This window comes from Spermophilus citellus, assembly GCF_964194105.1.
Source record: "Spermophilus citellus genome assembly, chromosome: 4".
In the NCBI taxonomy this organism is placed as follows: domain Eukaryota; kingdom Metazoa; phylum Chordata; class Mammalia; order Rodentia; family Sciuridae; genus Spermophilus; species Spermophilus citellus.
Genome location: NC_138185.1, coordinates 134,132,116 through 134,404,204, shown reverse-complemented (window position 1 = coordinate 134,404,204; position 272,089 = coordinate 134,132,116). Strand labels below are relative to the sequence as shown.

The 272,089-nt window shown below is 42.7% G+C and overlaps 8 protein-coding genes and 1 pseudogene across 15 annotated transcripts; 6 read left to right on the top strand and 3 right to left on the bottom strand.

The window, feature by feature from the left end:
* Nucleotides 1–7,387: 7,387 nt before the first annotated feature.
* TERB2 (telomere repeat binding bouquet formation protein 2) lies at nt 7,388–60,547 on the top strand. Of its 4 annotated transcripts, XM_081292335.1 has the most exons (8): nt 7,398–7,489; nt 7,574–7,655; nt 8,521–8,660; nt 11,141–11,202; nt 13,932–14,005; nt 18,797–18,885; nt 20,508–20,650; nt 60,433–60,547. In XM_081292335.1, exons 1-7 carry the CDS (start codon nt 7,405–7,407, stop codon nt 20,648–20,650), a joined length of 675 nt encoding a protein of 224 aa, XP_081148461.1. In that variant the 5' UTR covers nt 7,398–7,404; the 3' UTR covers nt 60,433–60,547. The 4 variants fall into 4 exon arrangements, with proteins under 4 accessions (XP_081148462.1, XP_081148461.1, XP_081148460.1 ...); XM_081292336.1 differs by lacking the exon at nt 60,433–60,547 and having other exon boundaries at nt 7,388–7,468; nt 20,508–20,899; XM_081292334.1 differs by lacking the exon at nt 60,433–60,547 and having other exon boundaries at nt 20,508–20,899.
* On the top strand, nt 27,574–29,869 carry LOC308647145 (heat shock protein HSP 90-alpha-like; annotated as a pseudogene). Its single transcript has one exon. The product of its transcript is annotated as a heat shock protein HSP 90-alpha-like (transcript).
* Nucleotides 60,548–62,408: 1,861 nt separating the features above from the next.
* Nucleotides 62,409–98,183, top strand: SORD (sorbitol dehydrogenase). The gene is made up of 9 exons (XM_081288815.1): nt 62,409–62,603; nt 75,905–75,938; nt 79,978–80,142; nt 84,423–84,582; nt 89,717–89,835; nt 91,215–91,280; nt 92,364–92,539; nt 95,511–95,632; nt 96,567–98,183. Exons 1-9 carry the CDS (start codon nt 62,538–62,540, stop codon nt 96,730–96,732), a joined length of 1,074 nt encoding a protein of 357 aa, XP_081144941.1. The 5' UTR covers nt 62,409–62,537; the 3' UTR covers nt 96,733–98,183.
* Nucleotides 98,184–116,213: 18,030 nt separating this feature from the next.
* On the bottom strand, nt 116,214–134,466 carry DUOX2 (dual oxidase 2; the record flags this gene model as incomplete). The annotated part of the gene is made up of 33 exons (XM_081293602.1): nt 116,214–116,442; nt 116,703–116,831; nt 116,935–117,090; nt 117,411–117,569; nt 117,810–118,042; nt 119,136–119,289; nt 119,536–119,663; nt 120,202–120,251; nt 121,112–121,211; nt 121,392–121,622; nt 121,804–121,982; nt 122,464–122,547; nt 122,892–122,961; nt 123,501–123,688; nt 125,511–125,604; nt 125,689–125,914; nt 126,877–127,062; nt 127,362–127,564; nt 127,745–127,858; nt 128,081–128,218; nt 128,553–128,671; nt 128,868–129,043; nt 129,596–129,759; nt 130,288–130,390; nt 130,820–130,910; nt 131,351–131,447; nt 131,568–131,628; nt 132,036–132,202; nt 132,350–132,551; nt 132,689–132,876; nt 133,453–133,617; nt 134,054–134,143; nt 134,397–134,466. The coding sequence occupies 33 exons, from the start codon at nt 134,464–134,466 to the stop codon at nt 116,320–116,322; spliced, it is 4,638 nt and encodes a 1,545-aa protein (XP_081149728.1). The 3' UTR covers nt 116,214–116,319.
* A 1,038-nt stretch (nt 134,467–135,504) lies between these two features.
* DUOXA2 (dual oxidase maturation factor 2) lies at nt 135,505–138,717 on the top strand (the record flags this gene model as incomplete). The annotated part of the gene is made up of 6 exons (XM_081293605.1): nt 135,505–135,651; nt 136,657–136,714; nt 136,972–137,106; nt 137,367–137,580; nt 137,884–138,098; nt 138,524–138,717. The coding sequence occupies 6 exons, from the start codon at nt 135,505–135,507 to the stop codon at nt 138,715–138,717; spliced, it is 963 nt and encodes a 320-aa protein (XP_081149731.1).
* Nucleotides 138,718–139,392: 675 nt separating this feature from the next.
* On the bottom strand, nt 139,393–149,753 carry DUOXA1 (dual oxidase maturation factor 1). 2 transcript variants are annotated; one of them, XM_081293603.1, is made up of 7 exons: nt 149,698–149,753; nt 143,034–143,209; nt 142,743–142,800; nt 141,974–142,108; nt 141,474–141,687; nt 140,987–141,204; nt 139,393–140,325 (listed from the first exon to the last, which is right to left on the bottom strand). In XM_081293603.1, exons 2-7 carry the CDS (start codon nt 143,178–143,180, stop codon nt 140,069–140,071), a joined length of 1,029 nt encoding a protein of 342 aa, XP_081149729.1. In that variant the 5' UTR covers nt 143,181–143,209; nt 149,698–149,753; the 3' UTR covers nt 139,393–140,068. The 2 variants fall into 2 exon arrangements, with proteins under 2 accessions (XP_081149729.1, XP_081149730.1); XM_081293604.1 differs by lacking the exon at nt 141,974–142,108.
* A 74-nt stretch (nt 149,754–149,827) lies between these two features.
* On the top strand, nt 149,828–182,785 carry DUOX1 (dual oxidase 1). The gene is made up of 34 exons (XM_081293601.1): nt 149,828–149,937; nt 151,667–151,767; nt 153,804–153,887; nt 154,082–154,246; nt 155,087–155,274; nt 155,426–155,627; nt 155,774–155,940; nt 156,573–156,633; nt 156,771–156,867; nt 158,152–158,242; nt 159,287–159,389; nt 159,622–159,794; nt 160,998–161,173; nt 161,369–161,487; nt 162,137–162,274; nt 162,954–163,067; nt 163,804–164,003; nt 164,855–165,040; nt 167,176–167,401; nt 167,660–167,753; nt 168,010–168,185; nt 170,179–170,248; nt 170,661–170,786; nt 171,383–171,561; nt 171,836–172,066; nt 172,566–172,665; nt 172,911–172,960; nt 174,384–174,511; nt 178,676–178,829; nt 179,206–179,438; nt 179,647–179,805; nt 180,972–181,127; nt 181,231–181,359; nt 182,057–182,785. Exons 2-34 carry the CDS (start codon nt 151,710–151,712, stop codon nt 182,177–182,179), a joined length of 4,656 nt encoding a protein of 1,551 aa, XP_081149727.1. The 5' UTR covers nt 149,828–149,937; nt 151,667–151,709; the 3' UTR covers nt 182,180–182,785.
* A 372-nt stretch (nt 182,786–183,157) lies between these two features.
* Nucleotides 183,158–204,880, bottom strand: SHF (Src homology 2 domain containing F). 3 transcript variants are annotated; one of them, XM_081293614.1, is made up of 7 exons: nt 204,352–204,880; nt 195,078–195,219; nt 192,162–192,368; nt 190,534–190,674; nt 189,150–189,321; nt 188,885–189,004; nt 183,160–185,351 (listed from the first exon to the last, which is right to left on the bottom strand). In XM_081293614.1, the coding sequence occupies exons 1-7, from the start codon at nt 204,847–204,849 to the stop codon at nt 185,165–185,167; spliced, it is 1,467 nt and encodes a 488-aa protein (XP_081149740.1). In that variant the 5' UTR covers nt 204,850–204,880; the 3' UTR covers nt 183,160–185,164. The 3 variants fall into 3 exon arrangements, with proteins under 3 accessions (XP_081149741.1, XP_081149740.1, XP_081149742.1); XM_081293615.1 differs by lacking the exon at nt 190,534–190,674 and having other exon boundaries at nt 183,158–185,351; nt 204,352–204,879; XM_081293616.1 differs by lacking the exons at nt 189,150–189,321; nt 190,534–190,674 and having other exon boundaries at nt 185,190–185,351; nt 204,352–204,875.
* A 35,890-nt stretch (nt 204,881–240,770) lies between these two features.
* SLC28A2 (solute carrier family 28 member 2) lies at nt 240,771–270,653 on the top strand (the record flags this gene model as incomplete). Its single annotated transcript, XM_081291477.1, has 17 exons — nt 240,771–240,851; nt 240,980–241,065; nt 257,843–257,934; nt 259,219–259,402; nt 260,858–260,999; nt 261,567–261,680; nt 262,003–262,080; nt 262,489–262,569; nt 263,349–263,429; nt 264,679–264,804; nt 264,887–265,017; nt 265,448–265,616; nt 265,808–266,005; nt 266,635–266,716; nt 267,981–268,079; nt 268,284–268,395; nt 270,536–270,653. The coding sequence occupies 17 exons, from the start codon at nt 240,771–240,773 to the stop codon at nt 270,651–270,653; spliced, it is 1,974 nt and encodes a 657-aa protein (XP_081147603.1).
* Between the last annotated feature and the right edge of the window lie 1,436 nt (nt 270,654–272,089).

The window sequence follows — 272,089 nt, the reverse complement described above, 5'->3', positions numbered from 1 at the left end:
TAAAAATCAAGAATCAGTAAATGGGATGTAAAAAGTTTCTTCTCAGCAAAAGAAACAATCTGTGAGGTTAATAGAGAGCCTACATCTAGGAGCAAATTTTTACCCCTCACACATCAGATAGAGCACTAATCTCTAGGGGATATTTTTAAGTTCTGTACTGAACTTAAACAGTTAAACACCAAAAACAACAACAATAAAACAACAACAACAAAAACCAACCAACCAACCAACCAAACAACAACAACAATAACAAAACAAATAACCTAATCAGTAAATGGGCCAAGGACCTTAATAGACACTTCTCAGAAGAGGATATACAATCAACAAATATATGCAAAAATGTCCATCTCTAGCAATTAGAGAAATGCAAATCAAAACTACTCTAAGATTTCATCTCACTCCTGTCAGAATGGCAGCTATTATAAAGACAAACAACAATAAGTGTTGGCGAGGATGTGGGGAAAAAGGCACACTCATACACTGCTGGTGGAACTGCAAATTGGTGCAGCCAATATGGAAAGCAATATGGAGATTCCTTGGAAATCTGGGAATGGAACCACCATTTGACCCAGCTATCCCTCTCCTTGGTCTATACTCAAAAGACTTAAAAACAGCATACTACAGAGACACAGCCTCATCAATGTTTATAGCAGCACAATTCACAATAGCTGAACTGTGGAACCAACCTAGATGCCCTTTAGTAGATGAATGGATAAAAAAAAATGTGGCATATATAACAGTTTTACTCAGCAATAAAAGACAATAAAATCATGGCATTACAGGTAAATGGATGGTGTTGGAGAAGATAATGCTAAGTGAAGTTAGCCAATCCCCCAAAACCAAATGTCAAATGTTTACTCTGATATAAGGAGTAGGGGTAGGGAGGGGGAACATGGGAGGAATAGAGAAATTCTAGATAAGGCAGAGGGGTGGGAGGGGAAGGGAGGGGGCAGGGGATTAGAAATGATGGTGGGATGTGATGAACATCATTATCCAAAGTACATATATAAAGACACATCTTGGTGTGAATATACTTTATTATACAACCATAACTTGGTGTAAATATACTTTATATACAACCAGAGTTATGAAAAATGTGCTCTATATGTGTAATATGAATTGTAATGCATTCCACTGTCATATATAAAAAAATCAATTAAAAAAAGAAGAAAATGGATGTTCTTTTTTTTGTTGTTGTTTTCAAATGACCAGGGGACTAACAACAGACTGTAGGTAAACTCATATGTTCCACTATTTGTAGGTATTTACCTTAATACTTTCTCTGACATACAACCCCAGCTCTCTAGCATTTGTCTTAATATTGATGACCCACATTTATTTTCCCACAGTTTTTTAGATGATTGGTTATTCTGTAATGAATAATTTGATCAACCTTTACATAGAACCCAGAATGCAACTAAAGGCATAATTCTTACTAATTAGTATAAACTGTAAAACACCAATATGTGACTCCTTGATGGAAACAGACTGTGTTTTACTTTTCATAGCATTCACAAGAATGCTGTTCACAAGGACTATGTTATATATTGTATCTCAGGCTACAAGAGATGAAGCTGAGAGCAATGATAACATCTTTCATGATGCAGAAGGTAAAAGAGGTCCCAGTCAATGTGTTAGGATTCGCTTAAGTGAGAACGTCAAAAGAGAATTGCTTGGGCCTATAGTTGTGGCTCAGTGGTAGTGCAGTTTCCTACCATGTGTGAGGCACTGGGTTTGATCCTCACACCACATAAAAAGAAAAAATAAACAAATAAAATAAAGGTTAAAAAGAGAGAGACAGACAGACAGAATGCCTCACACTTTTCTTGAAATAACTGGACTTTTAGAAAAACAATAATAATGTAATTGTATAGTTGTATAACATAGTTGAGACACAGAAGAAGAAAAAGCCAATGAAAGTACAGTACCAGATAGTTCCAGGGAAAGAGAGGATCTGGATAAGTTAATTTTCCAGATGGGTAATGATGGCTTATTTAAGGTCAAATATTTATCTACTTTAGATAAAATCTTCCAAAATTGCTGTATTTTCTTATCTCAAAAATTTACAATTTAGCCGGGTGCAATGGTGCACGCCTATAATCCCAGCAGCTCAGGAGGCTGAGGCAGGAGGATGGTGAGTTCAAAGCCAGCCTCATCAATGATGAGGTTCTTAGCAACTCAGTGAGACCCCGTTTCTAAATAGAATACAAAATAGGGCTGGGGATGTGGCTCAGTGGCTGAGTGCCCCTGAGTTCAATCCCCAGTACCCCCAGAAAAATTTACAATTTAAAATACACACTGAAGAGTGCAGGTAATGCATATGTAATGTACAGTTTTTAGAGAATAAAACAAAAATATTCAATTCCTGATGATGGAAAAAGAATAGTAACAAAATCTTTGAAGGCCTCTCTATGCCTTTTTAACCCTGAGGTATCCACTGTTTTTTTTTTTTTTAGTTGTGTATGGACTCGATGCCTTTATTCTTTTTTTTTTTAATTTATTTTTTAGTTTTAGGTGGACACAATATCTTTATTTTATTTTTATGTGATGCTGAGGATCGAACCCAGTGCCCCATGCATGCTAGGCGAGCACTCTACCACTGGGCCACAAACCCAGTCCTACTTTATTCTTTTTAATGTGGTGCTACGATTGAACCCAGTGCCTCGCACTTGGCAGGCAAGTGCTTTACCACTGAGCTACAATTCCAGCTCCTCTACTACATTTTGTGTCAGCTTTTTTTTTTCTTTTTAAAAACAATTTATAGTAAGTAGCTCAGTGTCATACATTGCTGGTGGGACTGCAAATTGGTACAGCCAATATGGAAAGCAATATGGCGATTCCTTGGAAATCTGGGAATGGAACCACAATTTGACCCAGCTATCCCTCTCCTCAGTCTATACCCAAAAGACTTAAAAACAGCATACTACAGGGACACAGCCACATCAATGTTTATAGCAGCACAATTCACAATAGCTAAACTGTGGACCCAACCTAGATGCCCTTCAGTGGATGAATAAAAAAGTGGCATATATACACAATAGAATTTTACTCAGCAATAAAAGACAATAAAATCATGGCATTTGTAGGTAATGGATGGTGTTGGAGAAGATAATGTTAAGTGAAGTTAGCCAATCCCAAAAAACAAATGTCAAATGTTTTCTCTGATATAAGGAGGCTGATTCATAGTGGGGTAGAGAGGGGGAGCATGGGAGGAATAGAGGAACTCTAGATAGGGCAGAGGGGTGGGAGGGAAATGGAAGGGGCAGGGGATTAGCAAGGATGGTGGAATGTGATAGACATCATTATCCAAAGTACATGTATGAAGACACAAATTGGTGTCAACATACTTTATATACAATCAGAGAAATGAAAAATTGTGCTGTATATGTGTAATAAGAATTGTAATGCATTCTGCTATCAGAATTTTTTTATTGATTAAAAAATCAATAAAAAAGACAAAAAAAGAAACAAAATAGCTCAGTGGCAGAACACCTACTTAGCATGCCCAAGGCCCTTCCAATCCCCAGCACCACAAAAAATTAAAACAAATAAATAAAATAATTTGTTCACTATTGAATTTTTTCTATACTCAGGATACTACAGGTATAAAATATGGTTTCATTTTTCCTCTTTTTTGGACTCGAAAATGAATGGAATCATGCTGTATGTCTTCCTTGGCTTTTATAAAATTTGAAATTATGTTGCATAGTAGCTCCCCACCTCTCATTCATGGTTTCACCTGCCATGGGTTTAGTTACCCATGGTCAACTGTGGTCTGAAAAAAAAAAAAAAAAATATATATATATATATATATATATATATGTATATATGTGTTTATGTGTGTGTGTGTATGTATGTATATATATATATTTTAGTACTGGGGATTAAACTCAGGGGCATTCAACCACTGAACCACATCCCCAGGCCTAACAGGGTCTCAGTGGTTGCTTAGCACTTCACTTTTGCTGAGGCTGATTTTGAACTCAAAATCCTCCTCTCTCAGGTGTGTGTGTCACTGTACCCGGCTACAAATTAAGAAGCTTTTAATTGATAACCTTGTTTGAAGTCTTAAACTTTTACTTTTTTTGGTGGTACTGGGGATCAAACTCAGGACTTTGCATATGCTAGGCAAGCGCACTACCACTGAGCTATACCCCCACCCCATCTGAAAATATTAAGGGAAAATTACGGACAAAGTAATTCTTTTTTTATTTTAATTTGTTGTGTTTAGACATACATGACAGTATAGTATATTATGGCATATTATACATACATGGAGTACAACCCATTCCAATTAGGATCTCATTCTCGTGTTTGTATATAATGTGGAGTTACACAGTTGTGTATTCATTTATGAGCAAAGGAAAGTTATGTCTGATTTGATTCTACTGTCTTTTGTATTCCCATGCCCCCTTTCTTCCTTTCATTCCCCTTTGTCTAATCCAATGAACACCTATTCTTCCCCTCCCTACCTCCCTTGTTGTGAGTTAGCATCCACATATCAGAGAGAACATTTGGCCTAATTTCATTCTTCTTTATGGCTTATAATATTCCATTGTGTGTATATGTCACATTTTCTTTATCCATTCATCTGTTGAAGGGCACCTCGATTGGTTCTATAGGTTGGCTATTATGAATTGAGCTTCTATAAACATTGATGTGACTACATATGCAATTCTTAAGTATAAAATTACAGTTTAGTGATGAAATCTTGTGTCCTCCTCTGTCCAGAGTAGCATATCCACACTATATATACTACCCACTCTGTACTAGTTGAGAGAAAAACCATTCATATAACTTTAATTACAGTATATTTTTATAATTATTCCATTTTATTTTTGGTGTTGTTAATCAACTTGCCTAATTTATAAATTAAACTATATAACAGTCATGTATGTATAGAAAAAACAATATATACAGTGTTCAGTACTATCTATGATTTCTGGTACCAATTGTGATGTTGGAAAGTATCTCCTTGTTGATAAGGGGGACTACTGTATTTCACTGTATGAAAATACAGCAATTTAAATATCTAATCTTCTGTGGATGGATGAATAGTTGTTTCCATTTTTTCCCTTTTGTTACATTGCCATAAACATTCTGGTATATGTGTACTGGTATATATGTGCATTAGTGCAAGAGTTTCTCTAGGTGTATATCTGATGAAGGCTGACTCATAGGGTGCATACATCTTTAAGTAATGCTGAATTGTTAAGGTGATGGTGTAGATTTACATTTTCATTGGCAGTGGAAGTTTCTATGAATCTATGTCTTTGCCAATTCAGTTTTTACTAATAAGGTGGGTACATTATCTCTTCTTGGTTGTAGTCCACATTTCCCTAACTACCATTGTGTTTGCCCATTTTTCTATTGGGTTGTTAAGCTTTCTTTTTGATTCATAGTTTTATTTACATATTCTGGATACTAATTCTTTGCACACAGGTATCTTCCCCCATTTATTGCCTTTTATATTCATTATTATGGTGACTTCATTATGTATCTTTATATAATTATGGTGACTTCTATTATGCATCTTTTTTTCTGTCATGGTTAATACTTGTTGTGTCTTGTTTTAAAAATCCTCCTCTATCTTGGGGCCAGAAAGATCTCCCCTGTTCTATATGTTTTAAAGTTTGCCTTTCATATTTGAGTGCTTAATTTGTTTAACAAATTAAAAAGTAATAACAAGTATATATTTGCATGTCCCTAACAACATAACTTCAAAATATATATGGCAAAAGTTTACAGACAGTACAAGAAATTGATAAATCCACAGTAAAGGGCAGGATCTTTACATGGATTTCTCAGTAATTAACAGAAAGTCAGACAATAAAATAATAAACTTGACCCAATTAGCATACATAAAACACTGTAACCAATATCCTAGAATATCCAACAACTTAGAACATTCTTTTTAAACAACAGGACACTGATCATATAATTATAAAGAAAATGTAAGCAAATTTCAAAGGATTAATTCACATAAACCAAACCAGGCACTGTAGCACACACCTGTAATTCCAGCTACTTGGGAGGATGGCGCAGGATTGCAAATTTGAGGGCAACCTGGATAACTTAATGAGATCCTGCCTCAAAACAAAAAATAAAAAGCGCTGAAGATGTAGCTCAGTGGCAGAGCACTTGCTTTTCATATACGAGGCCCTGGGTTTGATCCCTAGTACGGAAAAACAACCACAAAGCAATAACCCACCATGCATAGCCTATTTATTTTTCTTTTTATTTAATACATTTAAATTATAAATCAAAACAAGATAATTAGAAAATGTATTTGGAAATTTTAAAATATTTCAAATAATTTGTGGGTCAAAAAAATTCATAATGGAAATCTGAAAATATTTTGAACTGAGCATAAATAAGAAATGACATCTCATAAATGTGTGGCTCATAGTTTAAGAGGAAACTTATAACCTTACATGCATATATTATAAAAATAAGGGATAAAAACCAACCAGCTAGGCTGGGGTTGTAGCTCACTTGCCTGGCACATGTGAGGCAATCCTCAGCACCACATAAAAATTAATGTATTGTGTCTATCTACAACTAAAAGAATTAAAACAAAACCATCTGTTTCAAGAAATTAGAAAAAGAATAGAAATTTAAAATCAAGAAAAGTATATAATAATTATATAGAACTGAAATTGATACAGAAATGAAATACGTAAGGAGAATGTCAACAAAACCAGAAGTTTGTTCTTAGAAAAAGCTAATAAAATTGACAAAGCTCTGATGAGATTAGGAAATAAAAAAAAGAAGATAAAATAATATAAAAAAAGAACAAAAAATCATGCCTACAGAGCCTGCAGACATTAAAAAAGATAAGAAGAGATTTTAGGATAACTTTCTATCAACGATTTTGAAATTTTTATTAAAGGGATTCAACATCAGAAAACCAAAACTGACATAATGGGAGGGAGAACTAACTGTATGAGGAAAAACACCATATTTTCAGAAAACTGGAAATTTGAGCACTGGTGCTATTTGACTGTATTAAAGAAAAAAATTTAAAGTTGTGGTAATAGTATTGTGGCTTTTTTTTTTTTAAAGTCTTCTTCATCTTTTGAGATACAAAGTGAAACACTTATAAATGAGATGATAAAATGAGTTTTGCTTCAGAATAATACTGGATGCCGCAGAACTTGAGCCGTTACCTGTAAGAAGCGCAATACTTGATCAACACTTAAGTGTTTAAAACTTACCACTGCAACCTTCCGCCCCCTCGCGTACCTCAGCGGTCGGGTACTGAACCTCCCGGCGGCGCTCACCTCAGGCCTGTCCCGCCCTTTTCTCTTGGGAACCAATCATCGAGCTCATCTTGGGACCTGGGACCAATCAGCGATCTCAGCTCCGGGCCCTTCCCCAGGTCCTCGAGGGGGAGGCAGCGCCATGTTTCAAGGGCAGAGCGGTTGGTTTTGCAGTAGCGTCTGCCGAGAGCTGAGGCAGTTCTGGGGTAGGAAGATGGGTGCAAGAGGTGCTTGAGGCGGGGAGAGGAGCACCTCTGATGCCTCGGTCCTAGCGTGCCTGCTGGGCTTATCCTGTGCTTTTGTCTCCATAGTGGCCGAAGGGGGGACAGTCAGCGACTCGCGGGCCGCAGACTTCTTGTTCAGCTGTGACGCCTCGCACCCAGACACCCTGAGGTACCTGAGAGCCGCCTGGCAGTGCCTCTTGTCACGACGAGCCCAGAGTCAGGGATGGAAGTTGCAGCCGGCTAATAAATATCTATGATAGAGGGAGACTGGAAACAGTTTTAGATGTAACTGTTTTTCATCCTCAAGGACCTTGTCTTTGGAGGTCTCTGATTACCTGGCCCATTTGCCTGGACCGGACTGTCACAATAGCTTTCCAAGAGCTTCCTTTGCCTGGAATCTGTCCTCCAAAATCTCCTTTCGCGTTGCTCCCACATTATGTTTGTAAAGCAGAGATCTGCTCACGGGCCTCCCCACTTCTATTCCTCTTCTCCCTTCCTGATTACCTACAGATTTAGATTTTTGGCTAGAGCCCACCTTGTTTATTTCCCAGTTTCTCCCTCATTCCTTCCATAAGTCCAGTCTAAGGTGTCACTGTGCCTTCGTGTTTGTCATTCTTTTTTCTCTAATGCCCTTCCTCTTCTTTCCACCTTTTTACAGATCTAGGAAGGATGTTGCTTTCTATATGTGAAGGCTTCCCTGACTGCCTGCCCACACCCTATCTCTTAACTTAGTTCTTTACAGCAAAGACTATGGGTAAAATTTGCAGGCTGCTGGCTCTCAATCCACTGTTTATGTCCCGTTAAACAGTATCATCTGAGGTCAAGTTTCTAAATTTATATAATAATTGATGACTTCTCTAAAGCTGAGATTTGTCTAGATGTAGGTCCCCAAATAAGCAATATGCCATGTTTTTCTTCTTTGTCAGGAGGAAAAAAAAATGTAAGTCAGTCTTCTATTGTTTTATTATTTTTTTGAAAGGTTGAATACATTCTCGTTTATTTATAATCTAAGTGATTTCCTTTCTTTCTCTTAGAATATATGAAAGCCTTGATTACATAGAAGATAATGCTACAGTTTTTCATGCCTACTATCTCTCTGCAGTAGCCAATGCTGAAATTAAAAACTCGGTGGCTTTAGGTCATTTCATTCTTCCTCCTTCATGTCTACAAAAAGGTTAGCAAAGATCCTTCAATCAATCTCTGTTAGCCAAATCCAGCCAATTCCTGCTAGACAGCCAAATTCAATTTACCTTTTTTCTCAGACATTTTTGTTTCGTATCACATAATATAAATGGAAAAACCGTGGACTTCAGATGAGATTGCCATGAGTATCTATCCTGGCTTCATTTATCATTCATACATTCACTGAGCAACTTCTGTATGCCAGGTTCCAATGCAGAAACAGGGATTCGGTGGTGAATAAGGCAGATACAGATCTTGTTCTTAAACACTCATTGACTAGAATTCAACGTTTATTAGTTTTGTGATCCTTGGCAAGTTATTAAATTTTTCCCAAGTTGTTTTAAGGATAAAATGAGATAATTTATTAAGGTATATGATGTGGTGAGCATTTAATATTGTCTTCTTTGCTAGTTTTGAATCTTTTCATTATGTTTCTGAATTTTTAAAAGATTTGTTATGAAAATAAACTTATATGTTTGTATTTTTTTATGCTTTCTTTATGCTTTTGTTTCAACACATTTTTATTTCAACACATTTATTTCAACAACCCTTTGATGTAGGAATGGCAAATAAATAAAGTATTTCTGAAATGTTTTCTTTCAGGTTGCCCTGCTTGGAACACCCTTTCTTTTTTGAGTTAACTAGGTCTTGCATTATTGCCAACTCTTGACTTACATATTACCCAGTAGATATGTGTCTATCTCTGGAAAGACAAATTGAAAGCTGTTTGCAAATTCCCACTGTGGACAGTATTAAAATAAAAGCAGGATGGGGTTGTAGCTCAATGGAAGAGCCTTGCCTAATACCTGTGAGGCACTGGGTTTGATCTTCAGAACCACTTAAAAAAATAAAGTTATTATGTCTATGTACAACTAAAAATATTAAAAAACAAAAGCAAAACAAATTTTAAAAGTTCAGACATTTTCATAGAAGAGCATTTAGAAATTCTAAAGATTGGCTTCTTCTATACTTGCTGTCCTACTTAGACCTAATTATAACTTATATTCCCAAATCTTACAAATGGTTATACAAATAATGACTAAATAGATTTATTCAAAAACTATCTGTATCAATTAGTGAATACCCAATAAAGAATTTATATTGTACAATAACTGTCTAACCTGATATAAAATTATCACTTCTATTCTGTCTTTGAAATTAGCATCTTATATTAACATGTTCTTAAATTTTTAAAGATGTGTTTTTAAAAAAATTCTACTAAAAAAATAAAAAAGTATACATATTTATCTACTTAGAAAGAGTATGGTCTATTGGAAGTGTGAGATGTGAATGTGAACCATATGTGAATTTTAAGTATTTTAGTAGCCACATTAAAAAGAAAAATAAATAGGTGAAATTAATTTTAAGAATATATTTATATTTATATGTATTTACTTTTTTAAGAGTATATTTTATTTAGCCTAACATCCAAAATGTTGAGGTCTCAATATATAATCAATATAAAATTATTGACATAATTTATTCTTTTTTTGATCCTTCAAAAATTTGATCTTCAAAATCCAATGTTACTTTATACTTACAGGACATCTCAATTTGTAGTAGTCCTACATGTTAAATACTCAGTTCCTATATTTAGCAAGTTGCTACCATACTGGACAGCAAATATCTACCTTTTTGTTCTCTAGTGGGCTACTTTGGAAACTTTTGAGACTTACTGAAATTATTGAGATTATTGAGGATGATGACACAGTCCTTTGACATACCAAGTATTTTAAATTTCTGCCTATTAGATATATATTTAATCTTTTCCTTTAATAAATTAATTCTTGAGAATCTCTGCTCTACAAACTCCACAGTTTTATAATTTTTTTTTAGAGAGAGTATTTTTCAATATTTAGTTTGTAGTTTTCAGCGGACACAACATCTTTGTTTTTTGTATGTGGTGCTGAGGATTGAACCCGGGCTGCACGCATGCCAGGCAAGCGCGCTACTGCTTGAGCCACATCCCCAGCCCCACAATTTTATACTTTTAATTTTGATTAGACAATCATCCTCTTTAATAACATTTGACCTAATAGAGATACTAACATCTAATGAACAAATATATTCCAGTAGAAAAAAACAAAAAAAACTACAACAATGATTCTCAAAATGCATTGAAATCATTTGGGGAGTTTGTTAGAAATGAAAATTTCTGAGCTGCCCCTTAATGATCTGATTCAGTATGAATCACAATGTGAGTATTTTAGGTGAGTTTGATACCAGTGAAATAAGGCTGACCTAAAAAATTTCAGACTTCATGCAAAATTCAGAAGTTACTTTTTTAAAAAATATTTATTTATTTTAGCTGTAGTTGAACACAACATCTTTATCTATTTATGTTTATGTGGTGCTGAGGATCGAACCCATAGCCTTGCATGTTCAAGGCAAGTGCTCTACTGCTAAACCTCAACGACAGCCCCCAGAAGTAACTTTAAAAAAATAGTATTGGACTTGTTTTTCTCACCACAGAAATAAGAAGAAAAATTGGTAGTTTTATTTGGGAACAAGACCAGGATTTTTTGATAGAAAAGGTAAGAGTACATTAAAGTAGTTGATTAGAATCTGCAGTATCAAAATTTTCTTAAAGCAGTGTAATTTTAAAAATGCTTACTTGTGATATGTTAGCACTTATGAGCCAGATTAAGGAATTTAAAGGATTTAATTTCATTGAATATTATGTGGTTTGACTTTTTTATAATAGCACATTGTTAAAATTGAGGTATTTTGTAAAAATAAAACTATTAACATAAGAAGTTTGAAAATTTTCTTCAATCAGTAATATAACAATACAGATGCATGGTATTTTTACCAGTTCCTCACTGCTGGTATCAATTCTGATTTATTAATTGCTGTGTTGTATCATTTGTTGAATGTTTTGAATACCACTCTTCAATAACTGTGCATAATACTGCTTTTTAGTTTTTGCCATCCTGCCTCAAATTTACCTTTTGACTTCAAAATCTTTATGCAGTTGCTAACTTTGGATAATTTGAGCATCGAAAAGAATAATGACAATAATAAATTATGATACATTAAATAAAAAAGAATCCTTTAGTCCATAATGATACTCCAAAAGCAGAAAAAGAAAAAAGACAAAAGGAAGACAAGGGAGGAACAAAGGAAGGAAAGAAATGCTGGGATAAGGAACATTTTCATTACAGAATAATAATAGCATTATCTGGAAGATACCTTATCAAGTTCAGCATCACCAATATTGGAATAACTCTCATTATGTTCAGTCTGGTGTGATTTAAGTATTCAGTATTAGTTGTGTAGCATTCTTGTTCAAAGCATTTAATCTGAATCTAATTCAGGGTTAATCAGACAAATCCAGAATATGGATTATATACTATGAGTCAACTAACTGACCTGGACTCTTTACACAGTCATAAAAAACCAAAAAAGGCAAGAAGACTGTTCTAGATTGATCCAACAACCAAATGTGATATTTAAACCTCAATTGGCTTTTGTATTTAAAAATTTTTTAAAAATTTTAATATGATGACAGAATGCATTACAATTCATATTACACATATAAAGCACAACTTTTCATATCTCTGGTTCTACACAAAGTAGAGTCACATCCTTCATGTCTTCATACGTGTACTTAGGGTGGATTTTGTGTTTTTGAAAACAACAACAGGAAGGTTGTAAAAGGCATCTTGAGAGCAACTGGAAAAATTTATTGATGGACTAAATAATAAATAATATCAAATTAATATTAATTTTCTTAAGTATGATAATATTGCAAAGATAAATAATGCATTTTTAAAGAAAATTAATGTTAGGTACTGAGGAATGTAAATGTCACAATTTCTACCAATTTTTATCCAATGGTCCAGCTAAAATATAAAAAAGAGAGGGTACTCAGTGTGGCAAAAATCTAAGTCTAAATGAAAGGTATGTAGTATTTATTATACTATTTTTAAAGTTTTTGGTAAGTTAAAATTTTTTCACAATAAAAAGTTAGGAATAAAATCTTTATAATTTGCCCAAAGCCAAGTGATTGACTTATATATTTCATATTCCTTTTATTAATTTTTTTCCTCAAACTGTCATCATCTGAAAATAATAGTTCTTTCAGTTTCTTTGGCTAGGAAGTAATAGTATGTTGTACTAAAGATGAAAATACCCAATCTTTGACTTTTTTCCAAGAAAATGAATGAAGATGGAATGGTTATTATTGGACAAAGTATTGAGTAACAGATTCATAGAGCTTAAAATAACCTTAAAGATCATTAATTGTTTAGTTTTACAAATAAGAAAACTTATTACAAATAAAAAAAAACTTACTGCAAATAAGAAAACAGAAAGAAAAGACCTGTTTTAGTTCACATAACCATATGTTAGCAAAGTGGAACCAAATTTCTTAGCTTCAACCCAATCCAATGTTTTTACAGCTAAAAACAGTATAACATGCTTCATTGGCTGTTGACTAGAAATTATATTATTATAAAGGATTTTGTCAATTCTTTGAAATTTTGATCAATTTTGCCAATTAAAATGATTAAAACAGAGAACATATAAGTAAACTGTACTTTATCAAATGGGAACAACAAGGATAAGTCTGGAAAGTAATTTGGGGAATAGTAGTATTGTTTGGAGTAGATATCTGACCTAAATATAGAAATTTCCTAATGACATATCAGGTAAATACACTATGTAATAGATATCAGTACCTGAGTCACTTTCACAAAATCTTTTGGAAAACCTTAGTATAATTTTAGTTCTTTTACAACTCTAAAGCTGACTACTGTCACTTCTACATAGAAACATATTTGTTCAGCATTCTTATTTTTGATTTATAGTTTACAGGAAGTCCAGGATTAAGTCAAGATTTTAAGAAAAATTAAATTAGTAACACTTTTCTTTCTTTATTACTAAAAAGTAATATGATCATATTAGAGAAAATTTTAAAAATTTAAAAATAGAATAACATTATTCTCACTCATTTACTCACTTAATAAATTATAACTGGTATTTTAAAAGTTCTGGTTTCCTTATATCTTAAAAATATGTCATATAGTTGTATACATGTGTGTAAAAAATTTTGTGTTTCTCCAACAAACTAGATTGAATGGACCTAAAGTATAAATATTTTATGACTCTTGAAATATATATATATGTACATATATATGTGTGTGTATTCAACAGTGAGATATATATATATATATTTACTTTTTTTCTTTTTTTAAAAAAAGTATTGATTGGATCATTGGTCTGCTAATTTTAAAAATGTGATTTCTTTTGCTATCTGCAGCCTGAGGAAATAGCATCAAATAAAATAAAAATCAGTGAACTAGCAACAGAGAACAAAAAAGAATTATCCAAAAGGTATTGAATTTATATACTTCACTGATACTCAATTCAATCTTTGAGCAGTAATTGTGTTTCTATTTCATTTAATTTTCACAGTCTTCCTATGAAATTGATATTGTCATTATTATCATTCCTATTTACAGAAAATTAGATAATTTTCCCAAAGTTTTAAGTGGGGTAGAAGCAAGATTTGCACTGGGTCAGCTTAATTCCAGAGCACCTATGTTTAGCTACTCTGCTGTACTATTCTTGCAGAAAGGAAACAAATATTTTATGAAAGTTATAATAACATTTTCATTAATATTACTTTTTAGTTAGTAGGGATTGAACCCCGGGCCTCATATATGTTAGGTAGGTGATCTAAGCTATTTCCCCAGCAATTTTTATATTTTATATTGAGATAGGGTCTTCCTAAATTGCTCAGATTGACCTTGAACTTGGATTCACCCACCTCAGCTGTTTTAGCCTTCCTATTTTAGCTGAGATTACAAGCATGCACCACCACATCCAGCAGTTACATTATTATTTAAATAAAAATACACTAAATATTAGCAGTACTTTGAAAGCTGTGAGTGATTTCCCTCCCTTCTTTCCAAATTGTTTATAATGTGGTGACTTCAACTTAAGAAATCAAATTTAAAAAGACAATCAAACATAGACTTACCAAATCTAGTACAAATCTGAGAGGCTCCATCAATGCAGAGCTTATTCATAATCTAGTCCTAATTCAATATTTTCCAATTCTGTGGTTTTCAAATACTCATGGGGAATATTATTTATTAAAAATCTGGTATTTTACTGCTGAAATAAAAATGATCAAATAGTAGTTTCTTTACATGAAACTTAATGGCTTAATTTATATATTTTTTCAATTTTAAGTTTTCTTCCCATTAATGTTAATTTTCTTAATATGCAGATAAGTCTTATAAATCTGGGGAAAATATGTTCAATCCAATAACAAAAATTTAAAAAGGATATCAATTATGAATTATTATGAATTATGAATTATTATGAATTAGGTTGTTGTCTGCCTAGAGCCTTTTCTTTGTGAAACCACCAGAGGGTGCAGTATGAACATAAATAAAATATACCCTGAGCCTACCTATGAAGCCTTTATTTTATTGGAATACTATTAATGATATTGAACACTTACTAAATGAGTAAACTCTTATTTAACACTGATAAATACAAGATACTGGTGAGCTAAGCAGGTCACAGAATTTTATTTGATTCTCACAACTTTATGAGAGAGATAAATACTATCAGCCTCATTTAAAACTGAGAAAATGGTTTCAGAGCTAATTTCTCCTGTTTCATTCAAGGAGTGGAATTGAATGTAAGACCAAGTCTAGCTGATCCAGAGTCCATACTCTTAACCACTATGCTATTTTCCCTTCCCCAAATGTTTCCCAAATCTGAAACTTGCATAAGCTTTTATTTATTGTTTGTTTTTAGTTGTTTTGTTATTATAAATGTAATGCATATAATTTGTCAAAATAGGAAATATGGAAAAGAATAAAGAAAATTTGAATTACAATCAGTGCCACCATTCACCTTTCTTGCCAATTTTATACAAATATACGTAGTTTTAATAGAGTTGAGGTCATTCTGCATAGGTAGTTTGACTCTTGATTTTACGTTTAGTATTCTACAGGCAGCTCCCATGTTGAAAATACTTATTGATATTATGATTTATAATGGATGAATATGATATTTCATATTGCTTAACCATCTTTTTGTTAATTTATTTTAATTATTCACAATTTGTCTCTTTTATGACAACTTCACAAACATCTTTTGAAAATAAATCTTGCTATATCTATTTGTATACTACAAATATATATATAATTATTTGTAAATTAAAATAAAGCTAAAATAAATTTTGCTTTACTTTTTATGATTTTCTTATTATAAATTCTCAGATATGAAATTTATGATATAGAGATATGAAAATAGATAGATAGATAGATAAATAGATAGATAGTTACTGGGGATTTAACTTAGGAGTGCTTTACTCTACTGAGCCATGTCCCCATCCCTTTTTATTTTATTTGACACAGGGTCTCAACTAAGTTGCTGAGGCTGGCCTTGAACTTGTGATCTCCTGCCTCAGCCTCCCAAGTTGCTTGGATTGCAGGCATGCACCAGCATGCCTGGCTGAGATATAATTATTTTTAAAGACCATGATGAATATTGCCAGTTGCTTCCCACAAAAGTACAAATTTAAACTATTACCATTGTAGTCTCACCACATCTTTACCAGTATTGAGTATCAATAAGAAGCCTTGTGCTAATTTAATAGATGAAAAATGTCATCTTGTTTTAATTCACATCTTTCTTTGATTGCTAATTGGTTTGAACCTCTTCACGTTTGTTTTTTAGCATTTTGAATTTCCTTTTCTGTGGCTTATTTTTAAACTTTCTCCATTTTTCTAGTGAGGATCTTATTGTTTTTCTTATCAACTTGTCTTTTAGAATAGCTATATTATTCTTTTGTCAATTTGATAAATTGTATCTTCGGTTTGTTGACTTGCGCTTTTTTGGAGATGCTCATTTTTAGTTTCTACGTCATTAATCACTATTCCTATCTTCTTCTGTTGCTTCTGTATTCAGAAAAGCCTTTCCAATTCAGAGATCAAATAGGTTTTAAATTCTGCAGATATTTATTTTGGTGTATAGTATGAGGTGAAGATCTAATTTTATTTTTGTTTTGCAAATAAAATTTCCTCCAGTTGTGATCTTCCTGTCTCAGCTGTCTCTTGAATAGCTGATATTATAGGCATGAGCTACCAGGTCTGGCCTCCTCCAGTTTTTTAAAAAATAAATCTCTTTCCTACTTATGTGTGATTTCCCTTTGTCATTTTTTATATATATGAAGAACTATTTTATTTATTTATTTTATATTATTGGGGTGTTGGGAATTGAACCCAGGCCCTTACATATACTAGGCAAGTGCTTTACCATTGAGTTACACCCTCCACCATGAAGATCTATATTTAAACTATGTGTTTTATTCCATTAATACAATAGGTGCTAAATTAGATAACTTTATTTATGTATTTTAATACTTTACAAAGTCTTAAAACCAAAACTCATTACTCCTTAAAAAAATAATTTCCTTAGTTATGTGCATTTACTTATTATTACTCTTTTTCTTTTTTTGGATGATATATTTACATGGTTTGAAATCCAAGATATGTAAAAAGGGGTACTAGAAAAATATACCGAGTACTAGAGAAGCAATCAATATTATCATATATATTTATATATATGTGTGTGTGTATATATATATATATAAATTAGCAAATTCATCTAAATTTCTTTCTTTTTTCCTTTTTTTCTCTGCAAACACTATTTTGCACCTTGTATTCTTTTTCACTCACAAAGTATCTTGGAGGTGATTTCATATTACAGCATGAAAAGCTTTTTCACTTTGTACAGTGTAATAATTCATTATATGATTTCACCATAGTTAACTAGTCTTCTATTTTAATAGACTTCTAGGTAATTTCTAATCTGCTATTAAAAACAGTGTTTTGGCACGGTTTGTAGTCATTTTGCATGTATCTGTAGGATAGTTTCTTAGAAGAAAAATTACTAGGTCAAAAGGCATGTACATTTGTATCTTTGATAATTCTTATCAAAGTGCCTTGAATAGAAGTTAAACCAATTTACATTTCTACTTTTGTATACAAAGAAGGTTTAGTCTCAGACTTTTCTGAGAACACAATTTTGTTTTATTTGAAGGATCTCATCTAAGTGATACATGGTTTCCATTGGAAGAACTTAAGTGAAATCTAAATTTTTTAAAAATTGAAAATAATACTTTTAATATAGTTTTATACTTTTAGGAAATAAATTTAATTAATAAAGTTAGGGATAACTCCATTTATTAATTATTCTTAATTATTAAGGTTTTAATTTTCCTACTATTTATTATCTATTGGATATATGTAGTCTAAGTATGATAAATGCTGTTATTTGTATAGTTAGCAAATAGGATATTTGCTGGTGTATACCAGTAGTCCCAGAAGTTTGGAAGACTGAGGCAGGAGGATCACTTGATTCCAAAAGTTTAAGGTTCGACTGGGTGATATAGTCATACCTCATCTCAAAAAAAAAAAAAAAAAGATATTTCAGTTGAAAACATTTCAGCTTTTATAAAATTAAAATAAGGGGTTGGGATTGTGGCTCAGTGGTAGAGTGTTTGCCTAGCATGTGTGAGGCACTGGGTTTGATCCTTAGTACCACATAAAAATAAATAAATAAAATAAAGGTATTGTGTCCATCACAAGTAAAAAAAAAATTCTAAAAATTTAAAAACCTAATTATACAACACGACCACATAAACATGATTTAATTTTTTTTTTTTTTTGGTACTGAGAATTGAACCCAGGGGTGCTTAATCACTGAGCCATGTCCATAGCCCTCCCCATCTTTTTAAATATTTTATTTAGAGACAGGGTCTCGCTGAGTTGCTTAGGCCCTCAGCCTCCTGAGCCAGATTTAATTTTTATAAACTGAAAAATCACTTCAAGAATCTTATTGTAGCTTATGGTCTTCCCAGACATTTTTTTAAATTTGGTATTGTAAAGTGTGAAAATACTAGTAAATAGTGTCTATATTATTTGAATGCTGAATAACAAAGGTGCTCTAATCATTTAAAATAGAGTACTGTGTTTTCTTTTGCTGATAGCATAGCTATACATATATTTTTAATTATAAAGAATTATTGAATGATTGTGCTTCAGGGATATATATAAAAATGTCACATATGTATGGCTTACTGTATGTTTCATTTTACAGCACAGAAAAGAATTTTATAAGGACTCCAGTTGTAGAAAAGCAAATGTACTTCCCTCTTCAGAATTATCCAGTGAACAACATGGTAACAGGTGACTTAAAACTTAGAGTAAACCCAGCTAGAAAAGAAACAAGGAAATAGTGTTTAGAATAAAGCTGCTGTTGTACTTCAAATGCCTAATAAGTAAGAGCTCTAAATTATATGTGATAATGGAAGAGACATTGTCTACATATTAAATAAATTAACCTGCAAAATTAATCCAAGGATAGGTCTCATATTTTCTGTGCTAGAACAGTGGTCTCTAGGTAGGGTAAATACAGTCCCAACTTATGCTTGTTTTCAGGCATCAGTTTTGTTTGTTTGTTTGTTTTGTTTTGTTTTGTTTTATTTGTAGTCTGGGGATCAAACCCAGGGCCTGTGCATGTTTGGCATCAGTTTGTATTTTCAAGTGTCCCAGTTTGGAATTTTGTGGAAAACCCCAATAATAATTTTCTTTCAGGGTCTGATGAAACCTAGGCCCCTTTCTTTATCATGCTTGTGTGTAGGCATGTGTGTATGTATGCTTGCACACATACACACTACAAACTTTACACAAAATTTAAGGAGATTCATAGATGCCCAGAAGTCTATTTAGAGATCACTCAGTCTCCTACCTGAGTGTTCCACAAAAAGAAAAGTCAGCTAAGAAGTTGAACTTGAGAAGGTGATGAGAGGATAGAACTAACGGAACCAGTTGAAAAGTGGCCACTGGTATTTGGATGGTCTTGAGTGAGGCAGATATTTTCTTCCACATTTTTAATTGGTGCATTAGAGGTAGATATTTGTATACTTTTATCTGGGCAGTATTCAGTGAGGTTACTGATGGCTATTTTAAAACAGCAATTTCATATGATTGGATTCATAGTTAACTTATTAACTACAAATTTCTTATTTAAAACAATTAAAATAGGTATAGATATAGGTATCCTATTGAGCTAGATGGTAGTGTTTTTTAAAATTCAATTATACCAGATTTTTTTTCACTTTTTAAGTGTTTACTTTTAAGTTAGATTTCAATTTTAGTATAAATCATAAAATTTGCATCACACATAAAATATAATCATTCAAATAGTAAGCGATTGCTATCAAGTTTTTGCTATCGAGTCCTTAAGCTCTTTCCATTTGGGCTGGATTTCTTTTTTTGTTTTTTTATTTTGATAGTAATATCTTTTTCAGATTATTATGACATCAAATTGCTCACACCCATAACTTTTCTTGACTGAGCAATAATGTCAATTTCCCATTAAATTTTCACAAAGACTGTTGTCAGTGTTAGCAGTGCAGGAAAAGTTGTCTGTTCTAATAGGGAAGATATGCTGTTTGTGCTGTTGGTAGCTAGTTAAATAGATAGTTCTAAGTGACTATCCTTTAATCCGTTATTCCCAGTTATTTTGCTTTAAATGTTGCAGTCCCAACATGACACTGTTACTAGTCAAAGTGATTTATCAAGTATCTATGTTTTAAAGGATAGTAGTAGGTTGGGGTGGGGGAACTATGTTCCTGATAATGATCAGATTTTGTGGAGAATCTTCTCACTGGTATTATTTCTTCCTTTTAGTTCTTTCATCAAGTCACTTTTTAAAAATTATAACTTTAATAAATCAAAGACAATGGAAAGCATAAAGTATGATAAGATTTCAAATGCAAGTTTATATGTATTTTCTTATTTTGTAGGTTATATATCAATTGATGCTATGAAGAAATTCCTTGGGGAGTTACATGACTTCATTCCTGGAAGCTCAGGATATTTGGCATATCATGTTCAAAATGAAATTAACATGTCTGCTATAAAAAACAAATTGAAGAGGAAGATTTGAGTTAAAATTTCTCTTGTATACTGGGTATTTATTTTCTATAAAATATTGCCAAAGATGTGCATAATTTAAATGCTGCCCCTTAGGTCTGAAGGATGGGGAAATGGGGATGAGTTCTTCTCTTTCTCAACATGTGTCTTTAGGAACTCCGGAATCCTTTTGATGCTGTGTGACATTTGGGTTGAATTTTTCCCTAGATTGTGTATGTTCACAAATTGAATTCACAGTTGTTATGGAGTGGTTGTTATTGAAACACACTTCTTCATAAGAAGCTTTCTCTCTCTCTCTCTCTCTCTATCTCTCTATCTCTCTCATATATATATATATATATATATATATATATATATATATATATATATAATGTCCTTTTAATTTTAACATTTTATTATATTTTTTTCTAGGTTCAATACTGTGAATGCTAAGTTTTATGACTCTGATTCTGATTATATTTATTTTTTCATGAACTAATATTCTAATTCATTCTTATGTGTGAATGGCTTCTGATAATAAATATATCAAAAGTGCATTAATACAGGCTATAAGTATTACATCATCTGAGATGATCCTGCAAGGTACCTTAAAACCACTGTTATGGAAAGGACGGTAGACAACTTCAAGTCCAACTCCTTTACTATTTTTTTTTTAATGACAAAATGAAGACCTTGAGAAGGTTATCTTACCAGGGTGACTAAATGTGGGGGGGACTCACCCAAACTGGAACACGACTTTCTTAATTTTCCAGGCTAGTGCTTCCCACTCTTCTGCATGGCATGTGCTGTAGCCTCTGTGTCAGGTATTTCTGTGTTGTTTTGTTTTTTGAGATACAATCACTCTGTATTGCCCAGGCTAGCCTGGAACTTCTGGGCTTAAGTAATCCTTCTGACTCAGTCTTCCAAGTAACTGAGACTGCAGGTGTGTACTACCACATTAGCTTCTCTGTGTCTTTTAAGTAAGTATTGAAATGTAGTGATAACAAGAATTTTTACTGACAGGATCATGCTATGACTCAAATTTCAAGATGCAAAATTCTAACACCACTATAGGCATCAAATTTGAGATTTTTTTCCCATTTGGTAACGTTTCCTTATTTATATTCACATCTATGGCTGAGTCCTTCTGAACTTGTAAATTTAAAATAACCACACTAAATCTTCTTTTTCTAAAACATATTAAACATTATCTCTCTTGAACAATCTTAAGTCACATTCTGTTGATTATTTCTTACACAGAAATCAAGCTTGAGTCTAGATTTTAAATTAATTAGTAAGAGGATTACATAAATTTATACCAAGTTGTGTGCATTGGGATTTCTTGGAAGAGAGTAGTAAGTATTTTCCCAACATATGCATGTGCTAATATAGTTAATAAAAACCTAAAACAAAGCAGAAGTGTTTCCCAAATAAAAGTGATTAATTTTTAGAGGTATATAGAAAAGCCAAATACAACATATATTCTTGAAATACTGATAGAAGGAATAAAATTAGTTGACATACCTTTCAGGAAGTGAAAAAGCAGTATGATTTTTATTGTTGCTTATATAAACTCTTTATTTGCCCCAGTATATCTGATGAATGTTGCCTCTGGCTCCTATCCATTTTTATTTCAGAACTCAAGACACATCTTGCAGATATGTCTTCTCTAATGCTTTCAACTATTATTCATAGTTATCTCTTATACTGTTTAAGTACTGTTAATTACCTAGCATGTAGTTTTCATTTCATCTTAGTTCTTTCATCCTTTGTGAACAGATTTTCTTTGTATCTTTTGATAGGATTTTATGCAATTAGGTAAGTTATGAGTGATTGGCCAAGTCTGCTAATTATTTCTTTTTAAATTTTAATTTGTTATATATGACAACAGAATGCATTAAAATTCATATTACACATATAGAGCACAGTTTTTCCATATCTCTGGTTATACACAAAGTAGAGTCACATTCTTCATGTCTTTATACATGTACTTAGGGTAATGATGACCATCGCATTCCAGTGTCTTTCCCACCTCTATGCCTCCTCCTTTCCCCTCCCTCCCCTTTCCCCCTTTGCTCTATCTAAGAGTTCATTTAACCCTCCTACCACCACCACCACCACCCCCAGCATATTATGAATCAGCATCCTTAAATCTGAGAAAACATTCAGCATTTGGTTTTTGGGGATTGGCTAATTTCACTTAGCATTATATTCTTCAGCTCCATCCATTTACCTGCAAATGCCATGGTTTTATTCTCTTTTAATGCTGAATAATATTCCATTGTGTATATATACCACATTTTCTTTATCCATTCATCTACTGAAGGGCATCTAGGTTGGTTCCACAGTTTAGCTATTGTGAATTGTGTTGCTATAAACATAGATATGGCTGTGTCTCTGTAGTATACTGTTTTAAGTCCTGTGGGTATAGACTAAGGAGTGGGATAGCTGGGTCAAATGGTGGTTCCATTCCCAGTTTTCCAAGGATTCTCCATACTTCTTTCCAGATTGGCTGCACCATTTTGCAGTCCCACCTGCAATGTATGAGTGTGCCTTTTCCTCCACATCCTCGCCAACACTTATTGTTGTTTGTATTCTTAATAGCTGCCATTCTGACTGGAGTGAGATGAAATCTTAGTTTTTATTAGCATTTCTCTAATTGCTAGAGATGTTGAATATTTTTTCATATATTTGTTGATTGATTGTATATCTTCTTCTGAGAAGTGTCTGTTCAGTTCCTTGGCCCATTTATTGATTTGGTTATTTGTTTTTTTTGGTGTTAAGATTTTTGAGTTCTTTATATATTCTAGAGATTAGTGCTCTATCTGAAGTGTGTGTGGTAAGAATTTGTTCCCAATTAGTAGGCTCTCTGTTCACCTCACTGATTGTTTCTTTTGCTGAGGTTTCTTTTGTTTCTTTAGTTTGAATCCATCCCATTTATTGATTCTTGATATTAATTCATGCTCTATAGAAATCTTATAAAGAAGTCAGGGCCTAATTCAACATGATGGAGATTTGGGCCTACTTTTTCTACTAATAGATACAGTGTCTCTGATTTAATTCCTAGATCTTGAGTTAAGTTTTGTGCATGGTGAGAGATAGAGATTTAATTTCATTTTGTTCTGATGGATGTTGCCTCTGGCTCATGGATTTCCACTTTTCTCAGTACCATTTGTTGAAGAGGCTATCTTTTCTCCAATGTACATTTTTGGCGCCTTTGTCAAATATAAGATAACTGTAATTATGTGGGTTAGTCTCTGTGTTCTGTATTCTGTACCATTGTTCTACAAGTCTATTTTGGTGCCAATATTATGTTGTTTTTGTTACTATTGCTCTGTAGTATAGTTTAAGTTCTGGTATAGTGGGAATCTTGCTAAGGATTGCTTTAGCTACTCTGGGTCTCTTGTTTTTCCAGATGAATTTCATGACTACTTTTTCTATTTCTATGAGGAATACCATTGGGATTTTGATTGGAATTGCATTAAATCTGTATAGTGCTTTTGGTAGAATGATCATTTTGACAATATTAATTCTGCCTATCCAAGAGCAAGGTAGATCTTTCTATCTTCTAAGATCTTTATTAATTTCTTTCTTTAGCATTCTGTAGTTTTCATTGTACAGGTCTTTCACCTCTTTTCTTTTTTTTTTTAAATATTTTTAGTTGTAGATGGACACAATATCTTTAATTTTTATTTATTTATTTTTATGTAGTGCTGAGGATTGAACCCAGGGCCTCATGAGTGTGAGGCAGGAGAGATACCACTGAGCCACAACCCCAGCGCCAAAGCTTGCATTCTTTTTTTTTTTTTTAATTTTTTTAAATTGTAGTTGGACACAATACCTTAATTTTATTTATTTATTTTTATGTGGTGCTGAGGCTTGAACCCAGGGCCTCACACATCTAGGCAAGTGCTTTACCACTCAGCCACAACCCCAGCCCATCACCTCTTTTCTTAAGTTGATTCCCAAGTGTTTTACTTTTTTGGTGCTATTGTAAATGAGGTAGTATTTCCTTGTTTTCATTTCAGAGGATTTGTCACTGATAATGCAGAAATGCCTTTGATTTATGGATGTTGATTTTGTATCTTGCTACTCTGCTGAATTCATTTACTAGTTCTAAAAGTTTTCTGGTGGAATTTTTTGGGTCTTCTAGGTATAGAATCATATCGTCAGCAAATAGTGCTAATTTGAGTTCTTTGTTACCTGTCCTTATCCCTTTAATTTCTTTCATCTGTCTAATTGCTCTGGCCAGTGTTTCAAGAACTGTGTTAAGTAGAAGTGGTAAGAGAGGGCATCCCTGTATTGTTCCAGTTTTTAGAGGGAATGCTTTTAATTTGTCTCCATTTAGAATGATGTTGGCTTGGGGCTTAGCATAGATAAATTTTATCATGTTGAGATATGTTCCTGTTATCCCTAGTTTTTCTAATGTTTTGAATAAAAAGGAGTGCTGTATTTTGTCAAATGCTTTTTCTGTGTCTATTGAGATGATAATATGATTCTTATCTTTGAGTCTATTGATGTCATGAATTACATTTATTGGTTTCCGTATGTTGAACCAACCTTGCATCCCTGGAATGAACCCCACTTGATTGTGGTGTTCTATCTTTTTGATATGTTTTTGTATTCAATTTGCCAGAAATTTATCGAGAATATTTGTATCTATGTTCATTAGAGATATTGGTCTGAAGTTTTCTTTTCTTTTTTTTTTTTATGTGTCTTTGCCTGGTTTTGGAATCAGGGTGATATTGACCTCATAGAATTAGTTTGGAAGTGCTCCCTCTTTTTTCTATTTCCTGAAATAAATTGAAGAATATTGGTATTAGTTCTTCTTTAAAAATCTTGTAGGACTTAGCTGTGTATCCATCTGGTCCTGGGCTTTTCTTGGTTGGTAGGCTTCTGATAGCATATTCTATTTCATCACTTGAAATAGATCTGTTTACATTGTGTGTGTCATCCTGATTTAAGCTGTGCAAATCATATGACTCTAGAAATTTGCCAATGCCTTTGATATTTTCTATTTTATTGGAGTACATGTTTTCAAAATAATTTTTAATTATCTTCTGTATTTCTATGTTGTGATATTTCCTTTTTCATTACGTTAGTAATTTGAGTTTTCTCTCTCCTTCTCTTTGTTAGCATAGCTAAGGGTCTGTCAATTTAATTTTTTTTTCAAAAAAAAACAACTTTTTGTTTTTTCAATTTTTTCAATTGTTTCTTTTTTTATTTCATTGATTTCAGCTCTAATTCTAATTATTTGCTGTCTTCTGCTGCTTTTGGTGTTGATTTGTTCTTCTTTTTCTAGGGCTTTGGGATATAATGTTAGGTCATTTATTTGTTGACTTTTTCTCCTTTTAAGGAATGAACTCCATGCAATGAACTTTCCTCTTAGTGCTGTCTTCTTAGTATCCCAGAGATTTCGATATTTTGTGTCAGTGTTCTCATTTATCTCTAAGAATTTTTCAATCTCCTCCTTGATATCTTCTGCAACCCATTGTTCATTCAATAGCATATTATTTAGTCTCCAGGTGTTGGAGTAGCTTTTATTTCTTATTTTATCATTGATTTCTAAGTTCATCCTATTATGATCTGATAGTATCTCTACTTTTTTTTATTTGCTAAGAGTTGCTTTATGGCATAATATGTGATCTATTTTAGAGAAAAAAGTGTGCTTCTAAGAAGAAAGTATATTCTCTCATTGAAGGATGAAATATTCTATATATGTTAGTTAAGTCTAAGTTATTGATTATATTATTGAGTTCTATAGTTTCTTTGTTCAGCTTTTGTTTGGAAGATCTATCCAGTGGTGAAAGAGGTGTGTTAAAGTTACCCAAAATTATTGTGTTGTGGTCTACTTGACTCTTGAACTTGAGAAGAGTTTGTTTGATGAATGTAGATGCTCCATTGTTTGGGGCATATATATTTATAATTGTTAAGTCTTGTTGGTGTATGGTTCCCTTGAGCAGTATGTAGTGTCCTTCTTTATCCCTTTTGATTAACTTTAGCTTGAAGTCTACTTTATTTGATATAAGGATGGAAACCCCTGCTTGATTTTGCGGTCTATATTAGTGCTATGATTTTTCCCAACCTTTCACCTTAGGTCTATGTATGTCTTTTGCTATGAGATGAGTCTCTTGGAGGCAGCATATTGTTGGGTCTTTTTAAATTTTTGATCCAATCTGCTAGTTTATGTCTTTTAATTGGTGAGTTTAGGCCATTAACATTCAGGGTTATTCAGAATAGCTAAAGCAATTCTAAGCAGGAAGTGTGAATCAGGCGGTATAGCGATACCAGATTTCAAACTATATTACAGAGCAATAGTGACAAAAACAGCATGGTACTGGTACCAAAACAGGCGGGTGGACCAATGGTATAGAATAGAGGACACAGAGACTAATCCACAAAGTTACAACTATCTTATATTTGATAAAGGGGCTAAAAGCATGCAATGGAGAAAGGATAGCATCTTCAACAAATGGTGTTGGGAAGACTGGAAATCCATATGCAACAAAATGAAACTGAATCCCCTTCTCTCGCCATGCACAAAAGTTAACTCAAAATGGGATCAAGGATCTAGGGATTAAACCAGAGATTCTGCGTCTAATAGAAGAAAAAGTAGGCCCTAATCTCCATCATGTGGGGCTAGGCCTCAACTTCCTTAATAAGATGCCTATAGCACAAGAATTAAAACCAAGAATCAACACATGGGACAGATTCAAACTAAAAGGTTTTTTGTCAGCAAAAGAAATAATATGTGAGGTGAATAGGGAGCCTACATCCTAGGAACAAATTTTTACACCTCACACATCAGATAGAGCTCTAATCTCAGAGAGTTTAGTAAGATAAGCATCAAAAAAGCCCCACAAATAATCCAATCAATAAATGGGCCAAAGACCTGAACAGACACTTCTCAGAAGAGGATATATAGAGTTGCTTCAGCGTCCTGGTGCTGCTGCCGCGGAGCCCAGTGCGGTTGTCCAGCCAAGATGCCGGAGGAGACACAGACACAAGACCAGCCCATGGAGGAGGAGGAGGTGGAGACCTTCGCCTTCCAGGCGGAGATTGCCCAGTTGATGTCGCTGATCATCAACACTTTCTACTCGAACAAAGAGATCTTCCTGCGGGAGCTGATTTCCAACTTGTCGGATGCCCTGGACAAAATCAGATACGAAAGCCTGACGGATCCCAGTAAGCTAGACTCCGGGAAGGAGCTGCATATTAACCTCATTCCAAACAAACAAGATCGAACCCTCACGATCGTGGATACTGGAATTGGAATGACCAAGGCCGACCTGATCAATAACCTTGGTACCATCGCCAAGTCTGGGACCAAAGCGTTCATGGAGGCTTTGCAGGCTGGCGCAGACATCTCCATGATTGGCCAGTTCGGTGTTGGTTTTTATTCTGCGTATTTGGTTGCCGAGAAAGTGACTGTGATCACCAAGCACAACGATGATGAGCAGTATGCCTGGGAGTCCTCGGCAGGGGGCTCCTTCACCGTCAGGACTGATACAGGAGAACCAATGGGTCGTGGGACAAAGGTCATCCTGCATTTGAAAGAAGACCAAACTGAGTACTTGGAGGAAAGAAGAATAAAGGAGATTGTGAAGAAACATTCCCAATTTATTGGCTATCCCATTACTCTTTTTGTGGAGAAGGAACGTGATAAAGAAGTCAGTGATGATGAGGCTGAAGAAAAAGAAGATAAAGAGGAGGAAAAAGAAAAAGAAGAAAAAGAGCCTGACGACAAACCTGAAATTGAAGATGTTGGTTCTGATGAAGAGGAAGAAGAAAAGAAGGATGGTGACAAGAAGAAGAAGAAGAAAATTAAGGAGAAGTACATCAATCATGAAGAACTCAACAAAACAAAGCCCATTTGGACCAGAAATCCTGATGATATCACTAACGAAGAGTACGGAGAGTTTTATAAGAGCTTGACCAATGATTGGGAAGATCACTTGGCAGTGAAGCATTTTTCAGTTGAAGGACAGTTGGAATTCAGAGCTCTTCTTTTTGTCCCAAGACGTGCTCCTTTTGACCTCTTTGAAAACAGAAAGAAAAAGAACAACATTAAGTTGTACGTATGCAGAGTATTCATCATGGATAACTGTGAGGAGCTAATCCCTGAATATCTGAATTTCATTAGAGGAGTGGTGGATTCTGAGGATCTTCCTCTAAACATTTCCCGTGAAATGCTGCAACAGAGCAAAATTTTGAAAGTCATTAGAAAGAATTTGGTCAAAAAATGCTTAGAACTCTTCACTGAACTGGCAGAAGATAAAGAGAACTACAAAAAATTCTATGAGCAGTTCTCTAAAAATATAAAGCTTGGAATACACGAAGACTCTCAAAATCGAAAGAAGCTTTCAGAGCTGTTACGATACTACACCTCTGCTTCTGGGGATGAGATGGTTTCTCTCAAGGACTATTGCACCAGAATGAAGGAAAACCAGAAACACATCTACTACATCACAGGTGAGACCAAGGACCAGGTAGCTAACTCTGCCTTTGTGGAGCGTCTTCGGAAGCATGGTTTGGAAGTGATCTACATGATTGAGCCCATCGATGAGTACTGTGTCCAACAGCTGAAGGAATTTGAGGGGAAGACTTTAGTGTCTGTCACCAAAGAGGGCTTGGAGCTTCCAAGAGATGGAGAAGAAGAAACAGGAAGAGAAAAAGACAAAGTTTGAAAACCTCTGCAAGATCATGAAGGACATCTTGGAGAAAAAGGTTGAAAAGGTGGTTGTGTCAAACCGATTGGTGACCTCTCCATGCTGTATCGTCACAAGCACATACGGCTGGACAGCAAACATGGAAAGAATCATGAAAGCTCAAGCTCTCAGAGATAACTCTACAATGGGCTACATGGCAGCAAAGAAACACCTGGAGATAAATCCTGACCACTCCATTATTGAGACCTTGAGGCAAAAGGCAGAGGCTGACAAGAATGATAAGTCTGTGAAAGATCTGGTCATCTTGCTGTACGAAACTGCTCTCCTGTCTTCTGGCTTCAGTTTGGAAGATCCCCAGACCCATGCTAACAGGATCTACAGGATGATCAAACTTGGTCTAGGTATTGATGAGGATGATCCCACTGCTGACAACACCAGTGCTGCTGTAACAGAAGAGATGCCACCCCTGGAAGGAGATGATGACACATCACGCATGGAAGAAGTAGACTAAGTTTCTGAAGAACCACTCATATGTGTGTCCCCCACTTCACCTTCATTCCTGATACCTTTTCAAGGATTTTGTTCTTTGTTTTTGTTAATATTTATTAAAATGTGTATGGCATAACGATATCTACTTAAAGGGGAGATAAGATTTCTTTGTACTTTTAAGTGATATACTGTGATACTTTAGGCACTAAAGCAGAGCTAGTAATGCTTTTTCTAGTTTCACATTGGCTTATTTTAACAGGTTGAGATGTTTGTTCTAAGACATGTAACCTAACTTTGTAGTCTAAAGGGTTTCACTACCAAGTTGTATCCCTTAGTAGACTAGACCAAATCTTTTGTCCCCGAAGTGTTCCAGGATAGACCTTGATGTTTAAAAGAAAGATATTTGTTAAAATGGCTTGAGTTTCATCTCATTAGGATCCCCCATAGTTACCCACTGTGCATGTACTAGTCCTCTAGAACCAAGTATGTGAAACAGACAACTGGCTGGGAGGAACTCTACAGGGCTTGTTTTCCAAAGAAGAGTATTTCAAGAAACAAAGCTTAAACCTCCCTTAGGTGTGTTACAAAACTGTTCAAAAAGTAAGTCAGTGAGGCTTGTGAATGGAAATATGTAGTGCCCAAGTCAACATTCTGCTTTAAACAGTAATAAATGCAGATAAGTTAAAAAAAAAAAGAAGAGGATATATAATCAATCAACAAATACACGAAAAAATGCTCATCATCTCTAGCAATCAGAGAAATGCAAATTAAAACTACGATACCATCTCACACCAGTAAGAGTGGCAGCCATTATGAAGACAGACAACAAGTGCTGGTGAGGATGGCGGGGGGTGGGGTGGGGGGGGGAGGTACACTCATACACTGCTGGTGGGACTACAAATTGGTGCAGCCAATTTGGAAAGCAGTATGGAGATTCCTTGGAAAACTGGGAATGGAACCACCATTTGACCCAGCTATTCCTCTTCTAGGACTGTACCCAAAGGACCTAAAGGAAGGTTTTTATTTCATCATCAAATCTAAAGCTTAATTTTGCTGGATATAAGATTCTTGGTTAACATCCATTTTCTTTGAGAGCTTGATATATGTTGTTCCATGATCTCCTGGCTTTGAGGGTCTGGGTTGAAAAATCTGAGATATGGATTGGTCTTCCCCTATATGTGATCTGATTCCTGTCTCTTTCAGCTTTTAAGATTCTATCCTTATTCTGTATACTAGGCATTTTCATTATAATGTACCTTGGTGTAGATCTGTTGTAATTTTGTACATTTGGTGTCCTGTAAGCCTCTTGTATTTGATTTTACAATTCATTCTTCATGCTTGGGAAATTTTCTGATATTATCTCATTGAAGAGATTGTTCAGGGCTGGGGATGTGGCTCAAGCGGTAGCGCGCTCGCCTGGCATGCGTGCGGCCCGGATTCGATCCTCAGCACCACATACAAATGAAGATGTTGTGTCCACCAAATACTAAAAAATAAATATTAAAAAAATTCTCTCTCTCCCTCTCTCTCACTCTTTAAAAAAAAAAAAGAGAGATTGTTCATTCCTTTGCTTTGAAACTCTGTGCCTTCCTCTATCCCAATAACTCTTAGATTTGGTCTTTTGATGCTGTCTCATAATTCTTGGATGTTCTGTTCACGATTTCTTACTATCTTCACTGTGTGGTCAACTTTATTTTCTAGATTGTATACTTTGTCTTCATTATCTGACGTTCTTCCTTCCAAGTGTTCTAGTCTGTTGGTTATGCTTTCTACTGAGTCTTTTATTTGGTTTATTGTTTCCTTCATTTCAAGGATTTCTGACTGTTTTTATTTTTTCAGAGTCTATCTCTTTCTTGAAGTAATCTTTTGTTACCTGTTTTTGCTCTCTTATCTCTTTGTTGGAGTGATCAATTTTTGCCTCTATTTGCTCATTTAGGTCATTCTTTAATTTACAGATCATTTTAATTATGAACCTTCTGAACTCCTTCTCTGACATTTCATCAACTTCACTGTCCATGGGTTCTGTTATTGTAGTATCCTGGTTTGTTTGAGGCACTTTCCTCTCTTGTTTTTTCATGGTGTCTCTGTGTTTGCCTTTCTTTCAGTATAGATCTGAGATATTACAGATTCTACCCTATGTTCTTATAGTGCCCCCACAGATTGTCTGTGCCTCACCTTGATGTTGGGCTTCCAGGCCCTACTGGTGTCCCTCAGTGTATGCTACTGCAACTATAGGTGGTGGTGGCAATAGCTAAGATAACTCAAGATAATAGTGGAGGTTCCCCAAGATGGATGCAACATCTTACAGAGTTGGGGCTGAAAGGTTGGGCCTTACACTGTCTTTGGGATGCCTGCTCTGAGATGCAGCTGCTTCTAGGCCCTGTCTGTTGTCAAAAAGTATAGGGGCTACTGCATGGGGAAGGCTATGGTGATGTCTGTAGTGTCCCAAGATGGAAGTGGGTTAGGTTTGGGCTCCCAGGTGGGGTGGGGGGGGTGGTGGCAGACTGGTACCTACCCTGGGCCTGGGTCCTGAGTATGTTGGTGTGGGTGGATCTGGGATGAACCTGAGCCTCTGCTAGTATTTCTGGATATGTGTTTTCTTTTTTCCCATGGTGCTAGAACCCCTCATTTCTACCCAATTGCATAGTACCTAGAATAAAGACCATATTCTCAGTCTCATTTGAAATTAAGTATGGCTGTAACATGATATTCTGTCCAACAGATATATAGCAGAAATGACTTTGGGGAACTTTTCTTAAAGATAGATAGCACCTATACTTTGTCCCCCTTTCCTTCCACTCTCACTCTTTCTGTCCTCTTGCAGCTTGTTACCTGTAATGGGGTTGCAATAGTTACGGCTTTGAACCATAAAAACAAAAACTATTCTCTAGGGTTGGTAAAGCAATGACTGAAAAGAAGTCTGAGGTCCCAAGGACATTCTGGAGAAATCTGCCATCCCAGCCCTAGTTGCCTACACTTACAATTTGATGTGAATTTATTTTATGTCAATTACTGCCAAACTAACCATTACAGAAGCCTAAGAGTAGACTACTGAGCTTGTTTAATGAGAGAGAATTGTGTGGAAGATGCCAGTTATTTGCATCTGTAAAGTATTGATCAGCTTATTACCTTGAAGTCATGTATGTTACCTTAGTGACAGTACATCTTTGTCAGATTTATAGCAGCTTTACTAAAAAATCGTTCTTTAAAATGGACTGCTTGGTCATGGGGGTAAACTTCCCAGCATTCGTGATCAAAAGATTTAGAAATGGGAGGAGAGCTTTGGAAAAGATAATTTGCTTTTCTGTTCACAATATGATTACAGAGGACAAGAAACAAATGCTATGTTTGATGGAGAGAAACAACCATTTGGTTAAAACCTCACAGCTGGCTTTCCCCGCCAGGAACTTGAAATTGACCTGTTCCCTCCCCAACGTGATATTCTACTTCACGCACTTGTGTCCTCAGTGAAAGTGGTGATGTTACAGAGCAAGGGTCACCATGGAGCCAAGGCGACTGAGAAGGTCCTCCATTACTGGTTCTTGAGATTTTGCTGGAAAGATTTCAGACATGTTGCTCAGAGTAGCAGGCCTGAATTTATTATAAGGGATATAAAAAAGGAAATAGGGGGATGCTCTTAAGGAAGAGAGAGCCCTCTCAGAGAGGGAAAAGATAGTGCACTCCTTCCCTCCAGTTTTATTGAGGGTTTTAGTGAAGTTTCCAGGGTCCTTTCCAGACCCCCCTCTTGACTTTTGACTGACAGCAGGATTGCATCAGACTTCCAAGTACCTATTTGTGCATAGTAAAGGTCTAAGGCAACTCTGGGTCACTTTGACCCATATAGACTGGTCCTAATTGGAACTTATTTACAGATTTTATGGTTAGGAGGAATTATCTGTAGCCACCCTGAGTTCTGGAATCCTGTCTGTCACAAAAATCTCCCATTTCAGGATAACTTGGCAGGGAGGACCCTTTCAGGCCCATATTTCTCCAACAGATAACAGACTATTTGCTGATGAATGAAGCATATGGTATTGACTTAAGCTGGGCAGGGCTCAGGTAAATTTCTTTTCAAGAGAAAGCATGTAGGGGTTGCACAGTAGGTCCAATTTATAGAATCAGTCCCTTAACATCATGTTACCACCACTCACTCACATCTGTCTCCTACCTTTCATTGACAGTCCTTTTTTTTTTTTTTTTTTTTGTACTGGAGACTTAACCCAGGGACATTTAACCACTGAGTCACATCCCCACCCCCCACCCCCATTTTTTTTTTAAGTTTTAGACAGAATATTGCTAAGTTGTTTAGGGCCATGCTAAGTTGTTGAGGCTTGTCTTGAACTTTCTATCCTCCTGTCTCAGCCTCCCACGTTGCTGGGATTACAGGCATGCACCACCATGCCCAGTGATAGTCCTTACTTTTCGAAGAGACCTGTAATTGAACTGGAGTCTCATCAACTTGAGCAAATATTCCTGTAATAATGTGGGGACAGTTTGTTTCCTTGGCTGTCAGTCTCCCTGGAGGTAAGTAGCTCATTTGATAAAGAGGAGGAAATGTTGTTACCAAGAGGCTCCCTGGTCAGCAAGGGCCTGGACAGATAGCTTACCCTGGCTTTCACAATAGCAGAGACTGCATGAGACTTCCCAGTTTTAGCATCTTTAAAGTATTTGAATCCCTGAGTGGGAGCTGGAGGAGGGCATATGCCAACAATAGGATCTGAGACTGGAAAGGGGATGCTCAGAATAGTCCTGCCCCAGGCTCAGGACAGCCTAGTACTCACATGGGATGTGGTCTTTTAGGTCCCAAGAATGCCTCTGACACAAAACAGGAAGTGATGAGACTAGAGCATATCAAAATAAACAGAGGCCAGGGCTGGGCTCTATGTAGCTCAGAGGTAGAATGCTTGCTGGAGGCCCTATGTTTGATCAGCACTGAAATCAATCAATCAGTCAAACAGAAATGAAGTGTGCTCAGTTATTTAGCAGAATACAAAATTGAAAATAACCTCAATGCTTAATAATAAATGGAGTGACACCTTAAATTGTATTTCATCAATTTAATGGAATAACTATATTATGATATAACTTGCATACCATACAATTCACCTATTAAACTATACAATTAAATGGTTTTGTAGCTCATTGACAGAATTATACAGGCATCATCACCACTGTCCAATTTTATGTTTGTCTTTGGTGCTGAGGGTTGAATTGAGGGTCTTTCACATGCCACAATTTAGTTGTAGAACATTTTCATCATCCCCCAAAAGAAATCCCTTGTCTATTAGCAGTCCATACTCCAACACACATCTACATTCCCCAGCTCTAGGCAATTACTAATCTACTTTCTGTTTCTTTAGATTTCCTATTCTACATATCTTATACAAATTGAATAAAATATGCTCGTTTGTGTCTGTCTTCTTTCACTGAACATAATGTATCTGAGATTCATCTATATTATAGCATGTATCAATACTTCATTTCTTTTTATTGCCAAGTAATATAACATTGATATGGATGTCACTTTTTTGTTCTTTTTAGTTATATACGAAGTAGAATGTATTTTGACATATCATACATATGTGGAGTACGTATATACCACTTTTAAAAATATTTTTATTATTGACAGACCTTTATTTATTTATTTGTTTGTATGTGGTGCTGAGAATCAAACCCAGGGCCTCACACATGCTAGGCAAGTGCTTTACCACTGAACCCCAGCCCCCTACTTTTTATTTATTCATCAATTGGTGGACATTTGGGTGGTTTCCACTCTTTGGCTACTATGACAATGCTGTATAACCATTTCTTGTACAAAAGTTTGTGTAGATTTATGTTTTGTGTTATTTTTAAAGTTTATATTTTGCAGAGTCATATAATAATTATGTTTATCCTTTTGAGGAACTGCCAAACTGTTTTCCAAATTAGCTGCATCATTTTTATATCTACCAGCAATATACAAGGGGTTTCAATTTTTCCATATCCTTGACACTTGTTATTGTCTATTCTTTTAAATATAGCCACCCTATATAGTGGGTTTGAAGTGATATCTCATGGTTTTGATTCGCATTTTCCTAATGGTTAATGATATTGAACATCTTTTTACATCCTTATTGGCTAGTTTTTCTCCTTTTTATTAAAATTTTTTTGGTACTGAGGATTGAACCTAGGGGTGCTCAACCACTGAGCCACATCCCCAGCCCTTTTTTATATTTTGTTTAGATACAGGGTCTCATTGAGTTGCTAAATGCCTCGCTAAATTGCTGAGGTTGGCTTTAAACTCTCAATCCTGCCTCGGCCTCCTGAGCCACTGGGATTAGAGGTGTGCGTCACTGCTAGTTTTTCATTTTCAATGTCTGTGCAAGTTTTTCCCATTTTTAATATGGGTTATTTGTCTTTATTATTGAGTTTTAAGTGTATATACTCTGCTTCTAAGTCCTTCATTGTATATATTCTTTGCAAATATTTTCTTCTATAAGTTATTTTTCCCTTTCTTGACAATATTGTTTGAAGCACAAAAGGTTTTTAATTTAAGTGAATTTTTTTAAATTTAAATGAATCTAATATATATATATATATAATATATATATAATATATATATATATTAGATTTCATATATATCTGCTTATACTTTCAGTTTTGCATCTGAGAAAACTGCCTAATCTGGCATCATTTAGATTTATTCCTATGTTTTCTTCTAAGAATTTTATAGTTTTAATGCTTACATTTAGGCCTTTGGTTCATTTTGAGTTAGTTTTTGTATATAGTAAAGTAGGAGTCAAAATTCATTCTTTAGCATGTGGATATTTAGTTTTTCCAGTACCATTAATTGAAAAGACTATTTTTTCCTCTATTGAAGTGTCTTATCAGGAATGATAATTTTAAAATTTACTTTTATGGGGTCTGGGGGTATAACTCAGTGGTAGAGTGTATGTTCAGCATATGCAAGGCCCTGGGTTCAATCCCTAACACCCAGAGAAATGTATTTTTCTTTGTGTGGTGTGTTATTATAGAAAATTAAGCATCATATACATATAAAAATAAAAGGTAAAAGATTCTTAGAATGCCACCTCCAAAGATAATTGCTAATACTATAAATGATCTCAGAGGGAACTTTTAGGCTTATGAATGTATAAAATCTTGCTAGGCAAAAATAACTCCCACAAATATTATTTAGCATAAAATCCTATTTAGTGTGATTCTCTGAAGTATTCAAATGAAAGACCTTGAGACCCAGTGATATATCTACCATCCCATTGCTACTGCATAGTAGGAAAAAACACTTGAAGTTATTAATAATTCTATTTAAATCTACAGAACTTTCTTGGAATACCTATCTGGGTTTTTTGTTTACTTGCTTGCTTTGCATTCTGCATTATGCCAAATCAAGCATACTCATAAATGACACTGAATTTGTACACTTTGCCTTAGAGAGAACATCACATTTCAGCGGCAGTATAAGGGAGTAACTAAGAGAAGGGAATCAGACTACCTTGGTTTAAATTCTTTCTACAGCATTTATCTAGTGTGACTTTGTACTAGTAACTTAATCTGTCTATGGCTCCGTTTTTTGGTCAGTGGGAGTCCTAATAGGCAATTATAAGTAAATTATGGGTCTTAATGAGGTGTTACATGTGTAATTCTTTGAATAATACCTAGCACTTAGTAGGTGCTCAATGAAAAAGCTATAGTTTAATTATATTATTACTAGCATGTTCTGGTATCTGTCACAAAGTCAGTGATAATGATACCAAACTAGTTCTTTTTAAACTCAAATTGAGATTACTGGGTTTGGGGCAATGAGAGTTAGGGAACTTTGTACTCTGTAAGACACAAGTAGTTCATGACAGCTCTATTTTTTCCTTGCAATATTGGAAAAGACAGAAATTATCAGTAGCCAAAGATTTTTTTAAAAATGCATTTTTCCAAGACTATTACATGCTTGAAACTTTGAACAAAAGCTTTAAAAAAATCTTGATTAACTGAAAAATTATTTGGAGTAGTTTTTTCAGTAAACACCATTATCATATTATCCCTCATTAACATAATATTCCCTTCTCAGGGAAAATACTTTCCCCTTTAGGGAAAAATCTATAGTAGAAATGTTAATTATTTACTCTAACTACATTTATCCTAATATAAATAATTATCTTAAAGGTAAGTACACTAAATAATTAAGTATGAATTTTTAAAAATAATCATATGCTGCTCATACACTAGAAGGAGGTTGAAATATTGAAAGTAAAAGAATGGAAAATAATATGCCATCTAAAAACTAACCAGAATAAAGCTGACTTCGCTATATTAATATCAGATAAAGTAAACTCCAAGACAAAAAAGCATTACTAGTGGCTAGGTTCAGTGGCTCACATCTGTAATCCCAGAGGCTCAGGAGGTTGAGGCAGGAGTATTGCAAATTCAAAGCCAGCCTCAACAATTATCAAGGTTCTGAGGAGCTTAGTGAGACCCTGTCTCAAAATATAAAAAGGGCTAGGGATATGGCTCAGTGGTTAAGTGCCCTAGGGTATAACCCCTGGTTTAAATTAAAAACATCATTACTAGTGATAAAGAGGAAATACTTGACAAAAAAAGGTTGTGTATATCAGGTAGCTACACAAGTAAGTTTGCCTTCACCTACTATCATAGCCTCAAAATATGTAAAACAAAAAAAATTAAAGAATCAGGACCCGGGTGTGTAGCTCAGTGGTTGAACACTTGCCCAGCCTGTAAGAAACCATGAGTTTGAGCTCCAGCACCAGGAAAAGAATGGGCAAATCCAGAATCATATTGAGAGATTCTTAACACACCTCTCTCAGTAATTTATAAAAGCAAACCAAGCCATTAAGGATGTAGTTTAGGATACACAAACTAAAAAACTTGACTTACTTGATACATACAGAACATCACTCTACAGTTGAGATAATCCCAGCGGCCTGTAATCCCAGTGGCTTTGGAAGGTTGAGGCCTGAGGATTGTGGGTTCAAAGCCAGTCTCAGAAACTTAGAGAGGCTATATAATTTTTTAAAAATATACATAGAATATTTTTTTTTATTGGATGTTCACAACATTACAAAGCTCATGACAAATCATATTTCATAGATTAGAATCAATTGGGTTATGAACTCCCATTTTTACCCCAAATACAGATTGCAGAATCACATCGGCTACACATCACATTTTTACATACTGCCATATTAGTGACTGTTGTATTCTGCTACCTTTACTATCCTCTAATATCCCCCCCTCCCCTTCCCTCCCATCTTCTCTCTCTACCCCATCTATTGAAATTCATTTCCCTCCATGTTTGTTATCCCATTCCCCTCGTAAACTCTTATATATAATTTTGTATAACAATGAGGGTCTCCCTCCATTTCCATGTGATTTCCCCTTTTTTTTTCCCTTTCCCTCCCGTCTCATGTCTCTGTTTAATGCTATTCTTTTCTTCCTGCTCAGCCTCACTGTTCTGCTCTTAGTTGCTCTCATTATATCAAAGAAGACATTTGGTATTTATTTTTTAGGGATTGGCTAGCTTCACTAAGCATAATCTGCTCTAGTGCCATCCATTTCCCTGCAAATTCCGTGATTTTGTCATTTTTTAGTGCTGCGTAATACTCCATGGTATATAAATGCCACATTTTTTTTATCCATTCATCTATTGAAGGGCATCTGGGTTGATTCCACAGTCTAGCAATTGTGAATTGTGCTGCTATGAACATCGATGTGGCAGTATCCCTGTAGTGTGCTCTTTTAAGGTCTTCAGGAAATAGTCCGAGTAGGGCAATAGCTGGGTCAAATGGTGGTTCCATTCCCAGCTTTCCCAGGAATCTCCATACTGCTTTCCAAATTGGCCGCACCCGTTTGCAGTCCCACCAGCAGTGTACAAGAGTACCCTTTTCCCCACATCCTCGCCAGCACTCATTGTTGTTTGACTTCATCATGGCTGCCAATCTTACTGGGGTGAGGTGGTATCTTAGGGTGGTTTTGATTTGCATTTCCTTGACTGCTAGAGATGTTGAGCATTTTTTCATGTACTTGTTGATTGTTTGTATGTCCTCCTCTGTGAAGTGTTTGTTCATGTCCTTGGCCCAATTGTTGATTGGGTTGTTTGTTTTCTTATTGTCTAATTTTTTGAGTTCTTTGTATACTCTGGATATTAGGGCTCTATCTGAAGTGTGAGGAGTAAAAATTTGTTCCCAGGATGTAGGTTCCCTATTTACCTCTCTTATTGTTTCTCTTGCTGAGAAAAAACTTTTCAGTTTAAGAAAGTCCCATTTGTTGATTCTAGTTGTTAACTCTTGTGCTATGGGTGTCCTATTAAGGAATTTTGAGCCCGTCCCCACAATATGTAGATCGGAGCCAACTTTTTCTTCTATCAGACGGAGAGTCTCTGATTTGATATCTAGCTCCTTTATCCACTTTGAGTTGACTTTTGTGCGTGGCGAGAGGAGGGGATTTAGTTTCATTTTGTTGCATATGGATTTCCAGTTTTCCCAACACCATTTGTTGAAGATGCTATCCTTTCTCCATTGCATGTTTTTAGCTCCTTTATCAAATATAAGATAGTTGTAACTTTGTGGATTAGTCTCTGTGTCCTCTATTCTGTACCATTGGTCCACCCGCCTGTTCTGGTACCAGTACCATGCTGTTTTTATTACTATTGCTCTGTAATATAGTTTGAAGTCTGGTATCGCTATACCACCTGATTCACACTTCCTGCTTAGAATTGTTTTTGCTATTCTGGGTCTTTTGTTTTTCCATATGAATTTCATGATTGCTTTATCTATGTCTACAAGAAATGCCATTGGGATTTTTATTGGCATTGCATTGAACCTATAGAGAACTTTTGGTAATATCGACATTTTGATGATGTTAGTTCTGCCTAACCATGAACAGGGTATATTTTTCCATCTTCTAAGATCCTCTTCTATTTCTTTCTTTAGGGTTCTGTCGTTTTCATTGTATAGGTCCTTCACCTCTTTTGTTAGGTTGATTCCCAAGTACTTTATTTTTTTTGAGGATATTGTGAATGGAGTGTTTTTCCTCATTTCCGTTTCAGAAGTTTTGTCGCTGATATACAGAAATGCCTTTGATTTATGTGTGTTGATTTTATATCCTGCCACATTGCTGAATTCATTTATTAGTTCTAGTAGTTTTTTTGTAGACCCTTTTGGGTCTTCTAGGTATAGAATCATGTCATCCGCAAATAGTGATAATTTAAGTTCTACTTTTCCTATTTTTATGCCTTTAATTTCTTTCGTTTGTCTAATTGCTCTGGCCAGTGTTTCGAGAACTATGTTGAATAGAAGTGGTGATAGGGGGCATCCCTGTCTTGTTCCAGATTTTAGAGGGAATGCCTTCAATTTTTCTCCATTCAGAATGATGCTAGCCTGAGGCTTGGCATAGATAGCTTTTACAATGTCGAGGTAAGTTCCTGTTATCCCTATTTTTTCTAACGTTTTGAACATAAAGGGATGCTGTACTTTGTCAAATGCTTTTTCTGCGTCTATTGAGATGATCATATGGTTCTTCTCTTTAAGCCTATTGATGTGGTGAATAACATTTATTGATTTCCGTATATTGAACCATCCTTGCATCCCAGGGATGAATCCTACTTGATCATGGTGCACAATTTTTTTGATATGCCTTTGTATCCGATTCGCCAGAATTTTATTGAGGATTTTTGCATCTAGGTTCATTAGAGATATTGGTCTGTAGTTTTCTTTCTTTGAGGCGTCTTTGTCTGGTTTCGGAATCAGGGTGATGTTGGCCTCATAGAATGAATTTGGAAGAGCTCCCTCTTTTTCTATTTCCTGAAATAACTTGAAAAGTATTGGTATTAATTCTTCTTTAAAGGTTTTGTAGAACTCCGCTGTATACCCATCCGGTCCTGGGCTTTTCTTGGTTGGAAGTTTTTTAATTGCTTCTTCTATTTCATCTATTGATGTTGGTCTGTTTAGGTTGTGAGTTTCCTCCTGGCTCAGTCTGGGCAAATCATATGACTTAAGGAATTTATCGATGTCTTCACTTTCTTCTATTTTATTGGAATATAGGTTTTCAAAATAATTTCTAATTGTTTTCTGTATTTCTGAAGCGTCTGTTGTAATATTGCCTTTTTCATCCCGTATGTTAGTGATTTGAGTTCTCTCTCTTCTTCTCTTCGTTAGTATGGCTAGGGGTCTGTTGATCTTGTTTATTTTTTCAAAAAACCAACTTTTTGTTTTGTTAATTTTTTCAATAGTTTCTTTTGTTTCAATTTCATTGATTTCTGCTCTGATTTTAATTAGTTCTTGCCTTCTGCTACATTTGTTATTGTTTTGCTCTTCCTTTTCTAGGGCTTTGAGATGAAGTGTGAGCTCATTTATTTGTTGGTTTTTCCTTTTTTTGAGGAATGACCTCCAGGCGATGAATTTCCCTCTTAAAACTGCTTTCATTGTGTCCCATAGATTCCGATATGTTGTGTCTGTATTTTCATTTATCTCTAAGAATTTTTTGATTTCCTCCTTTATGTCTTCTATAACCCATTGATCATTTAGTAACGTATTGTTCATTGTCCATGTGATGTAGGATTTTTCCTTCCTTCTTTTATCATTGATTTCCAGTTTCATTCTATTATGATCTGATAAAGTGCATGGTATTATCTCAACCCCTTTATATTTACTGAGGGTTGCCCTATGGCATAATATATGATCTATTTTTGAGAAGGTTCCATGTGCTGCTGAGAAAAAAGTATATCCACTTGATGATGGTTGATATATTCTATATATGTCAGTTAAGTCTAGGTTATTGATTGTGATATTGAGGTCAATAGTTTCTTTATTCAACTTTTGTTTGGAGGATCTGTCCAATGGTGAGAGAGGTGTGTTGAAGTCACCCATGATTATTGTGTTGTGGTCTATTTGATTCTTGAACTTGAGGAGAGTTTGTTTTATGAACGTCGCAGCACCATTATTTGGTGCATAAATATTGATAATTGTTATGTCTTGTTGGTGAATGGTTCCTTTTAACAGTATATAATGTCCTTCCTTATCCCTTTTGATTAACTTAGTCTTGAAGTCGATTTTATTCAATATGAGAATGGCCACACCTGCTTGCTTACGAGGAACATGTGCTTGGTATATTTTTTCCCAACCTTTTACCTTGAGCCTGTGTATGTCTTTTCCAGTCAGATGTGTCTCCTGGAGGCAGCATATCGTTGGATTTGTTTTTTTAATCCATGTTACCAGCCTATGTCGCTTTATTGGCGAGTTTAAGCCATTAACGTTTAGAGTTACTATTGATATATGGTTTGTACTTTCTGCCATGTTTGATTATTTATCTCTTTTTTTTTCCCCTAATTTAGTTTGTTTCTCCATGATTAGCTTTCCTCCCATCCTCTGTCTTTACTGAGGCACTTCCCGCTGATGGTTTTGGTTATTGTTTTCCATTTCTTCCTCGTGTAGTGTTTTGCTCAAGACGCTTTGCAATGCTGGTTTTCTGGCTACAAATTCTTTTAGCTTTTGTTTATCATGGAAGATTTTTATTTCGTTGTCATATCTGAAGCTTAATTTTGCTGGATACAGGATTCTTGGTTGGCATCCATTGTCTTTCAGTGTTTGAAATACATTGTTCCAGGATCTTCTCGCTTTCAGCGTCTGTGATGAAAAATCCATTGTCAACCTTATTGGTTTACCCCTAAATGTAATCTGCCTCTTTTCTCTTGTAGCTTTTAATATTTTCTCTTTGTTCTGTATATTGGATAGCTTCATAACAATGTGTCTTGGTGTTGGTCTATTGTGATTTTGTGTGCTCGGTGTCCTGTATGCATCTACAATTTGTATATCTGTTTCCTTTTTTATTTCTGGAAAGTTTTCTGTAATTATTTCCTTCAGTACGTTATCCATTCCCTTGGCATGAATCTCTGTGCCCTCCTCAATCCCGATGACTCGTAAGTTTGGTTTTTTTATGTTATCCCAAATCTCTTGGATGTTTTTCTCGTGATTTTTTACCAGCCTATCTGAGTTGGCTAGACTCTTTTCAAGGTGATATATTTTGTCTTCATTATCTGACGTTCTGGCTTCTACTTGCTCCACTCTGTTAGTGATACTCTCGATTGAGTTTTTTATTTGGTTTATCGTTTCCTTCATTTCTAGAATTATTGTTTGATTTTTTTTTATAATCTGTATCTCCTGATAAAGATGCTTAACTTCTTCTTTTATCTGTTTTTGTAATTCATTTTCAATGTGATCTTTAAGGTTCCTTTCCATCTGTCTAAGATGTTCCTTGAGTTCTTTATATGGCCATTTTTCTGATGACTCCAGGTCCTCCTGAATATTTAGGCTGTCTTTCATTGTTTGTACTCCTTTTCTTCCTTGCTTTTTTATGCTCATGATACTTCTTGTTCTGTTTGACTGTTGAGTTACTGTTTACTCTTATAAGTTTATTTGATGCTTGGGGGGAGAGGTATTAGAAGGGAAGGGAAGAAGTCATAATTTCCGGCAGGTCTCTTTTCAGCGGAATTTTGCTCGAAGTTCATCGGTAGGTAGAATCTGGGTGTATTAATGGATCTTTTGATCCCATTGCTTTGGAGATACTGAACGTGCTGCTTCCTCGCCAGCCGCCATCTTAGGTCCTCTATACATAGAATATTTACATAAATTTATCATGTTCTATATAACTATTGATGCATTATAAATACCCCTAATGGTAGAGTTTAAAACAGCAATTTATTATTATCTCTTAGTGATTTATGGGTTGCCTGGACTCATGGGTGGTTCTTACTTGGGGTCTCTTATGTGATCTAAGTAACATCTGGGACTATAGTCATCTGAAGACTTGAATGGATTAAATGTCCAAGATGCTTCCTTTATTCATGTTCTGGCACAGTGGTGCTCATTGGCCTCTCATTCTTTTCTCAAGAATCTCATTCCTCAGGTTTTTTCCAACTGGCTTAAGTCTCATGACATGGTGATTGCAGGGTAGTCACATTTCTTCCATGGTGGCCATCTTCCAAGAAGCTGGGAACAAAAACTATGAGGCCAGCTATTTGACTCTCAGTCAGTTACAGGGCCTATTTTCTCTTGGTCAGTAAAGTGGCAAGTCACAATGCAGAAGAACATGTGACATGGGGGATATTTTTGTGGCCATTCAGACAGTATGCTGGGCCATAAAGCAACTCCCAACAAATTTCATTTCCTTTATTTTTATGTGGTGTTAAGGATTGAACCCAGTGCCTCATACATGCAAGGCAAATGCTCCTCCACTAAACCACAGTGCTATCCCCCTCAAAATTTCAAGAATTGAAATCATTAAAAATATTTTTCCCTGAATTAAGTGCAATTAAGCAAGAAATCAATTTTAAAAACTACAACTAGAAAATCCTCATATTGGATGTGGGGAAAAAGATACACTCATACATTGTTGGTGGGATTACAAATTGGTGTGACCACTTTAGAAAGTAGTGTGGAAATCCCTCAGAAAACTTGGAATGGAACCCCCATTTGGCCCAGCTATCCCACTCCTTGGTCTATATCCAAAGGACTTAAAATCAGCATACTACAGTGACTAACCATACCAATGTTTATAGCAGCTGAATTCACAATAGCTAAACTATGGAACCAACCTAGATGCCCATCAATAGATAAATGGATAAAGAAACTGTGGTATATATGCACAATGGAATATTATTCAGCATTAAAAGAGAATAAAATTATGGCTTTGCATAATTCATAATTCTAAATGGATGGAGTTAGAGAATATTATGCTAAGCCAAGTAAACCAATCCCCAAAAGAAGAATGGAGGAATTTTGGATTGGCAAAGGGGAGGGGAGGGAGGAGTTATGAGGGTAGAAAAGATGGTGGAAAGAGATGGACATCATTACCCCATGTACACGTGTGATTACACAAATGGTGTGTTTCTACACTGTGTACAACTAGAGAATTGAAATGTTGCACTCCATTTGTGTATGATGAAATGCATTCTGCTGTCATGTACAACTAAGCAGGACAATAATAATAATTTAAAAAGAAAATACACATTAAAATGTTAAAAAATACTTCTATATATTCTATGCATCAAAAAAGAAATCACAATGAAAATTATAAAATATTTTAAACTAAATGATGATACAGCAAAAAAGTTGTGGAATGCAAGATAAAGCTACATTTTAGAAAACTTTATAGTCCTAGATAGTTTATTTATTTGTGGTTTTGGGGATTAAACCCAGGGGTGCTTAACCACTGAGCAATATCTCCAGTACTTTTATAATTTTTTATTTTCAGACAGAGTCTCAGGGCTCTGGGGATGTGGCTCAAGTGGTAGCACGCTTGCCTGGCTTGCGTGCGGCCCAGGTTCGATCCTCAGCACCACATACAAAGATGTTGTATCCGCCGAAAACTAAAAAAAATAAATATTAAAAAAATTCTCTCTCTCTCTCTCTCTCTCTCTCTCTCTCTCTCTCTCTCTCTCTCTCTCTTAAAATAAAAAATCTCATTAAGTTAATCAGGGTCTTGCTAAGTTGCTGAGGCTGGCTTTGAACTTGTGATTTTCCTGCCTCGGCCTTTTGAGCTGTTGGGATTACAGGTGTGCACCACTGCACCTGACTAGATAAACTATATAGATATGAATAAAGGCTAAAAATCAGGGAGCTAAGAATTCATCTCAAGAAATTTTTAAAAAGTCACCAGGTACTGTGGCGCATGCCTGTAATCCTAGTTGTTCGGGAAGCTGAGGCAGGAGAATTGTGAGTTCAAATCCAGCCTCAGCAATTTATCGAGGCACTTAGCACCCCCGTGAGACCTTGACTCTAAATAAAATATATATTTTTAAAAAGGGCCGGGGATGTGGCTCAGTGGTTAAGCACCCCTGGGTTCAATCCTCAGTACAAAAAACAAACAAAAACTAGAAATTAGAATACAGTCATCAACTAGCCAGCCTGAAAAACCCCCAAGAAAATGTAAGGAAGGAAATAACAGATAGGAGAATAAATTAATGAAATAGGAAACAAAGTTTTAATATACAAGATTATTGAATCAAGAACTTATTTCTTTGGAAAGACTAATAAAAATAGATATACCTCTGACAAGACTAGAAAAAAATTTAAAAAGACTTAGAGAAAAAAGGTAAGAAAAAAAGGAAGTTAAAAACAACTAATTTTAGAAGTGAAAATAGGAAAAGATCCCATAGATATTTTAAAATATCTATATCCTATAGATATTTTAAAAATTGTAAGAGGAAGTTGTGATCAAATTGAACCTTGGGCCTTATGCATGCTAGGCAAGAACTAAAGATTGAATCTTGGGCCTTATGCATGCTAGGCAAGTAATATATATGTACATATTATACAATTACTGTCTGTTTTCTTTCTCTTTTCCTGATCTGAGTGAATTTCCCAGCTGGGGTTTCATTTCCTGTTCTGGCTGCTGCTTTGATCTCCGAAGCACACAGTACTTACAAGTCAGAACATTGCCCACATCTCCTGTGTCCCATAAAATTCTTTTCAGCATATCTGCTTTCTTTTCATGTTTTCTCTATTACTGTAGGGCTTTGTTCAAATCTGACATGGCACATTCTTTAAGCGATTTCCCCTTCCTTTTTAAAAAGAATTTAACCTTTATTTTATGTGACACTGAGGATTGGACCCAGGGCCTCACCCATGCTAAACAAGTGCTTTCTACTGAGCTACAATCCCAGGCTGATTTCCCATTTCTTGATCAGAGTGTTCATTTTTGCAGTCCTTGCTTCTGTCACCCTGTGCCTGTGACTTAGGGCTACCTTACCTCCTTATGGAATTCCCAAATTCGAGAGCTCTTCTTCTTGGTGGTGTTGCTGAGTTCAAGGGTGCCTGCCAGCTATGGAACTCTCACCTCTGTTAATGGGGTTTGTTACCCTTCTTCTCTTGTGATTTCTTCCAGTTTATTCTTTAGAGTCAAATTCATTTCCTTGTTTTCTCAATTAGTCTCTTCACCACACTATTCTGTGTTGTTTCCTCCTCATTTGCCAAATTCTTAAAACTTTTCCTCCCTCCATTTCTACCTATATAAATTCTGTTCTTCTTTCAGGCATTATCTCAAAGGATATCTCTGATTAAAGCCTCTTCTGCAACCTCTTCTTCTTGTGCCTCTTCCCAGAAGACTTTTATTCCCCTTACATACACTTAGGTTACTTAACCTAAAATTACAATTGTTTGTATATACTCATCAAAGACCCTTCTATGTTGCTTGGGACTTAGGAGCAAGAATTACTTATAACCCATATTTAAAAAAAAAAAAATATATATATATATATATATTTTAGTTGTAGGTGGAAACAATACCTTTATTTTATTTTTATGTGGTGCTGAGGATCGAACCCAGTGCCTCATGTGTGCTAGGTGAGGGCTCTACCACTGAGCCACAACCCCACCCCATAACCAACCTTTGAAGCTCCCATAGACCAGTACAGTCCCAAGAGTATGAGAATTGAATTAATTAGCAGGAGGACCCAGAGCAGGAGGACCCATAGGATAATTGAATTAATGAGCAGGAGGACCCAAGTATTTCCTTCAATTTCTAGGCTGGATTCCAACAGTTCCTAGATTGGCTTCACTGTTTATTAAGAAGTTGCTTGTATGGACTGTAGGTACTAGATGAAACAAAGGTTTCCACAATACATACTCTCATCTTCCTTGTAAGGGGTAGGGGGTGTCTCATTTATTTATTCATTCATTTAACAAACACTTATTGATGACTACGTGCTAAATCCACAGATTTTATTTTTTTCCTTTAAAAAAAAAAGATGACAGGGAATGGGATGCTGCCATTAAGACATTTATATTTTGGGAGTCTCCAACATAACAACGGACTGTAGACAAAGTAAAGTAGGTCCAATAATAAAGTATAAGCCAAATTACCTGGGAGCATTTTTCTTAATTTCAAGAGGAGAGAGAATAAAGATACTGGAATAAAGATGATTCAGAAGAAAAGCAATTTGCTTTTCCCAGTGGACTCATAGCATCATCATGACAACAACAAAGCTCAACCTTCAAATCCCTGGCACCATCTCTATGCTTAATGGGGGTGGAGGTAGATTGGGAAGGAGAAGGTAAATCAGTTTATTCAAGATGTGTGCTGTTTATTAGTAGTCAGATATAGCTATTGGGTACTTGAAATGTGGCTTATATATAAGTATAAATTGGGCATGGTGACATACCTATAATCCCAGCTACTTGGATGGTTCTTCTTCCCTCCCTCCCTTCCTTCCTTCCTTCCTTCCTTGAACACAGGGATTGAATCCAAGAGCATTTACCCCACTGAGCCACATCCCTAGCCCAGCCCTTTTTATTTTTTATTTTGGGACAGGGTCTAACTAAGTTGCTTAGGGCCTTGCTAAATTGCTAAGGCTGGCTCTAAACTTGCCTCAGCCTCCCAAGTTGTTGGGATTGCAGGCATGTGCCACCTTTTTTATTTTTTCTTTTTTTAATGAGAATATTTGAAAATTTATGATTAGGTATGGGACTCTTGTAATGTTTCTGTTATTCAGTGCTGTTATAAAGGCTAATCCACAGGGTTAGGTAGCCCAGGATATTTGGAAAACTCTTGAGGTGCACAGATTAAAAAAAAATTATATATATATTTAGTTGTAGTTGGACACAATATCTTTATTTTATTCTTATGTGGTGCTAAGGATCCACCCAGAGCCTCGCCTTTTAGGTGAGCGCTCTACCACTGAGCCACAATCCCAGCCCCAGATGTTTTTTTTGTTTGTTTGTTTGTTTAATTTTCTCTCCTCATTTCTTCTTCTTCTTTTTCTCCTTTTTAGTTGTCAATGGACCTTTATTTTATTTATTTATATGTGGTGTTGAGAATCAAACCCAGTGCCTCGCGCATGCTAGGCAAGCACTCTACCACTGAGCTACAACCCCAGCCCCAAACAGACAGATCTTGATACTAAGTCAGGACCCAGGCCTAGTCCTGACGTGAACCCATATCCCAGGGCTTCAGAAGTCCTATAAGTCATCACTTGGGTCTGAGTTGGGGCAGCGTCAGGCCATAGACAGAAAACTTCGTTTTCTTCCTTCTGCATTTCCCTGTGTCTCAGACCACAGACACAAATATGACAGATCGTGGGTTTGTTATCTGTTTCTTTCAAGCAGCTTCCTTAGAGAAACAATAGCTTTTGAATGGCAGATGTAGAGCTGATCTGGTGAAATCCTCAATGATAGCAACTAGAATTTTGTTTTGCTTTGTTTTTGCATTGTTAGGAATAGAACCCAGGGCAGGTACTCTACCACTTAATTACATCAATAATCAGTTTGATCAATAATCAGTATACTGCTTGCTTGCCTGGTGACTTATTTTTATAAAATTGTTGACTGATCTTTATTTTGTTTATTTTTTGAATATTTTTATTATTTTTTAGTTGTAGTTGGACACAATACCTTTATTTTATTTATTTTTTACGTGGTGCTGAGGATCTCAAACCCAGGGCCTCGCATGTGCTAAGCAAGTGCTCTACCACTGAGCCACAGCTCCAGCCCCTATTTTGTTTATTTTTGGTAGTTTATTACAAATACATTTTTGTGTTATTTTTATTTCTTCTTTTAAGATATACATGACAGTAGAATGTATTTTGACATATTATACATACATAGAGTATAACCCATTCCAATTAGGATCCCATTCTTGTGGTTGAATACTATGTGGAGTTACACTGGTCATGTATTCATATATAAACATAGAGAATTTATGTCTGATTCATTCTACTGTCTTTCTTATTCCCATCCCCTCTTTCTTCTCTTCATTTCCCTTTGTCTAATCCAATGAACCTCTACTCTCCCCTGACCCTTATTGTGCGTTAGCATCCACATATCAGAGAGAACATCCAGTTTGGTTTTTGGGGATTGGCTTATTTCATTTAGCATACTATTCTTCAGCTCCATCCTCACTGGAAAATGCCATAATTTCATTATTACTTGTGGCTGAGTAATATCCCATTGTGTATATATACATTTTCTTTACCATCCATCTGTTGAAGGGCACTTAGTTTGGCTCCATAGCTTAGCTATTATGAATTGAACTGTTATAAACATTGATGTGGCTGCATTACTATAGTATGCTGATTTTAAGTATTGACTGATCTTTAAGACATTGGAGATAATATGTATTACTAAAATAAAACCCTGAGGTGTGAGAATATCACAGTGGAGATGCTCAAACCCTTGATTACTTATTAAAGCTGTCCCATCTTTGCGCATCCAGTTTCCTCACTGGCTCTACTCCATTACCCTTCCTCTTTGGTTCTGGTCTCTCACAATCTTTTGACTAATGTTCTCAAATACTGCCTGCCCACTAATACCTTAATACCCTCCCACCTCTAAGCCTTGACTCCTGATATTTTCTTTTCCAGGAATATTTTTCTGCTTCCCTTATGCCACATTGTTTCATGATCCTATTTAACAATGTGTCTTAATTAAGTTCTTTTTCAAGAATGAAGATTTAACAGACCACTTTTAAACAATGGGTGGGTATTTTAATACAGGCAATTAGGCAAACCATCCAAATATAAGAATTGTAACTCTTTGAGATCCAAGATGGCTCTGTGAGTTTCAGTGGCAGAAGTTCATGGATCTTCACTGTACTGTTCTGCCATTTGTATGCCTCAACTACTAATTAGACTGGGCTTTTAGTGGGGAATTCCCCAACTTTCCTGGCTTTTTCAATATATATTTTATATTTTTTCTTATTCTTACCACTTCAGCTTATTCATAGTTTCTTCTTCCTGATAATTTAGCCCTACTCAGTAACTACAACCAACTTGCTTTTGGTCTTATCTTTTTCTCTCTTTTTACATCTTTTTAGCAACAGCTTCTGCCCTTAATTGCCCAATTTCCTCCTTATATCCCACTTAAGATTCTAGAGAGTAATATATTGCTACATTACTTTTTAAAAATCTATTTATTTATTCATGCTAATTATGTATATATGACAGCAGAATGCATTTTGATTCATTGTACACAACTGTAGTACAACTTTTCATTTCTCTGGTTGTACATGGCTACCTTACTGTTTAGGTAGAACTTTCTCCACTAAGCTGCATCATTATTTACTGATCAGGTTATGGATTTGACTGATTTAAGGGCATCAGGTACCCATATATGGTTCAATCAACTGGATCAACATGGCTTCCCAAGCTCCCTCTAAGAAGGGGTTGTGGACATGCTATGGATATGATGCCATGTGCACATCTCTCATTTAAATTATCACAACAATCCTGATAGCAACCTATTTTCTACAGATGAAGAAACTGAGGAAAAGAGGGACTACCTAGTATGCAATCCCCAATCTATAAAAAAATCACTATGCATGGCTGGGGATGTAGCTCAGTGGTACCACAAGAAAACAAAGAGAAAATGAAATCACTACAGCAGCCTGCTTTGTTCTTGGATGGGAGAAATCACCATATAGGGGCTTCGTTGAAGAATTTTAAGTGAATTCTCTTGAAACAAAATTATGAGGCACAGAACTGTCAAGAAAGGAGAGCACTACTGCTGCCCTCTATTCCTTTCACAACTGATTACAAGATAGGTGTTCCTAGGAGAGCTCACTCTTATTGATGAGGGTGTGTGTGTGTTACTGTCCTGTGGGTTCATACTGGAGATATTATTTACTACAGATGGATCTATTGTAAATAATGGATCAAATCTAGAACAGATCCATCTTTTACTATGACCACATTAATGTAAATATGGATGCATCATCCTAACCTAATGTATTCAGATTTACAAAGCAAGTCAATGGAAAGATTTATTTTCCCTGTTGCAAATTCTTTCTTCTTATACCCTAGGCTATGGAATTGGTGGGACAGTAGTTTTACAAAAAGCCCTAGCTCAAGGCTCTTCAGATCTTTTCCTGGGCCAGAAAAAAAGTGGGTTTCTACATGTGGGTACAAGGTACATGGAGACAAGGTATATGTGGTAGGGGCCAACTTAGGATAATAGATTAATAAGTATGATCCATTAATATACCTTCTCACAATCAATGAGAAGATGGGAAAAGGTGAGAATTAGATGAAATAATAGGAGGGAAGCCTTTAAAATAGTGCCTACTTGTATTAGTTTCCTCTGGCTGCTGTAATAAATTACCACAACCCTGATGGCTTAAAACAATACACAGTTATTCACTTATAGTTCTGGAGGTCAGAAGTCTGAAATTAGTTTCACTGGGCCAAAGTCAAGGTGTCTGTAAGGCTGAACTCCCTCAGAGGCTTCAGGGACTATTTCCTTTTCTTTTCCAGCATCTTGAGCTTCATTCTTTTGTGGAATCATCCTCCATCTTAAAAACCAGTGGCATAGCATCTTGTTCCACTTGTTACATTGCTGTATTCTATAGTAATATCTTCTTCTACCTCCCTCTTCTAAGAACACTTGTGATTACTATTATAGTCTACACAGATAATCCAGGATAATCTCCCTATCTCAAGATCCTTAACTTAATCACACCTAAAAGACCCTTTTTTATATATAAGGGAACATTTTCAGGTTCCAGAGATTAGTAACTGTATATCTTTGAGACTGTTATTCAGCCTGCCACACTGGCATAAAGTAAATGTTCAAGGAATGCTAGCTATTATCATTAATGTTCTAGGCACTTTACATATGCTCTTTAATCCTCATTATAGCCCTATAAATTAGAGGATACCTAATAGAGATAGAGGTAGTTATCCCTATTTTACTGAGAAGAGGGTTAGGAAGGTTAAGCAGTTACCTCAAATCAGTTGGTAGGTGGACTTCCAACACATGAGACTAATTCCAGAGCTCACACTCTCCGTCTCTGTCGCAGGATGACTTTGGGGAGCATGTCTATGACTATACTCTCAGTAAAGGTAACACTCACCCTATTTTTCTATTCAAGGCATTTGGTTTGCTATATGTGTTCTTGGGGAAAGGGGAGGTCCTTCCCCAGAGAGTATCATCTCTTTCAGTATTATCAGCCAAACCTCTGATCTCATTCAAGTTTTACCAGGTACCTTAATGATGGTCTTTATAGCAAAACGATCCAATTCAGAATCATGTATTGCATTTAGTTGTCATTCTTTTTAGTTTTCTTCAATCTGAAACAGTTCCTCAGGATTTCTTTCACTTACATAATATTGACACACTTAAAGATTACAGACCAATAATTGTAGGATGTCCCTTAATGTTATTTAATGTTTTCTCACTATTAGATTAATTTATACATTTTTGGCATGATTATCACTGAATATTATGCTGTTTTCTTCTCAGTGCATCCTGGCAAGTTATACATAATTTCAATTTGATCACAGTGATTAACCTGATCACTTAATTAAGGAGTTGTATGCCAGACTCCCCAGCTATAAAGTTACCCTTTTTCCTGCATAAATAGTACACAAAAATACATAGGTGCTTTTATGTTATATAACTACCCATTCTTTGTGAATATTTCCATTTACTAATTAATATTTTTTAGCTGTAGTTGGACACAATACCTTTGTTTTATTTATTTATTTATTTATATGTGGTGCTGAGGATCTAACCCAGTGCCTCGGACGTGCTAGGTGAGCATTCTACTGCTGAGCCACAACCCCAGCCCCATAATTAATTTGTTTTTATCAGTATGGACTTGTGTAACCTATCTTATTCAATAGATTATGATCTCTTACAATCATTTTTAAACATATTTTAAACATACTTTTTTTTTTCTGTGCTGAGGATCTCTCATATTCTAAGCAAGTGCTCTACTGCTGAACTAATTCCTAGCCACACTATCATTATTTTTATGCTCTAATTATCTCTGATTTGGCCAGTACTCTGCAAATCACTTTCTGTGTTCTTTGCTATGTCCCATAATTATTTAAAGAATACTTTAAATACTTCCTTAATTTCTTGTACAAAGTGTTCTTGATTCATCTTGTATGAGCTTCAGTCATTTCTCTGAGGAAGCTGCTTTTTTTTTTTTTTTAGTAGAGAATGCTATTTGGTATTTAGAAACTAATATTTGGTTCTAGATGTGCTGTTTGCTCTCAGAGTCACTGTTCCCAAGCTCACTAGGTAGACAGAATTATGGAGAGGGAGAGGGAGAGAGATAAGAGTTTTCAGTATGCTATACAAGTATTTATTTCTTACAGTTCTTGTGCCTGGGAAATCCAACATCAATGCACTGGCAGATTTAATGCCTGATGTGGGCCAGTTCCTCATAGACAGTGCTTTCTCCCTGTCTTCTTACATGGCAGAAAGAGCAAACAAGCTCCTCGGGCCTCTTTTTATAAGGGTATTAATCCTACTCATGAGGTTCTGCCCTCAAGATCTCATAATCTTCCAAATACTACCACCTTCAGGGTTAAGATTTTAGCATATGAATTTTTTGGGGACACAAACATTTAGAGAGAGAGAGAGAGAGAGAGAGAGAGAGAGAGAGAGAGAGAGAGAGATTGAGAGAGAATACATAGAGATCTTTATTTCAATATCCACCACAAGCTCACATTGACCTAACTTTATCCAACACTACACAGGATTCGTTCTCTCTTTCCATATTAATTCCTCTCTTCTTCAATAGTGAGAAACCTCACTCCCATTATCCTGGGTATACTTACTTATTAGTTGCCTGTGCATGTGCCAATTTCTCATCTCTGTAGCTGCCTCCCCACCTGAGAAAACAATTTGTTGAAACCTACTTAGACTCTGATACTCTATACTGGTAGCCCCCAAAGTCATCTTCTTCACACTTAGCATCCTTCACCCCACACTGAGCTGTGACTCACCCCAATATGGACTCCTCATCCTTCTAACATTGACACGCTGTGTTATAAACAGTCCACTGTAAGGATGCCCTTCTGATCCTACTCAGGTCTCTACACTTGTGTTGTTCCACCCTTACTTTCACATAGACTCCCTTGCTAGACTTCCTCCATATTTGTATGCCCATTTCAGTTTTATGGAAAACTATCCATCACAAGATTCATTTGCTCTTACAAAAGATTTTTTTCTGTCAGAATGTCCTTCATCTGCATTTCCTTTTCCTCTTCCTTTGTCTCCACTGTAGCATGTTTATAGTCTTTACCCTTTTTCTTTAGTAACTTTGTTAGGTGGATATGAAGTTCTAAATTAGTGCAGGAATGTTGAAGATGAAATGACTGGATTGTGAAAGCTGTAACCTAACCAGTCCATCCTAGTTTGAATGAACTAACTGGGTGATAATGTTATGTAGGTGGGTCGTGGCTGGAAAAGGTGGGTCACTGGGAGGGTTCAACTTCCCTAAGGCCTCTTCTATCTTTGTTTCATGGCTGCCATGAATGAAGCAGCACTCTTCCACCACACCCTTTCACCATGATGTGCTACCTTACTTTAGGCCCAGAGCAATGGAGTTGGCCCACCATGGACTGAATCTGTAAAACTGTGAGTCAGAATAAACTTTCCCTCCTAAATTGTCCTTTGTCAATATTTTGGTCACAGCAACTAAAAGCTGACTAATACAATAAGGTTAGTTATTTCTGAAATAGGTATTTGCAGATAGTTAGAACTTAGTCTTGTCTTCTTCCCTTCTTTTAATATCTGTAATTTCTTCTGTGAACCAAGATATTTTTTTATAAAAAATCTTTTAGTTTCTGCTTCTCCTGTCCATAAAGATTTGGAGCTGTAGGGCTGTTTATAACACAGCCCACAGGCATCTCTTCATTAAACAGATCATCACAGAAGATAATCAATTCTTTGACAATCTGTTTAATGACTTCCATTCTCTGAAGTGGGGATTGTATCTGTATTATTCACTGAGTGAGTAATGATCCCATCTCAATATGGCTCCCACTCCCACCTTTCCACCAAACTCCTTGTCCATGATCACCAATTACCTCCTTGTATTAGTCATTTCTATGTCACTATAAGGGAATACCTGAAGCAATCAACTTATAAATAGAAAAGTTTTATTTTAGCTCCTGGTTCTGGAGGTTCCAGTCCAAGATTGGATAGTTCCATTGCTTTGGGACTCTGGCAAGGGCAGCACATCATGGCAGGAGTGTGTGGCAGAACAAACTGCTTACCTCATGGTCAGAAAGCAGGGAAAGACATGAGGGTCTAGGGTCCCACAATCCCCTTCAAGGGCAACTCCCAGTGATCTAAGGACCTCCCACCAGGCCCCACCTTTCCAAAATCCACAGCACTTCCCATTAGCTCTACCCTGGAGACCAAGCCTCTAACACATGGACCCTCAGGGGATCTAAACCATAGCACTTCTTGTGCTAAACCCCTTTGATACTTTTTGGTTTTCATCTTGACTTTTTGTCAGGATTAAAAAGTTGGCCATTTTTTTTCTTAAAACATTTTTTTTTCCTATTATGGCTTCACTTATCCTCAGTGTCCTTTCCTTGTCCCTCTACATTTACCTAGTCTCTCAATGTTGGATGCTCCATGCTTGGACCTGAGCTGTCTTCGTTTTTTAGTCTACCCTCTCTCTCTGGATTGTCTCATTCTCTCTTACTGCTTAATACTGACTATACACCAATGACTCAAATTTAGTCTAAACAAGCCTAGACTTTTCAAGACTCTTATATCAAATATACCCTTATATCACCAGGTCATTTCACCCGGATGTCTCATAGGCATCTCACATTTGGCCTATTCAAAGTTACATGCTTCATCTTTCTCTCCAATCTGTTTTTCTTTCTCCTGTCTTGCCCATATCAGATATTAGCATATTCAACCATCCTGTTAGTCATGTAAGAAATCTGGGAGACAACTTTTTCACTACCTTCTCCTCAATGCCCATAAGCTAATCCTTTACTAAATCCCATGGAAACCATCTTCACAATAAATCTTCTATCTACTTCTGTCTACTTCACCCCATTTCCATTTCTACCATTTATGCAAATCCAAGTTGCCATACTTATCTGGCATAAAACAGTAACTTTTCTTTTTCCTTCTTTCTTTTCTTTTCTTTTCTTTTTTTTTTTTTTTTTTTTTTTTTTTTTTTTTTTTTTTTTTTGTGGTGCTGGGGATTGAACCCAGGGCTTTGTTACATGCAAAGCAAGCACTATATCAACTGAACTATATCCCCTGCCCAACAGTAACCTTTAGTTGGTCTCTTTGCTTCCATTTTTCCTGTGCCATCAACATTGCCCCACTGCCACCAAGCACCAGTCTCTCCTGGATAGTTCTAGACCAAATTCTCTCTCTCTGCATTTAAAAATTTTATTATAATTAATTATACATGACAGTAGAATGCATTTTGACGCATCTTACATAAACAGAGTACAACTTCTCATTCTTCTGGTTGTACATGATATAGAGTTACATTCTTCTATATACTATCTACTATCATTTCTACCCCCCCCTCACTCCCCTCCCTTCACTACCCTCTGTCTAATCCAAAGTACCTCTATTCTTCCCTGGGCCCACCCCCACCCCTTCCCGCTTATTAGCATCCACATATCAGAGAAAACATTCAGCATTTGATTCTTTAGGATTGGCTTATTTTGCTTCCTGCTCTATTATTCTATTTTCCTAACCCTTTCTAAGGTTTTACTCTAGGTTTGTTAGTGAAAATTATGTTAATAATTCCTAAGGATGACCTCTATTAATCTCATTCATTGCATAGAAATTTTTACTAATTTAACTTTCATTGATAACTATTTTTCAAGTTCTGTAAGAAACTTCCTGGGTTTCTGTTGACTTGTTAAAAAATACTATTATTTTTTAGTTGTAATTGGACACAATACCTTCATTTTATTTATTTTTATGTGGTGCTGAGGATCAAACCCAGGGCCATTCGAGGTGGGCACTCTACTGCTGAGCCACAACCCCAGTCCTTCTGTTGATATTTTTATTGCTTCTTTCTTTCTATTGTTGTAAATAACTGGGTTTGAGTAATTGCACGTTGATGACTCCATGGAAAAAGCCAGAAATCAAGATTTTACAACTGATCTTTTTCACAAATCTGATCCTTTTACCTCAGTCTTGCCCATATTAGATAATATTATCTTTATCCATCCTGTTAGTTACTTCAGAAATCAAAATTTGGGAGTCAACCTTTCTACTTTGGAACTATGTAGTGCACTATGTAATCCAGACCTATAATAGCCCAGTATTTGTGGTGACAGTTACTTTCCCTTCTTCTTGATATGTGGCTCCAGAGGATAGTATGATTTTTTTTTAATTATTTTATTGTTGGTTGTTCAAACATTACATAGTTCTTAATTTACCATATTTCACAGATTGATTCAAGTGGGTTATGAACTCCCATTTTTACCCCGTATACAGATTGCTGTGTCACATCAGTTACATTTCCATTGATTTACAAATTGCCTTTCTAGTGACTGATGTATTCTGCTGTCTATCCCATTCTCCACTGTCCCCTCTCCCCTCCCCTCCCCTCCCCTCCCCTTCTCTCTCTCCATCCCCTCTACTATAAATCGTTTCTTCCACTTATATAATTTTTCTCCTACTCCTCCTTTCCTCTTATATGTAATTGTGTATAACCCTGAGGCTCACCTTCCAATTCCATGCAATTTCCCTTAACTCTCACTTTCCCTCCCGCCTATCATCCCTGTTTAATGTTATTCTTCTTCTCCAGCTCTTCGTCTCTACCCTGTCCTTGGTTACTCCCCTTATATCAAATTCACGATAGCAAGATTGTGGAACCAACCTAGAAGCCCTTCAATAGATGAATGGATTAAAAAAATGTGGCATTTATACACAATGGAGTATTACTCTGCAATAAGAAATGACAAAATCATAGAATTTGGAGGGAAATGGATGGCATTAGAGCAGATTATGCTAAGTGAAGCTAGCCAATCCTTAACAAACAGATAGTATGATTTTTTACATTCCAAATAAGATTTCACAGCAGAAATTTATCAACGACTTGTTAAAGCTGTATTTAGAAGAGACAGTGTTTCAAAGTACTGTGATATTTGGGAAAATGAAGTAGGGGCCCAGAAAACCTGTCCAAACAGGTTACCAACAAAGGCAAAGACAACATTCTAAGGCTTATTTAGTAAAATGTCTGCTCCTCATTATTACCAATGCTGGCCTCTGATGAGAAATTATGTTAAAATGTCACAAGTAGTTTAAACATTATAACAACTTGCTTTTTTATTTTAAAAAATCAGATTCTTAAATTTACTTAGAATGAAATATTTCCTTTTTTTTTTTTTTTTTTGGTAACAGGAATTGAACCAAAGGGTGCTTTACCACTGATTTACATCAGCCTTTTTTATTTTTTATTTTGAGACAGGGTCTTGCTAGGTTACTTAGGGACTTGAACTTGCAATTCTCCTGTCTCAGTCTCCTAAATTACTGGGATTACAGGTGTGTGCCACTGCTCCTGCCTTTTTTTTTTTTTTTAATGGTGGCATTCTTATGACTTCTTTAAGTGCTCTTAGCTCTTCCCAGAAGTTTCTTTTTTTTTTCTTTTCTCATTTGAGTTTTAGCATCACTTAAGTTATGCTTCTAACCTTGTATAATTTGTAAGCTTGTCTAGAATTAAGACCACCATTAACTACCACAAAAGTACCAAAGAATATATTTTTAAATTTTTTTGTAGTTTGTAGATGGACAGAATGCCTTTATTTTTTATTTTTCTTATTTTTTTATGTAGCACTAAGGATTGAACCCAGTGCCTCATATATGCTAGACAAGCGCTATGCCACTGCAAAATAATATTTTAATGCTACAATCTTTCCTATTGCTTGTAGAGTTTCTGCTGAAACGACTGAGGATTCAAGCTTGAAAATGAGGCAGAAAAAGGAAAGCATGTTGTTCAACAGGATACTGTGGACTTATATTGATATATAACAAGTTGATTCAGAATACCAGATTTTATTCCATTCTGTTCTTCTGGGGTTTTTTTTTCTTTCTTCTTCCTTTTATAATGCAATTAACTAGTCCCAGGTAAGATATTAAATTTTGTTTTATGAACTGTCATGGCTCCATTTAGATTTTTGTCTTTTTCTTGCAATTGGTATATATAACTTTTAGAGCTCTTATACTTGTAAGGCTTGGAGGGCTCAGATTTGAAATGATATCTTGGTTCTACTGTTTTTGTTTTAAACTAAAGCTATATAAAGCTTGTGAGTTGAATAAATTTCTGAATTTGAAAATGAAAAAAATCACTTTCTTAATTCTTATCAATTCACCCTTGTACCTTTCTTATAAAAAGCTCTAGTCATAGAATATTTGTCTCTTTGCCCTTCAAATCTCTGCATCCAGTTAGGCACAAACCTTCAAGACATTTTCAAAGTGTCACTGCTCAGGAGAAAACAAACACCGCTATAAGTGTGTAATTGTGTTCTTATTCTAGAGAACACTGCTTTGGTTTTAGTTGTTTTATTTTCATAATTTAAGTCAAGAAATGTCTACTTCAAGCAGCCCTGAGTTCTTAAGTCATTCCTGGTACCTTCTCCTTTAGCTTTACCCATCAGAACACATGCCTGGGAAAAAGCAAGGGAACCCCACAAGACAAACAGGGGAAGCTGGGTTCTGAATTCAGTGAGGGAATGAAGTCCTGAGCCTCATCTCTCTACAAAAGACCTGCTAAGCTGCTAAATGCAGGAGTTGCTGGAGGACCCAGCCAAGCACAGCTAAGCCTTGTAGTAGGTCTCTCAAATCAATGGACCTGATTCTGTGAATAGTTCCATGCAAACCAAATGAAATAAAACTGCTTTGTTAAACCTTGTAACACTCTCTACCTTGCATCCTCTCCCCTGAGCCTCACACTTCCCTTTTTATCATTATTGATCCATCATCATCATCAAATGTTTTTTTAAGTTTCTGCATGGTACAGAACACTTTCCCTGGTTCTGGTTAAAAAAATGAGGTCTTTCCCTCAGTGGACCTCCAGTGCATCTGGGGAAGGGGTAACACTCAGTGAAAGTACAAGCTGTATCCCACAGGTTGGGCATGCAGTCAGTGCCACAGGGAGACATCTTCGAGGGTTGCAGCTCTGGGGAAAGTCCTCTGGAAGAGATAAGAAGATTGGTAGTGTGGCTGAAACAGAGAGGGAATGAAGTCCTGACAATGCCCTTAAAGGAGGGACGAGTACTTTATAGCCGGGCTTGCCAGGAAGGCGGCTCCCTCCCAGAGAGTTAACCCTCACTGTGTCCCTGAGAGGGGAGACCTTGAAGGAGCTTGAGTTTGTGCCTCAACTCTTCTTCAAATAGAAGCAGCAGTGCAGTTAAAAAGAAAGGTTCTCACAATTTCCATTTCACAGCTTCTTTATAATGATGTATCAGGCCCATGGGATAAATCAGGCCCATAGTATGATGCATGAATTCATTCACTTATGCCCTGATGAGAGACTCTGTGCTGGGCACAGGGGACAAGGCGCCAACATGGATACTGCCATCAGTATAGCGCCTGTTTCTCTAGATTTACTGTATAAGAATCTCGGTATTGGCCCAGAGAATCTGCATTCTCAATAGCTTCCCAAATTCCTGGTGCCCATTTTTCCTCAGCTAGCGTTTGAGCATGCCGGTTTGCTGGCTTTAACTCCGTAGGCTGCTTTCAGGGCAGCAAAGTTGAGCCAAGCAGAAGAACAGTGCAGACAGAAGCAGGGGGCCTCGCGGATCTCTCCAGCTGTGGTTCTGAGGGAGCTGGCAGCTCCGCCCCTGCACGCCAGCCCCGCCCCGGCTGTCAAGAACGAGAAGGCTCCGCCCCCGGCCGGCGCGCGCCGCCAAGCCCAGGCCCCACCTCCCACTTCTAACCCCGGACCCTCTGCAGGGCAAAGACCAGAACCATCCACAGGACCCGTACCGCCACAGGCCCTGCAGACTCCAGTACCACACGGGAGCTAGAGAGTGACATGGCGACGGCGGCCCAGCCCGAGAACCTCTCCCTTGTTGTGCACGGACCTGGGGACATTCGCTTGGTAAAAGAGGAAGGAGGGTGGGGAGCCTACTCGACCCTTCCTCACTCCTCTCTGAGCCCAGCAGGTCCCAGCTCTCCAGTTCCAGCCTAGCAAAGTCCCCTCACCTTAGGTGTTTTTTGAGCTGGTTACCACAGGGGTTAAAGTGGGGGTGGGGGTGGGGTGGGGGTGGGGTAGGTAGAGGTAGTGATTAGTGGTTAACGATTATCATTAAGGCAGGAATATTGTCTGTGCCTCTCTGAACTTAGCCCCGTGACTGGCACGTGGCCTATATCCAGGACTGTTGTAAATGAATTGAAGCCTTTCCCCTCCTTTGCCAGCTGCAGATTCATTGCACTTTTCCAGCTGCAGATTCATAGTCCAGACTCTTGCCATTGCACTTTTCAGAAGAGATGCAAGAATGCTGCCTGGATTAGGACCTGCCCAGAACTGCTCTTCTGGGTAGAGCACAGGGTAGAAAGAGAAGATAGACAACACTAAAAACGAGTGAAACTTCAATTTACTCTCCTTTGTGTGGGACTGATAAAAACCTCCCCTGCAAGATTATTATGATCTTGAGAATACCCAGCACTTATTAAGTGTTCAGAAAATGATAGCTTTGGCTGGCAGTGTAGATAATCACCCTTAGTTCGTTTTCCAGTGATTTGCCTCTTTGATCTGGTTCCCTTGACCTTTTAGGAACTTTCTGTATACATCTGTTCTTTACACCCTGACTTCTGCCCTCTGCTAAGGGGACCAAAGTTCAGGGAGCTGCTGAATCAGCCCAGTGGTCATGCCACAGTTCCATTGACAAGTCCATTTCAAATGGCCTGGGATGGCATTTGGCATGTGGACAGGTATCAGCCATCTTTATTGCTCCTAAGCACTTTCTTCCCTTCAAAGAACATGCACCAGGATCTAAATTGGAGAGACTCAGAAGATTATCAAGATTAATAGTAACTGACAGTTTAAGAATCTGTGATGGTCTCTCTAAAGAATGCAAACAGACTGAGTTTGGTGGCAATTTTGTTCAAGACTCCCTTTAATACCCTGTATATCTCCCTTCTATCTGTGTAAGAATCCTTATCTGAAGGATTCTCTCCATTTCCTCCGTTGAAGAAAGTGCTTCCCCAAGTTGATAGGCTTGGTTAGTTAACAGAGCCAAGACAAGAATTCAGATGTTCAAACTCCCATTCTAATGCTGTTTCCTCTCATTTTGTAGTCTCCATCCAAGGTCCTGAATTAAAGTGACACTATTACTGTTTATTACAATAAATGCCTTATCAGGCATTATGAGGAAGGGAAATTGGTACTACTTTATATTGCTTATAGAGTGATTTCAAATGCAGTCCTTCAAACATTTATAAGAGGTTACCTTCCATGTGCCAGGCACTGGACCAGAACTCTGGAGGAAGAAAGCTCCCAAGTTTACTGAGGGAGACAGATATGAAGTAAACTTTTGAAGTAAACAATGTAGCAATGTGAGGGCTTTGATGGTCATGGCAATGAGTAAAGGTCTCACTGGGAGTGGCCTTTAGCCCTTGGCCCTCTATCTGTTCAGAGCCTGCTTGAGGCCATGCACCCAATAAGTAGAAGCCCTAGAATTACAAGCCCAGGTTCTGCTTTGCCTTCACTCCTAAACTCATGCTTTCCCACTTCTCAGGCAGACTACCCCCCTTTAAGAGGGAGCTCACCTTAAATTTCCTCCATTGGTTTTGCATTAGGACCCACTCTGATTAGAATGGGGATTGGGTTGAGGTGACTGTGTTCTAACGGCTCTAAAAAACATGAGAATTTTATGTGCAGTTGTGGGACTGGTACACAGTAAAAGTGTTCAGGGGCATAACCAGGAGGTCTCCCAGGTTTAGTTTTAAGACTTGTAGGTGTGTGAGTAATTTACTAGTCAGAAGAATAGATTAAAATAATGAGATTAGCTTTGAAAATTTGAGTTTAAGATGTTTCCATGACAGATTACAGGTTAACTTTGAGTGGTTCCCTTGGATACAGGAATGCACCTGGACTGGTGATGTAGACTTAGGAGTCATTTGTTTCTCTACTGAGCATACTGCACCCATTCCCCAGGAGATATTTGGAAATGTATCAGGGGGTTTGGCTGTCACAATGATTGAGGGCAACAGCTGATAGATTTTATTGGAATTTATTGAATTCACTATCCTGCACAATAAAGAATTGTCCTGTCCTAAATAGTGCTCTATTAGGAAATTGTGGATGGCTGAACAGAACATGTATAAGCAGAACATGTAGGGGGAGAAGGAAAGAAGCAGGAGACATTACCCTGGAGAAATACCCAATACTGGAGGGAAAGGGACATAAGGGTTGTCAGCAAAAACTAAACAGAGGCCCGTGCCTCCTCAGGGGTGACTACAACACACCCCTGAGGACAGGCTTTCTGGGCCCTTGTACTCCTTCCCAAGCATAGTTTCTCCCTGTTTCCTCCATAAGGCTCCTTACCCCAGTAAAGTATTTCTGCCTATCCACCCTCTTCCTTGAGGTGAATAGGCTCAGTGATCTGGGATTGGATTGATGGTGCCAGTAGTGAACCAGAGATAGAGACAGAAAGAAACATCATGGGGAATCTTTGAGGGCAAGAGACCTGTTCTCTCTATAGGAGAACTCAGGATTTCCTGAGCCTAATAATAGAGTAAGTCATTAGTGGCATTTGAAAAGCCATAGGCTAGGTTGAATATGAATTACAGAAGAGAAGACTGGGAAGGGGGAAGAATTGGAATGTCCCTCACCCCCAGCATGTTTTTTTTTTTTTTCCTTGAGTACTGAGGATTAAACTCAGGGCTACTGCATGAGTACTAGGGCAGCTGAGTTACATCCCCAGACCCTTTTTAAAAATTTTATTTTGAGAGAAATTCTCACTAAGTTGCCCAGGCCGGCCTTGAATTTGGGATTTAGAAGAGATCCCAAAAGCCTTCTCAGTAACTGGGATTATAGGTGTGCACCAACATGCCCAGCTGTTTTGCCTTTTTGGGATAAGACCACCAAACAATAGATTTAAAACTCTTTCACTCTGGGGAATTGAGGCCCGGTGCCCATTTAGGTGGATCAGGCGTTGGTCACCTGATAAAAATGATCCTTGCCTCAAGAACTCATGTAAAGGGAGTTGTTTGGGGAAATTTCTATTCCAAAAACCTGAAGCAGGATTCTGCAGAGTTCTGAAGCAGGAAGGAGGGCTCAGCTTTTGCCAGTGCTGCCTTCCTGCTTCATGTAAAACCAGGAACTTGCCCATTCAGGGGGGTGGTTCTGTGGGAAAATGTGACCTGGGCCACTTCACTCTATCTAGTAGAAACAAAACCTTAACCCAGAATCCCTCTTGCCTATGGAGAAGATATGACTCCCTTTTCTTTCTTGATGCAGTAGGGAGCTGCAGGAAACAAATTTGCCTGCTAGTTGGTTAGTGGTAACAGTAAAGAGGGAGCATTATAAGTTGTGTGGTAAATCAGAGAGAGAGAAAGGGAGGGAGGGAGGACATAAACATACTGAGAGATTGGCTGTAGTCTTTCTTAATGAGGAAAATGAAACAAAATCTGAGATTTAAAACCTTCTGCTCCCCCTCCCCATTTTAAATAGAGAAAGTTTAAGGCTTCCAGAGAGTAGGAGGGAGAGGTGTGGAAACATTCATAAAGAAGCAAACAGCCAAGGGCTGGGGTTGTGGCTCCCGGTAGAGCACTCACCGAGCGCGTGTGAGGCCCTGGGTTCGATCCTCAGCACCACATAAAAATACATAAATAAAACAAAGGTATTGTGTCCAACTTCAACTAAAAAATAAATTTTTAAAAAAGAAGCAAACATCCAATCAGCAAACAATATCAGTTTGCTGAGGTCTTTAAATGGAAACAATAATAAGGTCAAAGCTAAGGTGAGGGATCAGAGTGGGATTTAGTTCTAGCTCTATTGCTGCAAGTTGTGTGATTGGACAAATTATTTTCTGCTTCAATTTCTCCTTTTTTTTTTTTTTTTTTTTTAAAGAGAGAGTGAGAGAGGAGAGAGAGAGAGAATTTTTTTTTAATATTTATTTTTTTTAGTTCTCGGCGGACACAACATCTTTGTTTGTATGTGGTGCTGAGGATTGAACCCGGGCCGCACGCATGCCAGGCGAGCGCGCTACCGCTTGAGCCACATCCCCAGCCCCTCAATTTCTCCATCTTGAAAAGGGCATAATAGTAGTATTCATCTTTTGGTTGTGTGAGAATTCAATGGCATCATGAATGTGAAAGGCCCAGCATAGCATCTAGCACATTATCAAGAGTATATGCTAACTGTGGAGTTAGGCAGGCAGCAGGCTAGAGGCATTCAAACGCAGATGATTTTTAGCCAAATTATTTTAATGTGGGCTGGGCAATTACTTCATATTCAATAGTTTATGATTATTCGGTCTGTCTAGAGAAATTTAGAAATTGCTTTTTTAAAATTTATTTTTATATTTTATTTTTAGGTGGACACAATATGTTTTTTTTAAGATGTGAAACTTTTTAAATAATATCTATTATTTTTTAGTTGGACACAATATCTTTATTTATTTATTTTTATGTGGTGGTGAGGATTGAACCCAGGGCCCCGCACATGCTAGGCGAGTGCTCTACCGCTGAGCCACAACCCCAGCCCCTGGACACAATATCTTTATTTTTATTTTTATGCAGTGCTGAGAATCGAACCCAGTGCCTCATGCATGCTTGGTGAGCACTCTACCACTGAGCTACAGCCCCAGCCCCTAGAAATTGCTTTTTATTGGGAAGTGAATTACTAATTCATGAAGCTGGGATATAAAACATTCGAATTAGTTTTTCTGTGCAGAATCTTTGTTTGGTGGTGGTAGGTAGGCTTTTTTTTTATTTGTTTGTTTGCTTTTGGTACTGGGGATTGAACCCAGAGATGCTTTACAGATGAGTTATATATATATTTAAATTTTTTAATTTTGAGACAGGGTTTCACTGAGTTGCTGAGACTGGCCTCAAATTTGTGATCCTTCTATTTCAGCCTCCTGAGTTGTTGGGATTACAGTTGTGTGCCACCATGCCCAGCAATGTGCTATAATTTTAATGCTCTAGGGTTTGCTAGAATGGTAAGGAAACTAACAAAAGGGGATTAACATTTTGAGTGCCTACTACATTCTGTGCATGTCCTGGGACTTTAATACAGTGCTTCATGAATTTCTATGATGAAAGATTCAATTTTATTTGTATTTCCAGTTAACCATGGACTGATGCTTGCATTGGCTGCACTTGGATGTAGTGTAGTATCAGACTGCTATAACCATTTTTAAGCGTACCTCTCCACTTCTTTATGTATTGCATAAATAAATAACAGTTCATCATAAGTAACAGTTCATGGACCACTTCTAAGTGCATGTTATATCCCTTCTTCCTGAAAATCAGCTTTTCTCCAATTTCAGGCATGAACATCTGGACAGGGAGAAGAATGGGAATAAAACAACTTCCTCATTCCAGGGACCTGAGCACCCTGGAGGGGAAGTAGTCAGATTTTTGTTTTATGATTAGTTATATGAATAGATGGCAGGGTAAAGGAAAAATAATTATGAGTTGATATTGTTTAATTATAACAGAGAAAATAATGCATCAACATCAAATTTAGAGATTAATCAGAGTTCTTGAAGATATTTCTTGAGATTTTGCTCTTTGAGGAAATGTAACATACTCCATGTCAATAGTTTTAAAAAACAAGACAATTCTGTATCTAATACAACACATTAAAAGTGTCCTGTCCTTGCCACTTATGCTTTACTGTTAGGATTTTTGAATGAGGAGAATGGGATTATATAATGAGGTGTCGTGAACACCCAGCAGCTCAAATGCTTCTAGGCATCATGCATCATGTGTCTTTTTTTCTTTCGGTGCTGGGGATCAAACACAGGATCTTCATGCATGCTAGGCAAGTGCTCTGCCACTGAGCTATATCTCCAATCCTTACATCATGTCTCTTTTCCTGATTAGTTTTGCAATTAGTGGACAGCCAGCTACTTCTATATAAACAGATTAAAGGGCACTGATAGTCCTAATGAGCAGTTGAGAGATCACCTGGAGGGAGAAGAAACAGGCTGCTTAACCCTTTAGTATCTGAACCCTTTAGTATCTTATCAGTCAGAGGTAATTTCCAGTGATAACACAATCCCAAACTCCTTCAGTAACAGGGGAGTTAAGTAATAGCAAATAGCCCAAAGAAATCCCCTCTCTTTATCTAAATTGTTTCAACAATAAAACCAGATAAATAATTTTAAATTCAAAAGAGGAAAATAAGTCCAGCAAATTGCCATCTCTGTCAGCTGTTATGAAAAGGTAATGCCTTTGTCTGTAAAAGGCCAAGAGACACAAAGCTAACATTTTTCCCCTCAAAGCAGCAGGAGCAGTAAACAACGTCAGTAATAGGATTTTAACATTCTGTAAAAGTAACTATTCTTAGGGGAGAAACTAGAGTTATGGGTGTGGGGGAGATTTCTAAAATTGCATGACAAAGTAAGAAGAAATAGGTACATATATGCAGTATTGGCATCCAATTTAGAAGTCTCTGAGCATGGATATTAAAGCTGGAAATTTCCCCCAAACCAGATTTTTTTTTTGCTGCCATATATTTATTAATCTATTTATTTTTAAAAGTTTTTATTCTAATTTGTTATATATGACAGCAGAATACATTACAATTCATATTACATATATAGAGCACACTTTTTCATATTTATGCATGTATATACAAAGTATATTTATACCATTCGTGTCTTCTTCATATATTTTCTTAGGGTAGTGATGTTCATCTCATTCCACCATCTTGTTTTTACCCCCTTGCTCCCTCCCTCGCCTTTTCTCTATCTGGAGTTTGTCTAATCTTCCCATGTTCCCCCTCTCAACCCCGCTGTGAATCAGCCTCCTTATATCAGAGAAAACATTCAACATTTGTTTTTTTGGGATTGGCTAACTTCACTTAGCATTATATTCTCCAATTCCATCCATTTACCTGCAAATGCCATGATTTTATTGCTGAGTAATATTCCATTGTGTATATATACCACATTTTCTTTATCCATTCATCTACTGAAGGGCATCTAGGTTGGCTCCACAGTTTAGCTATTGTGAATTGTGCTGCTATAAACATTGATGTGGCTCTGTCCCTATAGTATGCTGTTTTTAAGTCCTTTGGGTATAGACTGAGGAGTGGGATAGCTGGGTCAAATGGTGATTTCATTTCCAGTTTTTCAAGGAATCTCCATACTGCTTTCTATATTGGCTGCACCTATTTGCAGTATCACCAGCAATGTATGAGTGTGCCTTTCCCCCCACATCCTGGCCCACTCTTATTGTTGTTTGTATTATTTATAGCTGCCATTCTGACAGGAGTGAGATGAAATCTTAGAGTAGTTTTGATTTGCATTTCTCTAATTGATAGAGATGTTAAACATTTTTTCATATATTTGTTGATTGATTGTATATCTTCTTCTGAGAAGTGTTTGTTCAGTTCCTTGGCCCATTTATTGATTGTGTTATTTGTTTTTTTTGTGTTTAGTTTTTTGAGTTCTTTATATATTCTAGAGATTAATGCTCTATTTGATGTGTGAGGGGTAAAGATTTGCTCCCAAGATGTAGGCTTTCTAATCACCTCACTGATTGTTTCTGTTGCTGAGAAGAAGCTTTTTAGTTTGAATCCACCCCATTTATTAATTCTTGATTTTAATTCTTGTGCTATAGAAGTCTTGTTAAGGAAGTAGGGGCCTAATCCCATATAATGGAGATTTGGACCTACTTTTACCCTGTTAAGATGTAGGGTCTCTGGTTTAATTCCTAGGTCCTTGATCCACTTTGAGTTGAGTCTAAAACCAGATTTAATTTTTTTTTTTTTAAGTTGTAGATGGACTCAATACTTTTATTTATTTATTTATTTATTTATTTTTATGTGGTGCTGAGGATCAAACCCTGGATCTCACACATGCTAGGCAAGTGCTGTGCCATTGAGCTGCAGCCTCAGCCCCTCAACCAGATTTACACAAAAAAAACATTGATAACTGGGGAAAATATGTTCAAATTTTGCAAAGTGATGTTCACTTCAACAACTTAAAAAATAGACGCTGAATAAATGTGTCTCTAAAAAAAAAAGTAAAAAAGATATAAATATTCAATTACAAAGACCTGAGTACAGTAAGTACTTAATAAATGTTTTAATAGACCAGAGCATCCAACAGAGCTCAGAGATTTCATATTTTTGCTTAAGATAAAGATCCGCACAAGAAATTAATGGTTATGATCTTATATGTTTAGTTAGAAGGAAATTTTTACACGTTTATCACTGCTGAGAAGTAAATAGTTCCTTAACTATCCTGTGTGGATTCAGTGCTAGGTGGAAGGAAGTTTCAGGAAGTAGTTACCTTAGACAGGGAAGGTTTCTTGTAAGAGATGATGACTGAGCACCAGTTCTAGGAATACAACTGCCTATTGGACAGACCCATTTGGATGTCCCTAGACCCCTCATTTCAACACATCCAAACCTAAGTCTCCCTGAGTTCCCACAGGAATTAGGATGCCTCACTTTCAGTTGCTTCACTTCCTATGTCCTGTGAGATCTTGAAGGAGAGGGAAAAAAGGGCTCCCTTGTGAGGGTGACCCAGTGTAGAGTTTGGCAGGGTTGGAGGTAAGATGGAGACATAGTGGCTGCCATGTGAGTGGTATAGGGCCACTGGGGACTGCAAGCATATTTGCATTTTAGAAAGATTGTTATCAGCAGAACAAAGACTAGATGGAGCTGGGAGAGCCTGGGCAGGGAACCAGCTCAGTGGACTTTGGAGAGTATCCAACCCCCTACTTTGACCCCCTACTTTGAGTGTGCCAGGACCAGCGGCTAGAACAAAGCCTCTTATGACAAAACAGCCAATTGGGAAATCTTTGGATTTCCCTCAAAACACCCTTCAAGTACTCAATGGAAAGGGAATATGGAGGGAGAAGGAAGCAAAACAAGGTCTCCTGTTTACTGTAAGCATGCAGGACAGCCCCACAAGGCTCACAGGAGGCCTGGCATGTGGGAGCAGGTGTCAGAGATGCTGCTGAGGACCTGGGGCCAGGCTGCTGACTTCCTCACACTCTTCCCTGACAGCAGGAGGGGGTGGCTTTATCCTTTTTCTACAACTGTCAGAAGCAAGACTAAAAACACTGCTGGCATCTTAACTTCACTTTCTTCTGAAGACTGGGGCCTTTCAAAGAACAATCAGACTTCTCTAAAGTTGACATAAAAACAATGGGAATACAACTTTTCCCCCCAAACAATTTAAAGTACTTTTCAAAGGGGCAAGGTTATCCACAGTTGGTTCAACCATAGTGTAAGGTAATTATGGAAACAGAACTTGGTTATTTCCTTTTTTCCTCTTTCCACATATTCTATTTGTTGCATTAAAGTGGTGCAAAATGATGGACTTTGTTGCTACATATTCGTAAATGCACACAATATAACAATATACTTTGGCTAATATCACTCCCCACCCCCTCCCACCTCCCACATCCCACATCCCACATCCCACGTCCTGGTCCCTTTCCTCTACTGATCTCCCTTGATTTTCATAAAATCCCCCCCATCACTTTTCCTTTTTCCTCTATAGCTTCCACATATGAAGGAAAACATACAACCCTTGACCTTCTGAGTTTGACTTATTTTCCTTAACTTTTCGAGTTTGACTTATATGGCATAACATAATGGTCTCTACAGAACTTTGTTATTTCTTTTGTTTTTCTTCCTTTCTTCCTTCCTTTCTGCACTGGGGATTGAATCCAAGGCTTGGTGCATGCTACGCAAGTGCTCTGCTACAGAGCTACATTCCCAGCCCTGTTATTTCTTTTGCAATAAGACTGAACTTATGTACTATGAGTTGGCTCTCCTTTTTATGGTTATCTTTGTTATACAGAAGAGGAAATTGAGGGCACAACAAGGTTACATAACTGCCAGAAGTACATGCAGGTGCCAGGGAGCCTGCAATGCACATGGACAGGTGATTCCAGAGTCTGATTTTTCATGATCCCACTCAGGTTGGCTGAAGGAGGGAAAAGGCATGTTCCCCCGATTTCTCCTTGTATTGAGGCAGTGGCTGCAATGCATGCAAGACTTTGAGGGAATGAATTCAGTTGTACTGGTAGAAGTGGAGAAACTGCGGCCAATAAGGGTACATTTAGGATTATTTGCAAACATCTATTTAGGGAAGGCGAGATAACATTTAGGATGAAAGGAGCACCTGGCACGATCCTATGTGTCCAGAGAATTCTTTCCTGAGTATTTCCATGAGTTACTGTGTAAGGCAGGGGGCCAGGGGGTGAGTGAGCTTAAGGAGAAGAATAGGAGGGAGAATATGTATGAGATCCAGACAGGATTTTGTTATTGTTGTTGTTTCTTTGTCCTGGGGTTGAACCTAGGGGCACTTACCACTTCGATACATCCCTAGTTCTTTTTTAAAGTTGCTTAGGGCCTCACTAAGGTGCTGGGACTGGTCTAGAACTTGCAATATTCCTGCCTTGGTCTCCCCAGTAACTCCAATTATAGGCAAGTCCCATGATGTCTGGCTTCAGATAGGTATTTCTAACTTGAATTGAAAAGTGCAGAATGGGATGTAGCTCAGCGGAAAAGGGTTTGCCTCACCTGTGCAAAGTCATCAATTTGATTCCCAGCTCCAAAAGAAAAGACAAAAAGAAAAAAGAAAAGACAAAAAAAAAAAAAAAAAAAAAGTATCGGAACACTAACATAACTACAGTAAAGAAGTTACTCAGTTCTTTTTTACCTTCTCATTACTATCATTCACAGAAAGGTAAGAAATCCTATTTAGGAAAACTTGAATGTGTCTAAGACTACAAAACATTTTTTTTTAACTTCTTGCAGTGCTGGGGTTTATATCTAGGGCCATGTACATGCTAGGCAAGCGCTCTACCCCTGAGTCACACCCCTAAGAAGCCTTGGGAGATAAGAAATTGGGTAAATGAAAGCATATCACCACTGAAATCTAAGACTGAAAAAGAGATTAAGTAAATGGGATTTTAACCAACATCATGCCAAGAACCACAATAAAAAAGCAAGGATTTTTAGTAATCTGTATGACAACTTTGTAAAACCTATGGGTTCCCCAGTGGTGCTTAGACAATATTTATACATTTATGGGCTGATCTTAATATGGGCTTGTGCTCAGGTAGCATGTCTTCTGTAGATGAGAGGCAGTAAACAAGCCTGAATTATAAAGGTGATTAGAGTTAGCAAGAAAGAGAAGGGAAAAGAAAGGGCGGCAGTACAGGGAAAGTATTTGAAGTTCTCCATGAAGTGTTTCTGCTACCAAGGAAAAAAACAAATTATTAGCACAGCACCATCTAGTGCCTGGAGAAGTTACTGTAGGTTTTTCAGAGAGGTAAGAGCAAAGGGCTTTTTCAGAGATTAGAGATCATTTCAGTGACTGAGGGCTTATTTGGTTCACCCAACTATTGCTCTGAGTTTGAATCTCCCTAACTCCCCACCCCAAATGCAGTATTCAAACTTAAAACAGCTGGAGGCAAGAATATGAAGATTAGGCTGTGTAATCAATCGTCTCTCAGTGCTTGGGAATTTGCCTAATAACACAATTGGTGGAAGGGTAGAATACTGTTCCATGTTTGTCTTTAGTTTCAATTTAACTTGCAGTTTAAAATTTCACCCAATATAACAGAAACAACTTTACATAATATTTTCTGATATATAATGTCAGATGTGAACTGGGTGTGGTGGCACATGCCTGTAATCTCAGTAATTTTTGGGAGGCTGAAGCAATAGGTTCATAAATTCAAGGCCAGCCTCAGCAACTTGGTGAGACCCTGTCCCAAAATAAAAAAGTAAAAGGGCTGGAGATTATAGCTCAGTGGCAGAGTGTCCCTGGGTTCAATCCCCGTATTGCAAGGAAAAAAGTCAGATATGAGACCAGTGACTCCATTGGGGAAGGTTTTGGTGACAGTTATCCTAAAATGGCCATTTTTGATGGAATTCCTTCTTGACTGCCTGCCTTGTTTCCTTCCCTTCTTTTCTGATTCTTCTTTCTTTTGTCCTTCCCTTCCCTTTTTAAAATTGAGGTTAAAAACAAAACAACCAAAACCTGCCTTATCCACCTTTCTTCTACATCAGATTATTTTTTGTTTGTTTGTTTTTTGGTGCTGCTGGAGATTGAACCCAGGAGTACTCCACCACTGAGCTACACCCACGGTCCTTTTAAAAAATTTTAAATTTTGAGTCAGGGTTTTGCTAAATTGCCTAGGATGGCCATGAATTCGACAATCCTCCTACCTCAACCTCCTGAGTAGCTGAGATTATAAATATAATCCCACTCCTGTTCAGGTTGCTTCCCGCCCCCCAGTACTGGGGCTTGAACTCTGTGGCACTCAGCCACTAAGCCGTATCTCCAGCCATATTTTATATTTTATTTAGAGACAAGGTCTCACTGAGTTGCTTAGTGCCTCACTCTTGCTGAGGTTGGTTTTGAACTTGTGATACTCCTGCCTCAACCTCCTGAGCTGCTGGGATTACAGGTGTGTGCCACTGTACTGGCTCAGATTGCTTTTTTGTTAATATTTATTTTTTTAGTTTTAGGTGTATACAATATCTTTATTTTATTTTTATGTGGTGATGAGGATCGAACCCAGTGCCTCACACATGCTAGGCGACATGTGTGGCCACAAACCCAGCTCTCAGATTGCTTTTTGAACCTGTGAGTTTGCCAGAAATAAATTTATATCTAAGAATGTGTTTTTCCAGGATAGATGATTCTGATATGGAAAGCAGATCCAGAGACCCAGAAGCAGCCCAGATTTCCTTTATGCCTGAGGGCACATCTAGCAGACTTTTTTCTTAGTCCTGGGCAAGTTGGGTGGGTGGATGAGGTTATAAATTAAAGTCAGCTCTTCCTGGGCCTGAAGTTCTCTACCAGAATTGGGCCTTTGACTTTAGGGCAGTTGGCAGTTTCCCTGGGAGGGAACCCAGCATCGGAACAGTATCCCATCCTGTGACATGACACTGGTGACAGCCAGTGTGGTTCTCTGTAAGATTGTGAACATATGATGTATGCCATTGTTTGGATCATTTGCTCTGTTAGAAAAGTGGTGAAGAGCTGGGTAGGTTTTTCTAGCCTGCCATTCGATGAGCCCTTCAGTATACACCTACAGCCCGGCAGCAGTATGGTCTGAGCTTACGTTAATTTTGTGAAGACTAAATGAAACTCCACTTTAACTTTTTAATAATGGAAAGTGTTATTAAGGTAAAGTTATTATTCAAGCTAAATGACTTTTTCTTTTTCTTTTTTCTTTTTTTAGGAGAACTATCCCATTCCTGAACCAGGCCCAAATGGTAGGTCCTTGCAAAACTGAACTGGTATTTTTTTCCTATTGTTTATGTTGGAGACATGTGCCTTATTTCCCTGCCCCACTTTTTTCCTAAATTTATTACTTTTACCTTCATTAAAAACAAACCAAAGACTATGCATTTGTTAGGCTGAGAACCTAATCTGTTTTCTACAATATGACTAGATGGGTAGGTTTATCTTGACTGCTACATTAAATAAAAGAAACATTAACAGAACTAGAAAAAAAAATTATATTAGCTGGGCATGGTGGTACACACCTGTAATATCCGCGATATAGGAGGCTGAGGCAGAAGAATCACAAATTCAAGGCCAGCCTCATCAACCTAGGAAGGCCCTAAGCAACTTAGCAAGACCTTGTCTCAAAATAAAAAATAAAAAGATCTAGGATGTAACTCAGTAGTAAAGTGCCCCTGCATTCAATCCCCAGTATCAAAAAGTAAATAAATATGTAAAGAAAATAAAAATTTACTGAATCATATTACTGACTTGTCTCAGAGAGTTTTTGATGCAAAGTGCATGAACCCAAGGCAGAATTGTTCCTCTTTTAACTTAATGACCAATTACCCTATCTACCACATTGGTATTGCCAAATCGTGTCTTAACCCTAGCCCAAACATTGAAAAGCAGTCTACAGAACTTGATCCTTTAAATAGCAAAGAGAGTATCTTGCTAGTATTCCCATGAAGGCCAGTGGAGCACTCTAAGCCTTTCTGTCAGGTGGCTGGGGGAGGGGTTGCAAGGAGCCCTGCCCCCTGCCTAAATCAACCAAGTACTGAAAGTGAGCACACTGGGGCAGGGCTCCTGCACCTTTGCTCTACTCCTTGCAGGCCTCTCAGTGGGTGAGCCCTCAGGGTGAGCTGACACATTTCCTGGTGTGGCGTCTACCTGGGGTGGTCATGCCGCCCAGTTGCCTAGGGAAGATCCCTGCTGATTGTTTTCTGATCTCTCCCATCTCCAGAATCCTACTTATTTATAATCTGCAGGACCCTGAAGTAAGGCTGGGTATAGTGGGCTAGAGTATCTATTGATGGGTCATACCCAGCCAATTAGGCCCCCTTTCTGTTTGTCCTTGATGAGTTGGGATATCCTCCCCCACCCTGCCACACCTCATCCCAGAACTGCAGCCTCTGTGTGAACATCAGATTGAAGGCAGCTTTCCTGGTGGCTCTAGAGGTTTGCTACTCAAAGGTTGGTTGAATTTATTGACTTTCAGTGATAAGATACAGTCAATAGTTCTTTCTATCAATGTTTAGCAAGTGATGTATTTTCAGGGTTTATAGAGTCATACCAAGATATCATGTTCAGAGAAGTGAAGGAGGCACCTCACTGTGTCCTGATATGTTGGTATTGATATGTTGGTTCCAGAGGTGGCCAAACAAGGGCCATACATCTTGCATTCAGAAGGATCCCAGTATAGCTTCTCTCTGAATCTTTCCTCATTTTCTTGTCTCTTGCTATGCTTGAATTGGAAATGGGAAAGAACATATTTTAGTGAGCACCCTAGCAAGTCAGATCTAATCTCTTGCTACAAATTGGTGACTTCAAAAGAGAAAACTCTAAGATAGTTATCCGAATTCAAATGTTTCCCTAATTTTTTTGGGGTGGGAGGTGAGTATTGGGGATTGAACCAAGAGGCACTTAACTACTGAGCCACATGCCCAGTCTTTTTTATTTATTTTATATTTTGTACTGGGACGGAACCCAGGGGTACTTAACCACTGGACCACATCCTCAGCCCTTTTTTTCATATTTTATTTTGAGACAGAATTTTGCTAAGTTGCTAGGACCTCTCTAAGTTGCTAAGGCTAGCCTCGAATTTGTGATCCTTCTGCCTCAACTTCCTGAGTTGCTGGGATTACAGGTGTGTACCACCACATCTGGCTTCCCTACCTTTGATCTCAGAATTCACCCCGCTATTTCTTTTTCTGTTCATGAAAACCAAAGATGAAGAATGTTCTTGAGCCACATCTGCTGGATTTTGCCAATAGTTTTTTTTTTTGTCAACTTGGCTAGGGTATGGTGCCCAGTTGTTTGGTTGGTTAAACACCAGTCCAGATGTTGCTGTAAAGGTATTTTTTAGGTATATTTAACATCAGTAAATTTTGAGAAGACCAGATTGTTCCCCACAATGTGGGTGAAGCTCACCCACTCTCAAGAGTAAAGACTGGGCTTTCTTTCTTTTATTTTTAATATATATATATATATATATATATATATATATATATATATTTAAAATATATATTTTATATTTATATATTTTTACTATATATTTTTAAATATATAAATATATGTGTCAGCTCACCTCAGGGTGAGCTGACACATTTCTTGGTGTGGCGTCTACCTGGGGTGGTCATGCCACCCAGTTGCCTAGGGAAGATCCCTGCTGATTGTTTTCTAATCTCTCCCATCTCCAGAATGGGAAAAAAATTATATTAAACTTGGAAAACTGACAAGAACAAGATAGTGTTGGTCTCTACACATGTGAACCTTACCTTCCATAAGTTGACATAGTTTGTGGCAAGGGCAGTGTGTAAAGTGTCTGAAAGTATAGCAGAGCTTTCTAAGGCAGAGCTTTTTCTTGGGGAGATATTTGTAATGCGGTCAGCTCAGTCAGACCAAGTCTGTAATCCTTTAGTGCTTATTTCAGCAGAGAGGCTCAGTAGTATCATTATCTTAAACTTGGAAAACTGACAACAACGATACCACCAAATCCCACTTTGTTCAAACCCTTGGAGGGAAATGCCATTTGAAGTCTTTGGATGATTTAAGTAAAGCTGTGGTTTTTTAGAAAACAAGAAACATGAGGAACTCAGCCTGATAGCTCACCATGGATTGCCAAGCTGAGATTCTGTCAGGCTTATTCTTTTGGATAAATAAGAATCAGATAGAGTAGTAATTGTCTGGAAACAGTTACCTCCTGAAAAACAGTTTGTTCTTTTAAGAAGTTGACACATTTCTTCCTCCTAATAATATCTTATTTACACTGTGATTATTGGTTGGGGTTCTCCAGACAAACAGAACAAATAAGATATGTTATGTATGTATATGTATGAGTGTATATATAGAGGTGGGGGAAAGGGAGAAGAAGAGGGAATTTTATTTTAAAGAATTGGCTCATGTGATTGTGGGTGTGGGGACTGACAAATTTGAAGTTGGCAGGGCAGGGCAGCAGACTACAAACTCAGGCAGGTTTCTTCTTCCTCTTCCCCTTTCTCCTCCTTTTCCTTCTTCTCCCTATCTCCTCCTCCTTATCCTCCTCTTCTTCCCCCTCCCTTCCTCTTTCCTCCTTCCTTCTTCTTCCTTTGCAGTACTGGGGGCTGAACTCAAGGCCTTGCATTTGTAAGGAAGGTGCTCTACCATGAGCTACAGTCTCAGCCTTTTCAATTTTGAGTTGGAGTCCTGCTATGTTGCCCAAGCTCCCCAGCTCAGGCAGGTTTCTATGTTGCAGTCTTGAGGAGAATTCTTTTCCTTTAAGAAACTCCAGGGGCTGGGGTTGTGGCTCAGTGGTAGAATGCTCATCTAGTGCGGTGAGGCACTGGGTTCGATTCTCAGCACCACATAAAAATAAAATAAAGTTATTGTGTCCACCTATAACTAAAAAATATATATTAAAAATAAAAGAAAGAAAGCCCAGTCTTTACTCTTGAGAGTGGGTGAGCTCCACCCACATTGTGGGGAACAATCTGGTCTTCTCAAAATTTACTGATGTTAAATATACCTAAAAAATACCTTTACAGCAACATCTGGACTGGTGTTTAACCAACCAAACAACTGGGCACCATACCCTAGCCAAGTTGACACATAAAATCACCCATCACATACAGTTCACTTGTTCTGTGGAAACTCTTCTATCTTGCCAGACTTAATCAGGATTGCTGTTCCGCTTGTTTTCCTCTGTGGTCTAAATTTTGTACCTGGACCCAGCCTGTCTTTTATCCAGAGAGAAATCATTAGGGCTCTTCAAAGTGATACTGGGGTTGTTTTTTTCCCTCACTTTTTTCTCCTTCTCCTTTCTCTTATCAGAAGTGCTGTTGAAGATGCATTCTGTTGGAATCTGCGGCTCCGATGTCCACTACTGGCAGCATGGTCGAATTGGGGATTTTATTGTGAAAAAGCCAATGGTGCTGGGGCATGAAGCTTCAGGAACAGTCGTAAAAGTGGGATCATTGGTAAAGCACCTAAAACCAGGTCAGCAAAATCCTTCAGCTAACTGATACATGTATTCATTCCACATAATACTTGTGTGTGCTTCCTCTTGACCAGGCACTCTGTTAAGCACTGAGCACAGCAATGGACAAGATAGTGTTGGTCTCTACACATGTGAACCTTACCTTCCACAGCAGGAGACAAACCTGGACAGACAAACAGGTCCTTTGTGGCAGTGTTAAGGGCAGTGGAAGAGAATGCAGGGTGTGATCAGCATGTCTTACCTAGACCTCTGGCTCCTTTGGAAAAGATGCAGTTTACCCAATACCTGAAGCCAAGTGAGAAATAAACCAGATAAAGAGGTAGAGAAAATGTTCCAGGAACAAAAGCCACAAACTACCTCCGTGTGCTGAGAATCAAGGCTTTAGATAGAATCTTTGATTTTTTGAAAAAAAATATGTCTTTTAGTTGTGGATGAACCTTTATTTTTATTTATTTATTTTTATGTGGTGCTAAGAATTGAACCCAGTGCCTCACACATGCTAGGCAAACCCTCTACTACTGAGCCACAACCCCAGGCCCAGGAATCTGTGATTTTTATTGGAGGATTGGGAAATAACCAATATTTTCCCTAGATTTGCTTAATTCATTCTGCCTGAGGGGAGGAATTTTTAGCTGTGGCAGACTATGTTGTTCCCTTACCAGTGAACTAAATCCGAATTGTCTTGACATACCCAAGTTGTTAGCTTTAACTTTCCTTTGCTAACAATGTCATTATGTCCTAGAGATGATGTCAGATCACTTGGAGGAAGGCAGTGATTAGCAGTATGTGCCATCTTGTGTTAATCATAGGAGCCTCTAAGCCACATGGAGGGGGATTGGCAAGATCAGAAATTATACATGTGTCCCACTTAGTATTCTTAGGACAGGGCCTCCCTTCATCATTAGTGGAAGCTGAGAAAACTATAGTGTTACAGGGTTTTCCTAAAGTTGAAAGTCCATAAATTCCAACAATATCTGATGACTGGTTCTTATGAGACCAGGTCTCTAAATGTAAGTTAAAGCGTGGAATGGGGTCTGCTAAATGTAAGTTCTAACAAGTGTTTAGTCCAGGTCCAGTGTTGTGCCAGGTGCTTTAAGAGAGATAAGAAAAGAAAATATATGATTCCTAGAGCTTAGATCTAGTTAGGGAGACCAGACCTTAGGAATTATACCAGTACCAACAAGTAGAGAACAAGACTCTGGCCCTAGAAGTCAAAGGGCAATTGCTATAAGCAGAGGTGGTTGAAGAAGGTGCCTGGAGAAGATAGGTCTTGGAGCTGGACATGTGATAGTAACAATAATAAGAAGGTCAGTATTTTTGATTTGCTATTCATTAATCTCCAAGTTAAACATTTAGAGACAATTATTTATTTCATTCTTGAAACCAGTCTATGAGGTAAGCATTATTATGCTTATTAGTAGATGAAGAAATTAGAGCTTGGTTTTTGTCCCAGGGACACACACTGGTTAGTCTCAGAGCTGAAATTCCCACCCTGTTCTTTGTGACCCTAGAGCAAGTACTCAGAACCATCAGGCTGCCCAGCATCTTTAGATTTGAAGAAGATTTTGTATTTGAGTCAGTGAAGAGGTCATAAAATACTATTTTGGTTAAGAGGAACAGAACAATGAGATTACAGAGGCTATAGTAACTAACCTGTCTGGGTTGCTTATGTGTCTCTTTTTTTAGAGCAGTTGTTTTTGGTTGGGGAGTTAGTGGAGATGATAAAATTGCATAGTTTTTATCAAAGTTCCTCTTTAAAAAACACCATACAACTGTGAATTGTATTATTATAATGTAAAATAATTATAGTAATAAATTATTACGGTAATAATTTATTCAGTAATAAAATTGAACAATACCTGATCATGGAAAACCTTGAATGTCAAGTTGGAGACATCACCCTTAATGGTATAATTTGCAGAAAGTTCACTGGGCAGCAGAGAAAGTATAGGGAGTCAGAGAGGGAGAAGGAAGAGACGTACAGGTGAGGAATGCATTATAATGGTCTCAAGGGATTTCTGTGAGTACTTTTTTTTTTTTTTAGAATACAAAGCTTTTATTTAAAATGATTCATGAGGGCTGGGGATGTGGCTCAAGCGGTAGCATGCTCGCCTGGCATGCGAGCGGCCCGGGTTCGATCCTCAGCACCACATACCAACAAAGATGTTGTGTCCGCCGAGAACTAAAAAATAAATATTAAAAATTCTCTCTCTCTCTCTCTCTTAAAAAAAATTATTCATGAGCTAATTTTTCCCTCCAGGGTTGCTATACCACTGAGTACATTATTGTAAGCCCTTTTTATTTTTTATTATAAGATAATGTCTCACTGGTTGCTAAGACTATGATTGCAGGCATGTGCCGCTGCACCTTGCTCATATGCTAATTTTGATTTCAAGTTCTAATCAACTAATCCTAAGAGAAGAAAACTACTCATTGAATATTTCTTAATAGTTATTTACATAATGTAAACTGATAAATCTAAGGCATGGAAATATTTCTAATTCATATATAATCTAACTATCTTTTTAAAAAAATATCTTTATTTATTTATTTATTTTTTAATGTGGTGCTGAGGATGGAACCCAGGACCTCACATTGCTAGGCAAGTGCTCTACCACTGAGCCACAACCCCAGCCCCCTAATCTAACTATCTTATAGTTTGAAATTCCTCTGCAATAATGCCAGTTCAGATAATTATAATGATAAATACAATAAAAACAAGTGTCCTACTATTATATATTACTGTCACTATTATTACCATCACTGCTACTAATGAACACCAGATGTTTAATAGGATCTACACTATTCCATGGATACGTTGTGTTGTGTTCCTGGCGACTTAAATACTCAGGGGTCACTCCAGGGAAACTGAAATAATTGGGCTGCGTGAAATAACCACACAAGAGAAAGAAGTACCTTTTTCTTTAGGGGTGCTGTGATGGCTTCTCTGACCTTAAGGGTCTGCAGAAAGAGAGAGAGAGCACGGGCTGACCCCTTTTATTGAGGAGAAGCCATTTAAATGAGGCAAGGAGTCAGGTTTCAAGGGGCTGAGTCTAGCTTCATGATGTCTGCTGTCAGCAGGTTGACTGACATCTAGGAAGGCCACACCCAAAGGCAGAATAAGAGAAGGAGACACACAAAGGGCATTTCCATGGAACATTCAATTCCAAATAGGGCAAGGTGTAATATCACAAAGGAACAGGTGAGCGTAGCTGCCTGACTACCAGGTGAGCGGGGCTACCGTCTATGATTACCTAGGGAACCAGATCACAAGGTGACTGACAATACCACACCCATCAAAAGGGGAGACAAACACTGGTCACGTGCTATGTTGGCTGCCTGCAAGATGGAACACAGAAAGACAGCAGATAGCTTATTCAGAGAGAAGATTGATGGCTGGAGGAGAGATGGGTAGATGCAATGGGAGGGTGGATAGATAAATACAGGACAAAGTGAACATAGCTAAATGCTTCTTGAAGAACCTAGGTAGAAGGTATCTGGATATTTACTTACACAATTCTTTGAACATTGATGTATGTCTCAAATTTTTCATAATAAAAATATAGGGGGGATAAAGCAATTGGAGAGCAGTTCTTGGGCTGGGTTTCCAAGCAGGATAATGAGACATAAAAATATGACAGACTAGCTATTCACCAGCCTTGAATATATTACCCTCTATTGTACAGTCTGGGCCTCTACAGGTCCTTGGCCCTCACAGTTCTGCCAACCAGGAATCAATTGACTCCTAATTATTGTCTAAACACAACCATACTGAACATAAAACAGGCTATAATTATAATTCTTGTCTTTGTACAGGTCTTGTCCTATGTTTTCAAAACAAGTGAATAAAAAATGTCTGCATGCTCCCTTTCACAGTGGATTTGAGGGGGAAGCCAGACCTGGTTTTCCTTAGATATAGGACTGGTTCTCTGTTTCCCAAGCTGGAAAGTGGCTTGTGGAGCTGGAGAGGCAGGTTGGCTTGTCACAAGGCAGGTCAAACCAGTCTTTGGAGAAGTGGGCTTGCTCTTTCCTCCCAGAATATGATCCTTTGCTGCATCCTGTATTCCTTTTGGAAACACTAGCAGGCTTGGCCTGTCTAGGGTACCCTGGGTCCCCAAGGAGGAGGGTGACTCCTTAGGCTAGATTCTTGCATTTGGCATCAGCCCAGGAGCTGGCATGCCTTCACCATAACTCTATCCTGTTCTTGTTTTCAAAGGTTGGAAAACAAGAAGCCAAGGAGGGGTCAGGTGACAGTGTGCCACCATATTTTCCTCTCCAGGTGATCGTGTTACTATTGAGCCTGGTGCTCCCCGAGAAAATGATGAGTTCTGCAAGACTGGCAGATACAATCTGTCACCATCCATCTTCTTCTGTGCCACACCCCCTGATGATGGGAACCTCTGTCGATTCTACAAGCACAATGCTGACTTCTGCTACAAGTGAGTGCTCACCATCCAGCTGTGCCATTAGGGACCTCTTTCCCTTTTTTTTTTTTTTTTTAGTGCTTTTTCTTCTAGTTTCCTGTGGTGATTTCAGCTCAAATTCTAAACATGGGGCATTTCCCTGGCAGGCGTGCCCTTCTTGGTGGTACTGATGAAGGGACTAAAATTGACTCACAGTAATTGGTTTATCATCTTTTAGTTTGGAGCAAAAATAGAAAATTGCAACTCAAATCACTTGAGCCCTATAATCATCTTGGAGAGAACTTGCCATCATCCATCCTTCATTTTGGTTTCTTTAACAGCCACCAGAAAGGGAAACTATAACAGTGACCTTGATAACAACAGCAAACAGTGACAGTGAGGCTTACTGAGGAGGTGTAGTGTGGTGCCGGGGCTTGAGTCTTGGCATCCTGGATTCAGGCCCTCCTTGTGAGTGACTTTGGGGAGATAATTTAACCTTCCCCTGCTTCACTTTTTAATCACCAGAAGACTAAAGAGGGCAGTGCATGTAAAGCCACATCTACTATTACCACATGCCTGCCTTTATGCTAATAAGTGCTTTATATGTGAATCTTATTTAACCTTCCCAGGAGTAATGGTGAGGTGGGCACTGTTTTGCACTTTTTTAAGTATATTTTTTTAAGTTGTTGATAGACCTTTTTTAATTTATTGAACCCAGTGCCTCACATATGCCAGGCAAGTAAGCTGTTTTGCACTTTTTATACAAGCATTTACTGAGGCAGAAGAAGGCTAATGGATTCAGGTACAGAGCAGAGCCAGGAGGCAGACATCCCCATGCCCTGTGTCTACTACCCTACTACAACTCATGCCTGAAATAGTCTTGAGTTAAGAAGCTGTGTTCTAGAGAAACAAGGTGTTGCACAGTCCTCATGAGTTTCTGCTTTGGAGCTCTGGGGTGCTGATGGCCTCCTCTTCCTCTGACCTGACCCAAGTGTGTTTTCCTTCTATCCCAGCCTGGCCCCAGTGGTGGCTATCCGCCAATATAGGGCTTGTCCAATGGAATCGGCGTGCCATTCCCAGGGGCAATCTAACAGATCTGAGTTTTTCTAGTGCTCACTGGAAGCCTTGAGAGGAGTTGTAGGCCAGAGACCTTGTGATGAGTTTAAGTCAACACCTGGCTTACTTCAGAAGAAAGCAGGTTTTTGTGGGCCGAGTTCACCTATCAGCAAGTGGTTCCTGAATCAGCCTGTCTTTTCCTGGGCCCTTTCCAAATCAAGGTGTACACAGTGTTTTCATGGAAGGAGGAAGAACACAGTGGTAAAGCTCAAGACTAACCACTAGTCTCTGCCATTTACTCACTGTATGACCTCAAGCAAGTTCTTTAAATTTTATAATCTCAATATCATTGGCGTAAAATGGGCATTATAATAGTATCGTTCTCACGGAACAGTTGATAAGATTTAATGAGAAAGAAATAGTAGATACTCAGCACAAAGCCTGGTGCTCAATAAATGACACCAAGGTATGTCTTAGTCATGGTCTTGGGTCTGGGAGACGGAGGTATAGGATTAGGTCTGAGAAGGGAGCCTTGTGCTGGGGATAGGGTGGTGGTAGTTTGTAGGGAATAGTGTGTGGTAGTGAGGGGGTTCTGGTTAGTAGTGGAAATAGGAGGGTTGAAGAAGGTCTCTGGGTGTCATGTACAGCTCACCTCTCCTCTCCTCTTTCCCTAGCATAGCTCTGGGCCTTAGTCTGCTTCATGCTCCCTCTTGGCTTCTTGATCATCCTTTAACCACTTTTGTCTGTTCCCCCAAACACTATTGTAAAATCATCAAACTGCCTTGCTATTTATTCTCTGGTGTTTATAAAGTCCAAAAAAGTTAAGGCTAGAAAGAAACTTGGAGTCCTGTCATTCCCATTCCCTGTCAGTTCCCACTGGACAGTATCGGGGAGGGAGGACCCAGTGACCTTCCCATGGTCAATGGCAGAGGGGCTAGCCCCAGCACTCCTCATGCCTTCTGTGTTTTTGCCTCCATGCCAAGAGGTTTTCTCATATAGTTGGCTGTGTTGGGTACAGGTATGAGGAGGCAGCTTCTATCTGACGGGTAGAACTCTCAATCAACCAGATGACAGCCTAACTCACCACCATTCCCATCCATACCTCCACCCACTTTTCTTTGGTGTTTTTTGTTTTTGTTATTAGTCCCCCCCACTCCACCCTCTTCCTGTAGTACTAGGGGTTGAACCCACTGAGTACATCCCCAACCTTTTTTATTTATTTATTTTTTTGAGATAGTCTTGCTAAGTTGCTGAGGCTGGCCTTGAACTTCCAACCTCCTGCCTCAGCCTCCTGGGTAGCTGGGATTACAGGTATGCGCCACCATGCCCTGCTCTTTGATGTTCTTATTCCAAGGGAAGTCAGAGACAAGATACCAGGAGCACTCAGTTTAGAGCCATTCGGAGCTCTGTGGGAGGCCCAGCTGTGAAGAGGCAGGCTATTGTGTCTTAGAGTGTGGAGTGGGATTCCTTAAAAGGGTTTAGGAGTCTTTATTATTTCGTTATAAACCTTTTTCCTTTATATGGAATCAGCACACCTGTAGGGTGACTAGGGTTTGAACAGCAGTCAGAATGAGAATGAGTTGGAGTGGGGGAAATTATGTGAGAGAAGCAGAGGGGAGGGAAGGGGGAGAAGCCAGCTGAACATAGGCCTTGTGATTTATTCTGTCAAGGACTGGTAACAATAGCAAAAAGACTGTGGAGATGAACATAATGTAGGGCTACCATGTTGATTTTCTGTTTATAAGTTGAAGGTTTTCATGTTTCTGTGTGTAGAGATTTTGAGGGCATTATGTAAATATTGGACAATGATGAATTAGTCAAAATTAGCTATTAGCCATAGAACTGCTTGTACCAAGAGGGAGCTGATGTGGGCCAGGCAGAAGGTGTGGAATCAGGACACTGGTTCAAGTCTTGATTAGAACCAACCTTGTAACCTTGGGCAAGTCTCTTAATGTCATTGAGCTTCAGTTTCCTCTAATGTAAAATAAGGTAAAAAGAAAGCCTGTCCTTCCTGCCTGACAGGGTTATCCTGTGGATTAGATGAGATAATGGACTAGAAAACTGTCTAATCCGTAAAGCCTTTTGCAAATGTTTGCTGTCTACATCAGTGGGATTGTTGATGAGGTGGAGATGCCAGTGGATTCAGAAGTGAAAACCAAGAACCCAGTGGTGAAAGTGATATAGCATTTAATCAGCTATGTGGAACAGGCCCTGTTCCCTTCTTAACCACTCCTGGGACAGCCAGGCAGCTGCTGTCACCAGATGTGGTTTTTCTGGAATGGGGACAAGTACCAGAATGATGCCCACTGTTAAGTCACTGATCTTCAAAGCTGCTGATAGTTGAGATTGTTTGCTAAAGTGAAGCATGACACATGGAAAGTTTGAAAAGATGATGAGATGCTGGAATGTTGGCTATGTTAACCCCTTGTTAAATGAACTTCTATTAATGACAACCACTCCATACCTTAGCTTGAGTAGCACATTACAAAATAATATGGAGTTAGGTGCAGTTGCACAAGCCAATAATCCCAGTGTCTTGAAAGGCTGAGGTAGTAAGATCACAATTTCAAGGCCAGGGCCAGGGATGCATCCCAGTGGTAGAGTGCCATTGAGTTCAATCCTCAGTACTGCAAAAACAAACCAATAAATAAACAAAATCACAATGTGGGTTGGGGGTGTAGCTCAGTGGTAGAGCACTTGCCTAGCATGCACAAAACCCTGAGTTCAGTCCCTAGCACCACAAAAGGCAAACAAATTAAAGCATGGTGTGATCACATTCACTGAAGTGATTTCTCCAAAGAAAATCATTTTCATAGGGGGAAGAATAAAATGGGTTCTGGAATCAGACATTACTGACTTCTAATTGGAATTTTGTGAGCTCCTCATTATCTTTGGACCTTTGGGGCAAGTCATTTAACCCTTTAAACTCAGTTTCCTGAAAATGGAAATAGTAGTACCCACTACAGAACTGTTCTGAGATTGACATGAGTGAATGTGTGTAAAGTGCTTAATGTATTACTCTGCACATTAATAAGTGCTCAGTATTAGCTGTTGTTACTGTTGTAGTGACATTGGACATATACAATATATTTTTTTTACTTTATAAATTTTTAAATTTGTTTTAATTATACATGGCAGTAGAATTCATTTATGCACTTTGCAATATCATACATAAATGGGGTATAAGTTCTCATTTTTCTGATTGTACTTATTGTAGAATCACATCAGTCATGCAGTCATATATGTAATAAGGTAATAATGTCTGTTTCATTGTACTATCCCTCTTCTCCCTATCCCCTCCCCTCCCTTCAGTCCCCTCTACCTAATCTAAAATAACTCTGTTTTTCCTTACACTGCCCTCCCTTATTGTGAGTTAGCATCTACATATCAGAGAAAATATTCAGCCTTTGATTTTTTGGCATTGGCTTATTTTACTTAGCATGATATTCTCCAACTTATTTATTGGCAAATGCCATAATTTCATTCTTCTTTAAAGCTGAGTAATATTCCACCGTGTATGTGTACCACATTTTCTTTATCCATTCTTCTATTGAAGGGCACCTGGGTTGGTTCCATAGTTTAGCTATTTGTGAATTCAGCTGCTATAAACATTGATGTGGCCATGTCACTATAGTATGCTGATTTTAAGTTCTTTGGGTATAAACCAAGGAGTGGGATAGCTGGGTCAAATGGTGATTCCATTCCAAGTTTTCTGAGGAATCTCCATACTGCTTTCCATAGTGGTTACATCAATTTGCAGTCCTGCCAACAATGTATGAGTGTACCTTTTTCTCTACATCCTCACCAACATTAATTTTGCCTCTATTCTTGATGATTGCCATTCTGAGTGGAGTAAGATGAAATCTTAGAGTGGTTTTGATTTATATTTCTCTAATTGCTAGAGATGTTGAAAATTTTTTCATATATTTATTGATTGATTGTATTTCTTTTTCTGTGAAGTGTTTTTAGTTCTTTAGCCGATTTATTGGTTGGGTTATTTGTTTTTTTTGGTGTTAAGTTTTTTGAGTTCTTTATATATCCTAGAGATTAATGCTATTGTTGCTATTATACTTAACCTAGAAGATCTAACTGTACATGTTGAATGACTCCTCAGGCTTCCTGACAATGTCACCTTTGAGGAAGGGGCCTTGATTGAGCCACTCTCTGTGGGAATTTATGCCTGCCAGCGAGGTGGAATCTCCCTGGGGAAAAAAGTCCTTGTGTGTGGAGCTGGTAAGAAACAGTTGACACTTTATTATGGATGCAGTGACTGAGGATATGGGGACCCCTTGTCCATCTTATTCCCCTTGAAAGGCTGGGATTAGTTCTAGAATCTTTCTGAGTAGGGTAGGATTATAGTGTTTCATTCCCTCAGTGACTAGCACTTTGCTGAATAACTAAAATGTCTGCAGACATGATAATAATTAGATTTCCTAGGCAACATAACCCTTTTATTCATTTTAGGAATGAATTCTGGGGCTGGGGTTGTGGCTCAGTGGTAGAGTACTTGCCTAGCATGTGCAAGGTACTGGGTTTTGTCCTCAGTAGTACATAAAAATAAAAATATAAAATAAAGGTATTGTGTCCAACTACAACTAAAAAAAAAGTATTTAAAAAAGAATGAATTCTGCTGGGCATTGTGGTGCACATCTGTAATCCCAGCAGCTTGGGAGGCTGAGGCACAAGGATTGCAAATTCAAAGCTAACCACAGCAAAAGCCAGGAACTTAGCAACTCATTGAGACCCTGTCTCTAAAATAAAAATACAAAATAGGGCAGGGGATGAGGTTCAGTGGCCTAGTGCCCCTGAGTTCAAGCCCTGGTATCCACCCCAAAAATGAATTCAATGATTGTTTTTGAACCTGTGGCAAACCTAGGAAAATGCTTTTGATATTAAAGGAAAGGATAAGTTTTGGAACTTTGGAGTCATACCAGAAAAGTGATGGCCAAGCCCCGTCCATGAACTGTGAATGCAGAAGTGAATGAATGTATTTTTTTTTCTAGGGGAGCTCATAAAGTTGATTTCAAGGGTGTGTACAAAACATGAACCCAAAAGATATTCTTTTTTGCTCCATTTTGTGGTTCTAGATTTTATATTAAAGCCACAGTGCCACCTAATATGCAGATTCTGTGGCGAAACAGGTGATTTGGGGCTAGTTCTTGGATACCTGAATATCCTGAAGATGGTCAACCCAGAGAGCCACCCCACTTAAGGATTCCCTCCAGAGGATCCTTGGAGGACACCCAGAAAGGGTATTTCTTTTGGGGAAACATGATGATTTCTTATGAAGTTTAGGGTAGGAAAACATCTGAACCTTCTGGTTCTAATTTGCTGAAAAAGTATAAATCCTCTGGGTCTTTGAATTTATCTTCAAGCAATGCCCAAGTATAAGTGGAAAATTTATAGTGCTAAGTTATAGGAAAATCAAGTAGAACCTAGTGCTAGGAGCATGTTTCATGTAGAGAACATTTACCTCTGCATTCACAAACTGTGCCAGGTGCTGGGCTAAATGCTAGCAACACAAAAGATACAATTCTTGGCCATGGCCTGGGCAAGGGAATGAGCTGATATATAATAATACACAAACTTCTCCCTTTTTCTGTTTTGCTTAGGGCCAATTGGGCTGGTCACTTTGCTCGTGGCCAAGGCAATGGGAGCAGCTAAAGTTGTAGTGACTGGTAAGATTTTCTTAAAATTTCCTTGAGGGTGAAACATCTGGATCCACAGTTTAGGGCAGAGGCATGAGATACATTCCCTTCCTATGTTAGTCTATTTCCTGTTTCCGTAAAAAAAATAAAATAAAATAAATACTGGAGACTGGGTACTTTTAAAGAAGAGGTTTATTTAGCTTACCATTTGGAGGTTGAAAGTCCAAGATTGGGCAGCCCCATTAGTTTGGCCTCTGGTGAGGGCCCCTGGGCCCATAGCATCACAGTGGCTGGAGCATGTGTGAAAGAGATCATATGATGAGACAGGAGACCAGAGAGATTCAAAGGTCAGACTTACTACTTTCAGGAGAATTAACTCACTCTGCAAGACCAGCATTAATCCCTTCTGTTGGCAGCACTCCCAAGGACCTAATTACCTTGTACTAGGTCCCACCTTCAAACTTCCATGTAGGATACCAGGCCTCTGGCACATGAACTTTTCAGGGACAAACCACATCCAAACAATGGGTTCTGATTCTAAGGGGGCTCCTTCTTTCTCTGGGTTTTAGGGTTGAAAAGTCTACATAGGTATGACCAACTCAGGATGGAGCCTTTTGTGAAAGGAGGGAGTAGCTACTCTGGAGAAGAGGTTGTGTCTCTTTCTGTGTGGACCTTCTACTTCCCTCTCAGTTCTAAAAGGAAACTTAGCTTTTGGTCTGTTTGTTCAAGCTTAGGAGATCAAGAGGATGTATTTGTATGTGGGGAGTTGGTGGTGTACATCATAAACCCATCTATCCATATGTACATGCATACATAAGGTTTTATGTGTGCGTGTGTATGTATGTAAAAAGTATGAAAATGTGTGTAGCTGTGTGGTATGTGTTGGGCTTTGTGAAGATGTAGAAGGGTGTTGATTATGTGTCTTGTGTGAGAAGGAATTTATGAACGTGTGTGTGTGTGTGTGTGTGTGTGTGTGTGTGTGTGTTATGTGCAGCAGTGTGTAGGGGTTAGAAGCACCTCTCACTACACTGGAGCTTGCACTTCTATTTTATTTATTTTTTCTAATCAGTCATTTGATTTCTCAGTTTAAAAGAAACTTTTGCTCATCTTTAGATCTGTCTGCCTCTCGGCTGTCCAAAGCCAAGGAAGTTGGGGCTGATTTCACTCTTCAGGTCTCCAAGGAGAACCCTCAGGAAATCGCCAGTAAAATAGAAAATCTACTGGGGTGCAAGCCAGCTGTCACCATTGAGTGCACAGGGGCAGAGTCCTGCATCCAGACGGGCATCTATGTGAGTGGACTGCGGGCAACAAACTGTCAGGCTGCTTTGGGGAATCAGCGTAGGGCAGTGAAGGGAGCAGAAGTGAGAAGTCCCACTGTCAGGATTCTCCACCCACTGGCTGTTTGACCCCCAAGCAGAATTGGTTAGTCTCTCAGCATTTTGTTTTCTTGTCTGGAATGCAGAGATAGTAACTCTTATCATGGAGTCACAGGGTGCCCAACACAATGACAGACACACATGAATGATGTTAGTAGCTTGCAACTTTAGGATGGGGTTGCCTTCAAGGTCATTTCATGGTCATTAAGGTACCCTCTTGGTAAAACCATCAACAGGAGGAACAGCTAGTCATGTCTTAGTTGTGTGGTAAATCCCTATCTTGTTTTATTGAGGAAAACTGTACTTTTGGGTCACTGATACAAAGTGACAGCCATTGATTAAGTTAGTCACAAAGGTGAGGTGAATTTTCAGGGCCACAGTGGCTAGTGTTGTGCTATTTCCTAGAACTGGAACGTATAAGCTGCATATGTCTGATTTGCTCCTTGAGGACCAACCCCATCAGCAATTCATGGAAACTGACAGGCGTTGTAGGTAAGGGGAGGGAGGAGCAATGACAGATCAGAGTATGAGGAAAAAGGGAGAAAGGGAATAACTTCTAGATTCCAAATCTTACTGTATGCCAGGTCCTCTTCTGGGTACTTTATATACATGAGGCCTAATCTGTGCAATAGCTCTGAAAATCATTTATCATTTTATGTGGAGAGGGTCCTATAGACTTTGCTTCAAGCATATGACTGTAAGTGGCTGAGTCAGGTTCAAGTGCATCCTGCCTGCTCCAGAGCTTCCTCTATTCTGCCCTGCTGCTCAGGAGAGGAAGGGAAAGAGTAGATGAGCAAATGTGCTAGGATGGGAGGGCCTAGGCTGGGGAGGGCAGCAATCCAAGGACCCCTGCCCCACCTTCCAGACTGCTTCCTCCCAATAGTGTGGGCTTCTGCCTTCCTTCTGAGTCACACAAGGTTACTTTGCAGCATGTGAGATATTCTGGGTAAACTCACACCTACAGCTGTGGCATACCCACAGGCCCAGCATCCTGGAAGAGCTACCTAGCCCTCCTCCTACCAAAATGCCCAGAGGCATTGGGGGCTAAGGACATAGTAGAAGGAAGGAGCAAGTAGCATTTTACCCTGTTCTGAGTTACAACTAGAATGAGCTAGCCCTCGGCTCTCTGGTATAGACAGGTTGCCATATGGGAAAGGGCAAAGAGAAACCAAAACTCAGATGATGGGATGTGTGTCATCTCCATTTGTTGCCAGTGGGGGCCTGTCTGCCAGGCTACTTGAGGTTGGCATGGAGGTGAATGTAATCCTATGGCCTTACCAGTCCTGAAGAGATGTCTGATCTAGGGAGTAGCACCAAATATAGAAATACTTGAGCATCACTTTCCTGCGCAGGTGATAACTGCATGGTGTTTGGGAGAAGGTATGGCATTATGCCTTGGGGTAGAATTAATGTCACCTTGGTCTAGACATCACACCCACAGCAGAGTGGTCAGGTAGTCTGAGCATTCCTTGACCTATGATCAGCAATTGCTGGACCCTGGCATCCTGGAGTGGCTAGTTTGTGGTAGAGAATTGCTGATGGGTAAGAAGTTTTCCTGGAAAATTTCTCAGTCAATAGCTTTTGTGGCTTACCCACAACTTTGACTCCTTTCTCCCATATTCCACTGTGAACAGCAGCATCTTCCTGATTCATGTATGTTCCCTGGTGGCTTGTAAGTAATTCTGTGTATCAGTAAAAACACAAAACAGCCAAATGTTGAGACCACACTAGCTGAGCACTGTGATTGTTACACACAAGAGACTGGCTGAGAGGACAAGTCCAACTCAGAAGCTGCAGTGCTAGGGGTCAGTGCACATGGCTGCAACCTAGAGCCCTACCTTTGCTCCTGGTACTGCAAGCCTCTCTTCATGGTGTATCCTTCCCCTCCAAGAGTGGATTGGGCTATGCGCCTTTGTGTAACTCTGTTTATCACATAGAATAATTCTGGTAAGTGCTTGTTGCTCCTTCTGATTATCATGAAAACTTAACCATGAATGGATTGTCCATTTTTCTGTCTCTCACAATATAGAGCACAGTGATCCCCAGAAAGCTCTGGAGGGGGCACAATACTCACGTGGAGTTACATGAAAATTGTCAGGAGAAATTCTGCCACTTCTGACCCTCCTTTGAGTGGTCCAGGGAGTATGTTACTAGAATCTATAATTCCATGTCCTTAGCAGAGCACTCATTTTCCAGATAAATATTCAGGGAAGACCAGATCCATTATGGCTGGGACTATTGGGATGAATGCCTCTGGAACAAAAACATTTCTGCAAACCTGCTTGTAGGAAGATGCTTTTAAACTTTATAATTCCAAAAGCCCATTTGTACAGTAGCTGGTAGTTTTTTACTGTTGGTGAGGTCAGAGGGTTGTTGCTTAGAGGTGTATGAAAGGCTTACCTTGTGGAGGGGTGGTCTGCAGGAAGAGCAAGTGTCAAGACATGGAAATCGGGTGGGGTTGTGGCTCAGTGGGAGAGCGTTTGCCTGTGAGGTATGAGCCACTGGGTTAGATCCTCAGCACCACATAAAAATAAATAAATAAATAAATAGAGAAATAGATAAATAAAATAAAGATATTGTATCCATCTACAACTAAAAAGTTTAAAAAAAATACTGATGCCAGTATTTGGTGCTGTATTTATAAAGCTTTGGAAGATGTTCTCTTGGTCAAGTGTATTATTTCAGGTTATTTAAAGATGATAATGTTTGCTCTGCTGCTTTGTTGAGTTTTTTTCTCGTGTTCTGCAGCATAGCAGGACTCATATTCTCTGAAATTTTTGGATATTCACCTGATGTAGTCAGAAGACATTTGTGTGACAATAGTGTGTTAACATAAATTGTATATCCACATTCTCTTACCTTCTGAGTTTTCCTTTCTCTTCAGGCCACTCGTTCTGGTGGGACTCTGGTACTTGTGGGAATGGGCTCTGAGATGACCACTGTACCCTTAGTGCATGCAGCCGTCCGAGAGGTGGATATCAAGGGCGTATTTCGATATTGCAACACGTGAGTATGTTGTGGGTAAGCCAGGGTGGCCAGCTGCCAGCAATACCGGGGCAGGCCCCACACTGACCCTGGGACCTGTTTATTCATGAGGGGCACTCCCTGACCACACTGACTGCTGTGTGATATGATAGAGATCCAAACATGTACTTCTCAAACAGAGGGAGGGACATACAGAGAGGGGATTTTGAAACATGCTCTCATTAGCTGTCTGCCACTCATTATCCAGCCCTCTCTTTTCTTTTCTTTTTTCTTATGAGGCCAGACCTCCATTTTCCCTCTTTAATGGGAAGAAGGAGAGAAAGGAAGACAAAAAGAAAGAGAGAAAGAGAGAAAGAGAGAGAGAGAGAGAGAGAGAGAGAGAGAGAGAGAGAGAGAGAAGAAATCAAGTCCCTTTGCCCTCATTTCTGAATTCCAGGGCCCATCCTGGGAAACTAGAGGGCCTTAATTCACCTCACCCTTGTTCCTCAGCTTCAGCCTTTCCCCTTTGAGGGTCCACTGTCTGGGACATCCTGCTCTAGCAATGTCCCTTACTCCCAGCTTAAGAATCTATAATTCCATACCTTCAGCTAAGTACCATTTTTCCAATAAGCTCTGCCAACCTGAACTTGCAATGGTGTGACTTGATTATCCTGAACTGCCTCCCTGAGGCCTGCTACCTTTTTGTAGTGGCCTCCATAATCTTTCTCAGGCCTCCATAGTCTTTCTATGGAGGCATTGCAAAATGAGGGAATAGGAGGTAAGGAAGCAATTGGAAACAGTCTTTATGCCTGCAAATTACAAGCCACAAAGTCATTTCCTGTTGTTGGTATGTAAAATTGGCCTTGCTGAAGCACAGCGCTAGAAAGAAATGGCCAAGCAGTTCTTTCGCTTGATACCTTTGGGGACCTGGCCTTTTGTTTCTGAAGGTTGAATGTAATGCTTGTATCTTTTACAGGTGGCCAATGGCGATTTCGATGCTTGAGTCCAAGTCTGTGAATGTAAAGCCTTTAGTCACCCATAGGTTTCCTCTGGAGAAAGCCATGGAGGCCTTTGAAACATCCAAAAAGGGATTGGGGATAAAAGTCATGCTCAAGTGTGACCCCAATGACCAGAATCCCTGATGTGAATTAAGCTGTACCCTCATCCCCCTCTCAGCATCTCAGGGCTAAATGGCTGGGGCGGGGGGATCTGCCTTGAATGCAGAACTTTGTTTCAAATGGTAAGAATAATTAAAATAATTCATTATAAAGAGAGAGTCTTATAGAGGAGTTCGTGTGCCTTAAAGACACAAATAGGGATGGTTTTGGGAAACTTGTAGCCAGAATGACCTGCTCATGCTGAACAAAGTTCAGCAAGTAAAGCAGAGCTTAACAAGCAGCCGCTGAGAACTCTCCTTCTATCCGGGCCTTCTTTGGGTAAGGAGACAAATATGGCCTTTGGGTTCCTGTTTCCACTATGACTGGCTGGAGGATGGGAGCTGAGTTATGAAGAGACAACTTTATCAAGATGTACCCAGCCCCAAGGCTGATTTTCAGGGTCTGGGTTGAGAGTTATCAGCAGTTGTAGTTCAGAGCACAATTCCCTGTGGTTTGACAATAAAAGGAGAATAAGAAAAGAGACTATAACTTCCTGGATCTAGTGTAATTTTTAACCAACCACATGAATAAAATAAAAATCTCATGTGAGGTCAAACCAGCTTGCATTCCCCAAATGTAGAACTAATGAGAACACATCTCAGCTCTACAGATCGCCCCTACAACTCCCGAGAATCTTGTCATTCCATTTGCAAGGTAGAGAACTACCTTCCCAACTCTCTCCACCCCTATCCTGAGGTATGGTGCCTGTCACTAGGCAACCAGGAGGCTCCCACCTAAAGACAGTGGCAGGAAGTCCTTAAATTATGCTTCGGACCAGCCCAGGAGGATTTGGCCAGCACACCTGACTGTCTGATTTCCCATAGCCTTAGCCTCCCCTCCTAGGCTCACTGAATGATGATTATTAGACAATTCCATTAATTCTGATTGTTGTAGACAGAAAACTTACCTCTCTCATAGCCAGTTAAGGCTCTTGTCTCTTCCCATCTGTTAAGGATATCTCCAAACTTGTCTTATTTTAGTCATGGAGTTTTTCTGTATATGGTTTGAATCCAAATCGCAACATGTTTCCTTGTGATTTTGAGATTATTAATCAAGGGTAAGGCTGTAGTAATAGCTATGACAACTGCAGCCTTTTTTCCCCCTTGATTCAGTGGTGGGTGGAGGGAGAGTCTGAAGATGTTTGAGTTTTCTTATATCCAGGGAAGGCCATGGCCAATGCCTGGAATTCCTCAAACTGGTTCAGGTAATAAATTCTGTTGCTGATATGTGACTTCTGCTGCCATTTATGCCTCTTTAAGGAAGAGTGGACTTAGATTGCCTGTTGAACAGAAGGAATAATCCCAGGACTTTTCCAGAGGACCCATTTTCTGCACTAAATACAATTACATTGACTGTTGGAAATTTGCATAAATCTTCTATAATCCTCACAGCAAACCAAATGTTTATAATGACTATTTACAGATAAGGAAATAGAGAAAAGTAAGGTCACACACTGCTTTTCTTTTATCAGAAGAAGGGAGGGATGGGGAGACTTCTGTGCACACACACTTAGCAGCCACGCAGCCCAACCCACTTGCACTTCCTTCTCTTATTTCTACATAGTTGGGGCCAGACTTGCCACTTGTCTTGTCTTAAAACTCTCCTTCCAGCTTAGTGGTGCCCAAAGTTTCTTTAATGTGAAATGAGATGGAAGACTCATCAATGAGATGGAAGACTTTCTAGATGGAAGACTTCTAATAGAAATTACTCTTGAATGGGGCAGATTTCATTTTGTTAAATTCACAAGTAGCTGCTATTGTTCTGATTATGGTGGGATGTAGGGAGGACACTGAACCTGAAAAAGATTTCAGAGCTGCAGAGGGGACAGCAGGAAAGGTAGCATCAGCAAGGACAAAGACACATCACTTTTTCCATAGTTGTGTTTGAGCCTGATCTTCTAAGCCAATGTCTATCAATGTCAACATTATCTCCATTTTCTGGTCTCTTAGGTGGGCTTCAGGATGCCTGTGCAATTATAAAGAGCAAATGGGCCAATTGAAAATAGCAGTTCAAAGGACTCTCCTCATTGGCAAGGTCTTCCACAGCTCTCAAACTATTGCTTCCCACGCACATCACAGGGGCAGAGAGTGGAGGCAGCAGAGGTAGTGAGAGTGGAGGCAGCAGAGCTTGGTGAGAGCACTACGAGCTGGTGCCGAGACTCCCTCTCTTCATCCTTGTTCAGATGGCACTTCCACCACTTGGAAGGGGCTGCAGGAAGCCTGGGAATTAATTTCTTAGCACCACCTCCACAAAGTTCTCCATAAACATTGATTGACTCAGTGAATCAGTCCCGGAACTAAGATGAATGTGAATTTCCCGCAAGTTCCCCAATCTTGGGAGGCCTAGTGGCCTCTGTGTGCTCTGTCACCTGTGCCCGGCACTGGTTCACTCTCAGTCAACACTGAGGACCCCGCCCAGCAGGCACTCCCAGCACATGAGTGGAGTGGGGTGTAAGAGTGGAGAGCTGGGAAGAAGGACCCTAGAGGCAACCCCAAGGGTGGAAGAGAGAGGCTGCCTTATGGACCCCCAAAAAGGAAGGGGGTGTGCATTGGCTCCAGCAACTCCCTTTTGTGGTGTACTTTTGGCCACTGCACATGGTTTCTGTTCATCTCCTCCCAGTCTCTTGTGTAGCTGTCTTGCCTTTTCTTTCCTGGTTTCTGTTTTGCACAAAAAAGGTTTTTTTAGGCATTGGTGGAACCAGAAGATCAGGATCAGGGGAACAGGATGTGTTGCATATTTTTCTTCCCCTAGAACTGTCCCCTGCTCATGATGTCAGTCTAGGCTTGGGGCACAGAGGCCAGGTGACAAGGAAGAAATGCCCTGGGCAACTGGTTGGGACAGAGGCTGCACTCAGCAAGTCCTGGTTAAGGCCCACATCCCTGGGTGGCAGAGAGGTCTCCACCATCCCCATTTCCATTTATACATCAAATTCTTCAAGGGCTCAGAGAGGAGCAGAATGGAGAAGAGGCAGCAGTCTAGTGGCTTGGTGATGAGCTTATGGCCTATGGGAAGTGCCTTCAAGATGTCAGTAGTTGTTCTCTGACACAGCTGCTACCATAATGACACCACCCAGCAGCACTCTCACAGCTTCTGCCCCTCTAGCTTTCCTCTTCTCTTAAAGCCCTGGCTGAGTCAGATACTGAGTGTCTCCCCTGAAAGTGGCTCAGGTAGTTACCTCCAAGATATTGCTCAGTAAGTCTTCCAGTTAGTAGATGCTTGTCACAAGTTGGGATGGCTGAGCAGCCTTTGTCCTCTGAGAGGCAGCATGTTGTAACATTTAATAAGGATTCCTGGGTTCTGTCTAATCCTGGAGCAGTCACTAACTCACCATGAAATTTATCAAGTTCCTTCCCCAATCAGCCTGTTTCCACTCCTTGTTCTCCTTGACCATAGCATCCCTGTCCTAAGGGGTCTGCAGAGCCTAGAGATGGGTCAAGCAAGTCAGGCTCTTCACTGCCATGGTCGTTTACTGGCTTTTCTATGCTCCACATAAGGCGAGAGGCAGAGACACAGCCTTTCTGGGTTGGGTCCCTTCATAAGAAGGAAGGAGCTATGGGGAGAAGGTAGGCCTTCACATAGGGTGAGCCTGTTCTGGGCCCAACACCACTGGGAGGCATGAAAAACAACCCCTTAGGAGTAAGAGAGAAAACTTCTGAAGACAGCATGGTTAACTTTCAATCTTATGGTGTTAACAGCCACAACAGAAAATTAGGAGATGAAAGTGTAAGTAGTCTTCAAGGCTATGGAAGGGAGGTAACACCCCAAGAGATAGGAGGCTGGGACAGCTCAGTCTTCTGAGAGCATGTAGTCTGCAGAAATGCCAGTCAAAGCAGGGTCTGCATTACTCAGAAAACAATATTAGAGACTTTCCCAGAAGATAAGGACAATTTCAGTGACAAGGGGAAAACACATACATATACTATTCACCAAAGTGACCCACGGTAATCTTTTACCTTATTAGCATAGTAAAATGCACACCCCTGGATGGACACTTAGGATGGTAATGAGACATGCAATGCATGAAGAAGAATGATAGAAGGGAGTGTAGGCCCAGCTAAAGCCCCAACTCCACATGAGATGACATCAAGAGATGGAGTTCACCCTATAGATGTCACAAAAGCTATTCCCCCTTTGTTCTTTGCTTGAGATCAGCCTGGGAGCTTAGTCCCTCCCGTGCTATCTCCCTTTTGCTTCAGGTAGAAAACTCCCCCCACCTTTTTTTTTTTTTTTTTTTTTTTTTGCTGAAGCCGGCCTGGGGTCTCTATCCCTCAAAGCTGTGTCCCTTCTGACTCAAAGTCCTTAATAAAGGCTTGCCCGTTCCTAAATTCATTCTGGGTCCATTGTTCATTTCTACACCTCTGGATCCAAAAACCCAAGTTGGGTAATAGTATGAGTGCAGTTCTTGGGCCAGCCCAGGCTTCAGGTAGAAGGTGCTGAAGCCGCATGGATTCTACTCGGACCTTACAGACTCATGAGCATGGGACTATGGGCTACTAACCCTCTTGGGCCTCTCCAGTAGTCCTGCCTCACAGCTCTTCCCTGGTGAGAATTGGGAATCTCAAGAGGCTCTTCAAATTCGCTGGCAATAGCCATATTCCCTATCACATAAGTTTGTGCCTTGTAAGAAAATTAACAAAGGAAGATAAGTAAAAAAATAAAAAGAAAGAAAAGAAAGAAAGCATTATGCATTCCTCAATAATAAGAGTGTGGGATACTTCCTTCCAGTTCTTTCCTATGCATCTCTACACATATAAAACACAAACATGTATTTATGAACATAATAAAAGTGTACTTTTACTACTATTTTTCTATCACCTGTAATAAGTGCTTTAAAAATAATCACAATTATTAAATAATTCCCATTATTATACCCAATGAAGTGAACCATTCCTTCATATCTCATACCAAATCAATTTTCCCTAATTAAAAATAAAGGTTACTTTTTTATACTGGTTTTCTTGGAATTTAAACAAACACCTTACTGGTGATTGATATGGTTCCTTTAATCTGTGATCATTCTCCATTTTGGTTTAAATGCCATTAATGTTGAAGAAACTGGGTCTTTTGTTCTCTAGATACTATTTTGTAAACCTGCTTTTTTTCTTTATTTAATAAATTGCTAAATTTCTTTTTTAAAAATATTTATTTTCTTAGTTATAAGTAGACACAATGTCTTTATTTTTGCTTCATGTAGTGCTGAGGATTGAACCCAGTGCCTCATGCATCCTAGGCGAGCTATCTACCTCTGAGCCAAAACTCCAGTCCCAAATTGCTAAATTTCTATGTCAACAATTATCATCATGTAAGTCACTTGTTTAAACCACATCATCATTTGTAAGTTACCATATCCCATTGGGTGTACTATTATTTATAAAGCAAGTCACAGTAATTTGGGCATCTGGATAGTTTGTAGAATTTTGATCTTATGATAAAATTGTGATGATGATCTTTGTGGTGCAGACTGTGCTTGTGCTTCTGATTTATTTTCTAAAGTTATACTTTAGAATGAAGAGAGCTGGGTTGGAGGCTACATTCCTTTTTTTGCAAGGCCTCACATATGCTAGGCAAGCACTCTACCACTGAGCTACCTCTCCAGCTCTGGAATACATACTTTAAAATTAACCTGGATAGGCAAGAAAACAGAGTATTGATATTGAGACTAAGAAAATCTCTGGGGGTGCCTCTGGCCATGTACAATGTGGGAGGACTCTGGGGTCTGAGGGAGCTCTCAAGGGTTGCTAAAGATGGGGCTATGGAGCCATTGGCTCTCTGGCTTCAGGCCAACCAGAGAAAAGCTGGGTTTGGGCTTCATTATCCAAAATTTGTCTTCAGGCCTTTCCTTATTGGTAGTATCAGTGGTTGCTTTGGGCTCTGGGACTATTACCAAGATATGACAATAAACAGCCCCTTTAAAGGGCTGGCATAGGATTCATAGGAATCTGTAGTCTAATTACTGTGGAGAAGTGGGCCACCAGGAACTTGTACTGGAAGCCTCCCCACAACAATGCCAGGAAACACTGGGTAGCATTTGTTAACTTTGATAACATTGTAAGGCTGTTGTGTGTAGAATATTCTTTTTCAGTTCTGGACTCTTTGAAGTAGGTACAAATTCATGTAGCATAGAATGAATTGGACTAGGTTTTAAGCTACACATTTTGGATTCTCCAGGCCCTGAGAGGCCTGGAAATTTATAGGGCCCTTAAGAAATGTATGTTCTTAGTGATTCAAATATAATTGTCTCATGCTATTTTATTCTCTTGCTACATATGTATATTTAATATTTGCCTACATAGCTTAACAATACAGACTTTCAAATGTGCTTGCATATTTGTGCTACTTTCAGAAACATCAAATTGAAGCATCTCTTGTCACTCATCAAATGGGATGGGATTGGGCTGCCAGCATGGAGTGTATCAAGGGTTGATGATTCTGAAGAACTTCTTGGGAAGACTATTAATAGTAAGTAGGAGCCAATGAATAATCTGATAAAAAGTGAATGAGGAAAAAGCTGAGAGGCAAGGAACTACTACTAATCCAGGGCAGAGTGAAAAACATGACTCAACGTGGCCTTTGGGGGCTGGGGCTGCAGGTTCTAGGAAGCGGCTGGGCTTTCAGGACAACACAGGGACAGACAGGCTCCAACCAGAGTTTCCTGGGCAAACCCCAGCTTGGCTTCCCCTGTACCACAGACTGAATTCCACAACTTACTGCACACCCAACTAAACGAGGTCCCGAGGAAGTCCTTGCTTGCCTTCATCATGCTGCCTTCAGGATGGGGATCTAGAGAGATTGATGATTACAAGGGGAAGAAAGACATTGCTGGGTGATTAGCCAGAAACACCTGTCATCCAGTTTATGTCTTGTGGCCATGAAGCTGAGTGGAGGAAATGCACCCCTGCACTTGAAGGAGATGGTAAAGGAAGAGGCCACTAGATGTTTGGATGTCTTGGGCTCCACATAGTAAGAAAGAGGTGGGTGCACGTTAGGCCTTATGACCTTGAGAGACTCACTTGACTTCTTTGAAAACTCAGCTTTCTCATCCTTTAAATTGGAAAAAATAATACCTACCTCAGGGACAAATGAACCCATTTTAAAGTAATTAGCATCGAGTGTCACTATGATTATGTTTATTAAGTGTTCATGCCCCAGTCCTCCCTTCACCAAACCTTATCTCTTCTCCTATTAAATGGGCAGGGTGGATGACCCCCAAGACTTTTCCATCTCAGATCCTGGAGTCTGCAAAGGTGCTTGAAACTGAATGAGAGGTCCCCAGGGCATCAGAAAAGATCTAAGACTGGCCATCACCCAGCATCCTCAGCTCTTCCATAAATGTGCCAGGGCATGAAAGATGGCATCAGACCTGGAAGCCAGGCAGTGTAGAGGAGACGGACCAAATAACAACCAGAATCTACTCTTACCTGCCTGCCCTCTTACCTGTTTTGGGCAGAAGAACAGGAAGATTTTCATTTTTCACTGTTTGGATTCCCCCATTATTTAAAAAAAAAATTTTGCCATGATCATACATCACTTGTGTAAATTAAGAACATTAATAAGGATGTCAGTGTTCCCTGTGGCTTTCAGGCTCAAGTGCAGAAAAGTAGAATTCCCATTCCCCCCCCCCCCAGAAAGCCTTTGGGACCACCCAGAGGAATCCCTGGGCCCAGGAGGCCTGTATGGCTGGCCCCCACAAGACAGGGACTGTTAAAAGCCGTGGCCAAGTCTTACACTGCATTATGGAGAAATCCCTCACAGACTGCCATGTGTCTAGTCCACATGGAAGGTGTTCTGGAATTTCTGTAGCCTCATAAACAGCCAGCCCTCATCCTTAGCTCCTAGCCATTCTCCTCCTGCCCATCAATCTGACCTGACCCAGAACATCAGGGTGTCTGTCCTTCAGAAACAGTTTCAGTATCTGGTGACTTATTTATAGAGAGGAAGCCAAACTCTGAGGGCTAGGAGTGGCAGGTGCAGAGACCACAGCAAGAGGAGAGCTTACCTGGCTAGCAACCCCTCCCCTGAAGACCCATCAGAGACAGCCTAGGGTCCAAACAAGATGGGGATCTCACTGAAGGACAAGAAGTAAGACCAGCTGCTCCCTATAGTCTCTGGTTTTAGGGGGAGTTTACAGACCCTGTAGTGTTGTAAGAACAACACTGGATCAGAGGCAGAGTCTTGATTTCTGGGTCCAACCCTTCCAAATTCAGAAGAGACAATTTATGTTTTTGTTGTTGTTATTGTTTTGGTGGTGCTGGGGATTAAACCCAGGGCCTCCCACATGCTAGGCAAGTGCTTTACCACTGATCTGTAACCCAGCCCTTTTTATTTTGAGACAGGGTTTCATTAAATTGCTGAGGCTGGTCTTGAATTTGCAATCCTGCCTCAGCCTCCCAAGCAGGGATTGGAGATGTGCACCACCAAGCCCAGCCTATGTATGTTCTTGACCATCTGCAATGAAAGTCATTGGAACTTCTCCTGCTATTGTTGTCATCTATCAATAAAATACTAAACTGCTAAGAGAAAGAACGAAGGAGTAATTACAACTGTTATTCTTAACAGTCTGGCTTGCTCTGAACCGGACACTCTTCTGAGATGCTAGATATCTGAACTCATTTAACCCTCACTATAACGCTATTAGATTGATATCATTCCCCCTATTTTATGGTTGAGAAAATTGAGGTATTAAATAACTAAATAGTTAAATTATTAGTTCTAGATTAAATAATTAGCTCCAGGTCCCATCCCTTCACCCCTGCACATATACATATGTTTGAACATGTAAAATGTCTGCTACAATGGACAGCAAACCGAGTTGTTAACTCTGGAGGAGAGGATTTGGGGGATTTTGTGTTGTCGGAAGGCAGGAGAACAGGAAGACTTTCATTTTTTACAGTTCAGATTCCTCTAATATTATTTGAAACTTTTTTTGGTCATGACCACACATCACTTGTGTAAATTAAGACGATTAATAAGAATTTCATAGTACCCTGTGGCTATCAGACTCAAATGCAGAAGAATATAAGTGGTGACATAGACTCCCAGGGCAGAGGACCATTTTTGTTCCCAGAAAGCCTTTGGCTGTAGTCCCTGTCTCGGAGCTGACAGAGGGAGAGAACCAGGTTCTCACATTAGAACCCCTGCAGACCTTAGGCAACCAGCCAGTACAGGGCCATCTGCTATGTCACAGAGCCCACAGGCCAGTTTTGAAGCCTCAAAAGCCATGATAAACAATGTATATTTAAAAATATGGTAAAAAGTATGGTAAGCAAGTCCCTAAAAATACTGGCTGAAAGGGGTCAGCTGCTTGCAAGGCTTCATCTTCCACTATTTCTTGATCTTTTAAACTAATTTTCTACTTTATTTGCTCACAGCTGAGTAACTGCCCACAACAGGGCAGTCCTTGGCACCTCCCTTTAGGTTAGTGTGTCTGCGTTTCTGGTCTCAGCCATGTTTTGTGGATTGTGTCACTAAGCTTTGTTTTTAAATCAAGTCAATGATCCTTTTATTTTCGGAGGAATTTGTTTATGGCTGTGATTATGATGTTTGTACTTCTGTTGCCTCTGGACCTGCCTTTGTTGCTTCCTTCTTTTGCTTTCCTTTCCCCTGTGTGTGGTTTCTGTAGAGGACTTCTTTTTCTGGGTCCTTTTAAATGAGCTCAAAACAAAACGTTACCTGATATTTTTAGCTTTTAAAATTGTTTTTACCATTAAAAAAATTGAAAAGATTTAAAAACAATGTTTCCTACTATTATTATTATTATTTTTTTTTTGCAGGGGGTGCAGTTGTGAGGATTGAACCCAGGCCTATCTAAATACACCATTGAATCTCCCCATTGACTCCCCTGGTGGTCCTTACAATATCATTTCTAACATACCATTTAATTAGCTCTCATACCATTAGACCTATTCACAGTGAGCTTTTCAGATCTTTTTTCTGTATTCATGTTCCCACTTTTCCTAATGATGACTTCTGCAACTGTAAACCCCTGTCAATAGATTTTTCCTGCCCCTGCTCCAGCCCCACCCTGTCTTTGAAATTGAACCCAAGGACCCTCTACCACTGAACTATATCCCCAGCTCTTTTTATTTTATTTATTTATCTTTTCTTTTTATTTTATTTTGAAACAGGATCTCACTAAGTTGCTTAGTGTCACATTAAATTGCTGAGGCTGGCTTTGAACTTGTGATCCTCCTGCCTCAGCCTCCCAAGTTGCTGGAATTACAAGCATGCACCACCACACCTAGCCCCGGCAATGATTCTTTCAAGGATTCTGTTTCTTGAAATATTCTTCCAAAGGGGAAAAAAATAACTGGGTCTACCACGCGGCCTGCGCAGTGGTTTCATTAATGAGGTTCTGGCATTAAGTTAGTTAGAAGAGATCAAAATAAAACACACAGACAGTACCTTATTTTATATTGCTAGGTCCGAGACGGCTCGCCTCCCTGGTCCCCGCCTCAAGCCGCCCAGCAGGGCAGCGAGGATTACTCTGGGCTAGCAGGAGAGAGAGAGAGAGCGAACACGCCGGGGAGTAGCCTTTTATTTGGGGGGACAAGAGATTCAGGGGAGAATTCCATCCAATGAAGGTTGAGGGGGGGCTGTACTCCAAGGTCAGGGTCAGTGATTGGGTCTCCAGGGTCAGTGGTCACGCACACCCCCACACGGATGGGCTCTCTCATCAGGAAAGGGTCGGGATAACTCCGACACAGCCAGAGTGCCTCAGGCCCTTAACGGGAGTCACCCAATCACGTGTCAGAATGGCTCCCCACAACTGGGATTCTTACTTCATGTTTCTAATTCCTTTTCCTCAGATTGTGGGACTTTTCTCTTTTTCCAAGATTTGAGAAGTGATACCCAAAGATGTTTTATTCTAGTCTCTTAAAAGATCTTTTTCTAGTCATCATCACCCCCACTCCCTGTAATCACCAAATACCACACCCATATTTATGATCCTATTTGATGGCATCTCTGAATTCAGAGTTGGCAAATAGGTTTGTAGGGAAACGTTGTAGAGGATCATATTGCTATCTGAGCTTTACAAATATATCATCTTACTCTCACATTTGGCAGAAAATTGAGGCTCAGAATAGTAATGGAACCTGAATAAAGACAACTATCATAGTAGGATTTGAGCTCCAGGCTGATGGAGATCCACTGGCCATTCCCTCAACCACAATGATGCTGTATTTTTTTCATAATAGTCTCGGTTATTCTGTTGCCCTGTATCTTGTTATTCTCTTTGATTAGTTGCTAGATGTATTGGGTTTTTGTTTTGTTTTATGAGCAAATCTTTGTTTAAGTTGGCTCTATTTAGATTTTCTATGCTAGTATTCTTGGCATTTCTAATTATTTGCTCTCCTCTACAATAGAAGAATTAAAAGTCCCTACCTTAACCTCAACCCTCTTTACCTAGAGGCCTCCATTGATAACAACATTACATATGTATATACACACACTACACTTTACATGTACATATATGTGCATAGATTTAATTTTACAAAAATAAGATCATATCCTGGTTATATACATTTTCATATCAGTACATATGAATCACATTTTTTGATGATAATGTTATCATAACATCCATTGAATGGGTACCCATAAAATATAATATGCCTTGCACACAACATCCATGTACTTTATATCATCATGCATCTATGCTGAAAGCGATTAACGTAATTATTAAACATCACCCAAAAGCTCCCTTGAGGTATAGGAATTATTTTCCTTTATTCTTTCTTTCAGGGTAAATGCTATCACATCTGCTGGACATGTGTTTGTAATTCTTCAGGACTTCCCCCAATATTTCTTCCTTCTTCAGGTTCCTTTTAATCACCTTTCTGTGTTGGTGATGAGACATTGATTTTTAAAATTTCATTTTGACACAATCAAAATGAAAAATTAAAAAGCAATAAAAATTAGAACTCAACAACAATCATCCCTATAACATATCAACTTTAGGTTTTTCTGTGTCAGCCTTTGCACATGTATAATTATAATTTTAAAATATTTCTATTTTTAATCTATGGTTATGAAAGCAATATATACTTATGTTTTAATATTTATTTTTTAGTTGGACACAATATCTTTATTTTTATGTGGTGCTGAGGATCAAACCCAGGGCTACGCATGTGCTAGGCGAGTGCTCTTCCGCTGAGCCACAACCCCAGCTCCTATATACTTATTTTTTAAAGATCAGAGATATGTGTACCATAGATAACTAAAGTTACTCTTAGTTCTACTCCACCTCCAGAGATAAACACTGTTAACAATTTACAAATACTTTCACAGTCATAATCAAAACAAAGCTACAATTTATTTTCACTTAATTATAAATCTTTTTTGATTTTTAGCACTAGAATTGAAGTAGGGCCTTGCTGAGCTACATCCCCCATTCCCATAATAGTAAGTCTTAACCATTTTTATATGCTCATAAAATCTCTCTCACTATATTTTCTCCAAAAATACTTTTGTTTGTATTGGAATCCATTTTTGATGATTATTTCTTACTTTTTACTATGAATATTTGTATATTTTTGAATATAAAGAGGAAAATAAAATCAACCACATTGTCACCTAGAAATAACCAATGTTACCTTTTTGGTGCATTGTCATTTATAAACACAAATATTTGTCTAAATTTATGATTATTTTCCTAAGACAGTTTCCTACAAGAGGAATTAGTGAAAAAAAAGAGGAGGGGCTCAAACATAAGACTCTTAAGATATTTTGCCAAATTTCCTGAATGAGATTGCCCATCTAATAATTTCCACTGTAAATGGTTATATAATATTTCATTTGATTGAATAGTTTACTTAACCATTCTCTTACTGTTGGACAACCAGATGATCATGGCTACCATATAAGATTGCTGAGAAAATTAAATCAGAGAGAATAATAGTAAACCCTACTTGGATCTGACTCAGAAGGAATCTCCACTGCTGTTCTCTTGCTTACTCACTCCTTCAACCAGGTAGTAAGATTCCTGTCCTCCAGGAAACTCAGCCCTAATGGCCTCCCCTCGCCATCTTGGGGCCACTACAAGATGCCTTCCAAAGGTGTCAATCTCTTTTGAACCCTGATGGGGTGACACTTTCCCCTGTTCCCCAGTACTGAGGATTGAACCCAGGAATACTCTACCACTGAGCTACATCCACAGTCCTTTTTTATTTTTCACTTTGATACAGGGTCTCATTAAATTGTCAAGTCTGGCCTCAAACTTATAATCCTCCTTCCTCAGCTTATCAAGTTGCTGGATTTACAGACATGTGCCACAGCACAAGGCCAGCTCAGACTCTTATTTCCAGAAAGTGGTGTACTGAAGGGATGACCCTTCATCAGGGTTATAATACAGAGGTATTTCACACCAGGTGTTGGCAAATCCAGAGGTAATAGGAATTCAGAGGTGTTCTTTCCTTCTGAATATGCCATCTTTAGAAAAATCTGGCTGTGGAGGGGGAACATAGTTCAAGTGTGGGCCAGTATAATATAGGCTTTAGCCCAGAAATGAATTTGAACAATGGATCTTCTTTATCCTTCAAGGTTAAGTTCAAAATCTCCCTCTTCCAGGGATCTTTTCTGAATTCCTCTAGCCCCTACAGCTCTCCCACTCATTTTGGCATTAATCAATTGCTTATCACATAATATAGTTTATTTACCAAATAGCCCATGAGAATCTGCTCTGTGCCTGGCATTATACTAACAAGTGAAGAAAGAACAGTGAACAGCAAAGGCACAGGTCCTACCCTCCAGGGCCTTATAGCAGAAGTGGAAAGAGGGCCATTGAGCAAGCACTGTGCTGGCCAGTCACTGTACTTTCTCTCCCAGAGCTGGCTCCTGGAAAGTTCAGAATGTGTCTTGCATTCCTTTGGGGTCTTTTAGGACTTAGCATGATCTTTGTTCACAATAGTTTTGCAATAAGTAGAATCAGAGCAATTAACAATAGAAAACAAGTTATGAAAATGTTTGATTTCTTCTTGTTTTCCTTATGAGTCTGCATTTTTAGAGGTATGAGTTTGGAAAGAGCAAATACTGAGATGTCAGAGGGCCTGGGTTCAAATCTTGATTTTACCTGTTAGTAGCTGATTTTACCTGTTAGTACCTGTTAGTAGTTACTCTCTGAGCCTCGTGAGCTTTTTTGACTAATGGGGGCAAAAATCCTTTCTCTGAAGAGTTATTTTAAGAATTAATAAGGCTATTCATGTTAATATATTATAGGATCTAATATAAAGTAAGCCTGTAAATGTTAGTTTCCTTCTTGCAGACTTTGGATGAGAGACAATGCAAGCTGTTTCCCAAAAATAGAACTTCTACTCATTGGTGACAATGGGTATAGAAGGGAAGTATGAAATTTTAGGTCTAGAGGGGTGTTAGCCAAAATTTTTTATTTTCTTGGTGAGAAAGTTGAGGCCTAGATACCTTGGGGACTTTCCTTAGTGGTGTCAATAGCCGGGCTGGGAAGAAAACCTGGGTCCCCTGAGTCCAGCATTCAGTGCATGGTGGGCAGTCTTTCCTAGAATGCACTGCTAGCCTCTCACTTGCAGAGAAGGGGGAAACTTCATGTTAAAGTGCATGAGGTCACTGTCTAAGAAGAATGAGCCTTCCTCGGAGATCAGCTGGAGAGATTCCCAGGCCCTTTGCAGCTTCCTGAGAACTAGGCTGGGAAGCAGACTGGTGTGGAGAGTGGTGGCAGAGAATGGGAGAGCAGTGTCTGAGATTGGGGTCTCTGATAACTTCATGGCTGTGGCATGCTTGATGCCTTGAAAAGTTTCTGTGCAAAGGTGCAGGATGTCTGGCTGCTACAGTAATGCCCTTCATGTGGAAGCTCTGTGCTAGAAGTCTTATGAGCCTTGACCTTGAACTCAGGCACACAGCTCCTGGGAATAAAGAAACTCTTTTGCTAGACAACCACAATGTTTCACTTTCACCAGCTCTGCTGCTCCTGAAACTGCCCACATAAGAGTAACTTCAAACAATGGACTTTCTTGAGAGCTACACAAAGCTCCTAACATTGCACATTGCAACTGTAGAATGTAACTGAGGAATAGACTGCATAATATTGCTAACTCTGTAACTTTCATGAATACAAAGAATAATGTTTGCATGGTCTTTAATCGGATTAATGAAACAAATATAAATAAATATTGCTGGCATAATTCTTTAGACCTGCCTTATCCATTAGAGAGCAGCGCTCTACCGAATCCCAGCTGTTATCTTAAAAATCTGCTTATGTGAGTCTTTATTTTTTCAATTTCCCATAGTCTCTCACTAGAATCTGCTGGTTTGGCTGTGCTGGTCACAGCAGACTGCTTTCCCTGCCACCTTCCATTCTAGACCAGGCCAAGCCAGGTGGCAATGAATGACTTTCAGATGATGGGTGTGGGGGGTGCTGTCTCTGCAGGGTATGCAGGCCTCTTCCTCCCCCTCCATAGAGACAGACCCTGGTGGGATACAGAGGGAGTAAGTAGGGACCTGGTCAGAAAGGGGAATAGGCCTAGTCTAGGATCAATTATCTTAACATCACTCAACACTTCCAAACTCCTAGAATTTGGAGTTCTGCCTTCAGAACCTCAACTTCTCTTACTCATAGTAAAATACTGATGACAATATTCCAGATACAGTTAAGGACTGCCCATACATTTTCTTTGCCTGAACACTCACAACCTGCTTTTGAGAGACAGGATAAAGTGGTAGTTAAGGGGCATGGTCTTTGGGTAAGCTTTGCAGATTCAAATCTGTCCTCTCACATGGGTAACTTTGAACAAACTGTTTAAGCTTTCTTGTGCTTTGATTTTCTTAACTGAAAAATGGGAATAATGATAGTAACTACTTCATAGTTTGTCCTAAGGACTAAGTGAGCCAATACATTCCAAGCACTTATAAGAGACTGGGTGCACAGCAAGCTCTGTGTACATAGATTGCTATAATCTGATTGTCATCTTCTTAGGGGTCTTCTCTTAATAATTTTATCTTAAGAGTATCCCTTGAGTTGGGGATGTGGCTCAGTAGAGTACTTGCGTAGTATGTATGAGGCCCTGGGTTCAATTAGAAAATAAAAAATCCACCTTTAGTCACTCACTATCATTAGATTATTTTCAAAGTACTTAGAATTGGGGATCTTCTCCTCCTAACTTGTTTATTGTCTGTTTGCTTCCATTAACATTCAAGTTCCATAGGAAGGAACTAGAGAATACCATGCTAAGTGAAATAAGCCAGTCCCAAAAAACTAAAGGCTGAATGTTTTCTCTGATAAGTGGATGCTGATCCATAAGGGGGTGAGGAGGCATGGAAGAATAAAGGAATTTTGGACTGAACAGAGGGGAGTAAGGGTAGGGTAGGGGCTGTGGGAATGGGAAGGACAGTGGAATGAGACAGACATTAATACCCTATATACGTGTATTATTATACTACTGGTGTGACTGCACCATGGATAGCCAGAGGAATGAGAAGTTGTGCTCCATTTGTGTACAATGTGTCAAAATTCATCCTACTGTCATATTTAACTAATTAGAACAAATTAAGAATTAAAATATATATATATATATATATATATATATATATATATATATATATATATATATATATATTTAAGTTTCATAGAAGCTGGGCCTGTTGAATTGAGTTGAATTATTTCATTGGATCTTCCCAAATCCTATAAATCAGATACTCAGGTTATTCCCATATTATAGAGGCACCAAGTTTCCTTTGTTTGCTCAAGGTCATCTGTCCTGGACTCAAACCTGATTTGATTCAAGAGCCCTTGCTCTTAAATACTCTGGTGGATTGGCTCCTCTTACTCAAAGTTCTTAGCAAGTTAAGTAGGAAGGATGCCATGTCTTGTCAACTTTCTCCTCTATGGATGGGGCACAAGTCTGGGCTGTAAAGTTGGAAAAAGAGGCAGTGTTGGGGCCTCCATTTCTCTCCACAGAGCCTGATGGTTCCTCATGTTCTCCTTTCCCACCTGGCCCTAAAGCCTTGCCATCCACTTATCCTAATCCTTATCCTCATCTTCTCCATTCCCAGTCCTATCGTTGTGCTGTTTCTTCTCCATCTCATTCTCATCCCTATCCCTATGAGGCAGGGTTGAGTTGGGCTTTATCCCAGGGCCTGAGACCAACATCTGTAGAGAATGTTTGCTTCCTTTTACACTATTACTCTAATATGTTCTGTGAGTCATCCTCCCCATAGCTTCTTTCTTTGGACATTTTTTTGGGGCGGAGGGACTGGGGATTGAACTCAAGGGCACTTAAACACTGAGCCACATCTCCAGCCCTCTTTTTGTTTAGAGACAGGGTCTCACTGAGTTGCTTAGGACCTTGCTAAATTTCTGAGGCTGGCTTTGAAATTTCAATCCTCCTGCCTCAGCCTCCTGAGCTGCTGGGACTACAGGCATGAGCCACTATGCCTAGCTTTCTGAACATTTTTGCAGACCACCTTATTTACATATTTTCCATAGTATAACTTCTTCTCCCCACATGTTTACACAGTTAATAACTTTGTTTTCTCAACCCAAGTGTGAATTGCCTGATGGTTACCTGATCCTGGGCCTTCCTGACTGACCAAGGAGAATCTGTCTCAGGCTCCAGAAAGGATGGGACCTGTTTAGAATTCTGGCAAACAGACAGACTGAAAAGACTTCTATCATCTCTTTAAGGCCTTAACTTTAATCCTGCTCATTTGGTGGCTCTCTGGGAATCAGCATGGTGTTATATAGTACATCCAGGTTGTGAATAGACACTTTGGGCTAATATCTAAAGCCTGGCTGGGAATGGAGCCAGGACTGAAGTCAGGCAGTCTAAGTGCTACCGGAGGCTATTCAAGATCATGGTGGCATGTCCCTCTGTCCAGCTAGATATGCACTTGACATTGCCTAGAGTCAGGGCAAAAGTTGACTGGAGATTCATTCATCGGTGATCACTTCCCCTAACATGGAAGGGAGAACGGGGCTGAGGACAGAGTGTTATAGATTATGGATTATATTAACATGACAGCCATGTTAGCACCATTCTCCAGTCTGGTAAGGACAAGTGAATTAGGATGGGACAGATAAATATTTTGAACAGTTTTTAGAAAGGCATGGGAGGACACTGATAGGTAAGATCTGGGAATAAAGTTTCTGGTGTATACTTGGTGAGGGGTAGGAAGGCTGGAGGCTGGGAGGCATGATGCTGTTCATAAATTGATAGACTAGTAATCATCATACATTGTAATTAATATATTCCTATACTTTTTCTCATCAATATAATTGTTTGGGACTATTGCTATCTGACTCCCCAATACCCTTCCAGACATTTGAATAAATGAAGAAAAAGGGAAATTAAGAGATTTTTCCATCTGAAACATTTACAGATAAAATTGGCGATAAAACCCTAGGTCTCTTGGGTCATGATCAGCTTTGTTAGAGAGATACTTTTAATATAGAGGGATAGGAACCAGAGACATCTGGCCTCTGAATAAATTCAATGAGGAAAAGAACCTGGTAGGTTTGTGGCGATGGCCTGATTTCAAATAATACTGTCTAGAGAACTCCATGACTCACCAATTCCACTCCTAGATATATCCCAAGAGAAATGAGTGCATCATTTTCAGCAAAAGATAAGTATAAGAAGATTCATAGCAGCTTTATTTATCATCACCCAAATACAGAAACAATTCAGGGTTTATCATCAGAAGAATGGATAAACAAACTGTGGTACATCTCTCTAATGGAATACTACCCAACAATAAAAAGGATCAAACTACTGATACAGCAGCATGAATGAATCACAAAGGCATCATGGTGAATGAAAGAGAACAGTCTTAAAAGAGTACATTCAGCATGACCCAAACAAAGTGACAGAAATCACATTATAATTAGAGTTATCTGGTCACCTAACTCTTCTGGAATTGGGAAATGATAGGAAGTCTTAGATATGTGGTAGAGAGGCTGGACTCCCTTAGTCCCAGAGCCCAGGAATCACTCCCATAGCTCAAAGGGGCCTGCCAAGGGGTCAGGGCAACCAGCATCACTGACATTGCAAACATCAGGGCTGATGAAGCATCTTTGTTCCCTGGTGTTCTAAAGGCTCCTGACCCTCTAGGAGTGAGAAACGTGGGGGAGGGGTTGCACTTTGGAGCTGGAGGGGAAAGGCCTACGCTGAGCTGAGGCAGTTGGGCTGTTCAAGCTCTCAAGCATCACAGCTTCTGAGTTGAGCTCTGGGAAAATTCTCACTCAGAGGTACACCCACCTTCTCTTCCCTCAAAATGGTTTGGCCAAGAAAATACCAAAGCAATAGAGAAATGGGATCTATCAGAGGTAAATGATTTTGTTTCTTTTCACCTCCATAGTTGTCACAAGCAGAGGCTGTCCCCTTCCAACTTTGCTTTCACATGCTGCCATGGCTTGAGCTGGAGGTGTGGGTGGGAGGCTTCTCTAACTTCTCAGAACAGAGGACAGATGGGGCGTTGAGGGGTGGGTTCTTCTAGCTCTCTGAGTAAGGCCTGGAGTGGATTCTGTGAGAGAAGTTGCCAGCAGGATTGGGAAACTGAGGTCCAGAGAGGGACAGCAGGATACTGGAAGCAGGAACCAGGGAGGTGGGCTTAGAAGTTCTCATAGTGGTGCATGAAGTGGGCTCGGTCCTGCCTGTTGACCAGCTGACAGGCCTTCTCTACATTCTTGGTCATGCCAGGAGGGCCACAGCTAAACACCCCAATCTTGCGCACCTGTTAGGCAATTAGAAAGAGAAGGAGAGGCCTGGAGCCTTGTGACGCTCACTCTTTGAGGAAGAAACTTCTCCAGCTTAGCCAGAATGACCTGAGTTCTACCCCAGGCCCTGAGGAGGAGGCTTGAGCTGTGGGGGAAGTCCTCCTCTAACACTTTACCCCATCCTGGGGTCCAGTGGAATTCTCTATTCAGGATAGAGCTGCAGGGTGCTTCAGGGCCAAGACAACCAGAGTCCCAGGGAAGGAGGGGTCAGACCAACCTGTGGGTGGACCTCTTGCAGGGAGTTGAAGAAGGGCTCAAAGGGGGGGCGGCCAAAGTGGGTGACAGAGCGCAGGCCCGTGAACAGACTCCGGTTCAGCACCTTCTGGAAGTGTCGCTCACAGATGTACTGGGGAGGGAGGGATGGAGGAAGGTCACAGCCAGGCACACCAGGGTCAACTCTTTGCCCAAATGGTGTCTCACCTGGCCTTCCTGGCTGGCCCTGACCTTACCAACATGGTGGTCCTGAGATCAAACTTCTCAGCCAGCTGGGTGATGTAGATGTGCACAGACACCAGGTCCTGGCAGTCATTCTCCTCTACCTCCCTGATGATGTCAGCCAGCCACTCGAACTGCCGCTGGGTCCGTGTCACCCAGATGAAGTAGATCTGGGGGCACAAGCTGGAACTCAGGACCTCAGCTCAGGATCCCTGCATCCCTGGGACCTTCACCTGAGAGGCTGGGAAGCCTCAGACTGCCCACATACAAGAAAGCTCTGATCCCAGCCAGGCTTCTGAGGATCTGCTGGGGACAGATCCTTCTGGCTATCCCCCTACCTTCCCTCAGTTGGCAGCTGGAAAACTGGGTATGAATGCTTTTAGACTTGCACCTAAAAGCCAGGGCCTTTCCCTCATGCTCTTCTGCTGAGACTCTGGAACACAATCAGGATGCCTGTTCCCCATTTGAAGAACGGGGGAGGGACGCTCACCTTTTTACAGAGCATTTGGTTGCCCAAGGCTGATTTAAAGATCAGGTCTTTGAGGATGGAGGCAAAGGGGGTGACCCCAATGCCCCCTCCTACTAGTACTGACACCTCAAATTTATGCCACTCCTGGTGGCCCTCTCCAAATGGTCCATCCAGGTACAGCTGTCAAGAGAAGAGGAAGATGAGATGAGCTGAGCCACTCTCCAGCTCTGAAGCCAGAAACAGACGGTGGAGGGAAGCAGAAGGAGGATTGGAACAGAGCACCCTAGTGTCTTCTGGGACACCCCATCCCCCTCCCAACCCAACCTTCAAGTGACTAGAGTACCTATTCTCAGGACAGGGAAGGCAAGCACCTTCCACTGATGGCAAAGGCCCCAAAGTGGGGTTCCCAGTGACGGGTACCTTTGGGTATCTGGCACAGCCTTGGCTTGTCAGAGGTGAGTAGATCTCCCTGAGGCGAGTAGTCCAGGGCCCCACAGCCCGAATGTGCAGGCTGAGTGTGTCCTCATGGGGCGCAGAGGTCAGCGTGAACGGGTGGTATTCATTGGTCCCCAGAGCCAGGCAAGCAATCCGCACCCACTGCCCTGACTTGTACTCAAAATCCTGGGGCCGCTCAAACTGCAAATGGGTCACTCCTGGAGGTCATGGGCAAGAAAAGGCATAGATGATAAGGCCTGCTCCTAGTACCTGAGGACTGACAGGTATCTGTTCTCTACATGCTCCTAGGCCCAAGGAGTGTTACATGGTCACATGATCTGGGCAAATGGGTTCTTGTGTCTGAGAGTAGGAAGGTTCCCTTTTCTGTTTTCTGAGTAACATAAGAGTTGGGCTTCTCTGCTCCCTTGTTCCAGCCCCTCTCTTCCTCTCATCACCCTGCAAAGGCCCAGGCCCTGAATTCTAGCTGGTGGAGTGGAGGGACCTTAGGCTCTCCAAGGACCATCTCGGTGTTTATCATACCTCCTCCATTTGAGGGTAACCACTGTGATGAGTCCTGTCTGCGTGCCTGCTACGTATCATTTATCTAATGTTTTTCTTTAAATTGACTTATTCTTCAATCCAATTTATCTTGACAAGAAACTTTATCACTAAGGTAAGGTGCTGAGTAGAAAACCACGTGTTTTATTACCAAATCTTAGCTGGGTACTATTTGTTGCCTGGCTACAACTGAGTCTCAGGTCTGAAAAATCTTTATTGAAAAAGGAAGCTAGCAAATACTGAAGCATATCAAAGGCACCACTTCCAGACTTGGTCCTAAAATAATCTTGATTGAAATGAGATTAATTTTCTTGCAGTATGAGTCCTGAAGGTTAGACACCCCGGGACACCTAATATCATCATCCACCACCCTCCACGGTAATATGAATCCTCACTTAGGCTAACCCTGACCCTCAATAACAGGCTGGCAATCAGGGCCATTTGACTGTCTCTGAAGGTGCTGTTCTAAGAGGACATATGGTTCCCTGCCCTGTACTTCTGTACCCAGGCCACACATGTGGGGGTTATTCTCATTCTCAAACCCCTCTGCTTCTCTTTCAGGCATCTTTTCACATAGTCACTTCTCATTGTCTGCAAGTCTCTTCTGGAGATAAGCACAGCCCCTTCTGAGGCTGCATTTCTATTAGGAAAGCTTCGGGAATCCCAAAGAGGGTATCAGAAGCGGTGATGGGGATCAGAAAGACTAGTGTGCTTCTCCTGTGTTGAGCAGCTGGAGTCAAGCCGGGCTGGTACCTGAAGGCAGCAGTTCCACCTTCACCACACTGATCTCCACCTTCTTCCGGCTCAGGCTCACCAGCTTGTCTCCCCCATAGATAATTGCTGGGACCAGGAAGTAGATGTGGAAACTGGGCAGCTGGATCAGAGCGTAGCTGCCATGGATGATGAGCTGCAGACAGGGCCAGTTAGTATACCTCAAGCCTAGTCAGGTCCCCACCCTGCACCCTGCCTCTTGCCTGGTTACTTCCCTCCCAGGCACCAGGGTAGGTGGGGCTGCAAATACTTGAGTCTGGGTTTAAGATCTCAGGGTCTCAGTCTGAGATCTTGGATCTAATCTCCCAGCTCCGTCCTTTACTGCCACTCCCATCCTGAGTACTCTCCTCCATGCCTGTTGCTGCCCAGAGAAGTCCCTCACCAGGGCATAAAGCAGGACATAAAGATGGTGGGTCAGCCAGAAGCCCTGGAAGCTGCGGTGGCGGAAGTGGTGAGCAGCGAAGACATACATGATGGCCAGGATCAGGAGCAGGAGGACTCCTGTCATACCTGAGAGCAAGAAGACAGGTGTTAGGGTCCGTAAACAAGTCAAGATGGCGCCTGGCACTTTGCTAGGAGGAGTGGTTTGTGAAGTAATGCAGTGAGCCATTAAGATGATGGAGATTCCTTGATGAGTGACTGCTGTGTCTAGATTATGTCAATTGGGTTAAGCTGTGTATTCAGTTATGTATATATACCCCTACTGTCTTACAATAAACGGCTCCCACTCTCCCACTCCTGCTGTATCAGTCTTCACAAGTTGCTCGTCCTCCCCCCACCCCCGCCCCTGGTTATTTTGCTGTAGCCAGACTGCTGCAGACAGGTTCAGACTGGGCTGAAAATAGACACAGAATATTCCCCATTCTGCCCTCCTTCCTCTCTCATCCTTAGAATGGCCTGCCTGGAGAGGCTAGAGCTGAGGCTTGTGCAGCAGGCTAGAAAATGAACCAGTGGCCAGTAAAGACCCATGTGTATTTAAGGAAATGGAGGCAAAAGTAGAAGCCCTCAGACAGAATCCCCAGATCCCATATAGAGCCCCAGTATCTACCTGGAACTGTCTCAAAGAACCACCAGTAGTACTTCTGAGGAAGCTTAGACCTGTGGGGCAAAGACACATTGAGCCTCTGAGATACACTGAGGCAGGAGGGGCTCCACCGCTGTCATACACAGTCTAACTGTTCCTGCTGTCCCTGACTGCTGAGGTTACTAGGCCTCCACCTAGATGACAATTAGTATACCTCAAGCGATTCTTCCAAGGAACATGGCACCCAGCCTCCCCCAGTTCTACCCTTTGCACGCTCAGCAAATTTTCCTCCCATGTTATCCTAAGTTCTCTTACTGCAGTTGACTCTTGCTTCCTTGAGTGCTGGGTTCATTATTTTGTATCCATAAAGACAGAGATTTATGGGTTTTTAAAAAATTTTTTTAGTTGACAGTGGATTTTTTACTTTATTTCTTTATTTATATGTGGTGGTAAGGATCGAACCCAGGGCCTCACACATGCCAGGCAAGCGCTCTACCACTGAGCCACAACCCCAGCCCCTAGATTTATGTTTTGTTCACCACTCTATCCCTAGGTTTACAGCTATACCAGGCCCACAGTAAATTCTCAGTAAGTATGTGTAGAATGATTCCATGTATCTTAACAACCCTAATCTTTGGCACCTGGCTGGATACCCAGGACATGGTCCATAAATGTTTGCCCAATGAATAGACAGTAAGCGGAAATGGCAAGCTGTGTGTCAAGTACATGCACAAAGAGTATCCAATCATCTTCTAAACATCTTTCCTGGCCAATCATAGCTTCCTTAAGGCAAGGAGATCACCTTTCAGTTTCACTCAGTGGGATAACTTTGCACCTTCACTCAGTGAGAAGCTGAGGGTCTTTGGCTATCTCTTTTCTATTACACCTTCCAGCCCACCCAGGAGACCCAGAGAGCACCTTCCCCAGAACTGACCCATCATTCACAAAGACGTTGGGGAATACACAGGCCATCAGGCTGAGAGGGCTGATTGAGAAGATGTAGATATTGACCGCGTGGCCAGCACTGTGCAAAACTGAAAAAGACAATATCAGAGAGAGATGCCAGCCAGGGCTGACTCTACCTCTAGTCCAGAGTGGGAGAGACAGCACCAGAGGAGACAGGGAGGTATAAAGAGCTCCAGCCTTCTCACTGTTTCCCCCAAAACTAGACCTATGGGGCTGAAGCAAAGGGGAGAAGGCCAGGAGCCACATACTGGCCAGGATAACAGCACCCATGGCAATCCAACGATGGAAGTCCACAGCAGCATCAAAGGGGATGTATCGATTGAGGAAGGTCTCTCGCAGGAAGGTGATTAGGTTGCGACACATAGTTAGCAGGATGTAGGAGTACATGAAGGAGATGCTGGCTGCTGTTCCTCGTGACAGGATGATGCCCACATAGGTGGTCTCTTCAATGTCCGTGGGTGGTGAGGCAAAGGCATAGTCTGGGGCCAGAGATGGGTAGATCAGCATGGCCCAAGATGCATGGTCATGAGCCTGAGTCAGAACACCTGGCCTCTTCCATCCAGGCACTGAGGACCAGGAAGAGCAACCAGAGGGCTTTCCATTCCTCCCTGAGGGACAGGGCCTGCTCCCTGCCCACTGCCCACAGCCTGAAGCTCTTACAGTAGGCACGCTCTGCAAACAGGCCCACACAGATGGCTGAGAAGACTGCGATGCACACAATATGGCGCCGATAGTTCTCCACAAAGCGCTTGAACTGCTGCAGCTTCTGGGCCAGGAGGCCTCGTGGCATCTTCTCCTGTAGTGCCTCTGTGTACAGCCGGGGAGAGGACCCCATCACCCTGTACCGGTGGGAGGCAGGGTGCTGGTGAGAGAGGAGTACCCTGGCCTTCCCTCAGTGTCTATGAGAACCAAGGTCAGGATGGACAAAGGAAGAAAGGCAGCCTCCCACTCCCCCAACTCTACTTCCATCTTCACTTGCTCTATCCATCCCCTCTTCCGTTTCTCCATAACTCTGCCTCTTATTCCTTCTCCTCTTTCTTCTGTCCTTCCCCTGTCCTGCTCCCTGTACAGGCCCACCACCATGCCCAAGGAGTCAGGAGTCAGGTGACCCCTTACTACCATCTTGGTGTTGCTTCTGAGCCAGGGCCCTTGCCTGAAGAACGGGTATAGAGGTTGACACTCTAGCCCCAGTCATCTAGTGGGACAAGTGGAATGAGCCTCAGAATGATCCCTTTTAGTCAAGGAGGTGTGGGCAGGACCCAGAGTCCCTGAGACTTCTCTTCATGTCTCTTTGGCCCCAGAGATCCGGAAAACACTCACTTTTTGCCAAACCTCTTCTTTATCCCAGAGCCTCCCAACTCTGGAGCTTCTGAAGCAGGGAGTCCCGGTTCCTGGGAGCAGGAGCTGAAAAAAGAAAATGGAGCCTGTGTCTTAATACCCAGGAGAAGAAACTGTCGGTTCAAAGCTTGGGGCAGAGGCAAACCAGGGAGCGAGGGGAGAATGACTATAGTCTTCTCATCTGTTCTGTAGGATGACTCCAGCCTGGAGTGGCAGGAAGAGAGACAAAGTCCTGAGCAGTATGGGGTGTGGCAGGCAGCTGTAATTTGGGCTGAAACTGACCATGGTGATAAGAACTACTTTCAGAGGGCAAATATCTGACCCTGGGGATTGATTGGCCAGCCCTACTTCCTTCATTCTCTGCAGGAGACCTCGTTAAGGAGACCTCCCTGTTCCTTATTCCTGTTTACCATTTCCTAGGATTCCGAGTGATGAATGAGACTCGACAGTTGATGTTTTGTTTAAAGACATCTCCAACACCTGGAAAGGAGAACAGAGGCTGGACTGGGTTTCCCATGAGGGCAGTGGGGTGATGGAGGGTAGAAGACTGACCTCTCCTCCCATCCCTCTGCAAAGGCTACCAAGGCACTTACTGGTGACTTAGTCATATCTGACCCTGCTCTGCTCTCTTTCCACATAAAGCACCCGAAGTACATTGGGAAGACAATGTGGCAACTTTGTGCTATCAGAAAAAGAGGGAGCCTCTGGGCGGATGCAATCCTGCATGTCCTTTGTGTAAAAAAAAAAAAATAGTGCTTTCTTCACTGGCCAGATACACCCCAGGTCAATGCCTGTGGCTTTAGCAGTATGTTGCCAGATTTCAGTTGCCCCTTGACCTCAGTAAGCATCTTCATGCAATAATACAACTTGTATATCCATATATGATGCCCTGAATACATGTGCCTGGCTCAGAAGGCACCAAGGACTCAGAAGAATAAGACCTAGGCACTGTCCACCATGAGTTTTATTTTGAAGACTGCCATTTCCCAAATCCAACAATTCCTTACACACTCACATACCTCCACCTCCACCTTTGACACAGAGCTGTGTGAAGCGAAGCTCATTGTCATGGTCCCGAAGCAGGAAGTGAAAGTCTTCCCATGTTAACTCTTCCTTGTCCTGGAAGCCAGACTCTCGAAACATGGACTCCACCACCTCAGCCAGCTGTGCCTTGGACAGGCAGTTGTTGGAGATCTCAATGAAGGACCTGTGGAGGACCAGAGACAGAGGTCAGTCCAATGAGGTCAGACTTGGACAGGTGCAGGGTGAGGCAGCTCAAGATTACCTAAGGTGTACTACAAGTGACCTGGGAAATGGCCCTGAGAAGATGCTCATCTGGCCTGAAGTTGACACTAATGTGGTTAGGGTGTTCAAAATACAGAACAGAATTGAAAGTGACCTTGACTAGTAAGAAAAAGCAGCCTTTGAACCAGAGGGCATCTACCACTGGGAATGAATATCCACTTGGTGCATGGACATATCCATTGTGTGCCACAGCCCTGTCTCATGATGGGCTTTCTGCCACTTCCCATAGCTACCCCTGGGCTCCCACTTTGACATTCCAGTGAAGGCACCAGACAGTAGGGTGGGGAGATATAGCTGTGATGGCTACTGCTTCCTAGGGCAATACTCTAGGGCACAGGCAGGTGTGTCTCCACACCTAATCTGACAGCACCCAAGTGGTAGCTACAGTGGCCAAACTCTTTCCTTAGGTTGTGCTTTGGGACAAAAACCAACCAGGCGAGAATGTGCAAATCCACCAGAAAAAGACCTGGGCCACATGGCAAGAACTGCCATCACATTAAAAAGCATCATCTCACTGAGGCTCAGCAAGAACCATACTGAGTTACAGGGCAGGAAAGTGGGAACTCAGCCCTCGGTGATCAGGGCCTTCTCCTGCATTCCTAGGAGCTGTGTGAAGCACCGAGGGCTGGGCTGGCAATGACACACAAGGGAGGTACAGACTGAAATTAGCTTTGAGAAGCCTACATCTAGTTGGGGTATCTGGAATTTGGCAGGTAAGGGGCATGCTTAAAGAAAGAAAAGAGTGAAAGAGAATAGAATTGTTACAAGATCTGCCAGGCACAGTGGCACATGCCTGTAATCCCAGCGGCTCGAGAAGCTGAGGCAAGAGGATTGTGAGTTCAAAGCCAGCCTCAGTAATGGCGAGGCACTAACAACTCAGTGAGACCCTGTCTCTAAAGAAAATAAAATACAAACTAGGACTGACAATGTGGCTTAGTGGTCGAGTGCCCCTGTGTTCAATCCCCAGAAACCACCCCCCTGCAAAAACAAAACGAGAATTATTACAAGAATCTAGGCTGCTGTATTTATACTATTTATTCATTTGCTCATTTCACTTTGTCTTATTTAGTTAACCATGTGTGGAATGCTTGCTATGTGTCAATCTCTGTGTGGAGGAAGCCTATTCAACAAGGAACACAGAGAGATGTGTCTCACCCTATGGCAAGGTATTATCTTCAGAAATGAGAAGTCGATGATACTCAAAGCTGGTCTTTATCAACACACCAAAACCAGAAATGGCTTAAGAAACAGAAAGAAAGAAGGGTTCGAATATAGAGGAACTTTCCATGTTTCTTTTCCTATTGTGGTGATTGATATTAGAAGAGTGACCAAGGTCATCCATGCATTATTTCGTTGTGTAAAGCAGTTTGGGGTATGTAGTAAAAGAGTTTACAGAGACCCAAAGGCATCTAAAGGGATTAAATAGGCTTCTGTTGTTGTTCATATTGGTATTAGTTGTTTTTTTTTTTTTTTGGCTTGTTTATTTGCATGTCTTTTAAAAGTAGGGAGACTTTCCTGGCTGCTATTGACAGTGCAGGTATAGACCCTGCTTGAGGCAGGTAAACCTTTGAAGCTAGGTGTTCTAAGAATCTAGCATGCAGTGTCCAGGTCACCTGTCAACATAGATGGCCAACTAGCTGCCTCTCCTGCCCTCCTCTGACCTGACCTGTTTTTCTGTTTAAAATGTCCAGGACGTCTCAGGATTAGAAGGGCCCACCTCGTACCGCATCATGGTGAAGAATTCATCCTTGGAGAGGAAGCCATTCCCATCCAGATCATACATGGTGAACATCAGGCGGGACTTATCTTCCGGGGAACCTGGGGGAGATAGGGAGATGCAGACCACCTCCCCAGGTAGAGACCTTCGATAACTCAGATGGCCTGCTGTCCCTGGCCTCCTACCTTTCATGAAGACCACCAGGATGTCCAGGAACTCCCGAAAGGACAGGTAGCCATTACCATCCTTGTCAGCCAGAGAGAACATGGACTCCACAAACATGTCCTGGGGCTTGAGGCCCAGCGACTCGGCAAACTCAGCCCTGCTCAGCTCACAGGTCAGAGCCTGCCGCACCTTCTGGGATGAGTCCAGAGGCAGGGTCCCTGCATCTGCCTGGTTGATGTCCAGCACCTGCACTTGGGCAATAGCAGAGGAAGGGAGAGAAGGGCATAAGGCCTGGGCTGGAAGCAGTTCAGTGACTGTTCACATTTCCCCAGGGTTCATTTCAGAAAGGCTGAGCCTAGATGCTTAGATATATTGACTTGAGCCTCTGCTCCCCTATGGTGGGGGTGAGGACTGAATCTCTAGCATCCTGCCCACTTCTCCCTGGAATCAAGCACCATATGATGGGGGTGATGACGACAGAAGGAAAGTGGAGAGCAGGGGTGAGTGGCAAAGTTGGGAAATGGAAACTGAAAGAGCCTATGCTGGGGACAGATGTTAATCACAGACAGGGTGAACAGGCAGGAAGAGACTGGGGCTATGCTTTCATGCCAGTTCAGATAGGGCTACCATGTACTTATGATTTTGTCTCTGCCCATGTGCAAAGAGTTTTAAAGTTACATGTAACTTCCATTTTTTTAAACGCCTATAACTTACCAAGCACATCAGCTAAGCACTACATATAGAACAGTGTTTTCCAAACTTGAGCTAGCCCAGGATCAGGAGAGCTTATTAAAACACAGACTGCTGGGTCCCACCCCCAGAGTGCTTCCTTCAGTTTCTTTGGAGAGGGGCCTGAGAATTTTCATTTCTAACAAGTTCCCAGGTGAGGTTGATGCTGCTGGTCCAGGGGCCAACCTCTGAGAGCATGCCATGTAAACTATTTCACTGGATCCTTACAATACCACCAGAGTGGGATGGATACAATTTTAATCACTGTCTCAAAGGTGAAGAAGTGGAGATACAGACCTAAAATAATGTAACTTGTCTATGATCATGTAGCTTGTAAGCAGCTCAGCTGAGATCCAAACAAGGATGTCTGTCTCCAGCCCAAAGAGTGGAAACTAGTCTACTCAAGTGGGGTCCTATCCAGCCTAGGTTGGCCCCATCCCCTAGTCTGGGCCCATCTCCAAAGGCACAAGGCATGGCACCTGAGCAAAAAGTTGTCTGAAGAAGATCTCCAGGATACGCCCACGCTGCTGCTTGGTCACAGCCTTCCTGAACAGCTCACTCTCTCCCATCTCAGCCACGTGGAGGTCCAGAGCCCAGAACATACAGTGGCCCTGCAGTTGCTGCACAAAGACACTCCGCTCCTCTTCACTGGTAAATAGCAGCACCTGGGTGAAAGAAAGACCCTGCCACACTTGGGAGTTCAAGCTTCCTGTCCAGCCTCTCCTTGAAGGACACCGGGTTGAAGGAAAGAGAGAAAAGCTCTTCCCGGTCTATCTGGGCTGAACCAAGTGAATGGCCTAAGGGGTCAAGTTGAGTCTGGGGCCTCTGAAAGGAGTCCCTGTTCCCAGCATAGCCCTTTACAGGTGATCTCTGTAGTTGAGGATGAGGTGGCCTGAGAGGACTTGCTTATGAGAGGAGAGATGTGTAAAAGCAGCCCAGGTCAGGGAGGCAGGACAAGCTGTACCAGGTCATACTCCTTGGGGATCTTGAGCAGCAGAGTGCGGCACCCACGGTTGCTGGACAGGATGAGGTTGACCTGCTGCAAGGGCTGCAGCTGGATGGTGCGGAGCACAGTGAGATGTCTGTCAAGAACCTGTAGGAACCTGTCTGGAAGCAGCTGGATGGTGATGGGACAGCTCTTCTCCTTGGGGCCTGGCCACTCCATTGCTAGAGAAGGGATGATTTGGCAGTAATTAAGCAGACATCCTTAGGCCTATACTGCTCTACAGATCTAAGCAGATACCCTAAAGCCTGGTTTTTGCCCCACTTTGTAACTTGTAACTTTGTAACTTTGTCTCGGGCCTCCCATTCTCCCATCTTCCTTTATTTCCCTCAGCCTCATCTCACCTGTCACTCCATCTTTGACTGCTTCCATCTCCACACTCCCTTTGCCTTTCTTTTGTAGTTTCTTGCGCTCTTGGTTCCGCAAATGAGCCACCATCCCAGAGATAACCAAACTCACTGACAGGAATCAGAAGGGGTCAATGGGGAGGAGAACCCTTCAACCACAGCTTCAGTGGGTAAAGAGGCTGCTGCCCCTACTTTCCCAAGAGCCCTTGAGCGTGGCCTCAAACTGTGCCCAGGAGCTAGCCCCGTAGGCCAACAGGTAATGAGGGGATGGGCCAGTCTGTGGGGAAGAGGGGGGCCAGATGAAGAGAAATAGGGAGGGGGCAAAAAGCTCACCTAATGGAAAGCAGCAGAGAGCCACAATGATGAGACCATAACCAGGACCACTGCCCTTAAAGTAGTCAAGCACGGTAAGGGGTACACAGCGGGGCAGGCCCTTGGTTGTGAGCTGCTGGGGCTGCGGGCAAGGTGAGCCTGGGGAAGAGAGCATGAAGACCTCAAAGTCCAAGGGTCATCCTCCTTGGGCAGGCCTCCTTCTCCTCTTGGAAAGGACCCAGGTGTCCTCCACCCTCCCCAAGCCCACTTCTTTAAAACTTGTTTCCCTCTGAAAGATCCCTTCCACATCCCATTTCTCTGCATCCATATAGCTTGACTGCAGGGTGCAGTCCTCCTAGCAGTCCTGTCTACTCTGTGGGGTCCAGCCTAATATAGACCTCTCAGTCCAACCCTGGACTGCACCCAGTGATTCTCCCCCACCATCTGGATCCTTCTCTGGCTACTTTCACTTGTGTTCTCCAGGGCCACTGACCATTATGCCAGACAAAGACATTGGGCTGTAGGACACTGGGGTCCACGTTGGTGACGGCTACCAGCACATCCCTCAGAGTGGTGTTTCTGATGTCTGCAATCTCTTCCTTGGTGAACAACCTGAGTTGGGGAAAGAAGGAGTTGGCTGGGAAGGGAATGCAGGCCTCCAGCAACCCAGGCTCAAGGACCCAGATGAGAAAAGAAACCCGAAGGGAATGGGAATGGTGTGGTAGGCCAACTGGGAATCAAGGTCCTATGGGGACATTCTAAGGCCAGGCCAACATGGAGTAGGAGGTGGGCCCCGGGCAGGCCTTACCCATTCCTAGTGTTCTCAAACCAATAGCGGTCGCCATCCCGTAGCCGCACGAACTGGCTGAGAACGATGTTACTGAACAGAGGTCCAGGGTCCCCATAACTCTCTAGGAGCCCACCCAGGAGTAGCTCTAGCCGAGACAGGTCCTGGTTGTATAGGGCAGCTGTGGCCTGCAACACCTGGAAATAACGTGTGTGTATGTATGTGTGTGTGTGCTACATTGGAAAGGGTAACCACTCTTGCCCCATCCCTCAGACACGGAACCCCAGAAGCTGCCTGCTACTCTGGCCTGGAAAGAGGTTCCTGTTCCTAGGCAGCCCCCATCAGGTGGTCACAGTCTGGTGGGAGGACCAATGTGTCCCTAGCCATGGTAAGACCCTTGTCAGGAACTTGAGGACCATACCATTATTACTCAGACTCCTGGCCACTATAATTAGCAGTTTCATGGCCACCAACCTAATGAGGTAGGACCCTGAAGAAAAAGGACAATAGTACCCCACGGAGGGGCCATTCTTCCCCAGTGGTACAGGGTAGTAGCAAGGACCATATTCTGGAGTCAAATGGCTGAATTTAAATCATGCCTCTAGAACTCACCATTATAATGGGAACATTGATAGTATCAACATTAAAATATTCTTATGTGGATTAAATGAATAGCTTATGTAAAGAATTTGGAACAGTATTGCCACAGGAAAGCTTTAGTTGCTATTATTATTATTACTACTCCTGACCTTAGGGTCTACATAGGGATTGAGGCCACTCCAATTCTTTGGGGCCTCCAATCCCAAGGCCAACAGGGCCTGAGTATAGCTGGGTAGCCCCATGTCTCGGCCACGTTGGATGCTGCTGGCCACATAATCTGTGCGGGAGAATTTGCCAGGGCCAGGCCAATAATCTGAGGAGAGATAAGACCACACACTCAGTTCTCCCAGTCCTTCTTTCCCCTGCAGCCTACATCTGGCTGTTGAACCCTCTCCCCAACCCCAGGCTCCAGCAGTCTCCTATATGAAGTCAATATAATACTAATCTTGACTTGATGTGGGGCCAATGTCACCATGTGTGATCAAGGCAGTTTCTCTGGTAAAAGCCTTCCTCTAAGACTCAAGATGGTTCTAGACACGAAGTGGAAAATTCCCTGCCCTATGCCTCCCTAACTTCAAGACAGGGCTGGATTAAAACCGTTAGAGACCTAACTAAACACCAAAAGATTGTGGTACCATCCCTGCCCCCATACTCAGATATAGTTAACTTAAAATAAAAGCAACCCAAAACTAAGAAAAATGCTCAACGTTTATTTTCTTCTAATGACTATTTGAAGTCTGCATGTGTATCTATGTTTCTGCCCTATGGCTACTATAGATCTACCTGTTGATCCCCAGTCTCCCTGGCCTCTAGCCCCCATCCCTTCTGGATCTGAGCTTACCCCTTAGGTCTTCAATTACTATCCTGTCCTCCAGTTCTGAAATCTGGGACGCCATTCCTAGCAGCAGCTGATTCACCTCCTGGACGCTGTTCAGATTGGGATTCTGGAAGTAAATAATACACTCAAGATAGGCTACAGAGCCCCTCCCAAAGCCTTCACCCTGTACACTGCAGCACTCTAAAGACCCTTGGTCAGTTGCAGTCAGAGTGTCTGTCTGTCTGTCTCTCTCTCTCCCCCTCTCTCCCTTCCTCCCTCTTTGAGATAGGGTCTTAATATGTTGCCCAGGATGGCCTTGAACTCCTGGACTCAAGGTGATCCTCCTGCCTCAGCCTCCAGTAGCTGGGATTACAGGTATATATGCCACTGTGCTCAGTACTCCCAGATTCTCTTGAGCAATTGCCCCAAAATAATTTTTCTCTGCCCTTCATCTTCCACCAACCTGAAGCAGCAACACTCAAAAACTGAAATTGTTTTTTCTAAATGTGTGAAGAATGTCTACCACCCACCATACCCTCCCTAACCCCAAGCTGACCTCACGAGTCCAATAGCTGTTGCAGACCCTGAGAGCTGGAGAACTGCCAAAACCATTGTTTACGACCTTTCGGAAATGACAACTGGAATTTCTGAAATGGGGAATCAAGAGCAAGTTAAGGAAATTCAGGTCAGAAGCTAAGATGAGGTTGAATCAGGTGAGTGGACTCAGTGGGGGTTGGCCAGTATTGAAGGATGTCCCATTAACTTCATTGAGCATAGCAAGGATTTGGCAATATATCTTTACTGAAGACAGAATGAGCTCTGTCTGCCCAGGGCCGGGAGGAAGGAGGGTGACCCAACTGTTGGACAAATCCTACACTCAGCAGCCTAAATTCTGTCATTAGGAAAGCTGGGGAGATTTCCCTAAGACCAAACCTCCCACCACAGGGTCATATGTCAGGCTCCCAAATTCTGCTTCTCTTCCTTAGTGAAAAGTGGAGGTGTGTGAAAGGCCCCAGGCCCAGAAGGCTGCTCATTTAGCACCTCTTCCCAGGGAATTGTGCTGCTCCCAATGCCAATGCTCCCTCACCTCATGTAGACACCAGGGGGCACCATGGTGGAGAAGAACTGTTCAGAGGCCACAACGAACTCCGGGGAGATGCTGGGGTCCGTGAAAGGACGGTATCCTGAAGGAAACCGGTCACAAAGGAGATAGGATCCTTACCCCTCATCCTCCAATCACATACCTGTACCTATTTTCTTTTCCCCACCATTCTTCAGCCCAGGTATTCCCCCAATTCCTTCACCTGCATACTCCGGGGGCGTTTGCTGCAGGAAACTGGGCAGCCACTCATACAGAGCGATGTTCTGAGAGAGGAGAGAGGAGAGAGGAGAGGTGCATTTTGGATCTGGTGGGGCCACCAGAGAGCTGAGCCCAAGGAAGACAGGTGCAGAGCTGAAGACTCAGCAGGGGCAGTCCCTGGAGAGGCAAGGCAAACAGGAGAAGTACCTGGCCTGTGCCCCACAAGGAACGAGAAATGGGGGTGGGGGAGTCGGTACAAATAATCACAAGCAAAATCTCTCCTGTAAGTAGCACTGGGCCGCCTTATCATTGATAGGGGCTTTCACTAGACATTAGCTCCCTAGGAAGAGGAGCCTCCAGGAAAGCAGCATTTCTGGGTGAGGGTGGTCGCAGGATGAAAAACTGTGCCAGGAAGCAGAATCTCCAGTGGACTTTCACGTGGGTGGGCAGCAGAATGAGCGGTTGTGCTGACCTGGTAGGTGGCGATGACCTTCTTGCGTGCGTGCTGGAACAGCTCCTCGTCCCCCCAGTGTGGGTGCTCCTGGGCCAGCCTCTGCGCGCACAAATTGTGGTAGCGGAACCAGAGCAGGCCCAACGCCTGCAGGAAGGGCTCCCGGTTTCCTCGCTGGGCTCCGAAGGCTGCATAGACATGGGGGTGCACACCAGGAGACAAGACGCTAAGTGACCTCAGGGAGCCGAAACTCACAAACCCCGGCCTGGCTCCCACCAACCGCGGGCGCCCTGACAGCTCCACCTAGCACCCTTGCTCGGCCCCCGCAACCTCACCATACAGTCCCTGATGTCCCCGCTGCCCCGTAGCGGGGTCGGGCGCGGTCCACATGAGCAGCGGGTCCTGCGAGTCCCGAGGGAAGGCGGGGTCGGGCCCCGACGCCAGCTGTCCTCCAGAGAAGCTCCTCAGAGCATCGCTCCAGGAGTGAGAGGAGCCATAGATGGCGCTGCCGTCCAGCCAGCCGGTCACCTGGTTGGTCTGCGGGGGCACGGGGCGGGCGAGCAGGGGTCAGGGAGCAGAGATGGGCAAGGAAAGACGTGAGGGTGACGGAATGGAATGGGAGCCTTCCCCTGCCCTAGATCCAGCCCTTCAGCTGGCAGCCTGGCTGGCCTCACCAGGTCCCGGGGATTGCTGGGGCTACGCCCGGTCTCCGGGTCCCAGCGGCTCCTCTGGAAGGGTAGCACCACGTTCCCCCGCTGGTCTGGGTCGAACACGGGGTCTCCCGGCGGGATGTGGATATTGAGGAATTCAGCGGGACAGCCGGGCATTTCCACACTCACCAGGTCTGACAGCACGTGGTAACCTGGGAGCGTGGGGCCAAACAAGTGAGTTAAACTGTACTCTCCCGCCCTACCCACGACCAGGGAGTCCTCCAAGTGTTCTCAGGAGCTAAAAGAACTAAGTCACAAGTCGGAAAGCAAGCTCTGCCGTCAGTTTTGAAGCTTAGCCCTAGGGAGTCTCAATTTTCTAATATGTCAACTGAAAATACAGTATCCTTTCCCAATGTTTTTGCGTGAACCAAATGATATGATTAATATAAGTGATTTCCCAAGTCAGTCCCCACCCTCTAAGTGGCAAAGTAGTTATCATCACCTGGGGAGGAAAGCGGTAGTGAAGGACTCAGTTCTTAGAGCTATAATGGGGTCCAGTGGTGCTAATGTGTTTAGGGTAGGATTAAAAGAAGGATCAGGGAAACAAGTATCCCTGTATTGTCACCCCCAAATCTTCCAAGATGAAGGCAGACTCAAATGCTGCGGGTAGGGTAAGGTGGGAGACAAAGTAGGAATCTCGGGTCTCCTTCCGACTTGTACTGGGGACCTTCTCCCCAGGCAGAGTTCCTGGTTAACCCCAGCGGGTTTTTGTTGTTGTTTGCACTTACCAAAGAATACCCCCAGCACTGTGCGGTTGCGGAGCGACGCCAGGCCGGCTCTGCCCTGTGTTGCTGAGTTGCTTAGCCTGCGCGGGTTGGGCAACAGCGGCTCCTCCAGAGCCTGATACACCCCGTCAGCGTAATTAGCTGGTACTAGACGCTGCAGCCTAGACCCTGCAAAACGCAGGGAACCAGGCTCTGTCAAAACATCAGACCCCCTTCTACTCCAACCATTTCTTCTTTCTTTCTTTCTTTCTTTCTTTCTTTCTTTCTTTCTTTCTTTCTTTCTTTCTTTCTTTCTTTCTTTCTTTCTTTCTTTTCTTTTCTTTCTTTTCTTTCTTTCCTTCCTTCCTTCCTTCCTTCCTTCCTTCCTTCCTTCCTTCCTTCCTTCCTTCCTTCCTTCCTTCCTTTCTCTCTTTCTCTCTTTCTTTTTTCTACCTTTCGCCTCCCTCAAACTTCCACCTGTACTGATAGGATCCCATCTCCCCTGGGTCTCCTGATCCCAGCAGTGCATAAGTGTGGCGCTTGTCCCGCTTCCAACACTGCACTGCTTTTTCTCACAGGGGCTGCTGCGCCCCTGCGCTCCACCCACCTGGGCCCCAGGACTTACCAGCAGCACCACGCTGGTGGTGCCTCAGATTGTTGAACCAACCATCAAAGCGCTGCACTTCCCAGGGCAGTGAGGGTGCGTCCTGGCCGCCTGTGGGCACAGAGAGTGTTCTCAGCACTAGCTTTCCAGTGACCTCTCCAGGACCCGACTGGCTTGGCCACGTCGCCAAGCTCCTCAACGGGATTCAAGGGGCGAAACTTGCGATGTCCTGGGTATCCCATCCAGCTGGCCTGGATAGAGATCTGACTCCATCTTCCAGCTACTGGAAGCTGCTTTGCCTGCACTTCTTCCTTCTCACACCCCCCTGGGTAACACCTCGCAGCTAGAGAAACCCGATACTTACTGGCTGGATCCAGGAGTCCCGTCAGCAGAGCTCCCAGGAGCACTAGTGCCTCTGGACTTGCACGGAGCATACTGACCTTGCAGTCTGGGAACGGGAAGTGGTATGTGAGGGACATTCACTCTCCTACAGCAGATACTGTAGGAGTTCCAGCAGTTTCCACTTCTGGAGCAAAACTTCTAGAAGCATCAAGGAGGACCCTCATTCTTTACAGAATAACTTGCAACTATGAAGGCACTGAAGCTGTTCTTCACTTTTCACCCCATCGAAGAGCTAACCTCGACCTCGGAAACCATCCAGGTGTGAGTCCTCTGGGACACATTAGTTACAGGCAGAACAACCCAACCTTCCAGAGAGCCCTGACTCAAAGACTGGAATCCCCTACCCCCAATCTCCCCATACTGCTTCTCCAGAGGTGATAGGGAAGGTAAAGAGGCTGATGAGCTGGGAGCCCAGGAACAATAGCCCACCCATTCCCTCCGCAATGAAGGATGAGAGCTAGAAGGGGTCCAACCTCTTAGTTTAGGGCCCCCGTCGGGTGCAGACGTTTTATTTCTTCTTGGAATCTATAGTTCTCTACTCTGTTTCCTGTCTTCAGTCCGTTACTCCAGCGCTCCGGATCTTCAGCCTTCCCCGCGGCACGCTCTTCGCCCTTCTTCAGAGTCCTCAGTCTCGCCTCTGCACGGGTGTCAGCTCTGGCCAGAACCGCAAAAGGTGTGAGTATCTAGACCTGGGGCTCGCTCTCCAGTTGTAGAGGAGGGGCTCGCATAATTTGCATAATGACCTCCGCCCCTCTCATTTGCATGACCTCTTTCAGCACCTGACCCTACTGCCTGGCTGGAACGCTACGCTGCATCCTGCCCACGCCCCTATAAAAGGGGCCTAGGTGCTGCTCGACTTCCAAGCACAGCGAGAACACCACAGAGCCAGGAAAATAACTTGCCTGTGGGAAATAATTCCGCTCGCTGGATAACCCATGGGCGCTTCAGGACAGCTTGCCTCAGTACTTCCTTAGAGGGGAGCACGGAGCTCAGACCTGACCCTCCTACTCTGGGGTAATCCGAGCTCTCCTGCCCACCTGCCGGCGTGAAGTTCTGGATCCGCTAGCAAGATGACTTTGTGGAACGATGTACTGCCTTTTTACCCCCAGCCGCAGCATGCCGCCGGCTTCAGCGTCCCGCTGCTCATAGTCATTCTAGTATTCTTGGCCTTGGCCGCCAGCTTCCTGCTCATCTTGCCTGGGATCCGTGGCCACTCGGTAAATAGATGCTGGAAGCTCGGGTCAGGGGTTGAGGTGGGGTCTGTTGTGGGCATCATGTCTCTTGGAGACAGAGGACAGGTAGAATTGTAAAAGGGTCTCTAAGAATAATCAAGCTGAAGATCAGGTGGAGCAAATTCAAAAGTCTGGTGCAGCACTTCTCAAGAAAGAGAGAGCTCCCTGTCCAAGACATCCTGGAAAAGGACTCCAGCAATTTGGAAGTGTATTACAGAGAATGGGCACCCAGTGTGTTAATCCTAGAGTTGACTGTAGGCTTCACAGTCTCCCAGGGACTCCTACCTCTTCTTGGACAGCAGCTGCACTCCTATCCTGTCCTCTGGGTGATGATGTTTGGGCCAAAAGGACAAACACTAGCAGCTCAGACTGTTGTTTCTCCTTTATGTTGGGTTAAGATGTATGTGCATGGGTGCCTCATCCTAAAGACTCAGAAGATACTACACAGGATTCCAATTTGTAGCATTCTGGGGGCATTTCCTTAGTCTCTTCCCTCCCCCAGAACCCAGGTTGTACATTGGAAGGTCCCAGTCTTTCTTTGTCTGGATCTTTGGTGGTTTCTCAGGGAACTGGCAGACCTAGGAATATCTTTATTTCCACCTCCTCTACTTGGCCTCTATGCCCTGGGGCCTCCCACTTCTGGGAGAGGTGACCCCTGCCTGCCTAGTACTTCTGGACTCACTGAGCCTTACCATGCAGTGATTGGAGTAGGAAGTAGGCAGGGACCAGGCTCCAGAGAGCTAGGGAAGTGAAGGTGACTGAAGAGTGTGGGGCAAGTTAGACCTGGAAATGGAGCTGGGGAGGTGGAAGCATATGGCCAAAAAACATCAGAAGTATCAGTAGCCCAGAGGGACTTGAAGGAAAGGCATGTCTGACATCAACCTCAAAAGGTCAAGAATGTAATTAATATTAAGGTGGAGTGAGGTCAAGGGAGGTCCTGGGGATTGGTAAGGTAGTGCCCAAGCCTGACCTGAGTGTCTGTTTCTGCAGCGCTGGTTCTGGTTGGTGAGAGTTCTTCTCAGTCTGTTCATAGGTGCAGAAATTGTGGGTGAGTGTGTGGTGCAGCCCATGAGGGGATAAGCTGTTGTAAGGAAGGAGGTGGGCAGAGGGTATCTGGGAAAATGGGGAATGGATTGTTTTTTGCTCCCTCTTCCCATTTCCCAGCTCTTTCTAATGCCCACTCTTTTGCCCTCACCATGCAACCCCATTGGACCTCTTGACCCAGAGTCTGCAGAGTCTCACCTCCCATCGCCTCTCCTATTTCTTCTTTTCAGCTTTTCCCTCCCCTACCCTGTCTCCCCACAGCTGTGCACTTCAGTGGAGAATGGTTCGTTGGTAGAGTCTGGACCAACACATCCTACAAAGCCTTCAGTGTGGCCCGTGTTCAAGCCCATGTTGGTCTGCACGTGGGCCTCGTGGGCATTAATATTACACTCACAGGTGAAGAGGCTGGGGCAAAATGAACTGTTGGGGCTGGGAGATAACCATGGTTGGGGGCGTGTGCCAGGGGTAGATGGAAGGACGTCTCAACATCCCTCAGGCTCGGAAAGCAATTGGTCTTCATGGGTTTGAATTTTCCCAACCACCCTAAACCCATTTCTACCAGCCATAGGCGCCTCGCCCCTACTTCCCTATCTGAATCTGCTTAGTTTCCGGGTTCCTGGTCTTCCACATTCCCATAACCCTACTGCTTCCCACAGGAACCCCAGTGCAGCAGCTAAATGAGACCATTGACTACAACGAGCAGTTCACCTGGCGTCTGGACGAAGACTACACCAAGGAGTACGTGGACGCGCTGGAGAAGGGGCTGCCGGACCCAGTGCTATACCTGGCGGAGAAGTTTACACCGAGCAGCCCTTGCGGACTGTACCACCAGTACCACCTGGCAGGACACTATGCTGCAGCTACGCTCTGGTGAGCGCTGGAACTAAAGTAGTGAGTAGGGCGAGGTGGGGTGAGGTGAGGGTGCACGCGAACAGAAGGATGGAGGCCTCCAAGGCACGTTCGGAACTGGAGATACAGCCTTGCGGATCAGAAACTCTTCGGGTCCGCACAAACCGTGAGAATGTGGAGAGGCTCAGCCAAGGCCCAGAGCTTGGGAACCCGCCCTACCCCGGGGATTCCCCGCAACTCTGCCTTCCAGGCCCCGAGCTTTCCCTCCGACGCGGGGCACAAGGAAAATCCCGCTCACTGCCTGGCCTCGCTGCTCCCCTGCAGGGTAGCGTTCTGCTTCTGGATCCTCTCCAACGTGTTGCTCTCCATGCCTGCCCCACTTTACGGAGGTCTGGCGCTTCTGACCACCGGCGCCTTCACGCTCTTCGCTATCTTCGCCTTCGCTTCGGTCTCCAGCGTGCCACTCTGCCGGTTCCGCCTGGGCTCCTCTACGCTTATGCCTCACTATGGCGCCGCCTTTTGGGTCACCCTGGCAACCGGTGAGAATTAAGGGGAACTGCGCGGGGCAACTGGGAATTGGACCAGATTGATGCTGGGTGGTGCTTTCCAGTTTACAAAATGAGTTCACAGGTATTATCTAATTTGCTCCTCGGAGTGGTTCCCAGACAGGCACTGTTATGGCTATTTTATAGATGAGAATAGGGAATGAAGGGTTCAGTATCTTGCATGAGAACCCCTGAATTGTGTAATCCGTATTAGAAGTCTTCCTGCGGTTGTAAATGTGAATGTGTGAGTGTGAGTATGTGTGTGTGTGTGTGTGTGTGTGCGCGCGCGCGCGCACGCGCGCGTTTGTGTTTGCAACTCAACGGTTGGGCCCCCAAAGAGGGACTGAGGCGGCCAGTTCTGGCCTGGAGCCCTGACTATCCCCCCCACCATCGCCTCCCCCCGCGTCTGCATCTTGCAGGCATCCTGTGCCTCCTCCTCGGCGGGGCGGTGGTGATTCTCCACTACGCTGGGCCCAACGCTCTTCGCATCTTTCTGGACCAAAGCGTCAGGGACTGCAGTGGACAGGAGAAAAGGCGCTCACCTCTCGTCCTCAACAATCCACTGCACAAGCAGTTCGGGGCCCCAAACTTAAGCATCACTACTAATCTATAAAAGGAACTCGACTCCAGACTCCTAACCCACCTTGGCACCTTGCGGGGTTAGGGGCGGGCGTAGTGCCCACCGGGTGTGGGCCTTGAGCTGTGGTGCCGAGAAAGAAGAGCAGCTTTGGACGTGCCGCAAGCACGAGGAAAGAAGTCTCCGAATGAGCTGTAAATAAACTGTTTTTTTAAGAAAAGAAAAAAAAAACTCTTTCTTCACTAATTTGCATGATTTCTCGGTGCTCTTAGAGGACAAGCCCCCAGGAGGCTTTGCTGGGCTGGAGACAGCTTAGTACTGTGCACTCTGAGGTGCTGCGAAACCGGATTCTCTCCAGCTGGAGAAACCACAGTAACCCAGGCTAGGCTTTGGGAGAGGGGCGCCCTCTAGTGAGGCCGAACGGGAACCGACCCGCACCAGCGTTGTCCTGAGCCGCCCAAGGTGGGTGGGTAGGTCTTAGGCAGGTCATGATCCCACCTGGAATCCCCTTTGCTTCCCACCTAAACTGGGAGGGAATAGGAGTTTGGAGTTTCTTCACTAACTCTTACCATTGGTTTCTTTTGGGGTGGTATCTGAGGGCCAAAGTAAGTGCTAGCAAAGCAAAAAATATAAATCCTGGGACTGTTTTTTTTTTTTTTAATTTTTATTTTTTTATTTTTAGTTGTAGTAGGACACAATACCTTTATTTTATTTATTTATTTTTATGTGGTGCTGAGAATCTAACCCAGCACCTCACACGAAGCCACAACCCCAGTCCCCTGGGACTGTTTTTTTTTTTTTTTAAGGTCCTTGGTAAACCCTACAATCTCACTTAGCATATTTGAGAACTAAAGCTCAAAAAGAAAGTGGCACAGCTGGTTAATATTAGAAGTGGGATAAGATGTTTGGCCTCTTCTTTCCAATACAGATCAAGGGGCCACACAAGCCAGGAAAGTAAAAGAACAAAGGGGGCCCAGAAAAAAAAAAAAGAGGAACCAAGAGTGAAGGGGTCCCTAGGAGAATGACACTATAACTCCTGTCCCTCCCCACACATTCCTTATGAGTGACGTTGGGTTGCAATTAATGGCACCTTCACAAGGCAAATCATCCAGGAAAGGCTGAGCAGAAATAGGAGCTGCCCCTGATTGGTCTTACCATGGCAACAGTGTTTATGGGCCCAACAACTCTTCAGCGCCTTAAGACTTTTTTATTTCATTAAAAAAAAAAAAAACATCAATAGGTACAGGCATCCTTTCCCACTCCACCTGCAGATGGGAGCTGGGGACCTGACAGAATCCACCCTGACAACAGTTCTGTGATTTTGTGGGGCACCAATGAGGTCTGGAGCCAGGTTGGAAATCCAGGTGGCCACCAGGGAAGAGGAGACTTATAAGGCACAGTTAGTCTCTCCAGGGTGCTCCTCCTTACAGCATGCCTCAGAGGAAGCCTCTGACAGAGGAATGTCCTGGGGCTCAGGACTCTCTGCCATGGACCTGTAGCGAGGGCTCAGGAGCCCTCCTTCCTCAGGACTCCATTCCAGCATGTGGTCCTCCTCTGCACTCTGGTTGAAGAAAACCTTCAGCCTGTGGGGCTGCATCCTATGAGCCACTGCCATGACCAGGCCCAGCAGCACACACAGCAGTCCTGAGGGTGAGAGCAACAGATGTCTTGCCTTAGTGCTAGTAACACCCTCCCAAGGACATCTTCTCCCAGAAACATCAGAACAACTCGAAGGAGGCCCGGAGCCCTCCTTAAGGGCAACGTGGGCTCACAGGGGTTACATGGCTTAGGGTCTTATGGATATTGTGAGTCTGCTGTCCTGACTTTCCAGACTCCAAGTCCAGTGCTCTTTTAGTTGTATTCCAGGAGAGAGAGAGAGAGAGAGAGAGAGAGAGAGAGAGAGAGAGAGAGAGAGAGAGAGAAAAGACAGGAGGAAATAAAACTGCATGACAGAACAATTTAGGGTTGTGTGAAACAGGGACATACAAGTATTCTAAGATCAGGGACATAGAAAAGTGTGTTTGGGGGAAAGTGGAGGATGGTTGGAAGATTTGCAAAAGAGAGAGAGTTAGAGGATGAGTAACATGACAGATACAGAAGATACAGGGAAGGAAGCATATATAAGGAGGGAGAGGAAGTGGCATTGAGGAAAGCAACGCAGGAGATGAGAGATATAATAGGGATGAGAATTAAAGAGGGCAAGAGCATCTTGGCCCCTAGAAAAGGACCCTCAAATCCATCAACATTATGGTCCCTGGCTCCCTCCTAGGCCCTTCACTGTCTGTCTTGGGGTGGGGAGTCTTACCTGTGGTCAGTGTGATCCAGAATGCAGGCCCATGGTGAGTATGCAGAACAGCAGTGCCCAGGTGCATGGGACAAGGTGGGGTGAGTGATGTGACCGTGGAGAAGAAGAGCAGGGCCAACAGCTGGAAGATGCCTGTGGCCAGCAGCATGTGCCCACCATATACCAGCACAGGCATGGACAGCATCACATTGGTCAGTAGCCAGCAGAGGAATGCCACCCTGGAAAGCCAGGACCCACTGAAGACTGGCTCAGGTACCTCCACTTGGTGGCAAGGCCGGAGGGAACAAGGTGGAGGCAAAGGGACCCGAAGATACCCCAAATATGTGAAGCAGGAATTCCTGCCCGTGAGTTTCCCAACCAGGCACAAGGGTGACAGAGTCAGCCCATCCCATGTGGGATATGAATGGAGAAGAGATGGGTAGAAACCTTATTTCTGGGTCCCTACTAAGCCAGTAGGGACCCCATCCCATCTCCTTCCCATGCTCACCACAGCATGGCTGAAGCATAGTGTCCTGCCAGGCGGTACCGGTGGTACAGGCCACATGGGCTGCGAGGAGTGAACTTCTCAGCAAGGTAGAGCACAGGATCTGGCAGCCCCCTCTCCAGTGCCTTTGCATACTCCTCAGCATAGTTCTCACCCAAGCGCCAGCTGAACTTCTCGTTGTAATTGATGGTCTCATTCAGTTGCTGCACCGGGGTCCCTATGGAATAGGGCAGCTGTACTCAGCAGGGACTCAAGATCTCAAGTAGGGAACTTGCCTGGGTGTGTGCAGCTGTGTGCAGCTCACCCTCACTGGGCAGAAGGCCACAGGAGCTGATCTCAACCGAGAGAAGTCAGCTCTGAATCCACCATACCCCAGCACCCAATACCCTCCTAAACCCTGTGCCAGGCATGCTATAGTTCTTTGGACCATACCAAAATAGATCCATGTCAAAGGTACAGAGCATATCCTTCTCCCTCCTTCCCACGTAAGAGCCCTCCCTCACCTGTGAGTGTGATGTTGACTCCTCCTAGCCCGACTTGCAGCCCAATGTCAGCGCTGATCCACTCGGGACTGAAGGCTTTGTATGTTGTGTTGGTGCTGACCTGGCCTACAGACCACTCAGAACTGAAAGTCACAGCTGGGGTTGGGGAGTTGGATATATGAAAACTCAGGGAAGTCTGGGCATTATTGGGTTCATCAAAACGAGAGCTACATGTCTCTATTGGTCACAGTTGTATGCCTATTAACTAGCCTGGGATCTGGTTCATAGTTAGCCTGCCAACCATTGATGTAGGATGAATAAGTGGGTCAGAAAATAAATGGGTCAGAATCTAAGACTTCCCTTGCTCAAATTCTGCTCTTCCCCACCTGCATTTAAAGACAGTTACTCAGGCAGCAGAAGGAGGAAGCATTAACCTAAACCATGACAAGCAGACACAGATAACTTTAACATAGAAACGTTTTGCCTAATCACCAAAGGTAAGCAAGCAGCCCTCCCCTGTTTTCTTTGGACCTGTCCCTTGAGGCCTTCTGCCCATGTTCATTATAACTGGGAAAAAAAAATTGAGGAGACACATCCTGCAGGGTTTCCTGGCTGGCACCTCAGTGGGCAAGGGTAAAGGAAAGATTAAGGGGATGAGGCCATGGTGAGAGAGGGGATGTGGGCAGGGTCTGGAGGCCTCTGTGGAGAAACAAGGAGAGGAGAAGCAGGCTGCTAAGGGCACTTCACAGGATGGAGGCAGCTGCCTAAGTCAGCGGTCCTTGGCACTCACCCAGGATCACAGCCCCGATGAATAAGCTGGTCACCACCCGTAGCAGCCAGAACAGCCTCTGAGTCACAAGGTGGGTGGGTTTAGTAAGCAGTGCCCTCCTTCCAAGTCCACCCTTCCTCTGTGCACATTTGGGGAGGGCAGGGATTCTACAACTGAGGCCACTTGGTCAATTGGGATCAGAGTGTCTGATACATAATAGGTCTGAGTCTGGATTTTGACCCTCTGGATCCCTTATTCTTGAAGGTGAGGTCTCTCTGGGGCAGGGTCTCAAGGTCTGTGATTTTTTCTTACCGTCTTGCCCCGAATGCCAGGCAGGATGATGATAAAGGTGACTAGTGCAGTCAGAAAGATAGTGATGATGACTGCCAGGGCGGTGTCCATTGGGAAGGTTGGCTTGGGGTCAGTATAGAAGGGGAATACGTGTCCAAACACAGCCATTGTGGTGGGGGTTAGTGGAGAAGCCAATGCTGTACAAAAACAGTGGACATTTACTGAGTGCTCTCTATGTACCAGCATTATTCTTGATGCTGGAGATGAAGCAAGGAATAAACCAGATCAGATCTCTCTTCTTTCAAGGTTACCTTTTAGTGCCTTAGCAGTCTCCACCACGTACTGACATTCTATTACCCCTCAGCCATCCATCTCCCCATCTTTTGGCTGTGACAGAATTAGGCCACTGGCAATCAGTCTCTGCTGCCCCATGCTGCCTTCCTAATCCCTTGGTCCCCTAAATCAATGCCACCATTACTCTTGAGGCTTCTCTATTTCTTCTGGGACTGTCTCAAGAAATATAATTCTCCTTTATTTCCCTCAGGCCTCTAGCACAAGCTTAAAGATCACAGAGCATAAAAAGAGCCATATTTACTATCAAGTGATGGCATAAGGGTAAAAGATGATACAGATTACAAAAAAGAAAAAAAAAGATTGGCTTTGTACCCCAAAGGAACAAAGGCCAAACAGCTCTGCTACATGTATAGCAAAGGACTGATTCTCAGACCTTGCACTGTCCACATCATTCTGTCCAGCTTTCTCAAGCATCCTGGCTCCTGTTGTGGTGACTCCAGAACAACTGAGCTTGAGTCCACCTGAATAAGCACCAAAAGGGCACCTGTGCTCTACCAGGCACAGTGCTGGGCCCACATGTCCTTCTATTCCATTTGTCATCAACGTTGAGCCTTCTCTTCAATTCAAATTCCCAGGCCATTTCAGCTCAAGATCTGGCTTTGGATTTCTCTGCCTGTTCCCTGATCTCAGAACTTGTTTAACTCCAGTTTGTCTCTTTAAGGATATTGGGGAAATGACACCTGAGCCTAATGGGTTTAGGTCTCAGACAGAACTGGTTTCAAGATACATTATTAGTTTATGTACCACAAAAAAAGAAAAAAAAAGTACTGCCAATTAAACCATGATTGCCATAGTTGGTAAGACACACCTCAATTTCAGAGATGTCAAAATGTGTGTGTGTGAGAAACATCTTAGAATTATAAATCCAACTTCTACTCACTTTGCTGTGATCTGTATTGTGGTCTCAACTTGCTCAGGAGACTGTAATTTAGTCTGCCATGCACTGCCTTATTTAGTGATATGGTGAAAAGAATAAGCATTGGAGTCAAGCAGCTTCAAACAGTTTGAATTCTGCCTCTGCCTCTGCATCTTACAACTTACTTGACTTCTACAGAGATATGGTTTTGCTGAAAAATGGAGATAATAACATCTACTTCACAGGGTCATTATGAGAACAAGATGGTGTATGTAAAGTGTTAAGATTAGTGTTGATAACAAATAAACTACTGGATTAGGACATTTTTATTACTCCCTTTATCTCTTTCTTCAATTTTTCTTGGAAAGAATCCTGGACTGGAATTATTTCAGAGTCCAGTTTCAGTTCTTTACTGACTAATAGCTTAACAGTAGGCAGGGGATGAGCTCTCTAGTCTGGAGGTTTCTCATCTGCAACTGCATATGATGAACTTCAGATTCCTTCTAGTTGTACTGTTGGGATTCTCTTACAATAAATACACCCCAGCTCCTAACCTACCCCTTTCCTAAGCTGGTTACCTCCTTGTGCAGTCTGAGGGGATTGTATGTTGTCAGGAAAAAATGAGGGACAGATAGCTTTAACCTAAAAAAAAACAAAAACCAAGAAGAAGAAGAAGAAAGAAGAAAGAAAAAAACCCTGTATTTTATTTATTTTTATGTGGTGCTGAGGATCAAACCCAGGGTTTCACATTTGCTAGGCAAACACTCTACCACTGAGCTACAACCCCAGCCCCAGCTTTAACATTTAATCCTATCTTTTGAGCAAGTCATACAAGCTCTGAGTCTCAGTCTTAACATAAAGTTTTTGCTTTTTTCTTAAGTGTTCAACCCTCCCATCCCACAGGAGTAGGTGTTACTCTTCTCTCCATTTCTGTAAATCCATCCTCCTGGGCTCTCCCCACTCCTGCTTGCTTTCTCCACCACCTTGATCATCAATTATTCCCTCTCCCCTTCATAACTTTCTAGTTTTTTTTTAATCTCTGCCAGCTACTTCTTTCAAAGATATGCTCAAATTTCTTCCATTTTAAGAAAACAACAACAACAAAAAAAGAAACCCTCTCTCTTGTGCTTCGGGGTTCCCTCAAGCTACTGTTATTCCTTTCACAGCAGGCTTTTTGAAAGAATGGTGTATGGTGGTATATCCACTGCCTTAACTCTTCGATCTATTGCAATGTTTTTATCATCTTTGCCTCTTTCATTAGGTTACTAAGTGATAAACTCAAAGGGAAATTCTCACTTTTTATCCTTCTTGAACTTTCTGTGGTATTTGACTCTGCAGAACACATCCTCTTTCTTCATACTTTTACTCCTTGGATCTCTGACGCCATGTTCTCCTTGGCCTCCTGTCTTTGGCCATCCCTCTTGGCTCCTCTGTTAGTTCTTCCTTCCTATTAAATGTTTATGCTCCCCAGGATTCTGTCTTGGTCCTCTTGGGTATTTTCACTTGGATGTTTCTTTGCTGCCTCAAATTTAACAGGTCCCAAATGGAAGGCACCATGTCTACCTGAGTGTTACTCATTTTCTTTGGCAGCATCACCATTACATTAATCAAATAAGCTAGGACCAGGACCATCTTACTTTCTAAATAGTTCTTGAAACATCCACATATTTCCTTCCCTACTGCCTCTGTCCTAATTTAGTCATGTCCTCTCCCTGGTACCAGAATAATTTTTCTAATAAATAAATATAATAATTATTTTTCTTCTCTGCTCTGGGTAAATTCTAATCTTCTCACTGTCCAATAGAAAGTACCCCGTGATCTGGTTGTCACCCCCCACAAATCCACACCCATCTTCTCTCCATTTCCATTCTTTGCCCGGCTTATTCTATAGCCATTTTGAACTGTTCACCTCTCCCCGGATCTGACATTCTCTTTCAAGCTTCTTGCCTTTGTATATGCTATTTCCTCTGCACAGAATGCTCTCACTCCCTTGGCAAACACCTGGCACATGTCAAGTCTCAGCTTGCTGTATCTCTTCTGTGAAGTTTCCTCTGATGCCACTGGGCCTATGTGGATGTTCCCTATTCTAACATTCTGAGTGCATTTTGAGCCTATCTCCATGATCACAATAATTACAGTGTACCCTAATTGTTTGAATAATGTCTCCCCATTAGACTCAATTTCCTTGAGGGCAGGGACTTAATCTTTCCATCTTTGCATCTTTCCTGCATGTAGCATATACTAATCAAGCTCTGGATCAAAAGAATGAATATGAATGAGTTCTTCTCACAGACCTCTTCTGATTTCTCACACAAGGGGGAGCTATGCTCTGTCATTACACTATACTCAGGCCACATTATCACCAATGCAGAACTAAGGGCTGGCAAGAAGGGATTTCACTAACTTTCAATTTTTAGTGATTTCAAAAAATTTTCACAAAATCTCTTCCAATAGTTGGCATCTCCAAAACTAGTGAAGACCCAAGCGTAAGTGTTCATGTTTAACTGAATCTGAAAGACACTAGCTGAAGATGAGTGATTAAGAATTTGTGGATTAAGTTGTTTTGTGAAATATGTGATAGGAACCTTTATTTTGAAGCAGATGTTTATGGGTCTGAGAATTTTTTATTTATATCACCTATAAATATTTATTTATATCACCTAGATGAAAACATTATATTTTTTATGAAAGGATATAGGAGGAAGGGCTATAAAATGTAGAATATCTTGGTTAACAAGATAGGCAGATAAAACAAGGTTATTGACAGCAAGGAATTCATTTTATATATATTGGAAGGTCAAAATCAAATATTTGCAATATAAGCAAATAATAAATAATATAATGCATTTTGGTCAGGGGTGCTTATTAGTATTATTCCTGCATTTATTTTAATGAGATGTTATAAATATTTTACAAGAATGGCTCATCTCTCTTAACGTGATGCTTCAAAGAAACACTAACAAAAGGTTTTCTATACCTAAAGTACAGAAAGGCATTGTTAATTTATTTCCAGTTCTCCACAATACCTATTAAAGATGACTAAAGCAAAAAGACAGTTGGTGAATAAAATTTGTCTTGCTTAATCTCTTCTGGTTCTGGTCTTCCTTAATTTAAATAGCTCAATTTAAAGTTAAGATTTCATGACTCCTATCCTAATTTGAGTTTCTTTATTAAGTTAACAGGGCTCCTATGTGAAGAGGTAGGACTGAAATGAGAAGTCGCTACACCCAGAAATCCTGCTTTTCTTACAAAGTTTGAGATTCCCTTGGGACCATCTTTCTCCTTGACTGACAAGCAGGGTCTGATAATAGAATTGATTCTATTCTGGCAAAATCTCCCACTTCTGCCCTACCTTGCCACCATGATTGCTATATAGCCATAGTGTGTATTGATATAAATAAGCAGACATAAGATACAGTCAAACATACACCTACACCTTTACAAAAACAGAGACACAGACACAAGAAGGAGGCACCCAAACACTAACATGTTCAGTAACACAGACTTCTATGCTATTCCATCAGTGGTCCCTGTGATAAAATTGGGATACTTTCTCACTTTTGGATGGGCCAATTAGTGCACTTTGCACGAGAGAGGAATCATTCTCTTTTCCTGTACTCCCCTTAGGTACTAAAGTCTTTCCTCATGCTCAGCTGTATTTCAGATGCAGTTATCCAAGCCTTACCTACCACAGGGTGAAGTGGGGTTTTGGTATGTGTATGAAGCGTGGGTACAAGATAAAGTTATAGTCATGAAAAAAATCAGTCTAGTCTGCTCTAGTTTTCATCATTCAAAGTCATGTGCTCTGTTTTTGCTCTGTGACCTTTCTTGGAGCTTGATGGGTCTTCTTCCTGAAGTCTTGCCCCTGCTGGAAATCCATAGAGTAAGAACTACTAATCCCCTAAAAAGGAGGAGTGAATGACATGCCTGAAGTTGCCAAGAGACCTGATTGGCGATGCATAGCTCCTGGAATGTGATGATTTATATCTCTGGTTGAGACAGACACCACTAAAAATGTGTAGCTCTGGCTGGCTAAGGGGATCTGTCAGGAGTTCCTGTCCTGTCTTTTCTCTGAAGGAAGGTGTGTGTGTGTGTGTGTGTGTGTGTTGTTATTGTTGTTGTTGCACTAAAGGAGGCATTAGGTGGAGAAATAGAACAAAATCTGAAAAGTGGATTGGGAAGATTCCCCAGAAAAGGCTGATGTGTTAAGAAACTCAGGAGTGTGGAATCATGCACCCAACCTACCCAGACTCCAGTTTAGAGAGGATAGGGATTCAGTGTCTGTAAACTTTGTGACTTTCGTGATCCTGTGAGGTTTTCCTTGCCTTAATTTCTTAGCAGACTTTCTCCTTTAAGAACTCCCACTTGAGGGATTGGGTTGTGTATCAGTGGTAGAGCGCTTGCCTAGCACTTGTGAGGCACTAGATTCAATCCTCAGCACCACATTTTTAAAAATTAAAAAATAAAAACAACCCCACTTAATGTGAATTTGGTTTGGGTGGACTCGAGAAGTGCGCCCCTAGGGGCGGGTGCGGGAGCAACACTTCAAGACCTCTGAACCCACCCGGACTGCACAGACCTCAGCTGCCACATACTTCCCACCCACTCCCCGACCACGGTTCCCTGCCTTCTCCTCTTCCAAATAGCGCGTGCGTGGCATTGCGTGTCGCTCACCTCTTCCTGTGGAACCTCACACGCTGTGCTCCTGGGGGTAAGAGTAGGGAGAAACCTGATCCAGACGTTCTGTCACCAAAAGCGCCTTTCTCCCGCCGTGACTGTCCTCCAGCCCCCACTCCTTTCCTAACTCAATTAAAGACCAAGATGTGGCCAGACAAACCACCGGGTGTTTCCCCGCCCTCTACCTCAAGTCATTCCCAAAGTTCTCAGACCGCGCCCGAGGCTTTGCATTGTTGCCTCCCACCCGGCCTCGAGGGGGAGGGACTGGCGCGCTAGGACTGTGCTCTCCCAGGGTCTGTCCCCTCCGCAGCCATCCCTACAACCCCACCTTCTCTACCACTTCCCTGTCCCAATCCCCAGCACTCATCAGGGCAGCTCCTCCGCAAACCTACTGATGCAGTTCTGGCTCTGATGAGATGCGGCTCGCACCCAGTGAGACCCCCCCAGAGATCACACCCCAAACTGTGAAGCAAGGTGTTGTAGCAGAACCTTAGAGAGTTTTAGCCTAGGTCGTACTTTTCTTTTAACGCTTGACCTGATCTGTGGATGGGCATTGGCTGATACCCAGACCCGACGGTGTGGAAAGAATCTGGGGCCAGTGAGAGCCTCCTAAAGGCAACTGGAGATTGGAAGGGCTCAGCCACCGCCCGCCCCGCACCCTCTCCGTCTTCCACCCTCAGCCCCATCCAAATCGTAGAGGCAGACTTGCCCTTTTCCGCCCACAGGGCCACACTAGTCGAGCCCTGGGCACCAACAGGACATCCCCCACCTGAGCCCAGCGAACCCACGCTTTCTCACCTCGAGCGTCCGTGTCCCGGCGGAGCACTTTGGCGGGTCCCGGCTCGCTGGCTTCTATCCCGCCCCTCTCCGCCCCGCCCCGCCCCAGCGCCAGGACGCGTCCCCTCTTCACCCCCCAGCCCCGCCCGCCCCAGCTCAGAGCCGGAGAGGCAGCCAGTCGAGAGGGCGTTTCGAGGGCCCAGCTGGGAGCCAGGACGGAGCCAATCCACAATCCAGGGGTCGGGGGACGACACGGCCAAGGTCAGATCCAGGAGGATTTCTCCAGCCCTCGGGCCTGGTGGCTCCGAGGGAGGGAACTCCAAGGGCAGGGCCTAGAGGGAGGGAGCCCCATCTTGCTATGTTTTTGAGGGAAAGGGAATTCTTGCCTCACTGCGTCTTCCAATCTTATCCTAATGCGAAAATGGACTCTGTTAGGCCTTGTCCTCTGCCCCACCGGAGTTTTGAGAGACAGAGTTCTTCCGGACCTTGGAATGTTGGGTGGCCTAGTTTGCTTGCCCTTCCGGGCACCAGCACATCATACCAGGGAGGGAACTTTGGGCTCTGAGGGTCCAAGCTTTCCCCCTAGCCGCTCTCTTGGGAATAGTTTGGAATCCCTATAACCTTAGCTCATCTTCCTCTGATCCCAGGGCCACCTGGGTCACCACTCTAGGAAGAGTGGCCATGTGGGATAAGAACCAGGCAGGCCTGTGTTCTCTTCCTGATTATGCCACTGCCTGAGGCTTCACTGCTCTGACCCACTGCTAGGAAGCTACTGCACCCACGTTGCTGTGTAAATTTTTAAGGGTTACCCACCCACAAGGAATAGTTTTTAAGCATGCCTGCCCTTCTCTCCAGGATGTCCTCATACCCTGGCCTGAAAACTTACTGCATGCCCTTTGGGACTGAGTGGTATATTAGTGTTTAGGGCCCAGGAGCCTGAAAACATGATGGTAGAAGGGAAGGAGTAGGACAGTTTGGATTAGGGAAGGACCAGTGTGGTGACCTTAGCATATCTAGCCATACAGTTCCAACTGTCCTGAGCCCAGCTCTTTATATATTATCAAAGGCCAGCTCTGGAAGACTCTGCAAGATAGAATGGATGGAATACTGAGCCTTTACATTGTGTCAGGGCCTAGGTTTCTTCTATTTGTAGGATATGGGAGTGGGGATGAGGTTGCTTCCTGGGTTCTTTCTTCTGACTAGATGACCTGTCCTACTGAGGTTTGATTGTAGAAGGGGCTTTCCCTGAGCCTCTGCCTCCTCCCTTTCAATCTCCAGGTTGTCTTTAGGAGGCTCTCACTGGCCTTAGGCATTCCTTGTGCCACTCAGGAGTCCCAGCTTGAGTCCCTTGCTACCTCTGTTTCCCTGTTGTCCCTGGGTGGTTTGTTGGCCTGCAGGGGGAGAGCAGAAAGCCAACCCTGAAACACAAGCACCTGGCACTGTACCCCTCTTCAGGCTTCGCAGAGGAGCCAAGATCCAGCCTACTTTATATCACATTTGCATAACACCTGTCATTTTTCTTGCTTTGAATTCAACCTTAATCTCACATTTGATTTTGGCAACCATGCTGGAAGTAAATAGTTCAGGTATATTTATTCCCATAACCGAAAGAAGAAAACAGGGATCAAGTCAGGTAAGTGGCTTGTTCAGAAGCCCATGTAGTACACTGAGACCTCAGCTCAGTCTCTCAGCCCCCAAGAAGGCTCTGTCCAAGGAACACACACTCTGTAGGCAGCTGGGTCAAAGCAAGGTTTTCCAACTAAGCAGAAGTTAAAGTTTTATTTTGTTCTTCACTTATTCTCCAGTGCCTAGGTCAGTTTCTGGTACATAGTGGGTGCTCATGAGTATTTGTTGAATCAATGACAGGATCTTGGGAGCAAATTAGTCTCTTGCTCTTTGTTACCTGTTCTAGATTCACAGGGGCCCGCAGCAGACTTGGCTTGATTCTCTGAACAGTTGGGCTCATTCTCTTTGTCCTTTCTTTTTCTAGGGTCTCCATTTTGAGGTATTCTAACAGCTGAATTTCTATTATCATGGGCTTCTACCTGGCTCTTGCATGGACCCTCCTGATTGGACCATGGACCCCCATGGGTAAGTACAGATTGGAGTAGAGTCAAGGTTGTGAGCAGAGGAACTCAGCATCCTCTGGGCTCCCCCAAGGATAGCAGCTATGTAGTGATCATGTCTATATCTTTAGGCCCTATTGATACAATGTCCTGTACATGGTAGGTAGGTGCTCGTTTCTAGCTGTTGAATAAATTGATGGATAATGGAATGAAAATTATTACCAAATATACAGAATTAGGGAGCTGGTGTGTCAGCACTTTCTATTTCATTTCTTCCAGTTTTGGGGCCTTTTCTCCCTCCTCTATCTTCTCCCTTTTTTCATAAACTAAGGGTCTCTGATTCAAAATAGGAAAAGATTGATTGATACAAGACAATAAAGGGTCTTGGGATCATATTAGGCCCCAAACTGAAGGGGAGTTACTAGTGTTTTCAAACAATATTTAAAACCAAAACCAATATGATCCAGAAGATTTGAATCTTGTAATCTTCAGCCTTGGACAGTTTCTTACTACAATCTGAAGCTACTCTCTGTAGTCTGGGTGTGTGAGGAGGGAAGTGGGCTTTGGGTGCCACAGGTTAGATTAAAAGGAGCAAATCTGATCATTAGGGATGGGAAATGCAAATATAGGAATTGGAGAAAATTTGTGGAATGATCTGTGCCGGCTGGAGGTGACAAGATGATGACATGTCCCCTGAAGTTTCTTCCTTGCCAGAGCTAGTCACATTCACCTTCATTCCAGCCATCTCCTTTCCTTGGCTTTGGGGTTTCCTTTTCTCCCTATCTTTTGCCTCTTATCTCTAAGAAACACTCACCCTGTATGCTCCCATAAAGGATGTTCTGCCACCAGTTCATCTTATTTTAGAGATCACATGTATGTGGCTGTCCTCGTCCCTGACCCTGTGTCCTTTGCTCAAACATCAGAGCCTCAATCATTTTCCTTCCCTGATCCCCTGGTAAGTGAGTGAGGGTGCTGTGGTGGGTGGCAGAGGAGGCACACACGTGGGCAGGAGGGTAGCTTAGAGATCCTGTCCTTGGTCTGAGGATAATCAGAGGAATTTGTCTTCTCTGGCTGATGACAGGCCTTTATTCTGTTTTCTGAGATGAAAAATGGTCTAGTCTACTGACCAGAAAGATCTCCATCCCACACCTGATTCTGGACCCTCCGTTTTCTCCCCTTCCCTTTGCTCTGCCCCCCGTAGCTTAGTGCTCCTTCCTAGACCCTACTTTTTGGAAAGTATTATGGCATTAAGAGCAGGAATTTTATGCAGAACAAAAATTACCAGAAGGGGAGAAGGGCAAGGTCATCTACATGACCAGTCCAGCCCCAGGTCCCACCCAAGAAACTGGGAAAAAGACCAGAAGAGCAGTACTGCACCCTTGCCTTGGGCTCTGCTGAGCTGGAAAGGGCCAGGCTCCTTTCTAGACTGTCCATGCCCAGTGACAGGTCACAGAATGACTTGTCCTTCCCAGGTATGGGGTGTAACTGACTTCCTATTGGACTGAGGGGGGTGGGGTGGGTAGGGGTGAGAGTAGAGGCAGGAGCATGGAAATAATCTAGTAGGGACTCTTCGTGGAATTTTGTTGCCCCACTGGTTCTAGGACAAGCTGAAGGAAGTTTCTAATTTTAACAGAGGGGGCTCTAAGGAAGTCAAAATGATTGTTCTCTATGGTGTCTTCCAGCCTGAGTATGTTTTTTGTCCTATTATGATCTCCAAGGATCTGAAGCATGAAGAGAGTGGGAGACCCCTGCATCCTCTTCCACATAGCCACTGTCCTTCTCTAGCGCTCTCTTCCTTTCTGAGGCCACCTGTCAGCAGGCACTGCATCCAGCTACTTTATTTTAATGGTAGTATCTTGTCCACTGAGCAGCTTAAAGATGGGGCTTGAGTTTGGCCTGACTTTGCCTTTGTCTCTCCCTCTATGCCCACCTCCCACCTCTGGGGTAGGTCCAACTTCTGCTGCCCTGAGTGCCAGATTCACAGGATCCAGTCCCTGCAGGCCTGCCTGACCTCTTACACACTGACTTGCCCAGCCATCCCTTCCTTCCATTCTCACCCAGGAGCCCAGAAACCCATTGCGTGGGAGGTGCAGCGTTTTGATGGATGGTACAACAACCTTGTGGAACACAGATGGGGCAGCAAAGGTAGGTGAGAGCCAAGTGGGGACAGTGTCCCAGGGGCAGGCTGGTACTCACTAGAATAGGGTGAGAACTGGTAAGTATCAGCAAAGGCCATCCATTTCTAAGGTTTTAGGATCCATGGTATGGAGGGAAGCTTAGGAGAGATGTCAAGTATGCTCCCTGAGAATTTACCCTTGTTCTTATCTCTCCTCCATCAGGCTCTCGGCTGCAGCGTTTGGTCCCAGCTAGTTATGCAGATGGCGTGTACCAGCCCTTGGGAGAACCCCACTTGCCCAACCCCCGAGACCTTAGTAACACTGCCATGAGGGGCCCTGCAGGGCAGGCCTCTCTGCGAAACCGCACTGTACTGGGCCTCTTCTTTGGTGAGGAAGTCAGCCTCTCAGGAGGAAGGCTACTGGGGGTTAGCTGGACACCTCTGTTGTCTGAGGAGGGGTCAGGAGATGGGGACAGAGTGATGGAGGGTCTGACAGTGGGGATGAGAGATGGAGGAAGAGGCAATGGAGTAAGAGTAAGGCAGAGGGAGGGATGATCCATGTGAGGTGAAGTCTGATGGGGGAAGGCATAAATCTGTCTCCTGCAGGAAGAGGAGGGGTGGGCAGAGGGAAAAGGAGCATCCTTCCCTTATTGGGCTGATAGAATACAGGTGCAACTGGAAGCAGGAGCATGAAAATCATTTGGTAGGGACTCTTCATGGAACCCTGTTGCCCCAGTGGCTCACAGGACAGGCTCGGGAAAGTGTTCCCATTGTAACAGAGAGGGCTAACAGAGGTATTAGCCAGCAGGACCTTAGTGATGTGGGGGAGGGGTCAGGTGGCAGGCCTGCCTCCTACTGGCCATTCAGGTTGCTCTTGCAAGCTCCCCCATCTAACCTCCTTCGGAAGCTGTCAGGCCCTCCAGGGAGGCTCCCAGCTGCGCTGTGTTGGAGCTGGTGCTGACACCTTCTTTGCCTAGGCACACTCAGTGAGCACTTCCCAGTTACCAAGGAGAAGGCCAAACTGACAATGACAACATCTTAGATCAGGTGTAGGCACAGGCAGGTCTGGAGAGACAAAGGATTGAAAGGGAATGCAAGGAGGTCAAGGCTTGGACTTGCCCATAAAGGCTACTACTGACTCTTGAAGCTTGAAGAGAGGCAAAAGGACTAGATACCTGAGGCAAGAAAGAGAGTGGCCCTCAGCTGACTCTAGCACTGCCTCCTGCAGGCTACCACGTGCTGTCAGACCTGGTGAGTGTGGAAACCCCTGGCTGTCCCGCCGAATTCCTCAATATCCACGTCCCTCCTGGAGACCCTGTGTTCGACCCCAACCAGCGAGGGGATGTGGTGCTACCCTTCCAAAGGAGCCGCTGGGACCCAGAGACGGGGCAGAGCCCCAGCAAACCCCGGGACCTGGTGAGGCGAAGGCTGGGCCTGGGGCAAGTGGCTCCCTGGGGTTCAGGCCTGGCAGGATGGGCCAGGGAGAGGCTCCCACTCCCCACCCGCAGGTCTTTCTTTACCCATCTCTGCTCCCTGACCCCTGCTCGCCCGCCCCGTGCCCCCGCAGACCAACCAGGTGACCGGCTGGCTGGACGGCAGCGCCATCTATGGCTCCTCTCACTCCTGGAGCGATGCTCTGAGGAGCTTTTCTGGAGGACAGCTGGCGTCGGGGCCCGACCCCGCCTTCCCTCGGGACTCGCAGGACCCGCTGCTCATGTGGACCGCGCCCGACCCCGCTACGGGGCAGCGGGGACATCAGGGACTGTATGGTGAGGTTGCGGGGCCGAGCAAGGGTGCTAGGTGGAGCTGTCAGGGCGCCCGCGGTTGGTGGGAGCCAGGCCGGGGTTTGTGAGTTTCGGCTCCCTGAGGTCACTTAGCGTCTTGTCTCCTGGTGTGCACCCCCATGTCTATGCAGCCTTCGGAGCCCAGCGAGGAAACCGGGAGCCCTTCCTGCAGGCGTTGGGCCTGCTCTGGTTCCGCTACCACAATTTGTGCGCGCAGAGGCTGGCCCAGGAGCACCCACACTGGGGGGACGAGGAGCTGTTCCAGCACGCACGCAAGAAGGTCATCGCCACCTACCAGGTCAGCACAACCGCTCATTCTGCTGCCCACCCACATGAAAGTCCACTGGAGATTCTGCTTCCTGGCACAGTTTTTCATCCTGCGACCACCCTCACCCAGAAATGCTGCTTTCCTGGAGGCTCCTCTTCCTAGGGAGCTAATGTCTAGTGAAAGCCCCTATCAATGATAAGGCGGCCCAGTGCTACTTACAGGAGAGATTTTGCTTGTGATTATTTGTACCGACTCCCCCACCCCCATTTCTCGTTCCTTGTGGGGCACAGGCCAGGTACTTCTCCTGTTTGCCTTGCCTCTCCAGGGACTGCCCCAGCTGAGTCTTCAGCTCTGCACCTGTCTTCCTTGGGCTCAGCTCTCTGGTGGCCCCACCAGGTCCACAATATCCACGCACTGCCCAGGATGTGTCTAAGTGGGAAGTTTCCTTGGGGGAGGGTTTGGCTGGGGTATTTTCAGGCACCCAGATCTGCCAAGGAAGAGGAAAAACCTAGGAGAGAGCAGTGAATGTAGAATCATACCTGCACTGCACAGGTCCCACAGTCTCTTACACAGCCCCAAGCTGAGGGTAGAGGATGGACTTTTGATTATGTCCCCCAGACTGCCTCCTTCACCTCAGCCCATCTCCTCTCTCTGACCCTCAGAACATCGCTCTGTATGAGTGGCTGCCCAGTTTCCTGCAGAAAACACCCCCAAAATATGCAGGTGAGGAAATGCAAAGGGAGGATGATGGAGAATATATATATATATATCTTTTTTTTTCTCTCTTTGTGGGCTGGAATGGTGAGTAGAATGAATCATTTAAAAACTGAATTCTAGTGTCCCTTCTTCTCTTACTTCAGGATACCGCTCCTTTTTGGACCCCAGCATCTCTCCGGAGTTTGTGGTGGCTTCTGAGCAATTCTTCTCCACCATGGTGCCCCCTGGTGTCTACATGAGGTGAGGGAGTGGGCTCAAATGTTTGTGTTTTGGGAGGAGTGAGGTTATCCATTGGGAAAACTCCCCCAGTAGCTCTCAAGACAGGGTGTTCAGTCTGAAGTGAAGGCAATGGTGAATATAAGGAGAAAGAAAAGAACTTTATGAACATATACCATTGTTTTTAAGCATACTGACATACATTATCCTGCAATTGGTGTGTAGATATCTGTCTCCCAACTAAATGTGAGCAACTGAGGCTCAAAAGGGTGTCTCTCATAAGGCCCACTATCTGAACATGAGGTCTTGGCACTACGCTGGAGACATTTTTAGCTATAAGCCCAGAACATGGGTTTACAAGCTTTTGGAAAGAGCTTTAAAAATGTGTGCAATCTGAAGAAAAATATTGGTTTCAAAATAAATGCAAAGGGAAATTTAAAATAAAAATATATATTAAAGCAAATATATATTAAATGAAGCATGTTAATTTACTGTACTTTTTAATAATTGAATTTTAATTTAAAACAATTGATAGCTTATATTTTCTTACTCTAGAACAATATCTGAGTATGCCTGAGGAAAGCCGAGAAATCATAGACAATTGAATTATCCATAGATAAGTAGTTTCAAAAGAACAATTTTAAAATCTTTTAAAAATGTGTATATCGGGCTGGGGATATAGCTCAGTGGTAAAGCACTTGCCTAGTGTGCAAGAAGCCCTGGGTTTAATCCCCAGCACCACACATGAAAATACAAATAGAAATGTGCATATATGGGTACAGTGGCTTGTGCCTATGTTTCCAGTTACTAGGGAGATTGAGGCAGGAGGATCACTTGAACTCCTGTTACTAGGGAGTTTGACACTCTTTGGCAACATAGGAGGACCTCATCTGGGAAAAAAAAAAAAAAAGTTTGCATGCACGCACACTGTAATCCCTCCAAATTGGCAGGTTCCCCATCCAAGGAGTCAATCAACCTCAGATTGAAAATATTTTTTAAAAAGATGCTTCCGTACTGAAAATGTACAACCAGACTGCATTTCTTTCCTCTCCCTTTCTTTGTTTCATGGGCGATGCTCCAACAAGCCAATGTATAGACTTCCTATGACTTACTTAATTTTTAGATTTGTGGTCTGATGGGAGGGGAGGGAACTTCCAAAAGTCAGATTGTCTATGACCTTTCAAGGTCAGGTGGTCACCACCTTAGGGAAGCCTGGGTCCCCTAGCTACAGTATTGGAGACCAGAGCTGATGCCTGACATTGGAATCTTGTATCCCAAGTCACCACTCCCTGGCTCATTTCATTTTAGAAATGCCAGCTGCTATTTTCAGAGGATTGTCAATAAGAACACAAGTTTCTCCAGAGCTCTTCGTGTCTGCAACAGCTATTGGAATCGAAAGGTTAGGGCTGGGGGCACATATGTGGGTGGGTATATGTGTGTTTGTTGTGTCTGTTTGTGTCTGAGAGTGTGCAGGTAAGGTGGGCAGGAGGGCTGGAGCAGGTAGCAGGGATGGGCTGAGGTGAAGGAGGCAGTCTGGGGGACATGATTAGAAATCCATCTTCTATCCTCAGCTTGGGGCTGATTAAGAGACTGTGCAGCACAGGTGTGATTCTATATTCATTGCTGTCTCCTAGGTTTTTCCTCTTCCTTGACAGATCTGGGTGCCTTAAAATACTCCAGGCATCCCAGACCCTTAAGGAAACTTCCCACTTAGACACACCTTGGGAAGTGTGTGAATGTGTGTGTATGTGTGGAGTGGGGAAGAAGAAGGGATTCTGAGAGTTATGGGGGAAAATCTGTCCATCCAAACCAGGCTAGTGGGTAAAGAGCTTTGACCCTTGATTTAAAGCAAAATCAGGTATTTTGTGTGTTTACAAAGGCAGGAGGAAGGTGGGAGAGCCAAGGATAGAAGAGGAAGGCGTAGAATCAGTCCTGCAGCTAAACTGAAAGAAGCCTCAGTGTCTTCCTAATCTGAGTGCCACCCCCTCCCCATTGTGTGTGTGGTGCTGAGGATAAAAGCTAGAGCCTTGGGTACTTGGACATCCTACGTAAGCACTCTACCATAAGTTGCACCTTTCACCCAAGTCTCTTTTTTAAGGGGAGGATACTGAGTTTGGAGAGATCCATGTGACTTGCCCAAGGTCACATGGCTGATTAGTAACAGAGAAAGAATGAATACCTTGATGTTGTAGAGCCTTTGCAAAACAAAGTTAAGTCTGAGGTAGAAGTAGAGTTTTGTGATCCTTTCTGCTTGTAGAGACCTGTCTCCAGCAACATGGGCTTTGAATAGGAACATCACTCACTCTGAGTAGGGAATTGACTGCAGGAAAGGGTTGTCCCACTAGGAGTTAAAGACAGGCCTGGATGGGCCCAAGGATATGAAAGTTGTGGTGGAGGGAGCCCGGTTGTTTTAACATCTGATTCCATTCTCCCATCCCCAAAGAACCCAAATCTACAAAGTGCTGAAGATGTGGACGCGCTGCTGTTGGGCATGGCCTCCCAAATTGCTGAGAAAGAGGACCATGTGGTAGTTGAGGATGTGCGAGGTAAGCCTGCGGCTGTCCCCACAGGCTGTGGGATCTGAGTTAGACTGGATCTCTAGAGCGAGGAAGGGAGGGGTCCAGAGCTGGGAGCCTGCAGCACAGTTACTGCTGAGAGAGCTTCTGACTCTCCCTCTGCTTGGTTCAAGTTCTCCTGGAGTTGACTGGAGTAATCTGGGCTAGAGGCCACATTGGTTGGCCCTGAGTTCCCTCTAACCCTCTGGTCTTTCATTCCCAGATTTCTGGCCTGGGCCACTGAAGTTTTCCCGCACAGACTACCTGGCCAGCTGCCTGCAACGGGGCCGGGATCTGGGCCTCCCCTCTTACACCAAGGCCAGGGCAGCACTGGGCCTGCCTCCCATTTCCCACTGGAAGGACATCAACCCTGCACTCTCCCAGAGCGATGGCACTGTGAGGAGGGGTCAGGACCCAGAGGGTGGGATGGGAGGACCAAGGCACATCATTCCCAGATATGAAATGGGTAGTGAGATGAGGGTATCAGAGATAAGCACCTGGTGAGAGGGACCGGCTTTCCCAGGTCACTTTTCCCAATCTCACACACCAGGATGGAGATTATCAGAGCAGCAGGACTGACTGGCTTTTGACTCAGAATTCTCAGATCCAGCAAATGTTTATTGAGCATATACTGCATCCCAGGCACTTAGTAGACATTACCTCCTTTTCTCTTCCCAACACCCCCCAAGTGGGAATAGAAAGTCCTTTACTTAGAAACAAGCTGTGCTTTTCTGTACTCATACCCCAGCTGCCTTTTGGGAATCAGCTCTCACTTCCTGAGCTATCACCTGGGCAAGTGGTGTTGCCTGGGCCAACCTACCAGCTTTGGCTGCCTAACTGTCTTGGCACAGCAGTGTTTCTACAGTTGCCTCTTTTACTGAACTTTAAGCTTGCTAATTCATAAAGTTGTTGGAAAGAAGAGAATTGGAAGGCCCATAAAGAACTGATGTGCTCATGGCGCCCACAAACTTTATAATATCTATGGATATATAATTTGAAAATACCAGGAATGGGTAAGGCCTTCACCTCAGACTTACCTTGGATTGGAATGCCCAAAGGAGCAAATCTTTGGCTCCCACTGGGTCTCCTTGGAACTAATCTGGACAGGTGCTTATTTACCTTGTGAAGAAAAGAACTGAAGAAAAAAATCAGGTATAAAATGTTGAGGATATATTGTTGAAGACTGTCTCTGGAAAGCAGCATACTGTTAGGGATTTGATTTTTAAAAAAAAAACAAACTTTTTTTTTTTGCTCCAAAAAATAGAAACCTTTTATGACATCATTCTATCATTCAACTTTGTACATTCTAATTTTGCCTTTTGAACATTCACACCTTTTAAAGAACAAATTATGTAGGGGGTTGACTCTCTGTTTTATACCAGTTTCATACAACAGGCAGCTGTGAGTTTCTCATAAATGAGTTAACTTATGCAAAGCACTCAGAGCAGTGCCTGGAGCATAATAAGCACTTTGGAGGAGTGAGTTATTGTTACTGTCATTTATTATTATTATTCCTGGGGCTAATCCCTGGGAGCCACTTCTTTGCCCAAGGCTGAGTGCCCGGTCCTCTCACATACTCCTGCCCCTATTTGGTTCCAGGTGTTGGAGGCTACAGCTGCCCTGTACAACCAGGACCTGTCTCGGCTGGAGCTGCTGCCAGGGGGGCTCCTGGAGAGTCATGGGGACCCTGGACCCCTCTTCAGCACCATCATCCTTGACCAGTTTGTGCGGCTACGGGATGGAGACCGCTACTGGTTTGAAAATACCAGGAATGGGTAAGGCCTTCGCCTCAGACTTACCTTGGTCTGGGCTCCAGACCCTCTATCTGGCCTTAGGCAACCCACATTGATTCCAGACCCTCCTGTTACCCCCTCCCCAGCCACTCTGAGTCTCTTTCCTCCTCAGGTCCCTAGGCTTGGGGCCTGCATCTCTTTCCCATCACCACAGCTCTCCACTTCTCCCACCCTCAGGCTGTTTTCTGAGAGAGAGATTGCAGAGATCAGAAACACTTCCCTAAGGGACATTCTAGTGGCCATCACCAATGTGGACCCCAGTGCCCTGCAGTCCAATGTCTTTTACTGGCTTGCAGGTGAGTGCCCAAGGGGCTGGAGGGGTGCTGGGTCTGGAGCCTGTCTCTCCTCGGTTGTGGGCTTGGCATAGTATGCCTGGGCAGCAGATCCAAGTAGGCAGTGATTATAGTTCTGCCCTTGGGAACTTTGGTTCCGGGTGCCAGGGCTACCATGTACAGATGTGTGGGTTCCTTCAGGAAAGGATCTGAATGAAGGAAGAACTGAATGCCCTGGAGACCTGGTGAGGAGACTCACATTCACTTGGGAAGGGGCTGAAGCTGAGTGAAGCATTAGGAAGGCCAAGTGCAGTGAGGATTTCCTGCTCATGACAGTGATGAGGGAAGTGCTGTGTGTGTGTGCACGTGTGTGTGTGTGTGTGTGTGTGTGTGTGAGAGAGAGAGAGAGAGAGAGAGAGAGAGAGAGAGAGAGAAGAGAGAGAGGAGAAAGAGCAAGCAAGCATATAGGAAGAGATAGAGGTTCACTTTCTACCCCACTTGTTACTCAAGTAGGCAAATGTGACAACCTTGCTACCATGGACAGGTTAAGAAGCCCCTTCTTCTCTGCTACCCAGAACACCCTCGCTCCCTTTCTGCCTCCCTACCTTTCTCAGTGATCCTGTTTCAGAGCCTGTGGCCCAACACCCAGGACTGACTCCCTCTGCCTCCCCAGGAGACCCCTGTCCACAGCCAAGACAGCTCAACATGGAGGGCCTGCCAGCTTGCGTCCCCCTCATCATCCGGGACTATTTTGAGGGCAGTGGATTTGGCTTTGGGCTCACCATTGGGACCCTCTGCTGCTTCCCCTTAGGTAAAAGTGATGAGTGGGCAGTTTGAGGCTGGGGAATGATTCACGGTGGTTCTATCTGTGACAACGAATCATACAGAGTCCCCCTGGGCAGGTGAAGGAAATATTAGGGGAAGGGACACAAGAAGTGTCTAAGCTGCTGATAAGTTGGCTCCAGGGAGATTTGCCTCCCTTTCTCCTGGGATCCATGACCCCTGCAACTCACCAGGGCTCAACTTGGTCAGAAACCTGGGGAAGTTCACAACCCTCACTTGTTTGCAGAAGTCTGGGCCTGGAGAACTGTCAGAAGTCAACTTCCTTTCAGAACCAGAGCTGGGACAGATGGAGTTGCTGGGCAAGGGCTTGGGACTTAGTCTTTGGCAAGGCTATGTCTGGGTGGACCAGCAGTCTGGCATGGTGGGTCTACCTGTGGCTTGAGGACTCAGCTTTGTCACTGACTGGGAAGGGACGTGAGTGGAGGAAGCTGGGAAGGCTGGACATGAATCTTGGAAGCTACCCAAAGCTTACCAGAAGATGCAAAGCAGTTCTTCCCACAGAGCTGCACAGTTTGAAACAATTGATCAGTAGATTCAGGAGTAGGGAAAGCAAGAGGTTTTGCCAAAGAAAGGAGATGGCAAGGGAGCCACTTCCATCTTCTCAGAGCCTCACCTTCCCTTAACACCTATTATCTCCACCTTCCCAGTGAGCCTGCTCAGCGCCTGGATTGTTGCCCGTCTCAGGATGAGAAATTTCAAGAGGCTTCAAGGCCAGGAACGCCAGAGCATCATGTCAGAGAAACTTGTGGGGGGTGTGGAAGGTAGGTCTGGGGCTGGCCAGGATGGTGGAGGGGAGGACATGACTCAGAACTGCAGTCCCCATCTCTATCCCTGGAAAAGGCCTCCCTCTTCTAGGGCTGTAGGCCAGGCCAGATCAAATGGGGAAAACCACAGTGGCATTAGGTGAAAGGACCTGCAGTCCTCCAACCTCCATAGCTCCTCCCAGTGATCCCAGTGAAGAGAATGTGATAGACTCATGAAAAAGGTGTAGGACTCTGCCTAGATTTTACAGGTTACTATGACTCACAAATCCCTGAGAACTGCTGCTTTGTGGCATCTCATACTGGAATTATAGGCAACAAAGCAGTGACTAATGAAGGTCTGGTGTCAGACTGGCATTAGAATCTTTGTTCTACCACTATAGGCTGATTATTGGACCTTAGGCAGATGTTTTAATGTCTCTAAGCCTATTTTTTCTTAAAAGAAATAATAATAACACCTACCTTAAAGGATTGTAATGAAATGAAATAGTTCATGTAAAGTACTCTGCTGAGCAAATAGTTAACACTAGGAAATTGTATTCACTATTCTCCTCCTGGGCTAGAGGCACAGTAGTACTGTTGGAGAGGGGATGACTCTCAGTGCCCAGGAAGGGGACAGGAAGCTGTGGAGGCCTTGCTGTAACCAGCCTTGAGCTGGCCTTCTTCCTCCCAATGTGCCTCTGGTGCACCCAGCTGATCCAAACCCAGCTGACCCGGCCCCATCTCTTGTCCTCAGCTTTGGAATGGCAAGGCCGCAAGGAGCCCTGCCGGCCTGTGCTTGTGCACTTACAGCCTGGACAGATGCGAGTATTAGATGGCAGCCTCACTGTGCTCAGGACAATCCAGCTTCGGCCTCCGCAGAAGGTCAACCTCATCCTGTCCAACAACCGTGGTCGTCGTACCCTGCTGCTCAAGATCCCCAAGGAGTATGACCTGGTATGGCCCAGGTGGCCCCTGCCTGCTTGTCCAAAGCCATAGCAAAGGAAGCAGTCAGATGGAGGGGAAGAAGCACTGGGCCAGGAGGTAGGGCTGCTAGCCTCTAGTCCCAGGCTATAGTAACTAACAGGTAAACCTGAGCACATTTATCCTGCTTTGCGCCTGCTGAATGACGGGGTTTACTCTTCTCACTCTTGCAGCCACAGTTAGCTTCCTCCTTTTCTAAGGATGTCCTCACAGATCTTAGCTGGGAATCCTTGGAAGAGGCTGAGCCTTCTTCCCTATTCCCTTATTTCAGGATCTAGTGAACTTGTAGATATTTTGGAGGGAAGCTAAATTGGAGGCTGAACATGGGCTGTGACTCTGCCTGGCTTATGGTCCCCTCTATCCTCTGGTCTCCCTGTCTTCCCCTCACTTCTTCAGCATGGAATTGAGGGAATAGTGACTTTGTACAATTTTTTTTTTTTTTGGTACCAGGGATTGAACCCAGTGGCACTCAAACACTGAGCCACATCCCCAGCCCTTTTTTGTATTTTATTTAGAGATAGGGTCTCACTGAGTTGCTTAGTGCCTCCCTGTTGCTGAGGCTGGCTTTGAACTCTTGATCCTCCTGCCTCAGCCTCCTGAGCCACTGGGAGGTGTGTGCCACCACACCTGGCTGTACAAATGCTTTTGAACTCACTCTGCACCTGTAAGCAAGCCACTTGAGCCCATATTCTCCTCTGTAAAAAAGAGATATGAGATATCTCTTTTGTAAGGGTATGTCTGTAGCCCCTCTGACATAATCCATGTAAAACGTCTAACTTCAAGAGGCCTTTACAAATGGTTATTCTCACTCGCTGGTCCCATAGGTGCTGCTGTTTGACCTAGAGGAAGAGCGGCAAGCGCTGGTAGAAAACCTACGGGCAGCTCTGAAGGAGAATGGGTTGAGCTTCCAGGAGTGGGAGCTGCGGGAGCAGGAGCTGATGAGGGCAGCTGTGACACGGGAACAGCGGAGCCATCTCTTAGAGACCTTTTTCAGGCACCTTTTCTCCCAGGTGTGTACATGGGATCAGATCTGTCCATGTGACTGTGTACTTGTGGTAGCATCCTTACCTGCACGAGGTCATGGTGTAGCTCCAGGGAAAGTCAACAATTCTGAGTTCTCAAATGACAATCAACTGTTAAAATTTGGGGCAAGTCACCAGACTTTACTGCAAGGAGGTGTTACTGCCACCACTGGAATCTTGTCCTCAGCTGTAAGACTCCAGGGAGCAAAGCCCAGGAATGAGGCAGAGCAAGACAGGCAGTGTGGGCCCCTGAGAGTTGTGATTCACTCATCCATAGGGAGCACAGCTGCCAAGGCGCTCTAGGAGTATTAATGTCTAACTTTCAAACTTCTGAGAGATAGTGAGAGGATCTAAGAAAGAAGAGAGGATGTAAAATTCAAAGACTGAAGTCCATATCTGATACCAAAATAAATAAATAAAAATATAGTCAGCCTTGGATCAGAGGAGTAGAGAAACATGGGGAATATAAGGTAAATTCAGCATGGTTCCTTCATTGAAGTTTATCATTCTACTGGGAAGATGAGATATGCATAGAAAGGAAGATAACTGGTAAAGGATGAAGGCTACAAAAGTGATCCAGGAGCCAGTTGTAGTGATGCACACCTGTAATCCCAGCTACTCAGGAGGTTGAGACAGTAGGATCATAAATTCAAGGTCAGCCTAAGCAACTTAGCAAGACCCTGTCTAAAAAAAAAAAAAAAAATGTACTGGAGTGTAGCCCAGTGGTAGGGCACCTCTGGGTTCAATCTCCATTACTGCAAAATAAATAAATAAATAAATAAAGTCATCCAATAAATACAGGGTCTGGGAGTTCAGAAAATATAGCAAGCCTTCAGTATAAGGTCATGATGGAAATGAGATTTAGCAAGAACTAAAAGATGGAAGAGTGTTGGCTCAGAAGAAAGGGCCAGAAGGTATATGCAAAGGTGCTCCACAGAAGGGCAAAATATTAATGTTTGAGAAAAAAACAAACATTTTGGGGGAGAGGATTCTTGTGGGAAGCTACCATTTAATGAACATTTACCCTATGGCAAATTTAACTCTCAAACAAGTTAAACATTGAGTAGGCACAAGAACCGAGGGACCCTCAGGTAGGGGACTCCTTGCCAGGGCCAAAGTGGGACCTAGGCACCTCCACTCAGTCCAGGATCCATCAAGCTATGGGAACCCCCTGTGCTGGGAGGTGGGAGGACTGCTATCTCCCTGGAGGTGGCTGACAATCCCTGATAGCTGCACAGTACTTTCGGCTTTCCAAATACTTTCCACACACCCTCTCTTGTTGATTCTCATAATAACCCTGTGAGATAAGTAGGGCAGGTGAGGAAATGAATCTCAGACAACTGAAGAGACTTGCCTGGGGTCATGCAGCAAACAGGTGGCAGAGTTAGCACATGAACCCAGGTCTCTTGCCTTCAGCTCTGGGCTCCTTCCACTAAAGTATCTTGTTTGAAGCTGCAATGTTTGCCTTACAGAACCACAACCAGACTTGATCTAAGCAGCCTATTTGATAGGCAGGAAAGACAGGTACTGTGGCCTGTGGCATGCCTGTTTCCCTTACTGTCTGTTTTCCTACTGGGGCAATCCATGGGTAGGCTGGAGATGGCATGTAAGGAGAATTTCCCTTTCCCAAACCCAGGTGAACCCTTGTCCTAGTTACAACTCTTTTAGATGTAAGAGAAACTCATATAAAGGAACAGTTGTCCCTGAGGATCCAGGTTGTCTTGGGAATAATTCTACAGGGAGGACTTCAACCTGGCCTGGAAGGCCTGGGAAAAGGAAAACTGTCAAAAACAAGGTCACTCCTCTCTCAGGCTGCCTCAGTTTTCTCTGTGTCTCTACTTTACCCTGTCTCAGAGCACGTGGAAGAAAAGGGTAGTCCACGTCTTCTGAACTTTCTTGTGCTCAGGACAAGACATATCTGGAACCTCTTAGTTCCAATGCCAAATGGCCAGCTTGGGTCAGGTGTGTAATCATAGAAGGCAGAGGTCCAGGACTCCATAGAACAAACATGGCCCCATGGACCACTCACAGGGCTGCTTCTGGAGGCATGCTGGATAAATTCCTTCAGGTCAAGGAAGCCTTGTCTCCTTCTCTCCCTCCCTCTGTTTGCTGCCCAAGTGCAGGTGCTGGACATCGACCAGGCAGATGCAGGGACCCTGCCCCTGGACTCATCCCAGAAGGTTCGGGAGGCTCTGACCTGTGAGCTGAGCAGGGCTGAGTTTGCCGAGTCCCTGGGCCTCAAGCCCCAGGACATGTTTGTGGAGTCCATGTTCTCTCTGGCTGACAAGGATGGCAATGGCTACCTGTCCTTTCGGGAGTTCCTGGACATCCTGGTGGTCTTCATGAAAGGTGAGGGAGGAAAAATGATTGTTCAGATAGGAGAGACTAGACAGAGACTGGAATGTGGCTGACCTGTTCCAAGTGAGGAGCACTGGGACCAGGTCTCCAGCCATGGTCACACCTAGGAATGCCCAGATGCCAGTTAAGAAGCAGAGTGACCCTTACCGTGTCCAACAGTGGGTCATTACACCAGTGTATGGCCCCTCTGCCTGGCCTGGGGGTTTAGGCAGATGGGCCACAGCCCTCCTCATGAAATCCTTCTCCCAGGCTCCCCTGAGGAGAAGTCTCGCCTTATGTTCCGCATGTATGACTTTGATGGGAATGGCCTCATTTCCAAGGAGGAGTTCATCAGGATGCTGAGGTTGGTCCTCTGGGATAGTCAAAAGAGTAAGCTGGGGCAGGACTGCCAGGGGAAGGAGGGGACATGAAAGGGAGAGCACAAAGGTAAAGGGTAAGTAGGGACCTACTTCTTACTCCTGAAACCAGAGTGTATTATGACTTTTAGGGCATTTGGGCTTCAGCCAACTGGGGCCCCATCATATAGGTGTTGAAGGCCTGGTGGGATGGTCAGCAGGCCCCTGTGTTTGGGCCTGATGGTGCCCTTCCCCCAACTCCAGGTCCTTCATTGAGATCTCCAACAACTGCCTGTCCAAGGCCCAGCTGGCTGAGGTGGTAGAGTCCATGTTCCGGGAGTCAGGCTTCCAGGACAAAGAGGAACTGACATGGGAAGACTTCCACTTCATGCTGCGGGATCATGACAGCGAGCTCCGCTTCACACAGCTCTGCGTCAAAGGTGGGGCTGCCTGGAAGGTGGGGCTGCCTTATCTCTTAGGCACAATGTCCACATACTTTTGGAAGTTCACAAAATTGCTTTCATTTCTTTTGAAATCAGAAGAAAAGGTGACTATAATAATGAATGTATTATAATGTGTCCAGCCTGGATTATATTTTTTAATACCAACACAAGTATAAAATTTATTTTTTGTTTTTGTGTGGAAAGTGGCCTAAGAAGGTAAAAGTACATGAAAATGTTGGAAGTCACGATGCAGCCTTGCTGGTGGTGTGGGTAGGGTCAGGATGGGTGGGAAATGGCTGGAACTCTGTTTCCCCTGGCTCCCTACCAAAGCCCCCTGAGCCCAGGGCAGGGAAGAGACAGTGTTTCCTTGTTATAGCCGTAGCTGGGCCAGGACATGTTCCCCTCAACTGAGGTGTCTGGTTGTGGGTGGTAGGGTGGTGTTTCTTAGATTTTTTGCCACTATGTCCTTAGGTTAAGTGCTCAGGAAATGTTTGCTGAGTGCCTCAAGACCTAGTTCTATTGTCCTTCTGCCTAATTCCTTCTCTACTGCTCTGACTCAAGTGGGCAGAGGCTAGAAAGAGTAAGGAAGGGGCCAGGTAGCAGGCAGGGAAGTCTGTGGCCTGCTCTGAGCTGTTACAGTGTTTTCTTAGCTTGAGAGTCTCACTGGGGCACATTACATTCAGACCAAACCCAGGTCCTCCTGGAATTATGACAAGAGGAGGGCAGGGCAGCCTCCATGGGGGACAGGAGCAAGTTAGACAGAATACAGATGAACTTCTGGGTAGGGCTTCCCCTGATCCTAGAGTAAAGGGAATTGATACCTGGTGCACGGGGTGGGGGTGGGGGTGTGGGACTAACACTCCTGATTCTTCATCTTTCCACCATTCCCAAGCAAGTAGGGTAGCGGGTACTTGGGCCTGAGGGCGGAGACAAGGAGGGTGCCTGAAACTGAACAAAGCCACAGAATCCCAGGGACATTCATCCCTGATAGGAACAGGCTTGTGGACTGATGAGGTTTAAGTTGAAAGCTAGCATTGTGTATTGTCTTGTCTTGATTGGCTTTTAATCATTGTTATGCTTTATTGTTTCCTCCACATTTTGTTTTATTTTAGGGTGGTACTGGGGATTGAACTCAGGGGCACTTGACTACTGAGCCACATTCCCAGCCCTATTTTATATTTTCCTCCACATTTTATTTAAAAAAAAATTAAACAATAGAAAGGAACAAGAACAGTACAGACAGCTCTTCACCTTTCACCTAGATTTGCCATTGCTTGCTGTTTGCCACATCAACTATTTGCTGAACCATTTGAGAGTATAGAAAGCTATACTTTGTTTTAAACACTCAGATTTCATTTAAATCAGCTTTCTTACTTTTGGCCTTAGCTACAGATGAGAGTCATCTTCAGGGTTGGTGCAACACTTGAAAGTAACCTGGAGATTCAGGGACTCCCCTAAGAACCTGGATCTGCAGCTCAGTCTTGCTCCACCCTCAGCACTCAACCCAGACGGAAACAATGGGGTGGCCCCTGGGAGGGTTTCCTCCAATATTTTATTATGAACATTTTCAAAAGAAAAGTAGAAAGAATTTTAGAGTAAGTTCCCATATACCTATCACCTAAATTCTACACTTAACTCTTGGAAGAGTTTAAGCAGAAGGGCCCTAAGCAGAGTTTTTGTGGCAGAATGGTCTTAGCAGGCAGGTTACATACAGTTTCTGAACTCTACCCCCAGGAGTGGGACTGAAGGTGACCTACTCTCAGGGAAGCCTGCTTGGCCAACTTAGTTTCAGGTCTTTCTTCTTTCTGCCCACCTACGGTTGGGTCCAGCTTCCATTGTGGACAAGGGCTGAATCTACTGGAGGCAGGGCCTCCACTGGACAGGGACCCGCTACGGTGTCTGAACATGGGAAGATGGGGTTGCTGTCCATTGAGCCAGACCCTCTTGGACTCGGCTCTAAGCTGCTCACTGGCCTGCCTCTCCATTGTAGGTGTGGAGGTACCTGAAGTTATCAAGGACCTCTGCCGGCGAGCCTCCTACATCAGCCAGGAGAAGATCTGGTGAGCCTCCATCTGGGAATGTTGAAGGGAAGTGTTGAGGAGTTGCCATTTCTCTCCCCAGAATGGCTGGGATTGGAGACACCACTATGTAGCACCTTCATACAAATTAGAAAAAAGGCAACCCTTACTCCAAGTGGACCCAGTCCTGTACCAGGGAAAGCAGAGAGCCTACTGATTTTAGCACTCCCTTGCTTCCTGGGCCAGACACCCTTGTGCAGGGCACAGGCATATGCAGAGTTCTCAGGTGGGACCTCCAGCTCATTCTCTCTCTGGGTTTCCATGGGAATCCTGTTGCCTCATCACTGAGTACTCTGATCCTTCCTGGACACAATGGATTTGGAGGCGGGACAGGAGCTTCAGAAATCCAATGGCTGTGGTGGCCAAGGTCCTATTACTTGCCATTCCTTCCTAGTCCCTCTCCCAGAGTTGGTGCTCGCTGTTCCCGCAACAACATGGAGACTGAATTGACACCACAGAAACTGCAGTGCCCAATGGACACAGACCCTCCCCAGGAGATTCGCCGGAGGTTTGGCAAGAAGTATGCCTGCTCTTCCTCTTAAGCCCAGGCAGTCCATCTGCCTCCTCAACATGTTATATACATACAAAAACATCTATTACTTGGTACCAGGCACTGTGCTCAAGGCTAGGGGTGCAAGCAGATAAATAATCCCTGTCCAAGAGTGTCATAGTCTGATGAGATAATCTGGTCCACTGATAAATACAATGTCCTGCTGAATGGTATAATGGTGGTAAGAGCAGGGGCTTCAGAGGTCAAGGAAGGTCTCACGTCTGCCCGGGAGGTCAGAGAAACCTTCATGGAGAAAGTTTTCTTGAACCTCCACTAAAGGCTGACTGTGGGTGACCTGTGGGAACTGGAGCTACAGACTGGGGAGGGAGCTGTCTGAGTGTGAGGGGACACCGGGGAAGATGAAATGACTTGGCCGTCCACTGACAGGCAGAGCACGCTAGAACCTTTGGGATCTGACGTCTGCTTCTGTGTGTCACTGGACACCCATTACTGGGAAGTGGGAGTGGAGCTGTTCCCTTGCCGCTTGGAGGCTCCCCTTGGGGAAGGGGGAGCCCCACTAGCATTCAGTCAGATGGGGCCAAGGACTAAGGCTCCCTGTCTTCCAGGGTAACGTCATTCCAGCCCTTGCTGTTCACCGAGGCTCACCGAGAGAAATTTCAACGCAGCCGTCGCCACCAGACAGTGCAGCAGTTCAAGCGCTTCATCGAGAACTACCGACGCCACATCGGCTGCGTGGCAGTGTTCTACGCCATCGCCTGGGCGCTTTTCCTGGAGAGGGCCTACTGTGAGTGATGGCCAGCCTGGGAAAAGGGCTGGTGATAAATGATGGCCTTGAAGGTGGGGCCTGTTGTGAGTGACAGACAACCCCTGGGGCGGGGCCTTGGGTTTGACAGCCTTGGGGTGGGGCCTGCCCTGGGCGAAGGCAACCAGTTGGGTGGGGCCTGCTAGAATGAAGACTTCTGGCCGGCCCGCCCCGTGGTGAGTGGCAGCGGCCCAGGGCCTGTGGTTGATGACCTCCCTAACCGCTCCCTGTCGGCCGCACTCTTCTCCATCCGCAGACTACGCCTTTGCAGCACACCACATGGGTATCACGGACACCACCCGAGTGGGCATCATCCTGTCGCGGGGCACGGCAGCCAGCATCTCCTTCATGTACTCCTACATCCTGCTCACTATGTGCCGCAACCTCATCACCTTCCTGCGAGAGACCTTCCTCAATCGATACGTGCCCTTCGACGCCGCCGTGGACTTCCATCGCCTCATTGCCTCCACAGCCATTGTCCTCACAGGCAGGGCCAGGGTGTTCTGGGGATTCTCTACTGCCCTCCCGCCCCCCTACTGGCTTCCCCTCCTCTTTAAGACCCTTCCTTTCTACCAGCACTTAACTAATGCAAATCTTGGATGTCCTCCACAAGGATGGAGTTGACCCTGGCTATGGTGTGAAGTGATCCCAGGAGCCCCGCATTGCCCTCAGTGCCTCTTCCCACGCAATTGAGGGCACCTCACAGCCTCCAGCTGACAAGTTACACTCCAGAAAGTGTATATAGCATATCTCTCCCAGTTTGTATGTTTCAAAACTTAACTCTGTGAGAGAAACCAAAAGATGATCTTCTAATGGTGTAATTTTGGCTTCATGTGCTGTGTTCATTGAGGTCTTGGGGGAGGCCATGAGATTTATTGCAGGTTAGACAACCAGACCCCTAAGGGCTTTCAGGCCCCTGAAATGTGGTGGGGTTTTCCATCTTGGGCTGACCCTGGCCTCACCACCCCTTGTCTGCTCTATTTTAGTCATACACAGTGCAGGCCACGTGGTGAATGTGTACCTGTTCTCCATCAGTCCACTCAGTGTCCTCTCATGCCTCTTTCCTGGCCTCTTCCATGATGATGGGTGAGTGAGTAGGTGGGGTTGGGGGTTGGAGAGGGGAGTCCTTGCAAGTGAAAAGAAACAAATCCTCCTGGCCCAGAGGAGAGTGTCCCCTTCCAGATTCCAGGGCAGACAATAAACAGCATGAGCCCTCAATCCCAGCAGAAGATTTTACTGGTGGCTGGGTTGGGAGCCTCCTCTGGAGGGTCCCTTCTGGAAGACCCAGAGCACTCTTCTCAGGGTTCTTTCTTGCTGTCCTTTCCACACAGGTCTGAGTTCCCCCAGAAGTATTATTGGTGGTTCTTCCAGACTGTACCAGGTGAGAGCCCTCTCATTTCTGACCTGGGTTCTACCTGCTACAGGGCATCCCAGACTCACTCCACTCTCAAGGTGAGCCAGGCTCTGCCCTCTGGCCTTGAGGACCCTCCTGGGCAGTAGGAGGTTTGGTTGACTCTGCATTCCAGTCCTCCCCTATCTGGGACTAGTTCCTCCCTTAGTAAGGGCCAACTAAAATCCTACTGTAGACTAGTTCTCAGTGGAATGGGAATGGACCCCTCCCTCCAATATACACATCTACTGTGTCAGCAGCTTTGAGGAATGCTGTGCCCCAGATAAATGGGAGAGGGATCAGGCTCTTTGTCAAGCCAGACAGAAGCCCACTACTCCTTGTAAAATGTCTTCACAAGGACTGTTTAGAGGCATATTCCTAACTCCCTTAATCACCCATTTTAGAGCTATTAGCTGTGAATTTATTCAAACTCCTCTTGAATCTATTTGTATTTTCAACTGATTCCCTCCTTGGGGGAACACATTTTCTATACTGGCTTTACTCTGTGAAACAGCATGGATTTTTTTTTTAATCCTAAAATGCTCTGCTTTGAACTTCAGAAGTTGCTGGCTAATTCCTGCAAACTGGGATTTGGTGGATAAGGCTGTGTTTATGCTCTCTTCTCCAATCAGGACTTTTACAGGCTTTGGATAGATCCCTTCTTAACCTTTGCTTTCCCGTATTGTAGGACTCTAATCTTCCTAATTTCTGCTTCTCTCTCCCTTGATCACCTGAGGGACCATTCTTTGTTCTCCCACCCCTACCCTGGCTCTGGTACTAGCCTCCCATGTACTGCTGGCCTGGCCTGGGATTCTCTATGAAAAAAAGAGGCTTCCTACCAACTTGGGTCTAAACCCAGGGGTTCTGGTGACGAACAGGGACAGTGTGGTCCCATAAACACATTAATGGTACCAGTACTCATGCTGTGTGCTATGGCAGCCACATGGAGTGGAACAGAGATGAGGAACAAGCCTTGACCTCAAGGAGGCAGGGCCTGAAATTTCCAGTATCTGGCCCAGAAAGCCAGAGTAGCCTGTGCATTCATTCATTCAGCACATATTTATACAAGGCATAGGGTGTTGCTGGCCCTGCAGTAGGCACTAGGCTAGTGATGAACTAGCCTAGCCAGACCCTTTGATTATGGACCTGAGAGTTAGCTAAGTGACAGACATTTAAAAAAACGTTATAACACAGATGGAAAATGGCCATGGTGACAAGGGTTTTGGAGGATAAGTAGAGTTGAAATGAAAGAGTCTGTGATCATTGGTGTGGAGGGAGAAGAACAGAGGAAGATGCTGGGGCTTTCCCACCCCCACTTTTGTTAATGAAACAGAGAAGGAACCCTGATCCTGGATGCCTTAGAACTCTGCAAGGCACTGCTCCTTTGCCCTTCACACTCTTATTCACTTTGCAGGTTTCACGGGGGTCGTGCTGCTCCTGGTCCTAGCCATTATGTATGTCTTCGCCTCCCACCACTTCCGCCGCCGCAGCTTCCGGGGCTTCTGGCTGACCCACCACCTCTACGTCTTATTCTACATCCTGGTGAGAGCTTTTGGCTGTGAGCCAAGCCAGCAGGGTATGAGCAGGATGTTCCCAGGGAGGCAATGAGAGTTGAGACATTAGTTCTCCACCTGTTAGTTATTTCCAGTATCCTCTTCACTTCTCCACACACCTCTTTGAAGATGGAGATTACAGTATGGGCCTCTCCAGTAGGCTGACACCATTTGCAGCCTTGGAAGATCTTCCTGGCATGGTTTTTGCAGTAGCAGCCCTGCCAAGCTGATTTACATTCCTTGTAAACATGCCCACATCCCTTCTGCCCGGTCTTTCCTTCCTTTAGGTGGCTGGTTTGGGCTCGTGGGTAGACAGACTATCTGCACTTTACAGAGCTTCACCATTTCAGTGAAACTTAAATGCATTCTGCCACTTTTGCTTTAACCCTGTTTTGGGGCACATTAGCCATTCCACCCAGATAATTGCCACCGTAAAACTCCCTCAAAACAACTTCAGTTGAACTGCTGTTATGACAGATTCTTAAAATACCACCTATCCCCTCTCCTTAACCTGGGTCCCATATCACACTTCCTTCCCATTCCCTCCCTACTCCTGTTCCCTTCACCCTCCCCTGAGCTAGTCTCTGACTGCTTCACCTGGTTGGTTCCTGAGCTAACTCTGACCTCGGTCCCTTGTTGTGGCTCTGCTTACCTGCCTTCCTCAGGAACACAGGCAGTTTCCCAAGGAGCACCCTTAGGGCCTCACTGAGAAGTTAAACCAAGTCCCAAGGTCCCAGCTGTCACCATCAGTTGATGATTTGACTAGCAGCATTCAAGGGGCCCAGAGCCCCTATGACTACCCTCTTTATCTCTAGGCAGAACTACACACAGGGGTCTCCTTTGTTACGAGACAAAGAGGGTGTGCTTCATTGCCTGGGTCAGGCTGGTTCCTGTTGTCTGACCTGCCTCCTCCTAGTAGCTGGGAGGAGGTTCTGTTTCCATCTTGCCTGTGACTTAGCCCTTCACGGTTCTGAGGAAACTACCCAACCTTGACTTAGGGTATTTCTTAGAACTGATGATGTTTGTTTGCCTTCTTTGGGAGCTGTAGCTCATTTATTCCTCTATCCCACCTTCCCAGTGATGAGTGGAGCCCTAGTATCCTTGACTACTGCTTCTTAGCTGTAGAGACAACATTCTTGTTCCTGGCGATCAAGCAGTTTATTTAAACTAGTGGGGAGACCAGAAGAGTGGCCAGCTTGGCTCCTAAGGCCAAGAACCCTTTCTGATTCATTCCTGGGTTGTGAGCATCACTAGGGTTCAGAACCACCTTTACTGCCAGCAGGAAAGTCAGGGGCTCAGAAAGGCACAGACAGCTCTGCTGGACAGTCCTACTCAGGCAGCTTTTTTTTTTTTTTTTTTTTGTACTGGGATTGAACTCAGGAGACACTCAACTACTGCCACATCCCCAGCCCTATTTTGTATTTTTCTTTCTTTCTTTCTTTTCTTTTCTTTTTTTTTTTTTTTAAGAGACAGACTCTCACTGAGTTGCTTAGCACCTCACCTTTGCTGAGGCTGGCTTTGAACTCACTATCCTCCTGCCTCAGTCTCCTGAGCTGCTGGGATTATAGGCATGTGCCACCACACCTGGCTACTCAGGCAGCTTGAGAGTGTCTCACCTAGGTGGAGTCAGGGGCAAAGCACCTTCTTGCTTCCTACTTACCCCAGGGTTGGCCACTTGACTTTGGGCAGATAGGACCCTAATGTAGAGTAGGCCCTGAGGAAGAATGTCTGAGCTCCTAATCTGGGTTGTTGCAGGTGGGACTAGCATATCAGAATAGAGGTGCTCCATCTACCACCAAGGCCCTTTGGCCGGCCAAGGGTCTTCAGCACTTTATGGCATAAAAGGAAAACCAACACACAATGGGGTGTATAACAGGAGGATGAAGTCACCCTACCATTGTACTGAGCCTGGTTGGATGTACTGAGCCAAGGCTTTGGAGCCTTGGGGCTGGGTGTATGCTCCTTGATGAAAGAGGAAGTTGGAGAAAGCAGAGCCGGTTCAAAGAGCTCAGAGAGGGTTAGTCTTATGGGGGAATGTTCAAGAATTTGGGAACACTCAGCTGGGGGGAGGGATTCCTGAGTGAGAGACCAGAGTTCAGTTGAACATATACCTGTGGGAGGCCCAGCAGAGGAGGAAATTCTAACCCCTACCCTTCAGAATTTAGGATTTGCTGCAGAGGTAAGTGCCCACACTTGAAAGGATTAGAGTGAACACACAACAGAGGATTAATTGCTGAGCCAAGTGTTCCCAACAATTAGGAATGGGAATTCAGGGAGGAGAGTTTCACTTGGGCTAAACTGATTAGGGAACACTTGGGGGAGAAGCTTGGACTTGGGCCAAAGCTTTAGGAGAGATCATCTAAATGGTGACAAGGCTGAGTGGAAACTCAAGAGTGGCTCAGGTAGAAGGAAAGGCATGAGCATAGGTGTGGGGGTGGGAATGGTGACAGGGTATTCAGAGGCAGCAACAGGTCTGGCCATGGATGGCTGTAGAGCATTAGGTGGTAGGACAATGTAGTGACATGAGGTTGCAGCTGAAGCTGAGGAGCTGTGGCTCAGCTCAGAGGTCATGACATATATGCTAGAACACAGACAGAAAACAACAGAGGATGAAGAAACCAGGCTTGGGTAACACCCATGACTGGAGTAGCAGAAGGAACGGAGCCAGTGGAGGAGCTGAAAAGTAAGTGACCTGAGAAGCAAAGAGGGAGAACCAGTAGAGCATTGTCACAGAAGTGGTGGAGGATGGGGGGAGGAGCGAGGAGGTGTGGTAGACAGTAGTGCCACAGGCTGCCAAAAATGGGAACAGACATGGTCTGAAAGGATATCTTGGAGTTTGGCCATTTGTGAGGCTGGTGAGCCCTCAGTGAGCAGATCTTAAGGACAAGTGGATGTGGAGCCACACTGACCCAGCCAGACTCAGGAGCAAGTGAGTGGGAAGAATGGGGACACATAGTGTCTAACCACAGAAAAATTTACTAGGGAAAGGACCAGAGCTGGACAGTAACTGCCAGTCATTTCAGGGAAAGTAGGGGACCAGTTAGTGTTCATAGTGTCCAAAGTGGGGTGGGTAACCGGGCATGGTGATGCATGCCTGTAATCCCACCTACTCAGGAAGCTGAGGCAGGAAGATTGCAAGTGCAAGGTCAGCTGGGTAACTTAGTGAAACCCTCAACAACTTAGTGAGACTCTCTGTCAAAAGAAAAAACTGGGAATGTACTCGGTGATAAAGCTTCCCTGGATTCAATCCCCAGTACTACCAAAAATAAAAAATAAATAAATGAATAAATAAAAAATAAAAAATACTTGAGGATGTAGCTCAGTGGTAAAGCTCCCCTGGATTCAATTCCCAGTGCAAAGGGGTAAAATCTTTTCCCCAACAGTTGTTGAGTGCCTACCACGTGCCAGCCAAAATGCTAGGAGCTAAGAGTATACTGGCAAACAGTCACTACCCCTTCAGTCCAGTGGGGAAAACAACAGTAAACCTATAAGCGATTGTGGATGACTGTGGATGATGACAAATGCTCTAAGGGAGTTGGCAGGGAAATGTGATGGTGAGGACCAAGGGAAGGCCCTAGAAGGTGGCATTTCTACTGAGACCTGAAAAGACAGATAAAGGTAGTCATGGGCCAGGGGAAGGTTAGCCCAGGCAACAGCACAACAGGAGTGAAAGTCCTGAAGCAGAAAGGACTTTCTGTGTATGAGGAATGGGGCAGGGAACTGACTGGCAGGCAGATATAGAATACTGCAGAGCCTCAGAGTGTAGTGGAAGGTCACCAAGGCTTTCTAAGCTGAGAAGGAAATGATAAAATGCATTCCAAAAAGTCACACTGGCTGCCTTCAAGAGAGTGGTTTGAAGTGGGGTAAGACCAGTTAGGAGGCTACTGCGTGGGTCCAGGTGGGAGCTGATGTGGTTTGGTTCAGGGTGGTGACAAGGACATGGAAAACAGTCTCATTCCTATGGAATGCTTTGGAGGATGGAATTGGGAGTGATTGGGTTTTAGAAACTGGAAGGAGTGTGGCATGGTGAGGTGGGATTGGGTGTACCAGTATTGGCTGTACCAGGGAGGGATGTGGGGTCTAAAGCCTGAGCTGGCACCATACCCTGTTGTGGAGATTGTTAGGTCTGAGCTATGCTCTTTGCTCTCTTCAGCTCATCATCCATGGCAGCTTTGCTCTGATCCAGCTGCCCCGTTTCCACATCTTCTTCCTGGTCCCAGCATTTATCTATGTGGGAGACAAGCTGGTGAGCCTGAGCCGGAAGAAGGTGGAGATCAGCGTGGTGAAAGCAGAGCTGCTGCCTTCAGGTACCAGCCTGGAAGCTGTTAGGGGACCAGATTGGTGTCACTGAGGCAGCCAACAGGGCAGGGGTAGATCCTGAGACAGACAGTCTCCTGGCCTGGCCCAGTAAGGGAAGCAGGGAACGGGGGTGATAGTAGGAAGAATCTGGTGAGAAATGCTCTCTGCCAGGGGACCTGAGCCTCTCTCACCACAGAGTGGACAAGCCCAGGCCAGGCTGCCCCTTGCCTTGCTGACCCCCACCTTCTCTTCAGAGTGACCTTCATGAGGGGAAGCCTCCTTGTCATATTCCAGAAGCAGATCTGAGACAATAATTGGAGAACTCTGGAGGCCACATTATCACTGGGCTCAGAGTAGCAGCCTCTTATTTCCATCCCTCCCCAGGAGTGACCCACCTGCAATTCCAGCGGCCTCAGGGCTTTGAGTACAAGTCAGGGCAGTGGGTGCGGATTGCCTGCCTGGCTCTGGGGACCACTGAGTACCACCCTTTCACACTGACCTCTGCGCCCCATGAGGACACGCTCAGCCTGCATATCCGGGTGGCCGGGCCCTGGACCACTCGCCTCAGGGAGATCTACTCACCCCCAACGGGTGACAGCTGTGCCAGATACCCAAAGGTGCTCAGATCCAGGCCAGATGTGCCACATGTTCCCATGTCCCCTTAGGTCCTGTAGCACCAGACTCCCCACTGTGTCCTTCCTTTTCCCTAGATATTGCCACAACTGCCCCCCCCACCCCAGTTCCCCTCATTCCATACCCTATCTGCCTTTCCTTGCTTACCATTTCTGGCTTTAAAACCTTTTGAACCTACTACCCTCCCTACAGCTGTACCTGGATGGACCATTTGGAGAGGGTCACCAGGAGTGGCATAAATTTGAGGTGTCAGTGCTGGTGGGAGGGGGCATTGGGGTCACCCCCTTTGCCTCCATTCTCAAAGACCTAGTCTTCAAGTCATCAGTCAGCTGCCAAGTGTTCTGTAAGAAGGTGAGTGCCCCTTTCCCACAGCTACGACTCCCTCCATCATTGGGCCCATCTTTGCTTCTCTCTCCTGACTCTCTTCTTGGACCCCTTGTTCTTGGTGTATTCAATGGGCAAGGGCAAGTTGGCCTGAATCCAGGGGTTGATGGTAGGTGGGGAGGTGGCAGAGTATCCCCAGATCCTGAAGGACAGAATGGGTTTGCTATGCTTGCAGGTTCCTGCTTGGTTTCCAAGGACTCCTCTCCATTATGGGGTGATCCACATAGGATTTGCTTCTGGGAGTTTCTCTCCAAGAAGGACTGGAAGGGCTTAAACAAATCTATTCCTTCTTACAAAGGAGGCCAGCCTTTGGAGCATTGTTAGCTGGGAGAGGGAAGGACATGTTTGGGGTAGGGCATAAGTGAAACTGACTCAGCTCTCAAAAGGAAGAGGAGGGGGAGAGGCAAGGCAGGGCTGGTGGATGGGATTGGCCCCAGGAACACAGCCCAAGCCCTAAGGCCCCCTCTTCACAGGGCCTCTTCACTCCAGGCTGGACCCAGTGGCAGGCTCCTGCTTGTCTCTCTGGGCCTGGCAGGTGAGTCAGGGGTGCGGGAATGTGGAGGGCAGAAGCCCAGCCCATATGCTGTCAGCACTCAGAGAGTGACAGCTCCCTTCCTCTATTCAGTGCCAGCTCTGCCTCTGCTCCTTAACTCACACCTCTTAGCCCAGCTTCTACCCCTCAGAAGCTGGAGTGAGCTCCCCCACTAGAATGTCTTTGAGCTCATTCCTATTCCTTTCAGGCAGGTGGGCCTTCCCTGAGGCAGCTCTGTGGAAAAAAAAAAAAAAAAAACCCTCAGCTGGAAGCTCTCCCTCTGGGAAACCTCTGGTGAGCAGCTTCTGGCCAGAGCAGGGCTCACTGGAGGGAGTGCTAGGACAGGCTCAGTCTGAGACTGCTGCTTGCCACTTAACCGACCTTCAGCACTCAATTGCAGAGGGTCCTTTTGTCTGGCTCCAGGCTACCTCTTACTTCTACCTCTCCATCCCTTGGGGCAACTCCACCTCTGACCTTCAGAACCCAGGCTGTCTGGGAAGAGGCATAAGCTGACTAAGGCTGGAAGAGTTCTGTCTATGAGGAGAACCTTGGGATGCAGGGATCCTGAGCTGAGGTCCTGAGTTCCAGCTTGTGCCCCCAGATCTACTTCATCTGGGTGACACGGACCCAGCGGCAGTTCGAGTGGCTGGCTGACATCATCAGGGAGGTAGAGGAGAATGACTGCCAGGACCTGGTGTCTGTGCACATCTACATCACCCAGCTGGCTGAGAAGTTTGATCTCAGGACCACCATGTTGGTAAGGTCAGGGCCAGCCAGGCAGGCCAGGTGAGCCACCATTTGGGCAAAGAGTTGACCCTGGTGTGCCTGGCTGTGACCTTCCTCCATCCCTCCCTCCCCAGTACATCTGTGAGCGACACTTCCAGAAGGTGCTGAACCGGAGTCTGTTCACGGGCCTGCGCTCTGTCACCCACTTTGGCCGCCCCCCCTTTGAGCCTTTCTTCAACTCCCTGCAGGAGGTCCACCCACAGGTTGGTCCACCTCATATCCAGGTTGTATTCACCTTTATTGTCTGGGATCTGAGCAAAGCTCCCAAACCCCTACTGTATCAGGAAGAGAGTTGGCTATTGATGAGAATCTATCCCCTGGGATGGGATAATGGAATGGAAAAGGACAGATGTGGGGGTCACCCTGAATGCTAAAGGAAGGATTCTGGCAATAGGGACTTAACTGACTGTTAAGCCATGATTCACTGTCCTAAAGCAAGAACTCAGTAATCAAGCTAGTCCTTGGCATAACCTTAGGGATACTTTCTCCATTAATACTGAGTCAGCCTTCATCCTGGACATAGCTAATCTTTACCATGAACACTGGGCTAGCCACTGCTCTCTTAAATACTGGGCTAGACCTCAATAAGACACTGAGCTACCATTCAAGTTGAACATTAATTAACCCAGCCCTTCTTAGAAACACTGGTCTGGCACATACCCAAACCAAGCTGGATTTACAAACATTTCACCATGCATGATACAAAGTAAATCTTCATCAGGAGCACTGGAAGGGCTCTTGCTGGTCTTTAACCAAAAAAAAAAAAAAACAGGAACTAGCCTGCACCATGAACATGAACCTAGCCATCCCGCTGAACACTGATCGGGCCCTCCTTGTGAGCACTGAGCTGTTTTTGCCTCTGAACAATGTGCTAGTCTTCACCTCTTCCTTCTGAAATAGGTTCGGAAGATTGGAGTATTTAGCTGTGGTCCCCCTGGCATGACCAAGAATGTGGAAAAGGCTTGTCAGCTCATCAACAGGCAGGACCGGACTCATTTCTCCCACCATTATGAGAACTTCTAGGACCACATACCCTGGGGCTCTGCCCACTGCCCAGCCCGACAAAGCAGAGGTTTGGGCCTGTCTGCTTCTGGATACTTCAACCCTCTCCTCATTTTGACCTCCCAGCTTGGTCCAGATGGCTCAGTCATCATCACATGTGTGCTGTTTCTCTAGGCTCAGGAAGAGCCTCAGCCTGGAGAATCAGGGACACTATCTAGGAATTAGAGGTTGGGAAGTAAGGGAGCTATTGGTTTGGGGCAGTGAAGCCTCTTCTTCCAGACTAAAGAAAACTAAACAAAACTAAAACTCAGAAAGAAGACAAGCGTAAGGAGAGAGAGAGAGAGAGAGAGAGAGAGAGAGAGAGAGAGAGAGAGAGTGTGTGTGTGTGTGTGTGTAGGGGACTATGAGTCAAAAGATGAAGTGGGGACACAGATGCTGGCATCTTAGAACCCTCCCCACTCCTGACCTCCCTCTCTTCTAGGCTCCCCAATTTCGAAAGGGCTGGAAAATGCCTTGGAGCGGGTAGAGGCTGGATCCATAGCAAGAAATTTGAAATTTACAAACTTTCCCTCAGCATCCCAGCCTAACAGCACAACTGACCTTCTCTCTCAAGTTTTAAAATATGTAGTGTAGGGCTGGGGATGTGGCTCAAGCGGTAGCGCGCTGGCCTGGCATGCGTGCGGCCCGGGTTCGATCCTCAGCACCACATACCAACAAAGATGTTGTGTCCACCGAGAACTAAAAAATAAATATTAAAAAATTCTCTCTCTCTCTCTCTCCTCTCTCACTCTCTCTTTGAAAAAAATAAAATATGTAGTGTAGTCAGACCCCAGGCCTGATAACTATCTATGCAGTGCTCTTCAGCCCTCTTCTCCCAGATCCAGTTGTCTCTGTTTTTTAAAAATAATTCACTTTTCCACATTTAAGGTTTCTTTATTCTGCCCCAGGATAGGGTGAGGCACAGGCAGAGGAAAATACTCACCCAGCCGGCTCACCAGGCTGGTCCAGATATCTCTCTGAGCTTGCCAGTATCCACTGAATAAAGGAACCACTTAAGGCCAAGTACCAGAGAAACCTATCTCAGCCCAGGGGTGCCCTTATTGGTTTGGGCTCACAGGGTGGCTGGTGTGAAGTTTCTGAAGCCTGATCAGGAGGAGCAGAGAAAGGCTGTGGGGTTTCTGGAGGAGGTGGGCTTGGCAGAGAAGGAAGGGGGGATGGGACACAATCTGACCCCATAGGAAGCCAGAGTTGGCCTGGCTTGCTCTAAAACCTCATCTTTCCCTGCTCCTCTTTGAGCAACGGATAGTGGGGCATCTGTGCCTACATGGATCTTCCAGGCAGCGAGATGACAGCTGGGAGACAGATGAACTCATCACCTAAACTCTTCAGGACTGTTTTCATATGCAAAATGACTGATGCTCTCCAGTCTACCTCAAGATAGGGCAGCCTTCTATGAGGGAATTTCTGAAACAATGCCCAATTTCAAGTGATTCTTTTTGTCTCCACGGATTTCCTACTTTTGACAGATCAAAAGAATGAGAAACTCCCAAGTCCTGTGATTCACAGCACACTTGGGAGCTGCATGTTTGGGTTGTGGAAGAGGTTCTCAAATTGCCCTCCCAGGGAGCCCTTTCCTTAAGGTGTTTGTCCACCAATTTCTGTTCAGCTGTCTTGTGGAAACTGAGAGCCGGCCAGCAGTTCTGCGCTGCCCCACAGCCCAGTGGGTATTGTAAAGGTCCGGGCCCACAGGCGTTGGCAGGTCCCAGAAGTCAGCGGGGGCAGTGGCGTCGCTAGGGTAACTTGTGGGTGTGAGTGGCACCACGTCCCGGGCGGATGGTTCGAAGCACAACCACCAGGGGGCACCCACGGCCAACCCCGCGACAAAAGCCTAGGTGGGGAGCTTCGGGCCGAGGGCCACAGGCTGCCAGGCACTGCCCTGTCAATCAGGGGCTAAGGGAGGTGCGGCCAGCCCCAGAATACTGCGGAAAGAATGCGAGGCTGGACCCCCGCATTCTGCCCCGCCGCCTTCCCGCCTCCGCGGGCGCGCGTCTTCGCGTGGCAGGGCCGCCCCACTCCCTCCCGCCTGGCGCGCTGCCTCTTTGTCTCTGCGCGTCTCCCCTCCTCCCAGACAAATGGCTGTTGGCAGGAAATTGGACGCGCTCTTGGAGAGCCGCGCTGGGCAGTGCGGCGAGGAGGGGGCGCCGCGTGGCCAACGGGCCCTGGGAGCCCCAGCCCGGGTAGGGGCGGAGGGGGATGTTTTGACATCTCGTCAAAGGAAGGAACTTGATGTTTCGAAAGTGCTTTTCACAGCCGGCCTGTGTCGGCTCCAGAGCTGATTTATAAACATAATCTGTGCTCTCTTCCCGTTCCCTCCCCTGTCAACCCCGGGGGCAGCGCCGGAGGCGCGGACGCGGCAGTGCCTGGCAGGATCGGGTTTATTTATTGCCTCTGGCCGGGAGCCGGGGCGGCCCGGGGACTGCACAGTTCCCTCAGGCCCTAACCCTTCCCCCCATCTCTCCCTCCCACCCCCAGGCGTCTCCTACCCAGTCGTTTGCCTTCCCCACTCCCGGCACCAGACTCTAGGCGGATCCCTCGGGTGGCTTGGGGTAGGGGAAAATGGAGGTGGAGAGAGGGTCGGCGTCCTGTTTCACCCCGCACTGACCCAGCAGGGAGAGGGTGGTGAGAAAGGTGGCTACCTCTTCCATTGGGTTGAAAAGGGGCCGAAAATGCCAATCTTAAAACTCCCCAGGAGACCAGCAGCTCTGGAGTCTCTTTCCTCCAGGGGTTATCCTTTCTCTCCAGGGTTTGCTCCAGCTCCAGCTCCAGCCAACCCCTTATTCAAAGGCCCCAGTAGCCTTTCCCCTTTAGAATAAATTAAGGAACCTCCAGCGTCTACTAGATCCCAGGGCAAGGAGAAAAAAGGTTTCATGTCCCTGGGAAGAGCCACTGCCTTCAGCCAGGTGACAGGTCTGGGTCCAGGTCCATCATGGTGCCCTGGCCTCACATCTACAGAGTCCGGATGGCCACGGGGTACAGCAGGGACATGTGTTCGGCCCCCTTAATGGGCAGCTTGCGGCTGGCATAGTGATGCACGATTTCAGGGACGCTGCTGAAGGGTGGGCTGTTCTGGCCCAGCACATACTTGTGTTCCTTGGTCCGGGAGAGCTTCATATGCATGAAGCCTTGACTGCTCCTGGGAAGGGAAAGACACCCTGGTGAGTGGGGACTCTCCTCCGTTCCCCCACCTGGCCATCCAGTAACCTTTCCCAGTCCTAATGCAAGCCAGCTGAGGGTGGGAGATGATGGGAGTCTAGAAAGCAGGGGTGTGGAGAGTTTCTTGCTGGTATGGTAAGTAGCATTAGGCACTGGATCAAGGTAACATATAAATGTGTATAAAGTGAGTGTACAGGGTGTGTGCAGGTGCAAAGTGGAGTGACCAGTACCCCCAGCCCTGGAATCCAAGCACCCCTGCCCTTCAGATTTTGGAACCAGGGCCAATTTAGCCTCATTCTTCCTGAGCTATATGGCATGACACCTGTGAGGGCTCCTGATGACTCATGCCACAGATGCCCTTGGCAGGAAGGTGGGTGTACAGATGTGGTAACCAAATCTTGTTTGGGGCTCTACCTTGCAAAGACTGGGGGAGAAAGCAAGCTAATCTGGAAGTCCCCCCCCCAAATCTAGGAAGGCTCAGCTGCCTCCTCCTGGGGTCATCCCTTCCCCCTCTTGCTATCTGGACCTTAGGCCAAGGCCTCAACTCATCCATCCAGCCCTTGGGCCTAGAATGACATCACCTCCAGGCTGTAGCTCTGTTCCCTTTCTTAGAGAGGAGGGGCTCCACTGCCTCTCTCATCTCCCTGCACCACCCTAGAAAACAGCATTGGTGCTGGCCCTGCCCTCCAGACAGGGATGCCATTGTGCAAAACTTTAGCCAGCTCTAAATGTCCAGGTGGGCACTCTTGAGTTTCAGAGAGATTGCAAAACCATGCCAGCAAAAATGTTTGTCTAAACTATCACAGACTTGGTCTGCTGGGCACCAGGTCTGAAACTCACCCACAGGCAATGGAATGTTTGGGGGAGTCCTGAAGCTTGACTTGGCTGCTGCCGCCTACTCAGAGACCACTTGGGGAAAAGGACAGGGCTAAGAAGCCAGTGTAGGAAGCAGAAATATCAAGGGGATAACCTCCAACCTGAGGCCTTCACTCTTTGAGAGGTAAGGATTGAAAAGCATACTGCTTGCCTTCTCTGCTTGGGTGCAAAGAAGGCTCTGCCTGGACCCTTTTCACTAGGCCCACAAGTGAGAAATCAGGGAGTGGGGAGACTGAAGACAGAAAAATAGACCCCTAACTCCATCCCTGCCTCCCCTCAGTACTTGAAGCCTTAGAAGCCTGCTGGGAGAATGCTGGGGGCCCCAGGGTGTGTGTCAGGTCATCTGTGGAGCTGCAATAATGCCTGGGGTTGACTGACTGCACAAGTCCTGGAGAGGAGGAGTCCTGAGGCTAGTAGAGCCCTTGTGAATAGGAGAGGGAAGGCAGGGAGCAGTCACCCTCCCCTGTGTGCTCCATGCGAAGGTCCAGGCCTTCCTTCACCTTCTCCCAGTTTGGAAATGACCCCCTCTCCCAGTCTACTTGGGGGCCTCTCCCCAAAACTGTACATTATATTTTCTCCTCAAGGGACAGATTTGCCAAGAAGGGCAACAAGTGGCCAGAGATCTCAGCTCTACCTGCATAACTGACCTCACAGGGAGAGGGGTGACTATGTTTTCAACCTTCCACACAAGTCCCAAGAGTCCATTAGGACCTGGAGCATACCCAAGCCCTTGCCAGACCCTCAGGGGTGGGGGTGGGGCTGGGGTGGGACCAGCTGAACCACAGGGCTAAGGCTAGCAGGGCTTTTTGAGGAAGCTGTTTAATTACCAGTGAAAGCCCTTCCATTAGGGAGAGAAGAGAAACCATAATTGTATTTCAGAGAAGCCATTTATATGCAAACGAGGCTCTGGCAGACAGACGCTGGGGAGGCCTGACCAGCCAGGGCTGGAGCAGGAGTCCAGGAGGGCCTCTTCTCTTTACTCCCCAGTAAAAGGCAGCCCCCTACTCCTGCTTAGCTTTACTCCTTAGTTCCACTCCAGGGAGCCAGACACTGGTGTCTCTCCCTGCACTGGAGAGTACAGACTGCAGGCATATGGCACTTGATGAGGGGTGGAGCCATTCAGCCCAACTGTGTTTTTTTTTTGGGGGGGGGGGGGTACCAGGGATTGAACTCAGGGGCACTCGACCACTGAGTCACATCCCCAGCCCTATTTTGTATTTTACTTAGAGACAGGGTCTCATTGAGTTGCTTAGCACCTACCTTGCTGTTCTGAGGCGGTCTTTGATTCCCCTGCCTCAGCCTCCCTCCTGAATAGATGGGCCTATAGGTGAGCATGACCATCCCCTCCCTGTTGGGGACCTTGATCAAGTCACAAACCTCTTGAATCTATGTGTATAAAAGAGATCTAAATGGCAGGATGGTAGTTGGTTTGGAGATGGTATACATGCTGCTTGGGTATGCTCCATAAATTTTAACTATAATTTTTAAAGAAATATACCACCTAAAATTATGTATATCAAAATCTTGACAAATGAATTTTTCCAAAGTGCTCCTTTGGTTTTGTAATCTGCAGACCTCTAGAATATGACAGCTTTAAGGAATCTGAGTGTTCTAAGATATTTGCAAAGGGAGAAACCAAGGCCAGGAGGTTAAGTGATTTGTCTAAGGTCACACAGTTTTTATCAAACTCAAGAAGAGAACTCAAGTTACTTAACCATAGTTTGGTACTTTTCCCACAATCTTTTAGTAAAGTTAAATAATCATCCCCTAAATGTATAAGGTTCAGTAATCCCACATTTCCACAAATTGGATTGACTTAAAAATTGGGAGGCGTGGGGGTGGTGTTGGTGGGGGAATAATACCTGTTATCTAATGCCTCCAGAGAATGCAGTAGGAAATGGTGTAGGTGTCTGCTGGTGAAGCAGGGAAGCCCTGGACAGCGGCCTTATGTAGGCTATAGAACTCCTGGTCACCAAGAGGAAGGTTGGCTGGTCCACCAGGGAACCTGGAAGGCTGAGGCTGGGCTGTGCATATCTGCTGCTAGGGAGCATGACTAATGGAAAGGGAGGGCTCAGCCTTTGTTACCTCTTCCAGGACTCTGCCCCAAACATATACTTCCTCAGAGTAAACAGGAGTAGCTCTGTGTCCACTGCTCTGCCCTCCTCCCAAGCCCCAGCCCCCCATCTTACCCTTGAGACTCCCTCAGGCAAAGCTCTTCTATCTCCTTGTCTGTGCTTCTGGAACATCTTGTACTTCCATTAACAATGGTGATGGTGATAATTTATTGAGCACCATGCTAAGTGCTTCTCATATATTATTTCATTTAATCCTTCCCTATAAGATGAATATTATTATTCCTTTTTATTATAAGGCAACTGAGGCCTGAAGAGGTTAAGGGGGCCCTAGGCCACACAGCTAGTGAATGACAGAACCCTTCTGAACTGGATGCTGCAGCTTGTTGGTTTCCTCCGAGAGAGCAGGGAATGAGTCTCAGACATATCAGGATGCCTGCCATGGAGTCAGCAATTGTTCAAGGGGGATTGGAACCTCTCCAGCTTTACTGGCCATGGGGGGAGAATATTGGAGTCTCTTCCTGCCCCACGGGTTGTGCCCTCACCCGCAGCATCCCCTACTCACTTGAGGGAGAGAGAGAAGTCATTCTTGCTGGTCTCACTGTTGCGCACCAGATAGCTGGCCTCTTTGCATAGCCGGAGCAGGTTCTCGGCGTCTGTTCGGCTGATGGCCCCGTGGTACCAGCTGAGGATGAGAGAGAGGAAGGGGGGCATCCCTGCTGGGTCCCTCGCTGTCCAGGTCCACCCATTTGTGGGTGTCCCCTGCAGGGAAGCCAGTGCCAGGAAGGGAGGAGAGGTGAGGGAGTCCCCAGCTGGACACAGACACTCACACCTGGTTTTCCAGAGGCAGTGCTGGATCTGTCCACTCCCCCAGGGGGCTGCTGGGCTCTGGGCCTAGAGGCTTGGCTGACTTGGGGTTCCCTGCAGAGAGTCGGGGAGGTAGCCGCCCTTTCTCCTCCCGGCCAGGTGACAGGCAGCTCTTCTCTGTTCCTTCAAATTGGGCTGTAGGGAACACAGGGGTCATGGCCTCTGAAGACCCTAGAGGTAGTGCCCTACTGAAAAGCCACTACCCTGCCCCATTTCCTCCAGGCCTTTAAGGAGCCAAATGCATGTTCTGGAAGGGTGGTACACACTCACAGTCCTGACCAGTTTTAGGGACATCATCCTGAGCCCATCCTGGGTGGGTGGGGGGAAGGTGTAGCCTCTACGGCCACACAGGGAGGTTATAGAGGAGAGCAACACCAGAAACCACTCAGATGCTCTCCCAGGAGCCTCTGACTGCCTTCCCCTCTTCCATCCCCCTCAGCGTGGCTTCAGTGCTGATAATATTGTTTCTTTCTTCTCCTCAGAGTTCATTACCGTTCTCCAAATCACCCTGCCAAGTCATTCTGTAGAAATGACTTATCGATCTGAGAACAATTATCCGATTCCCCTTGGTGCCATCCTGACAGGCTAATCCTGCCCAAAGCCGCCAGACAGCCTGCCCTCCCCGCCCCAAGGTCGCTGCCCACTGGCTCCCCTCCCCCACCCATGGAAACCCAGGGAGGTGACTCTGCCTGTCCCAGACCAGGGCAGTCTGACCACTTAGCCTGCACAAGAGAGGGCCACCCCAGTGGGTCATATGGCCACATGAACACATGCACCTGCATTTACAAAAGACCTCCAACTCTCAGGCACAAGGGTACAAACAGATGCTCACACCTGTGTGCACACACATATGTCCATACACACTCTTGGGTGCCCATTCTAGGCAAAACTAAACACAGAAGGTGAATTCAGTACCTCGCCACCCCCCCCCCCCCCTCGTATTTGGGCTCTTTCTCCTTGTAGCATTTTTAAGCCTTTATTGTCCTTCAGTCACCATATCCTCTGCTTTATTCAGTTAGAGCTTCCTCTGCCAGCACCTCCCCCATGCCTCATAAGGGTCTGCACTATCAGGCAAAGCTCTAACCAAAGAAGCCGACTAAAAAACAGTAGATCTTTGTGGCACAGTTGGGAACATATTAGAAAGGGGTCTCCCTAAGGAGACACTTCACCACAGATGCTGAGGGAGGAGGGATATGCATTTTATCTTTTCCCTCTCCCTCCAGGGCAAGAGGGATTCTTCCTGGATTCTCCACACCTTGCCCCACTTCTTAGCTCCTCCAACCCAAACCCACAGGTTCTAAGAGGTGAGGACATGTCACCCTGGCCAGAAGCCCCCACAGGACCCACCGCTGCTGTCCTCCAGGCTGGGCTCAGGGTGGGGTGAGGCTGGACCGGAGATGTCCCTGTCCCCGTCAGGCAGGGAGGGGCTGCTGTCCAGCTGTCCCACAGGCGGAGGCCAAGGTAGGTCTTTGATGACCTTTATGTCAACTGGAGCCAGTAGCAGAAGGAAGAAGAGAGACAGACAGTGACAGAGACAGAGAAAGAGGCAGAGGTTGAGACCAAAACCCAGAGCTAGGATATAGAACAGCCTAGAAAGGAGATGGGGGAGAACAGAGGCAAGGGCAGCTTCTGGGGAGGGAAGAGAACAACTTAGGGGCTGGACAGAACAACTACTAACCACATACTAGGCTGGTCTGGTCAAAGCCTGAGAGGCTTTAGTGGCAAGCAGCAGGACATAGTCTTTCTTTGCCAGCCCCATGGGCCCCATTCATTTGATCTATCTAAGCCCCCAATCCCCAAAGGGACCAGAAAAGGAAAAAAAGTGGTATCAGGAGCTACCCACACCTCTGGTACTACACGCGGGCTTCCACAGCCTCCTGACATTCCCAGCCTTGCTTCCCCTTCTTCTTTCACCCCCAGCCTGAGAATTCTTGGGCAGTGAGAATGTGACAGCTTAGCTTCAGGTTGTCAGAAACACTCAGACTTGGGGGCAGATGTTTTTTGAAATGTAATGCCCCTCCCAACCTCAAGAAAAGTGACGCCACCTTCGGCTGCAGGACTGCTAACGAGGTTTCCTAATGACCAGCATAGATTTTCCCATTAAGCAATCCAAACAGTATTGATTCTCCAAGGAGACTTCTGGAGATAAATGGCCCATCCTCAATGGTGTGTGCTTTACAGGAAGCAAATTAGAAAACTGAGGTTTCCCAGTCTGGCTGCCAGGGTGGGGAGGGCAGAGTGGAGGGCTGGGTCCAGCTCCAGGATGAGCCTCTTGTTCAAGGAGGAGTGAGGGGACATGGGAACAAGAATGAAGTCTAATGGCGTTTAAGCCCTCAAAGGTTCAGGAATGAAAGCCCTTTCCCTACTGGGGGTCTTGCTCCACCCACCTCTGCCCATCTCTGACAGCCAACCTGCACTTTTCCATGGTGGACTCCCAACTGGGAACCAACAATGGTGTGGTTAGGACAAGAGAAATCAGATCTTCATTCAGCAATCAGGGGATTTCTCAGAGCCTCCGCTGCAGCTCAGAGATCCCTCTGGGGCTGGGCCTACCACTGGAAGACACAGTCCTAGAATTCAGGTTACTTTGCCACAGCTATTTTCATTGTCTGAAGTATTAAATGCCCTCTTTTGTTAAATGTATTTAATATACACCACAAGCTTTATAAGCTTTGTATTGAAATTTCTTTATTTTTAAGTATATCCAGCCCCTAAAAGATGGAAATGGCCTTGTCTTCTGAGAGATGGTGATGCAGGGAAATGCCTTCATCCTTTCCCCATTCCATTCCCTGACCCTGTGCTCAGTGTGTGTCTACACTGCCCAAGTCCTCATTATCCTTGGTACAGAACTCAACTCTGCCCTGAAGACCCATTCCTGGACCTCCCTGGGTTCCTGGGATCTACTCCTTTCATTCTCCTGAGTCTCAGAAGCTGCTCAGAAACCCCAGCATATCTGCCTTCCCATCAAGACTCACCTGCAAAGGCTTTGGAAATCCGCTCCTTCTTCCACTCCCAGGGCTGGTCATACTCCTCCGGGGGCCTCTCATCATCTTCAGGCAGGCGGGACTCCCGGGGCCAAGTGGCTCCCTCACCCTCTGGGGAGGCCCCCTCCTCCTCTGGCTCATAGGGTGTGTCATACAGAGGCAGGGGCTGAGCTGAGGTCTCCTTGGAGCCCCGGATTTCTGCCAGGGCAAGAAGGAGGGAGAGATGCAAGGAGGGAGAGATGCCTGTGACCAGGGCACCTCCTCCAGCAATGCTCCTCACCATGAGCCAGGTCTCTTTCAAAGGAGATGTCCTGGCTCTGGAAGAACTCAGGAGTCAGAAATCCTGGGTTCCTCACCCTCAAAATACTTCTGGAATGCATGAGGCCTTGGGCTCAAACCCTAGCACCAAGAGAAAAAAGAGGGGGAACCCTCCAAGTCAAACAGTTCCAGGGCTCTACAAGCAGGGGATCCAAGAAAGACAGAGGCACATAGGCATCAGACTGAAAGGCAGAAAAAGGATCCCATGACGGTCAGCAAGACTGGGCAGATGAAGTTGAAATGTTTAGGAAACTGGGTCATGGTCCTCCCCTACCTCATCTTCTCCTCATTGCCCAGCTCCATTCATTTCCTCCTATCCCAAGTGATATTATTTCACTAAAACCAGGAAACGCTTCTTTGTTACTCAGGCACTGCTGACCAACCCCACTGTGAACTTTCCTCTTCCACAAATCAATTTCATGGATTGTCTTTTCTCTAATCGTTCCCATTTGGACTCTTCCTGGATCCTCTCTTGGTCTGTTTTCCAAGGTCAAGTCTTATTCATTTTTTCCTACCCTAACTTTTAAACTACTTGTCTCATGGCTCCCACTGCATCTATAATCTAGTCATATACCCATGGCCAAAAAGATGTTTTGCCTTGACATCATATCATTTCAAACTCACCACCTTCCTCCAAACTAGTCAATCTCTTTTCAGGATCACTGACCCCACTGAAAATCTGATTTTAAAAGCTACACAGCTACTATTAAAAAATATGTATATAGCCAGGCATGGTGGCACATCCCTATAGTCCCAGTGTCTTGGGAGGCTGAGGCAGGAGGATCACGGGTTCAAAGCCAGACTCAGCAAAAGCAAGGCACTAAGCAACTCAGTCAGACCCTGTCTCTAAATAAAATTCAAAATAGGGTTGGGGATGTGGCTCTGTGGTTGAGTGCTCCCGAGTTCAAACCCCGGTATCCTCCCCACCATATACATATATGAGCATTCATGGTCTACACCCCTCTGACCTCAAGGAGGTACCACCTTCTCACTTTCTTCATTTCTGTCCACTATACTATTTTCCTTGAACCTGACCCATCATTGTCATTATCTAAATCCCAATGGTTCATTGCCAATTCCTGATGATTTTCACCCTCATCTTTACATATCTAGATTACTGCCAAGGTGAACCTCCACTTCACAGGCTTGTGTTTTCAGGGTTCCTGGGAACAATACTCCTGGGATAATACTCCAGAGGCTCTCTGCCTCCTACCTACCTCTCCAGAGGAAGAGCAGTTTGATTGGCCAGTAAATTTTCATTCTCTTACTTAGATCTGCCTTTGGCTACTTTTACCTTGCAGTGAGTGGCCTGCCTCCGTGTAGAGGCTTATGGCTGTCCTTTGTTGCCCAAGTCTGAGTGGGCAAGTTTAATTCTGTGGCAAAGTATTAAGGAGCCCATTGTGATGATTGTAGCGAGGTAATATTCTCCAATCAACTTTATCAGTAATAGACATTTTAATCTCCATCTGTTTCTTTAATCTTATTCCTCAATTATTCCCAAGCCCAGGAAAGGAAGAAAGAGATCTAAAGTATCAGTCCTTAAAACTCCAGCAATTTCAATACCAGTTTGCTAACTTACTTTGCTCAACGTACTGATGTCAGTTCTTCCAGTTCATTCTGCACACTAAAGCCTCAGTAATCCCAATTTATCCCCACCTTTTTTTTTTTTTTTTTAGTCTGGGAATTGAACCCAAGAGTTCTCTATCACTGAACTATATCCCCAGCCCGTTTAAAATTTTTTTTTTAGTTTTCATCTTGAGATAGGACTGGTCTCAAATTTGCAATCCTCCTGCCTCAGCCTCCTGAGGTGCTGGAATTACAGGCCATGCACAACTGCACCATGGTTTATCTCATTTCTTTCTTGCTCAAGAATTCATAGTGACTCTATTCCCCCTTCTGAACCAAATCCAAGCTCTTCATTCCTACCTTTGAAGTGCTTCACTGTCCCTTTGGTTTCTCATCTTAACTCCCAATATGCCCAAGGACTAACAGTATTTTCCCCTAAATCAATATTCTCTCACCCTGGCTTGAATCTTGGTTTAGACTGATCCATCATTGTCTTTCTCTCTGATCACTCCCATTTGGACTCCGACTCCAGATCCTCTTTTGGCCTCTTTTCCCCAAGGCCAGGTCTTGTTCATTTCTCCCCACCCTAACTCTTTTGCCCAGCCTCATGGCACCTACACTATATTTCTAGTCATGTTTCTAATGCCATAAAGATGTTTTACTTTGATATAATATTTTTCAAATTCATCACCCTTCTCAAAAGCTCATGATTCTCTTTTCAAATCTTTTTAGATTCCTTTTTTGGAAACTTGACCTTCTACCACTATCTTGCCCTTCCTATCTCGAATGCCTCTATCTGACCTTGGGTTGCATGGCCTCCTCTATGGCCTCAGAGCCAAAAGTCACAGCTCCTCCTCCAAAAAAGATTACCTTGAAGGCAGTGGCTATCACTCCTAAGGACCTGGCAAAGGCTTTCTCCATATTTTCTAGGGACCAAGGAGTCCTTAGACTTGAGGGGTCCCAGAGCCTGTTTCACAGAGGCCAGGCTTCAGGGAGCACCTCCCCTTTCCCTCTGTTACTTACCAGCCATCATCTTTTGGGCCTCATAGGGCTCCATGTAGCCATCATTTTCAGGGACCTTCTCTGGGGCTACTGAAGGTCCTGCCGAACCTTCACCAGTTTCCTGAACATCAAATGGGTCCGCATAGTCTTCTAGGATTGCCAACTGTGGGAAAAGGGCAAAGACAGGGCCTTCAGACAATTGAGGCAGGTCTGCTTCTCCCAACTCCATCCATTGATGCTAGTCCTGGGTAGGCTGCCTCAAACCCAGAGTCCCAGCTACCAAGAGAAGTTTCTGAGCTTAGATAGGGACTAATTATCACTCTTCCTTTGCAGGGTCCTAAAATAGGTTGCCACAGTGATGCATCTTTCTTTTCTGCTGATTTTGTGCCTCTGGACCATGTCCTAGCCTAAATGGTCAGGGTGAGGTTATTGTGCCATGCCTTAGGGTCCAAGCTGGTCAAGAACTTAACGCCAAGTGGTTCAACAGAGAGAATGAATTCAGAGAACTGGTTACAATGGTATTGGAAGAGTTTAAAAAGCAAGCAGGGAATGGTGAGGCAACTCAGAGATTAGCATGGTCCATGCCCACCACTGCACTTCCAGACGTTGAACAAATATAAACAGATGCCAGCCCTCAAGGAAGGAAAGCTGAATACTCACTTTACCACAGTTCTATAGATTGATCCTCACAATGTCCCCGTCATGTGGGTATCATTATCACTGGAGGCCCAGGGCAGCTAGGGAGTAACATGTCTAAGACCATTCTGTGTAAGTGGGGAAATAGATTGGAACTCATGCCCTTTGTGCAAAAGGCCACCAACCTGACATCAGTGGGCATCTCAGCTGACCTAGGAGAGAGATGGCTTGGGGAAGCCCTGAGGCTATGCTGAAATTCCCTTGGTACTAAGGGACAGGGACAAGAAAGTCCCCACCTTATCCCTCTATTTTTCAAGCTGCCCCTCTATCCCATACAAATGGCTCATGACCACATCTCTGTCCCCATATCCAGTCAAGGCAGAACAAACCAAAAGCTACACACCCTGCAGAGGTGCCCAAGATGCTCAGGGCAGGGCACAGCTGAGGACAATAGAGTCTTTCTCTAAGCTAGGTATGGGCTTTTCCTGATGGGCCAGCAGAGGTGGAGACAGCCCAACCCACTCAGGGCTGTCAGCACTCTAAGAGTACCACATCACTGGGTTACACAAGGTGGCTCTGTGGCCTGTGCTATGAGGAAGGGCCACTCCTACCTTTCCCCAAATCAGAGAGTAGACTTTAGTTCTGAGCTGGATCAGGGATGTAGGAGCTAGCTGAGCTGGAAGTCCCTCTGGATGACCACCCTGGCCTGGGTGAAAGGATATAGGAATGGTGACCCCTAGAAAGGCAGAAATGGAGAAAGGAAACTCCCAGAGACCCCTTTGGCAAGTTCCTTCAACCCCTGATGGCCCCTCTAAAGGATTCTGAGGTTCCCAAAGGCTGCTAACATGTCATCCCTCAGGTCTTCTACTCCCACCTTGTTCCTTTACATCCCCTGCATCTCCGCCTACTTCTGGAATGACCCCATCTCACACCCTGCCCCTGCAACCACCACCACCAGATCATCCACCAGCATGGAGCGCTTTGTCATTTTTGTCTCTCCAGCTCCAATTAGCAGCTGACATATAGTAGGCACTAGGAAAAACGTCTTTACTCCTTCACTTCCTATCTTCCCTTGTAGCTCTTCACCCCTAGTCCTCTTCTTTCCAGAAAGCAGAAATATGAAATCCACTTACCTGTCACCTGCACCTTATTGCTTGCTTCTTCCCAGGCCAATGGCACCCACAACCCCACCCCTGACCAAGGGCGCTCTAGAGTCAGCCCACTGTTGGTAATTCTGCCAGGCAGCACCCAGCCTCACACTCATCTGCGGCAGCTACTCAACAGGGTCTGAATCATCTGACAGGTTATCCTTAGACCTTACAATAGCTATCTTGCTTTAAGAAAAATCCAGTTAACAGAGATGTAAGATTCCACTTTCCTCTGTGGTTTCTCTCTACCAACCCTGGATCACTGTTCCCTGAACGCTCTGCTCTTTTCTACCTCAGTGGCCTTCCTTCTGCCTAGATCTCCTTCGTATTCCTTCTGGCATGACCAACCCTTACTCATTATTTTCTTTCTTTAGAAAACTCTTCCATGCTCACATAGGTCTGCCTGTGAGGTGCCTCTGTGCTGGGCTATTGTCACACTGTGGTAAATATTTGAAGACTGTGGGCTTCCTGAGGGAAGGGCCCAAGTCTATTGCTAAATATCCAGTGCCTGTAAACTCTTAGTAATTATCTGTTACATCCATTCACATAAAACAGGAAGAAGGGACAATGAAACTCTTTTCTTTGTTCATTCAGAATAGAGAGGAAGCATAAATCTGGGTGGAGTCATAAAGGAGGACTGTCTTTCCAAGTGAAACTGCACCCCTTGGTGAACAGAGGATCCTAGTGCAAGCCCTCCTACCCCACCACTACATGGAGCCCCTTCACCCATCCCTCACTACATATGGTCAGAGCTGCAGCAGCCAGCTTCCCACTGGAATCCTGGGCTAGTGCCTGGAGCTGTGACCCCTCCCAGGCTGGTGGGGGCCTCCCCAGTGCCTGTGGGCAACCAGGTGGCAGCTCTGCGGGCAGCTCAATGGCTCCTCTGTTCCACTCCTGGCTCCACACCCTGCTCCAGGAAGCCCTGGCCCCTCGCCCTGGGCTGGAGTGCCCAGAAGAGCCACCCACAGGGCTCAGAAAGGGAGCAGCAGCAGAGATGCCAGCTGGGAAGGCTAGCAGGATGTGGCAACCACAAGGGCACCAAGGAACCCAGTAGAGCCCAGGCTACTTCCACAGTGTTTCTAAGTCTGTGAGGGTGAACTGCTCAGTGGGAGAACCTGTCCCCTAGACTTCAGATCTATCACAATTTGTTATTTTGTTTGTGGCCCCTCAGCCCCCTCTGATGTCCCCACTGCTGTGTCCTTCATCCAATCAACCCAGGGCCCTCCACAAAGAATATATTCAACACATAATTCCTGGCTGCCTAGAAGGCCTCCTTCTCCCCAGGCGACATCCTCTGCAGTGAAATCAACTTCCAGATCCCCATTCACTTTGACCTCTGACTGACTAGTAAATGGCTGCAACATTAGGCTCTCAGGAGAATAGGATCAAAGCCTCTAGCTCAAAGGCAGAGGGAGGGACAGTCAGCCAAAGGTCTTTGGGAAAGGTACACAACACCAGGATTGATATTTAGGCATATATCCTCTGGTATAACCAGAATGTTATTCAAATGCTAAAAATATTTTCAAACTAGTGGGTAAAACAGCTCCTACCCAGAGGGCCCTATATCCCTCTCCTTTCCGAACCCAGCAGGCTATTTCCAAGACCCTGCTACTCTTCTGTTCAAATGGGCAGTGCCCTTCCCAGAACAGCTGTCTACTTTGCATCTTTCCTGCCCATGCCTCTCCTTAGGTAGCTAGCAGGCCCACCATCTGGTTCTGTCTTCCACTCTGAGTTGAGATGGGAACATGTCTCTACCCATGGGGCTCCAGGGGTAAAAGTCCAAGGCAGAGCAAGGAGCACATGTTTCAGGATGTTGGCTCTGCACAGTCCCCAACCTACCCACACTGCATTTCTGTCACTTCTTTAGTGAACATTATATTATATTTAATGTCTGGAAACCTGTCTTTTTTAGCTGTTGAATGAGCATGACAATCATACCTATATCAGAGGGTAGGGAAGAGGGAAATAATTTTGTAACAATTCATAGTCCACAGGCTGGCACGTGAGTGAGATGAGTGTTCCATAAGTGTTAGGTCTGATGATAATATTTTATATTCTGGTATTAAGGCCTTACAGTTTAGGTGCTTCCCAGGGCACACAACTTGTCAGCAGTGCAGATGAGACTACAATCCAGGTCTCCTAACTCTCAGTACCTTGTGACAGATTTTCTAAAACTGAAAAATGTAGCATCTTTTTTTTTTCTTTACTTGTAGATTTAAATTTTAATTTAAAATTTAGGGGCTGAGAATATTGCTCAGTAGTAAAGTACTTGCCTAACATTGCAAGGCCCCAGGTTCAATCCCCACACAGAAAAAATGAAACAAAAAACTTAACCTCTGAGAAGTTCTGCAGCAAATAAATCAATCTAATTTTTGTTTAACTTAGTATTTCCCCTAAATATTTAATCATGGGAACCCTTCCTTACTGTTAATCAATCAGTTTGATTACTTTTCCCAAGATCAAACTTTTTGTAGCTGATATTCCTACTTCTTGGAATGTCCTCTCCTATTTTATTTCTCTGTGAAACTCCTTCACTGTGAAAGAGATTTGTTACTTTCCTTTTCTAATTCTAAGAGCAATGCCATGCTTACAAAACATTCAAACGTCACAGATGTGACTGATACTACCAACTCTTAAGATACTTAGGACCATCTCAGGATTGGCAATCTCCAGGATTCAGAACATGGTGAATTTATCACAGAAAATGCCCCTCATCTCTTCTCTAAGGATCCTCTCTCCTTGTTCATTAGCATATGCTTCATGAACAGTTCTTCTCTGTGGGGCACCTGGTGGTCAGTGCTGAGGGCCTAGGCATAGTGCTCAGTTTGGAGTCAGTCCTCCAGGCTGTGAAGCTTGGTTTTCTTCCTGCTAGCATTCAAATTCCTGTGCTGCATTCCTCTATATATAACCCAGAGATAGTAATAGAGTCTTCCTTATAGGATTGCTTAACCACTAAGCCACATCCTCAGCACCCCCCCACACACTTTTTCAATATATATATATATATTTTTTGGTTGTAGGTGGACACAATACCTTTTATTTAATTTATTTGTTTATTTTAAAATATTTTTAGTTATAGATGAACACAATACCTTTATTTTATTTATTATTTTTATGTGGTGTTGAGGATTGAATCCAGTGTGTCACACATGCTAGGCAAGTGCTCTACTGCTGAGCCACAACCCTAGCCTCTCCCCAGCCCTTTTTTGAGACAGGATCTTTCTAAGTTACTTATAGCCTCACTAAACTGCTGAGGCTAGCTTTGAACTTGTGATCTTCCTGCCTCAGCCTCCCAAGCTGCTGGGATTATATGTGTATCACTGCCCCAGGCCTAGGGTTGCTGTAAGGATCAATTGGTCTAATACCTATCAGATGCTTCAAAATGGTAACGCACAAAGTAAGTGCTCAGTAAATGTCAGTCACTATATCACTAAAGAGTAATAGACCATATTTTGGGGTCCTCAGGAGCTCTTACAGACACAAAATAAGCTCCAAGAGATTAAAGTGCCTCAGGGTGCTCTGGGAGAACCCACAAGCCTACAGCATGCAGGGTTTAGACCCCACCTTTACTCTCACATAACATCTTGCTGGTTCTGGGGTGAGGGCAACTGGAGTATGCAGTAGGTACCCCTTCAAGTCTTGGACCCCAGCCAGGGCTTGCTCGACCCAGCCAGCAATTCATGGTCCTCAGGGTCCCAGCTGTTCCTAGCTCCCCACAGGCAGAGTGCCAGGGATGAGGCATGACTGAGTCACTTATTAGCCAAGCAAACCAGTACAGATGTCTTCCAGACAGAATGAGAGCCAAAGTGTGATGCCGCAGTACTGGGTAGAGTGGAAGGGCCAGACATAATCCCTCAGTAGTCCACAGGTCTCAGCCATCCTTGAAGCACCCATGGTGGCAGAGATGGCCAGCCCAGGCTACAGAGGGCTGTCTAACCAGTCCTCAAACGTCTCTCTACCTGGACCTCTACTATTTCCTCCCTCCCCTTCCTACAACTTTCCTTCTCCCTCTATTTCTATCAGAGAATGCATGCAAGATAAGCAGATCAGACATCTAGACTATATGGAGGCCATAGAAGGCAAATGAAAGCAAACAAACTACAAAAAGGCAAGGACCAAGTTCTTCTAGATGTCCCTTTAAGCATCTAGGTCAGTGTCACCTAATGACATAATACACCCAATGAACACTGGCTAATAGTCCTACATTGCTGGCCTCTAGCCACCCTCCTAATCTCGGAGCAGGACTTCAGACACTCCCGACTGCCTCCCTCATTTTTCTCTTTCTACCTGTCTGCTCGCTTCTTTCCAATTTGGAGCCTGGAGGATCCAAATCCATGTGGACTACATCTACAAGGTATATCTGTTTTTAAATGTTAAGACTATATTTTTGGGAGCTATAAATCCCTAATCTGAGAGCTATAAGCCTTTCCCTAGAAAAATGGGATATACTTACACACAGTTGCTAGAGGGTCATGAACCCTAGGACCTCTGCCATAAGCTAAGAATAAGAGCACTTGTTTCAATATGGGGTGCATGACCATCTTATTGCCATGTTACTCCCTGCCCGCCAACCCATACATCTTTGCATGACAGAGGCAAAGGACATACTGTGCAGATGATCATAGGCAGCTCAGAGCTTCATCTATTTCCATATCCATCCCTTTTCCTCATTACACCAGATTTTTCCTATTGAAGTTCAGAGAAATGTGAGCAAATCAAGGGAAGGCCCCTATCTCGTATTCCTCTGCCAGAGCACCTCCTGGAGGCGGGACAAGGGCCCAGCACCAGAGGGAGAGTATTTCCTGTGGCCAGATGGTGAGCCCTGCCTGCCCCTTGCAGGGCGCCACTCCTGCTGCTCCCACACCTGCCCTGCCAGGCTTGCCCAGATGGTCACCCTTGCACACCTGCCAACTACAGCAATGGATTTCAGGGTGGGCCGGGAGCCATAACCCTGCATGGGAAGAAAGCTTATAGTCCTGAGCCCCCTGGGTTTCTCAGGGTCTTGTCCAGGTCCTGTTCTCTCCTGCCCCCACATGCACAAGGCTCCTTTACCCTCAGTCTCATCACAGAAGTACCTCCACCCATTTCATCAAACCTCATGACCAACCCCTCTCAGAGTGCTGATCCCTCCCATCCTCCAGCAGCAAGTAGCCAGGCTTCAATAGAAGGACAGGAACAGGCCAGTCCAAGGCACATCCAGGTCCCCAGTCCCCATCTCACCTAAGGAAAGATCCCAAAGCAACAAGTCAAAGGGCTCTGCAGAACTGAGAGGAGGGAGAAAGCAGCCACACACCACAGAAACACTAGCTCATTAGGGGCGGGGTGGGGGGTGTGTGCAGGGAGAGAGGGGTGCTCACTATCCAGGGGAAACATCTTGTGTGCAATCTGCAGGTCACTCAGTAGGCCTAAGGGGTGCTTAGACAGCTGGGGTTAGTGTAAGAGCTTAGGAACCCTGTTTGGGCTCTTCCTAGGGAAAGACTCTGGAATCCCCCAAACTGTACTCCTTAAGTGGTGGGAATCCCTAGGTCAGGGCCCACTGAGGCAGTGTCCTTGCCCTTAGGACAGTTCAGATGGTATCCCGAGTCCTTCTCATCACACCCACTAAAGAAACAAAGACTGTGTGGCTCCTGGGAGAGCCTGCTGGATTTCACTCCTGTCCTTGTGGTTGACAAAGTAGTCAGACATCTCTTGCCCCCCCTAGGTCTGAACAGCCCACAGATCACAGAGCTGACCCAAGCGAAGGCATGAAGAAACCAGGGGTCTGTCTACATGACCGAGTGGGTACAGTCCCTTACTTAGGGATCTTTGGGAAAACATGCAAGGGTTGCTACTAGGCAGCCCCTGACCCTCAGGCCACCCTGGTAGTGTATAGTCACCATTCAGGACATATTTATGCACCCCTCTTTATGCCAAGCATTGTGTCAAATACTTGGGAGATTCAGATATTAGAAGAACACAGTCCTTGTCCTGGAGGAACCACAGCTTGGTGGGTAGCATGTCAGGCCATTCTAAGCCACTGCAGAGAGGAGAAGGGCCAAGGACAGCTTAGGCCCACATGCCAACAGGCAGTGGTCAGAGAGGAGGAGACTAACTGATCCACGGTAAAAATAAGGCCTAGTACTTCAGTCTGCCTCACCACCACCAGCACATCACACAACGACAGGGACAATTAGGAAGGAAACAGCATAGCCTGGGAAAAGTACCCTTGAATCTTCCTCTGAAGACTAAGGATCCTGGCCCACAATTGGCAGCCATGCCCCATGGCAGGAACTACAGAAAAAATTATTCACATTCCTGAGGCTTCTGTTCTGACCCTGACACATCTCTCTCATCCAGGAAATCGGGCAGAAAGGCACTTTCTCGGCTGAAAGCCTCAATCCTGGAGCCAGTGGATTTAGACAACAACTTTGCTCTCCAATCAAATAAAAATAAGAATGTTCTCCTCTGCTGAAAATAGGGAAATAAGCCCCAGAACTGAGTTCCTAGGGTTTAACAAAGAAGGACAAGAGGGCCAGGGTGGCTTTCGGAGTCATAGTCCTAGGATTTAGAGCTAGAGAGACCTGGGTATGGCTTTCAACTGTTCCTCTGTCAGGGAGGGCCAAGGCCAACGTTGACTGGGTAGAAGGACTCTAAGACACTGTAGATGTCCTGGGGCACAGTGACTGCCCTGCTCTCCTTCCTATCCCAGTGCCTGCAGATCCATCAAACCACTCCAGTCTCTCTCAGAATGGACTTGGATAGAAGGAGGGCAGGAGGAGAGAAAGCATGGACTCAGCTACTTGGCCCTATCTGGGCAACAGGTCCTGAAGAGGGACTGCCCTTGGGGAACAAGAGAAGGAGTGGGCCTGGACCCCAGTGGTCAACATCATTGGTAAGAGCTGCACAGTGCCCATCCTGGCCTCTTGAGAACAGCCTGTCCAGTTCCAATCTCACTGGGTAAGGCAAATGGTCCACAAGGAGAAACCCCAGCTTTCACCTCTGTTCTGGGGTTTCAGCACCTGCAAGGATGCTTGGACTCTAGGGAAAGAAAGGAGAGAAGGAAGAGGGGGAGGAGGAGAAAGAGGAGGAGAAAGCTTTGTGCAGGTTTTGCCCTGGGGGAGAGGTCAGAGATCAAAGGGCAGTGAGCCTCTGCTCTGAGGGGCAGAAAGGCCATAAACCAGCAAGGAGGGTGGTGTGCTTTTCAATCCCCGTTAGAATAAAAGCTCAAGGATCAGGCTCCCTGGGGGCTTCGAAACCAAGAGCAGAACCCAAGAGGGGGAGGGTCACTAGTCCTGAGGTCTCATCAAGGGATAGGAGCAGAGTTCGGGGGGGCCCCCCATCTCGGATTAGCAGGTCGAGAGAATTTGAACAAAGGTGGGTTAAGACTCTTGAGCCCCAGGTCAGGGACTAAGCTTGTGTCCGCCAGGAGCCGTGACAGCGAGAGACCCGGCCAGGCCACCTTTGTCCCTCTCACAACCTCCAGACCTCCAACCACTCCCCTCCTGGCCACCCCCTCCCGGCGCGGCACTCACCCTATCGCTGCTGGATGGGGGTCCAGAGATCCGCTCATCGGGAGGGGGAGCTGGGGGCCCAGGGGTCTCAACCCGAATAAGGCGGTGGGGGGGCGAACCGTGGCGCGGGGGCGGCGTGGGGCCGGGGGCTACCGGGGTGGCAAGGGCTACGGAGCCGGACGATCCCCCGGAGTAGGGGTCTTCGAAGTCGCGCTCCCGCTGCAGCCTGTAGGCGGCCAGGATGTCTGGGGGCGGCGCGGGGGGCGCGGCCGGGGAAGGCGCAGGGGGACGGTAGTCGGGCTCCGGGGGCGCCGGCTTGCCCCCACCTCCTCCGCCGCTTCCCCCGCGGAAGCCCAGATGCTCCCGAAGCCACTTCGCTACTCCGCCGCTGCCGCCCCCTCCTGGGCCTGCTCCCGCACCTCCAGTGCCCCGGCGGGAACCCCCCGGGCCGCCTCCAGCGCCCCCCTGAGCCCGCGGCCCCGGGCCGGAGCCCGAAGGAGGAGCTCCGCTCAGTAACATGGGGCCAGCCAGACTGAGCGAGGGGAGCACTGTAGCCCGGCGGGGGGCGGGGGCGGGCGGCAAGGAGGGGGCGGAGCTGCGCCGGGCGGCAGGAGGGGGCGGAGCTCGTCAATAACAAGGGAGGGGCGGGGCTCCGCTGTCTAACGGAGTCGACCTCCCTCTGCGCGGGAGGAGGTCGCGGGGAGGTGGCCGCCAGCTCGCAGCCTGTGTGGAAGCTAGAGAAGTGAAGTGGGCAGTGGGCGACCGCAGGACGGAGGTTGCGACTCTTGGACTGAAAGCGAATCCTCCACTTGGCACCACGCGTGCTTGTGGGGCGCGCACCCATATCTATCCGCGCCCCTTCCTCTGCTTCCAGTTTGTGCAAGATGCAGAAAGGGGAGCCCTCAGGCCCTCGGGCTCCTTCTGTTCCGCTTCTTCCTTGGCTCAAAGCCTCGCAGGGAGAACAGCCTTCTAGAAGGGAAAGTCTAGGGAGGGCGAGAGAAGGAGCTGTTTCCTTAGATGTGTCAATAACTGCCCCACCCCGGGAGCCCCAGTACCTCCCCCTATCCCATTGCTTGAATTACATTTACCCAAATCTACGTTGTTTTCCAATTCAGGCAGACACTTCGCACATCATAATCAACTCCTTAGAAACACCCACTTCTTTCCTGTGGTTTCCACATATGCCCTTCTCCCAAGCAAACAAGCCTCGCACAAACACCCCCAACCTACCTGCGCACCTGCCCCAAGAAGGCCCACCCAGCCCCTGAAGGCAGCATGCGCGCTCGCAGAAATCCCTCAAGCCGCATTCTGGGTTTCATTGTCAATCAGATTAGTGACAGAATGGAAACAGACAAGTCAATAAATCAAGTCTAGAAACAGTTCCAATGTTGTCTATCACAAATCCCTTATCCTCTGGAGGCTCTGATACTTAAGTGCTAGGCATTTTTATTTTAGGAATAAAGCCAATTTCTCACCAGAAGTGTTATGCCCTAAAGGCAACAAATATTTGCCTCACCTTACCATAACCTGTGCTAAGTATTGCCTCTGTCTCTCCCCACTCTTAGGCTAATATCTGCCTTATGAAGGAGCTAAGAACCAGGTGGGATTCCAAAGGGAAGGAATTCAAAGCTGGGGGAGAAGGATGTGATAGGAGAATTACAAAATTTCTAGATTTCCCTGGGCTCCAAGTCTCAAAATATTTGTCACATTCTAGGGCATGTTGTGTATATATACTTCTCAATCTTTAATGTGAACATGAGTCTCCTGGGGATCTTGTTAAATTGAAGATTCTGATTCTGTAGGTCTAGCTTGGGTGCAATCCCATACTTTGTAGTTCTGACAGGCTCTCAAGTAACACAAATGTTGCTGGCTCCAGAGCAAGTACACTTTGAGTACCGGACTATAGAAGATAATGAAAAATCTGGTATTGTGCTTTGTTCCATGAAGTACAACAGAAAATGTAACATGTACAAGTTTCTTAAATGTGCAGTTTAAAATATTAACTAATGATGCAAAGCTGGACAGAGATGATACCAGAATACTATTCTTCTGGTATCATCCATATGTGAGAGTCTCCACAGTCATCAAGTGTGAAGGAACAGAAAGATCACTGATAAGGAGTCAACAGTTGTGGGCTCTAAACAGGATGAGTCAAGGCCACTCATCCTTTCCTGGAAAGGGAAATAGTGATTGTTATTAAGGGAGATGATGGATATGAACTAGCTTATAAAACTGTAAAATATTTATAATGAAAGGTATCACATGAGGCCACATGTAGTACAGAGTTGGGTACAGTGGCACTTGCAGCTCCGGAGGCTGAGGCAGGAGGATTGCAAGTTCAAAGACAGCCTCAGCAATTTAGCAAGCTCTTAAGCAATTTAGCAAGACCTGTTTGTAATTTAAAAATAAATAAATAAATAAAATTAAGAAAGGTGCTGGGGATGTGGATCAGTGGTTAAGAATTCCTGGGTTCAATCCCTGGTATTAAAAAAAAGTAGAACAGAGTCAGACTGATGACAGCTCAAAGGAATGGAATCCATCAAGTTTGCAGACTTCCTGCAGGAGGTAGAACTGAGCTGTGTAGGATTTGGACAGATGAAATAAAGGGGTGCCAGCCTTGAGCTGAATGAAGGCATAAAGGTGGGGAGCAGCACTATAAGGAAGCAGAGTATTCCTGGTGGGGAAGAACAGGAACAAAGTTAAATTATTTCAGAGGGAAGGAAAAAGTCCTAATGATAGGGCTTAAATGATAATTTTAAAATTACAATGTCTTGTGTGCATTATACACTTACTGTTGTTTTAAGTTACTAATGAAGCTTCCTCCCCTGAAGAGTGTGAGCTCCTGGAAGCTGGTAATGTTGAGCACCTCAGGGCGGGCAGGCACTTTGATGGGAACCAAGGATTCAGAGAGGAGGCCATCACAGCAACACTCCTCCAAAACCTTACATTGTGTTTCACTGTAGAGTTGGATTCTGTTGGGAAGCAGGAGTAGTTCCTACCATTTAGTACAGAGCCTGTAACATGGTACTGGCTTAACAAAGTTGAAATAAACAAAGGTAATTTCTCTTATTCTTAGCTTTATATAGTTGTAACTGTGGTATACACACAACTTTATGTTCTTTTTTTCCCTTAACATTGTATTTTGATTTCCCCATGTTATATAGCCTTTATTTCCTTCCATTTGGGGGGGAATTATTTTATTTGGGGGTTGGTGGGGAATTTTAAACCTATAGAAAAGTTCAAAGAAAGTACAGTGAAGGGCTGGGATTGTGGCTCAGTTGTAGAATGCTCACCTAGCATGCACGAGGCACTGGGTTAGATCCTCAGAACCACATAAATGTAAAATACAGATATTGTGTCCACCTAAAACTAAAAAATAAATATTAAAAAAGTACGTAGTCCAAGTGACTTGGGAGGCTGAGGCATGATGATCACAAATTTGAGGCTAGCCTCAGCAACTCAGTGAGAGTCTGTCTCAAAATGAGAACAAGATCTGGGGATAAAACTCATAGTGCCTTGGTACCAAAACCCAAACAACAAACAACAACAAAAGCCCACAGAGGAAACCTGTACATGTTTTTCCAAGATTCATTGAATTTAGATATTTGCCATATTTATTCTTTTTTTCTTCTCTCTCTCTCTCTCTCTCTCTCTCTGTGTGTGTGTGTGTGTGTGTGTGAGAGAGAGAGAGAGAGAGAGAGAGAGAGAGAGAGAGAGAGAGATTTCTTAAGAATAGGAATTCTATAGGACCACAAAACCCCTATCACGTTTAGGAAGTTTAACATTTATTTAAAAGTGTTGTCCATTATAAGGATGATATGAAAGTTTCCCATTTTTCTCATGTGTCTTTTATAGTTTCCTGCTGCATTTGTGAAGTTCTTTTAGTCTATTTTAATCCTAAGCAGTCCCCCTTTCTTTTGCTGCTGGTTTGCTTTTCATGACATTATGGTTTTGAAGTGTCCAGGCTAATTGTTATGTAGAGTGGCCCACGTGATTTTGTTCATTCATGTTTGTTCATGATTTAATTCAGATTAAACATTTGTGAAAAGACCACTACATAGGAGATGTTGTGGACTTCCCAGAGTGTCACATTAATAGTCCTGAAATGCCCACTTGTCCCTTTATTGGTGATGCTAGACTCGATAATTTGGTTAAGCTGAGGTCTACCAAATCACTCCAATTGACTTTATTTCAAGTGAGCTGTGGGGTGATGTACTGAGGCTTTTTTGGCTATTTGCTTCCAACAACATTTTACCTAATATCTTAAGCCTTCCCTGATGATCTGTTTATATTTGTTACTACACTGGGGACTGCAAGATGGTGACGCTAGTCTATCACTCTAGTCTATCATTCCTTTTGCCCTTATTAGCTGGCATTCTGGCATTTTTCTATAAAGAAGATCTTTCTTATCACCATCCCTGCCCACTGTCTTTCCCTTATCCCCATAAGTTGAATTTTTTAAAAAAATTTATTCAACATCCGTTGCCATCACGGTATTATTATTATTAGTAGTAGTACTGGGGATTGAACCCAGGGATGCTTTACCTAAATTATTAGGGCCTTTCACTAAGTTGCTTTCACTAAATTATTAGGGCCTCACTAAGTTGCTGAGGCTGTTCCCAAATTTGCTATCCTCCTGCCTCAGCCTCCCCAATCCCTGGGATTACAGGCATGCACTACTGTGCCTAGCTTATTATTCTTTCTAATTCTCAAATTGTTACAGATTTGGCTGATAGGAGCCTTTTCAAAAGGTTCCTGTGTCCTTTTGACTTGGTATAATCAATCTTTAAGTAAAACTTTCTTTCTCACACAAGATTTTCTAGACTCACTTCATACCTTCTCTGTTTCAGACTTGGATCAGATATTGCTTTAAGGGAATCTTACTCATTGTAGTTGGAAAGGCATTTAAAACTTGACTTTATACTTTTAGAATGGCTATTTAATATGTTGCCCTAATGAATATGCTTTGGTTTAATACAACGTTACCTAATTATTACTATTTTTTAAACATTTAGGATATTTCCAATCTCCTTCTTTCTAAATAATTCTGTAATGACCATATTTATGCAGATAGCACTTCCTAGTTTAAGATTTATTCATTTTATGGGATTCTCAAAAGTAGAATTATTGAGGAAAAAAATGTAAATTTTTTTTTTTTTACTCTTGATACATATACCTAGTTGCTCTCACAGAAGGTTTTAGAAGTTAGCAGTGGTGCCAGATATGGTGGCAAATACATAATTCCAGCTACTCAGGAGTCTGATGTAGGGGGAATTACAAGTTTGAGGCCAGCCTGGGCAACTTAGTGAGACCCTGTCTCAAAACAAAGTATTAACAACAACAACAAGAACAACAAAAAGTCAGCCATGACTTCTGTCAAACCCAGTAATTTTCTCATTTCTTTTTCTCCTTGACATCTTTGTAGCACCGGAATCTGATCTCCCTTCTTTGTGAAACCTTCTTCACCCAAGATTTCCTTAGAATGATATTCTCCTGGTTTTCTCTCCTCTCATTTTCTTCTTTACTCTCCCTACATTGTATACTTCTTGAGGCCCCCAGTCTTGAGCCCTTGCTTTTCTCACAGGGCACTGAGCCAGTGAAGTATGCTCACTCCCTGTTTCCTGACTTTGGATGCCCAGACTTAAGCTCTTATTTCTCCTGAGAGTTGTCTTCTTCTAAGTCTGGTCCTTTTGCTTCCAGCCTTTTCTGGGTCTGACTCTGTTCATCACCCTGAGAGGATAACCACATCCACTTTACTCTCACCTATGTACTCTGTTCTTTGAGAGTCTGAACGTGGAGCTGGAACTTCATTTGTGCCAGATTTTGTTTGGCCTACATAGTTTCATTCAACCTAATATTTAAAAAATTAATTGAATAAGTTGCCAATATTTAAAAATTTGAGAACTCACACATAACACTCAAGATTGCTGTTTTCTCCTGAAACATCAGAAGATCTGATGCATTGAACTCATATTCCCATCAAGCACAACTGGCAGAAGATGAGTAGCCTGGGTGCCTTCAGATGAGGCTATATCTCCAAAGACCATCCAAGGCCTTACAATTTCATTGAAGCTCCAGGTGAGTTGATTTTATCACCAACTTTCACTTTTTTTCCTGACTGTAATATTAAGTGGTAAGCAAAATATTTTTCCAGAAATATTTTTGTTAAGGATTGAAAAAGAAAATCAGAAACAAAACAAAAGGGAGGAAAGAAGGAAGGAAGGAAGGAAAACACCTAGAGGGCTAAATTTCACTTGAAAAATAGGAGAGCACATTTTTCTTAGTGGAATCACAGACTATTCCTATATGATATGAAAATAACATGGTTCTGTATTGAAAGAACTCAACTTAATATGAAATCATAAAGTAAACCTGGTTGGGCATAGTGGCACATGCCTGTAATCCCAGCGACTGGGGAGGCTGAGGTAGGAGGATTCCAAGTTTGAAGCCAGCTTGGGCTGCTTAGTGAGACTGTCTCAAAATGAAAAAAAAAAAAATATGTAGCTCAGTCATAGAGCACCACTGGTACAACCCCCCACCGCCCAATAAAAAGCAAACCTGGTCACTTTATATACTTCATTTAAAAAACTCTCTGTCCAAATATTTGTGGGGAGACTGTGTGCTTGGAACACAAACACGTGCAAGACTTATTCACTTCTGTCTTCAGTTCACTTGAAGGAATATCCTAATTCTATTTTATTTGCTCCCCCTGCACACTTCCTCCAGTGCTGGGTACTGAATTCAGGGTTTGGTGCATGTCAGGCAAGTGTTCTACCATCAGGCTAGGCTAAATTTTATAATGATAGTAGTTTGTGACTCAAGTTGGGTCTTGGGAGTGGAGGGTCTTCAGATGGACTGACAAGTCAATATTCTCTTCCATACTCCAAACTCAGGCTTCTTCTTTGTCCTTCCAACCTGAAATCAAATAGTGCTTCTTGTCAACAGGGCCCAGGCTTCCATCCAAAGGTTCTTATGGATACAGCAAAGAATCCCCTTCTTTCATTTTGCCTGAGTCCAGGCCTGGGAAGGAAAAAGACAAGACCCAAGATGGAAGGAGATTCCTTTGCAATAAACAAAGAGGAAAGTATTTACACAAACATAAATACATATTTATTTATACAAGGACTGTCATGGAAAGATACTGAAAACTGGCAATAATTGGTGGGTGACCAGAAGTATGAGGAGCTTTACTTCTCACTAGGCTTGTATGTATGTATGTATTCTCTATTCAAAAATGAATGAACCAAGTTTTAAACATGCATAAAGGGGGGCAGGGATCACAAGGTCATGGGGGCGCTGTTTTGTCAGTGTCGAATAATTCGGACACGAATTTTCAGGAGCGAGATTTTAAAGCCGGACTCGGAGAACTGGAGGTAACTACGAAGCAGCTCGAGTTTCAAAGGTAGAGAAACAGCAGTTTCTTTTCAAGGAAGTGAATTACGGTGTATAAAAACGGCTTTATTTATACAAGCAAAAGGAAGCGAGCCCCTTGCCGTGCCATTGTTCCCACAATGCCGTGACTCGGATTCGAACCGAGGTTGCTGCGGCCACAACGCAGAGTACTAACCACTATACGATCACGGCGAGCTACCGGGGACCTGTAAGGCTGGCTGTCTGATTGTCCTCTTCAGCAGTCATAGGCCTTCCCAGTCCATGCGTCACTAAGAGACCCACCTATGGGGCGGGGCTCCAGCCTGACGCTGTATCAGAATGCGCAGGCGCACCGCTGTGTCTCCAGTTGCTCAGGTTCTGTGTGAGATTTTGGTTCATTGGCCAGAAAATGTGATGATGAGCTTCTGTTGGTGGGCTACTTGTGAGTGGGGTGGGGAATGGAAGGAAACCGCCTGTGCATCCAGGGACTGGGCTGACCAGAGCTCAGACCGTCCTTGTGAGAGGTCAGTCTCCTGTGACTTGGAAACTCTATCGGGATTCCCCTGCCTGTCGGGGGCCATTCTTCCTGGGTGCTCCTCGCTGCTTGATTCCCGCAGCAGTGATCTGACACAGCTTTTGTGGAGGGTGTGGACGCCCCCAGAACTGTGTTGGCTGCGTAGGCTGAACTCAACGAACCCACCTCACCCTCTCAGTTCTCCTGAGCCCTGCCGCTCCTACAGTCCCCGGGCTCTGACTCCTCCCTCCTCAAGGCTTCCGCCGCGCCGGGCACCCACCCTACACTGTGTTCCTAGGTGGCAGCAGGGATCGAGTCTGGTTTTTATTCTTGTCCATCAGTGCTGGCGCCCTAACGGAGCCTAAACTGAGTCGCTATACAGTGAGCAGTGGCTATTTGCTAAATGGAATGTGCTAGTGGTTTCCTGACAAGTGAATTCATAGTGACCACCCGCCTCTCAAGTGTCATTCGTCCCTGCAGAAGGATCTTGCTGAACACGGATTGAATCCTTTCACCACCCTCACCCTCGAGACTGCAGTAAATTCATCTGCTTTTCCAGCTCATCACTTGGCCCTCGGTGTCGTTTCCCACTCTTTAATTATTTGCACTCATTCACTCAACAGGTGCTTGAGAAGCGTCTACAGTCAGACCAGGGCCTGTGGGCATTGTGGGGGTGGGGACTTCATAAAGAAGACGCAGGGAGAACACTTATGAGAGGAATTATGACAGTGCCTTTTCAAGACTTCGTTCTAGCCTTTGCACATTAAATTATCCTGGCTGCTTGACGAATTTCCATTCTACTTTTAAGAGCTGCCTCAAAGGTTACTTCCTTTGAGGAGCCTTTTCTTCCAATCCCGTGGAGCTCATTCCTGTATTAGGGAAATTTGCACAGATGCCTATTACACTTTGTAGCCTGGCGAGTTCTCTGTGCTGCCTCCAAAATTGAGGGTAAGCGCATAGTAATGGAAAGCCTATGCCCTGCAGCAGACCAATTTAGCCAGAGCTGGTGTAAACGTCGTTCTCAGCGGTCACAAGGGAATTGGAATACATTTTTCCAGAACTCAGGGTAAAAATGAAAGAGAGCGATGAGACAAAACCCTACTGCCAAGCCATTGTCCCCCACGATGCCATGACTCGGATTCGAACCGAGGTTGCTGCGGCCACAACGCAGAGTACTAACCACTATACGATCATGGCGAGCTACTGAGGACCCAGGGAGGAGTTTCTTTTTCATAACACTTCTCTGTTGAAAGCTCCACCTTTTTGCGTCAGGAATTTGTCATTGCTTTTTCCCGCCTCTCCCCTCCGTGACTGCACGCAAACGCCTAGTTTCCTCTGCTCTCTGTTGGGCCAAAGGCCACGGCCACGCCACCGTGTGGGCTGCGCTTGGGGTCCCTTTCTCCTGTTTCCAAGGAAGTTGTGAGGGTGGATCATAATTCTTTCTCGTAAAATTTAAGAGTTCCTTCAGAAAGCGTGACAGCTGGGGCACGGTGAGCGCGAGAGGGACCCCGGGCCCCTGTTCGGGTGACCTGGGGTTTCACATTAACAGAGACGTGGCGTCATAAAAATCCTTTAGTTTGCAAAGCTTTTTCATGTCCTGTCATTTGCTGTCGGTACAGACCGTCAAGCAGACTTCTGGGTGGGAAGTTCATGGTGCTCGTACCTCTCTTCGGGGTCAGTGTGAAGGTCGGGTGGTTGGGAGAGCTAGTTTATAACAGGAAGCTTACGAAAGCCAGGACAGCGGCCTTCTAGACGAGAAGAGCCACACTCAGTCACCCACGAAGTGTGGCGTCCTGGTAGCTCGCCGTGATCGTATAGTGGTTAGTACTCTGCGTTGTGGCCGCAGCAACCTCGGTTCGAATCCGAGTCACGGCATTGTGGGAACAATGGCACGGCAAGGGGCGTCTTTTTGGATTTACCAAGTTCTCTTTGTTTAAATCATATTCTGCCACGAACGAGGCCCGGGCTGGAGGCTCGGGCTGGTGTTATATAACGGACTATCGTGTGTATACAGAAAGTTGTATGGCTCTCCTGGGTTCTTCATCTGCTAATAAACTAGCCTCCTTCATCTTTCCTAGTATGTGATTGTCTTGGTTTTGGATGATTCCGTGTGGTACCTTTTTTTTTTTCCTTCCTTATTTGGTCCCTGGCAATGGTGGAGTCATATATTGGGTCCTTCAAAAAAAAAACTTCACACTTGCTAAAACGTCAACACTTTGGGGATATAGACTATAGGAACACGTGCAAGCATTAAGGATTAGAATAAATTTGACAACCATTTTTGGTTCAGATCCTGTGACAAGGAAAAATATGACCTGCTGGAGAGCTGGTTCTTATAGTCACTAAGAGGGGTGCTAATGAGAGATCTGTAACCTCAGTCTCCATAGACTCATAGGTGACAGAGTGTTTTCTCTTGAACCCACCATCCCCACTCTACCTCAGGTTTAAAGCAAATTGTATTTGTTGGTTTGCTTTATGTGTACTTAAAAAATCCAACTCAACAAATTCAGGTCTGTCATTTGGCATTAGGTAAAACAGAAGTGAGTTTTGGATTTGGCTCTCAGGCTGTTAGTGGCAGCTGGGTTGTTGTCAAGGAGGGAATGAGAGAGGCCTGAGTGAGGAATAAGCCTTTCCAGCTCTTCCCAGAGGGGTGGGTGGTGTTGTTGGTGGCAGCAAAGCAGTCAGGGAGCATTCCTGGGAGAAATGGACATTGTAATGATAGTGCACCCCTTTTACCCATAATCCATCAGCACAGATTTACTGAAAGATGCAAAAAGCCAGGACTGCAGCAGGCTGTCATTTCCCTGGGTCTCCTAGCTCCCAATTCCCTAGATTTGGTAAGTTTAAAATCACAACAGGACAGCTCAGACAAGAGTGTTCTGAGCTTGAACACTCAGAATGAGGAAAGGTGAGCCTGAGAATTTGCCAGGGTTTGGATGTCTGATAAAAGAATTATGTATTTAGAAAATCAACATCACTGACCAAAAAACTAAACCAAAACAAAACAAAACAGAACTATTCAACGGGAATGTGACTACTCTATTCCTTATATCCTTCAACAAATAACTACACTGAACTTTTTTATTCTATGAGCTGGAATAAGCCATGGGGTGGTATGGGGGAAGCAAAGAAAGATCTGGCTTTCTCCTTAATGGACCTGCTCCCAGCCCCTCATTACTCTCTGCTGGTACTTCTGTGCAATGGGTTATGAGCTGATTCCAGAATTTTGGGAGAAAGTCAGGAGTATTCACTCTCTATGAGTAAAAACAACCAAGAAAACAAACCCCATAAATGTCCACCATGTGAGGTACCCCATGAACCATTCACATCTGAGGTCAAGAATGCTGGAGAAAGCTGAACTGAAAGGGTTGAAGGCTGACCTGGTTGTAGGAAGAGTACAGGAGGGAAGGGTCCTCTCTTGCATTTCCAACTACTAGCCTTTTTGGCAGGTATATAGTCATCCTGGCGATGGGTGCATCCAGCTGCCAAAATTTCATAACACTGTCTTTTGAGGTCACTCTGTCAATTCCCCTTACTCTGATTTCAGGCCCACGAAATAGACTTGATGATGATTTGACTGTTCATTAGACTTTCCTGCAGCAAAGAACATTGCTCTGCATTAGCTTCTGATCTGCTGGCACTTGTTCTCCTTACTGTGATATTTTGGTTTAGTCTCTTAAGAGTCTAGTTGGTATGATTCATTTTCCTTGAGGCTGCTTATCTCTGGGTACACTGATACAATGCAGTTTCTGGGCTGCAAAAACTGAGAGCTAGAGACCCTGAGGCCCTGGCCTGGGAAGACATCACCAAGACTCTGCTGCCCTGGGAGCCTCTCTAAGCAGCAGCCAGCACCCCTTCTCCTTGTGGCCTTTACTTTTTGAAACCATTTTGTGATTTCTGATTTTGGGAATGTGGTCCCCACTTTCTCCCACTTCCAGCTTGAGGCCTAACCTCTCCTTTAGGTCTGAGATCCATGAAAGAGGTAGGCTGTGTAAGAGCTCTCTGTGCACACATTCTAGCTCCAGCTGTTTCCATTTTGGTTGGATTTATTACTTTCTGCAGATTTCCAGTCTTGAGTCCAAGTCAGCTTTGATTTTCTCTTTCTTTTCTTTTCTTTTCTTTCTTTCTTTCTTTTTTCTTTTCTTTTCTTTTCTTTTCTTTTCTTTTCTTTTCGGTACTGGGAAGCAAACCCAGGGCATTCTATCACTGAGCTACATCTCTGTTTTTAATTTTGATACAGAGTCCCACTGAGGCTGGCCTCAAATGTGCTCCTCCTACCTCAACCTCTGAAGTCACTGGGAGTACCAGAGTATGCAACCCAAACCAGCTAACTTTGACTTTCTTTATCCTTTCTTTCTGATGGACACTGAGGTGTAGTAGCTGACACCCTTCCTTTAGACTACTCCTAACTCATATTAAAGGGTAGCATAGGTTAGTAATGAAGTCTTTGGCACCTGGAAGTATACTGCCTAGGATTTGAATCCTGACTCATCCATTTACTAGCTGGTCAACCTTGGGCAAGTAACATATCTCAATGCCTCAGTTTTCTTATTTGTAATCTGGGAGTGGGGGAAGCAGGCTTATTATGAAGATCAAATAAGTAAATATTTGTAAAGCAACAGTGCCTAGAACTTATTAAGCCATATTCAAATTTTACCTAAATAAAATAGTAGGTGAGAATATGATAAGGAAACCAACTCCTTACAAATGAGCACAGTGGATCTTAAGCATCTTAACTTGCATTGTTTCCAATTTAGCATTATACTCTCTACAATAAACTGCCCCAAATCCTTTTTGAACTCTTGTTTGGGAATTATCTTCAGGGTTGATTTATAAGCCATATGCATGAATCCACCTCCATATATATATATATATATATATATATATATATATATATATATATATAATCACATTCATTTGAAAGGATTTTTGACTGCTTTTAAATCTGCCTTCAAAGAAAAAGACATCACCCCTTAGTCTTTTAAGGTGCAAAAAGTTTCAACAATTTAAAATGTTTTAAGTAACAATGTTTTTAAAAAATATTTTAAGTAACATTCCAGCAAATATGTTTTTGGTATAAATGTGTAGACTTAAGGAGGCAACAACAGTGATTTATAAGCTCTGGATTGTTTGTTTAAACAATGACCCTATGGCTTCCTTGTTACTCCTAGCATACCTGGGACTGCTGCTGTCAGCCACCAGCAGCATGTTGCCACTGATAAGCAGACTGGACTAGGAGCCGCCATATTACCTGGAAACTTGTTTAAAATTCAGAATCTTGATTTACTTGTACACAGAACTACTGGATCAGAATCTTCATTTTAACAAGGTCTCACCACTTGACTCGTCAGCACACAAAAATTTGCTGTATTCTAGAGCTCTAATGGAGCTCTTCATTGGTTACCATGTGAATTCTTAGGTTACTATAAGAAGCTGAGTCTACTGAACCTCATCAATGTGGGGGGGACATTGAGATTTTTGGATTAAACCCAGGACATCATATAGGCTAAGTAGGCTCTCTACCACCAAATTACATCTCCAGCATTGACATGAAAGTTCTGAGAGAAGATGGTGATCTGGAAGGAGTCACCACCCAGCCTGTTTGCAGGGACATATAGGGAAGAGGCAGCAGACTGGATTTCCACTAGAAGGCGCTCCATCCCAAGAAGTAGGTGTGGAAAACTGAGGCTGGAAAAGTTTCACTTCTGATTTATCTGAGCCCAGAGGATTTTATTCCTGGGATATCTTGTATATTTTCTGAAGGCATTTGAAAAAAAAATATGTATTCTGCTATTAATGGGGGAATGATTATCAATTAGATCAGATTGTTTTAAAGTAATATTCAAGTATTTAAATCCTTGATGGTTTTCTTTCTACTTGATCTATCAATGAATGGGAAGGGGTGTTGAAAAACAATCCCATTGTGAATTTCTCTATTTCTTGATTTTTGTTTTTGTTTCATGCATTTTGGATTGTCATGTCATCTTAATGAATTAATCTATTTATTATTAAGAATTCTTTTTTAATCCATGGAAATATTCCTTGCCTTGAAATCTAATTGTCTGATTATTTATATAGCCATGCTACCATTTTTTTTTCAGAGTTGGAAATCAAACCCAGGGCCTTGTGCATTCTAGACAAATATTCCACCACTGAACTGCATCCCCAGCCCCCAACTTTCTTTTGATTAATGTTATACAGTATATCTTTTTCTATCCTTTTCCTTTAATCTTTCGGTGTCTTTAAAGTGTTTTTTTTGTAGAAGAAATTCATTAATTTCTGTTTTATTTTTATCCTATTGACCTCTTCATTGGTTAGTTTAGACTTCTCCATTTAATATGATTCTATAGCTGGCACGGTGGTGCACACCTATAATCCCAGTGGCAAGGAGGATCACAAGTTCAAAGCCATCTTCGGCAATTTAGCTGAAGCCTTAGCAATATAGCAAGACCCTATCTCGAAATAAAAAAATAAAAGGGGTTGGGGATGTAGCTCAGTGGTTAAACACCCACTGGGTTCAATCCTTTGTATCCCCCCAAAAGGGAATGTATACACACATACACACACACACACATACACTCACACACACAGACACTTATAGTTTGAATCCTATGTTGCTATTTTGTTTCTATTTGTCCCTTCGTTTCTCCTTTCTCATTTTCTGCCTTCTTTTTGACTAATTGAGAATTTCTTTTTTAAAAATATTTTTTTAGTTATTGATGGACCTTTATTTTATTTATTTATTTGTAGTACTGAGAGTCAAATTCAGTGCCTCACATATGCTAGGCAAGAGCTCTACCACTGAGCCACAAACCCAGCCCCTAATTGATCATTTCTTAAATGGTTTTATCCTTCTCTCTCTTTTTTGACCACTACCATTCTCTATTTTGTTTTTATGAAGTATTATTCGAAAGCTTACAGTAAACATCTTCAAGTTATCACTATCTACTATTAAATAACATTGTACCAATTAATATTAGGAATAAATAACAGTATAACTCCTCTCCTGACTTTTAAAAATTTTTTTATTTGCTACTGTAGTTAAATGTTTTACTTTTTTTTGTGTTGTAAACTACACAATACTTTGTTATTTTTGTTTTATTTATTTATTTATTTATTTATTTATTTATTTGTACTGGGGATTGAACATAGGGGTATTTTATCCTGAACTACATCCTCAGTCTTTTTATTTTATTTTATTTAGTCTTGCTAATTTGCAGTCTTCCCTAAGTTGCCGAGGCTAGACTTGAAATTGTGATACTCTTGTCTCAGCTTCCCAAATTGTTGGGATTATAAGTGTTTTGCCATTGAGCCTCCTTGCTATTTTTGTATTTTAAAAATAATTCTATTGTATTTTTTACACTTTATTTATTTACTTTTAAGTGGTGCTGATGATTGAACCCAGTGCCTTACATGATAGGCAAGCACTCTACCACTGAGCTACAAACACAGTGCCCTGCTTATTATTTTTGTTTGAATCAGCCAATTATCTTTTAAAGAGAAATTTAAGATAAGAAAAACGTATTTTATAATTATTCTCTTGACTCTTTGTATAGAATTATATATTTTTCTGATATCGTCTTCCTTCTGCTGAAGGTCTTCTTTTAAATTTTCTTGTACTGCTTATCTGCTGTTGATAAATTCCCTTATGCATTGGAAGTCTGAGAATGCCTATTTTGTCCTCATCCTCATTTTCCTTGTATAATACTATTATTATTATTATTATTATTATTATTATTATTACTATTATTATTTTGGCAGTGCTGGAGGTTGAACCTAGGGCCTTATGCATAAGGCAAGCACTCAACCAACTGAGCTGTATCCCCAGCCCCAATACTATTATTATGGACAGCTTTTTCTTGTACTAATTTAAAGATGTTGCTCCACTGTCTGCTTGCATAACTTCCGATGAATCTGTATCTTTGTTCCTTTGTGTGTAATATGTCTTTTTCCCCTGGCTGATTTGAAAATTTTCTCTTAAGATGTGTGAAGTTGCTCACACCTGTAATCTCAGCAACTCAGGAGGCTGAAGCAGGAGGATCAAAAGTTCAAGGCCAGTCTCAGCAATTTGCCTAGACACTAAGCAACTTAGTGAGACCCTGTGTCAAAAAATAAAAAGGGCTGGGATGTAGCTCAGTAGTTAAGCATCTCTGGGTTCAATCCCCAGTACCCCCCCCCCCCCAAAAAAAAAAAAGAAAGAAAGAAAGAAAGAGAAATTTCTCTTTATCATTGAATTCTAGGGCACTAGACCACTGAGCCCCATCCCCAGCCCTATTTTGTATTTTATTTAGAGACAGGGTCTCACTGAATTTCTTAGCACCTCGCCATTGCTGTCATTTAACAGGCATTTCATTTCTGCTTTAACAACTCACAACTGCATGCCCCTTCTTCCAAAAAAAAAAAAAAAAAAAGGATTTCCCATTCTTTAGTAATGGCTTCTGCAAATTTCTGTCCCCTTATAGATTACCAGTGTTATCATCTTTAACTTGCTTGGGTCTCAAAAAGTCACAGTGCTCTTGTGACTTTTGAAAAGGAAATTTATTGGAATGCTTTGTTTATATAAAACCATATTTGTAAATATGGTTATATGAATGCAGGGGAAACACCAGCAATTTTCAATGGATTCTAAAGAAGTTGAGTATGTGCTGAGTGATTTAGGGGTCTACTTTCCTGGAACCACATAAGGCAATGAAAGCTTAGTCACCAGGAAGGACTGAAGCATTTTATAATTTTACAGAATATAACAGAGGGTGGTACTCCCTTAAATATTTCCAGAGGCCCAACATTTTAATGAGGCAGGATTAGGCAATATATCTGATAATAAATAGTTTCAAAGAAAAACCCTTGCTATAAGTGGTCTCTTTTCTACTTCCTCTCCTAACAGTTTGTTGTATTCTTGTTTGGAAAGGGCAAGAATTTGTGATTAATGTCTTGCACCAAGACCATCCCAAGGCATGACACCGATAAACAGAATTGTCAATCAACTGAGTCTGCAGCCTCCTAGGCCTGGACATTCATTGTTCCCCTACCCCTCACCTCATCTTTCCAGACAATTCTAACAGGGCTTCTTCCAGTTACAGCTTCTCCAAACTAGTACTTCCCACCCTGACCTCACCTCTGGCTTGTGTAACTTATCTGATCAGATCCCTGACCCCTGGAGCCCTGTTCCTTAATTTGAAAGATAATCAGTTAATCATTGAACATTTTATCTTAAATACTTTAAAATTATTTATTAACCTTTGCTAAAGTTAATGCTGTACCAGCATCAAGTACTTTAGTTTTCTATTTTTGGGGAGATGTGGGGGAAACTATCTAGTCAGCAAATTTATTTGCTGATTTCAGTTTCATATTATAGAGACCAGCCCTGGTCCCTAAGCTCCCCACCTTCCCCAGGACTCTTAAACCTTCCTTCTCCCTATTAAATATATCTTTTTATCCAATTCCCTTGCTAACCTGCTCACTTGTTAAAAGGTGCTAAAATATTGTCCTCCCACTCAAAAGTAACATAATCTGGTTCATGGAGATCCTCAAGATAACCTCCTTTATAGTGAGAGCCTGGGGACAAACTCCGATCAAAAAAAGAAGATTCTCTGGTATCACCAGGGCCTCATTGGATTTTTTGTCTCATTGAGACATGGCAAAAGACCAATGATGTGCGGGGTAAAGTGTGTTCGCTGATGTGTAGTAAAGGATATTTGGCTTGAGTGAGAGTGGGCTTAGACGGTATATCTACCCATTTGAACCTCTCTTGATTATAAATCTTAAAGCATCAGAGAGGAGGCAGGTGTCTTAGTACACTTGGGTTGAAATGACTAAATACTACAGCTTGGGTGGTTTAAATAACAGAATTTATTTCCTGACTGTGCTGGAGGTAGAAAGTTCCAGACCAAAGTGTTGAGTTATTTGGTTTCTGCTGCTCAGCTTTCTACCTGCCTCATGTTCTGACACCTTCTCACCGTGTCCTCACATGGCATAGAGAGACTTAGAATGATAAAGCCTTCTGGCTTTATAAGGACACCAATCCTATCAGATTAGGGTCTTACCTTTGTAATTCCATTTAATTTTAATTTCTTCCTTACTCCAAAAATAGTCACATTAGCGGTTAGGACATCAATGTATGACTTTTGAGGGAAACATAATTCAGTCCACAGAACAGGGAAGGCTTAATCCAGACCAATTTCACAGCAGCCCAGCAAGGTGGGAGGCTTACCTTCCAGTGCTAGAGCCAGCATATTATTGTTCTGGAACTTGAGTTGGAGGTAAAGCTTATAAGTCACTGCTAGGATCTGCAAGGACACCTGTGGGACATATAGTACACAGTGTTTAGTGTTAGCTTTAGACATTTTTCTGCCTAGGATCCATGCAGGCCTTAAATCTTTAACACCTGAAGTCCCTTTGCTCAAAATCTCTGTCCTTGTGGCCCATTGGTCCACAGGCTGGCCCAATAGATTGATGTAATTATGGAATTTTGAGAAGGACTTGTTAACCTCCAAAATTTATTTATTCTACATTTTTTTCCATTTTTAAAATTTGTTCTAATTAGTTATATATGGTAGCAGAATGCATTCCGAGTCGTTGTACACAAATGGAGTACAACTTTTCATTTCTCTGGTTGTACATGATGTAGTGTTACATGTGCAGTCATATATGTACCTAGGGTAATGATGTTCATCTCATTCCACCATCTTTCCTGCCCCATGCCCCATGCCCCCTCCCCTTCCCTCCCTTCTACTCTACAAATTTTAAGGAGCCAAGTATTAGGGGAAATAATCCTGAACAAACCCAAATCTACCTCCCTCACTGGCTCATTGGTTGTGTTTGTTTGTGTATGTTTGTGTGTGAGTGAGTGTGTGTGTGTGTGTGTGTGTGTTGCTAGGAATGAAACACAGGCCTTATCCATGCTAGGCAACTGAGCTGAATCCCCAGTCCTTTTAAAATTTTTACTTAGTTTTGATTTTTTTTTTGTAGTTGTAGATGGACAACTATGTGGTGCTCACACATGCTAGGTGAGCACTCTGCCACTGAGCTACAGTCCCAGCCCAGTTTTAAAATTTTTGAGACAGGATCTTTGGCTGGCCTTGGACTTGTGATACTCTTGTCTCAGCCTCCTTGAATTGCTGGGATTACAGGAGTACACCCTCACATCTGACTGCTCACTGATTCTTAAACATCTTTAAAAGGATACAGAAAATACATGTGCTACTCTTAGACTTTAGTTTCCAGTGAGGCAGTTAATTTCAGATCATTTCTTTTTTTTTTTTATTTTTTTTTTAGAGAGAGTGAGAGAGGAGAGAGAGAGAGAGAATTTTTAATATTCATTTTTTTTTTAGTTCTCGGCGGACACAACATCTTTGTTGGTATGTGGTGCTGAGGATCGAACCCGGGCCGCACGCATGCCAGGCGAGCGCGCTACCGCTTGAGCCACATCCCCAGCCCCAGATCATTTCTTGAAGATGGGTTTTGATCAGGCCAGAGACAGAAAGAGGATGAAGAAAGGCAAAGGGAGAGGAGACTTGGGCTCTGAAGACCCTCTGCTGACTTCCCATTTATCTGTGCTATCCATCTTCAGTACAGATGCTGCCTTGGCCATGGCCCTTTCTATCTGATCTCCCATATGACCCATTCCCCTATAGCTCTCCAAAAGAGTGTGGACGGTGATTTCCTGTGGTGAGGTAGGGAGTAGTGATGTAAGGAGATGGCAGCAACCATTCCAATCCAGCTTTCTGGCAGGCAGCTTTCTGGTCTTGCATGCCAGAGTCAGCAGATCCTCCATCTGGAAAAGCTCTGGAGAACCCAGCCTGTGGGTTGTGGTGTGTTAGTCAGCTTTCCTCACAGTGAAAAAAACACCTGAAAAAAAAATTTAAAGGAAGAAAGGTTTATTTTGGTTCATGGTATCAAAGCTTTCAGTCCATGATCAGCTAACTATTGCTATGGGCGGATCAGCTCTTGGTAGCCATGGAGGGGAGAGAGAGAGAGAGACAGAGAGAGAGAGAGAAAGAGAGAGAAAGAAGAAGAAGGAGGAGGAGGAGGAGGAGGAGGAGGAGGAGGAGGAGGAGGAGGAGGAGGGGGAGGGGCAGAGGCAGAGGCGAGGGACAAGATATAATCCCTAAGGGTGCACACCTAGTGACTTACTTCTTCCAACCAGGCCCTACCTGCCTACAGTTTCCACCTTCTCCCAGTTGTCCATTCATATTATTAATCCCTCAGATGGATTTACCCCATGGATGAGGTTAGAACCTTCATGATTCAATCTCTTCCCAAGTTCCAACTTAGACATTGCTTCATTGGGGACCAAACCATCAACATATGAGGAGATTTTGGGGAACATTCTAGATCCAAACCATATCAGGCAGTGTTTGCAGATTTCAAAGCTTGTGCCAGCCTGGTGGCACTTTCTTATTACTAAAGTTTTCTTTATTCATTTCAGGAGAATATTAAATTGCACCTGCTGGTTGCAGGTTATTTAGGCTTTTGCAGGAATTAGAGAAACTTCCTGTGATGTGAAGTGAGGGGCTGAATCAGTCCCCCAGTTTTGATGTCCTCTATCAGTGTCCTCTGGGGCTCTAGGGGTTCCAGGGGGAAAATTTAGAACCAACTACTTAAAGCTTATGACTTGGAAAATACTCAAATGTCTGGATTCATGGCTAAGATTTACACTCAATAGCAATTGAGAAAGTGGTTTCACCTCTCTAAGCCCCATTTTGTAAATAGGGATTTGAAAAAGTAGTAACTACTCCACTGAGATTTGGTGAAATGATATACAAAAAGGCCCTTTCCCCAGAGCATAGTATCTAGTAAGCTCTCAATAAAGTTTAGTTGTTATTATTAATAATAATTTGAATTTTTTGGTAGTCATGTTAGGACTGTATCTCTGTTTTTCTTCCCTTCCCCTTTAGGCCTTTTTCAAGTTCAATGAAGGCTAGTCAGTGCAGAGCTTGACATCTCACTGGTGCCCCTATACTCTTGGCAGAACCCCACCATACATGGGGCCCCCAGCTCAGGTGCAGGGACTTCTGGGTAGGAAGCATTCAGCTCACCAGAGCAGGGAGTGTTTTTTTTTTTTATTTTACAAAAATACGATTCTTCAGCATTCTATTCATTGTCTAGCATTTTATTTTCATATTCTGCAGTGTTCCTAAAAGATAATAATAATAATATTAATATATGTAACACTTATCGAAGGCTAGTATGTGATTAATAAGGGCTACTTTCAAAGGCAAGTGATATTTGGAAGATTTTTTTTAAAAAATCCTAGTAATTTCCTTAAATGAGAAAAATGTAGCACTTACTTTGATGATGATGATGATGATGATGATGATGATGATGATGATGATTTGATACCAGGGATTGAACTCAGTGTGTCTTAACCACTGAGCCACATCCCCAGCCCTTTTTTTGTATTCTATTTAGAGACAGCGTCTCAGTGAGTTACTTAGGCTTCCTTAAGTAGCTGAGGTTGGCTTTGAACTTGTGATCCTCCTGCCTCAGCCTCCTGAGCCACTGGGATTAGAGGTATGCTTCACTGCACCTAGCTTACTTTGACTATAATTATTAAGGAATAAATTAATGTTAACTTTTTTGATCTGAACTTTATAGTTATGTGAAAAAAACATTATTTGCCTTCTTTTTTCATTGTATTTGCTACAATTAAATTAAATTTGCCCATTAATATTTTACGTAATGTATAACTTATTGTACAGAGTATACCTGTAATATATTATGCAAAATGGATCTGAACAGCCATTTTCCTTGGGAACTGTGCTGAATCATCCTGTAGGTTTTATTAATCACAAACAGATACCCTTCTTTTGATAAAGAATTCCAATCTAGAGCTTGTTCTTGGAAAAAGGAGTGCCCTGTAATTTCTCTTTATAGGACAGTCAGTATCTCAGACATAATGTTCAGTTCCCTTGAGGAGATAACTGCTCTTAACAAGAAATAAGATTGCAGCAAAGAACTTGCTGCTCCAAATTTGTTTAAAAAACCAATCAGATAAATATTTTTTTTCAATTCTTACATCAAATATGTGAGAGGATACTTTTAGTTTCAAAGGATGAAAATAATCTGTAACCCCAGCTATTCGGGAGGCTGAGACAGGAGGATTGCAAAGGGCAGGTAGGGGCAATTTAGCAAAAACCCTGTCTCAAAATAAAATGAGAGAGGAAAAAAAGGACCGGTATGTAGATCAGTGGTAGAGTGCTTGCCTAGCATGTGCAAGGCCCTGGGTTCTCTCTCTCTCTCTCTCTCTCTCTCTCTCTCTCTCACACACACACACACACACACACACAATTTAAAGATCTTAATTGACTATATTATTTTTGATTCTAGAAACAGGCAACACTTTCTTCTGTAAAATAGAGTAATAGTTCCAATGAGCCAAGCATAGGTGGTTGGGTTTTTAGTCAGAAAAGGGCTGAAGAAAGCAGAAACAAAGGACAAAAGGGAGAATGGTCATTTCAAAGTTACTTTCCTGAATTGCAAATCATACATCAAATAAGAGGTTGATATCCTTATCCTATTTATTTAGGAAGCTCAAATAATTCAATGCAAGAAAACAAAGACCCAAATAAAAACAATGAGCAAAAAGACCTGAACAGACATTTCTTTTTCTTTTTTTTAAAATTTATTTATTTGTATGTGGTACTGAGGACCGAATCCAGGCCTCAAGCATACAAGGCAAGCGCTCTACCACTGAGCCAGCCCCTGAACAGACATTTCTTAACAACAAGAAAAATACACAAGTAGCCCACCAATACAGGAAAAAATTCTCAGAATCGGTAATCATCATGGAATGGAAAATTAAAACTGAAAATTAAAAACCACAATTTGACTATTATTTCTTTAATTTTTATTATTTTCCTCCTCCTTCTCCTTCCTGGTGGTGGTGCTAGAGAGAGAACCCAGGGCCTCACATATGCTAGGCAAGTGCTCTACCACTGAACTATATCCCTAGCCCTTCTTATTTTCACTTTTTAATTTTGAGACAGGGTCTTGCTAGGTTGCCCACATTGGTCTCAAACTTGTGATCCTCCTGCTTCAGCCTCCTGAGTAGCTGGGATTGAAGCAATTGGCGGCACTGCCCAGCTTAATCCTGATTTCTTAGAAATAATCCTGAATTCTTAAAAGAAACAGCTTGCTGACATGAACTTTAGTGTGAGTGACTCCGTTTTGATTTTTTATCTGGTCTGTGCAGGATCTTAGTCCACAACAATGGCCTCTTGTAATTTTTATTTAACATAGTATTTGTGTTGACACTGATGACTTAGGTGCCTCTTGTTTCTGGTTCTGAAGTCACTTTTTGGACCTGAGAGCACATTTGAGTCCATGAGTTTGGACCATTGCCCTTGTAGTTTAAACATGGCCTGGGGTCCAGCCCAACCCTGGTCCCACCTTACTGGATTTGCCTGTGGCCCCTAAATAAAAGAGCAGATGATCAAATATGTGTCAGGAACTCAGCAGGTACAAAGCAAACAAAACTAAACAAAACTAGGAACTTGGTATAATAGGTTGATCATTGAGCCTAAATTTAGGGATAGAATAAGAAGAGAGAGCCATGCAGAAAAGAGAAAAGAGAAAGAATATTTATTAAATATCTGTCCCAGATAATATGTTGAAGGCTTTTGTTTATTTCATTTAGTAAGTGAATTAGTTTCATTTAATTCTATTGCCCTGTAAAGATGCCATTGTTATCTCCCTTTTAAATGTTAAACTAGCTTGTCCAAAGGTTTGGCTTAGGTGGTAAATGTGAGATTCTTTGGGGAAAGACAAACACCTCCCTGGAGCTATGGAGGATGTGGGTTGATGAGTGAGTGTGACTCTAGATGGTAAGAGGGAAAACAGTATGGAGAGCTGGATTTCACCTTGATGATATAGAGCCTCCTGCATCCAGTTTTTTCCCACTCCCCCAGGCTGGCTGGCTCATCCTTAGCTCTGTAACACAGGCACAACCCTGAGCTGCATTGTTGCATCTTGAAATTAGGGCAATGTTGAAATGGGGGCTCAGGCAATAAAAGAGGACAACGAGTGGAGGTACCAAACTGAAGTCCAAAGGCTTGCAGGAAAAGGGAGGATCCTGAGTCGGATTTTAAAAGATAAGCAGTGTAGAGCCAGGAGTGGTGGCGCCAGCCTGTAATCCTATTGACTCAGGAGGGAGGCTGAGGCACATAGCGATCTCAAGTTTGAGACCAGCCCAGGAAACTTAGACCCTATCTAGAAATAAAACTTTTAAAAGCAGAGGGTGGGGGTGGGCTGGGGCTAGGGATGTAGCTCAGTTGTAAAGTGCTCCTGGGTTCAACACCTAGTGTGGGGGAGGGGAGAGGATGAGCAGTATAGGAAAAGGGGGAGAAGAGGACAGCTTGGGCAGCTGAGGCAGGATGAGAACTAGAGGGTCCTGGGTAACAACAGGGGGATTAAGCTCAGGCTCAACTCTGTCATTTGCTTACTTGGTGATTTTGGCCAATGACTTCATGTTGCTACACCTGAGTTTCCTTATTTGGAAAACTGGGGTAGCAATAGAATTTTCCTCAAGGATTTGTGGTCAAGAAAAAAAACGAGAAAATTCAGGTAAAATTTTTGGAGTGGTACCTGAAACATAAGAGAACAATCTAGTTTGTGGGGAGGGAGAGCACCTCTATTAACATCTCTACACTTAAATTAGTTATTAAAGTAATATTTGGAGCACTTCCACATTTATACCAATGTTTTTCTTTTCCTTCTCACATTGGCTCTAATTTGACGTTTCTACTAATCTCATAGGCAGACATAATCACCATCACTTCCATTTTGCAGAAGTGAAAATCAAGGCTTGTGGAAATTCAACTTTCCCAAAAGACATTAGGTCACTTTGCCCACAGAGTCTCTGATACAAATCTTTCCGTTCCTGCCTTAATAGTAAAATCTGAGGGGGGAAAAACACCCACAAAATAAAATGAACAAACAAAAACCCCAAGAGGGATTAAATCCTGAACTGCTTCATAACAAATAATTTGGACAAGGATTACTTCCTTATAATTTGTTTTCCAAATTAAGGTAGACTTTCACCAACTGGATATAGTCAGAGTATGTAGGGAAGGTTTGAGTGGGAATCAAAACGAAACTTCTTACACTTTGTCCTCTTCACACTTGGGCCATAATCAGCAAACTATAAATCATTCAGGAATACTAGAGGTCAACCTTTTACAACCAGAAACCAACCCCCAACTCTCTTCAACAGAGAGTAAATCCTGTTCTAATGGATTAGAATTAAATTCTAATCCACAGTTCAATAAGACTGTGATAATGGGAAGTTGTTGATATCAGATTTCTAGAACCCAAGACCATTTTCACAAATCCTCCTGGGACTCTCCATTCCCATCACAAAGCTGGGACTGCCTGTTCATCCACTTCCTTGAATGCACATGACCAGTGCTCGCCTCCCTTAGTGTTCTCTGCCAAGGCCGCCAGCCAGCTCAGCTCTGAAAGGAATGAGGTGGCCCCCACAGGCATTCTGGAACTGCTCTCTTCTCAAGCTCTCTGTAGCACAGCTTCCAGCAGAGCCCTCCAAATTGTAAGAAGGAGAGATATGAAACAGAGAGGAAGGACTGTGAGAGAAAGAGGAGAGAGGGAAGGAGGTGGAGAAAAGGAAATAGAGAAAACTTAGAAATAAGCAGAAGAAAGGAAAGAAGAAGGTAGAATCCCTAATACCAGGGCAAAGAGGTAGTGGCTCCTTAGGATTTGCCAGATTCTCATTCTTTTTTTCTCATAGTCAGATAATACTTAGTTGGTTTTTAAATTAGTTCTTTTTAGGAACTCTACACTAGAAAAGCAGGCTAGTCAGCACTTGATCATGGAATTGTTCAGGACTGGTGCTGCAGTGTGAAGGGGTATCTCTTATCTCCCTCCTCTATTTCCACATCCTTTACACATACACCGTCTCACCACCCTAAAAGTAAACTATCCTATGGGACAAAGCTGGTGAGGAAAAGACACTTCTCACAGGCAAAATTCAAGAAGCTTACAGTTTCATTAGAAATAGAAAGCATTTCAAAAGATAAACTATAATTGGATATATAACAAATTATAGCTGAGTGTGGTGGTGCACATCTATAATTTCAATGACTCAGGAGGCTGAGGCAGTAGGATTGCAAGTTTGAGGCCAGCTCCAGCAACTTATTGAGGCCCTGTCTCAAAATAAAATAAAAATTTATTTATTATTAATAATTTATTATTTATTAATTCATTAATAGTATTACTTATTAATAAATTTATTTATTAATCATTCCTGAGTTTAATCCCTGAGTTTAATACTGTGGATTAAACTCAGGGGTGATTAATAAATATATAATTTTATATATATAAATTTTATATATAAAATTTATATATAAGTATACATATATGTGTGTGTATAGATAAATATATGGGATCCTTGGAAAACACTTGTTGTCACCATCCCTATTAAACCCACTTCTTTAACTATCTCTGGTATTTCAAATGGCCTGGTATTCAGGGTCAACCACATCCAAAATTGTGAAGTTGGAGACATGCTTCCCTCTTTTTCTCTTTCACCAGCTCTTTCCTAAAGGAACTCTCTGCAGATGAGAGGGCAAAAGGGCCCAAATCATAGCTCTACCACCAGATCAGATGGGGAACATCTTAATGGGGTGATTTACTCTGCCTGAAGGTCAAGGGGAGGGGATTTGAGCTGAAGTGACCTCTGAGAAGATAACAGAAAGGTTTTTGTTTGTTTGTTTGCTTTTTGTTTAGTGTGTGCTGTTTTTGTGAGAAAGGGTCTTGGAGTCTCACTATGTTGCCCAAACTGACTTTAAACTCTTAGACTTAAGCAATCCTCCTGCCTCCTGAGGCAGAGTAGCTGGAACTCTAGGTGCCCACCACTGGGTCCAGCAACAGTAGGTTGTTGTTTAGAACATATTGACTCTGGGAAATGAATAGATCAGGTAAGTGGAAATGACCTTCATGTTTTTGCAAAAATAAGGAAATGCGTGGAAGGTCAGGAGTGGAGAGAGGGAGTGGATGTCGTCTTCATGAAGTGGGATCTGTGTGAAAGGTTTGTTGAGGGCCTGTGTGTAGGACCAGCACGGAATCCCTGTGACATGCCCACCAGGACTTGATGACCCACAGCTTATGATGTTAGCAGGAAGATTTGAAAGGTCTATTTTGCTCTAAGAATCTCTGCTCCACACCCATAAAATAGATAACAGGTATTTTATGATACTGGCTGGGGCCAAGGCCAGTAAAACTGAGTAAGGAAGGGACACGTGAGTCTCCAAAGGACCCCTCCTCCTTGGTACTTTGATTTCTTTGGTCATCCTTTATGAAGCAGGATTATTTTCAAATCTGTTCTATTTCTTAGATGATAACAAGTTATTACAGTATAATAACTCCACTTAACATTAGTTTAGCCACTAATGAATGTTGGATCTTTTGGTTGGTTGATTCTTTCCTTTTACTTTAAATATAATTTTTCCATTTTCAATATTTTTTCTAGATTTTATCCATAGACTGCTGAATGGCATTATCAACACTGCATTAGCATTAGAAGACCCTAGCTTAGGTCCCAAGAAAGGATCATCCATGTGGAGACTCTAGGAGTGCCAGGAAGGTCCTGATGTCTAAAGCTACCTACCTCCTTTTCTTTAGGTTACAGCATGATTTCTTCTGTCTTCAGTGTTCATTATCCCACAAAAATTGTCTAAGTCCCTTCTTTGTTGCAGCCCTAGGAAGGATGCATTTGATTTGAGCTGTGGAAGCTCAGTTCTTTTGGCTGGTTGGTTCGTTTTAACTGTGTCACTGAGGCTGCTATCAAGGCTTCCTGTTTGTCTGTTAGGCTGAGGGTATCAGAGAAGACAGAAACTTCTCTGGAGGTGAGATGAGGCAAGAACAACCTGGGCAGTCACATGAAACCCACTCTTTTTTTTTTTGGTACTGAGGATTTAACTCAGGGACACTTTACCACTGAGCCATATCCCCAGCCATTTTTATTTATTTATTTATTTTGAGCCAGGTCTCACTAAGTTGCTGAGGCTGTCTCAAAATTTTGATCCTCTTGTTTCAGCCTCCCAAGTTGCTGGGATTACAGGCATGTGCCACAGTGACTGGTGGGACCCACTCTTAGAAGGGCCCTGTGCTTGGTTTAATGCTCTGCTGATGCTGTCTTGAAATTTATAATATGATTTTTGGGCAGGAGGCCCACATTTCATTTTCTACTGGGCCTGAACAGAAAGTATTCTTTTGGAGAGAATTCTGAACCCGAAGGTAGAAGACAATAGGAAGAAGAAAAAAAGAAAGAAAGAAAGAAAGAAAATAAAAATAGGAATAATAATAGAAATTATATAGGAATGAATAGAAAGGCACCAAACTACCCTGAGATGTGTTTGAGTCTACAAGAATTGGTTGAACCTAAGTGAAATCAAAAGCATTCTATACTGAACATTGAACTAAATACTACACCAACTTCTTAGTTTCATAATAGACACAATAGTTGCCCAAATTAGTAGATGGGGCTCATTATGTTGCCTAGGCTGGCCTTGAACTCCTGGGCTCAAGTGATCATCCCACCTCAGGCTCGCTAGTAGTTGAGACTACAGCCATGCCTAAACTGGTTCTTAAGAGAACACAGTTTTGTTGTTATTGTTTTGCTAGCCAAATAAACATTCTATTTATATAATTGTAGGCAGTATTTTTTTATATTGGTCTCCTCACCTAACCACTACCCTCTCCTCCTGTGCAACTGGCAGAAATTAAAATGTAATGTGTCCATTCCCACTATCAGACCCAATACTTGTCTTCACACACTTTTATATGTTTTAAATTTTTTGTGGTACTAGGGATTGAACGCAGGGCCTCATGCATGCTAGACAAGTGCTCTACCACTGAGTTACATTCTCAGCCTTTTTAATCTCATTTTTACAGAGGGTCTTGCTAAATTTCCCAGGTTGGCCTTAAACCTGTGATCCTCCTGCCTTAGCCTCCCAAATAGCTGGGATTACAGATGTATGTCACTGCCTTCAGTACAGATGTGTGTCCCAAGCCTTCACTAAAATGTGTCTTTCAGGAGTACAGAACCCTCATCTGTCTGGATCACTAGTGTTATCTTTAATTTCTGAGGCTGTGTCCAGTACAATAGTAGGCACTTGATAATTATTTATAAACTTTAACTTCTGGCCAAGATAGAGTGACTGGGACCAGATTTACCCCTCACCTTAAACAACCGAACAGTTCTGACAAAATACATGCAACAGTGGTTTTCAGATATGGGACAACAGACAGTGTAGGATGGAGATCTGTGAAAGAAGGGAAACAAAACAAATGCTATGGTTGACTGGGCTTACTGCTTAGGAGAATTTCCAGGCCATAGTCCAGGGAAGTGGGTTTGAGGCCAGTGGTCTCACAGAGAAGTGGGTTTGAGGCTTGTGGTCTCATAGAGGTCCAAGTTCAGGGAGCCCAAGGTTGCTCAAATTCACAGGCAGGGCAGAGTATAGAGGAGAGAACTGCACAGAGAGAAAGCTGATGAGCCAGCAATTGCACGTGGGGGAACCACTGAGTCCTGAGAAAGAACTACTCAAAAAGAGTTGGCAGAAAAACTCAGAAGAGCTGATCACAGTGGTGTATGGTGTATGCCTATAATCCCAGTTACTTAGGAGACTGAGGCAGGAGAATCACAAGTTCAAGACCAGTTTGAGCAACTTAGTAAGACTCTGTTTCAACATAAAATAAAAAAGGTTGAGGATGTGTCTCAGCAATTGCCTGGCTTGCATGAGGCCCTGGGTCCTATCCCTAGCACTATAAACAAATAAACAAATAAATCATAATTAAATAATAAAAAGAAAGAAAAGAAAAATCCTAGAGCCTAACCAGTACTGGGAACCTAGCCAAGGTGGAAACAACCAACTCTTGGAGCATTCTCAGAATAGAATTGCCTGTAGAAGAGCCAGATTAATCCTAGACTGAAGACTGTTCTGAACCTGCCTAACAAAGTGTGCAAGGAAGCTCTATAGATTCAAACTGTTTCCAACTCACTTCACCACATTCCAGATGAAGTCCAAAAATATTTAAAGATATCCACAAAAATCTATCACGTGACCATGTAAAACTCATATTAACGATCATCTTCCTTTAAATTACCCAGCATGTAATAAAGCATAAGTGAAGTCTAATACCAAGGGTGGGAAATTTATTCAATAGAAACTCAGAAATGACACCAGTATGGCAGCATACACTTGTAATCCCAGCAATTTGGGAGTCTGAAGCAGGAGGATCACTAATTGGCCAGCCTGGGCAATTATTATTGTTATTCTTTAGAGGAGAAAGGTTTATTTTGGCTCATGGTTTCAAAGGTTTGGTTTATGGTTGACTGACTTTATTACTCTGGGTTTATGGTGAAGCAGAACATCATGGTGGAGGAGCATGGTGGCAGAAAGCTGCCCAGTTCATGACAGCCAGGAAGCTGAACAACCTGGGCAACTTAGTGAGACCCTGACTCAAAAATTAAAACAACAACAAAAGCCTTAGAAACGACACAGATGATAGAATTAGAAGACAAGGGCTGGAGATGTAGCTCAGTGGTGGAGCCCTTGCCTAACACGTGTAAGACTCTGGATTTGATCTCCAGTATTACCACTGAAAAAAAAGAAAAAGAAAAAAAATTTAGAAGACAAAAACCATTGCAACAGGTATTTTAGTACACCCCATACATAGTAAAATATATTTAAGAAAATAGAGAAAGTAATAAGCTTGATGAGGAGAGAAATACCATATATACAAACAGGTTTTAATTTCTAGAGACGAAAAATAATACTTGAATTAAAAGGTCTACTGAATGGGATCAATAGCAGCTTAGACGCTGTAATTTTCTTTCCTTTTGGGTACTGGACTGGGTCCCTACTGAGTACATCCTCCAGTCCTTATTTTTATTGTGAGACAGGGTCTCTCTAAGTTGCTGAGGACCTTGCTAAGTTGCTGAGGTTGGCCTGAAACTTTCAGTCCCCCTGCATCAGCCTCCCAAGTTGCTGGCATTACAGGCATATGCCATAACACCTGGCAGCTTAGACACAGTAGGAGAAAAGATTAGTGACCTTGAAGACATAGCAATATATATTATAAGATATGGAACACAAAGAAAAAACAGCACAAAAAAAGAGAACATTGTTAAAGATCTTAGAATATCATTGAGTGATCCAGGGTACGTGTAATTTGAGTCCCAGAAAGAGAAGTTAAGCGGGGAAAACTGAAAAAAAAATGAAGATGCACTAGTTAAAAAATTTTAAAGTTCATTTCCTTAAACTTCATTTTGGGTACAAATATATTTGATTTTTGTTGTTTTGTTTTTGTACACTCTTGTGGAAACCATTCCCACCAGCATCGTATGCAATTCTAGTTGCCTTGGAAACACACCAGCAATTGGTTATTTCCTTCTCTCCTTCCTCTCTCCTTTCTTCTAGCTCTAGCCATTTTTTGAATGGATATGTAATGGTACCCCATTTTTTTGTACCAGGGATTGAACTCAGGGGCACTCAACCACTGAGCTACATCCCCGGGCTGGCCTTGAACTTGTGAATCTCCTACCTCAGCTTTCCAAGTAGCTATAAGTTTCCTTTTTTTCCTAGTTTGCTAAAAGTTTTTATTGTAAACAAATGTATAACTTTAAAAAGTATTTTTCTGTATATGTGGGTTAATAATATGACTTTTCCTTTTAAGTCTGTTGATGAGGTAAACTAAATTGACTTTCAAATATTGAACAGCCTTTAGTTTCTGGGATACATCTTACTTGATTATGATATACTTTTATGTATTGCGGGGTTTGATTTGCTAGTAATTTTGTTGAAAATTTTTCCACTTATGTTCTTGTGGGATGTTGGTCTGTAGCTTTCTTTTCTTATATGTTATTATTTGGTTTCTGTATTGGGGTAATGCTGGCTTCCTTAGTGAGGCATTGGTGGTGTTACTCTTTTCTGAATTTTGGAAGAGTTTATGAAAATTGGTATCACTTCTTCTTTACCTATTTAGTAGGATTTGAACATCTGAAATGTTCAAATTTCAGATGTTGTAGGTTTTTAAGTATAGATTCCAATGCTTAAATAGATATGAAACTCCAGTGGCTATACATTTCATCTTCAGTGAAGTTCAATCCCCAGTACCAAAGGAGAAAGAAGAAAGAAAGAAAGAGAGGGAGGGGGGAGGGAGATAAATGAGAACAACTCTGGTGTTTCCCTTTCTCCAGCATCACAGGCCCTTAGGTCCCACCTCCACTGCTTGCTCTGCAATGCCATGATGCTGATATTTTATCTAACTTTTTTTAAGTTGTTTTCAGCTATTCTATTAAGTTTACTGACTATTCTATTAAGGCCAAAATTAGAAGTCCCTACATTCTCCCTAGTTCTGCCTGCTTCTATGAGCAGTCAAAGGACAGGTAAAAGCAGGAAGTATAGAACAATCAATTATTTATGGCTATTTATTTCCCAGATGAGTTTGTGGCAGGTCACCTAGTTTTCCAGGAATAACCTCTAGACTTTACACAGTTATAAGGTCTAGCTTCCATGGAAATGAGCAGAGTAGTCCTTTTGTCCTGGCTTTGCCCTGAGTAACTGTGACTTTAGACAAATTGCTCATCTTCTTTAAGCAAATTGATTCCCCTCCTCCTCCTCCTCCTCCTTCTTCTTCTCCCCCTCTCCTCCCCCCCTCCTCCTCTTCCTTCTTTTTTTTTATTGGTTGTTCAAAACATTACAAAGCTCTTGACATATCATATTTCAAACATTAGATTCAAGTGGGTTATGAACTCCCATTTTTACCCCAAATACAGATTGCAGAATCACATCGGTTACACATCCACATTTTTACATAATGCCATATTAGTAACTGTTGTATTCTGCTACCTTTCCTATCCTCTACTATCCTCCCTCCCCTCCCCTCCCATCTTCTCTCCCTACCCCATCTACTGTAATTCATTTCTCTCCTTGTTTATTTTCCCCCCTCCCCTCACAACCTCTTATGTGTAATTTTGTATAACAATGAGGGTCTCCCTCCATTTCCATGCAATTTCCCTTTTGTCTTCCTTTCCCTCTTCCTTCTTCTTTTTTTAAACCTAAAATTAGCAGTTAATTTGCTTGTCTTACAGGAATATTGTGAGGATGAATAGTGAACATATAGGAAAATCTTTTGAAAGACTATGAAATCCTGCAGAAACAGAGGTATCTGTTACTAACTTTTAACCTCATAGTCCAGAAACAGCCCCAGAACTGGGAATGAGTGTCTCAGGGTATGGAATTGGGTGAGCCACAAACTAGCTGTTGATTTTGGGTAAGTCACTTCGTTCTTCCTGATCCATAATTTGAGAGTTTTTAATGAATCAATTTGTATGTGATGTGACCAAAAGTAAATAAATAAACCATTGAGTCCAAGTCAGTTAATTGAGAAGAAGAATCTTCTAGGTTAATTCTCTTCCTTTTGGCAGTTGGGAATCAGAATCTTTTGGGAAAATATGCTGTGGCCTGTACTGAGGTGATAAAGATGTGTGTTCTTACATCTTCTCCAGGGAAAGGAAGATGGAGGAGAGAGGGTCAGAGAAGAGGGAGATGTGATCATTGGCTTCATTTCACCTGCACAGAACACTAGGGTCTGTGCCTATCATTATGCCTGGACCTAGTTACAGAACTCACAATTACTGAAGATAAAAATGAAAGGGGGCAGGGGTATGGGGAGAGAGTGTGAGACAGGATGAGCGAGGGACACTTCATAGTCCTCCTGAGAGTCAGACATCAGCTTGGAGATACCTGTGAGTAGGCTTACTTTCAACACTGTTGCCTCATTTTCCTGAATATCTGACATAGGACCCTACAATTCTAGAATTGTCCAAGTTCTTTCTTCTATTTAAACTATTTAATTTTCAACATAAACTTATGATATAGTAGTAGGTAGAGCAGGAAAGGCAAAGGGGCCTGAGAGGTGATATAAGTTGCCCTAGTCCCACAATGTAATATGTATTTACTCTGCAAGGGATTGTGTGTGTGTGTGTGTGTGTGTGTGTGTGTGTGTGTGTGTGTTTTCATGTGCTCTCATCCATGTGTATGCACAGAACTTGGGAAAAATAAATATTATTATTATTTCTTTTTTGGTACTGGAATTGGACCAACTGTCTCATGCATCATAGGCATGTGCTCTACCACTGAGCTCCATCCCCAACCTCTGGACAGTTTTGAAGAACTATCTTCCCCTTTTTTTCACTCATTTTCTCCATATCTGATCAATCTCCAAGATTTGTCTCTTTTTATTCATCCTCTTCTACTGCTTTAATGAGAGCCTCAGTCCAACCCGGACAGTTGCTTTCGTCTCCTGACTAGACTCCCTGTCCCCACTGTAATTAAATACACCCTCCTCCAGCATCCCTGTTCTGCTCAGAATCAGTCCATACTTTCAGCCTGGCCAACAGAGCCCCTAGCTAGCTGGTATTTGACTGCATTTCCAGACTTATGTCTTATAGACCTTCCCAACCCACTCACATTTCTCCTCTTCATTTTGTAGCTAATTTCTTCCTTTATTTTATCCTTCCTTAATTAATTTATCAATAATTTCCCTCTATTCTTAAATTCTTGTAACCACTTTAGCTTGTCAGAGTAGGTCTCACTTGTGTGCCTTAGTCAAAGCTTCTTCCTGACATGGTGTATATTTCCCCTTCCTTCTCCATCAGTGATTCACTGCTACAATTTTTTTTTTTTTGAGACAGTCTCGCTATGTTGCCCAGGCTGGTCTCCAACTCCTGGGATCAAAATACAGGAGCATCTTTCAGGGCTCTGGACTCAAGACAAGTGCTTTCTTGACACATCTGTCTTTCCTCAGTGATTCTTATGTCCCATGATGGCAGAGACGTTGTCTAATTCATCTTTGTGTCCTCAGATCCCTAAAGAGCTGCCTGTGTGATAGTGGGTACTTAATGAATGGATTAATAAAAGAATTCCTTGCCACATGTGTCACTGAATCACGTGCAGTCCTGCTCTCTGTCATTTTCTAGGAAATGTTTTTCCAGTACAAAATTATGTACATTTCTGAGTGCAGAGACTTTTATACTTTTCTTTTATCTGCTGTCCAATGCCTTGTCCAGTGCTGGAAGATGTGCCTGTTAGGAGATACTTTAGCAAAGTAGTCTTCAAAATCTATAAATATTGCTGGAGGCAGTGGTACAGATCTGTGATTCCACCTACTAGGGAGGCTGAGGCAGAAGGATAGCAAGTTTCTGAGGCCAGCCTGGGCAACTTAGTGAGACCCTGTCTCAAAATAAAGTAAAATGAAATGAAGTGAAATATAATGAAATGAAATAAAATAAAATGGGTTGGATATGTGGCTCATTGGTAGCACATCTCTGGATTCAACACCTAGCATACACACACACACACACACACACACACACACACACACACTCACACATGAAAAGAAAAAAAGAAAAAGAAAAAAGAAAGAAAGAAAAGAAGAAAAAACCCTACATATATTTAACTTCAGATTTGCACTCTATGGGGAGTGAGGGCAGAAACCTTGAAGGAGGGCCTGAGATTTCAAGAAGGAGGGGCCCTCACATTTGAATGAGGGCAGGAAGTCAAACCAACCAATGGCAAGAAACTCACCCCACTCTAGCTGAGTTTTCCTTTTAGTCCTTCACTGAAGAGCCATAAGGAATTCTACAAGCCAAGGTAAGCAAGGGCCTTGGGGGAAAATAGGAGCCTGATGTGCCAAATTTCTTAATAGTTCATATTTAATCACAAAATTCAGGTGGTTCTGTGCTTATACAGGAATGCCACCATTCACACAATAAAAGGTGATCATAAGTGTTTAATGAAATTGTATTTTGTATGCTTGAAGAGATCACATTTTTAAAAGCAATTCCATGAGGAAGGAAATTTTCTGTAAAGCAAAGACTCATCTCAACATGAACCTATATTATAAATGTGAATGTCTTGTATTAGCTTGCTTATGCTGAGGCTCAAATGTTTAAGTTTCTTGATTCTTTTATTTTGTTTTCAAATTTAATTAGGATCATTGACATTCATGCTGATCATTCTAAATGTGGGCTTCCTTGATTTAACTTGAAGTCTTGTTTAGCTCCATTTCCCCCCCCCCCCCAGCAATATTTGGGATCTGGGCTTTTCTCAGCTCTTTTCTTCCCTATATCCTTCTTACTCATACAGCTCAGTGGGGCCTCCCCCAGGCAAAAAGGAGCAGTTACCCAAGACCCTTTCTTTAAGGGACTAACCAGGGTCTTTCTAGCCCAGGTCCTGGTTTCCTGGGTGACTCATGGATTCATTCCAATTCCCCCTGCCCTTCATTTATCTTCTTCTGCTTTATTGCCCCTTCCTTAGCTATTCACAAGAAATACAATTTTATCTTTCATTATTTACTTTAAATTCTGCACTAATCTTCCCAATTCTCATTCTTAAAGAAATCAACTAACTCTCTAAAGGACTTCAATTCTGTGTTTCCTTGTAACTGGCCTTAGAAAGTCTCACCAGCCCCTCCTAGGAGAATAACCAATCTTTTAGCCATGGATCTGAGTTTGTTTTTCAGTTGAGAACAGGAGATGGAGAAAGCAAGTGGAACACAGTCCATTGCTCTGCCCACAGTGGACAGTGGCCTAGAGAATCCAGGGCTGGAGCTCACGGTAATTCACTAGTTTCTCTTCTGCAGGGTGTTGTGGGCTGCTTTATGGCTTCCTTTAGGGGCTATTCTCAATCTCCTTCACCTCTGGCAGGGCTCTGTGACTAACTTCAGTTCTATGTTTGTTTACAGACAGAAGTAAGTCCTAAGGCAACCAAAAGGACTGAAGTGCAAGATCACAGTTTTGAGGACAGTCTGGAGTCTCCCTCTTACCGAAGGTATATATATTCTAGAATCTAATTCATTTACATTCTCAGAGAGCTTGTCTTTTTTGTGGCAATGAGACTATAACCACCCCACAACACCATATGCACATATTTGTATTTTACATGATTGTTAAATAAACCTGTGTCATAAATAAGTTCATCAGTGTTAGTTGGACTGGGGAGTACTACTTTAATATTTTTCTTTGCATTAGAAAATTGAGGCTTAGAAATTACCTTACCCCCATATTGATTAGAAACAAAAAAAGTTTTTCTGGAATACTTAGATTTATGGATGGATAGAAAGGGAAACATGGGAATCGGGCAAAACAACTTTCTGGAAAGATGGTAAAGAAAGACAGAGTACAGAGTCTTGGAAGTGCAGGGAAGGAACTCAAGGTTGAAGGTACAATCCAAAGTGTTATGTGAACAGCGTCAAGAAAGAAGTGAGAAAAATCTTTGAATTTGATCATAGATCTGTGTTAGAAATAATGTTGAAGAAAGTTGTTTGGATAAAACAGATTAGTGGTAAGCCATGTTCCATGATGTGGAAAGGGGCTTGGTATTATAAAGAGTGCAAAAGTCATACACAGAAAAAGGAATAGGAGAATATGGAATAGTTTGTAAAGAAATGTGTGGCTATGATCATAGATGTTCCCAAACAAAAGGTTGTTTTATCCTCTTTATTTTTAACAACTAACTCAGTGACTTCTTCAGTCTTTTGTTTTCTTCTCTACATTTAACAATTTAACTTATGTTTTTTTAAATGTAAATACATGTCAACACGAACATTACCATTGTTTTTCCCAATCTTGTTGATAAGCTCTTTGTGTATTTTTGTGCTTACTAACAGTTTATACTTTGCTTACCAGTATGGTAGTTAGTAACGTGAATTCCATAGTCTGATCTCCTAGAACGATATCTGAATTCTATCCAGTGGGCTGCTGGTAAAGGTTCAAGAATTGGCTCTCCGAGTGTAGTTTTGCCATGAATATTGATTGATATTTTTGCTGATCTTAGTGAATAAGACCGGGTATTGGTAAAATTTTCCTGTAATGGAAAAAATAGTAAATATTTTAGATTTTGTGGGCCATAAGGTCTCTGATGCTTTTTTGAATTCTAGCATTTTAATGGGAAAAAAAAGCCACAGGATGTACCAAAAAAAAAAAAAAAAAAAAAAAAAGGATGTGGCTGTGTTCTAACAAAACTTTATAAAATGAAGGTAAATGGATTTTGCCTATAGTTTGGTGATCCTTAGTCTAGATGAAATAATAAATTAAGCTGTAATTTATAGCATTTACCTATAGTTTTAAGTTATTCCCAACATAGTTGATTCTGAGGTATCAGACAGATGTCACTGAATAAGAAGTTGGGAAGAGCTGCACAATTGCACATCATTGTACGAGATTTCCACCCTACAATAGATATAAATAACTTCAAGAGTTTAGATGGTAGTAAAATGCGGTAAAATAGGAAGTGGTGAGTTTTGAGTAGTTATTATCTTTGTTTTTAATGTCATTTAACTGTAGGTTTATGTGATTTAATTTTTGATGAAGACTAAAAAATTTCCTAAAAATTTAATAATCTCCTCTTTTGAGCCAGTACAAGCAGCTTTCTCTGCACCACTTACCAGATGCTGGGCAGGTTACTTATCTTCTCCAAACCTGTTTTTGCCCTGTAAAACAAGAATAATATTAGCACTTAGCTGAAAGGATGTTGGTTTGTTTGTGTGTTTTTTTTTTTGTGTGTGTGTGTGTGTGCGCGCGCCAGATTGTCCTTGACACCTTAAATTGCTCTAATGTGTAATTATTTCTGGTTCCTCTCATTTCTTGTCAACTTTACATTTCTCATATAAAAACATTAAGTAGCTATGTACTTATAAAATCATGCCTTGAAGTTTTAACTTGCATTTCTTAAATTGTAGTAAAGCTCCATGTTTCTCCCATTTGGCGTCTTTGTATGTGACTTAATTCTTCTTCATCGACTACAGTAGATGCTGGATTTTGAAACTCATCTTATCTTTCCTTAATTGTTCAAATAGCACCCATACAGATTTTCTTGTTTCCAATTTTCTCCATCTCTTGCCAACCTATCCTATATAGCTTCTACCAGAACTGCCTGAGGCATAACTCTGAACTCCTTTGTTCAAAATCTCTGTAGCATGTGTGAAGCCCTGCCTTCAATAGCCAGTACTGAAGGGGGGGGGGAACCCTAACAAAAGACATGAAAGACCTCTACAATGAAAACTACAGAACACTAAAGAAAGAAATTGAAGAAGACCTTAGAAGATGGAAAGATCTTCCCTGTTCTTGGATGGGCAGACTTACTCTTGTCAAAATGGCCATACTACCAAAAGCACTATAACAGAGTTAATGCAATTCCTATTAAAATTCCAATGACATTTGTCATAAAAATAGAAAAAGCATTTATGAAATTCATTTGAAAAAATAAGAGATCCAAAATAGCCAAAGCAATTCTTATTGAAAAAAAAGTGAAGCAGGAAAAATCACAATACCAGACCCTAAAGTATACTACAGAGTCATAGTAACAAAGACAGAATAGTATTGGAACCAAAACAGATATGTAGACCAATGGTACAGAATAGAAGATACAGAGACAACCTACATAAATACATTTATCTCAAACTAGACAAAGGCATCATAAATATACATTGGTGAAAAGATAGCCTCCTCAACAAATGGTTCTGGGAAAACTGGAAATGTAGTAGAATGTAGTAGAATGAAATTGAATCCCTGTCTCACCATGTACAAAACTCAAAGTGGTTCAAGGACCTAGGCATAAGACCAGAGACCCTGTAGCTACTGGAATACATTTTTTTCTTTTTCGGTACCAGGGTTTGAACACAGAAGGGCTTAACCACTGAGCCACATCCCCAGCCATTTTTAAAAATATTTTATTTAAAGACAGGGTCTCAGGCTGGGGCTATAGCTCAGTTGGTAGAGTGAGTTCTTTGCATGCACAAGGCCCCAGGTTTGATCCCCAGCACCTGCCCCCCCCCAAAAAAAAAAAAAGACAGGGTCTCACTGAGTTGTTTAGGGCTTTTCTAAATTGCTGAGGCTGCCTTTGAACTTGTAATCCTCCTGCCTCAGCCTCCTGAGCCACTGGGATTACAGGTATGTTCCCCCACACCTGGCCCTAATTTTTTTTTCCCTTGATTAACTCTAATGATCTGGGATTCTTTGTGGGATGCAGTATGAAGTGTAGCTTTAAGCTGATGCTTTTCCACACTGATATCTAGTTAGCTGCTCAACAATAGTTAATAAGTAGTGAGTTCTTTGATTATGATGTTTCCTCAGCTTTGGAATTCATTCAGTTAATGTGATAGTTTGAATTTTTATTTTTAGTTTTTAGGCGTGCTGGGGATCAAACCCAGGGCCTTGGGCATGCTAGGCAAACACTATGCAGAACTATATCCCAGCTTTTAATCTATATTTGAGTAATTTATTTCCTTGTCATAATTGTTTGCAATGCACTTTAAAATTTGGCGGGCCAAGTATTTGCATTAGTTTTCTCTTTTAAAAATATTCCTTGGAACCCAGTGTGGTGGTGCAGGCCTATAATCCCAGCAATTCAGGGGAGGAGGATAACAAGTTTGAGGCTAGCTTCAGCAAGTTAGTGAGACCTCAGCAATTTAGTGAGACCCTGTCTCAAATTAAAAATAAAAAGAACTAGGGACAAAACTGAGTGATAAAGCACTCCTGAGTTCAATCCCCAGTGCCACAATTATTCAAATAATTTATCTTCTGAAATTGCCAAATTCTAAGAGTATTCCCAGCTAGGAGTGTAGCTCAGTGGTAAAGCATGTGTGCTTAGTATACAGAAGGTCATAGGCTCAATCCCTAGCATGCACACATGCATAAGTAGATAGATAGATAATTAAAAATATTTCTGAAGGGAGTAGAATTGTTATTGCATTAATATTATATATTAATTTAGTTGCTGGGTGTGGTGGCATATGCCTCTAATCCCAACAATTCAGGAGGATGAAGAAGGAGGATCCCAAGTATAAGGCCAGCATCAGCAATTTAGGGAGACCCTAAATTAATGAGGCTCTGTCTCAAAATAAAAAAATAAAAAGGACCGGGAATTTGGTTCAGTGGTAAAGTGCTCCTGGGTTCAATATCAAGTGCACCCCCCCAAAAAAAAAACCCAAAAAAGAATGATTATAGAGTGTTGTCATGTTTATTTAATTTTTTTGGGGGGGTCTTCCAAATCAGGACAATGGTTTAACCCAGTTTACTGATGTCGTTTTCATCTCTTCCCCCTCCTCCTTCCTACGAATAGAAGCCAAGGGTGCTTTACCACTGAGCTACATCCCCAGCCTTTTTTCTTTTTTATTTTAAGACAGGGTCTTGCTGAATTGTTAAGGCTGACCTCAAACTTGTAATCCTACTGCTCCAGCCTCCCAAGTCACTGGGATTACAGGTGTGCACCATCATGCCCGGCCTACTTGTCTTTTTTATAGCTGCCACTAGAGTTATAATTTTATGAAGTAAATTTTCTTTTTATGTATTTATTTATTTATTTATTTTTTAAATATGCACTCTACTTAAGCTATATTCTCAGCCCTGATCTGTAATCTTTTTTTTTTTAATTTTTAATTTATTTTTTAGTTTTCGGTGGACACATCTTTGTTGGTATGTGGTGCTGAGGATCGAACCCGGGCCACATGCATGCCAGGCGAGCACGCTAATGCTTGAGCCACATCCCCATCCCCAATTTTCTTTATTAAAAAAAAAATTTAGTTGTAGTTGGACACAATTCCTTTACTTTATTTATTTATTTTTATGTGGTGCTGAGGATCTAACCCAGCACCTCGTACGTGCTAGGCAAGCAGTCTACCACTGAGCCGTGACCCTAGCCCTATAAAGTAATTTTCTTTTTTTTATGTATTTATTTATTTATTTGTTTTTAGTTATAGGTGGATACAATACCTTTATTTTTTTATTTTTATGTGGTGCTGAGGATCAAACCCAGTGCCTCTCATATGCTAGGCGAGTGCTCTACCTCTGAGCTGCAACCCCAGCCCTGAAGTGAATTTCTTTATTTTTATTTATAAATCAAATGTTATAACATATTTTAATCACTCTTTTTTTTTTTTTGCTTTTTTTTTGTAAGTGAAATTTGGATGTGTATTATAATTGATTTCATGTCATAAGTTTAATTGGCACATTTGTTGCCTTTTTAGGGTAATTTTTAATAAGGCATAGCATATATACAGAAAAATAAACATAATCATGCACCTTTATGAATTGTCAAGAAGTGAATACACCTATATGATCAACACCCAGATGAAGAACTAAAACACAACCAATACTTAAGAATCATTTTATGTCTCCTTTCATTTGATGTTTCTTCCTCAAGAGTAATCACTTTCCTGACTTTTAGTATCATGTATTATTTTTGCCTGTTTTATGTGGATATTTGAATTTATGTTTTTAATGGAACTATACCATGTTTCACTTTTATGTCTGATTTCTTTTGTTCAACATCACATCCAGGAGATGCATGTATTTCAGTTTGTATCTTCTTAATTGCTGTATAGAATCTACCATAATGTCCTTGTCTATTTTACTATGGTTGGGATTTGAGTCATTTCCCCACTTTTGCTATTATGAATTGTGATACTATGAACAATTTTATGCATGTCTCTTAGTAAATATAAGCATCCCTTCCTATTGGGTATGGAATTGTGTCATAGGGTAGATAGCTTTAGCCCATGCTAAACATGGTTGTACCAGATTTTACCCCTCAAGCAGGTTTAGATATTAAGAAAGTGTCTCCTCCTCCATGGTATGTGTGTAGTGTTATCACATTGTAGTTTTGCTTTGCAATGGAGGCTTCACCTGGGAGGTGACATTTAGTTGGATCTTTGAGGATGAATAGTTTATCAGATGGAGAATGGTTATAGAACTTACTAGGAATGGGGTTGTGAAAGTTTTTATGTGTTCTGTGAGGGTAAGATAGTCAGTGTGGTGAAATAATGGGTTGTGTACAGGAAAAGAGGCAAGCAGTGAGACTGTGAAAAGGGAAATGCCAGTCCCAAAGAGTCTGATTTTATTCTAGGGAGCCAACGGGGTTTTAAAGAGGAGAGGGGAAAGAAGGAACCATGCTTTGTCTTAGGAAAATAACTCTGACAGCAATGTGGAGAGAGTATCAGAGTAGGGAAAGACTGGTGGCAGGAAGCTAGTTAAAGGGCTCTTGTAACTGGGTATGGTGGTGTACTCTTGTAATCCCAGTGACTCAAGAGGCTGAGATAGGAGGATCGCAAGTTGGAGGCCAGCCTCAGCAATTTAGCAAGACTGTCTCAAAATAAAAAAGAAAAAGGGCTGTGGATGTAGCTCAGTAGTAAAGCTTCCCCAGTTTCAATCCCCAGTATAGAGAGGATGGGGGTGCGGGTGGAGAGAGAGACTCATAAGCAAGAGATGAAGGGGCCTGGGCTAAGGCAGAGTGAGTGGGGATAGATTACAGAAGTTACATCTTAGAGACACTTTTGGAAAGGAATTGACCAGAGTTAATGATGGACTAAAGGCCAGGTGTTCTCAGATTCTTGTCTTTATCAAGTTCTCTTACTCAGTTGCTCAGGACATCTTGAATCTGATCCAATGCAAAATGATTTTATCTTTTTTCTTTTTGTTACTCTTTCTGAACTGACCCATTTCTCTAAAGCAATCTAATAAACATTTTAGGGAAGGTTTTTTGTTGTCAGAATTAAAAAAAAAATTGGTGGCAGGGAGAGGGTGTTTGTTTTTAAGGTGCAGTGAACCAAAATACATCTGATGATTGAAAGGAGCCAGGAGAGGCAGAGAGAAAGAAGGTGGGTAGTAGTAGAAGATGGAAAGAGTGAGTAATGAAATCACTGCGAGACAAAGCCCTGAGGATTTGTTGGGTAGAATTGTAGGATTTCCTTGGTAAGTGAGAAGGTCAGTTTTTCCTAAGATGGTAGAGAGAGAAGCTGTTAGGCCAGAGATCCACTGAGGTGAAAATAAAGGAAATCAAGGGATGTAGGCCAGAGAGGCTGAATTTCTGTACAGCAGGGGAGGGGTATCTGCTGAGGGTAAAAAGTTACATCTGTTCTTCCTGTCACCCTACCCTGAGTAATAGGACTGGACAGTGTCAGGGACCTGGGGCTGGTTTGACAAGGAAGCATTCTGTCCTAAATTTGGGTATAACTTGGGGGAAGGGGTAGCAGGGCTAAGAGCTCTGGAAGAAAGAGACACACTTTTTCTTAGCTTATCTTCTAAATCCCACTCCTTCCAGTTTTTGACTTCAGAAATGAAGAGATGTCATATTAGAATTTTTGTTTACCTGAATTCTTTACCTTTCAAGCTAGTTACCAATAAAGATGAATGTGATCCTATTAGCTTTGTTAACCAGATTAACTTTGTTATAAACCTTGTTGAATTTCAGTTCTAGGGGCTGGGGATGTGGCTCAAGCGGTAGCGCGCTCGCCTGGCATGCGTGCGGCCCAGGGTTCCATCCTCAGCACCACATACCAACAAAGATGTTGTGTCCGCCGAGAACTAAAAAATAAATATTAAAAAAAAATTCTCTCTCTTTCTCTCTCTCTCTCTCTCTCTCTCTTAAAAAAAAAAAAAAAGAATTTCAGTTCTAAGCTCTTTTCAGGTAAGCCTCAACTTCACATGGAGCTCACATGGATTGCCTGAGCCTTCTTCTCAGATTGGCCCGACTTCAGCCCTATGAACTCACCTGCTTATTTTCCTTTAGCCATTGTCTTAAATGAATATTCTTCTTCAATACCTAGTATTGCAGAAAATAAAAATAAAGTCCAGGTATGGTGGTGCACGCCTGTAATCCCAGTGGCTTGGGAGGCTAAGACAGGAAGATTGAGAGTTCAAACCAGCCTCAGCAATTTAGTATGGCCCAAGCAACTCAGTGAGACCCTGTCTCTAAATAAATTTTTAAAGAGGCCTGGGAATGTGACTCAGTGGTTAAGTGCCCTTGGGTTCAATCCCTGGTACCAGAGTAAATAAATAAATATTTAAAAAATTAGGCCTGGGATTGTGGCTCAGCGGTAGAGCACTCTCCTTGCATGGGCGGGACCCGGGTTCTACCTCAGCACCACATAAAAATAAAGGCATTGTGTTGTGTCCATCTACACCTAAAAAATAAATATTAAAAAAATTTATAAAATTAAAAAATTAACTAATATTCTTCTCAAATTCCTAATTCCACTTAATCTACCAATTTTACCATTCCCACCCCATCTCCATTGCTAATTGGTATATAATCTAGTATTATTTCTTTCTAAGAAGATTAAGTATTTTTTGTCATTAACTTCCTTAATGGCAATACTACTTAAAATATTACCTTACAATGCACTTTGTCCTATTTTTTTTCTCTATGAGAAAAAGAATGTTCTTTCTCTTGTGCCAGGCACAATGGTGCATATCTGTAATTCTAGTGACTCAGGAGGTTGAGGCTGGAGGATCACAAGTTTGAGGCCAGCCTCAGTAATTTAGTGAGGCCCTATACAATTTAGAAAGGCTGCCTCAAAATAAATAAATAAGGAAAGAAAGAAGAAAGAAATACAGAAAGAGCTGGGGATATTACTCAGTGGTCAAGTATCCTTGGGTTCAATCACCAGTACAAAAAAAGAAAAAAAAATTCTCTCTTGCCTTTTTAAGTCAAACTGCCAGCCAGTCTTGCTTTTTAATTGGATTGTTTAGGCCATTTTGCATTTAATGGATTAATCCTGTCATCTTGCTACTTCTTTCTGTTTGTCTCACATGTTCTTCTTTTAATGCCTTTCAGATTAATTAACCAAATACTTTAAAATGACTGCATTTTAATCTCCTTTTTGTTTTATTAGTGATTGCTTTAGGGTGTATATTGTACTTCTTCAATTTACCACACCTACCTTCAAGTGATATTATACCCTTATGATAGTACACTTCTAGCTCTCCTCTCCCAGCCTTGGTGATACTGTGGTACATTTCCCGTCCCTTCCTTTCTTCTTTTGGTGCTGGGGATTGAATCCAGGGTCATTCTACCACTCAACCACATCCCCAGCTCTTTTCTTTTTTTTTCTTTTGAGACTAGGTCTTGCTCAGTTGTCGAGGTTGGCCTTGAACTTGTGATTCTCCTGACTCAGCCTCCTGAATTGCTAGGATCATACAAACATGCACTACTGCATGCAGCTGTTGTTATACATTTTACTATACACGCACACACGCACACACACACATCACATATAAAACATACAGTGCAATGTGATATATATAATTTGTCTAAAAAGTCTAGTGTCTTCTCATATGCTTCAACTTAAAGATATCTGCACCTGTATGAATGTTTATCTTTTCCCCGTCTTTATGAGAAGGCCTACTGTGCCTGAATCTGAAGCATATCTATTTATCCATTTTCTTAATCCCATCCTTCTCCAATCCCTTCCACAAAGCCCTTTCCCTTGCCCCACATCATCAATCTCTCCTTAGACCATTCCCCAGTCTGTAAGCATACTCAAGTTTCTTTCTTTTATAATAAAACAAAAGAAATCAACCTTACCTTGTGATACCTTTTTTTCTTCACGGTCAAGTTTCATGGCAAGTGTAATTTACTTTCTATTTCTGTTTTGTCATTTGCCATGCACTTTTCACCCAATGCATTTAGTTTTCAGCCCTATTATTGAAATATTCTTGGTAGGTGATCAATGAAGCATTCATTATGTTCAGTGTACACCCACTTTCACTGGGTGTCTGTCCTTCTAACCCTTACTTGAAACTAAAAAAAAATTTTCAGGGGTGGTACTGGGGATTGAACTCAGGGTTTCACACATGCTAGGCAAGTATTCTACCACTGGTCTACTTCCCCAATCCCTCATTTACTGATTTTAATGATACACACTACCTGTCTTGATGCTCTTTCTTATCTTTAGCTTCCAGGATTCTGTCTGTAACCTCCTCTTCATACTCTTTCACTTAATTCTTGAGAGCTACATCTGAAGCCATGACCTTTGTTCTGAGCTTCAACCTATATATATTTTTTTGAAGCTTATGTATATAATGATTCATCAGTCTGCACCTAGATGTCACATATATATTTCAAATTATACGTGCCCCAAACCAATCTTCTGTCAGCATAGGTTTGCTACTTTCCCACTCTGCTGGGCTAGGCTCTCAGCACTCATGTGGAAACTCGGCAAACTCAGGTTGCCTCCCCAGGCTGGCTTCTCTATTTTGGCAAATGTCATCAGCCTACCCCTTCCACAAAGCCCTTCTCCTTGCCTCACATTGTCATGGAAGGAACCCACAGACATTAGTTGCTTATGGAAGGAACATCATAGGCAGCCCAGATTTTCACATCTCTTTTCCCTCCCTGCTATTGATCTGTCCTAAACTCCATTCCCCCATCTGCCCTCCCCTGAACCATCACAGTTACTTCTTAATTGGCCTGCAACGCACCTCCCACCAACAGCCACTCAGATGGTCTTTCTTTTCCTGTTTTTGGAGGCCAGAAAACATTTTATTTTATTGTGGTGGTGGGGACTGAGTCCAGGGCTTTGCACATGGTAGACAAGTGTTCTACCACTGAGCTACACCCAAACACCAGGAAATATTTTGTTGACAAGGGACATAGCCATAAGAAAGGGAAGCACTGGATTGGAAACTAAAATTCAATTGCTGGCAAGGGCCCTTTGGGTCAGGAACACTGCATCCTGGGGTCCTCACATTGTCCCTCCAGTAGACATGCAATACTGGACATCCAGGGAAGGGAGATGTCTCTGGTGTTCCAGAGTTAGAGGATGTATGATGCCTCCTTGTGAGTGATGGGGCAGAGGCTGAAATAGAAGGAAGGCCATCTCCTCTCAGAGCCAACACCAGGATTTGTACTCAATCGCTGTCTTCTCATCATTCATCTGTTTGTGACTGTAGATGAGTGCTGATGTTGGGAATTCCCTCTTTGCTTTCCACCAACTCCCTGATTTGCTCCGCCTTGTCCGTAGGTAGGTTCACCATCAATTTCCTTTCTGATCAGCTCTTTCACTTAGCATCTTTAGCCCAGTTTTAGGTTGATTGTGAATAAATTGCTGCTTCTGCTACTTCAGTTGCTTCCAAGCATCCATGTGTGGGAGTCAGTCCTGCTTCAGGGTGCAGGGCCATCTTTCTAGAACATACACCTGCTCCTGTTATTACCTTGTTGAGATTTTCCAATGGTTCTCTGCTTCCTATAGGATAATGTCCAAATTCCCAAATATGGCACATCATCTATGTGACCTGGTTTCTCACCTTCTTCCCAAGCTTTCTTCCCATCATCCACTCACATGCTCCCTGTATCCCAGTGCCAGCAAATTCTACTGCTCTTTACAAAATGCTTAGCTCACTTAAGCGTGCTTTTCAAATTCTAGAGGTACTCCAACCCAGTCTCTTCAAATTCCCTATGATATATCCACTTAGCAAACATTTCTCCACTTCCTTTAGATCAGTCTATCCACCCTTTCTTTTGTGAAAGCTTCTTTGACATTGACAGGCATAGTTATCTGCATCCTCTTCTCTATTCTTTTAGCAGTCATAACTTTAGAATTCTGAAGTGGTCCCTTTGGAATTTAGTCCTGCACTTTGAAGCAGCTGGGGTTTTTAAAATTTATTTATTTATTATTTGTCCTAATTAGTAGGTAGTAGAGTATATGTTGACATATTATACATATATGGAGTATAACTTCTCATTCTTCTGATTGTACATAATATAGAATTATGTTGTTTGTATAATCATATATGCACATAGGCTAGTAATGTCTGATTCATTCCACTATCCTTCCTATTCCCACCCCCTCCTCTTCCCTTCATTCCCCTTTTTTTAAATACAAAGTACTTCTATTCTTCCCCAACCCTTGCCTTATTGTGAAATTAGCATCCACATATCAGAGAAAAAAATTGGCTTTTGTTTTTTTGGGACTGGCTTATTTCACTTAGCATGTTTTATTCTTTTTTTTTTTTAAAAAAATTATTTTTTAGTTGTAGTTGGACACAATACCTTTATTTTATTCACTTATTTTTTTATGTGGTGCTGAGGATCGAACCTGGGGCCCCACAAGTGCTGATCCACAACCCTAGCCCTCATTTTTTTTTTTAATGGCTGAGGAATATTCTACTTTTTGTATGGCTGAGTAATATTCAGAAGTTCAAAATTTAATGGCTGAGTAATATTGTGTATATGTACCACATTTTCTTTTTCCATTCTGTTGAAGGGCACCTAGGTTGGTTTCATAGTTTAGCTATTGTGAATTGCAGATCTGGGTTTTAAATCCTAACTCTGCCACCTGCTGGCAGGGTCATTTCCTTTGTTTATAAACTTGTAATAATCCTGTGGTATTTTGGAGAGAGAGAGATGATGAGGTTTTGCAGTTCCTGCTGAAACAGTATCTGGATCTTTTTCTCTTCACAAAGAAGACTTCGTGAAGTTGTCCATAGCTGCTCACACTCACTCTTTCACCCCTTTCCCTCAGTCATTCTCCTGGGAAACAGCTCTCACAAGCAGCAGTTACCTTCATTCCACATATAGCATCTTCTCATTTGTCCTGCTACTTGATATTCAACATCATTCTTCTTAGAGATCATTTCTCTTTTTGGCTTCCTCTTTAGCTCTCCAGCTGCTCTTATTAAGCCTACTGTCCTTCTGCTCTTCTGCCTGTCATATAAGTGACTGTTCCGTCTTCCTGGTTGAGAGGCAGTAAGCCTGGTAAAGAGGGATGGGCAAGATAGGTCAGTGGGTGGAAGATGTATAAGTTACTGGATGAAGCCGGGCACAATGGTGCACACCTGTGATCCAAGCTGCATGGGAGGTTGAGGCAGGAGGATCGTGAATTCAGCAAAAGTGAGGTGCTAAGCAACTCAGGGAGACCCTGTCTCTAAATAAAATACAAACTAGGACTGGGAATGTGATTCAGTGGTCGAGTGTCCCTGAGTTCAATTCCCGGTACGCCTCCACCCCCAATAAATAAGTTACTGGATGAGAGATTTGGAAATCTGTCCAGGACCTGGCTATATTGCTTATCAATGCAAGTTTCCAATTATAGGCAGCTCATCCTTACTGGGAAACTCTGCCCCCTACTGTTATATTTTTTCATTAGGGCCTGAGCTTGCTATTAGCAGTTAAAGAAGCTAGAGCGTATTAATCCTTACTTTCTGAGTAAAATCATTAAAAGAATGTTTAATTAGGAGCAAATGACATCATCACAGGGAGCCTGCAATGAGCATTAGTTATATATTGGAAACTTGGAGAAAGTTTTCTTGTAGCAGGACTAAATTAAAGGGCCTGTCCTGAAAAGGCCATTGGAGTAGTCATGAGAGAGAGAGCACCTTCTCTGGGAAGAGTCCTCTGCCTCTCAGGATAACTGCTACCTCTAATTTAGAGAGAGAAGAGTTCTGGAAGGAAGAGTTGAAGGGCAGTAGGAAAGGCCACCGTGCAGATGCTTCCTGTCTTTGTGGACCTTTGGCATTGTGCCTCCACATCGGTGTGGAGAAGATGGTCCACTGTCATCTGAAATGGACAGGGGCTGGTGCTGTGTGGAGGGGAATTCTTTTCCAAGGCAACCTCCACCCTCAACTCGACATCGGAGCACCTGGCTGAGTTCTGGTATAGGGTCCCCTCTGACTCTACTTGTAATGTAGGCTCTTAGAATCAACTGTTCCCAGCTGCACAGAGCCTCTGCCTCTGCCAGTTTAAGTCTGCTGGTTTCCACTGATATCCCTTTCCAACCCCTATTTTTCTTTCCATCTTGACTAGTAACATCCCTTTGCTAAGACTCAGCTGCCATTCTCTCTTGAATACTTTTGGCAATTGCTCTCTAGTCTCCAGACACCACCACCTACTCTCCTCTAATTCAAAACCAGTTGTATACATAACTTTGAATCTGGCCAAGTGGTACTCAGTAGAGTACCTAAATGACCGGGTCTTCTCATGCCATCAAAATAAAACCTTTGACCCTTCAAAAAAAATCTGGTTAATGCCCGGAAGTCTTCATCCTTACTCATACTGCTTTTTGGTTCTGGGCTGACTCATTTCTTTCTTTCTTTTAGTTCTTAATTCAAGATAGAGAAGCAAATACCCAGAGCCACACTGTTAACAGTCACTGGAGCTGTATTTTCTGAAGGCTATCCCAAGCTTTCCACTCTAACTGGCAGAAGAAAAGTACCACAAACCCTGGCAGCTCCCATAGCTCTCTCTCCCTTAGTTGGGAAAGTTTCCATGCCTTGTGGACTGGGTCATTGTGAAAATGCACAAACATCCTTGCTGCTAGGCCTGTCCCATGGTACCCACCAAAGCCATGTGCAGGTAGTACTTCCCATTGTTTTATCTACTCTGTTTCCCCTTGTCACTGGGGGCTGCAGGCAGTAAACATTTACCTGAGAGGGGTTGTCAACAATCCATACCTGGAAAGCCTCCCACATATACCTGCAAAACCTATCAGTGGGTATGTACTCTCTAACAGGGTAGGGGCAAGATGTCAAGTTTTGCCATCTCTCAGATTTCTTTTCAATTCAGTTTCCCAATATAGCACAGATATTAATGCTCAAATAATACCATTATGTAAAGTAAAAAAGCCTGGTGGTATTAACAAGAGCCCGAGCCACTAGGGATACCAGGACCATGGACACCTGCTCATGTGCCTGTATGCCCTGCTTCTCAATTGGCTTAAAGGAGGTGAGAAAGCTTCGTTTCTCTTCTTCCTTTGAAACACCTCTCATTTATTCCTTTTCTTTTTTAAACCAGAGGCCCAATTCTAACCTGATATTTTAGGATCCTGTTAATGAGTTTTGCACAGATAAGTATTCCTAATTGATTTCTTGAAATACCCACTGAACTCTGGTTCCCGGGAAATGGTGGGTTTGTGGTCAGGAGGTGATGGTAGAATTCTTTTCTAATCCTGTGATCTATATCTATTCTGGGACTGGTACATGCTCCTTCTTTTTCTGCAGTGTCCTCATTCAGCTGGCATTTATTGGGTATAATTTTAAGCCAGCTTCACCTGGTGTTTCAATTTGGGTCCCAACAGGAAACAGATGGTATACTTAAAGTAGGATAATTAGAGGAGGGTTTATTCACAAAGAGGCTGTAACAATGATGTACATGAAAAGTAGTGGATTCATAAGAAAGGACAGTATAAGGACCTAAAGTTTGAAGTTGTGAACACTCATTATTCCTAGGCCTGAAGAGACAAGATTCAAAAGACCCTGGCAGGAGAGTCAGATTACAATACACTGGCTTCAGTCTTTGCCTGCTCTGGTTTCCTCTGGGGTCCCACTGGCTGAACCCAACTTGGTAAGCCAGAGGGCCTGGGTGTCCTTTGGCGCAGTCCACATGGGTCTGACTTCCAGGGCAGACAGCAAGCGCAGCATGGATCTAGAGGGGCAAACCAAAGACCTAGCACACAGGAAATCTAGGATTGCAATTAAACTCCTTGCTTGGTGCACTCTGTGAATGATGTTCCAAAAGATAATGCTGTCTTCAGAGACACTGGTTTATCTAAGCAAATCTTTTCACTCACTACTTTCTCTACTGGGCATGGCAAAGCAGCAGAATTCTTGAGATCCTAAATATCCTCCTGAATTGGTCAGACAGTGATAAAGATAAGTTTTCCTCCTTCCTCAGCTTCCCTTTATCTGATAATCCACACTCTGCCCAGCAGACAGATTTGGGTTCTCTGAAGAAAGGAGACATTAGGAGTGTGTAGAGAGAGGAATGAAAAGGAAGGCTCTAGGGGCTGAGGATGTAGGTGTGGCAGCTTCAATCCCCCAAAATAAGACTGTACATGGGGAACAGGGAGTCTGTTAAATGGGCAAGGCAACAGTAGGGAAAGTTCCTAATGCTCTGTGGGCCGAGACCCCAAGGCATCAGAGATTGGTGGCTAGTCCCAGCCCTGGCTAAGCTAGTCTGCTTCAGCACGATCGCCAGACTGGGACCTTCTTGCTGGGCTCTCCTTCTTTGGAGCTTCCAAGAGCTTGGAAATAAGATCTTTTTGCTCACATGGCTGCATGTGCTGAGGATACTTATGAGTGGCAGACGGGTGAGTCTGGAGTCTAGGTAAAGTAAGCAAGGGGTGATGGTTAGAAGCTCAGATTCAGAAGGCAAGCTGCCAAAGTTTAGATTATATCTTGGTTTCTTACAATCTTTGTGACTTTGTGAAAGTTACTTTAATGTCTCTGTTTTTCAGTTTCCACATCTGTAAAAAACGGAAGGATAATTATAACTACTTGCAGGGTTCTTAGGAGACAGTAATGAGTTACTATTTGCAAAGTTCTTAGAGCCCAAGCTCATGGAAAGTACTGTACAAATATTGGTTAAATCCAACTTGAATAGCCCTACTTCCTGGGCATCTCTCAGGCCTGCCTGTGCAGATTCTTGAGGTTGGTGGTATTTTTCTTCCCGTCAATGTACACCTGACTGACTATTAAAGTTTATGGGTTTGTGTGGCTCCTAAAGAGGGATAGCCAAATTGTCTCTAGAAAGAACAGGCCCTCTTGGGAATTTAGAAGCTGAGCTTTTGGGAACAAGGAGAGAGTAGATCCCATATGACCACTATCCACTTATGTGGTAAGAAACTATTTAAGGACATTGCTTGTTTAGGCTGAGGTAGGGTCATTCTGACCTGGCACACTGGCTTTTGGGCATGACTGGGACATTCACTTCCTCCTAGCTGAATCATCTTTCTTCATTGAGTAAGAGCAAATTCTGCCTTGGGCCAGGTAGTTTTGAAAAGCAGCACAAATTGGCTGTAATAATTCTTGCATCTTAACTTTTGTGTTCTCATCAGGAAGAACGTACAGACTTTTATCAAGGCAAGAAGTTTCTGCAGAAGACATGCCAGCTTGTTCAAGAAGATCCTGTTGGGCCTGTTGTGTTTGGGTGAGATAATGAGAATTCATGGAAGCGAGAAACACAGTCATTTGAGGAATGTTACCTGTGTCAAGATGATTACTAGGTGGAAAGCAATTTGACTCACAAACTGACCTAAAGGCTCTTTGATGTACAGCTCTTAACTACTTGTAGGTGAACCATAATTTATTGAATTGCACCTACAGGAAAAAGTAAAATCTGAGAATAAGTTATTTTCAAAACTGTATTATATGACAGACTTAAAATATTTCAGAGAATATGAGCTTATCTCTTTTTTATGTCTTGATTTGATGGAGAACACAATTTCTTGTAGTCTTTGCAAGAGAAACCTATGATAGACATTACTTATTTGTTGGTTTACAAGTAAAATCAATCATATAATATGTTTTTAAAAGACAGTAAACCTTTGTTTAGAATGTACTGTCAGTGATGTATGGGGCTTTGATGTCAAAGGCAGCTGGGATAGTGAAAACAAAAATTATATTCTGAGGTGAGTCAGAGAGCCATGGGGTGAGGGCCATATGGTTGTATTTCCTAGTAGTAGCCTTGTTTACACATTTTTAAATTTTTTATTCATTTATTTTTTGCGATATTAGGGATCAAACTCAGGGTCTACCATGTGCTAGGCAAGTGCTATACCACTGAACTACATTTCCAGCCCCCTGTTGACATGATTTTGCTCAAGAGGAAAGTTTGGACTTTAAACATTTTAATATGACTAGGGTAATTAAGTTTCAAAAAGAGATGACTGATGCTGGGTGCGGTGGCGCATGCCTATAGTCCCAGTCACTTGGGAGGCTGAGGTAGGAGGATTGTAAGTTCAAGACCAGCCTCAGCAACTTGGCAAGGCCCTAAGCAATTTAGTGAGACTGTCTCAGAGTAAAAAAATAAAAGAACTGAGGATTTGGCTGAGTGGTTAGGCACCCCTAAAACCTCTTCCACACACACAAAAAAGAGACAACTGGCTTGAGGAGTGGATGCTGATGAAACACACTCCCAGGGAATATGGTGAGACTTTATCAGATAAAGTAAAGGGGCTTGAGATTTCTCTTGGGACAGGTGAAAATAGGTGATCTTCAAATAAACTGGATTGTTTTTGGGAATCCCAAGAAGAAAACAATTAGCCTCTACTCCGATTTTGAGGGGTGGAGCACAGTTTTATGGTAGGGCTGGGTGGTGTGGTCTCTGAGGGGCTTTCTTGCTCTGAGTCCCAGGCACTCATGACTGGAGCTTCTTTTATCCCAAGGAAGCTCTGTTTCATTGACCTTTTTACTCTGTACTTTCTCTTTTTAGCTTATGCTGCCTACTTCCTAGCAGCTTGCATCCTGGATTTCCAGAGGGCACTGGCCTTGTTTGTTCTTACCTGTTTAGTGATCTTTGTCCTGGTTCACAACTTTCTGAAAAAATTATTTGGTGAAAAATTAATGAGATGTCTGAAACCCTTTAAAAACTCACGCCTGAGATTTTGGATGAAATGGTAAGATGTGGATCTCAATATCCTTGGCCCCACAACTTATCCCAAGCACAAGTCTCCTTCCCCTCCTCCTCCTCTTCCTCCTCCTCCTCCTCCTCCTCCCCTCCTCTTCCTTCCTCTGACAGTCCCTGACTGGTCTCTTAGATCTTATTCTATACTATACAAAAGCAAAGTGCAGAGGACATACAGCAACAGGCCTCTGAGCGCTGGACCTTAGTCAGGTTTCTTGTAGACCTAGGTCTCTATATTGCTAGGTGAACCCAGGAGGAGTTCAGTTCCAGAGAAGATTTTCAGTCTGTTTCTCATCAGGGCCTATGTCAGAAATGAGAAGAAACATGTTCCTTTTCAATGAAGGAATCAGAACAAAGAGGCTTGCAGCTTCATAAAACTATCCAGTTGAGTTTGTGGTCATCTCCCCTAGTTCTCTGATACATTAAAGACTTCTGTCACACACTGGTATCTTTTACAACTCCTTATAGTTTAAGGAACAAACTCAGTGTTCAGGTATACTGAACTGGATCCAACAGCAGATGTAGTTCATCTAGCTATGATATGCATGTATACTTTGATTACAGGCCAGGAGTGAGAGAATAACTTGGACTTTCTATAAGTTCCTCTTTGTTCCCATCTTCCAATGGATTCAGAGAAAATAGGTGTTAAGGATGTTTGCAACAGTGATGATTTGGAGAAACTACACCAGACTACCACCTAAATTTTGAATCATTGATTTATTTGACACTGGAAGGATAGAGCTAAAATGACCTTATTTACTAGCAAGATGGATTCTGGAAGCCAGATTTTATTCACTTGAAGTGAGATAGGTTTACAGTGAGAAGAGATCTGAATTTTAGCCCTGACCTATAATGTCTTTCATTATATTATCTCAGTTGAACAGTGTGCTCTTTTTGTTCTGTTTTCATCCATGATCTCCCTTCTGATCCTTTTCTTTTGAACTTGAAGGATTCTAACATTCAGACATGAGGTAACCAGTCTGTATATTAATCAAATGTGTTTGGTACGTGAAAGACCACAAGACCAGAAGTAGTTGATTTATGACTAAGGCTTTACTCTTACTGGTTAGAAACTGGATGAAGACCCATGGTAGGGGTTAATACATCCTTTTCCTTCTTTGGTTTTTAGTATTTGGGTCATTCATTGGAACAGTCTTTGAGAATGAATTTTTGTTATGTTATTAATATGGAAACTTGAGGAAAGGGAAGTCATAGGATTTACGTCCTCCAGTTAGAAACCTCATTCTGTGAGTAAGTTGTGGGGAAAGAGGTGGAAGCTAGTGAACTGTCAGATGAATGATTCTCCTAGTGTATCTCTGTGTCCAATCAACAATGAACTATTGAATTATTTCACTTTTCCTTGGGGTGAACTTCTATTTTTCAGAGGTAAAGTCAATTGTTATTCATTCACTCAGTGGATGACACAGTTTTGGCATTCCTTCTTTAGGGTGTTCAGAGGAGCCTGTGTGGTTGGACTTATCCTGTGGCTGGTTCTAGACACAGCACAAAGGCCAGAGCAGATGATCTCCTTTGCAGGAATCTGCATGTTTATCCTCATCCTCTTTGTCTGCTCCAAACACCATAGTGCTGTAAGTTTTGGGTATTTTGGCACAGAATAGGGGCCAAGTACTAATTACAAAGAATCAAGTGGTCATTACAATGGCATAGAACTAAGTTTATAACAACCCGTAGAATTTGCCTCTTTGACAGTTTTATTCCAAAGAGAAGTTTTAAAGATCGAAAAGGCTTTAGGCCACTTATTTTTCAAACTGTAGGTTGTGATGTATTAGTGAGTCTTAATGTACATTTTATGAGTCTAGGCAGCATTAAAGTAAGAATAAAAAAATAAGTGAAGAAAGAAAAAATAGAATATAATGGAGAATTGTGCTAAAGTATTGGCTTATAAAATTTATTTGCATGTTATTGTTAAGTGTCCTCTAACTTCTAGAAAACCATAAGAATACATGTGGCTCTTGACATTACTGTACCATTTTTCCTTACTATCCCCCTCCTCTCTGTGCAAACTTACTCAGATTTACTATTAACATCCTGGGTTAGTTCTACCTGGAGTTCATGTGTCCATTTTAAAACTGCAACCAGGTAATGGTTAGCAGGCTCTAGAACTCACATTGTAATAATTTTATTTTTGATTCCAGGTGTCTTGGAGGACAGTGTTTTGGGGCCTGGGTCTTCAGTTTATTTTTGGGATCGTGGTCATCAGAACTTATCCTGGATTTATTGCATTTCAATGGCTGGGAGATCAAATACAGGTATGGGAAATTACATGTAAGCGCTTAGTTCTTTCAGAAGCCTAAAGAAAGGAGATTTGAGGGAAGTATGGGAAGGAAGGCTGTGCCTAGTTAATAATAGTGGTGGGAGATCTGATTGGGAAAGGAGAGAGAATCCTGGGGTACAGCTAAGAATGTGAGTGAAGAGAAGCTACCTGCTGGGGACACAGCCTGCTCACAGGCCATCAAAGGGAGGCCAGGCTCAGTAGCAGCAGTAGGTCCTAATCATCCATGGGGTGGATTCTATCTCTCTGCCTATGTCTTACCTGGATTCACTTTGTTCTTGTATTTTTCTCCCTTTCAGATTTTCCTGAACTACACTGTGGCTGGCTCCAGTTTTGTCTTTGGAGATACGCTGATCCAAAATATTTTTGCTTTTCAGGTTGGATCTATTTTATGGACAGGAATGATAGTGGAGGGGTTGAAAAGTAAAGCAGAAGATGATAATGTATGTCCAGGAGATCAGCCAGGCTGCACACTGATTGGATCCTAAAAGGATGGCTTAATACCATCAAAAGGAAACAGCATCCATTTATTGCCTTTTGATCATTACCATCCTGAAAGTGGATGAAATGAGGAGGGGGAGGTTTAGAAAATATCTCCTTGAGATGTAGTACAGATGGGCTAGTAGATTTGTAATACATTTTGAATTTTTTTTCCTAGACTACACTGTATCAGATGTGCTTGGAATTCAAGAGTTTAATTTAGAGGCCTGAAACACAGTTTATTTATGGTATATGTAGCACATACAATGTAATATCTTACCAGCTGTCCACCACTCTCATTACAGACCTTACCAGTCATCCTTTTCTTTGGATGTATGATGTCCATTCTCTACTATCTGGGCCTTGTGCAATGGGTAGTTCAGAAGGTGAGTTGTTTTCCTCCTCTGGTTGGGAGATGGGTCTTTATGTTGGGATCTGTCAAGGCCATGGAAGATGACACTTTGGAATAATGTTTATATGTAGGATGTAGAGTGTTTTAATCAATGTGAAAAGTCAAATCATCCCAAGCATGGTGGATATCAAATGGTGTGTTAAATTTATATCACTATGACAAAAATATCTGAGAAAATCAACTTAAAACAAGGAAAGGTTATTTTGGTTCAGTTTTAGGAGTTTCAGGCCATGGTAGTTTGACTCCATTGTTTTTGGACCTGTGATGAGGTAGAACCTATGGCCAGGAGCATCTAGTGAAGCAAAGCTGCTCACCTCATGGTAGCCAAAGAGCAAAGAGAGAGAGAGGAAGGAACAAGGGTTCCAATATCCCTTTTAAGGGCACATCCCCAGTGTTTAATTTCTTCCCACTAGCCCCTACCTCTTAAAGATTCTGTCACCTTCTAGTAGTGCCACTGGCTGGTGACCAAGCCTTTAACATATAGGCCTTTGGAGAATATTCTAGATGTAAACTATAGCAAGCCTCAGGTAGTCTGGGGGGGCAGAGCAGGGAGAGAAGTTGGGCTGGATCACTCTTTCATACTGAGTTTTAATGTACTTGTTCTAAAGGCCAAGAGTCCTGAGTTCTGGTCACGGCTATTTGTAACTTCTCTAGGCCTCATTTGCCTTATCAGTAGAGTGAAGAAGGAGGGTTTTGCTAGTCATTCTCCAAGATTCCTGCTAATACTGATGGTTTAGGTCTCTATGCTTTTAGATCGCCTGGTTTTTGCAGTTCACCATGAGAACCACCTCTACAGAGACCCTGGTTGTGGCAGGAAACATCTTTGTGGGGATGGTAAGTACCCTGAGGACTTGTGGTCTTCTTTTCTCAGGAGAACTAAAAACTTTGGAGAAATCAGGTTCACAAAAGTATGCTTTTCTTATGAAAAGTCAAATAAATGAAGACTGTGAGGGGTACCCAATTCCTGATGAAAGAAATCTCAGAAGCTCAAAGAGGACTCAGCTCATTGTTTTCATCCTTCAGTGTCTACTAATATTTACTTGGGCATACTTAGTCTGAATGATCCAACTTTTTACATAGGAATTTAGAGGAATATCATAGTCCAAATCTTATCCCCCTTCAGGAGCTATAAAGGGTATTTGATCTATGTTTTGGTTTTTCCACGTCATACCCTATGACCTTTATTTTCCAGGGTCTCTAAAGAGACAAAAGCTTGTCTTGCCCAGGGCTAACACTAAGCCTCTTCCTTATAACAGTTGTTTGGTACATTTATCTGTGTGAAATATAGACTCAATGTATGTTTTTGCCTATCAGCTCATTGTTAAGGACAATGGCTTGTCAAATTGACAAGGAGTTAGAATTGAGGTCTTGCCCTCTAAATGCTCAGACTGATTACCTGCTTCAGACATGTTCTCAGAGTACTTCTGGATACTTCTGAACTAGCTCTCCATGTTTTGCTAAAATTATCCATAATCAGCTTAGTTTTTCCATGCTAGATTATGGAAGTAGGAACTTATTTATATTAATATCCTTAGCATCTAGTATACCACATGGTTGGTACTCATTAAATTAAGGTTGATGCTAGATTTAGTTTCCATAGTTGCACGTTTATATTTCATAAATATCATTTCTTTTGACTCTTTCATAAAGAGTTGGCTTAGATCATTTACTTGCAATTCGTTTAATGAATACTTTGTCAGCATCTAGTGTTAAGACTCAGAAAGTGCTCTATATTCCATAAGTTCATTCAGGAAGTACATGGCTTTAGAAATTGAGAACATAACAAAGGAAATATGCCATTTCTTTTCTATAACATATTAAAATATGAATAGATGAGACACACATGTGTGGAAATGGGAAAGAACCATGCCAGCCAGGACCAGATTAGGTGTTGAGAGGAGTGAGGCAGATGTTGGGAGGGATTGAGGCAAAGCTCAGAGACCCCCCTCAGAGGGACTGTGTCTCACTGAACAGCTCTCACACTGAGAGATGTGTGTCTAGTGGGTCCAGTCCCTATGCTGGGATGGGCACTCTAGTGGAGTCACACCCTCTTAGCATCTGAATGTCTTCTCCTTGTTTGTAGACAGAGGCACCTCTGCTCATCCGTCCCTACCTCGCAGACATGACCCTCTCTGAAATCCACACAGTGATGACTGGAGGGTTTGCCACCATTTCGGGCTCTGTGTTGGGAGCATTCATATCCTTTGGGGTAGGCATGGTCCATGGGATCACTCCTGGGTGAGTACCAGCTGGGTTCTGCTGAGACCCTGATCCTAGGTCTAAATTTACAGATTGATGCATCATCCTTGATTTCCGCCTCTGTGATGGCCGCCCCTTGTGCTCTTGCCTTGTCCAAGCTGGTATATCCAGAAGTGGAAGAGTCCAAGTTCAAGAGTGTGGAGGGGATGAAACTGCCTCATGGGTGAGTCCATGAAGGCATATAATTTGGGAGATGGTCAGGTATATGGAGAGTCAAGAGTGGCCCTTTGGTGGCAGAGATTTCAAGTCTCGCTGAGAGGAAGAATGTGATTCCATCCCAGCTCTTGCCTATCTCTGCCTCTAGCTAGTCATGTTGATTTTTCTTCTTTGGTTTAATCCTCCTATTTGCCGCTAGCTTTTGCATGCCAGTATACCATTTGTTGTCTACTTCAGTGCAGTTTCATGGCCATTACATCATTATACACTGCTTCAGAGTCATTTCCACTAATAGGGCCCCTAAGGAACTCCATCACTTTGTCTCACATTGGTCCTGTACCCACATCCTGCATTGTAGGGACAGTGGGATTTCTCTTCTCTGAGGGCCTGAGACTGCTCTAGATACCATATTCTTCCCATATGCCCAATGAGCACAGGAAGGAGAAGAATATCCTGGAAGCTGCCAGCAATGGAGCCACAGATGCCATAGGCCTTGTTGCTAATGTAGCAGCCAACCTGATTGCCTTTTTAGCGGTATTGGCCTTCATCAATGCTGTCCTCTCCTGGCTGGGGGAAATGGTGGACATTCACGGGCTCACTTTCCAGGTAAAGGATTATCCTTGTTGGGCTGTCACTCTGTCATTAAAAAGTGCTTGAATTGGGCACACCATCCTGGCCCATAGTAAGCTAAGAGCATGAATGGGGGAGGGGAGAGTTGGGCCAAGGCCCCAGAAAAGGCCCTTGGTGTCTAACCTTTGTTATTTGTTTTTTTCCTGGGTTGTCTCTCTTTCACTCAGGTCATCTGCTCCTATGTCCTGAGGCCCATGGTTTTCATGATGGGTGTAGAGTGGGCAGACTGTCCAATAGTGGCCGAGATAGTGGGAATCAAGTTTTTCATAAATGAGTTTGTGGCCTATCAGCAATTATCTCAATACAAGGACAAACGTCTCTCTGGAGTGGAAGAGTGGATCGAGGGTGAGAAACAGTGGATTTCTGTAAGTGACAATCCAGAAAAGCATAAGTAGTGTGAGGTTTCAGCCATGGCTGTCTGAGGGTAGATAGCAAGATATTAAAAAAAAAATTTGTTTCAGACAAACATGTCTTTCCACAGTCACAGGCCTACCCACAAAGCAAGCATAACTTGTGCTTAGAAGCCTGATCTTCAGTACCTGAACACTTATTCTGAGATTGGTGTGCTATTTCTCCCCCACACTTTGACCAAACTTCTTTCTATAATGTAATCGATGGGTCTTTACAGTGAGGACAGTCCAGGGAAGACAATTTTATTTTTTTGGTACTGGAGATTTCACCTCAGGGCCATACACAATGAGCTATACTCCCAGTCCTTTTTGTTTTGAAACAGGGTCAATAGGGTCTCACTAAGTGGCCTAAGTTGTCCTCGGTCTGTGATCCTCCTGCCTTAGCCTTCCAAATAGGGGGGATTATAGATATGTACCACCATACCTGGCAAAAGGAGCAGTTATTTTCTAAGCATCCTTTGTACCTCCCTTAGAACAGTATGGGAAAGACTTAAGGCTATAAGTACCCTGGAACTTCCATCATGATTGTATGAATGCACATGTGGGACGGAATTTATCTCCTTATTTCTGTTTGTTTTTCCTAGGTAAGAGGTGAGATCATTACAACATATTCACTCTGCGGATTTGCCAATCTTAGTTCCATAGGAATAACACTGGGAGGCTTAAGTGAGTTGTCCCCCAACTCCCCACTAAGCCAGCCAGACCCTAACTTTTGTAGTGGGCAGTTCCTGGTACTCAGAATAAGTTGAGACTAGATAGAGAAGCTGATGTGAAATGGTTCTTCTTGGGCTGCAGTTAACTTAAAACTAAATCAATATTGCTACCTGGCTCTGCATACAGTCCTTTACAAACTTTAAAACTGAGTTTTACTTGCTTTTTTCCTATCAGGGGCCCCAAAAGTGGTTGTTATTTTTATGTTCCCCATGGAGAAAATATTACAATGATATTATTTCTATTTTGCTGTTAAATGGTCACAGTGCATACTTTGCTTTTTAGTCAATAGTTAGGGTACTTTCTGAATTAGGCTGCTCACTAGTTGTCTTCACAGAAGCAGGATTTACACAAGGAATCAAAAAGACAAATTAGATACCTTAAGACATATAAATAGTAAAGTCAAGTGTTGTAAAGTGTTCTATTAAAGGCTGAAAGTCACCAGGTGTGGGAGGAGTGAGTATTTGAAGCAGAAACATATCTATTGAGGTTGCTGTGGATATTGCTGAATGTGGGTGATGGTTGAAGAAGGTGCAATGGTCTTGGAGGGTAGGGGCAGGGGAATTATTAGCAGATCTCAAGAGTTTGGGAAGGTTAAAGTTAGAAAAGGATCTTGGAAGAAATGGAGTATAAGAAAAAAACAAAACAAACAAAACAAACAAACAAACAAAAAAACAGTCCTGTGTGCCCATGTTTAAAAAATGGCAAACATTCTGGCAATCATCTTATTTATTTTGTAGCTGATTGAACATTGAAAGCAAAATAATTTCTCCTTATTTTGACCCTTCTGTTAAATCCCTGTCTATATCGTTAATTTGATGCCTGATTACTATTTGATTATGAGAAGGACATCTAGTAGTGGGATATGGACTGTGTGGCTCAGGTAAATGTTGTCCTCCTTAGTCCTCTGGCTCAAAATGGTCCTTCTAATTCTGGTGCAGGCTTAAGAGTGCAGACCTCAACTGGGAAGCACTAGACATTTGCACCCATTTGAAATAATCCAAAGCCTTGCTTGATTCAGATATATCTTGGGTGTGTTCACAGAATCACTGAAGTCTGAGTTAGGGATCCCATAGGATAGTGTATATGCACACTTCTTTGGTCAGCCATAGGTGATTGGTGGTAAGGAAGCTAGTCACCTGCTGCATTTTTCTCCTCTGCATTCTTCCCAGTGGGGGCTCCTGGCATATAGTTAATTACCATGTTGTTTTGTCCGCAGCATCGATTATACCCCAACGGAAGAGTGACCTGTCCAAGGTTGTGATTAGGGCCCTCTTAACAGGGGCCTGTGTGTCCTTTATCAGTGCCTGTATAGCAGGTAAGCCTCAGACTGGTCTCTTGGAAGACATCACTTCTAGCAAAAGACAACATATCTCTCAGAATATTGATCTAACCATTCATTCCACAGATGCATAGAAAAGGCACCTAATGTATAGGGCTCCTAGTCTATAAGCAAAGAATAAAATGCCTCGATGAGCATGTGTCGAATCTCTGCCTTAGTATCTCTGTCTTGTTTATCCAGGAATCCTCTATGTCCCCAGGGGAGCTGAATCTGACTGTGTTTCCTTCCTAAACACAAGTTTCACCAATAGAACCTATGAGACCTATGTGTGCTGCAGAGAGCTCTTTCAGAGGTGAGCATCAGGACCCCTGCTCACTGAAGGCAGTTTCTGGGGGTGGGAGTAAGGTCTTGAGAGTAGTCCTGTGGACTGAGTGGACTGAGTGAATGAGAGGAGACATGGGCATTGGTGATGGCCTAGATTTGTGCTTTTTTCTCTGAAGTGCAGCTTTGGCATTAGCCCTACTATGCCCAAGGTGACAGTTTCTATCTATATTGGTGGGTACTGAGGATAGAGGGGTAAGGGAAGAAATAAAAGAGTGTTTTCTTTGGTAAGTGACTATATTGATTGTGGCTGGAATATAGATATGTTACAGGTCAAGATTTAGCTATAGTCCTAAGTGGCTAAAAGATCGTGGGCTTCTTCAGACCGAAATGAGACAATTGAGAAAGGACAAAGTTGAATTTATAAATCATGATGTGTTCACATTGTGTAAAAATGAACATATTTACCAAATTCTAGATGAAAAGAAGATAATATATAATTTAAGGTAAAAGAACTAGTTTTGAGACATACAAAAAAGGTTTTATAATTAATACTCTTTAATATTTTATAGCAGTACTTTTTATTTATTTTTGTTAATGTGAGACTAGACTTTTTTACTTCAGATTGGAATGTTTCTGCAGATCTTGTGGTATTTGTCTCTCTAGTATGATATATAAAAGTGTAGTTAAAAGGAATAATTTGAAGAATTAGAATGTTGTCAAAGCCAAAGGTGTATGGGTGAGTGAGGAGAGTTCTGGGAGAGAAGGCTAAAAGACAGCCTTGGATGAAATGCTATGGAATTGCTGGGCTTGCATGCCTCCCAGCAGCTTGGGAGGCTGAGGCAGGAGGATCACAAATTCAAAGCCAGCCTCAGCAACTTAGTCAGGCTCTAAGCAATGCAATGAGACCCTATTTCTTAATAAAATACAAAAACGGGCTGAGCATGTGGCTCAGTGGTTAAGTGCCCCTGGTACTAAACAAACCAAAAATGCTGAGGAATTTAGTTTTGATCCAAAGAATTCTGAACACTAACATGTTCAGGTATGCTTTTCAAAAGATCTTTCTGGTAGCCATTTGAGTATCAGGGGAACCAATAAACATACTATTATAATAGGTTTTAGTGAGAGATGGTAGGAGCTGATCCTAAGTGGTTTTAAGAATGGAAATGCGTGAGACCAAGTAGAATGAACAGAATTGGTCATCAGCTAGACAGGAGGAAGGGGTAAAGTGAGGAAGAGAAAGGAAAGTAGCTTTCTGCTGTGGAAAAGGAGACCCAAGTGCCAGTCATTTACTGAAAGGAAGAGACCCAGTTCCAGAATGGGAGTAAAGGGGAGAGATTATGGCCTCTTTCCATTTTAGTTGTGTTAACTTAGAAGTACCTGTGGGATCACCATAGAAAGCTATCATAAGCCACCTGGGACCTGGGGTTCAGTAGGAAAATTAGAGTTGGAGATGGCTTGGAAATTATCATTAAATGACCTGTTCACTATTTAGGTAGATGTTCAGGTGCTAGCTGCTTAACAAATTATTAGACCAAGTTAATGAATGTTATCCTGCCTGCTTGGAGGTTATCAGCAGAGAAGGTAACCAATGTACTAAAAAACAACAACAACAACAACAACAACAAAAAAAACCCAACCCTTTTGATGAGTATTAAAGATTAATTATAAGCTGGATAGATCATTGGTCTGGCATAATTTTTTTGATCCCTGTGTTCTTATGACAGTGGATTTCCTAGTCACATACTGAGCGTCATTAGCAGCTAGAATATAAAAAGATGAGGTTTTTGTCCAATTAATTTATACTTATTTAGTCTGATCCGTTTTCCTTTTGCAAGAAGATGGCTTTGGGATACCACCTTACTTTTTAGATAAGTTTAATTCTAGATCATTGCTAGGCATAAATTTTGCCTCAGATATCTGGAAAGGAAATTTCTAGATGGACTATGGTTAGGAATTGGTCACAGGAGCAGAGACATTGTACAGGGTTCCTTGCTGGTATTATCTCTAGTATTAATGAGAAAACAAATTTAATTTGATTCAATTTATTTATGAAATGGATACATTTGTAAGTTTCTGCTTTTGTGACATTTGGGGTAACATTTTTAGCTGCTTGTAAAACTTGACACCTTTTGTTGCCTTGTTTTTATCTCTCTGGCTTTTCATTTTAGTACTTCTCTGAATGGCACCAACCCACTTTCTTTTTCCGGTCCCTGGGAAGACACAGAGTTCAGTGCTTCAGCCCTTGCTAACTGCTGTAAACTCTACACCAATGCCATCTGTGCCTAAGGCTGATTGGTCCATTTCCATAACAGTTTTGATCTTAACAGATGGTGAAGGCTTGCACTCAGGTTTCCCATTCTATAAAGAACTCACTAATATCTATAATAGTAAGTGTAAAAGATTCATTTTGGTTCACTATATCTCAATAATGAAATTAGCATTCATCTTTCCATTATTTGGATGCACCAAATAGGAAATTCCTCCGGCCATCTTCAGTTTTTATTTGAAAAAAATTACCATATATAAAAAAAAATCTTGTTCCTTGTTGTCACCTTAAAAATTGTACAATGCTGTGTGCTATAAAAATGATTTAGTATGTGTCATAGGACAGGGGTGGGGGGGAACCATTTCTTGGAGTTCAGTGGGTGAGCTGGGTTTATATTATTAAACTTGTATATGAAAATACATGAATATTTAATGGTCAGTTTTTTTTTTTTCTGGTTGTCACATATTTGTAAACCTGCAAGTTCCTTAAATCATTACAGAATAAACAGAGAACACTTCCTGTACACAAACTTCTAAAGGCCCTTAACTTTTAGTATTCTTCCTTAGTGTCAGCCACATTTGCTTCAGGTTAACAGGGAATCCATTAGAACAGTGGTTTCCAGGGGGGCCTGTTTTGCTTCCCAGTGGACATTCCGCAGTATCTCTAGTTTGTTGATTACAAATAGGAGGACGCTACTGACATCTACTGGGTAGAGACCAGGATTGCTGCTAAAATTCCTTTTACAACAGCAGCCTTTTACAACAAAGAATTCTCTGACCCCAAACTTCAACAGTGCTGAGGCTGAGAAATGAATTCACAATATTTAATATGTTTACTTAATATTATTTATAATATTAATAATATTATAGCCTTAAGGAAGCATTTCTAAAGGATATAGGAGTTCTTATAAAAGCTAAACATGAAATTATCACATGGCCCATTCCAACTCTTCTCTCTCTCAATATATATATAAATTTACATATAAATGATAATTAAGCAAGGCCCTAACCAACTTAGTGAGACCCTATTTTAAAATAAAATAAAATAGCTCAGTGGAAAAACTTCCCTATGCTTAATCTCAGTAACTCCCCCTTCCCCCCACACAAAAAAACAAACAAATAAAAAAACAGTCCAAATGTTCATCAACAGATAATTGGGTAAAAAATTGTGGTTTATATATATGTACAATGGGATTTTGGCCATTAAAAAGATAATACAAGATATAGGGGAACCTTAAAAACATTATGCTAAATGAAAAAAGTCAGACATAAAAGGCTTACTATAGTATGATTCCATTTATATGAAATATCCAGAATAGATGGAGCCATAGAGATATGACAGAGATTGGTGGTTGCCAGGGCCTGGGAGTGGAATGTGAATGATTGATTACTTGGGTAATGGGAATGTTTTAGCACTAATTAAGAGTTGGTGGTTGTGCCACATTGCCAGTGTGCTA

Excerpts from the sequence above, each read along its gene's own strand:
- TERB2 (XM_081292335.1), top strand. The coding sequence starts at position 7,405 with ATGTTTCAAGGGCAGAGCGGTTGGTTTTGCAGTAGCGTCTGCCGAGAG. Across the intron at positions 7,656-8,520 it reads TCGCACCCAGACACCCTGAG|AATATATGAAAGCCTTGATT; the intron begins GTACCTGAGAGC and ends TCTTTCTCTTAG. Across the intron at positions 14,006-18,796 it reads AAAAAAGAATTATCCAAAAG|CACAGAAAAGAATTTTATAA; the intron begins GTATTGAATTTA and ends TTCATTTTACAG.
- SORD (XM_081288815.1), top strand. The coding sequence starts at position 62,538 with ATGGCGACGGCGGCCCAGCCCGAGAACCTCTCCCTTGTTGTGCACGGA. Across the intron at positions 75,939-79,977 it reads TCCTGAACCAGGCCCAAATG|AAGTGCTGTTGAAGATGCAT; the intron begins GTAGGTCCTTGC and ends TTCTCTTATCAG. Across the intron at positions 91,281-92,363 it reads AGCTAAAGTTGTAGTGACTG|ATCTGTCTGCCTCTCGGCTG; the intron begins GTAAGATTTTCT and ends GCTCATCTTTAG.
- DUOXA1 (XM_081293603.1), bottom strand. The coding sequence starts at position 143,180 with ATGGCTGTGTTTGGACACGTATTCCCCTTCTATACTGACCCCAAGCCA. Across the intron at positions 142,109-142,742 it reads CATCGGGGCTGTGATCCTGG|CTGTGACTTTCAGTTCTGAG; the intron begins GTGAGTGCCAAG and ends CCCCAACCCCAG. Across the intron at positions 141,688-141,973 it reads AGTCAACATCACACTCACAG|GGACCCCGGTGCAGCAACTG; the intron begins GTGAGGGAGGGC and ends CCTATTCCATAG.
- DUOX1 (XM_081293601.1), top strand. The coding sequence starts at position 151,710 with ATGGGCTTCTACCTGGCTCTTGCATGGACCCTCCTGATTGGACCATGG. Across the intron at positions 151,768-153,803 it reads TGGACCATGGACCCCCATGG|GAGCCCAGAAACCCATTGCG; the intron begins GTAAGTACAGAT and ends ATTCTCACCCAG. Across the intron at positions 170,787-171,382 it reads CGCCGGAGGTTTGGCAAGAA|GGTAACGTCATTCCAGCCCT; the intron begins GTATGCCTGCTC and ends CCTGTCTTCCAG.
- SHF (XM_081293614.1), bottom strand. The coding sequence starts at position 204,849 with ATGTTACTGAGCGGAGCTCCTCCTTCGGGCTCCGGCCCGGGGCCGCGG. Across the intron at positions 190,675-192,161 it reads GATTTCCAAAGCCTTTGCAG|TTGACATAAAGGTCATCAAA; the intron begins GTGAGTCTTGAT and ends TACTGGCTCCAG. Across the intron at positions 189,005-189,149 it reads CTGCCTCTGGAAAACCAGGT|CTGGTACCACGGGGCCATCA; the intron begins GTGAGTGTCTGT and ends TCTCATCCTCAG.